General features: G+C 40.0%; 1 protein-coding gene and 1 pseudogene across 3 annotated transcripts; both read left to right on the top strand.

Annotated features, from left to right (window-relative positions):
• The first annotated feature begins 109,102 nt into the window (after nucleotides 1–109,102).
• LOC308269807 (NADH dehydrogenase [ubiquinone] 1 alpha subcomplex assembly factor 4-like) lies at nucleotides 109,103–109,880 on the top strand (annotated as a pseudogene). Its single transcript has 2 exons — nucleotides 109,103–109,461; nucleotides 109,715–109,880. The product of its transcript is annotated as an NADH dehydrogenase [ubiquinone] 1 alpha subcomplex assembly factor 4-like (transcript).
• Nucleotides 109,881–124,382: 14,502 nt separating this feature from the next.
• On the top strand, nucleotides 124,383–262,139 carry HMGA2 (high mobility group AT-hook 2; the record flags this gene model as incomplete). 2 transcript variants are annotated; one of them, XM_080705083.1, is made up of 5 exons in its annotated part: nucleotides 124,383–124,493; nucleotides 127,033–127,119; nucleotides 138,500–138,550; nucleotides 249,635–249,667; nucleotides 262,095–262,139. In XM_080705083.1, the coding sequence occupies 5 exons, from the start codon at nucleotides 124,383–124,385 to the stop codon at nucleotides 262,137–262,139; spliced, it is 327 nt and encodes a 108-aa protein (XP_080561209.1). The 2 variants fall into 2 exon arrangements, with proteins under 2 accessions (XP_080561209.1, XP_080561208.1); XM_080705082.1 differs by having other exon boundaries at nucleotides 262,092–262,139.
• Nucleotides 262,140–288,358: the final 26,219 nt, after the last annotated feature.

The following is a 288,358-nucleotide window of genomic DNA, read 5'->3' as shown; positions in this document are numbered from 1 at the left end:
GCAAAGTCTAGGTATCAGTGCTTTATTTTTTAATTTTATTTTTCATTTATTAATTTTTGGCTATTAGGAATGGAACCCAGGAGCATCTACCTCTGAACTACATGCCCAGCCCAATTTTGTTTATTTTTTTTTTAATTTTTGAAATGGGGTCTCATTAAGTTATGGAGAATCTCACTAAATTGCTGAGTTTAGCCATGAACCTGCGATCTTCCTGTCTCGGCCTCTCAAGTACTGGGATTACAAGCACGTGCCACCATACCCAGCTGTATTTGGTGCTCTATAATCCATGTTTAGATTTTATTCACATAATGACAGGTAGTTGAAAAGTTCTAAAAAGAGAAGTACTGTCATCAAACTAGCAGGTGAATTTAAGAAAATCACTTTGTAAAACTGAATGCATAGACAATGAAGTCCACTGGTCACCTGACACTGTTGTTGCAGCTGATCAGGGCATAGAGAAAATTATCCTGTCTGCCTTTATTGTGATCTTTACTAGATTTAAAGAGGGTTTTCATCGGGAAGCCTGTTGAGACTTGTCACATATTATCTTCATCTAGTTTTTACTAATTCTTTTTCCAGCTTTTTCTCCTGCATCAGACAATGCCCTGCTATTTTTCAGTTCAGTGATCTAACGGCTTTAGAAAATAGATTCCTACATGGAATAAAACTATGTGAATTAAAACAGTGCAATACTGATACAAGATTGGAAAGGAAGATCAATGGCAGACATAATAAATTCAGAATTAGACTCTAGTATGTATAAAACCGTAATATTTATGAAATGAATCACCACAAATTAATCTTTCAAAATAAAGCATATCAAGAGTGATTAATAACAAAATCAAGTTTCCTTAGCAATCAAAAAAGGTTAAAACAAAAATAAAAATTATTAATAAATAAGCAAAATTAAATGTAATGCCTGAGATATAGGTGAGAAAGATCTTTTCTTTGCCCGGTGTGGTGACTCATGCTTGTAATCCCAGAACTTGGGAGGCTGAGACAGGAGGATTGTGGTTCTCAGACAGCCTCAGCTACTTAGTGAGGCCCTCTGAAACTTACTAAGATCATGTTTCAAAATAAAGAATATAAAATAGGACTATGGGTGTAGCTTAGAGGTACAGTGCCCCTGGGGTCCATCCTCAGTACTGCAAAAAAGGAAAGAAGAAAGAAAGAAAAAAAGAAAGGAAGAAAGAAAGAAAGAAAGATCTTTTCTTACTCAATGAAAAGACACAACTTTTATTTTTAATTTTTTAATTATTTTGTATGTGGGTCTGGGGATAGAACCCAGGGGAATTCAATCTCCGAGCTATACCCCCTGCCCTATTTTTTATTCTTTATTTTGAAACAGGGTCTCACTAAGTTGAGGAGGGCCTCACTAAGTAGCTGAGGCTGTCCGCCAACCACGATCCTTGGTCTCAGCCTCCTGAATGCTGGGATTACAAGCGTGTGCCACCACGCCTGGCTAAGCTGCAAGTTTTATTTGGAAAAACTTTAATGTATTAGACTCTGTAAGGAAAAAAAGTTTATGCCCATGACCTTGTGATTTCACTGATAGCAATATATTTTAAGAAAAAAAATTAGCAGGGTATTTCATGCCACCATCATATAATGCCTGTGATTCCATCCACTCAAGAGGCTGAGGCAGAAGGATCACAAATTCAAGGCCAGCTGTAGTAAATTAGCAAGGCTAATTTACTAAATTGCTGAATTCACCCCTGAGTTCAATCCCCAGGAAAACACACACACACACACACACACACACACACACACACACACACACAATTAATTAAATAAATTTGCAGAATTAGGTAAAAATTTATGCAGAAAGATATTCATTGCAACAAAATTTATAATAGCACATGTTTTAAAGAAAGGTGATTCATAAAAAAATTTATTTCATAAAAATTTAATAAAATGATACCAATTGGTCACTCTTCCAAAGAATGAATATTTACTAAGCTTCTACTATGAACCAGTGATCAATATTATATTTTCTTTGCAAAAAATAGCTTAGAAAACTGAGGCCCAGAGGATTTGGGTAATTTGCACAAGCCCACACAATTTTGGTGTTAACTCCACCGACATCAAAGCTTCTTTTTCTACTGCACCTTACCACTTCTATGTATAACTATGTATCAGTTGTTTGTTCAAAAATATATCTATGTGTTCCATGTATCAGTTCTGGTTTTCCATCCAACCCAGAAAACAAGAGAGTTCTGCTTCTGGATTCCTGGGGTTTGAGTGTGGGAACTAGTGCCTGCAGTTGAGTCAATGAATTCATTTGCAATTCAGATTACCTACTTTCCAAGAAAAAATAGTAAAACATAGAATGTAGTGTTCTTCCTGGGAATTTCCTTTTTAATTTCAGAGTAAATCCAGGGAAGATAAACACAAGACACAGAGTTCAGCACAAATAAGATCTGTGGTAAACATTTCCTAGTCCATTTAAACTTAGCAGTTACAGATATTTAAAGGGCTCTAACAAGCAATAGCCCTAAGCCAGGCCAGTGCTGGCAGTACATTGAACATCCAAAGAGAACACTGTCTAGTGGCCGAAGCAGAGGATGACAGTCATTTCTCAACAGTCATAAATGTGACTCAGCCCTTAAACAAAGTGGTCGGCTTCAGTTTTTGTAAGAAATGTCATGTGGAAGTGTAAACAAACCACAGCTCCGCAGCTTCAAAGGTCCATCAGCCAATGACCAAAAAACACATTGCAGGGCCACCAAATGGTGGCGGGCTGCTAAAAGGTCCTAAAATAAATAACATTTGTTTGCCTCCTACTTATATTTTCTTACTTTGAAGATATTTGGCACACTGACTTTAATTGTTATTACCATTTTATGTGCTATTCTGCAGTCTTTAGATATAACCCTTGGCTAATTTTAACGCTAGACTTCTAAATAGCAGGAAGCAGTAAAGTAGGTCTCATAAGAAAGTCAGATCAGTCTCTCCTTTCCTGCTCTCTCCCTCTGTATCCAATCCATCTCACTTTTTCTTTTCCTCCCCAAAGAATACAACCACATTTTCTAGTATATCAACTCCTAGATACAAATTATAAAGCTCACCAGTAGGTATAATAAAGAAAGAAAAGTACTGCCAATTAAGAATGACATGAGACTTTTTTTTCTTTTAAACAGATAATTTTTTTTTATTTTATAGTTTGTTTTGTTTTGTAGGGATTGAACTTAGGAGCATTCTATCTCTGAGCTACACCCCAGCCCTACTTTATTTTTTGTTTTAAAACAGGGTTTCACTAGATTGCTGAGAGTCTCACTAAATTGCTGAGGTGGCTGGTCATGAATCTGTGATCCTCTTGTCTCAACCTCCCAAGAACTAGAACTACAAATGTGAGCCACCATACCCGACTATTTTTTGTACTTATTTTTAAAAATTTACTTAAATTTATTTATATGTAGATTTTTCTTCATTATACATCACTCTTGGGTTTACATAAAAAGGAAATAAAAGCAAATTAGACAGCTGATACTATTTCTAAAGCTGCTTCATTCAAAACTAACACTTCTCAATTCTTTTTGAGTCAGAATTTCACTCTACGTTACTGTAATTGTCCTTGTTGCTATAAAAATGGTGGTGGTGGGGGGGTTTGCAGCACAACAGTGCTCCATTATTATCTTTGGGATTTTCTTTCAGGTCCCAGCCACCCACTACTTCTGCAAATGCTGGTAACTGCTTGATCTTACCAGAACCCCAAGAAAGGTTTTCAGACAACAGCAGACTTGGTGTAGCTTCCTCAAATTATCTTTTAACTGTCTGTTGACCAAAATGCTAAAGGGTCGCAATCATCCAGCCATCCTTCCAGAAGATCAACCAAAGTCCAGGTCATGTGAACCAGAGCAGTGACTATTATATCAGGGCTTTCACCTGACCAAGAATGATTGGAAGATCTCATTGACTGTGTGACTTCAGAGATGTTAAAATGCAAGCAAATGAATGTGGGAGAGAAGGAGTGAACGCTAGAATGGATGATACAGGCTTTCTTCAATTTCCGCTGCATGCCGAAGGGTGGGAATAGAAGCTGCAGGTTAGGGGTTAGGGTTGTAGAGTTGTCTTATGATTATTATTTTCTCCAAGTCTTAGTTTTAGTATTTTCTCAAGATTTCCCACACCATGTCCGGCCAAAACCATCTGTCGGCTGACCTCATCATCTTTTGGGGAACAGCTAAACTATTTAAAGGTCTTCAGCGACTGCCTTAGGAGAGCCCAGGTTTAAATCACACATCAGACAGTGTTAGGGGTCTTTTGCTAGCCCTGGGGAATCGGAGCCACTCCTCTGGAAGCAGATCTGTGGGAACCTGCCCCTGCCTTTAAGTTCTGGAAAGGCTGCTCTGCATGTTGAGTTCATGGAGGCTGTGAAGGAGAAATCCCTTAGCTGAGTCTTCATATAGGAGTGTGAAATGAAACCTCAAAGTCAGAAAATGGCAGTATGCTTATGGTTAAAAAAAAAACTCACAAAATTGAATAGATGCTTATAGCACAGAGGACATAAGAAGAGGAAGGAATAGAAAAACTAAAAAGGACAAATTCATCTCCAAAAGGGAAAGTGTTTGAATTATAGACATTTTATGACTTTCAAGCATACATATTTGGAATGGTTTAAGACTGCTTTATTGAAAAATGAATGACTCTAGCAAGGCGTGGTAGTGCAAGCCTGCAATCCCAGTACTTGGGAGGCTGTGATAAGAGGATCACAGGTATAAGACCAGCCTCAGCAATTTAGGGAGACTCTCAGCCATCTAATGAAACCCTGTTTCAAAAAAAATCTTTAAAGGGCTGGGGGTGTATTTCCGAGGTAGAAAGCTTCTGGGTTCAATCCCTAGTACCACAAAAAAAAAAAAAAAAAAAAGATAATTGTAAATCCATAGAAAAGATTTTTGTGAAATTATAAGCTACTTGTGTGTATTTGATGGTATTGGTACACATTTTTAAAAAAAACTTCCTTCACGTTAAACCATTTTTTCTATAGTCATATTATATATTTTAATTAATTTATTTATGTACTAGGAATTAAATTCAGGGTCATTCTACACCAAGCTATACTTTCAGCCTTATTTTGTTTTTTATTTTGAAACAGGGTCTCACTAAGTTGCTAAGGCTGGCTGCCAACCTGCAATCTTCCTGTCTCAGCCTCCCAAGTGCTGAGATTATAGGTGTGTGCCACCATGCCTGGCTTATACAGTAATATTTAAATGATGAAAGCTAATCTCTAGCCCTTCTCTTGTTCAAGTCTTCATCTTAATAAAGAATACAGAACAGGATAGGTGAGAGAGGAGTGCTTTTTTAAATTGACCCCAGCTGCAATCTACCTCTGAACTACCCCCAGCCCTTTTTTATTTTATTTATTTATTTATTGAAACATGGCCTAAGTTGATGAGAGTCTCACTAAATTGCTGTGGCTGACCTTGTACCTGTTCTCCTCCAGTTTCAGATAACAAGTGCTAGGATTACAGGCATGCATCACTATGCCTGGCTGAGGAGCACATATTATTTTTTAAAAAAATACTACTGGTGTTAGCCAAGGCAGGGAGGAAAAAGCGAAGGATATGGGGCTTAAGGACAACATAAAGGTCACCGGTTGACTAGAGGGACCAATGTTACTACCACTGCTTCAACTCCAGAATTTGACAACTCCCTTTCCACACACAGCAAGATCTCAGGTAATTCCTGAACTGTGCTTTGAACAATCATCATAGCTGCTACAGTTACTCTCCAGCTATCTCTGTGACAGTAATGTAAGACCTTCCCTCTAAACTTCCTGCGTATGTGCCTGTATGCAGGAATGCACGTGCACGCACACATACACGCACACAGGCACACACAGTGACTGATGCTCAGTGAACCATTCTGAGCCCAAGTCTGGAATGTTTTCCTGTCCCAGGATGGCCCCCTGTCTTACATGCCCCCCACCCCCACCTCTGTGGCTTCTGTGTCTCTTGTCTTTCTAGGGGAAAATCTGTTTCCAACATCTAGTTTCCCTAATTACCTCCTTAAATTCAGTGCCTCCTTTTCAGAAGAACTCACACATTGCTAAAGGTTATAAAATCATATTACTAGCATAGGAAGGACAGGTATGATAAGGGCCAAGAAACAGGCAGTTCTTAATCATTTACTGTGTTGGGATTGCTTTTGTAGGTATGTGATCCTGGACCTTCTTATCTGTGACCCAGAGTCTTGTTCATCTTGATTTCTCTATCCAGGAAATAGCAGGCTGTACATCCTGCTAGCCTGTCTACTCAGCACTTAGTTTTTTTATTCAAAGCTATCAGTGCAGCAGGGCATGGTGGCACACGCCCTGTAATCCCAGTACTTGGGAGATTGAGGCAGAAGTATTACAGGTTCAAGGCCAGCTTCAGCAACTTAGCAAGATCCTGTTTCTGGAGGTATAGCTCAGAGGTATAATAAACCCTCTAGGTTCAATCTCAAGTACCGTAAAACAAAATACTCTCAGTGAAAAATTTGCTTCAGGATGGGATGAGATATGCTGCCAGGTACCCATGTAAAACATTCCAGACATTATTGTCTCCACCTGCTTCAGGAACCCAAAAGGCTCCATCTCACTGAAATGATGCGGCCACCGGTGTGTTCTGTTGTAGAAGGCAACGCATGCCTGCTACAAAAAATTCCTCAACCTGAGCTGCCAGGGGTTTTGTGCATCACGTGATATTCCTGCAAAGTCTGGAACGGACACACATTTCTGCCTCATGTGGATGCTCCTCTGAAGCTGCAGCTGAACTGGTTTCACGTGATCACCACCTGAAACCATAATGCACGTGTCTCATTTGAAACTTGCCTTTATCGAGTTGAGGACTTGAGACTGGTTCACTCAGAGGTTCGTGAGCCTCAGCAAACTTGACCTGAGTTTGAGGTTTTGATTCGGAAGTTTAGAGTTTTCATTTATGATTCTTGGCTATCCTGGGCCACAATCTGAAATCCCGTCAGACTCACCTCAAACCATATGGAACAAAGATAGAGACTTCTATGGCTCTTACTCACGTGCCTCCAACTCGTTCCGATGTCTCCAGATCCTCAGCGAGGCTCACTGGGATTATAAAGAGGACCTTTCCCCCCTTTTCCTTAAAAAAAAAAGAAAAAAAAAGACATTAGATATTAGTGTCAGTGGCTGCTAGGAAATGAACTGGCCAGATAGGCTATCAATTTCTTGACACTCCATTACACATGTTGAGGGATTGTTTGCAAAATGTTTGCTTTTCCTGCTCTCTGTGGGTATGTTTATTGCTTTTTAATCAAATAATCACTCTCAACTACATGTTTTAAGATTTTGAATTACCATATATAAGTATACTAGTAACTTCAGTTTCAATTATATAATTTCAGTTCTAAAAGTCACTACAAGAAAACTAAGACCTTAAAATACTCTTCTGTGTAGATACCTACAATGAATAAGGCAATAGAAATTGCATATTTTCTAAAGTCTAGGCTATTCTCTTAATTTTATCTGTCCTGGTATTGTTTCAATGAGACTCTATTTCCATTATAAGTTCTCATGTACACCTAAATAACATTTATCTATTAATTTGTTTCTTTCTTTATTCCCTTTGGTGCTAGAGATGAACCGAGGGACATTCTATCTCTCAGCTGTACTCCTACCCCTTTTTATTTTGTATTTTGAAACAGGGCCTCAATAAGTTACTGAGGCTGCTCTCAAACTTGTGATCCTCCTGGCTCAGCCTCCCAAGTACTGGGATTGCCAGCATATGCCACCATGCTGGGCTTTAATTCTTTTTATTTTTATGATGAACTGTATTTTGTTGCTGCTCTCAGTATAGATAATCGTGTATGATAAGATGAAATGAAGCAAACCCACATAAAATGAAGAAATGTCTATTAGTTTTGACAGTGGGGAGAAATTCCATTTCCTTTGGTCAGGGATGTGGATGAAGATTTTTCTCAGTGATAGTGCTTTGACAGACATCTGGCTGCAAAATATTGGGGTTTTCCAACTGCCTTACAGTTGATTCCCAAGTTATTTCTCCAATCCTCCGGAAACAGATTAGCTTTGCAGCATAACCTTATTTATTCAAACGTATTAGAAATCAAAGCGAGTTTGAACTTGTAAAATGTCTGAATTGAAGGCTATTTGTAAAGAAATGCATCTGGATTCCTTTTAAGGATATACGGTCATTGAAACATGGTGAATAATGTTTCGAAGCCAAATCCTTTGAAGGAAACTCTTTCAAGAACTGAAGAGGCAGTTGAGAATAAACTATCATCAGCAAATCCATTGTTTCTAATAAGTGGGTTCTTGAAGACTGTTTGTTCCTTTAACATTTAAGATCCTCCTCGAGTCAAGTTTTCACTATTAATTTTCTGGGTACGCTTTGTGTTTCTAGGGAATGCCTCAATTCAGCCTTGGAATCAGTGAGGTTTGTGGGAAACTGGGGGTGTGGGCCAAAGCGGCTCTTTCCCCCGGGCCAGTTCAACTCCCCACCGGCCATGTTTTCTCAGGCAAGTCCATGTACTTCCCCCATATACCCATTGTCTTTGCTCCTCCACGAATTAGTTTGCCCCAAGTCACCATCAAGCATAAAACCTCCTGATACACCTTCCTTCATCCTCCCCAGAATTCAAGCAGGAACTAAGAAAAACCCAGCCAATGATTTCACAACAATCTCAGTAACTTGCTTCTACGCCTCCATTTTCTTGGCCAGAATGCTAGCCTAGCAACTGTTCTCTGGACACCTGGCGCGGCCACAGCCTCCCAGCACCCTCTTCCTCTGTGACTACCTCCTGCCAACCTCTCCCTCAGATCTCAGAGAAATGAACTATCTCTGCTCCTGATACTTCTCTGCTCACGTACTGTCCTCCTCTTCCCCGTCATGGCCCCCTTGCTTGGAGATCTGAGGGTAGACCTCCTGGCCCAATCCTTGGGAGCGTCCACAGTAGTTGGTCTTTTCAATGTGGTCTCCAACTTCTCCTCTGGGTAAACCTTGTCCTTGAGAGACTCGGATGATTTGCTGTTCCCAAACATGTTGTAGCTTTTTAAACCTCTTAAACATATTCTCATGCCATTCCGCCAGACTGGAATGCCTTTCTCCCGTTTTCTTCTCAAATTCCTATCAATCTGTCAAAGTCCAAAACAAATACACCAGTCTCCATAATGTAGTTTAATGTGTAATTACTTAAGGCATAGCATACATAGAAGCATTAGCCATAGTTATGAGTCTGTGATCAAATGCCTTCCTAAATGTGTAAATTACCTACGCGTGTATGCCTACTTTATAGTTGATAAACACAAGACAAAAGAAAACTTTAACCCACATTATCTCATTTAATACTGATACCAAACACATGAGATGGGAACTATCAACAACTGACACATAAAAACATGTAAATCTGGGGAAGTTTTGTGGATTGGCCAAGGTCGCCCAGCTAAAAAGTGACAGAGGCAGAATTCACACCCAGATCTTGTAATAACAACTCCAGGGCACCTTCAACTATATCATGACCTCCACGCTAATGGGACACAGTAATTTCTGTAGCAGATGGGAAAAGAGGCCAGGCCACGGAGGGTCACGGGAGGCTTCTGAGCAGAGCGGTGGCGTGATCAAAGCGCTGCTGCAGGAAGATTGATCTGGTGGTGCTGCACAGAGGGGACAGGAGCAGGGAAACCCTGCTGGGAACCATCTTGTGCTTCTGAACTCCTGCGGCTCTTTGTTTATCCTCCTTAGGAAGCACTGGTCTGGTGCTCCAAGCAGGTTATTTGTTTATTTACTTCCTTCCTACTAACATTCTTTCTGTTTTAAGGATTTAAGGTTCCTTTACATTGTCTTACATTTTACAACTGTCTTAGTACAGCTAATTCCTATCTCCCCTTGGTTTTAAGCTTGAGTACAAATATCATGTATTTTATATTTTCTTACTAATCATATGTTTGCTTTTTTTTTTTTTTTTTGGTGGTACTGGGGTTCCTGGAAGCCCTTCTACCTCTGGGCTACACTCCCAGACCTATTTTTATATTTTTATTTAGAAACAGGGTCTCTTAAGCCAGCGCGCGCCGCTGGCTTCGAACCTGCGCGATCCTCCTGTCTCCGCCTCCCAAGTGCGGGGATTACAAGCGTGCGCCACCACGCCCGGCATATGTTTTAAAATTCAAAATTCAGTGAGTGAATGAATGAAAGTACCTCAGAGAGATTTCTGCTAAAGATGAGATTGGGGCGGGGACATGGTTTAAATGTGTTATAGTATTTGCCACTTCAAAGTAATATGCAATCACTAATAGGATGAAGCAGATATATATATATTAAATATATACATATATAATATATATAAATATATAAATATATAAATATATAAATTTAATATATATAAATTTAATATATATAAATATATATAAAGCAGATTATATATATAATATATATTATATATATTATATATAATATATATTATATATATTATATATATATATATTATATATATATATTTAAAAGCTGAGCCAGGTGTGGTGGCGCATGCTTGTAATCCCCGCGCTTGGGAGGCTGAGACAGGAGGATCACCCAGGTTCGAAGCCAGCCTCAGCTGGCTTAAGAGACCCTGTTTCCAAATAAAATATAAAATAGGTTTAGGAATGTAGCCCGGAGGTAGAAGGCTCCCGGGTTCCATCCCCAGTACCATCAAAAACAAATAAATAAATAAATAAATAAATAAATAAATAAATAAATAATAGTCTTTTAAAAAAATGAAAAAAGTAAAAGCTGAGAAAGCTGGGTATGTATGCTGGTGCCTGTAAACTCGGTACTTGGGAGGCTAAGACAGGAGTACTGCAGGTTTGAGGCTAGCTTTAGCAACTTAACAAGGTCCTGTTTCAAAACAAAAAATAAATGAATTAATTTTAAAAGCTAGGGTATAGCTCAGAGGTAGCGTGTTCAATCTCCAGTACCACAAAAATTAAATTAAAATAAAAAGCTGAGAAGACTGTGATGTGTTGTGTATCAAGACACAGAATACACACCTACAGATGAAAAATGATGTTCACATCTGTCTGTGTGTATAGTGTACAATCTTGTAAATCCACAGATCACACAGAACTAACTAGCAACACTTTTGTTGCCTCTGGGGAAGGTGCTGGGATGGGGAAGAGTCACATAGACTATTCGGTTTTAGATTGTATCCAGAGTTTATATAATTTTATATAGTTTATATAGGACATACTTTAAGACCCATTCTATAATGAGTTTGCTTGGTTTTTCTGTGTCCAGAGGACGTGGTAATATAACCTATATATAATGAAGGGCTCTCACTACACTTTTATGTTGTTTTGTTGCTCCAGCCAAGGTTAAAAAGTACCTTTCAGTGTCTCCCAAACGCTAAATGTATTCAACCAACATAATCCTGGAGGTTCTAGTTTGTGACCAAGATCCACCTTTCAATCCAAAATTTTTTTTTCTATGTTGACTGCTCTCCCCCAAAATGGCTCCAAAAGAGGCTCCCACAAGGCCTGCCAGCCTCCTATATCTATACACATTTCTTTTGTCTGTCTTCATCTTCTAGGACTTTTAACTGTTCAGGCTTCGGAGTGCTAACTGACATTCTCAGCGCAGCAGCTACATGTATTAAGCTACTTTTGACCTGTATTTTTCTTTCAATAAAATGAATGTCTGATTCATTCCACCTCCCTATCACTACTATCCCCAAATCCAACAACTGTAATTTTTCAGAAAGAAACTGTTTTACTTATACACTTAAATCATAGTTTCTATCAGGGAGAAAATATAGGCTCAAGTAATTGCAACTTTATAAACTATAAATATGTAAATAAGAACTAGGACTCGGGTGTGGTGGTGCATGCCCGTAATCCCAGTACTTGGGAGGCTGAGACAGGAAGATCACGGGTTTGAAGACAGCCTCAGCCATTAGTGTGACTTGCAGCAATCTATCAAGACCCTGTCTCCAAATAAGAAATAAAATTGGTCTGGGAGTGTAGGTCAAAGGTAGAATGCCTCTGGGTTCAAACCCCAGTATCATAAATAAATAAATTAATTAATTAATTAAAATGAAAGGGGAAGGAGTGCAGCCCAGAAGAAGAATGTTCTTGGGTTTAATCCCCAGAACCAAAATATAAGTAAAAATTAAATAAACGAGGACTGTGTTTTCCTTCATCAACCATCAATCTTTCTTTTCCTTGCCTCTGAATGTTTCTTCTTTTAAAAAGTATATGCTTCCTCTTAAATCTTTCTCTTGTTTATCAACTTACCACTAAAAACGGTCCTTAATAGTACTAAATCTCACTTATGGTCAGTTTTCCTAATGCTTTAATGACAGTCAAAATAGTCTGGGTTTCTCAAACAAGAATACATCATTTTGTCACGTATGAACATGTGAACCATATCATACATGTGGCTACTGCATAAATCTTCCGGGATCTGAGAAGACTACAGCTACCGGACACTCTACCGTTAGGGTCCCCAGTCCTTCTACTTTCCTCTGCTTCCTATTGAGTGAGCGCAGTCGAGTGTGACCCTGTCACAAATAAATTTTCATGGCATCATAAGAAGTCATATGTTCAAAAATGGCTCGGTGAGGCGATTGTACTTTCTGCACAAAGGGTCTTACCATCAGGGGGGGCCAGATATGCACGTACACTGAAATGAAAATTGACTCCGTTTTTATATTTCTTACATGAATTTCTTTGCTGTGCTCCTATTGATGAGAGGCATGGCTTCACAGTCTTGATGGGATTGGCTAATACATCTAGCATGGAATGCTAGAAGAGGGTTGGCATTTGCAGTATTTAAAGAAATGCTAAATTTTAAAAAGAGACCAGAGATAATATAAGATTACAAAATGAAACTTTTTTTCTTTCTTTCTTTTTTCTTTTTTTGGTATTGGGGATGGAACCCAGGGGCATTCTATCTCCGAGCTACACCCTCCAGCCCTATTTTTTTATTCTTTGTTTTGAAACAGTGTCTCATTGAGTTGCAAAGGCTTCACTAAGTAGCTCCGTGAACCATGATCCTCCTGTCTCAGCCTCCCAAATGCTGGGATTACAAGTGTGCGCCACCATGCGTGGCTTGTGGGTTTCTTAAATTAAGCTAATCTTTTGATAGAAAAGGCTGAATTATATTCTCACAACCCCAAAGACTCTTTCTTCCAAAGAACCTGTGGGAATGCGGTGCACCAAGAACACCTACCGCAGCCAGGTGACATGGTACACATTTATAATCCCAGTACTTGGGGGGCTGAGACAGGAGGGTTGTAGGTTCAATACCAGCCTCGGCAACATGAAGCCTTCTGCAACTGAGTAAGACCCTGTTTCAAAATAAGCAATAAAATAGGGCTAGAGTTATAGCTCAGAGATACAGTTCCTCTGGGTTAAACTCCCAGTACCACAAAAAAAAAAAAAAAAAAACACAACACAAATGATACACAGCCACTCACATCCTACCTCCTATACTTGTCCTCACTGTCCCACCTGAGGTGCCCCCAGCCATGTGCAAGACGTATAGAACTGGTAAGAGGCGGAACTCTTACAGCAGAGATTCAGAGCAGATTTGTGAAGTTCAAAGTAGTTGTGCTTACTCTTCTGAGGTCACTAGGAATCCACTTTCCAGGAAAAATTATTCTACCTCACCTCTGTGCCCTGGAAATTGAATCAAGTCATGCTTTTGATATTTAGTGGTCATAGATTCATTCCCTTGAGAAAATCCTGGAGACTCCTCTTCCTGAAAAATGCACTTCCGGTTATACACATGAAAATTCACAACTTCAAGGCATTTGTCTACCCTCTTCCTCCCTTCAGGTCCCTTAGAGGTCCTGTCTGCGTTTTTTATTTGTTTTTTGATGGAACTGGGAATCGAACCCAGTAACATTTTATGTCAGAGCTACATCCCCGGCCCTTTTATATTTCTTTTTTGTTTGTTTGTTTATCTGTTTTGAAACAGGATCTCACTGGGCTGCTGAGAGTCTTGCTAAATTGGGTGGTCTTGAACCTGTGATCTTCCTGTCTTAGCCTCACAAGCAGTGGGCTCGCAGGAATGTGCCACCATACCAGGCTGCTATTCTGTTATTTGTGTTTTGAACCTTCCTTCTTTCACTGCACCAGATGATTCCCTCTCAGTCCTTGTCCTAAATATGGAAGTAATGGGTACAAGGTAAAGGAGAAGATGAAAAGACCTGGTAGCATTCTCAGACATACCAGCTCTGAAACAGCTAAGCCAGACCTGGGTGAAGATTAATATGAAGAGCTTAGAGAGGAGAACTACAGCAAAGACCATGGAGTCCTGGGCCTCAACACCTCTGTATTCTGCTAGCTATATTTGAATTCTACGATTAAAACATGAATAAGGCCAGCAGCAGGCATGATGCTCAGTCATCTGTATGAAAGGTCTTGTGGCTCAGCCCATAAACCTACACTGACCAAGAATGATAACTCCATGAATTAAAATATGCTGCCTCGACTTGCAGGTAGAGTGATCCGACGTCAGCACCAAGGGAGCATTGCAATGCAGCAAGCACGGCAGAGAGAGTGCGGACGCGTTCCAGCGAAGGAGGACAAATGTCCAGCAGGTCTGCGTGGTGGCCAAAGTCTTGAGGTCTTTGGGTTCTGGTGGTGACGATGCTTTATGACTGGGTCATGTAATACCTCGTCCTGGCCGCTGCTTTTGACAGAGTTTCATTATTGTGATAAATGGTGTGGTTTTAAAATAGCCAGGGTTTCCCACTCTGCCTGCTCCATCTATATTCTACTGTGACTTTCATGGTTTCGAACGGAGCTGACTGTCCACTCTTTATTAAGTCTCCAAGAAAAACATGCAGAGCCTTTCAAATGACGACATAGAGTGATTTGTGGAGACTTAAGTGTTTGTTTATCAGTTTCAATACTAGTAATCCCAATCTCTTGAAGTGTATAAAGATTTTATTTCATGTTCTATTAAAACAGACCCGTAACACTTCCTCCTATTTAATGATTCAGAAACATATGATCTTAAAACACTAAGAGGGAGACTTCTGTATATGTCCTTAATGTCTGTTAATGTATATCTATGTTACAAACGTATCAAGCTATTCGATGAAAACTCATGTTTCTGGAGTTAATTTTACTCCTAGGAATGAAATCCGAAACAGTTCTGAGATTATTTAAGTAGGTTATTCAAAGCATAACATTGATGGTTTGACTTGTTTTGTTTTTTAACTATTTAAAGGCACACGAGTTGTTTGACCTTGTAAACAGAGATTCTGGTTTCTAACGTGGTCTGATCTTCATTAACAACTGATCCTTCCTTAGAAACAAAGGAATGGACAGGGACTCAGAGCCCAGACTCTGGCTTCCAAACCTGATGTTCTTCTCTCCAAATCCCCTCTCTCTTTTTGGTACGGTAACCGGCTAAACTTTTTTTTTGGTGGTGATGGTACTGGGGTTCCTGGAAGCCCTTCTACCTCCAGGCTACACTCCCAGACCCATTTTATACTTTTAAAAATTTGGAAACAGGGTCTCTTAAGCCAGTGTGGCTGGCTTCGAACCTGCGCGATCCTCCTGTCTCCACCTCCCAAATGCGGGGATTACAAGCGTGTGCCACCACGCCCGGCTGGGCTAACTTTTTAACGGACTCTGTTAACTTATCAGTTCTGAGAGCAATTCAATTCTGGAGTCTTCACTTTATGACGGATTCCGAGGATTTGCAGGACAGTCTGTGATAAATGTGATATGTCATGCTAAAGGAGTGTGGGAGTGGCCTCAGCTCCTTCCTGCTTATTTCACTTTTTTTTTTTTTTTTTTTTTTCCTAAGCTTAGCTGAAAATTCTCCCAGGCTAAGCAGGCTTTTTAAAGAATCGAAGGTCTCATTCCAGGGCAAGGCTAATTAATTCATGTGTGAATTCATGAACAGTTAATTGAGGAAAAAGGTAGAAAGTATGTCAGTCACTGTTCATTTAAGTGGAACTATTAAACTAGAAAATAAAACATCTTTTAATCCCCAGGTATGTTTTTCAGTATGAACCAATATCTTGGATTTCTTCTTTGTGGTAATTCCCAGTGCCAGAGGGTTTTTTTGTTTATTTGTGTTTGTTTTTACACGCACACACATATGCATGTGTGTGTGTGTACTGGAGATTGAACCCAGTGGCATTCTACCTCCATGCTGTACCCCCAGTCTGATTTTATTTTTTATTTTGAAACAGGGTCTCACTAAGTTGCTGAGCCTGGCCTCGAACCTGGCCTTGAACTCCTTTCTCAGCCTCCTAAAGACTGGAATTACCAGTGTGTGCCCACCATATCCGGCTTAAAAGTATTGCCAGCTAAACTCCTCTCCTACAACAGCTTTTGGGGGCAAAGTTCTTAAAAGAAAACCAATTGAGCAAAAGGTCTGCTCAAATCTTGATTGTTCAGGCTGAGCTCAGTATGATAGTCAATGATGCCATTTACATTTCTTAATGTTCTGCAGTTTATTCTCAGATGAATTCTCTTACTTTGACTAGTTACCTAATTTATGTAAAATTAATGTTCCAGAGGAGTGACATTGCAAAACCGGAGAACTGACTTGCTTGCAGTAATGTGCGATGAACCTCTTCTTTGTTTCCATTCTTTTTAGTATGGTTTTGGTTTTCTAAGAATTTGCACCCTTGATTTTGGAACTCATTATTTCAAACTCCAATAATCCTAAAAATGAAAACTGAAACTTTGGAATTTTTTATGGTTTTAACTTGATCATTCCCTTTCACCTAAAACAGGGCAAGAATTTGCCCCTAACTAAGCCAAATTTATGGAAAAGCTTGATAAAAATGGAGAATGCTTTCTGGATGCAGTGATGTCTATGGTGACGCGACCTTTGCTGACTTCATGCTTTATTTTCATGCCACCCTTCTAGAAATGCTAACCTTATTTTTCTAAGATTCCTTTTCATTTATTTTTTCAGTCAAGAGGGGGGAAGTAATTTGCAAGGAGTGTAGTGTTGTGATAATGTACAGGGGTTCATACTTTACTGAGAGTTTAGAAATGAATTACAAGTGAAGACATTCAGTTTTTTGTCTGTAGAAATGAAGGGGGAGTTCATGCTATGAGAGAAAGAGAGAGAAAGAAATCAAGACAGAGAGATGTGATAATGTGTTTCTCTTCTAAGATTTAGTGACACACGGGAGGAATTAAAAGTATATACATATGAAAAATGTTAAGATAATTGTAATAAAACAACTGAAACAGCAACTTTCATAAAGATTTCATGAGCGAGACCACTGGATGGTCTCCCTCTTGGAATTTGGTTCTTCCATTAAATTCTAAGGCACATGTCTGTAATACCAGTACTTGGGAGGCTGAGCCAGGATGATTGCGGGTTCATGGCCAGCCTCAGTAGCCTAGTAGGGCCTTCTGTAATTTAGTGAAAGCCTGTTTCAAAATAAATAAATAAATAATAGGACTGGGGGTGTAGAAGAGGTAGAATGCCCCTGGGTGGTTCATTCCCTAGTACACACACACACACACACACACACACACACACACACTTCTCATAGGTTGTGCATTTGATTCCCATCTCTGTTTCTGATACTGAATGGTCAAAAAGAAGTGTTTGAACTGATGTTGCTTAGTCACAATCTCTTGGAAGCACTCATAATTTAGGAAAGATAAAGTCTGGGATTGAAGACAGACAGACAGACACACATGCCCCTCCTCTCAAGACCCTAATATTTTAAAAATAACACTGAGATTCAAATGTCATTTCTGCGTTTTTGCTCCTCCTAAACTGTGTGTGTTACACCTATTTAAAACAAATAATCTGTTAAATTTGCTAAGGGGATGCCGGGCGTGGTGGCGCACGCTTATAATCCCCGCGCTTGGGAGGCTGAGACAGGAGGATCACACAGGTTCGAAGCCAGCCTCAGCTGCTTAGTGAGGCTCTCAGCAACTTAGTGAGACCCTGTTTCCAAATAAAATATAAAAAAGGTCTGGGAGTATACCCCGGAGGTAGAAAGCCTCTGGGTTCCACCTCCAGTACAACAACAACAACAACAAAAAAAATCGCTAAGGGTTTAGCCATCCCTTCCTCCCCCGCTCCATGTCGTCTCTCAGGCTTTCAATCTGGTTCTCACATGTTAACTCTGGCCTTCCTCTAGTCAGGCTTCCGGTCATGGCATCCAGATAGGAAGAAAAATATAGAAAAGAGGAAAGTAAAGAGATGAAAATGTCAGCAGATAGGAAGGAATGGAAACGAAAGATTAAGGCAGTTCCGTACTACAAAGGCATAGCAAAAGCAGAAGAATTTAGGAAGGTTAATTATATTAGGCCTGTAAAACATTTGAGCTTCTCAGGGCAAGGCTGGAAGGCAAGGAAACTAGTCAGCAAAGAGAAATAGAAGCTGCAGCTCAACTACAGATAGGAGGGGCTCTGCTTGTGATTTGGGACTATGTCCAAGGGCCAGCCACGGATGTATAAATGCAGGGTCCCCAGGTCACATCTAACCTCTTGCCATCTCTTGATTATCTGAAAATTTGGGACCTAACAGGTTGGTGCAGGGGTGGTCCTCAGGGGAGATAGCCTTCTTCCTAGGACTAACATTCTGAGTTTTAGGACCACTTTTGATCCCTTCTACCCATCACCCCAAAGTATCCTAAGGACACTTTTTTCAGCTTTGAGTCAAACTTTAGGGAATGTCAAGAGATTAAATATATTTCTTTAGTTATGAAGGATTTGCTGAGATTTTTCTGATGGTTCTAGAGGGATTCCAGAAAGTATAGCCTATGTTTAGGAGGTTGATCATATGTTTCTTCTTGTGGATTTGTTCAGGATGGATACAATTTGCATCTGTGATCCTAGCACAATTATTAACAGTGTGTCTATCATTTTCAAAGAGATGGATGATAAAGTCTAAGGTCATCTAAAATTTAGAGATCTCCAGGAGACTCACTAATCTATCAGCTCTTTTGGGTTTGGAGGAGTGTGTGCCAGAGCAGCTCACAAGTTGTCAAAAGACAACAACTGTTTGAAATTGTCCTGAAGGCTGGGGAAAGAGAGGATGGCAATGATAAGTGAGTAGCATCCTGTGGTCTAAATATGCAAACACAAGTGCCATGTCTGGTTATTAAAGAAAGGCACTACATTTAGCCCTTGAGTCAGGAGCACTCAGATTGGGGGACATGTGTTTGTTTGTTTTTTTTTTTTCTTGAACTTTTAAAAATTAAATCCTGTCCTTGGAATTTATGATTCATTGAGTTTGAGATGCAACTCTGAGACCCTTCAATGAGAATTATGATGTTGACCTCTAATAGAGAATTAGCTCTTTAAGGCATGCTACATAAAGGTAAGGCTCTATTACTTAACTCATTTAACTTCTCAAAAAAACAAAATAAATAAATAAGTAAATAAATAAAATTATAACTAAAAAATCTAATAAGAAAAGGCTAGGGTACCTTGTTTTTTATCCACTTTGGGAAAGGGTAACTAAATAGCAATAAATGATGTCATTTATTCATTATATAAACTGGTAGGGTGTTCTTTCCATAAAATTGGCTTTTCAGCCTGGCATAGTGGTAAATAACCTATAATCTCAGCAACTTGAAAGGCTGAGACAGAGAATCTGGAGTTTAAGGCCAGCCTAGGTAATTTAGCAAAACTAAAAAAATAGGGCCAGGTGTGGTGGTACAGGCTATTAATCCCAGTATTTGGGAGTCTGAGACAGGAAAATTGCAAGTTTAAGGCCAGCCTCAGAAACTTAGCAAGGTCCTCAGCCATTTAGCAAGATCATCAGCAATTTAGCCAGAGCAGAGATGCCGCAAGATTCCAGGTGTCTCAAGACTCCAAACATCGCGAGACGAACCCCAGGCATCATGAGACTACAGATGTCAAGAGAGAATCAGTGTTCCCACACTGTTAGCCTCCCCCAACCCCCACTCCCGCTTTAAACATCGGTACTTCTGCTCCACCACATGACTCTGCAGACTGACTGGGACTACTGCTGACCCCATGGCTCATCAGTTCCTTCCCCCACGGTCGGCAGACCCGCGGAAGATGCCGGTTGATTAGATTGATTAAAGCCACTGGTTTAAACACCTGGTTGGTGTTTGCCTCCTTCACAACTCCTCAGCTCAATTTCAATGTTACACTCATAATGTTTTTTGAACAAATTTCATTCTTGGTCTAAAGTTAAGCACCTCATGCTACCATGCTACAAGTAGCATCTCTTCAAGACTTTGAATACTACACGCGCAGAGCTACCCTCCCAAGAAACAATACTGTTCTTGTTTCTTTGTCTCTTTCTTTTTATTAGGGATTGAACTCAGGGACATTCTACCTCAAAGCTATACCCCCAGCCCTTTTTATTTTTTATTTTGAAACAGGGTCTCACTAAATCACGGAGACTGGCTTTGAACCTGAAATCCTTGATCCTCTTGTCCCAGCCTCCCAAGAACTGGGATTGCAGGCATGCACCACTATGCCTGGCTTCGAACTTTTAGTATTTTTACTAGACAGTAATCTCTTCTCTTCCCAGAAGGTAATCCCTCTCTCAATTCTTGCTTCTTCCAAGAGAAAGAATTTAAATAAAAAGCACAACTGGAAGAATATAAGAGGTGTATTTAGGGAAGCGGGGGCCTGTGTAAAAGAGTGCCAGAAAAAAGGGGGTGGCTCTGGAACAGCTTTTTGGAGTGGAAAACTGTTTGGGACTGTTCAGGTGGGAAGCCTTATGTTTTTCCTCATGGAAACTTCCCCTCTAATACATAAGCATTTGGAGAGGTTACTACCTCTTTTCTGGCCAAAGCTAAGCAAGTCTACTTGCCTTTTTTGGAAACCTCTCCCTAGGGTGGGGATGGGGTTCTATGTTTTCCATTCATGAGAGCCCGCTTAAATTTTTCCCTCTGGTCTGTCAGATTCATCCCAGTCTTGCTCACCTGTTCATTATTGCTAGCTACCTAACAATAGGCAACAATTCTTAGTTAAGTTGGTGACCAGAAAAGGAAAAAATAGAAGGGCATTCTTTGTAATTCAGGTAATTTTATGTTTCAGATCATTTTAACAAGTCTTATTATAGTCCTTTATTCTATTATTATTATTATTATTATTATTATTAATGTTACTGGGGATGGAACCCAGGGGCATTTTTACCTCTGAGCTATACCCCCAGCCCTATTTTTTATTCTTTATTTTGAAACAGGGTCTCACTGAGTTACAAAGGGCCTCACTAAGCAGCAGCCGAGGCTGTCCTCGAACCGTGATTCTCCTGTCTCAGCCTCCCAGGTACTGGGATTACAAGCGTGAGCCACCGCCCAGCTATTTTATTATTTTTATTGTTTGTTTTTATGGTATTGGGGATTAAAGCCAAGCAACATGCCCAGCCTTTTGTCCTTTGACACTGGGTCTCATTAGGTTGATGCGGTTGGCCTCAAACCTCTGATCCTTCCATCTCAGCTTCCCAAGTACTGGCATTACATGTGCACACCACTATCCCTGCTTATTTTATTTTTTATATGGAAAAAATATGCATCTGATTTATTGATGTACTTATGTTGTTCTTTTAAACTAATAATTGTTTAGTTTTCCATTCCAATTTTTAATTTCTTTCTCCACCTCTTCCAGTCCACCTTAACCTAGTAAGTAAGATTCTAGTTTCTGAGAGAAAGGATAAAGTTAATTAAACAAAAAATTTGAACTTTATTTCTTCAGGGATATATTACACCCCATTTAAGTTATTAAAGATTTTTCACTAAAATTTGTCCTTGTTCATAGCCGGGCATGGTGGGACACGCTTGTAATCTCAGCATTTTTTGGGGGAGGCTGAGACAGGAGTATCGTGGTTCAAGGACAGCCTCACCTACTTAGTGAGGCCCTTTGCAACTCAGTGAGACCCTGTTTCAAATTAATTAAAAAAAAAAATAGGGCTGGAGGTGTTGTTCGGAGGTAGAATGCCTCAGGGTTCCATCCCCAGTACCACACACACACAAAAAAGTTTGTCCTTGTTCATGAAGGAAATATAAAACAGTTCATTTTCTTTTTATCAGAAAAATATCTTTTAAGCATTTTGATTTTATATACATGTGACTAATAAAACTAGAAAGTAGAGCTGGGCGTGGTGGCGCACGCTTGTAATCCCCGCACTTGGGAGGCAGAGACAGGAGGATCGGGCAGGTTCGAAGTCAGCCGTGCTGCCTTAAGAGACCCTGTTTCCAAATAAAAATATAAAAATAGGTCTGGGAGTATAGCCCGGAGGTAGACGGGTTTCCAGGAACCCCAGTACCAGCAAAATAAAAAATAAAAATAAATAAATAAACTAGAAAGTATACAACACTGAATAAACTGTATAGAGCTTCTTTTCTTTTTTCAGTACTAGGGATTGAACCTGGGGGCATTTAATCTCTGAGCTACATCCCAGCCCTATTTTTTTTTTTTTTTTTTTTGCACTACTGGGGATAGAACCCCTGGGGCATTCTACCTCCAAGCTGTACCCCTAGCCCTATTTTTTTTTATTCTTTATTTTGAAACAGGGTGTCACTGAATTGCAAAGGACCTAAGTAGTAGCTGAGGCCATCTGTGACCACAATCCTCATGTCTCAGCCTCCCAAATGCTGGGATTACAAGTGTGTGTCATCTTACCCGGCTATTCTTGATTTTTGAAACAGGGTCTTGCTAAGTTGCAGAGGGCCTCACTGAGTAGCCTGAAGCTGGCTGTGAAACTGTGATCCTCCTGTCTCAGCCTCCCAAGTACTGGGATTACAAGGGTGGGCCACTAAGCCCTGAGCACAAAGCTTTCTTTTATATATAAAAATAAAAATTAATCACATTTGCTTTTTTATTTTTTTGCTAGGTGACATATCTTTCTAAATTTTGACTAATGATTATATTCCTTTTACTTTCTTCGTTCAAAAATTAATAACCATTTAAATAGCTTTTAATTTGCTAGGCATGAACAATTTAAATTCCCTAGTGGTCCAAGAGTAGAGCAACCTTTCAGCTTCAATAGGATCAGTTTTCAAACCTGGGTGTTATTCAAATCCACTTTATGTTAGCTTATTTTTCTCTGAGGATAACAATTGCTACAGAAAAAAAAAAATCTCGTCCGTGTAAATATCCAATGCAATTATCAATAATCATGTTAATAATGCTAATAACAATGTACAGTTAAATGACAGAGATAATGGCTTTACACCGCTATCGTTTATTTATTTCCGGGGGAGCTCTGTTTAACATGTCAGTCTGGTGAAGTAGAAGCAACCACCAAGAGGCTTAACGTTACTAATGAAACAATCAGTATCAAAATATTTTAGGTAACAATTTGTCGGTATTCATCTAATAATCTGTCATCTCTACGATTTGCTTATTATGTGAATTAACTCCGTAATCGCTCTGAGATGGGATTTGGTGACACCATTTAACCGCTCCGGATTTGGGGGCTTTTAAATCGGTATTTTTAGGTAAAGTGCCGTCAGGCTAATCCGAGGGCACTTGGGGAAAGCCAATAAACAAGTTAGAATTCTCACGACCACTAGAGATTCTAACACGTCTCCCTTCCTACTCGCCCCTTTCACTCCTGTTCCTCCTTTCTCAAAAGCATTTCACCTCCTCCCTTACAATAATAATTTTAAATGTTATTGCCAGCTCTAAATTTCCCTCGAATCGGTGAAAGTCAAATCTCCCTGGAGTGAGATGTGGCTGAGCAGAAAACGTTCAGAACAGAGACAGGGGACATTTTAAAGGAGGGAGAAATTTAAACCCCTGCGCTCCCCCCCACCCCCGCGTCCCCAGCACTTGCGCGCGGCAGACACCTGAGCGAGGCTGGGGGGTGAGGGGCTCGGGACACCCTAGGTGGGCTGGGCGGAGGCGCAGCCACCCCGGCCCTGCTGCCCAGAGGCTATGGGTGCGCTGCCGGCGCTGTCCTCGGGCTGGGAACCTTTGTTTCTCCAGCGAGCAATTTTCTCCTGGGGCCCCCAGCCCCATGAGAGGGTCGAAGGCCCCCGGCGCCCTGCGGGGGGCGCGTCCTGGGTGGGGAGGCCACTGCGCGGAGGGGCTGCGGCACGCACGCAGCAGGCGGGACACACGACCCGCTGGCTGCCACCCGTGCAGACGCGGGCACGGGTAGGGCCTCCACCTGGCTCCTTCCATTTGGCCCAGGACCTAGTGCCACGGAGGATGAATGGCTCCCTGCGGCTTGGCAGGAGGTGGAGGACAAGCCACAAGAACTGTTTTAAGCCAGAGGCCATGCAGGACAAACAGGAGATGCAGATGCATCGCAGTGCCCACTCATGCATACACATAATACTGTGCGCCTGTGTTCACAGGTGAGCGCTGCAGACTTTACATCATGCATTCCCTTTGCTCTCCAGCTCAGAGGCTTCAGCAACTAGATTATTTACTTCATAATGAAAGTTGGCTAACATCTCTTTCTAGCTGATTTCTACTTTTCCTTTTCCTCTTTTCTTAAATCACAAAGGAAATGCCTGATTAAAATAACAAATGGCAGAGTCATATAAATTAGCCAAACCTAATTGGCTTCTAGGTACCTGGAATCTTTCCATTCCCATCATTTGAGACAAATAAGCGTAGTAATTTGGAAATAGAAATTAAAGAGCAAGACGATTTCGAGAAGAATAGAAAGGAACGAATGAGATTAACATCCGTTTACTTATCAGGAGTTTTATGACTGATCATGATTGGAGAACAAAGCAGAATGAGGAACGTCACATGCTCCTTAGATCTCGGTATCCTGTCTGGGCAAACGTCCAGTGTTTGATGCTACGGGAAAGGGCACAAACCTGTGCAGCAGATTCCCAAGAGTAAATAATAGACACAAGGCGAACTCTGAAAGAGCGTCATTTATTTCGTTAGTGCATGAGCGAGTTAGTTGTTTTTCATTTAGTGAGTGTCTCAGCAACCTGTTCTGGGGTAAAAGGTAAGAAAAAATGAGGGGACGGATAGAATGGGAATAGATATAGGGCTTCCGCCCTCAAAGACCATCCTGTCTAGTAACAGGGGGAAGAAGGAAAGTTTGCAAATAAATGATAGCAAGGGGTAGAGAGTGGCAATACCTCCAGATAGGATGGGAATAAAGTGCCAGGGATTTCAGTGGAGGGGAGATTATTTCCAGCTGAAAGACTGTTCCATATTAAACTGAGCCTGGCCGAATTTCAGCTCTGTTGTAGGTTCCTTGAAGGGAAGGAGTTTGCTGAAGGTCGTTTCCCTTTAAGATGCATCCTTGATAAGGGTTTAGTGTGTTACCTCTCCTGGAGCTTTCAGTATGTTTCCTTTTATCAGCTTTAAGTTGCCACTTTCTTCCTTTTTAAGTTTCTTGGGCAGTCATTTTTGGGGTCAATTACTGTAAATTGAGGCTGAGCCTAGATGACACAATCAAAGAGAGTTAAAAGGTATGAGCTAAGTAATTTTATTTATTACTTCGTTCTGAAAAGAATCTGGGTGGTCTATGAATGAAAACACCCATTTAAAATTAATTTGTAAAATCAAAATAGAAAACCAGAAAGAAAAAAAAAGAAGTCTTGAAATAAGCCAAACCTAAGAGTTAACCTGATGACTAGACTGAGTTTCAGATTTGAGTTTGAGTTGCTTAGTAGCCAAGGTAAAGAGGGAAAAAACATAAGTGATATCAATCTTGGCTTTGAAAAAAGCAAAAAATGCCTGTCTCTAATTGAAATGAAATTATGGAAGGAATTTACTATGTAGAGTACCCATAAAGGGCACTGAGGGATGTGACAGGCGATGTCCTAACAGTGCTTTTATAGAAAAGCAAAAGGGATATAACAGCCCTCATTTTCGTAATAGACTCCTATAAAAAACAAGATTTGAGTGAAAGTGAGTGTTTGCAGACTAAGCTAATATAACTCAGTATTTGGGGGTTCACTTTGGACACTAAATAACGTGTCCACCTGCAGTCTTCCACATATATCCCTTCTCTCAGCTGAGATCTTGATAAGAGCCAAATAACTATAAAAAGTAGAGTTCCTTGCCAGGAAGAGCCCAGCGTGTTGCTGTTACTTTGGGACCGCAGAGGACAGTCTTGCTGGGTGTGGAAAACAGCTGAGCGAATGCTACCTTTGTCAGGCTTCTGCAACCAATGCAGAAGCAATCCATGTTCTCACACGAAGAGGACCACCCCAGTTTGCCTCAGAGGTAGGCTGCAGGGGCACCTCAAGGGTGAGCCAACATTTTCCTTAGGAAGTCGCTTTGAATGTGCTCCAACACGAACAAATGTTTAATTGAGTCCCCAGAGTTCTGGACTGTTTGGGCATGGAAAAATTTCAAAGCCAGTGTTTTCTTGTCACCCACAGTTGCTGGTGGAAAACACCAGTACAGTACGATTTCCGATTTCCACAGTGTCCCGAGCTAAATGGCCTAGCTTTCTTTTTTCTTTTTCTTTTCTTTTCCTTCTTTCTTTCTTTCTTTCTTTCTTTCTTTCTTTCTTTCTTTCTTTTTTTTTTTTTCTGGTACTGGGGATGGAACCCAGGGTCATTCTACCTCTGAGCGGTGACATCCCCTATTTTTTATTCTTTATATGGAAACAGGGTCTCACTGAGTTGCAAACAGCCTCACTAAGTAGCTGAGGCTGGCTTTGAACCTGTGCGATCCTCCTGTCTCAGCCTCACAAATGCTGGGATTACAAGCTACACCACCACGCCGGGCATGACCTAGCTTTCTGATGGCACTCTACCCTGAGCTCTTTGCAGAATGGAATCAAATGCTACTTCTTCTGGCAGTTGTTAAATAGCGTGGCCAATTTTTTAAAGACATTTCTGGTTCGTGAGAATAAAGTCACCAGACCATGGTGGTGGTGGTCGGGAAAAGGGTTTATCTTCCTGTTTGCTATGGCATGAGGCTTTTAACAGAGCATCCTGTTTTATATTGTCTGACTGTTTTTATATTGTCTGATCTGACAGGAGACAGCTCCTGCTTGCCTTGATTCTAATAGAGGGTGTTAGAATGGAGACATTATTAATTTTTTTATTATGACAAAATATACACAATGTAGATCAGAACAGGCTGTAAGTCAGCTCTGATAATGCATTATCTATTGCTATGAACAAGTATCTTTCAACCTCAACAGCTTCAAACAGCCATTTTATTTTGCTGAAGAGTTTGTGGGTTGGGGATTTGGAACAACTCAGGTGGGCAGCTCTCATGGGGCTACTCATGTGGGTGTATCAAGATGTGAGCTGAGGTTGCCATCATCGTAAGATTTCGTTGAATAGATCAATCCAATGTGGCTGAGTAGAACATGCTATAGGTTGGGGGTTTACCTGGAACTGGTAATGGAGTGACTATGGGTGATCTCTTCAGCATATCAGTCTCAGAAAACGCAGACTTCTTACTCAAACTGCCTTCCTCATAGAGCAAGGATTCCTCATAGTGCAAGCCAGTGGAAAGCTCCCTGGGTCTTCCAGGATCTAGCTGTGGAGTCAGATAGCATCACTCTTGCCATATTCTATTGGTTGAAACAAGGTTGCCCAGGTTTGCATGGAAGGATGTACATTTCATCTCTATTTAATGGGAACAGTATCATTTTTTGTGGTACTGGGGATGAAATCCAGGGGTCTTCTACTTTCAGGCTACATCCCCAGACCTATTTTATTATTTATTTGGAAACAGGGTCTCATTGAGTTGTGAGGCTAGCTTTGAACTGGCGATCCTCCTGTCTTAGCCTCCCATGTTCTGGGATTACAAGGATGTGCCACCACACCCAGATTTAGCAGTTCTTCAAACGACCATTAAAGGTAGCAGAATGCATTAGCTCAGAATTATAATCAGTTGTTCTGAGGCAAGGGGCCCTGGATCACCTAGGCCAAGAAGGGGTCAAGGATCTATAAAGTGTTGTATCATTCTTTTGTGGCCCTAATACCTTTCCTCCTCCCTGTCTATAAAAAAGACACAAGGGTTATAGCTCTGACAACCAATATGGGCCATGAGGCAACCTTGAGGATGGAAACCATATATAATGAACAGAGAACCAAAAAAGGTTAAAGGAGTCATCCATCCAGCACCGTGGTGTCACCATACCAGTCCTGGGTGGCCTCTGTGTCTTCTTCAAGCCAAAGTTATTTCTAATGTCTCTTATTAGCTTCTGAAAGCAATTTCTAAAAGCTATCCCTTCCCAACTCTCTCTGGCCAGTTAAATTATTAATATAAAGAGACTTTAGAACAATGAGGTTGAAGATTAAAACGGTAAAGAAATAATCATCTTCTCCGGGTGTGGTAGCATGTGCCTGTAATCCCAGTACTTGGGAGGCTGAGATAGAAGGATCACTGGTTCGCGGCCAGCCTCAGCAACATAGCAAGGCCTTCTGCAACTTAGTGAGACCCTGTTTCAAAATAGAGTATAAGAGCCGGGCATGGTGGTGCATGCTTGTAATCCCAGCATTTGGGAGGCTGAGACAGAACGATCCTGGTTCGAGGACAGCTCAGCTACTTAGTGAGGTTCTTCACAACTCAGTGAGATCCTGTTTTAAAATAAATAATAAAAATAAAACAGGGCTGGGGGCGTAACTCAGAGGAAGAATGCCCCTGGGTTCCACCCTCAGAACTGCAAGGAAAAAAAAAAACAACAATATAAAATAGAGCTGCAAGTGTAACCTGAGTTCAAGCCCTAGTACCACAAAAAAAAGGAGGGGGGAGTAAAGAAATAATCATTTTCTATGTGATACTCATCCATCATGAGTACATCATTAAGCAAAACTAGACTCAAGCATCTAAAATATCACTCAGTAGTCATTAATAAGTGTTCACCATGAGGGTGAAGGGCAAGTTTATAAATGATTATAGCATCAAGTGATAATGCAGAGACAGCAATATGTGGACAGCTAATGGCATGATCCTTTCAGTTTAGGTGGATCAGTGATGTTTCGTGGAGGTTGTGACAGTCGGTTGGATCTTGAGAGATTAATGGAAGTTAGAAGATGAATAAGAAAAAAGTGGAAGAACTTTCCAGGTAGGTAGAATATCCCATGCCAAAGAAGAGAGCGCTGATGTAGCCTGATGAGTGGCAAACCCTAAGAGTCTAGTGTTTGGGGGATAAAGAATCAGGGAAGCATGGTTTTCAAGAGATTGATTTCTGATGTCAGCAATACCAGGATTTGAATCTTGATGCCACTACTTGGAACCTGGGTAGCCTTGAACAATAAATTTGTTACATAGGCTAAGAAGAAGATTGAAAATCGTGATGCTAGTTAAGGGATCCACTAAAAGGAGCAAAAGTTGAAGTCTTTGAAAATCATTATGACTGCAGCTCAGAGGATGTATAAAGGAGGATGACAGGTCAGAGAGAGTTAGGGACTCTTCACTCAACCAGCATGTACTGGGGCCTACTGTAGCTCCACACTGTGGCATTGAGAATTCAGAAATGAACATAAAACCCACTACCTTCATGGGGTTTTTATATTGCTTGGAGGACGGTCAGCAAGTAGGCATACAATTATATAATGTAAATGCTAAGAAACAAACTTAAGAGTAGAAAATGAAGGATTTGAAGATACTGTGTTAAGTCGGTGACCAAGAAAAATGTCTCTGAAAATGATACCTTTGAGTAAGAGACTGAAGTGAAAGAGTGAGCCCTGCAGACATCTGAGGAAGAGCATTCGAGGGAGAAACAACAAGCACACCACCCTAAAGGAGCAGCATGCTTGGCCTGTTTGAGGAGCAGCAACATTAGAGTGTTAGCTTTCCATCGCCCTGACAAAACACCTGTGATATCTTAAAAAGAGGATAGGTTTGTTTGGGCTTGTGGTTTCAGCCTGTGGTCACCTGTCCCTGTTTTTTGGGCCTGTGACACAGTGTCCACCAGTGGCGAACAGGTGTGGCAAAAGACATCTATTCATCTCATGGTAGCAGGGAAGCAAAAAGAGAGAAGGCAGCATACTGGGACAGGCCTCTAATCTCAGCTACTTAGGAGTCTGAGGATGTCATGTTCAAGGCCAATGGGAAGAACTTGATGAGATCCTGCTTCAAAAGCTAGAGAGACGGAGAAAGAAGGGAGCCAGGCATGGTTGTGCATGTGTATAATCTTAGTACTTGGAAGGCTGAGACAGAAAAATTTGAGCTAGCCTCAGCAACCTAGGGGGACTCTCAGCAACCTAGTCAGACTCTACTTCAAGCAAAAAATAAAACGGGCTGGAAGTGTAGCTTATAAGTAGAATGCCCCTGGCTTCAATCCCCAGTATATATATCACATCACCCACACACATACACACACACACACACACACACACACACACACGCGCATGCATGCACGTGTGCGTGATGCAACTGCAACTGTGGCTGCAGCAGTGGTGGTGTCAACAGTCAGGATCCCAATAACTCCTTCAAGCCCATATCTCAATGATCTAACTTCCTCCCACTTGGCTCCACCTCCTAAAGGTTCCAGCACCTCCCAAGAGCACCAGTGGCTAGGACCTATCCTTTAATACACGGACCTGGCCTTTGGGAAACACTCCAGATCCAAACTATAACAATTAGTGCGGCCAGAACAGAGATGCAGGAACCCCGTGGGGTAATCCCTGAAGGAAACAGGAGGCCCTGACCTCCTAAAGAGGGAGTGAGAAGGAAAGGTAAACAAGAGCTCATCATTTTAAAAGCAAACTTAAAGGGCTTAATAGTCAGTTGGCTATGGGGACAAGGAGAGGAAAGGACTCTTGCCTATTTGTCAGATTCCTGGATTGGACAAATGCATGAGTGATGTCACTAGCTGACAATACAGGGAAAGCAGTAACAATTATGTTACTTTGGGCCATGTCGGATATGGTGTGCCAGTGGAAATAACGGTAGAGAAGTCTTATAGACCTTTCTGAACATCACTGAGAGACTCATCTTCAGAGTTTGGCCATTCACTCATCCATTCATTCAACCAATATTTATTGGGAGCCAAATACTATGCTAGACCCTGGGTAAAACATAAAACATAGTCCCTGCAAGTAAACAACAAAATAACATTTAAGTACATACTGAAACTCCGTACCAAGGAAACAGAGTTAAGTGTGAAATATCTTAGGAGAAGGCTTCTCTGAGGTTCCCTTTAAACTGGAATCTGAAGGATACGATGAAGCCATCTACACAGAGTGTGTGGAAAAGAAAACCAAGAAAGTAAGCTGGGCCAGGAGCCTAAGAGAAATTTGGAGAAGTAAGCAGAGGCTGAATCTAACAGGTCTGGTAGGTTGTGACACAAAAAATGTTTGAAAAATTGTTGATAATGGAAGTAAGAGATCCAAGTTATGGTTTTAAAATATTGACCTATATGTAGGGCAGGGGCTGTGGAAGGAGTGGGTAGAGAGAGGTTGGGGAAAGCAGGAAGAAGAAGAGGTAAGAGAACATAAGGAAACCAGTAAATAAGTTTATTGTAGAAATTCTGGTAAAAGATGTGGTTTGGACTAGGGCAGGATAAAAGATAGAATTGTATGGTTTCTAGATGTACTTTGAAATAGGGTGAGCAGGATTTTGGGATAGACTGGGTGTAGGGGGCAAAGAAAGAATTTATAAAACAACTCTTAGGTTTTTTTCTGTGATCAGTTAGGTATTTGGTGAAATTGCTGATTTTGATAAAAAGAGAGAAGAAACATGTGGAAGATGTCAAACCACAAGTTCTGATTGGGACTTGTCAAGTCCCAAATATGAAGGAATCTTCAAGCAGACAGAAGTGGGGGACTAAGAAATGAGACATATCTGTCCTGGGAATATAAATTTTGGAGCCATCAACATATCTGTGGAGGTAAAAAGTTTTAGGAATGTACAAAATCACCTTGGGACAGTAGGAAAAAGCCCTGGGAAATTTCAGCATGAGAGCTGGGAAAAAGAGAGTAGCAACCAAAAAAAAAATTTTTTTCCTTTTTTTTACTAACAGTTTAACAACCTGTTTTTTTGAGACAGCTGGTTAGGGTAAAGGATATATTATGACACCATGGGAAAATTTCCTTGCACACCCTTTTCAGCATGCCTCTGCTTTGCCCTGGAATATTTTTACTGAGAGCGACATGCCTCATACAGGCTGGAGGGATATGTTATTAATCCGCTTGTTAAGAAAGTAACAGTTCTTCTTTTCCCCATGTATTCACATTTGCCAAGTGGACAAAATAAAACCTTCAGAAAAAGTGGAAGGCTTCTGACCAACTTAAAAATGAGTGCAGTTTAATTTCAAGTATTCAAGAATTATGATTTCATAAGCATGGTTTACACGCTTCCTTTTCAATTTTAATGCCAACTTGCTATAATGAAATGCCTTTATAATGACAACTTTGTTAAGATCTACTTGCTGCTGAAAACCAACCATTTTCCCTTAAATAAAATTGTTCGGAAGTAAACTCCAGGATGAGCAATTGCCTTGGGCAGCAGAGAAAGTTTTATGTAGACAATAAAAACAAAATAATGACAATTTCTATTGTGTATTCAGTGTCCTCGTTTCTCTGAACTTAGACAAGAGGAGAAAATTTGAACCACCTTTAAATTCAAATTTGGAATTAAAAAGAAGAAGATGGGCTGGGATGTAGCTCAGTGCAGGAGGCACTGGGTTCAATCCCCAGAACCCAAAATGAAACATCGACAAGGAATGGCCCAAGTAAGCAAAATTGTCTCACCACAATACACCAAATCAAACATCTTTACTTGCAACTATTTCAGGACCCAGATTTGAATTCTGAGTCAGTGTTTGGAGAGTAGAAGTGTCTAGATGCCTGTTGAACTTGAAGAGCACCACTGTCATTTTTATAAGTATTTTTTTTTTGTCATCTATTTCACCTCCTTCCCTCCACTCTTTCCACCTTTTTTTTTTCTATTCAAAAATTTTCCACCCACCATTTCCATTTCAAAGCTGATTTTCACCATCAACTCTTAAAAATTCTAAACTACCTTGCAACCCATGGTTCTATCATTTTTTTTTTCTTATTTTTACAGTATGGGGATTAAACCTAGGGGCATTCTACCTCTGAGCTACACTCCCAGCCCTATTTTTTATTCTTTATTTTGAAACAGGGTCTCACTAAGTTGAGGAGGGCCTCACTATGTAGCTGAGGCTGGTCCTGAACCTGCAATCCTCCTGTCTCAGCCTCCTAAGTACTTACTGGGAGCATGCCAGGGTTCTATCTTAAACATTCAAAAGAGAATGGTGTGGGGGGTGGGGTGGGAATCACTTGTGTAACCTTAAAATCCCTTTTATACGCTTCTATTGTGTCACTTCTAGATCAACAACTGGTTTTTAGACTTTTTCTCTTTTTAGTCCTGGGTTATAACCCTAAGGGCATTCTATCTCAGAGCTACACCCCCCAGTTATAGTTTATTTTGAAAAAGGATCTTGCTAATTGTTGAGGCTACTCTAAAATCTGTGATTCTTTTGTCTCAGCCTCCCAAATACAGGAATTACAGGCTTGCTCCTCTCCTGGTTCAACAAAATAAAATTTTTTTTATCAGTCCTTCTCACCTCTCAGCCCCCTCCCCTACACACACACACACACACACACACACACACACACACACACACGTGTTGTTGGACCTAGAAACTCTTTACCACTGAGCTATATTTTTTGAGGCTGCCTTGTTAAATTGCCCAGGCTGGCCTCTAATTTGGGATCCTCCTGCATCTGCTTCCTGAGTAGCTGGGATTACTGTTAGGCATCTCCCTGCAGACTCAAAAGGTCCTTTAGAACAGACGTGGTCTGTAGATGTATTCTGTAACCACATGCAAAATAACATGGGGCGGCCCTCCTTTCTAGGAGGGCCTTCATTGTGTGATCCCAAGTCAATGAGTATCTCTCTGGGCCTCAAAATGGGTGGACGGTGCATCTCTGTAAGCAGGGTTGGAGGAGAAGCTAAGAAGCTTCTTGGGCCCCTGGGGTCCAGAGTCTCTGCTCTCTGCTCTCTCCAGGCCGCAGGACAAGGGGCTGAGAACCTGGCCGGGTTTTCCATCAGCTCTCCAGCTCGGTGGAACAAAAGTAATCCTAGTTGTTTGGAATGCGGCGCGCCTAACGCGTCCTGCGCTGATTTGCTGCGGTCCGGGGGCCGCAAGCTTCCCATTGGCTGGTCGCCGACGCCATGCGCCTGGGGGGCGGGGCCTGCGGGCGGGGCGGGCCTTGGCGGCCCGGGCTCGGGCTCCGCGGGGTCCCTGGGCTCGCGGGGTCCTTGTCCTGAGTCTGAGCGGAAGCGAGAGACCAGCTAATAGTTCTCGCTGCGCTTTTTGACTAAGACGAATGTAGCTCCCACCGAGTGTCTCCTTCCGCCGGTACAGGCGCTGCGAGGACTGCTGGGCCGCCCGCACACGCCGAGGGAGACCCCGCCACGCCACGCCCAAGCACGCGGCCGACCTCTGCTCACACGTGTTTGCACACCTAACGTGGAGCGCAAGCACGCGGCGCCCCCTCTCCTCACCCACCTCGCACACCAGCTTCTCTAACTTGGCTCGCCCGCAGGCTCAGTCTCCTCGCCCAGCATCTCCGGGCACATCCTCACCGCCCCCCGTGCACGCTCACTTTGGGCACACCCTCACCGCCCCCCGTGCACGCTCACACTCTCCCCCCTCTTGCGGTGAGGCCGGCCTCCTCCCTCGGGGTCACACGGCCCCTGGTTTTTGGATCCTGGCCCCGCTGCGGGCTCACACCCGGGGCTCTCTTGCCGGGGCCCGCGCGCTCCGCTCTCCTCCCTGGCTCGCCCGGGTGCACACTCAATCTGCATTCTGCCCCAGGCACGGATCGTGGGAATCGGGAAGGTCCTCTGCACCCCTGCCCCTGCTTCACCATCCATCCCCCTCGCCCACGGCTGCTCGGGCTTCAAAGGCGACCCTGCCGCCGGGGCAGCCGGGCGGGGGTCTCTGCGCCCCTGCAGGCCGCCCGCTCCCACCCCCGCGCCGGGCCTGCGGAGAGGACGCGGACCCGGCCTGACTGCGGCGCCGCCAGGGTCCTGCCACGCGCGGGCCACCCGGGCGAGCCCTCTCGCGCCCCGGGAGCCCCGGCCGGCGGCCTCATTTCATCGCAAGGGAAATCATCCGGATAGGAACTGACTCCTTTCCTAGGAGAATAAGAAGGCTTCATTCCTGGTGCCTGACCCTTTCTCCTAAAAGAAAATGAGTCTCCCCTAGAGCTTAAGCCACATTTCCTTCCTTCTTTCCTCCCTCCCGTTTGGACACCCCTAAGTGACAGGCTCTAATCCTCAGATCGGAACTACTTCTGCCGGGAAGATTTGGCCGGCTTTTCCTTTTCTCTCAGCATTCCTGAAAAGCCAATTCGTTCTGAGCTGCATTGATGGCGGGCTGGGGGAGAAGGGCTATTTCCAACTTCTGGCACCACCTGGGTGGTCGCCATAACCTAGCAATTTCTTTTACAACTATTTATTCTCCTCGACTTTATAAAGATTGTTTTGCACAGAATAGTTAAAAAAGGTTTAAGTAGTCTATCTTGGTATTCATGGGGGGGGGTTGCTCATTGATTTACATTTATCTATATTCAACTAGACTGAGATTTTTGAGGGTCATGGTGTGTTTCCCAATTCAAAGGCTCTAGATTCTGGTTCCTGCCAAGTGAAGTGTAGTTGTGCATTCAATTATGTTGAATTCAACTGAAACAGCTTTCTTCATGAAGCTTTCCAAATGCTTTATCAGGCATGTTTAAAAAATGTTATGTAAAGCTTTCAAAAAATAAATAAATGAAAAAAGAAGGGGAAAACACAAGGAAGTCGGGAGACGAAATTTCAGAATAATTGCAGACCATTTGAAAGAAATAGGTTTAGATTTTCAAAGTTAAACCTGACAGCTTCTACATCACTGAGAACTCAGAAGCTCTAAAACCATCCTTAAATACCTCAAATTTATAGTGTGTTCCAGGTTAACAATGCCACCTTCCTTAATATGAAGCATTTTCTAACTTTGAATTATTTTTATTGCTTTTCTGACATGTACATCTTCAGCTGTGCACATAGGACTAAACTGGATGCAGATTGTTCAAATCTAGAAAATGACAACCGCTATGATTTGGGTCTGGTTTGTCTTCCTAGAGTTCATTAGTGGAGGCTTAGTCCTCATGTGGCAGTGTTGGTGGCGGAACCTTTAAGAGGTGGAGCCTAAATGGAGGTGGATAGATCTTGGGGACATTATCTTCAACAGGATGATTCTAGTTTTTATGGGATGGAGGCTGATTATTTTCCCTAAGGAGGGTTGTGATGAAAGTACTTAGGAGGCTAAGAAAGGAGGTTCAAGACCAGCCTCAGCAATTTAGCAAGACTCTCAGCAACCTACTGAGAATTTGTATCAAAACAACAACAACAACAAAACAAAAAAATAAAAAGGGCTGGGAATGTAGTTCAGTGGTAGAATGCTCCCAGACTCAATCCCCAGTGCCATGGGGGAGGGCACAGAGAGGAATGGTTGTAACTACTGACTCAGCTGTGTCAGACGCCCAGTTTCCCCACATCATAACACTTACTATTAAAACTCTTTAACCGGGCGTGGTGGCGCACCCTTGTAATCCCAGCATTCGGGAGGCTGAGAACTAGGAGCGCCGTTACAGACAACCTCAGCTGCTTAGTGAGGCCCTCCGCAACTCAGTGAGACCCAGTTTCAAAATAAAGAATAAAAAATAGGGCAGGGGCTGTAGCTCGGAGGTTCAATGCCCCTGGGTTCCATCTTCAGACCCGCAACACAACAACAACAACAACAAAAAAAACCTTTTTCATTTCCTCCAATTTCTTGGATAGGAAGTGGTATATCATCTTAATGTACACTTTCTTATCGTCCCCCAAGACTCTGACCCGCAGGGGCTTAGAGAACGACACAGACACCTCTTCAGCTGAAATATGAATTCTTCTTTAATGGATCCTTAATATGTCTCAATAATATGTCTCTCTTCTTCCTCCTTTATGCGTACAGCAAGCACAATATATATCAGCATCAAAATCCCTCCCTCTATTCCCTACCAACCCCAAGCTTCCCATAGCTAGGGCATGCACACTTCTGACTTTCTAATAGGCAGGCTGGTGGTAGCATGAGGTGCTGCGTCACTGATCATTCTGCAGGCACGTAGCATGGCACACTGCGCATGCTCAAGGAGACGTCCATCTTGTGAGTCTCATGACTTGGCTGCAAGCCTAGGCGCCATCTTGAATCCACGCTGGCAACAAGCCTGGGTGCCATCTCGGTCCAGCCGAGTGGGCCCCGACACTTTTTGATTTCTCATTCAAATCTTTTGAAGTCTTTTAAACCAGCATTGCCTAGTAGAACTTCCTGTGGTGATGAAACTGCCCTCCCTTTCATAGGTTTCTTTCTGCCACCAATTTTCCTACAAAGGAAATCTGATCGTGTCAAATACAACAACTTTGAGGAAGTCTAAAAAAAAGTTTTAAAAGAGCCGGGCGTGGTGGCGCACGCTTGTAATCCCCACGCTTGGGAGGCTGAGACAGGAGGATCGCACAGGTTCGAAGCCAGCCTCAGCTACTTAGTGAGGCTCTCAGCAACTTAGATCCTGTTTCCAAATAAAATAGAAAATAGCTCTGGGAGTGTAGCCTGAAGATAGAAAGACTCTGGGTTCCATCCCCAGCACCACACACACACAAAAAAAAAATTTTAAGTTTAGATTATGTACAGTTTATTGTCTATACCAAATTATAACACTTGGACCACAGCGTTTTACACACAACCCTGCTCTGAATTAACAGCATTTCCTCGAGCCTCTCAGTCTCCCAGACTTTATGCTCAACTTGCTCTAACTGAATCAACATGTTAAAAAAAAAGACCTTGGATATGCAGGTCCTTTTGCTTATGAAGCCTTTTCTTCCTTGTCCTGCTTCTTATGTGTCTCCTCTATCAGACAGAGCCTCATGAAGACAAAACACTTTTTCTTGTTCATGTTTTAGTTCCAAGTGCTAATCCTAGTGCTAGCTAACTTGCCAGACTTTACATTCTCTTTGCCACTTTCTCACTATCTCTTGAGCTAAGCTACTTAAGCTCTTGGGGTTTTCAGTTCTTATAAATGGGTAACAAAACTATATTATAAGATATATATATATATATATATATATATATATATATATATATATATATATGTATATGTATCTTAGAACCATGTCTGGAATATAGTATATGAACGGTAACAATAACATCTACTATTATTATTAAAATGAATTCTCAAATAAATATTTTTTTAGCCCTGCAATGATGGCATACTCCTGTAAGTCCAGTACCTGGGAGGCTGAAACAGGAGGATTGCAAGTTCAAGGCCAGCCTCAGCAATTTAGCAAGACTGTCAACAACCTAGCCAAGACCCTGTTTAAAAAAAAAAAATTTAAAAAATGGCTGGAGGTACAGCTCAGAGGTAGAATGCCTCTGGATTCAACCCTCCAGTACCACAAAAAAGGAATGAATAAATAAATATTTATTTATGTATTGTTAGAGGGATAGGTGGTATTAGCTGAATACACTCAACTCACTTAGGGTATAGGACTATAAAAAGGCCACAAAAAAGGAAGTTATATCTGAAGTGATTTTGCCACCTCTAAGTTGCCAGCTCCCTTCAAGTGGCATGAATGTGACACACAGACAACAGCACCTTAAGGAAGGATCTTAGAACAGTTTGAATAATGTCCGCATAGGAAGGTGTCACTACCAATCTCACCAACGTGTACCGGGAGGCAGAAAGTGTGCCGAGAGAAACACACCAGGTGCTCTGTGCGTTTCTGTTGGTGTCACTTTGAACCTCACTATCATAAAAGTATAAAAATATTAAAAATAAAATCAATTTTAGAAAGAGGGGAGCCGGGCATGGTCACGCATGCTCGTAATCCCAGTATTCGGGAGACTAAAACAGGAATATCGCAGGTTCAAGGCCTTTCACAGCTTAGTGAGACCCTGTTTCAAACTAAAAAATAAAATAAATCTGGGGCTGTAGTTCAGAGGTAGAACTCTCCTGAGTTCAATCCCCAGCACTCAAAACAAATCAAATAAAACAAACCAAAAAAAAAGAATAAAAAGGGCTGGGAGTGTAGCTCAGAGGTAGAATGCTCCTGGGTTCAATCCCCATAACACCCCCCCCCACACACACACACACACAGAAAGAGAAGGCACTTAAAATTGACTCAGATCAAGCGACGCAACTTTTTTTTTTTTTTAAATACTGGAGCATTTTTTAAATACTGGAACGTGGGGCATCCTATCTCCAAGCTACTACACCTCCAGCCCTTGCTAAATTGCTAAGGCTAGCCTCGAACCCACAACCTCCTTTCTCAGCCTCCCAAGTACTGAGTAAGAATGACAGGTGTATGCCACCATGCCCAGATAAGCCAAGTGACTTTTTGACATCTTTTGAAAAAAAACAAAATAGACCCAGATTTATTGCATAGCCCAGTCATCTCTCAGAAAACAAAACAAACAACAACAACAACAAAAAACTCTCATGGTTTTTGCAAATGTGATTCAGTTTTAAAACAAAAACTGGTACTACCTTTGAGTCCATCTATTATTATAAAAGTAACTCCCCATGTCACAAAGTTGTAGCTAATACAGAAAGCGAATGTGACCTCTTTAATTTCATACTCTTTTTATGGGAGACGATCTCTCTCTTGGTGAATATTTTCTTTTCTTTTTTTTTTTTATAGTACTGGGGGTGGAACCCAGGGACTTTTTTTTTTTTTTTTTTTTTTTTTACCTCTGGCTACAATCCCAGACATATTTTATACTCTATATGTAAACAGGGTCTCACTAAGTTGCTGAGAGCCTGTGAGATCCTCCTGTCTCAGCCTTCCAAGTGCAGGGATTACAAGCGTTCGCCACCATGCCCGGCTTGGGTGAATATTTTCTAACCATAGGCTGCATGAAAGTGTTCAAATGACCCTTCACAATGGCAGGATCCATTCATCTCCAAGTTCCATGTTGTTGATACTGTTGGGTTCAAAGTAGATGTCCTTCGGGTTATCAGTAATTGTTTTAGCAAAAAGTTCTTTCTCATGACACCCAACAGCCAAATGAAAACTTTAAATAGGAGAGAGTGCTTATGCCTCAGGGTGTCACCATGTTATAGAAGGATTCACTTGTATTTTTGCTGTAGCTGTTGTTTTGCAGTACGTGTGATTGAACAGAGCGCCTTGGCAAGTGCTTTATCACTGAGCTACATCCCCATCCCTCTTTATTTTGAGACAGGTCTCACTACGTTGTCCAGGCAGGCCTCAAATTTGCTATCTTCCTGCCTGTGCTTCCCAGGCACAGGCAAGTACAAATTACATTTGTAATTTGGATTACAAATTAACGCTGTTGTGCCTGGTGTTAGTTTGTACTTTTAAGCCTGCTTTATGTGTCCAGCCAAATGAAATCCACCTAGGTACAAGGGATTTTAGTCTTTTTTTTTTTTTTTTCCGGTACTGGGGCACTCTACCTCCAAGCAACACCTCCAGCCCTATTTTTTTTAATTATTTATTTTGAAACAGGGTCTCACTGAGTTGCAAAGGGCCTCACTAAGTAGCTGAGGCTGGCTTTGAACCTGCACAATCCTCCTGTCTCGGTTTGTAATCCCAAATGCTGGGATTACAAGTGTGTGCCATGATGCCTGGCTGATCTTACTCTTTTTCAAATATATGTCTTTCTACATAGGCACCTCTGATTGGGAGATATCAGAATTCATGCTAGTTCCTAAAAGCACCAGAATTTGTGTAATATGAAATGTCTATGTAAACGGGAAAGGGAAGATGCTGGGACTTCACAGAGTCAGGAGTAAATATAAAATCTTTGGGTTTAAGGATTTAATTTTCCCCACCTCATCATTATTAGCTGAATGAGCCTTTGGGTCATCACAAAGTTTTGGGAACTGATCCTATTTCAAAATCCTATGGTATTAATGGGTAGGTCTTATAATGAATCATACTTTCAACTCGTTTTGGAAATGATTGGGGATAAAGGAAATAAATGGTATACTACCAGAAACAAAATGAAATCATCCATTTTTACAAGACTTTGAAGATAGACAAGATATTTTGTACAAATAAATAATCCTTGTCCATTGAAGTCCAATCTAAGGGACATTTATTACCAGTGTTTCTTAAGCCCATGTCCTCACCAGAACTATGTTAAGTGTGTAAGCCAGGCGTGGTGGCACACGCTTGTAATCCCAGCATTCGGGAGGCTGAGACCAGAGGATTGTGGTTCGCGGCCAGCCTTAGCTACTTAGTAGGCCCTCTGCAACTCAGTAAAACCTGGTTTCAAAATAAAGAATAAAAAATAGGGCAGGGATATAGCTCGGAGGTTGAATGCCCCTGGGTTCCATCCCAGACCCGCAAAAAAAAAAAAAGTGTGTAATAATTTTTATCAGGTACAAGATAGAGGAAGTAATCGACAACCACATGCTGTCAAAGACGCAGAGATGTTGGCAGTTGGCAGGGTCTGCTGCTTTTGTTACCCCCAAAAGGTAATAGATTGTATTCTCATGAAAAAGCATTCTCATGAGGTAGAAAGGAGGGGAGGGGAAAGCCAAGCTAACAAAATTCTGGTAAAACAAACTATGCGAGCAATTCTGGATTATTCAGAATTGAACAAACTGGCTGTGGTAGCGCATGGTTGTAATCCCAGGACTCGAGAGTCTGAGACAGGAGGATCTCAGGTTCATGGCCAGCCTCAGCTACTTAATGAGGCCTTCTGCAACTTAGTGAGACTCTCTTTCAAAATAAAGGATAAAAACTAGGGCTGGGAGTGTAGCTCGGAGGTAGAATGGATTCAATCCCCAGTACTTCAAAAAGAAAAAAAAAATTGAACATATTCTTCTCTAGGAACACAGACTAAAGTTTTCTGAGATCAAGTCACTGGGCTTAGGTTTATTGATGTCCCCAATAACAACAACAAAGATTATTCTCCCTGTCAAAGGATCCTCTGAGATGGGCTCAAAACCCAAGTGATGCGCTCTTGTCCCATCGTAATGGGTGTGCACTTCTGCAATGAGTCGGGCGGTCTTACCACCATATGCTTTTCCCAACTTTCCTATTTCCTTCTTTCCTTCCTTCCATCCTTTCTTCCTTCCTTCCTTTCTTTCTTTCATTTTCTTTGCATTTAAGAGACCTGATCTTACCTTCTCTATAGAGTTCATAATGAAGGCTTTCTCAGCAGTGCTCTTCCAGGAATCCTTTTTTTCAGTAACCAGTGTGATAGAGCCCAATACGTGTGAGTGAGATGTATTGTGTCATAGCTACTGAGAAACAAAAACACCTTCAGTGGTCCACTCAACAGACACCTGACATGAACATCAAGCTTCCTTTTGAAAGTTGATAGGAGCCTGGTGTGGTGGTGCACGCTTGTAATCCCAGCATTTGGGAGGCTGAGACCGGAGGATCATGGTTCATGGACAGCCTCAGCTACTACTTAATGAGGTTTTTGAAACTCAATGGTACTCTGTTTCAAAAAAAAAAAAAAAAAAAGAAAGAAAAAAGAAAAAAAAAATGGGGCTGGTGGTGTAGCTCAGAGGTAGAATGCCTGGGTTCCATCCTTGGTACTACAAAAAAAAAAAAAAAAAAAAAAAAAGCTGGTAGTGGTGGTGGGGGTAGTGGTGGTGGGGGTAGTGGCCTGCATCTGTAATCCCAGTAGCCACAGCAACTTATCGAGGTTCTCTTACCAAGACCACATTTCAAAGTACAAAAAAAATAAAATAGGTCTGGGGGTGTAGCTTGGAGGTAGAATACCTCTGGGCTTAATCCCCAGTCTCCACTCTCCCTTCCCAAATGATGTTGGTAGGCATGGAATTTCCATTTTACTATAATACACAATGCATCTGGGGACAGTGTCGTAGTCCCTGTGATTTAGATTTGGAGAGTTTTATTCCTTTGTGCACTGTTCATGCCTTTTGTCATTGCCCAATTTTCCTTTAACAGCCAGATTCCTAGAGACAGCTGCACCCCTGTCTTCTCTTCTCCTCTGGTATATTTGCAGTCTTTTTTTTTTCAATGAGATAATCTAATCTTCACTTTTACACAGGCTGACTTCACGTTCTGTGATTGTGTGAAACAGGGTATTCATCTTCATGTAAAACTGATGTCAGGCCTCTGAAGGTTCAGTGGATTTCTGCAATTCTTTGTGTGTGTGTGTGTGTGTGTGTGTGTGTGTGTGTGTCTGCTGTGAAATCGTGTTTTAAATCCTGAAGGTAAGAATTTTAATGTGAACCAACTGTCAAAGGGGCTCATTTTCTGGATTTGTGTCACAACTTTATGAAAAAACGAAGTTTCCTTAAAAAAAATGGCCAGTTTTGACCAGGGAGAGGGGAAGGTGGGCTGGTGTGCGTGTCTGAGCAGAACTGAAAAAATAAGAGAACACGCTCAAGAGAAAGGACATGCTCCCGTGAGGGAAGAAACAGGAGACGGTCCAGCCATCCCGCCAGGCCAGTGTTTCCCCAGCTCCACAGCACTCTTGTAAATTTGCCAGGGTGGCAGGGCCACATGACTCTTTGCTGGGAGGCATGCCAGCTCCGCGAAGCCCCCAACTCTCAGGAGGAAGGAGGGGGCCTGTGCTCAGAGACCACCCTGGGTTCTATTTATTTTGGGGGATACTGGCTGGGACTGATAGCAAATCTCCCCGATGCAGCTCACACCGGAATGTCTGGCTGAGGATTCCACTGGCTCCCCAGAATCAGAACCAGCACCTTAAAAAATGAGGCCTTGCATCATGGTTGAGCGAAGTGCGGCCTTCCCGATCTGGCCCGAGGTGACCCCGAATCCTTCAGGTTCAATTGTACTTGACTCTGCCTCGCCATGAACTCCCAGCTCCCTCTCAGCAGACAGAGGTCCGTAATTGTTAATCGTTTTATCAATTCTCCCTCTGCTCCCAAATCCCGCTTCATTCCTCTTCGTTCCTGGTTACCTCGTTGTCTCTTGGCCTCCAAAGAATCATCTCACACTTGCAGGCCAGACAGATTAACGTCCCTCTTTCTCAAGGTGTGTGTTTGGTCTGACTCCAGCTGGCCACTGGTCTCTTGAGCCATGACCTTAGAGAGCTAAGGATGCTCCCTTTTTATTTTGGTAGTAAATTTATGTATATTGCTGACCCTTAGTCTGAACCTAAAAAAAAAAAAAAATCTACATTTTCAAAAATTTCTGAGTGAGAACTCAACACTCTTTTATCACAAACCTCTGTTGAAGTGTGTGTGTGTGTGTGTGTGTGTGTGTGTGTGTGTGTTATTGAGGATTGAACCCACATCCTACCTCTGAACTATACCCCCAGCCCTTTTAAATTTTTTGTTTTGAAACAGGGTCTCCATACATTACGGAGGGTCTCACTACATTGCTGAGGCTGGCCTTGAACCTGCAAGTCTTCTCTCAGCCCTCCCAATTACTGGAATTACAGAAATATGTCACCATATTCTCTCCTCTCCCCCTCCCTCTCTCATACTCTTTATTTATTTATTGTGGGCTGGGAATTGAACCCAGGGACATTCTACCTCTGTGCTACACTTCCAGCCCTTTTAATTTATTTTTTGTTTGTTTTCAACAGGGTATCACTGGGCATGGTGGTGCACGCTTATAGACCCAGTACTCAGGAGGCTGAGACAGGAGGATCACAGGTTGGCAACCGGCCTCAGCTACTTAGTGAGGCCCTCCACAACTTAGTGGGACCCTATTTCAAAATAAAGAATAAAAAATAGAGCCAAAGATATAGCTCAGAGGTAGAATGCCTCTGGGTTCAATCCTCAGTACTGCAAAATAATAATGATATTAATAATAATAAAATAAAACAAGGTATCGCTAGGTTGCTGAGAGCTTTGCTAATTTCATGAGGCTCCTGTCTCAGCCTCCAATATACCGGGACTAAAGATGTATGCCACCATGCCCAGCTCCTAGCTCTTTTTATATTTTATCTTACAACAGGGTCTCACTAAAGTTGCCACATGCTGGCTTTGAACCTGTGATCTTCCTGTCTCAGCCTCCCAATTAGTAAGATTACAGGTGTCCTCCACAATGCCCAGCCTGCTATGGCTTTATTTGGCTTATTTCTCCACAGTCTTTGAAGGACAGGCAAGAGTTATATGCTTCATTCTTATGAGCAAAGTTATTATTGATCACTGTAGTGTATCTAAGATACACTTCCAGAGAAAAACGTTGTATGGACACATTAGTGTTAGTTTTACTGACAGTTATGGTGCTACAGAATCACACTCATGTCGTGACATTTACCCCATTTATGACTTTATTCAGAGAAATACCAAAAACAAATAGTAGAAATATACTCACCTGGGGAGAATTCAATGTCAAAACATCTGGCTTAGTCCCCTTTTTCATTTTCTCCTTCCTCCCTTTCCCCCTACCTTCTTTTCTCTTGCCCCAGTGAACCAAAGGATGTCATTCATGTAAAGGCCTCCTAAAGTAAAATTTAAAAATAAAGTAAAATAGCCAGGCATGGTGGCGCACGCTTGTAATCCCAGCACTTGGGAGGCTGAGACAGGAGGATCACGCAGGTTCGAAGCCAGCCTCAGCTACTTAGTGAGGCTCTCAGCAACTTAGTGAGACCCTGTTTCCAAATAAAATATAAAATAGGTCTGGGAGTATAGCCCGGAGGTAGAAAGCCTCTGGGTTCTACCTCCAGTACCACCAAAAATAAATAAATAAATAAATAAATAAATAAATAAATAAATAAATAAAGTAAAATAAAACATTTTGTCCTTGGCATATCCTTGCGATGTTTTAGAGCTCTTGGCCCCTTCCATTCTACATGTACACAGGCGAGCATATCGCAATGAGCCCAATCTCAATTCAAAACAATGCTGAGAGTCAGATGAGGTTTAAACACTCTCACCCATAAGTTCTTGGTTTGGTTTGGTTCTTGTATTTAGCTGGCTGGGTAGTTTAGGGTGAAAGCAACACAGTAACTAGAAATTCTAATCCCAGCGTCAGAGGCTAAGAAACAGAACTTTAGGAAGCAGAGAGTGAGGGCAGACTAGCCAGAATCATTCTTTTTCCATTAGCCAGTGCTAATTTTCACTTTTCTGACCGTGGTGTGCCTGCCTGCTCAGAGTGAGTACAAAGCCTTAGCATATGCCTAACTGTCTGCACAAGCAAGAGAAAAGAGGGCTTTTACGAGAAGAGTGTTGACAGCAACGTTGTCATTGAATGTAGTCATAGCAAACTATTCGTCACATTTATGTCTGCACATGGCTATACCTTAAATTCAGGCACCTGCTTTAACTTCCTTGTGTCTATTTTTGTAAAGTAGCCATGCCGCCTCAACCAACCAACCAAAAAAAAAAAAAAAAAAAACCCATACACTTTTTTATTTGTACTGGGGATTGAACCCAGGGGCATTCTACCTCTGAGCTACACCCCAAGTCCTATTTTATTCTTCATTGCAAACCAGGGTCTCACTAAGTTGCAGAGGGCCTCACTAAATTTCTGAGGCTGGCCGAGAACCTGCAATCCTCCTCTCTTAGCCTCCCAAGCACTGGGATTACAAGCATCCCCATATACTATTTATTTATTTATTTATTTATTTATTTATTTATTTATTTATACTATTGATGTATTGTAGTCATGCATCTTAATTGGATTCAAGATGGTGGAGGCATCCGTGCACACATCACTCAATTAGCCCTTCCCCAATTCCCACCCTATTCCCTCCTCCTCCCTCCTTTTCATGTTTGGTTTAGTGACTGACTTTGATATATTTATGGATGTAATCATGTACAATAGGAAATTTCCTTCTTCCCCCCTCCCATCCTTCTCAGGTCGCCTAATTTGCCCATATTCTTTTAAAACCATACATTCAAGAGTAGTATCAGGGTAAAGAAGATGAAGCCCGAGCAATTTTTTCTAATTACCTAGAGAATGCCAGTAATAAAGCTGGGCAGGTTTTCAGTCTTCTGCTTTGTATAGTTCGCAGTGGATCATACTTATCAGATGGCAGCAGTAAGATCTCCCATCACACATACTCTTCTCCCAACTTGATGCTGAGCCTCCTCTGATAAAGCAATGCCATCTGTGTTCCCTCTTCTCCAATCTGAGATGAGACTATAGGAAAAGGTGGGGTTTCTACCTGGTCCTCTTGAGGCACTTGCTCTTGGGATCCTGCCATGATGCCCTGAGGAAGCCAAGCAACTAGGACAGGGCAACGTGCAGGTGCTCTGGGTGACACCCCCAGCTGTAGGGTGCCCCCTCCTGTCGGCCAGTATCACCAGCCATGTGCAGGAGTAACCCACAGATGATTCTGGCCCAAGAGCTGGGCTATCCTGCTGAGTCCTGCCCAAAGTATTGCAGAGGGAAAGAGAAAGAGAAAGAGAAAGGAGGAAACCTGAACTCAGGAACATTGAACCTCAGTGATACACCCCCTGGCTCTTTTTATTTTTCATTTTGAAACAGGTCCCAAATAAATTGCTGAGACTGGCCTCAAACCTGTGATCCTCATGTCTCACCCTCCCAGCGTCAGACTGTTGTTTTAAGCCCCTGAGTTTTGAGCATTTTCCTATGCACTAGTCAATAATGCTAACCCTGCCGCCGGTGGTAGTGTCGCACGCTTGTAATCCCAGTACTTAGGAGGCTAAGACAGGAGAATCGTTCAGGTTCAACACCAGCCTTGGCTGATAAGTGAGGCTCTCAGCAACTTAGTTAAGACCCTGTTTCCAAATAAAATACAAAATAGGTCTAGGGGTGTAGCCTGGAGGTAGGAAGCCCCTGGGTTCCATCCCCTGTATTACAAATAATGATAATCATAATAGTAATAATAATAATTCTGCACTCTTCCCTTCCACTAGGAATTTATTGTTGGTCCTGTAAATATACATATAAAATATCCATGTATTGTGAAACCATCTAAACTAGAATCTTGAGTTCCTAAGATTTTACTTCAGGAAACAGTGAAATTCCTTGTAAAACACACATGATGCACGAAGAGAAAAGAAACTGAAGAGCAAATGGAGCTGCCATTAGTAAAGGTTATCACTCCTGAATGCCTACAATGAACTAGAGCTGAGATCTCTCTTCAAAGAGAGCTGCATTCAAAAGCTCAGACAAAGAGGAATCTGAAGAAAGAAGGGTGGAAAGGCTGGCAGAGTTCTGAGCCAAGTACTCGACCTAAAATGAGGCTGATCTGTGGAACACGGTATTCCAGGATCTAGGAATTATAAGAGGCCAGTTAGACTTGGTATAATTCACTACTTTCCTGAAATCCCAGAGGGCCCTATGCAGTGAAGAGTTATCTAGTTTCTGTTTAGATAGCACTGATATCAGGAAGAACCCTCTCACCTCCCTAGAGCTATTAGAGACTTCTTTGGGTGGGTGGGCTAATCCACTCTATTTGCAACTTTTACCTTCTTGTTTGATTGTGAAGTTGCATCTTCTGTAGAAAGTTTGATTCTCAAGCCAACATGAGCCAGCAATTGCCCATGGCAGAGTTATGGACTTGAAAGTTCCTCCGAAAACCAACCCAGCAGTTCTCTGCTCATGAATTCTCAGACAAGATTTCTTCTAGTGTTGGGTATGATCACTGTGTCTTTGGTTGAGACACAGAGAAAGTCGTTGGCATATTTATTGCAGATGAATGTGTAAAAATATGTATTTTAGGGGGTTAGGGATATAGCTCAATGGGAAGTGCATGCCTTGATATGCAATGCCCTGGATTCATGCCCAGCACACAAGCATGCACATACACATACACACACAGCAAGAAAAGAAGAGAAAAGACAAAAGAAAAGGATAGGAAAGCTGGCCACGGTGGCGCACACTTGTACTCTCAGTACTTGGGAGGCTGAGACAGGAAGGTCACAGGTTTGCAGTGAGCCTCAGCAACTTAGTGAGGCCCCTGTTTCAAAGTAAAACAGAGCTAGGGGCCCTGGGTTCAATCCCCAATACCAAACCAAACAAAACAAAGAAAAGAAATTTAAAAAAATTGTAAGCATTTTTTAATGCTAGAATCACATACTGGGAAGATATTCTTGTTCTGAAGGGCGAATGGATGTGAAATAGGGACCCATGCTTCTTATCTCTTGCTGGTTCTGAGGCCCATACACACTCATTAAGTTAAATGGCTGCAGGAGTCACTCATGCTCCATAACTGCATTTTTCTCTGAAATGTGCAGGGCTCATGTAAGTGAATTTTTTTGTCAATGAATTAAAGACACAGATGACATGACACCAAGGGAGTTCTGTCTTATAAAGCTACATAAAGCAGGTCTAATACCTTCTCTGGGGAAACTTTTCAAAGATGCTTATTAGACTCCTCACAGTTTCCTTCCTTCACAGTTTCTTGGAACATGGTTTCTGGCTCACTTGCATTTTCTCCTCAGAACAGATCTGAACATGTGTCGCTGAGCCTAAACTCCAGCGCTGATGAGACTATGCATGTGCTGGGATCAGCACAGATGAAAACAGATACATCCATCCTCTGAATTCTCACTTTTATTGTATCAGCCAAGAATTGCACTTGGGTTTGTGGCATCTAAATCCTATTGTTCAATCATAGTTACCAATATCCAGAGTGGGTTTTAAAGTTATAAAATATTTAGACACCCGGAAAACAAAATAGCAGGTATCCACAAACTCATCACCAAGATTAACATATGTTATCAGCTTGTCTTCTTGACCTCAGATTACTAAATCTTTATTTGTGCTTTTAGTTGCCCAGGTCTCTCATACACTGTGATTCAGTGTCCATCTAAACCACGTAGTCAAGAGCCAGTGATTCAACAATTATTTATTAATTCCTTACTGTGTCCTCTTTGAGGTCTTAATTTTACTATTTATGTACTTATTATAGTACTAGGGTTTGAACCCAGAAGCATTCTACCTATGAGCTACACCTCACCCCGTCCTTTTTTTTTAAACAGAGTCACTTGGTTGCTGATAGTCTCACTACTAAAGCTAATCTCCAACCTGTGATTCTCCTGTCTCAGCCCTCCAAGTACTAGGATTACAGGTATGCGCCACCATGCCCAGCTCTTAATTTTACTATTTAAATGTGCTGTTTTTTTTTTTTTCAATTTCTGGTACTGGAGATGGAACTCATGGGCTTTCTACCTCTGGGCTATACTCCCAGACCTACTTTATATTTTATTTGGAAAAAGGGTCTCACTAAGTTGCTGAAAGCCTCACAAAGTAGCTGAGGCTGGCTTTGAACCTGCACGATCCTCCTGTCTCAGCCTCCCAAGTACTGGGATTACAAGCGTGTGCCACCATGCCTGACTTAAATGTGCTGTTATTATAATCTCAGATGCACATTATTCATAAATTAATAAGGGATACTTAATACACAGCATTTTTGTGTGGTATTGGCGATTTAACCCAGGGGCATTCTACCTCTGAGCTATACACCCAGCCCAATTTTATTTTTATTATAAAAGGGGGTCTTGCTTGGTTGATGAAGGTTGATGATAGTCTCACTGATTGGCTGAGGCTGTCCTCGAACCTGTGAACCTTCTATCTCAGCCTCCCAAGTAATGACCCTGTGCTGTTGTAGATGTCTCTTTGTGAGGTTTCTTAGTTCAGGTGGAAGTCTCCTTTCTCCATCCAACTAGCTTATATTAATTAATCTTTCGAGGTCCAGTGTCAACTGCTCCATGAGCCCTTTTCTTAGTGTTGTCCGTGAAGTTAGGTACCCCACCTTTGTGTATTTCTCTGTCATGGTCCTTGTGCTCTGCTGCCATCAATGGCCACTTGTCTATTTTCCATCTCATTTTTTAATGTCCTTTAAGGGCAAATCTATTTTTGTATTTATCTTTGGAACCTAAACCCTTATCGGTGTGTCAGAACTTAAAAAGTGCCAGCTCACATTAGGTGCTCAAAAGTGCTTATAAAATAAACATGTAAGATATGGCAATTTATCCAAATCTTTCTTCCTTCCATTACAGAAATCCTTTCCCCAGTTTCTCTGACAGATGTTGCCCACAGGTCAACCCTGTCCTTATTCAAATGGTTCCGGGTTTTGAAAGTCCTATCTCATACTAAGCCCCCGATTCGGTTCTGTACAAATGCTATGAGTTCTCATTATAAAGAAGTCAAGTCTTTTTTCTGAATGTCAAAGATTCTTTTATGGTACTTACTTGGGTAACCAAGTAGTTATGAGTAAGCATATCTTATGTATAGTTAGCAGAGCTAAAGAAATTATTTCAGTGCTCTGGACTGAAGCACTTTCAGGGGCATCCCATTAAGGACTTTTACCGTGATTTCTTCCAGAAGCTAATTGGGGCTGTGAAGACCTCAGAGCACAGGTGCTCCATGTTCTCCGCAGCTCACATTCCTACATAAACATGCGGCTACTCTTTCCAGCACAGCCGGCTCCTGGGTGGTCTTAGGGCCGCCTTCAAAGGGAAACAAGTTGAACTTCTCTCATTGCTAATCATTTGAAGACCCGGTTAGCATGCAACTGGACTTTATTCTGGAATTTCTACATACTGAGTCCATGAGTTTTCTCTGGAGGGAGGACCCAGTCTGGCCCCCAACTTACTGGAGTAGCTAAAGAGTTGTAGAGAAAGCAACATTGACAGCCACAGGTAACTTCTGTGCCAAGTCCCAGGCCTTTCTCCAGGTATTTGATCATGGCTGTTACTTAGGGAGGTGGAAGCAATTGACATTTTCCCCTGGGAATATGGAAGGAAACCATTTTCTTCAAATTCCAGCTTTTGTGGCCCAGATTGCAGATTTTTCCAAATGGCAAGTACTTGGCAAGATTTTAGAGCAGGGCATTTATTGTCTTTTGGTGTAGGATGTCAGGGTTTCCTCTTTGCCAGGCATAGTGCTACATAATATTCAGAACTTACCTAATGTAACCCTCATAATAATCCTGAAAAATGATGACTGTACCCATTTTATAGACAAGGTACTATAGGCTCAAGAAAGTTAAGGAACACGCCCAGTGTCTCAGAATTACCAAGTTGCAGGAGCCATTTAAATTTACATGGTTTTTACTTCAAAGCTCATGTGCTCCATAAGCAGCCACGTTACTTTTTTTTTTTTTTTTTCAAAACCAGCTTCACAGCATGATTTTTGCATCATTTGGAGTCTAGAATTGCCTTAAATTCATGGTCCTGTGTTTCTGTTTCTGGTTCTTTTTTTTTTTTCCCTGCCTGTGACTGGGTACCATCCACTTAAGATAAAGTTATAAATTTTTTGCCTTATCACCCAGAGTGCATCTAATTATATCTTTAAGTAATGTCATCCTTAAACATATCTGGAATACTTGTCGATGTCTTAGATGTCTGTTACTCAGTCCTCTCTCTCTCTCTCTCTCTCTCTCTCTCTCTCTCTCTCTCTCTCTTTCTCTCTCTCTCTCTTTCTGGAAATTGAACCCAAGGGCATTCTACCTCTGAGCTCCACCCTCAGCTCTCTTTTATTTATTTATTTATTTATTTATTTATTTATTTATTTATTTATTTAAATAGGGTCGCACTAAGTTGCTGAGGACCTCACTAAGTTTTTGAAGCTGGCCTCAAACCTGTGATCCTGCTGTCTCAGCCTCCCAAGTACTGGGATTACAGGCATCCACCACTAAGTCCCAATTTAGCTTCTCTCTCTTACCCATATTTCAGATTGGCAAGAGGGAAACAGGAGAGGGAGGGAGAGCTGGTTTTTACTTAACACAACCCAATGGAAGTATTTAGTAAGCAGCCAAATTTATTTCAAAACCCGAATCCTCTGGATCGAGAAGCCGAGAATAGCTTTTACTGGTAATCATTATGAGTAATTTGCTCATCTTCTTTGGCTCCCCTGCCCCACTTATCTTGACGTTTCATGCTTCATAGCAAATTCTTTCCACCAGGGGTTGGCTGAATCTAACCCGTGGCCTGTTTTTGCGAGTAGAGTTTTCATGGAACACAGCCATGCTCAATCTCTCACATGTTGTCTGTGGCGGTTTTCACACTACAAAGAGAGAGTGAAGTGAAGCAGTTGCAGTGAAGACCGTGTGACCCACAAAGCCAGAAATATTTACTTTCTGACCCTTTGCAGAAATAGTCTGCTGACCCCTGCTCTAGGCAGACCAAAAATGTATTGATGCTGCAGTCCGGCACTGCATCTGTGTGTCTAGACTTGAATGTGGAGGAATTTAGACTTGGATGGCTGGACTAGACCATTTTTATAGCCTCTTCCAACCCTGCATTTCAGGGACTTAAAAACTCAGCATTATATATGTTTTTTTTTTTTCATAAATAAAGCATAGGACAGCAGATGTGGGCTTGTAGCAAATCCTGGAGTGTAATGGGTATGTTAAAAACAGACATTTCTGTTTTGTTAATTTTTACTGCGCTGATGCTCAAATAGACCAAACCCTGCATCCAGCACATTAGTTAAACCTTGAGTAGTCTCTAAAGACAGCTAAGGCTGAATGCATGGAAGTGGGCCATCTCATTATGTGAACATCAACAAGTCTTGGAGAAAAATCTATCTACATAATTGTACCATTTTGCCTGTCGGTGTTTGTAAAATATTATTCATATCTTTTGTGAAAATTCCCTCCAGTCATGGAAGCCTGTAATTATGTGAATGTTTTATTAATTTATTTATTGACCACCAATCTTATGTACGGTGCTACATGAAACAATAGAGGAAATGTGGTCACTCCCCTGGAGGACAGCACTGCTCAGTTCTTGGATTCTCTCCCCATGCCGCAGGACCTGTCGTAATGTTTGGATTATTTTTAAAGTATTTCTGAGTAATTAAGATGCATGTCTGAAAAATTATGTATACTGTCAGAGGCCCAAAACCTTGGGACCTAACGCCGGCTGGATTCCTTTTGGCATACCTGGGAACTTTAGCTGCAGTTTCATTAGAGAACACATCTTTTGAAATCACTGGTTTTTGGTTGTTTTGTGTGTTTTTTTTTTTTTTTTTTTTTTTTCAGCCTCCTGTGTTCTCTGCAGATCTTCATTTGGCTGGCTGGTGAGTCACCTGGTCTTTTAACTTGGGCCAGACTCTGAATACAAGAAGGATTTCAAAAGTAGACGTTTAAAGACATCTGATCCCCGATGGATTGCTTAAAACCATCATCTACAAATACATATGCACACATATATTAAAATATTAATTTGGTATATTTTCCTGCATCTATGCTAGAAAATTATGAGATTCAAATGGTTTTCCATGTTGAATTTAAAATCGTAACAGACGTATTTGAATCCCACAAAAGAAAGTTTAAAAATACATGTAGGATTTAGGGTTATTTACATAGGAAGGAAAACATCTAATAGGTTGCTGAGAGTCTTGTTACGTTGCTGAGACTGACCTTTTTCTGATTTGAAAATGGAAAAAAGATCTTATTTTGGAAGAAAAAATACATCATTCTAGAGGAGAAAAGATTTGTTTTATGCATGCATTTTGGGAATGAATTGTGGGCAGGATTCAGCAGGAAGACAGAGCAGCCTGCAAATTAAATTGCCCAGCACCATTGTGAATTCTTAAATCGAATGTTTCCTAATTGTTCTCATACCAGACGTTATATAACTATTCTGTCTTCTGATTCTGCACACACACAAAAAAGAATTTTCAGCACCCATATCTTTAGTATTTCCCCTCTTTTCTTCACCTGTAAGTATATAATTAAATAATTTATGTTTGATACTTAAGTATTTGTTGGCGGGTGACTCCACTGTTTAAATCATCTCATCCGCTTGTATACTGAGGATTAAAAAAAGAATAATGAATTTTAAATTATAGGTAAGAAATTTGAGGAAGAGATTTGTAAGTTCTGGAATTGTTTAAGAGAACTTGGGTAACAGTTCTACACGAATATACTAAAGTTCATGTCACGCTATAGCAATTTGCCAATAGCTTAACTGGCTCAATGAACTATATGTTCACTTAATGATTTATAATTTTTAGGCCGGGCATGGTGGTGCACGCTTGTAATCCCCGCGCTTGGGAGGCAGAGACAGGAGGATCGCGCTGGCTTAGGAGACCCTGTTTCCAAATAAAAATGTAAAAATAGGTCTGGGAGTGTAACCCGGAGGTAGAAGGGCTTCCAGGAACCCCAGTGCCACAAAAAAAATTATAATTTTTTTCTACTGGGTAATAAAAAAAAGGAACTTGTGCTTCAGTGAGGCTGCTCAATATATAGCTTACTTTGGAGTAGGAAGATTGCTTGCATTTCAAAAAACTCAAGCATGTCACCAATCTCAATGGTTTTTAAAAAAAACAATACAGAACTTTTATCTTCAACCCAGTCTATTGCTTTTCCTGCTTCTTATAATTTACAGATTATCTGTCTTACCCAGAAAGGAAGGGGTTCTATCATACATGGATGGGGAGGTGTACCTGTGACAGTGAGTACCTGCATTGATATAATGAGCATGTGAAGATACACGTGTGAAGGTTCCCAGGGGCTTTAAGGTTGAAATGTTTTCAAGCAATTATGCTAAGAACTACACAACAATATGTTCCTGGTGAATCAATAATATTGAAAAATTGGTCTTTTGGCAAATTGGGTCTCTGACTTCGGAGTCAATGTCTTCACTATTTGACTAATTTTCTATACACGGCTTCTACTTCCTAGGAAAGAATCTTCCCTTTCCCAAGAGAAGATCCACTTATCTGGATTTCTGAAAGCAGTCCCATCTGGAAGAAGGTGGATGACTTCTGCCATATTTTAAAGATCTGTAGCTTTATTTTTTTTCTTTATTTTCTTAGTGGTACTAGAGGTTGAACCTAGGGGTATTGTATTTCCAAGATACACCCCCCACCTTTTAATTTTTTTTTTTTTTGTTGTTGTTGTTTTAAAACAGGGTGTCATTAGATTGTTGAGAGTCTCACTAAGTTGCTGAGGCTGGCCTTGAACCTGAGATCCTCCTGTCTCAGCCTCCCAAGTACTAAGATTATGGGCGTTTGTCACCATAACTAGCCCAGACCTATAGATTTATAACAATAATTTGTTGCCTCCATGTAAAGAAAAAAGCAATTGTTTAAAATGTCCTTTTGGAGAATATGAAAGATCCTTCTTAGTCATTGAATATTTCAATGTAATAGCATTAAAAACACGTTTCCTTTTAACCTCTAAATTGATTTAGTCTTTCTGGGGAAGGTGATGCATATCTATAATCCCAGTTGCTTAGGAGACCTAGGCAGGAGGATCACAAGTAGAAAGCCAGCCTAGGCATTTTAGTGAGAACCTCAAAATAAAATTAAAAAAAAGGAAAAAATGAAAAGAGTAGGTATATAGTTCAGTGGTAGAGCACCCCTGGTTCAATGCCCAGCAATGCAAAATTAAATAAATAAAATGACTTAGTCATAACTTCTAGTAAAATGTATAAATAGAAGAGAATTTGGCTATGTATAAAAGAGAGGAAGAGAGAAAAGGATCATAGATTTCAAAAAAGGAATTAAAATACTATGGCTATAAGCCAGTCGTGGTGGCTCATGCTTATAATCCCATAACTTGGGAAGATAAGACAGGAGGATCCGGGTTCGTGGACAGCCTCCACTACTTAGTGAGGCCCTCTGCAACTTAGTGAGACCCTGTTTCAAAATAAAGAATACAAAATAGGGCAGGGGTATAGCTCAGAGGTCAAATGCCCCTGGGTTCAATCCCCAGTACTACAAAAACTAAAAATAAAAAGTAAATGCTTATGGCTGTAAATAAATGAATGAAAGATATCTGAGGAGATAAAATGGCATGTTTGGTGGGTGCTTCTGTATGTGGGTGTAGAGCTTGGTGTGACACAGAGAAGGAAATTGTGTTTATTAAAGATACAAGGTCTACCCTCCCCAAATATTTAACCTTTGCCCAATATTCAGCAGCAAACAGCTGGTAATAGATATCAGCAATCTCCATGCTTGGTTTTTTGTTGATGTTACTCAGCTGTATACCTTAGCAATTGCAAGGAGCATCCAACCACTAGAGCAACGGCCTCGTTTCTGACATCACCACGACGCTGGGTGAGCCCCAACGTGTTCAGTGCTGAAAGGCAGAGACTGATGGCAAAGGGGTGATAATATTACCTCTGCAGAATGAAAGGCATGGGGTATCACTGCCAAAATACTGAGGTACATTTTTTTTTCTGTTACCAAGATATAGGCACCCACTAAGGAAAAGTCTTTATAGAAAGGACCTTAAATATTTCTCTACTAAGTTTCTTTTTTCAACTTGTGCAAGGTGTCAGGGTTTTAAATAGAGCTTTCTGATCCTTACATTGAAAAGTGTTAGGTTTCTTGGTGTGGGTGCAAAGCTGGGCCTCCTCATCAACCTGTCCTCCTTACACAAGGGAACCGAATTTGAGATTCTCAGAAATTTGACTTGGTCTTTGTCTTTCCATTTCTCTTTTCTTTTGCTTCTTCTCATTTTCACCGGATGGAATGCTATGGCTTTCTTCACTGACAAAAGAGCTATATCAGGCAGAGGAGATCAGGAGAAAGGTTTTTCACCTCCATGATTTAGGTAGCAATACAGACATCTGGCAGCAAGGAGTATAGTAAAGTTCTTTACCTTTTATTAATTTTCTTTCTTCTTTTAAGGGAGCCATCGTTTCAGGTAGAGGATATCGGCTAACATATTTTTGCAGGCATTGGGCTCTTTCAAGACCTCCATTGGTGATCAAACCAAATATTTAAAAGGACATTGCTGTAAACAAAAGCAGGGTCTGCATTCACAAACCATTTTCAACAAGATTTCTTACCAGTCAAGACTCTGACCATCTGCTTGCCATCTTATATTTTTTAATATTATCCTGTCAAATATATGCTCTGTCAACGCAGGTGAAGGAATACTTGAAAAAAATCTGAACATACACAAATCAGCGAGTCCAGATGACATGAATTCTGAAGTCTGGAGGGAATTAGCTAATGCAGCCTTGCAAATAAGTACCCAGAACAGAGCAGATTTGCAGTACTATTTGATCAAACTGCACTCCTTTCAGGAAGGGCACATGTAGTTGAAAAGCAAAATACAATCAGCATTTTCTCAGACTTCGCTGGTGTAAACTTTTACCGTGGTTGGTTATCATTTACAAAGCCACACACATGAACTTACTCTAAAAGGAAAAATAAAAGGTAGCATATCACTAAGAAAGAGCAAACAAGACACAACACCAACAAAGATTTGCAGGATGGTAATTATTTTTCTAAAGATTATAGAAGAGGTCTGTAATTTATTATCTACTAAGGGTGGTTTCAAGATCTAGGGAGGGATTAAAGTACATATGAGATGTAGCTGAGGGGTTCAAAGGAGACCTCTCAGGACTATAAGCCAGAATGACCCCAACTCTGGCTCTGTTTGTCATATGTACAACATGTCCATGAACCTCACATGGCAAAAGCTAGGAATCTGCCCATATCTTCTTTGGATAGTTTGGTAAATTTAAAATGTCTCAAAATTATTTGATGCACCTTCTATTGAGCAGTAGGGTCTCTTTCCTCCCCTTAGTTTGGGCTGACATATGACTGCTCTGGCCAGCAGAGTGGGACAGAAGTAACACTATAGCAGTTTCAGGCCTAGTCTATAAGAAGACTGACAACTGTCACTCTGATCTCTTGAAAGCCAGCCACCATGGAACAATTTGAACTACCCTAAGAATACCATGTTATTGATACCCAAGCAAGCCAAACAGAGAGTCTGAGTATGTGTCTGTGGGCGGGGGAGAGATTAATTCCATCCACCCAGTAACTCAGTGTGGGCTCCATATATATAAGTAAAGAAGCCATCTTGGTCATTCCAGTCCCCAAAGATGCCAAGTGAAGAGGAACAAAGGAATCCAACACAGACATCCCAGGATGAAGATGTAAGCTATACAGCCCTAGTTGAGTTGGTCTAGTCATCTCCAGCCATTCACACAGTCCCAGGTGAGACATCAGGTGTCGTGGAGCAGGGACAGCCATCTCTGCTCTGCCGTGCTTGGCTTCCTACCTCTCAAAACCATGAGATTAATAAAAGGGCAGTTGTTCGTTACTGCTCTGCTGGGGTTGCTTGTTACACAGCAAGAAGTAGAAATAACAGCTTTTCTTCTATTTCAAGAAAATATTCCTTTTCCTTCTTGTGCTTCTCTACTTTCTTTTATTATTTCTCTCCCCCCTCCCTATTTATTGCATGTTCCTCTCTGGACCATATCAAGGTAATTGAGCATACTTAGAATTTTGCTTTGTTTGAAATAGGTTAGATTTTGCTATCAACTCCTCATTCATCTTTTGTGTGTGTGTGTGTGTGTGTGTGTGTGTGTGTGTGTGTGTGTTACTGGGGATGGAACCCAGGGGCTTTTCTACCTCCAGGCTATACTTCTAGACCTATTTATATTTTATTTGGAAAGAGGGTCTCACTAAGTTGCTGAGAGCCTCACTAAATAGCTGAGGCTGGGTTCAAACCTGTGAGATCCTCCTGTATCAGCCGCCCAAGCGCTGGGATTACGAGCGTGTGCCACCACACCTGGCCTCACTCATCATTTTAAAAGAAAGTGACTTGTGCTTAAATTTTCTTCCAAAATAATAAATTAATCAATTATGATTTTTATGCAGGTACCAAGGGATTTTTTTCACTGACCCAGACCATTAAAAAAGTCACTTATAAAATACTGTGAAGAATTTGTATCTTCAACACAGTAATTAAATGCGTGTGAATAAAAAAATGCTTTTCTGACTCCATTTGGACCTTTCCATGCTCTTTACTCTGTCTCATAATATTTTCATCTTGTGAACCCCAATCTAGTTATGAATGCCCGAGCACTATTTAGCAAACATAGTATGCATGTTCTCATCCCAGGGCCTTTGCATGTGCTCTTCATGCAAAGGAAAATTTCAGGAAATGCACAAAACATGTGATTGGCACTTTTCATTGGTGCCTTCCCCTGACAATTGTATTTCTAACACAAGACCAGATCATCTTCCAGGGATTTTTTTTTTTTCTGCTTAATGCTTCTCACCAAATGATGTATTATGTTTTTACTCATCTACTTGTTCCTTGTCTTCTCCCACAAGAATACTGGTTCCACGAGGGCTGGGACTTTGTGTGCATCGTTCAGTGCCTACCCCAGCACCTCCTGCCTGTTTGAATTATTATAAATATGAGCCTAGGAAGCATGCTGTGTGTTTGAGATGCAGTTACTTCCGGCTGTTGTCTCAGCAACTGACGTTGTATCATTACAAGAAAAAAACAGACGCTGGGCATGGTGGTGCACAGCAGTAATCTCAGTACTTAGGAAGCTGAGACAGGAAGACCAGAGATAAGAGGCCAACTTCATCAACTTAGCAAGATCCTGCTTCAAAATAAAAAAGAGCTGGGTGAGTAGATCAGAGGTAGACTGTCTCTGGGTTCAATCCCCCAGTACCAAAAGAAGATACAAAACAAAGAAAGGCTAGGTTGCAAAAGAGCACACAGAATGTATATGTATATGTGAATATATATGTATGCTTTTTTTTAATGCGGTGCTGGGGATGGAACCAGGGGCATTCTACCTCTGAGCTACACCCCCAGTCCTATTTTTTATTCTTTATTTCTAAACAAGGTCTCACTGAGTTGCAAAGGGCCTCACTAAGTAGCTGAGGTTGTCCAAGAACCAGGATCGTCCTATCTCAGCCTCCCAAATCCTGGGATTACAAGCGTGCGCCACCACACCACGCCCGGCTATAAATATATACTTGAAAAGTGTCACGGTCCCACAGTCTCCACCAGATACCTCGCTAGTAGAGAAGAAGGTTCTCATTTTGCTGTCCAGGTATAAAATCAGAGGAAGCCTTTCTGCTCTAATCTGAGTGACAGACAGAACTGAAGTTACTAAGAAAGTGGCTCAGCTGTGGATGACTGGTGACAGAGGAAAAGGAGGGAAGACAGAACGTGGCTGGGCCAGACTGGGGGAAACATCGACTTTCTTACCCAGTAGCCATTTCTCCTCCTTCTTACCAACAAAATCCTGACTTTATTGCAGGGAGAGGGGATGGACCCAGCCCCCAGTACTCACTCTCCTGATCCCCTTGCAGGGAGTGATCATGTGGTCAAGAACTAAAGCAAGGGGTTTGGGGAAAGCTTTTGCTTTCCTGATACAGGCACAGTCTTCTGCTTCCCTCCTTTCTGCCTCACAGGAGTATGAGGCCATTTTGTGGCTAGGAGGCCAAGGTTTTAAAAAATGTGGTAAAGTGGGGAAATAGAAAGAACTTGGGTCCTGAAGGCATCATAGAGCTGCCATACCGCTGTCCCACTGCTTCCTCCAGACATTGCTGCAGCCCAAGATGATCCTGACCAATGCTGTGGACGCCTTCTTTCCTTCTTTTCCTCCTCTTCCTCCTCCTCCTCCTTCTCCTCCTCTTCATTTTTTCTTCCCCCTTTCCCTCCTTCTTCCTATCCTTTATTTTTTATGAAGAATTTAAATAATTTATATAATTTTTAAAAAGTTACATGTGTGTATGTGAGTAATATGCTGGTTATCAAGAAACTATTGGTCTCAAGCTAAGGCAGAATTTTCTTTTTCTTCCTTGGTCTATTGCCCCAGAGGAGAAAAATCAAATTCTTAACCACTAGACCAGCCACTGTCCCTTAGGGCTTCTTATTTTGACAATAAGTCAAATAGTTCCAAATAGTTGGTAGTTGGTGCTGTGAATTCAAACCCCATTGTAGCTATTTATCTGGGTGAATTAGCCCCTGGGTAGAGTATACATTTTTGTCCTCAAGCTAAAAGCCTAGGACAGAAAGAAACTGAACTAAATTCTTGTACTCGGCCTTCTGGTGGCAGGTAGCAGAGGAAAGGGAATTTGACAAGAACATTCCTACTTGGGTTTGGAGCAAGGAGAAGGTGACCTGACACTCCCTTCTTTGCCTAGGCTGAGCCTGATTCCCGCTTGGCTCACTCGGGGTGGTCCTTCAGGCAGAATCAGTCTCTCCAAGAGAAAAGAGTTTCCAGTGGTGCTGGCGGATACTTGCTGCTTCTCCTCCTGACCTGTCTCTTCCCAGCATCACAGCTCAGTGCCATGAGTACCAATTCTTCCTGCCTGCTGCATCTAAGCTATTATATCTCCCTGGTCCCTTTTCCTCCTATTTTCATTGTGGAAATTTCAAGGGGATCAATCAATAACACACCTGCTTTCTACCACTTAAATTCCAGACCAAATGAGAAATAAGGGGAGTATAGCAGATAGACAGATAGGTGCAAAAGGTATATTTTTTCTGATACAATTGATGTTGACCAGTGGTTCCTGTATCAGCAAGCTGTCTTCCGAATTGGATACTCAGCAACCCAGTCACAGTCTGCATTTGATTACATAACTCCTCCCCAAGAGGGGACATGGCCCTGTAAAACTTGTAAAGAGTAAAATGAGATTAGCATACTGTCCCTTCATAGATATATAGTTTCCAAAAGTAAAATGAAGGGGAATGGTGGTCAATGCATCCTCAGCTTTCTCTTTATTTATTTTATTTATTTATTATTATTATTATTATTTTGCGGCTCTGGGGATGGAACGCAGAGGTATTCGACCTCTGAGCTACACCCCCTGCCCAATTTTTTATTCTTTATTATTTTGAAACAGGGTCTCACTGAGTTGCGGAGGGCCTCACTAAGTAGCTGAGGCTGTCCGCGAACCACAATCCTCCGGTCTCAGCCTCCCAAATGCTGGGATTACAAGTGTGTGCCACCACGCCCGGTATCAGCTTTCTTTCTAAACACATCAGTCAGACCAAGTCACTCCTTCTCCTGGCTAAGGGCCTGTTTTAGCTCACTTTTTACCTCCCCAAATCCACCTAGGCCCGAATCTGTTGCATCTGCAAGCAACATCCTCATAGGTTCAGCCCCCATTCCCTGCAGGAAGCAACCCAGAGTGGAGTTTGCTAGGAGGACAGGGGCTCTGTCTCTTCTTTCCACGTTTCTATGAGCAAAGGTTTCCTCTCTTCCAGCAGAACCCATGTCTACATAATCTGCATCAGCTGAGCCTCAGTCTGAAGATCTCATTCTAGAGAAATAATCACTGAACTGTGAACAAGAAAGGACACATAGAGTCCTCCAGCTGGCTCTGACTTCTAGAACAATGGAGAAGAGAGAAAAAAAAATATATATATATATATGTAATCTTTTCTTTTCCTACAGTTTCAGCTTTAAGGAAAGGGCAGAGGCTTGGCAGGAAACATACCAGAGTTCAGAGTTCCTAGCTTGGTTCTGCCATCCTTTTGTTCTGATACCTCTCTTTAAGTTCTTTTAACTTAAGATTCAGTTTCTTTGTAAGAATAGAGTGTTAATCATATCAGGGATACTTTGCAGAAAACATTTTATAAGTGCTCCTAGGACAATGGCCAATGCCTAGGAGATAATCAAGAGATAACGATTGCTAGTCTTTGTAACTAACCTAATAGAAGAAATGTTAGAGAAAGAGGGAGAGAGAAAGAGAAAAGAAAGGAGGGAGGGAGAGAGAGGGAGAGAGAGAGAGATGGATGTGTCTGGTGCTAGGGATTGAACCCAGGGCCTCATGCATGCTCATTACTGAGCTACAACCCCAGCTCTCTTATTGAAAGTACCTCCGTGACTTATTCTTTGAGTACCCAGCACTCGAAGACCAGAGCTAGTAGCTTTAAGTAATCTTTACTAAATGAATGATTGACTTAAGACCAAACAACTTATTCAAGGACTCCTTATGTAAAAGCATCATGGAAAACACAGTGTTGTTACTCTAATTATTTTTCTATGAGTCAACTTTATTTAAAATAATATTTCCACTATAGCGCAGGGAGAATTCTCTTTGTGCAATAAGCCTGTGTATAAAAGATTTTTTTTTCTTTCTACCAGATTGCAGGCACATCTAATCACATCTACTGAGCACTGAACAGCCTCATCACAAGGATGTTCCAAGTAAACCTATGTCCTTAAAATACTGTTTTCCCATTGGTTTGCAACATAATTTCAAAGCTATTTCAATTTTATTCAAAGGAGGTGACTTTAGTTACAGCACATTTGCCCTTCTCTTAGGAAGTTAGCATTCAGAAACTTTTGTAATGTAAATTTTCACTCCTTAATTTATATGTTGTCAAGTTTGGGTTTTCCTGTACTGAATTTGGCTCTCATAATGCAGGGCACACCTGAATTAGCTTTGGGGATAAAAGGAATACAAAGAAAATTGATTGTGAGCAAAACATCTGATATAGTTTTACTCGTAAAGTTCAAATTTTCTGAATGGGATCAAGATGGCCTGGTTTGAAATGTGGCTGAAATGTCTGCATCTCTGAAAGCTGTGGTGGTGAAGGCCTTAAACCATACTTCCCTGTGTGTTTCTCCTTTGTATTTTCACATATGTACACGCACACTGGGGAGGGGGGGCGTTGGGAGTACTTCCCTGTCTCTTTCCTGGGATCATCACCACTCCCTACTTCCTTCTGTTATACTGTAAGGCCCACTCTTTCCAGCACTCCCTTCTTTAAGTAGATTTCTGTTTGACTTTCCCAAACAAGAAAAAGGACTGAATTCGAATAGCAATAAAGTTGTTCCCAGTCAGAATGGGATTCTTATGCTTAATTTGGGATAGAAATCATGAATAGGCAATGTATGTTACCAGGTGTGTGTGTGTGTGTGTGTGTGTGTGTGTGTGTGTGTGTGTGTTACTGAGTCCAGGGGAGTTCTGCCTTTGATCTGTACCTTCAGCCCTACTTTCTTTTTTACTTATTTGGGGGAAAGGGTATTTGGGATCAAACTCAAGGACATTTTACCTCCCATCTCTTTTTATTTATTTGCTCTTTTTTTGAAACAAGGTCTTGCTAAATTGTTGAGGCTGTCCTCAAACCTGCGATCCTTTTGTCTCAGCCTCCTGAGTACTAGGATTACGGGTTTGCTGCTACTCCTGGCTAGGGTGTTAACGGCTCATTGAAAGGTTCTTTTGCCCAACTAAACAGATAGGCAATACCATCCAAACAAGGCTTTATTGAGACTTGTGTCCCAGCCAACCTAGAGAGCCTGTGACAGAGAGTTCTGTGATCCCAGAGGACTCCAGGAACATAGCTTGTATACATTTAAAAAAAAAAAAAAAAGTAGCCTGGCGCACAGTCAGCTGTTGCTAGTGATCTTGGGACTTCGCGGACACCACTTGTCGGAGCTTTCCTTTAGGCAGAGGGGTTTATGCTTGACCTGGGGATCTACACATGCACATTTGGTTCACATTTAAGCTCAGAAAAGGTGGTGGGTGTGCTCACTTCCGCCACCCCAGGCGGGTCCTATATAGTCAAGTCCAAGCATGTTGCTCCTGCAGAATTTGCTGGAAAGCTTGAGGGAGGAGTTAGCAGCTCCAGAACCACCTGTGATGGTGGAAACAATGTTTTGAAAGCAGCTTGTGTGGCTGGAAACCGTGGCTTGGAGATTCAGGGCCCTCTGGAAAGGGCGTCTCCTCCGGGTTGGCTCTGGCCCTGTGAAGTCTCCTCATTGCACCTCTAGTTGGGCTTTGTCGTTTCCTCTGAGTCACATACCTCCACACACCTACAGGGGCCCAGGCCTAAGGGGTGGGAGATGCTGCTGCTGCCCTCGCTGAGCTTATAGTCCAAGGGATGCTTGGAGTGAATTAACCAGTCATAGCAGGCGCTGAAGCCAGTGAGTGAGGTCAGACACTTACCTCAGTTAAAAGTGATACCTCTAAAAAGTGAGCTCGTCCAGTATTTTGCCCACATCTGTCTTCCTAGAATTTTCTTCCATGGTGCTGGATTTTCTCCTGGAGCCACATAAGATAAGCTTTATTTCCCTTCTGTAAAAACATTCCGATTTTCAAAAAGATTCATCTTTTTTTCTCGGAGTGATAGCTCCTTCAGGTTTGGGGGGTGTAATATAGTAGTAAAGTCAGCTCCTGCAGCACTCTGACATAGTTGTGAATTCCCTCAAATCTCTGTCCTCCTTAGGTTTTGCTACAAATGGCTCAAAACCCTAATCACCTGCGTTTTAAGCAAGATAGAAGCACATTTCTCTGTGTAAAACTTTAGGTAGGCTGTTATCTAGTGGGGTGCTCTAGAACACCACAGACCCAGGCTTCATCCAGTTTGTTGCAATTCTGAGCACAGATTCTGTCTCAAGGCCTGAGTGGGAGCATCCACGCTCCAAGCAGCAGGAAGGAGGAGGGAAAAGGGTGATACTGGCCATGCTGCCCCTTAAAAAAGGGGTCCAGAACCTGCCTTAGGCTTATATTCCATTCACCCAAACAGAGTTGATCCTACACCTCTGTGGAAGAGAGGTTAGGAAGTATAACATCTTCTGGAGCCTTAGGTCCTCTTTCAGTGTGAAGGTACTATTGTTTTAGAAAAGGGGAAAGGCCGAATTCCTTCTTTTACCTTCTCAGGCTTGTAGGATTCCCCCCTTCCCAGGCCAGCTTTTCCTGCCTCTACCCTCCAAGCACACACCCTTTGACTTCCCCAGATCTGTCCAATAACATTTTTTCCCCCTCAGAAGCCTAAAGAAAATACTTTTTTGCTTTTTGGGGGTGTAATATGGTAGGAACTTCTGGTATCAGTCAGTTTTTGTTGTAATTGTTCAGTGGGTTGGCTTGCTCTGTTCACCCAGAACCAAGTACATCTGTGAATGCAGCCTCAGCTCACGCGGTCCGTTTTCATAATCACACTTTACTGCTGACCGCTGTCAGAAACTGAATCTGCCAGTCACAGAGACCTGACCTGAGCGATAGCTAGTTCAGGGCTTGTCTTTCATGGAGAGGAAGTATTCTAAAAAACAAAACAAAACAAACAAAACAAAACAAACAAAACAGTCCAGAGCTGGTAAAAAGAGGCTCCATGATGTCGTGAGGGACTCAATGCTCCCTTGTCTTGCAACTCTGCCGGCCTTCCTCAAGTCCAGCATCAGAGACACAATGTGGCTGCTGTGCTCCAGGAAAGCAGCAAGAGCAGGGCTCAAGCAAAGAAGACGGACTCCCAGATGAGTCATTGGGTTAATACCTTTTTTTTTTTTTCTGTACTGGGGGTTGAACCCTGGGGCAGTCTACCTCTTAGCTACACCCCCAGCTCTTTTAATGTTTCATTTTGAAACAGAGTCTTGTAGGTCTCATTGGCCTTCAGCCTGTGATTCTGCTTGTCTCAGCCTCCTAAGAACTGTGATTCCAGGCATGAGCCACATGCCTGTAATTTTTTTTTCTTTTTCTTTTTCTTTTTTTTTTGCGGGCCTGGGAATGGAACCCAGGGCATTCGACCTCCGAGCTACACCCCCTGCCCTAGTTTTTATTCTTTAATTTGAAACAGGGTCTCACTAAGTTGAGGAGGGCCTCAGTAAGTAGCTGAGGCTGTCTGTGAACCGCGATCCTCCAGTCTCAGCCTCCCAAATGCTGGGATTACAAGCGTGCGCCACAACGCCCGGTTGAGTCATTACCTTTTTGGGGTTTTTTTGGTTTTGTTTTTTGGGTTTTTTTTTTTTTTTTTTTTTTTTTTGGTGGCACTGGGGTTCCCGGAAACCCTTCTACCTCCAGGCTACACTCCCAGACCTATTTTCATATTTTTATTTTGAAACAGGGTCTCCTAAGCCAGCGAGGCTGGCTTCTAACCTGCTCGATCCTCCTGTCTTCACCTCCCAAGCACGGGGGATTCCAAGCATGCGCCACCACACCCGGGGAGTCATTACCTTTTAAATAGCTATCTTAACAAAGGTTTGCATAGAATTCCACTTATATCACATCGGCCAAACCTGAATTTATGGGAAGCTAAGAAATACGGTCTTCCCTATATTGCTGTTCCAAATTAAAATATCCATATTTTATTGTAAAGGAAAAAGGGAAAATGGAAATAGACAGGCAAACAGTCTCTGCCTGCTGCACAGTGTTGCTAACTCATGTCTCTCCTGTTTCATAATTAGATTGTTAGATACTTGCATCTAAAGCCAAGGACTTTAAGCTTTATCTTATTAGAACTGAGTTCTCATTCCAGCTCATGAAAACCTTTTTAGGTCCAATGTATTCACTATTCTTCAGAGCTGAATCATCTCTAAATGTAGCTTAAGTGAGCCAGGTGCTGAACCCTCTGATCATTTCACCAGTTGGTGAAATGAAGAGATAGTCATAATCTATCTCCAAAAAGTTTCTTAGAAGAAAATTAAATGTTATAATATTTAATACCTTCAGCTTCATTAAATTTAATACCTTTGGCTTCAAAGCTTTTCGTCTCTTATTCCATAACTTTGAGTTCTTTGAAAAATTTTTGCTTTTCCATTTTGCATGACTTCTGTTGCTAGAGAGATAGAGTTTTTATTTAAATAAAACACACAAAACCACTTCCGGTTCATCTTACCCTTCTTTCATTTTGAGTATAAATGGCTGCAATTTTAGTGTGACCTGTGTCCACTTCAAAACTACTATGCTCACTTTCTCCTTTTTCAGAAAATTGCTTAACTAAGCCCACTGTGGTGGCAGGTGCCTGTAATCCCAGAACTTGGAAGGCTGAAACAAGAGGATTACAGCTTTGAGGCCAGCCCTCAGCAACTTAATGAGGCCATCTGCAACTGAGTGAGACCTTGTTTCCAAATAAAAAATAAAACAGGACTTCTATCTCAGAAGTAGAAGGCCCCAGGATTCAGTCCCTATTACGTCCCCCACACACAAGAAAGTTGCTTAATTAATCATTCCATAATGTATTGTGAAATATATATGCCAAAACATCACACTGTGCTCCATAAATATATACAATTATTTAATTAAAAACTTAAAATATGTATATGTATATGAAAAATAAAACTATTATAAACTTTTGACCCCCCCAAAAATCCAAGGTGAGCATGGTGGTATTACACCTGTAATACCAATTCTTGGGAGGCTAAGACAGAAGAATCACAGGTTCAAGTCCAGCCTCAGCAACTTAGTGAGACCCTGTTTCAAAATGAAAATTAATTAAAAGGGCTGGTTATGTAGCTTGGAGGTAGAATGGCCCTGAATTTAATTTCTAGTAAAAATAAATAAATGAAGTCAGGCGTGGTAGCATATACCTGTAATCCCAGCACTAGGGAGGCAGAGACAGGAGGATTGACCTTTCAAGGCCAGTCTCAGTAATGTAGTGAAACCCTGTTTCAAAACAAAAAATAAAATAAGGGTTCCTCTGGGTTCAATCCTCAGTAACACACACACACACACACACACACACACACACACACACACACACACTAAATAATAAAAATAAATAAATATAGAAACATAACATATAAAGATTAGACCAATGACTTACACTGACAATCAAACATAAAATGTAAATTTGTGGATATTGTCTTAGACAAAGACTGTAATTAAAATTTGAAAACTGGAAAAAGAAACCCATTTTAATACTTGCTTTTTCTTGCTAAATCCTTTCTGTCAGCCTAATAGATTCATTATACACACATCAGATTTTTGTTTACAAAATAAATAATGCCAAACAAAAGAAACTAAAATTAACTTAAAAATCATTTCTATAGTCCCAGCTCTTTAAGAATGCTTTGGAGTAATCTTTCTAAATACGTATAACTTTTCTTTAATTAGAGATTGTAGTTGGGTACATAATCTTCTGAGTTAGTTCATTTGTTTGGCAAGCGTTTTTTTTGTTTTGTTTTTTTTTTTAATTGACAATTGAATAGTTGTACTGTTGACCTTGCTTCTGATTTCTAGTGTTTTTTTTTTAAATATGGAGATAACAACATTGCATCAAAATCACAACAAAGGACTATTTTGGACCTTAAAATTAGCCTCAGATGGTGGGAGAAATTGATTGCCATCACTGATTCCAGTGTTGATTTTTTTTTTTTTTGTCTCTCTCTCTCATCCTTATTCACAAAATATTCTTTCAGCGATTTTTTTCTCTCACAATAGGAATCCATGGCCCTTTGCTACATTTTAAAATCTGTGCACTCTCTGTTGAGGGTAAAGGGGCCCAGCCTTCTCCCACAGGGGAAGGGAAATTCTTTGCATTCCTTCCTCATGAATCAGACACACACACACACACACACACACACACACACACGTAATTTATCAGTGGTTCTTTGGTGGGGTATCCTGTTACAAGCTGAGAATCCCAGTTATCATGAGCTCTGCCCCTTATTCACTGTGTGCTTCTGGGTACACAGGCAACCTTGGTCTGCTCACCTCTTCAATGGGACCAGGGATACACACTGCAGAGAGGTTTCAGAGTAAATGAGCTAGATAACACGAAGAAGCATCTAATATTGAGATCCTCACCAGGGATGGAGATGAGCTAGTCATCTTACTTTTATTCTCTACTTTTCTGTTTCACCGTTAATGCCCAAAGTTGACTATGGTGGTTTGTGACGCACTGCTCTGTGATTATCAGACCTTAGGCAGCACTGGTTCGCCTGGTACCTGCATGCAGAGGTGGGGCAGGAGAATGCATTTACTGAATGAGCTTCCTGTGCCAAATACTGTCCAGATGTTAGTACTTCAACTTCTCACAACCTCTCTGAGGCTTTAATTTTGAGGAACTCGAGGCTCAGGGAAAATAGATTGATGATCTCTGTGAGTGGGAGGCTCGTGCCCCGTGGTAGATGGCATCCTAAGATGGCCCTCCAGGTCCTTGCTGCTCCAAGTCTGCGCTCTGGGTAATCCCCCTCCCTTGAGTGTGATGAGACTTGGGGATATGTTGGAATCGATGCTGCTGCGACTGTATTATAGAAGACTTGACTTTGTATCAGTCAGGAAAATTCTCCTGTCAATTTTGACAATATAATTAGATCTTTTCTATCAAAGGATTAGCTTAAACTCCATTTTGTAAAACTTCCATTTTGTAACTGCTCAGAAGCTTTCAACCTTTTGTAGAGTTAGCGTTTCTTAGAAATTGCAAATGCCAGCCTCCCCAGGCATCCTGTTCTAGACAAACTAGGCAACCGCGTGAGACTGCGAAACCACTCTCCCGCCAATAAGAGTGCAGTGCAGGAATACTGTGTTAGGAATAAAAGGCCCGAGTGGGCTTTCCTCCAGGTGTGCTCACAAACCAGGCTCTGTAAGATGTACCCTTTGTTGCAAAAAAGTAAAATCGCCTTGCTGAGCAATTTTCAAACACCTGTCTTTTTTTATGGCTCCATGAAAATTTATTTCTAACACTTTGAAGAAATCAGCTGCCACAGAGGACCCGAGGGCTGTCTTTGGGAGCTGAAAATGGCCTCTGGCGAACAGCCAGCAGAAAATAGGGAATTCAGTCCTCCAGTTTCACTGAATAGGGGTCCTAGAAGGTCCTTCTAAGTGGACAGGGGGACCTCAACTCATGCTTTTGACTATCAGTGAGAAGAATAATAGGATGGATTGAAAACAGGGTACAAGCAGAGATATATTAAAGAAGAGCAAAGGCGCTGGGTGTAGTGGTACATGCCTATAATTGCAGAACTTGGAAGCCTAAGGCAGGAGGGTCAAAGGTTTGAAACCAGCCCCAGCAATTTAGCAAGATACTCAGCACCTAAATTTAGCAAAAACCTGTTTAAAAAAAAAAAAAAAAAGATGGTGTAGAATGGTCAGGGTACAAGCGCTTCTCTCTTCTCAGAGAAGAGAAGCTGAGAGATACGAATCAAATCCCATGTCAACCATTTGATATCGGGGATTAAGAATGGTTCTTCTTGGTCAAGCAGTCTAGCCATCAATCATCTATGAGCACATTGTGTAAGTCTTGGAACCTGGTGACATTTAAATTAATTGTGTTTTTGTTCTAGTTGGTCTGGTAGAATATGCTGGGGGTTTTGTTCATCTGTCTAAAGAGACAAGCATGACTGGTCATGCTCAGTGATCTGGGTCTCCATTTACCAAGAGTCTCTTTTTTTGCTCTCTCAAAGAGCTCACCTATCTCATAGCCACAAGTTTCTTTAATTCTGAGACCCTCTGAGTGAGTTTGGAATAGGACCTGAACTCCAGATGAGAACCACAGCTCAGCTTTATGAGACCCTGCACAACCATTCCGCGATTTATAACCTGCAGCAATTGTGATATAATATGTGGGTGTTGTTTTCAACTGCGCTGTTGGTGGAGACTCCTTACACTGCAATAGAAAATGAATAAATACATGTTCTTTCTGCTAGGCTGTGCTAGACCCAGGGTCAGGTGAAGGCAAATTCAGATTCTATATGCTGCTCAGAGAGCGGAGGCAATTCTGTTTTTTGTTTTGTTTTGTTTTATTTTGTTTAATATTAGAGATCAAACCCAGGGATTTCTACCTCTGTGCTCACCCTCAGCCCTATTTTACTTTTTATTTTGAAATAAGTTCTCACTAAGTTGCTGAGGGCTTTATGTTGCTGAAACTGGCCTTGAACCTGTGATCTCCTGTTTTCCAAGTACTGGGATTGCAGGCATGCACCACCATACCTGGTGCCAATTCTGTTTTAAAGAGGAGCCAATACTACTATTCTTTCCTACCTGAAAGAGTGGCTGTGAAGCATATCTGAAATGGTGGACATGAATATTTTTGTGGAATCCAGAGTACTTTATAAAAGGGGATATATTTTGAGGTCCCTTTATCCAAAATGTTTGGGATTAGAAATGTTTTATGTTTTGGATTTTTTGTTAATTTTGGAATATCTGCATGACTTTACCAATGGATCATTGATACTTGAGTTTCAGATTTTTGGTTTCAGATTTTTGGATTAGGGATGCTCAACTGCTCTTCAAAAGCTTTAACAACCACTTCAGTACAAGAGTCACATGACCGGAAGGAATGTCAGTTATGAGCAACATGGTCACAACTGGTTATCAGGAAGTATTTCTTATAGGGTAAATGGAAAAGATACTTTAGATATTGATAATCAGAAGTCATGCAGAGGGGAAGGCAAGCTCATGTAGTGGCACTTCTCTTCAACAACTGCTTTCTAGTATGTCTCATCATTTTTCTTTCGCATCTATTTTCTCTAACTGCTTATTTATTTATTTATTTATTTATTTATTTATTTGTGGTACTGGGGATGGAACCCAGAGGCATTGGACCTCCAAGCTACTCACTCACCCAGCCCTATTTTTTATTCTTTATTTTGAAACAGGGTCTCACTAAGTTGCAGAGGGCCTCACTAAGTAGCTGAGGCTGTCCATGAACCATGAGCCTCCCGAATGCTGAGATTAGAAGTATGTACCACCACAATCTGGCCATTTGTTAACAGGGTCTCACTTAGTTGCTGAGAGCCTCACTAGGTAGTTGAGGCTGGCCGTGAACCTGTGATCCTCCTGCCTTGGCCTCCCAAGAACTGGGATTACGAGCGGGTGCTACTGTGCCCTGTTAACAGCTCTTTTATTTTGAGCAGCCATCATAACGTCGACGTTTTCCTGCTAACATTCGTCTAAGACTTTAGAGAGATGTGGGTTCCACACTTCTGAGAAGCAATGGTACCGTGAGCGCTAACCTGAGCCCGCTCAAGAAAAGAAAATGGAGTGTTAGTTAAAGCTCAAATGTGTACCATTCAACAAGAAGGAGAGCTTGTTTCTTTTATACTGTCATTCACATTTATGCAGCTTGACTGTGTAGATGCAAATTTTGACCTCTAAGCTCTACATTTTTCCTACAGATATTTTGCGTTTTATCCTGCAGGTATGTTTCTTTAATTGTTTCCTAGGCTTAAGCTTTCTCAAGTGTCTCCATTGCTTTAGTGGTCCAATTGTGCTGTCGCATATTTAAAAGCCATTATTTCATCGTCTATTAAATGTCGTCCAGACAGTTTAAAAGTTGGGTGAGGCATTTTTGCAAAAGCATTTATGATGTGGGCCGCCAAGGAATGTGCAGCTGCAGGAGCTTCTTCCTCTCATCTCAAGACTTGTACTTGAAAATGTATTAAGGGTGGATACCTGTGAAAAGGAACCAGTTTGATCTCGTAAGAATTGCAAGTCTTGAAAAGGGAGGCACACTTAGTTTGAATGCATGGAATCTGTCGATACTGGGAAGTGTTAGTACTTACCAAGCAACACTTTTATATTGAAAAACTGCCTTCCGGGCGTGGTGGCGCACGCTTGTAATCCCCGCTCTTGGGAGGCGGAGACAGGAGGATCGCGCAGGTTCGAAGCCAGCTGCACTGGCTTAAGAGACCCTGTTTCCAAATTAAAAAAAAAAAAAAAAAAAAAAAAAAAAATATATATATATATATATATATATATATATATATATATATATATGTCTGGGAGTGTAGCCCGGGTTCCAGGAACCCCAGTAACACACACACACACACACACACACACACACACACACACACACACACAATAAATAAATAAAAATAAAAGAGAAAAATAAAAGAAAAACTGCCTTACCTTGAACTATACCTGCTATATCTCCCTAGTTCTTATCATCTTTGAGGAGTGGATTCTGAGCAGCAGTGAGTTAATGTTTAAAACAAGCTTGGGGGTTAGGAAATCTGATTTGTTATGATTGCCCATTTCCTTGGTGTAAATATTCCTGCCATAGTCAGTTTTGAGCCGAGTTGGGAAGAGATGTGCAGTGGCTTTTCATCTTGCAATAGTTTGTGCCATATGGATACAGTAGATATAAATAATCTCAAGGGCAGAGATAATAGTAAAATGAAGTAAAATAATTAGGAAATAATGATATTTGAATAAACTTGTCCCTGGATTTCCATGAGGGATTGTTTTCAGCATCCCTTTAGGATACCCAAACCTGAGAATGCGCAATTCCTCCATATAAAAGGGCACAGTATTTGCATATAATCTACACATGTCTTTCATGGTTGCTATATTGTATTGTTTAGGGAATATTGGCAAGGAAAGTAGTCTAAGCCAGGCATGCTGTGATTCTATTTACTTGGGAGGCTGAGACCAGAGGATCATAGGTTTGAGGCCAATGCATATTAAATTAGCAAACCTTGCTTCAAAATAAAAAAAAAATAAAATAGTGTTAGGGGTGTATTTCAGACACAGAACCACTTTGGCTTAAATCCTCAGTAACACACACACACACACACACACACACACACACACACACACACTTAAAAAAAAAGCCTATACACATTCAGAGCAGACATAATTTTTTTTATTTTCTGGTACTGGGGTTCCTGGAAACCCTTCTATCTCCGGGCTGTACTCCCAGACCTATTTTATACTTTTTATCTGGAAACAGGGTCTCTTAAGTCAGGGTGGCTGGCTTTGAACCTGCACGATCCTCCTGTTTCTGCCTCCCAAGCGTGGGGATTACAAGTGTGTGCCACCATGCCCGGCTAGAACAGACATAATTTTTTTTTTAAATATTTATAATCCAAGGTTGGTTGCATCTGAAGATGTAGGTCCTGGGGATCCAGAACCTGTGGATATGAAAAATCAACAGAACTTGTCTTTCTTTCTTTCTTTCTTTCTTTCTTTCTTTCTTTCTTTCTTCCTTTCTTTCTTCTTTCTTTTTCTTTTCTTTTCTTTCTTTTCTTTCTTCCTCTCCTTCTTTCTTTCTTATATTGGGGATTGAGCCCTCTGAGCCACACCCCCAACCTATCTCATATGTTTTATTTTGAAACAGGGTCTCACTAAATTGAGCTTCACTAAATTGCTGAGGCCAGCTTCAAATCTGCATCCTCCTCTTTCAGCCTCCCTTGCTTGTACTGGGATTACCAGCATGCACCACCACACCTAGCTTGTTATTTTTTTAAATTAAATATCATTTATTTAGTTGCAATTTTATGTCCTTTAAAAAAATCTTTTTTGTGTGTGATACTGGGGATGGAGCTACACCCTCCAAGCTACACCCTCAGCCCTATTTTTTATTTTTATTTTAAAACAGGGTCTTGTTAGGTTATCGGGAGTCTCACTACTTGCTGAGGCTATTCCTCAACCTCCTGTCTTAGCCTCCCAACTACTAGGATTGCAAGTGCATGCTATGTCATTTAAATTTTGATGGTGACAGGGGTTCACAACCAGCTGCAGCCCAAGTCAAGAGCTAGATGAGAAAACTGAAGTCATTCCATGTCAGTTTGGGTGGAGGCACCAAAGTCCAGGAATAAGGCATTACGTCCCCAGCACTTTATACTAACATCTGAGGTGCTGTCCCATCTATGTGGGGGAAGAATTAATATAGAAAAAGTTGTTGGATTGTACTTCAACAAGTAAGTTTGAGGGGCCTCTCAGAGAAACAGCTGGAGTTTGGGAGCTTGTCACTGGGTCTGGCACCTGGAAACGATATAGAGTGTGCAGCGTGTGGCTGTGGCCAGGCTACTGTGTCTGACCTCAGAGTAAGGGAGGCAGCAGAGGGGCCGACTTCACTTCCAGTGACAGTGGGAGAGGTGGTGCTTCCTGGAGCCCAGGTGCTGACTGGCCACCATCAAAACAGGCTGGTATGCTAGTTGTGGTGGCATGTGCCTGTAATCCCAGCCCTTGGGAGGCTGAGACAGAAAGATCGAAGGTTCATAGCCAGCCTCACCAACTTAGCTAGGCCCTCTGCAATTTAATGAGACCCTGTTTCAAAATAAAAAATAAAATAGGACTGAGGGTGTATCTCAGACATAGAATGTCTCAGGGTTCAACCCCCCAGTATCACACACACACACACACACACACACACACACACACACACACACACACACGGGTGGGAGGAGAGGCCATCATGGAGCTGGACACAATAATCCCAGTACTTGGAAGGCTGAAGCAGGAGGATCTAGTTTTGGAGGCTGTGATAGTGAGATAGGAGGATCCAGGTTTGTGGACAGTCTTCGCTACTTAGCGAAGTCCTCTGCAACTTAGTGAGACCCTGTTTCAAAATAAAGAATAAAATACTGGGCTGGGGGTGTAGCTCGGAGGTAGAATGCCCTGGGGTTCAATTCTCAGCACCACACACATGCACACACGCGTACGCACCCCAACATGGTGGTGCACTCTCGTAATCCCAGTACTTGGGAAGCCGAGACAGGATCAAAGTTTCAAAGCCAACCTGGGGAACTAAGCGAGGCCCTCAGTAACCCAGTGAGACCCTGTTTCCAAATAAGAAATAAAGCTGGACCGGGAGTGTTGCTTGGAGGTAGAATACCTCTGGGTTCAATTCCTAATACAACAACAACAACAATAACAGTAATAATAATAACAACAATAATAATAATAATTAATAAATTATTTTTAAAAGGGCTGGAGTATAGCTCTGAATTAAAATACCTCTAGGTTCAATGCCTAGTGCCCCAAACAAAAAGAATATGTATTACATTAAAAGAGAAAGAGACAGAGGAGATAGGCTGAGATATAGCTTAGTGGTAAAGAATTTGCCTTACATGCTCAATGCCCTGGGTTTGATCCCCAGTACCAAAAATAAAAGGAAGGAAGGAAGGGAGGAAGGAAGGGAGGGAGGAACTGACTGGTCTGGGTGCTGGAGCAGGGTTCAGCTGAGGATGCTGAGTGACTACCTGGAAGTCAGTGTCACCCTGAGCAAAGAACAGGTGCCATAGTCCTGCAGAGGGGCAGAGTCACCAGACAGCTGACTGCGCCAAGGTGGGGGCGGTCAGAGCTCCTTGGCCAGGGATCACCAAGGAGCCTGCAAGAGGCCTGTCTGAGAAAAAGAAGGAGCACTGAGCCCCTGCCTTCCCCGAGGCCGCCAGCACCAGGTGTCAACGCCTCCTTTCATCTCCTCTAGCCCTTGATCATCTCCTTCAGCCCTGGCTAGAAACTAGCTAGACAGAGAAAGAGGATGAAAACCGGGGCAAGAAAAGCAACGCCCATGTCCCACCAAAGTTTACATAGGAAGCTTGAAACTGGATACAATTTGCACTTTTGATTGTGGCAGTGAACTCTGGACTTCAGCCATGGGATTACTAGACTGGACTGTTTTTAGTGCCAAATGAAAGGACTGTTTGTTTATTATCCAAAAGCAATGGGGAAAGCGGGACAAACTGACCGAGGTTTCATTTGGGAGAAGAGAGGGCAAATTTGAAGAATGAGGTTTGTCCTTATGACTTGTGGATGCAAAACCAACCACTTATATCTGGATTTTTAAAATATTTTCAATCCGGATAAAGTCCTTTAAGCCCTAAACAATTGCTATTTAAAAGAAGTACTTGGAGCTGAGACAGAAGGATCACAGGTTCAAGGCCAGCATCAGCAACTGAGAGGCGTCCTCAGCAACTTAGTGAGACTCTGTTTCAAAATAAAAAATAGTGCTGGGGGTGTAGCTTGAAGGTAGAATGTCCCTGAGTTCAATTCCTAGTACCAAAATATTAAAAAATGATGACGATAAGTCATATTTGTTAGTAAGAGACTTTTTTTTTTTTGCAGTACTGGGATGGAACCCAGGTACTACACTCCCAGCCCTATTTTTTATTCTTTATTTTGAAACAGGGTCTCACTGAGTTGCAAAAAACCTCACTAAGTAGCTGAGGCTGGCCAAGAACCTGGATCCTTCTGCCTCAGCCTCAGCCTCCAAATGCTGGGATTACAAGTGTGCACCACAGTAAAATTCTTTTGAAGAAAAACTACAATAACATAGAGTAACTTTTTGAATGAAATACTGAACTACTCAAAGAACCTTTGATTGGGCACCACACTGGCCATCTCCAATTCTAATTTGTAAATCTCCAACCATCAGCCACTACTGAACCTCCTAGGGATACAGGTGTCCTTTATTAGCATAGCCACTGTTGCCTGACAAACGATGATATATCCCAGGCCTCCTTTGGATCAAGGGCCTCTGGTAGTTTTCCAGCTTCGCTTGTCTATCCACTCCGGCATATCCATCTCATCCTTCTCACACTATCATGGCAATTTTGGTATGTCTACACATCTACTTAATGAGCTCCATAGGAGTCATCTCATAGGACCATTGTCCAATTTAACGCCTCGCCTGGGTGTCAGATCCTATGTTCTGGATAAAATCTCCCTCATCCAACCTTCCATTCCACCACCGTTGATCAAGTACCCACAGCATCCAGACCTATGCATGCTCTTCTGAGTCCTACTGGTTCACTAGCTTTTTGGGGGTCTAATCCCTTTCCTTCCTTGTCCGGCTCAGTACGTCCAGGCTGGGTTATATTGTGACCAGGTCCTAGTTACTGGCCTAGTAGAAAGGCAAAGAGACATGCTAGTCCTTCACTGGGGAAAGCATGTCCCAGCTAGTGCTCAGCGAGTCTGGGAATATCTGGGCATTCATGATTCTTGTGCACACTAATCCAGATGCCCCACCCATGTGCCAGGGGCACAGTCAGGGCCCTGACCTTGGCACATCAGATCTGCCTTGCTAAGAAGCTTAACATTTTGAGCTCTGCTTCTCTTAAGAGAAGATCTTGCATCTAGTCCTCAACTTTTCTGCCCCCACTCCTGGAAACCAGAGTTTCTCTGTGCTACCAAGAAGACTGCCTTCCACGCTTAGCTTTTAGTCATTTTAGCTTACTGTCAGTCACTTCCAGTTTTCTGTTATAATTTTTCCCAGAGTATCAATTGAGTTTAGGGCTTTTTTTTTTCTGCACATTTTTCAAGCGCTTATTGTACTGCCGTGGTTAATACTTTCCCCTTTCCACAGCTCACCAGCATGCCATCTGTTAGAGTTTGAATATTGAATGGCCCCCAAAGGCCTATGTGTTATAGGCTTGGTCCCCACCCAGAACTACCCCATTAAACTGCAAAATTTGGGGAAATTTTATGTAGCAAGGAATAATGCAGAATGAAACAAGTTTTCTTTATATAGTCCGATGTTTGACCTAGAACATTGTTCTCTCATAGTGTCTATAATGCTCAAGATCACACTCTCACTAGAATGTTTAAAACCATCATATAAGCCCGGCATGGTAGCGCACACTTGTAAACCCAGCGCTTGGGAGGCTGAGACATGAGGATCTCACAAGTTTGAAGCCAGCCTCAGCTACTCAGTGAGGCTCTTAGCAACTTAGTGAGAGCCTGTTTCCAAATAAAGTATAAAATAGGTCTGGGAGTAGAGCCTGAAGGTAGAAAAGACCCTGGTTCCCACCCCCCAGTACCACACACACACACACACACACACACACACACACACACACAATATGTGTGTGTGTGTGTGTATATATATATATATATATATACACACACAATCACACAATCACATAATGACATATTATGAAGTCTCTCTGAAGTTTTGTCAGAACTCTTTTAGATAATGTTCTATAATTGATACTTTTGTTTGTAGTCTCAGCATCCCAAATGCTGGAATTACAAGCATGTGCCACCACACCCAGCCATAACTGATCATTTAAAAAACAAAAACACTGTCATTTGTATAGTCTCTAAAGATCAGATTTAATATCTTTGTTCTGCTAAAATTCCAAACTCTCCTTTAGGAATAGTTTATTTCACTTTTGTTAGCCAGAAACTCATGTGTGGCTTTTAAAATACACTGTATTGTAATCACAGCTATTTGAGAGGCTGAAGCAGGAAGATCATTTGAGCCCAGGAGAGGGAGGCCAGCCTGAGCAACATAGCAAGACCCCATATCTTGAAATAAATAAATAAAGAAAGAAAGAAAGAAAGAAAGAAAGAAAGAAAGAAAGGATATTGTAGGCTTTATTACTTAAGTGGTTCATTTAAATTAATTTTTATTAGCTTCAAAATCAAGCATTCAATATTTTATTTATGGTAAAAGAATTTGAGAATTCCTTAGAAGTAATCCTTTCTTTAAAAAAACTTTCTAGTTTAATTTTATTACTACCCCAGCTCTTTAGAAGTTCACTTAAAATTAATTATAAAATCAGTGGCGCAAGGTTTGTTTTAATTACTCAAATATTTGATTCAAAAATAGTCAAAGCATACTGCTGTTAACTTGTACTGTCCTTGGGTGGTTTATCAGAAATTTGGGTTATCAATAATGAGTTTGCTTTCAAGTTCAATACAGTTAACATGGTACCTGTTTCATTATAGCTGCCTGGACATTTCGATTTCCTCTACTAAGTTTGCATGCAGAGAAGCCCTTTGAAGCTCAAATACTGAGCCCTCTCCCTACTCCAAGGAGGTTTTGAAAGAGCAGAGATTTTTCATCAGTTAAGGAAAAGCAGATTTCCCCCCTCTATTTTTACCATTGTGTGGATTAAGGAAAGAACTGGTAGAGAGAAGCAGGATGGAAGAAATGGAGAGCTTGTTCTGAGCCTGGGCCACGTCTCCCCAGTCAGTCCTCATCCTTCTCTTTGAAGGGAATATCTAGACCACCAGGCACACTAATTTTCAAATGTAAGAACCAAACACATTCCAAAGTCAAATGTAAAAAAATAAAATAAAAAATTGTAGTTTCACGGCTGTTTTCCATTAACCTAATCTGTGATCTTCCCAAATAGTTTGAATAATTGAAAAGACCTAAGTGACAGTTAAAGACTATGATTTCTTTATAGTCAGTTGACTTTATTGCGTTCCTGTTCTTCAGTTTCACAATGAAAATAATGAAAATCAGTATAATAAAATATGTACTTCTATTATTTATGGTTCTGGGCTTTAGAATTGTCCAGATTCTAAAATAGCATTAATAGGAATGAGCTAAGTATAGAATTAGAGCCTTTCCATATATCATCTCTTTTTATTCCTAAAACAGTCCTTTGAGATGGGAGGTATTTCAAGCTCTGTTTTACAGAAAAGAAAGTGAGGCTCAAAAAAGCATTTTATAGGATACTATAGTTGAAAATAGATTTGTTTTAACCAGGCCTAGTGGTGCATGCCTATAATCCCAGCACTTGGGAGGCTGAAGCAGGAGAAGCACAGGTTCCAGGCCAGCCTCAGCAACTTGGTAAGATTCTCAGCAACTTAGTGAGACTCTCTTTCTAAATAAAGAATAAAATAGGGCTAGGAGTGTGACTCGGAGGTAGAATGGCTGGATTCAATCCCAGTATTTCCCTTCCTCTCTCCATTCTCATTCTCTCTCTCTCTCTCTCTCTCTCTCTCTCTCTCTTTCTCTCTCTCTCTCTCTCTCTCTCTCTCTCTCTCTCTCTCTCTCTCTCTCACACACACACACACATAAACATACCCAGAAAAAATATTTGTCAAAATAACAAATAACTACAGGAATCGTTATTTTATCCCCGTTAACCATAACTTTTGTTTCTTTAAATTAAAAAATATTTGAAGACTGTTTTTAATTGATTAGAATTGTTACATATTACAAGAGATTTTATTATGAAAACAGAGGGCACAATTTGGTTAAAAGATTATATCTACTTTCCCTTTATACCTCAAAGCATGTCAGGTATATCAATTCTGCAATCAACTATGATAATTAGAGAAACAACAAATGCTCCAGAGGGAGCATTTTCTAGTGATTATATCATAGATACATAATAATATCTTTATAAGCTAAGCAGGAAAACATTCTCAGAAGCATATTGTTCAGGTCAGTGATTTTAAAAGAATTCCATAGGATGAATGGCCCCTCTGTCAGAATAAAAGTTGTGGTGCAAATTCCATTATAATTCTCTTTTCTCAGTCACTTGGAACTTTCTTAAAAAGTCTCTTTCCAAGTGAAACTGTCCCTTGTGGCTTCCTCTCAAATATGATTTTTTAAGTAAAAGGAAAATTTGTTTCTTCATCCAAGAAGAAAATGGTTATCCAACCACTTTTTTCATAGTCTTTTAACTATAAATACCTCAAAATGCAAACATTTAAATACTTAAATATGTAAAATTAAATACCACTCAATTATTGTTCTTTTTGTAATATCACATGAGCAGTTAGAAACAAAATTCATTGAGAATTTTAATCAATTCAAGAAATAATTTCTTTATTACAAATTGGAGTAAAAGCAGGACTGGTTTTATTGAGCTATAGGTCGGTTGACTTTAATTCACATTGAAGTTTGATTCACAGTGGTTTATCCAAATAGCCAGGTCAGACAAAGTAACACAGGCCCTCTGTTCAAATATCATTAAGGCCTGGAGCAAAACTGGTGTTATGGTTTGAATACAGAACGTCCCTGGGAAAAGTTCAGTGTATTGAGCTTGCAAATGTTCAGAGTTGAAGCTGGGTGCAGTGGTACAAATCTGTAATCCTAGTACTTAGGAGACAGGAGATCAAAGGTTTGAGGCCAGCCTGAGAAACTTAGTGAGACCCTGTTTCCAAATTAAAAAATAAAATAGGGCTGAAGTGTAGCTTGTGGGAGAATGCCCCTGGGTTCAATCCCCAGTACTGAAAGTAAAATAAATTCATAGGTGAACTCATCAGTGGATAAAGCCACTGAAGGATTACTAATTTGAATGGATTTGTTGGTTGAATTTAGGCCCATGGATGTGGATGGATGAAGCAGGTTGCTAGGGGTGTGGCTTTGGGGATTCTATCTGCCCCTGGTTGTTTCCTATCAGTCTCCTGTTTCCCTGCTGCTTTTAAGTAAAGCTCAGGTCCACCCTGTTGTTCCCCCAGATTTTTGCCTGAGAGTCATCCAACTATGGCCTGTACTTTTGAAAACCTGAGAGCCAAATAAAGCTTTCCTCCTCTATGTTGTTCATGTTGGGTACTTTGGTCATAGCAATGAAAGAGTGGACGAAAACAGATAGATGGCAAAGCTCTCCCTTTAGGACTTGCCTCCGCTGAGGAAGGTCTCCCTGAAGGCAAGCTCAGAAACCTCCTGGGATCTACAGATGCCAAGTTGTCCATCAGCCTTAAGACTGAACCACAAAACAGCACTGTGTCAGTCCAACCCAAGAATGCTGAACACCAGACATGTATGTGAATTAATTCCTATGCTGTTCGTATCAATATGGCTTCAAAAATGTTATAAAGGAGGCACACAGTGTATTTAACTTTAGCATTTCAAAGAACACTTCACATGTCAAATCTACTGAACTGGAATGGTCATATATCATGCAGAACAAAGAAAAATCATTTTGTCATGTAAAATATGTGAAATATAAACCAGGCAGCAAAGTCATAAGCAATCAAAACTCAGCCATATTCTGGTCACCTGAGCTGTTTGCTTATGCCTGCTACCAGAACTCTAAAACTATAAACTGTTCTACTCACTGGTAGGGCATTTTATAAGCAATAAAGATGGGCATATGTAATGTTAAATTGTATACTGCTTTAGATAAATCGATTTGGTTACAGCTGCAAAAAATGAAAAGTGGATTAAACAAGCTAAAAACTCTGTCTCATGGTTACCCAGTCTGACAGCAATGGATCCTGACCGGAATAGCATTCCTTACTGCAGAGACATACCTCCCTCCAGGTGGTGGCCTTGCTGTGTAAAGCCTGTGTCAAGGATACTTCATGCTCCAAGATGGTGGCTCAGACTCCAGACACACTGCCTCCATTTTATTTTATTTTTTTTAACTCTATGGTGCATCATAGTGATACATCTTAATGGCGTACAAGATGGTGGAAGCATACATGCACACATCACCCAAGTAGCCCTTACCCAATTCCTGCCCCATTCCTTCCCCTTCCTTCCTTATGTTTGGCTTAGTGATTGACTTTAGTATGTTTGTGAATGTACATCATGTACATTAGAGCATCTTTCTCTTAAAAATATGAAATGCTTCATGAATTTGGGTGTCTTTCTTGTGCAGGGGCCATGCTAATCTTCTCTGTATCATTCCAATTTTAGTACATGTGCTGCTGAAGTGAGCACCACCACCTCCATTGACCAAGGAAGCCACTGAGAGGGACTCTTCCCTTCCACTTACACAACTAAATTACTCACATGGCCTCAGCCAGCTACAGGGAAACTAGGAAATGTATCTTTATTTTGGAAAGCCATATATCCAGCTAAAACTCAGGAGATCTCTTTGAGGAAGAAGAGAAGAATGGATGTTTGAAGTAAAATTAACAATTTCAGCCACATGTGTGATCAATGACCAAAGGAAAATTGGAAACTTAGAGCAATTATAAAACTTAGGAGGGATTGGAAGAAACCTGGTTAAGATGGAAATATTTGAATTAAGCAAAAACATAAAAGTGAATTATTGTGAATGAATTTCTTTTATGTATTACTTCCACAAGGTCTTAAAAGTTAAGATCCAGCCTGGTGTGGTGGCACACACCCATAATTCCCATACTTGGGAGGCTGAGACAAGAAGGGCACAGGTTTGAGGCCAGCCTCAGCAACTTAAGGAGATCTTGTTTCAAAAGAAAATATAAAATAGGGCTGGTGGTGTAGCTTGGAGGTACAACCGTCCTGGGTTCAATCCCCAGTAGAAAAAAAAAAAAGAAAATAAAAAAAGAAAATTAGAAGAAGAAGCTGGGAGTGGTAGAGCATATTTGTAGTACTTGAGGGGCTGAGACATGAAGATTTCAGGTTTGCAGCCAGTGTCAGTAATTTAGCAAGGTCCTCTGCAACTTAGTTAGACCTGTTTCAAAATAAAATAGGGCTGAGACTGTAACTCAGAAGTAGAATGCCCCTGAGTTCATTCATTCCCCAGTACAAAGGAGGAGGAGGAGGAGAAGGAGGAGGAGGAGGAGGAGAAAGAGAAGGAAAGAAAGTTAAGATCCAGCTTATAGGCTGTATCTGCACATTCTAAAGTGAAAGTAGACATTTAGCAATTAATGAATAAACTTTAGATTGTGTAGTTAGTAATCTATAGGTTAAAAAAGACTCCACATTGAATCAAGGATTGTCCTGTTTACCACTCTATGGTAAGCATAAAATGCTTAAACATTTATGATCTTCTGAAAAGATTTTATTCTTAAGAAAAAATGTTCAGTGTCATCCTTGCTATTTAGTACTTGGCTCTAGTATGCATTGCTCAAATATTTTAACAACCGTAAGTTCTCATTTTTCTCTATATTTTTTCTGTCTAAATGAGAGAAAATTATTTTAATTATTTAAATATAAAAAGGAAGCCAGGCGTGGTGGCGCACGCTTGTAATCCTAGCATTCGGGAGGCTGAGACCAGAGCATCGCGGTTTGTGGACAGCCTCAGCTATTTAGTGAGGCCCTCTGCAATTCAGTGAGACCCGCTTTCAAAATAAAGAATAAAAAATAGGGCAGGTGGTTATAGCTCGGAGGTCAAATTACCTCTGGGTTCCATCCCCAGACCCACACACAAAAAAAGGAGATTACATATTATTCAAGGATGCAAGTAATACTAAGAAAATATACAATGAGAGATATAAACTATCTATCAAGAGACAGCACACACTTTGGCTAAGAAGGCAGATACCACCACTGACCTGAAGTATGATGGTGGGCAATTTAGCTTCTTTGAGTTTCAGGGTTGGTTGTTCATTGGTTTCAAAGTGTTATGTCTACTTTGAAGCATTAATGAATATATGTATGTATGTTTATTATACAGCAGGAAATTAATAAAATTTGAAGATATATTATAGACCAAAGTTGTCTGTTTCCATCCAACTCTTCATAATTTGTTGTCCATCCCTCAAAGATCTCAAAAAGAGGCTGGGAGCAGTTGCACATGTCTCTTATCCTAGTATTTGGGAGGCTGAGACAGGAGGATCACAGGTTGGAGCCAGTCTCAATAATTTAGTGAGAACCAAGTTCAGGATAAAAAATAAAATAGGGCTGGGGCTGTAGTTTGGAGGTAAAATGCCCCAGAGTTCAATCCCCAGTATACCTCTGCCACCACCACCAAAAAAAAAAAAAAAAAAAAAAAAAAAAAATCAGCCAGGCATGGTGGCACATGCTTGTAAATCCCAGCATTCAGGAGGCTGAGACAAGAGGATCACGGGTTCCTGGCCAGCCTTGCCCACTTAGTGAGGCCCTTTGCAACTCAGTGAGACCCTGTTTCAAAATGAAGAATGAAAAAATAGGGCTGGGGGTATAGCTTGGAGGTAGAATGCTTCTGGGTCCCATCCCCAGTACCATTAAAAAAAAAAAATCACAAATTGATTTAGTGTTTTCATCTGGACTTACTTAGGAGCTTTTTAAAAGTTCATAAAGTGTTTTATATAATTATATGTGAAAACACATTTTAATATGCTTTAGTGTAACATAAATAGGTAAGAGACATTATTATGCTGAGGGAGAGGTATAGTTCACAGAATTGTCAATAAAAAGCCAAGGCCAGCTCCCTTTTTCCTTGTAAAGTTTATATAATTTCTTAGAATTACATATGCATAATTTTTCCTTTGACGCTGAGGATATTCTCTTTAAAGATTAGTGCCTTCATATATTAATGTCTGTATCTACATCTATATATTTGAGAGGTTCTGCCACTTGCTTGGAAATGGTATCTTTTAATAACTTAGCAGCAGCCTGAAATATATCAAAAGAGCCTTGTTCAATACATACAGAACACACATACAGTTTATAATCCCGGCATTTGGGAGGCTGAGACAGGAGGATCGCGGTTCACAGCCAGCCTATTTCGTGAGGCCCTTTGCAACTCAGTGAGACCCTGTTTCAATATAAAGAGTAATAATATAAAAAAAATAGGGCTGAGGGTGTAGCTCGGAGGTAGAATGACCCTGGGTTCTATTCCCAGTACCGCAAAAAAAGCATGTATTAATTAAATATGATGAGCATAATTTAATTAAGGTTTATATATATTGCACTTTCCCAGGTGTTAGTGCCTAGAATCATAAATACACTCAAGAATCACATGACTATGTTAGAGGTTCCCATTTGGTGTTTCTGATAGTGCATACATATTTAGCTCCAAATGTCTACATAGCCAATCACAGTTGAGAGGTCTCCTTCCTTCCTTCCTTCCTTCCTTCCTTCCTTCCTTCCTTCCTTCTTTCCTTCCTTCCTTCTCCCTTCCTTCCTCCCTCTACTGTGGGTTGTACTCAAGGGCACTCTACCACTGAACTACATCCCAGATCCTTTTATTTTTTTATTTTGGGACAGTCTTGCTAGAACTTTTTATCCTCCTACCTTAACCTCCTCAGTAGCTGGGATTACAGGTGACTGCCACAGTACCATGCCAACAACTAAGTTTTTCTTGTTGAAAATCATGTCAACATAATACCAAATAACTATGTTTCTGTCAAATTGTTGTCAAAGCACTCTCTCTTTCTCTCTCTCTCTTTCTTTTTGGTGGTACTGGAGATTGAACCCAGGGGATTTATACCTCTGAGCTACACCCCTAGCCTTATTTTATTTTTTATTTTGAAACAGGGTCTCACTAAGTTGCTGAGGGCCTTGCTAAATTGCTGAAGTTGGTCTCAAATCTGTAATTCTCTGGTCTCAGCCTTCCAGAATACTGGGATCATAGGCCTGTTCCATTGTGCCTGGCTGTACTTTCTCATTTTTAAAAAAGTCACCTTTTGTGGTGGCGCACGCTTGTAATCCCAGCATTTGGGAGGCGAGACCGGAGGATCGCGGTTCGCAGACAGCCTCAGCTACTTAGTGAGGCCCTCTGCAACTCAGTGAGACCTGGTTTCAAAATAAAGAATAAAAAATTGGGCAGGGGGTGTAGCTCGGAGGTCAAATGCCTCTGGGTTCCATCCCCAGACCCGCAAAAATAAATAAATAAATAAATAAATAAATAAATAAATAAATAAATAAATAAAAATAAAAGTCACCTTTATGTGGAAATTCAACTACCATATCAAATTCAACCATTTTTTGGCTAATGCTTACAGGTTAAAATGTCCCTAGAGGTAAAAGCAAACATAAAAGTCAGCTCCTGATTATTTGCACTATTGGAGGGAACTAGAGACACTGGTCATCTAAAATGGCAGGTGCTGTGAAAAACTCTATGGGGCATGTATTGTTGTAGTCATTTGAATGAGTTGCCAAGAACTGAATTCTCAGTTATGGCCATATTTATATTACTGGCCCCCAGAACTTGCAGTAGTCTCCATCTTTCCAACTGGTGACAAGATGTGCTCACTGAATTCTTTCTTCAGTATTTGCTTTTCAAAGGACTTCTCTGCATACAAAATCAATAGTGGTGATGTCAAAAAATATATAGGTAGATGAAGGTTTGTACTTTAGAAAACATCAAATGCATTCCATCGAGCGAATATATAGAAACGTCAACAAGATGGGAGTGCGTAAAGAAAGAGTTGTCAGCGGTCATTATGTTGTGCCGGCCGGTCAGCTCACAGCAAACGCTAATCTGTTAAAGTCACTCATTCGTTCCTCCCCATCCTAAGGCAAGGGAATAGTGTGATTATAATAATAGAAGCGTGAAAAAGTTATGGTCCATCAGAGATTTGCCTGATGGTTAAATGAAAACTACCATTTGTTTTTAGTTTAGGATTAAAATAGTAAAGTTGACAGAGCTCTTTTTTCACATTGGACTTTAGTGTATTAAAACTGCTAACCTGACTTAATCAATACTACTCTTGACATTGCTTGGGATCGTGTCTTTTGAGAGATCAAGCCTTGGCTGATAGAGTGTGGTTCTTAACCCCAAAAGAAACTTGAGTGAAGCCACCCCATGGGTTCTCTTTATGGTCCCTTTACATGATGTAGCAAAGCAACTTACGAGCATCATTCTCTTCCATTGGGTTACTGAAGTGACTGTAAACATTATCTAAGGAGAACATCCTTTACAAAACCCTACAGAGATCATTCTAGACAGACTGGAGGCAAAAAAAAAAAAAAAAAAGTGTGTGGTCTCTTTGCTAAGCAACACGTCTCAAATTAATCCTAGTGCTCAAAGTCCTTTTCCACTGCCTTGAAATGTTGACTTCGTTTTGGATAGCTTTGCAGATTTCAATCTGAACCTTTGGTTTGAAGGTAGCCGCATGTAGCAAATTGAACTGCATCCCCAAAAGATATGTCCAAGTCCTAACCCCTGACACAGGTAACTGTAAGCTTATTGGAAAATGAGATCATTGAAATGCCCTTAAGGAACTCCAAGATGAGTTCACCCTGGAGGTTGGTATCTTTAGAGGAGAAACAAGAGGAAGATTTGAGACAGGTGCAGAGGGGAAAGCCAAATGAAGACAGGGGCAAGGAGTGCCAAGCCCAGGATGGCTGCAAATCGCCACAGTCATAAGAAGCCAGAGAAAGGGAGAAAGGAAGGAAGGAAGGAAGGAAGGAAGGAAAGAAGGGAGGGAGGGAGGGAAAGAGGGGTGATGAGAAAAGAAAAAACAGGGGAAAGGGAGAAGGAGGAGAGCTATTGCTATCTGGGATGTGGAATGTACCACATTAAGTAGTACAATCAGATTACTGTCTAGGCAATGCTTACACAAGAACATATTTGAATGTAGTGTTGAATCAGACCTTACCTACCTTCTTAGCTGACTACAGAAAGGTAAACGGAAGCCCTGCTGGCCTAGGCAAGATGGAGGCATCCTAAGGAAACCCAGGCAGGGGAAGCCCACAGCCCAGCCCCAGCAGCACGGGGGCGGGGGCGACCCTCCCTGCTTGACCTCAGCCTCAGCCCCGGTGGCAAAGCCGGTGGCCCCTCTATCTGCATGTTAGACTGAGGTTTGATGCCATCACAAAGCAACTCAATGTGCTGTTGAAATTCATGCTGTCTATATTTCTTGCTGTATAGAATAATGGAACCAGCAGCAGCCACAACACTGAAAGCTTTAGACTAATCAGAACTTTAATTTGCAGCAGTATTTTATTTTGGGGGTTGAGCTTTTCATAAAACATAACTTCTGCTTTTTTCCTCTTCTCCCTCCACTCTCCCTTCTCCCTCTTCATCTCAGGAGTGGAGAGGGAGGACCACAGGAGAGGATGTCTGGCTCTATGCCACCACATACTGCAATTGAGCAGCCTGCAGATGAGTAGAATGAGGGTATTAAAGAACAAACAAGGAAAATATAAATCCCTTGGGTAGCAGATATGTGTAATTTACTCTAGTTTTCTGTTTCAACTTCTAAAAAAATGCAAGATCTTAGACAATAGTGAGTCAAAAATAGGCGAGTTATAGCACTAAATCTCCTTCGATTGGGGTCGTAACAAAAACATTATTTATAAACATATGGTGTAACTTGATGGGATTAAAAGAATGGTGGATCCAATTTGCCATCTCCATCTACTACGTCCCAGGAGTGGTGAAAACCTGCTCCTTGTACAGCCATCATAAGTGTTCTCAGCAAATCTTACAGGCTCCCTGGACTCCACAGAAAAGCAACGTTTCCTGCTATTCACTTGGACTCAGGCTTCCTCTTGCTTTTTGTTTTGTTTTTGAGACAGGGTCTTGCTATGCTGCCCTGCCTGTTCTCAAACTCCTGTGCCGAGGAGATCCTCCTGCCTCAGCCTCCAGAAGAGCTGCCACTACCCGTGCACACTGTGATGCCTGGCTGGGCGTCATCTCTTCACCATCTGTCCATCCCCGTGTTTATGTAATAGTGTCGTTTAGTGGCGCACCAATGTCAATGGACACTGTATGTTGGGCATAACATCATCAATGGCAAAGCTTCAGTTAGTGTCTATTTCCCATTTCATTCTGTGTAATTCTTACATTAAAATTCCTAAATCTCAGCCGGGCGTGGTGGCGCACGCTTGTAATCCCCACGCTTGGGAGGTGGAGACAGGAGGATCGTGCAGGTTCGAAGCCAGCCTCGCTGGCTTAAGAGACCCTGTTTCCAAATAAAAAATATGAAATACGTCTGGGATTATAGACCGGAGGTAGAAGGGTTCCATTCCTAGTACCACCAAAAAAAAAAAAAAAAAAAAAAAAAAAAAATCCTAAATCTCAGATTAAATCTTCTGAGTTTCCACAAAGAACCTACAGCTTTTGTCTTCCACTGTATTCCCGACTTTGTAGGCTACTTTTCAAGAAAAGTCTTATTTAGCTCACAGTTTACATGTTCCGTGTTCGAGGGCATACCTCAAACACCGAAAATTAGTGTAATTTTTATATGAGCTCAGTGCTGGTGAGGCCTTCATAGCAAACAGCTGATGGGGGGGCATGTCTGACAGTGCACTTGGGGGTAGCAGTCACATTAAAATAGAAAAAGAGCTAGGGTGGGGCGCAAGCTTGTAATCCTCGCACTTGGGAGGCTGAGACAGGAAGATCGCACAGGTTCTAAGCCAGCCTCAGCTACTGAGTGAGGCTCTCAGCAACTTAGTGAGACCCTGTTTCCAAATAAAGTATAAAATAGGTCTGGGAGTATAGCCTGGAGGTAGAAAGCCCCTGGATTCCACCCCCAGTACCACAAAGAGAGAGAGAGAGAGAGAGAGAGAGAGAGAGAGAGAGAAGAAGGCAGATTCTGTTAAAAAAATTGTTCTGTGATTACTCAAATTTAAACCAATTACTACTATGTGCTACAACCTGATACTAGGTCTATTGCTGGAACAAAACATTAAAAGGGAAATGGAAGTATCCACAGGTTTAAACAAATGAGTCAATTCTATAGAGACTTTTAAAAGTATGCACTTGCTTTTTTTTTTTTTTTTTTTTTTTGCGGGTCTGGGGATGGAACCCAGGGCATTCTACCTTTGAGCTACACCCCCAGCCCTATTTTTTATTCTTTATTTTGAAACAGGGTCTCACTAAGTTGTGGAGGCCCTCACTAAGTAGCTGAGGCTGTCCTACAACCGCGATCCTCCCAAATGCTGGGATTGCAAGTGTGCGCCACCACACCCGGCCACTGGCTCCTTTTATAACATCCCCTTACGAGAACTCAATGGGTCACAGAAAAGCTACCTTTCAAGAGTGTGTCCCCCAAAACCTCCACAGGGCCCATCCCTAAAAGGTTCCACCACTTCCCAGTGGCACCAGCAGAGGACCCAGCCTTCCATCACAATGTACCCTTGACAGACACTCCAACCACACCCCAACCGTAGCAACCTCAAAAGGCTTAGCCTGGCCTTCACGACCGACCCTGGGGCCCTGCTAGAACTCTCCATCTTTTGCTGCAGCGTTCACACTCCCTTCCAGGTGGAATCACTTAATTCTCGCAGCTCAATCATGGCTTCCCTCTCCTCCCTAACCATCCCCTTGCTTAGCCATATTCCAATCTCTCCACTCCATATTTCATAGCTTTACATTCTTCTGAGAGATAATTTTATGTCAGGTCTTGCCCCAACTCAGCCTGTAGGCAAAGGCATTTAGTCAGTTTTATCCCCTTCCCTCTTTATCAGCACCTAGCACCGCGCTTTGTGCAAGGTAGACACTGTACAGGTATTTGTTTATGTCAAATCTGAACAAATAAACAATAAATAGATGAAAAGTTGGGAGACAGACATTACATAATGACATATATAGGGAAAATAAATGTGAATCACATGTTATCAGTGCTTCCTGGAAAAAAAAAATACTGTCTTGAATAATTTTATAACCTTACCCTGTGATAGAATTTAAACTGGAATGTCCTGTTTAAAATACCTGTGCCCAGCTGAGCATGGTGGCACATGCTTGTAATCCCAGTACTTGGGAGGCTAAGACAGCAAGAGTGCAGGTTTGTAGCCAGTGTCAGCTGCTTAGTGAGGCCCTCTGCAACTGGGTGAGACCCCGTTTCAAAATAAAGAATAAAGAAATAGGGGTGGGGTGTAGCTCAGAGGTAGAATGCTCCAGGATTCCATCCCCAGTACTGCAAATAAAATAAAATAAAAAATAAAATATCTGTGCCAATTATGTGTTCCAAGGAAAGTCAGATTAGTAAGAGACTGCACTGTATTTATAGAATGAATGTAATATCAATATTAGTGTAATTTTATGCCCTCTCCTGGTAATGAGAGTTTGAAGAAAGGCACATTTTAAGGTTAAGAGTGCATCACAAAAAGAAATTTTATCTTGAAGTTCTGATGGCAAGCCACTAAAAATTCATTTGCCTATACCGTGAAGTCACTCCAGTACCGCTATGGAGTTTTTTTCTCTTGTACTACATAATTTCTCATCTGAACACAAAAGGAACACCTATGTATTATAAATATTTAATGGAAACATTTAGTTGGAAAGGAAAATACTGACAAAGTGTAAAATAGTACTGAACTCTTGGTAAAGGACTGAATCAATAGGAAGAACAATCTCTCTCTATCAGATGCCTATTCAGTAAGTATCAGAACAACCGTATGATTTCATAAGTAGTGTGGTAAGACATGGCTTCAACTTGTGATTATTAATTACTAACAACAGGCTTTATAGTATCCTGACTCAGCACCAAGAAGGAAGAGAGATAAGTTACACTAAGTAGAAGACAAAAGATGTGAAAGCATTTCTATCTCCTTCCAGACTTCCTCTCCCTGACTGTACCCTCTTCATCCCCATACCACTTCAAGCTTTGTGAAGGGAGAGAAGGCGAGAAAAGGAAGTTGATGGGGGAAAGGACATGTTAGGGTTTGAATGAGTATCTCTCCCAAGGTCTATATGCAAAGGTTTGGTCCTCAGGGTGGTGGCACTGGAAGGTTCTATAAACCATTAGCCTTAGTGGAGGGGGCCCTTAGGTCACTGGGGACACACCCTTCTTTGGGACCCAGTTTGTGCCTCCTCTCTGCTTCCGGATTTGTGATGTGACCACTGGCTACAATTTGTGCTCCTGACATTGCCACATCAGGGGCCAAACCATTGGGCTACCTGATATTAGAAAACCCCCAAATTGTGAGCTAAGTAAACTTTTTCTCTTTATAAATTAACTACCTCATTTTGTTGGAGTAACATGAAGCTGACCAATACAGGATGGAAAAAAAGTAGGAGAAGGAAGCAGTGGGGATATTCATGGGTAGTTAGAATCACAAAGAACTGGAGGAATAAAGTTTCTATGAACACCAGAGACTAACAAAGTAAATAGGGCATTTGTGTATTACACATAATACTCTTGCTACTTTTGCCACCAAAATCTGGTGGATGCCATGTGTCAGGTATGGTTTTAAGTGTTTTCCATACATTAAATCATTTAACCTCACAACAAACACACAGGTTGAAGGTCACAGAAAGCCTGGCCCGGTATTAAAAATAACAAAAAAATGAACTATATTGGCTAGGTTTTATTCATGGCTTAAAAAGTGCATCTGTTTTGGGCATGGTGGTACATGCCTGTAATCTCAGTACTTGGGATGCTGAGACAAGAGGATCAAAAGTTCAAAACCAGTCTCAGCAAATTTAGCAAGACCTTTTTTAGAAATTTAAAAAAAAAAAAGTAAACTGGAGTGGGGCTATAGCTCAGAGATAGAACGCCCCTGTATTCAATTCCTAGTACCCCTCCCCCAAAAGAGACATTTGTCTTTCCGTTTCTCCTCTTTACAGACAATGTATTGACTCTAGGACCTAGCAGACTCCGTGTGAGATGTTTTTCCTGTTCAATCAGAGATAGGTAGAAAAACAGCTTAAACAAAAGCCCCAGAATTTGTTGATCCTATTGGCCAGACTTGCTCTTGTGATCAGCCCAGGAAGAAATTCCATTCTGAGGAATGCAGGATTTGCTGATTGTTTTAAATCAATTACAGGTTGCCCCTGGGGCTGGGTGGGCCCAATTCCACTCAAACTAGATTGATGAGAAATTCAAGGAACCATTAGGAAGAGAACCATTTATAATGATGGACAGGTCAAAACGGACATAAATGTAAATAAGTGGCTACAAAAAAAAAGCAGAGAATAAAAATGTAGAGATTTTTGGATACTGCTTTTTATTAAAAGTGCATTTTAATTTTCATATATGTGTACACACATGTGCATGTATCTATACTAAATTGCAAGCAGGAGAAATCAACCTGTTAATTTAGGCCAAAGGGGATTTCTTTAAATAAAGATTTGTGTGTGTGTGTGATCTTGGAGATGGAGCCCAGGGACATTCTACCTCTGAGCTCTACCTCCAGCCTTATTTTTTATTCTATATTTTGAAACAGTCTCACTAATTAGCTGAGGCTGTTCACAAACCTGTGCTCTTCCTGTCTCAGCCTCCCCAATGCTGAGATTACAAGCATGCACCACCACGCCCAGCTAGAATTTTGCTGGTGCAGAATCTCCTGGAAGTTGGGTGCCTTAGGTCAGTTTACCAAAAAAAAAAAAAAAAAAAAATCCTGAAGATTCAGTATTCATACTTAATTGCAAGCAAGATAAATCAACCTATTAATGTATTAAAACAGTGTGTGTGTGTGTGTGTGTGTGTGTGTGTGTGTGTGTGTGTGTTTGTGACTGAATTCAGGGGCATTCTGCTTCTAAGCTACATTCCCAGCTCTATTTTTATTTTGACATAAAGCTTCACTAAATTGCTGAGGCCCTCACTAGGTGGTTGAGGCTGGCCTCAAATCTGTGATTTTCCTGGCTCAGCCTCCTAAGTACTGAGATAACAGGCATGTGCCACCACACCCAGTTTAGGAGATTTTCTTTGTGTGTGTACAGTACTGGGGATTGAACCCAGGATCATTCTACCTCTAAGCTACACCCCCAGTCTTATTTTATTTTTTATTTTGAAAGAGAGGTTTGCTATGTTGCTGAGATCCTTGCTAATTTCTTGAGGCTGGCCTTTAACCTGGGATCCTCCTGTCTCAACCTCTCAGGTACTGGGATTATAGACAGGCCACCCCACCTGGCTTTAACTAGCTTTTATTATGTATCTTATTATAATTACTCCATTTTATTAGTAGTTATTAACCTCTTACTGTGCCCAGGTTATCAACTAAGCTTTATCCCAGGTATGTACATGCAGGGCAATAACAGTACATAGAGGGGTTTGGTACTTTTGCTGCTCCAGGTATCCACTGAGGGCCTTGGAGCATATCCCCATACACAAGGAGAGAATTGTGTCTGGTGGGAAGTCCTAAAACAGAGGAAGGATCCTGACCTTGTGTGACCATAACATAAGAAGAGACATATTCACTCATAAAGACTTACAAATGCAGAAGGCATGTAGGATTAACAAGAAATTGTTCATAGAAATCACCTCTGGAGAATGGATTAGAGTGATTCCTACCTCCCATTTTATATTTTTCTATAGTATTTAAGAATTTCAAAATGGAAATATATTTTATTTTTTAATTTAAAAAATTGTTTACTTAAAAAAAAAGACCTGTCCTTTTATGACTCCTTTTTTTTTTTTCTGGTTTGAAAAGCTTGTCACCTATTTTTAATGAGGTAGAGTTAGTCATCACTGCTTTAAGTTCATATTGAATGCTTTCTTTATTTTTATGTGGATCATACTGAAAATGGCACACATTCAGACAGTGTTTGGTGCCCTCCAAACCTCCTTTCCCAACAATGAGTGCCCAGGTTGACCATGCTACATTCATACTTTTACACATATTCGAATGTAGCTCCTCCATTAAGCAACCTCAGCCTTCTTCCTCTCCTATCCTTCCATTCTAGTTTTGCTGAGGTTTCCCCTCCATTATCTGGAGTCCCTCTAGTATCCCCAATACTCCCTAATTTAGGCCAGAAAGTTCTAGTTAAATGATATCCCCTTTCAGGAAGAGGAGAAACTCAGTTTGGAGGCTGCCATTATTTTTTCCATTCATTTATCAAAAATTTATTCAATCATATACAAAGCCCAAGGAATATAAAGACAAAGTACAGAGACTTGGCTTTCAGGGAGGGAATCAGTGGTTATCACAAGAAGTGGTAATGGGATTATCTTTGAATGTATTTGAATTACGTTTTGTTTTTCTTAAATATTGATGAGACTTTAACATCAGATACTAAGTGTCTTCAACTATGCAGCTTTAACTAGATTTACTTACATTTTCCCCTATTGAACAAAACAGGACACTCTACATTGTAAACCTTCATGATAATTTCCTGGCTAAATGCTGTGGGTATCTTTGAAATGAATTACTGTGAAAGTTTTTATGCTCTCAAACTTCATTTCTTAAGGATTTCATTAGAGTTAGGTAGCATCACCTTATGTTTCGTATTGGACTGCAAAAGACTTACTGCTACCCACATGTATTTCTTTAGTGGACGGTAATAGAAGCATTCTAAGAGTTCATATTTCTAAGCAGGGGATTTAACACAAAACCATAGGTAATAAAGATATATAGAATAGAGCATCTGAATTATTCTCTTTCCCTGACATCTAGTTTTGATTTATGAAACAGTTACAAGATGGTCAAGCCAAGTGGTAGCCTGCAGGAGGGTGCCTGATCCCACCCCCCACGATCATTCCCAGCCCCACAAAGCTACCGCAGGCAAGGAGCTGCCGGTTCAGCAGGATGAGCCTGGCCCCTTCTTGCCACGGCTTACCTCCCCTGAGGCCCTGCTCTCTAGAAACTATGGAGCTGCCATTGATTTAACAAGTCATTCTGGTGGACAATGGCTCAGTTGCTCCACATAAAATAAATACACTACTCTTATAGGTAGATGCAACTTTGATTTGGAATATGTTAGGTTGAAAATAGAGTTAGGGAGTTTAGGAGGGAGGTAAAAACACCAACTGGGTTATCAGAGACCGCTGCTTTATTCGGACCTGGCCCCTCCAGAGAGTCAGCCGGCCATGGGGGAAGGGACTGAACAGCCATGCATCTGGAGAGTTGCCCATAGTCCTGATAGGACGCCTGAGTCACGTGGTGGATCGAAGGCACCGATGTTTTACAGGCATGCCGATTCTCTCCCAACACCTGTAGTCTCCCCGATGTTTGGAGTCTCGAGGCACCTGGATTCTTGCGATATCTCCACTTCTGGCTTCCAGGGTTCCATCTCCTGTTCTCGCTGTGAGATCACGTGGGGGAGGGACCCGACTTATGAATTAACTTGCTATATAATCAGGTTTGAAATCCATCCTTATGTTCTGAAATATAGCATGTCAACTAGATTGGTTAGAGCAGTGGTTCATCTGTACTCTGTGGAACCTTCGGGCCTCTCAGCTGTGCCTAGAGGCAGCGAGTGTCAGAGGCCAAGAGAGGCTGAGGAGTTGATTTTTCCAGGCTCCGCTTCCTTCCCCTTGCCCAATGCATTTCTCTCTTAACTTTCCACACATTGGGATTCTTTTTTTTTTTTTAAGTCTGGAAAAAAGGTTTTGTCAAAAAAAAAAAAAAAAAGAGTTACTGGCTTTAAATTTAAGATGTGCATTTTTTTTCAATTCAGAAAAAAGTTATGCTATGGTTTGGATCTGAAAATGTCCCCTAAAGGTCTATATTGGTAAAGGTTTGGTTGCCAGCCTTTAGCACTATTGGAAGGTGGTAAAACCTTTCAGGCAGTGGGGCTGAGGGAAAGGCCGTTAGGTCACTTGGGCAAGTTCTTGAAAGAAATATTTGGATGCTGGCCCCTTCTTTTTTCCCTCTTTGTTACCGTGAGATGAACAGACCTCCCCTACCCCCCAACCCCATGATGTACTATACTGACATAGGCCCCAGACCATGGCCCAAACATCCAGGAACTAAAACCTCTGAAACTGTGAGCCAAAATAAATCCTTTCTCCCTTCTAAGTTGATTATCTCAAGTGTTTTATCACAGCGATAGGAAGCTAACACACTTTTAGAAATGATCCTGCAGAAATACTTACACACATGATAAAAGATGTATGCATCAAAGCTTCTCTATCATTTTTTTGTAATAGCAAAAAAAATTGATGGCAATGGGGATAGAACCCAGGGCATGCTACCTCTGAGCTACATTCCCAGCTATATTTTATTTTAGTTTATATTTTATTTTGAAACCTGGTTTCGCTAAATTGCTGAGGCTGGACTTGCAATCCTCCTAGCTCAGTCTTCCAAGTACTGGGATTACAGACGTGTATCACCATGTCTAGTAATCTAACATTGTTGAATAAGGGAATAGTTAGTCAAGCTATGGTAAAAATATACTATAAAATACCATGCAACACTCCAATTAATTATGTCCTTGCCAACACTTATTTTATCTGTTATTACAGTCATCCTAGCGGGAGTAAAGTGGTTTTCATATGTTCTTAAGGATGGCCACCTGAACTAATTAGGCTCCTGCTCCAATAGCACTATATAATAAACAGCCTCAAAATTCAGGGGCTTAAACTGCTAGTATCTATTTCTCCCTCTCAGGTTGGTATGTTGACTGTGGCTCCATCGAGCTTGGCTGATCTATTTCAATGTCTTGATCTCAAGATCAAGACTGCTCCTCTCATAGGGAACCTTAGACTGTCAAACTTCAAGCAGAAATCCTGAAACAGGCACATGACACTTCTGCTCTCAAACCATTGTCCAAACTATTAATGTTACCAAACCTAACCTCAATAGAGCCAGTAAGCTAACTTGGCTCAGTGTCAAAGAGCAAGAGTGTATAATTTTATTAAGAAAAAAAAAATGAAATGTAGGGAACAACAATCCAATATGCTTCGCCACACAGTTTCCCTCCTCTATTTTCTATCTTCTTTCCTGTTTTCTGACATGGCTTGGCCACTGTGCATTATATTTTGCTGTCACTCAAAGTTTTGTGCATCTCAAATCTTAGAAATCCTCTTCTTTCCCCAAATAGCTCCTGTAGTGATTAAGAATTATGACTGCTTTTCTTTCAAACCTTCTTTTCTTTTTTGTTTCAAATGCATCTAGCTGTGACCAAACATTTATTTTCTTCTTTTTTATTTAAAAATAAAAACAGATTTTTTCCTCATTTTTGGTACTAGAGGTTGAACCTAGAAGCATTCTACCTCTGAGCTATACTCTCAGTTTCTTTCTTTCTTTCTTTCTTTCTTTCTTTCTTTCTTTCTTTCTTTCTTTCTTTCTGTTACTGTGGATTGAACCCAGAGGCATTCTGCTTCCAAGCTATACCCACAGTCCGATTTTTATTTCTTATTTGAAAACAGGGTCTTGCTAGATTTCTGAGCACCTCACTAAATTGTAGACTCTGGCTTCAAACCTGTGATCCTCCTGTCTAAGCCTCCTGAGTACCAGAATTACAGCATGCACCATGATGCCCAGCTTATTTTTTTTAAATTTGAAACAGGGGCTTGCTAAATTGCAGAGGGTCTCACTAGGTTGCTGAGGCTGGCCTCGAACAGGTAATCATCCCTTCTCAGCTTCTCAAGTACTGGGATTACAGGCCTGCGCCACCACACTCAGCAAAACAATGGAATCTATTCTGAGTAGAAAAGTGTTTCTTCAAGGCCTCCCTTATCTGAAGCTGGGGCTGGCCGTGGGGTGCGGTGACAATCTGCGGTGGATTTCTGGACAAGTTTGGTTTTCTTGTCATTCTGTTCTTGTTGTTTTATCTAGGGCATGGATGTGAAACTGGGTTGGGGTGGCTACATTTTAACCATGAGGTGCTCACCCAGATGAAAGCCACATGCTAATAATTGGGGCACAGAATGGAAGAAAGAACATGAATAAGGATACTAACACGGCGCTCTGCCCCACCCCACCTGCCTGCTGGTAGAGCTTTTTTTACGTCACACTCTTGTTGACACAGCATTGGTACTTTTACATGACCTATCCAATGCACACCTAACACATTCCTTAGCATGGTCTTTAAGTTTTCTCTAAAGATTTAATCTCTCATCTCATGATTATTCTTACGATCTCTCACCAACTACCCACCTACGATTTATTCCTCCTCCTTCCCTACCTCGCTCTGTGCCCCACCTGGGGCTGATGCTTGTAGCCTAAGTCACTAGGAATCCTTTGCTTATTGAGTTTGGCCAATGGGATGTATGGCATAAGAAAGCAGAGGGCAGAAGGAGGTCAGGAACGTCTCCCTTTCTTCCCTCCTGCCCCCGGCTTCTGCCTCCTTTCTGGCAGTGACCTCCTGCTTCTCTGACCTCAGCTCCTACCAGACAGCCCCTCCTTCAGGATTCCAACTCTTGCCCAGGTCTTTAGCATCACTCCTTCTCCTTCCCCTTCCTCTTGGGTCTCTAGGGTGATATTGGCTCCTCAGTATTGCTAGTATCTAGGTGCCTCAACCTCTCTTGTTTGGTCCCACAACTCTGCCCAGTCTCTATCCGTGGTCCTTGCATTTAGGCGCCTTCACAAGAACCATCTGCAGTGAATTGCTTCCAGCTGGCATCTGGCTAACAGCGCAGTCTCTCCCCATACATGCGTTTCGGGTTTGCATTTCAGCAACTTTTCTCGTAATCCTCCCTTTGCTTGAAATCCCTTTGCTCCCATCTCTGTCTCTGCTGTCCTTCAAGGCCCTCTCTGACACCACTGCCCCAAGTAGCCCTCTGTAACCCCACGCCATGGCACCTCTCTTCTTGCCTTGAACTCACTCAACACGTACTTGATAGTGATTATCCTTTTCTGCTTTGAATTATACTGACTTATGCCCTTATGTACATGCAACTCTGGCTAGTTTGTCAACTCTTTGAAGTCTGAACCCACATCGAGTCTGATTTGTTTTTTTGTTTTTCTCTTTTCCTTTTTGCTCCTCCCCAATCTTTGCTTTCTTCTCCTAAAAGCACAGGAAACAAGGCCTGCCACCAAACGGCGTCATTGCTAATTAGGACTTGCCACTCATTATTGCTTCTTAGTACTGTGAAAGATGCTAGTTGCAATGGATACTTTACAAAAAATATGTACATTTTAAATATGAAAAATCTCCTTTGGTGATAATGCATTTGACACACTTAAAGTAGACAACATTCACCTATGATATATATGGTTTTCTCTTGGTATTTGCAGAGAATTGTTTCCAGGACTCTCTGCAAATATCAAAATCTGCTGATGCGCAAATCCCTTATATAAAATGGTGTAGTGTTCACATATACCTACTCACATCCCCATATATTTGAAATCATCTCTGTATTAATTGTAATACCTGATGCAATGTAAGTGGTTGTCATACTATATTGTTTGGGGCAAATGACAAGAAGAAAAAGTCTGTATGTGTTCAGTACAGATGATATTTTTTCTGAAATATTTTTTATTAATGGTTGGATGAATTGTGGATGTGTAACTTTTGATATGGTGAGCCTACTGTTTGGTAGAACTCTTCCTTCTTCCTTCCTTCTTCCTTCCTTCCTTCCTTCCTTCCTTCCTTCCTTCCTTCCTTCTTTTCTCTCTTTCTCTTTTTTTTCTTCCATTCATTTGTCTGTCTTTATTATGCTGGAAATTGAACCCAGGGGCATTCTACCTCTGAATAACACCACAGCCCTCTTTTAGTTTTTAAATAGGCTGCCATCAAAGTGTCTCAGTCTCCCAAGCACTGGGATTATAGGCATGTGCAACCATGCCTGGCAAGACTTTATTTTTGAGAAATTTTAGGTGATAAATCTAAGTTTCTATCAATATTTTTTGTGGGTAGTAAAGGAAAAAAAATGTATGAGCCAATATCTATCTGTAACTGAGATTATATACCATACCTATTGGCATTTGGAATATAGAATCATCTTCTAATTCTGCATTTTTTAAGTTCTGCTCTGAGAAGTTCTATTCTAGAAGTTCTTTCCAAAAATGAGAAATGGCTAAGAAGCCTTTAGTAGGATTTCACTATAAGGAAGACATCTGGTCTTCAAAAACAGTGAAAACAATTTATCTAATCTCACTTCCCGCTTGAACATTTCCATAGTATCCTTTGTTCATGATAAGTCTCTGCCTAAACATCTACACTAACTAGGAATTTTCTTTCTACTCAAATCAGATCACATAATGTGTTTTCATAAGTTCTGTCTTATATTTGGCTGAAACCTGACATTTTTCTGCTTGAAGAAATAAAAGATAAATCTAAACTCTTTCAAAGAGGTCATAGTTTAAGATCCCAGTTCTAAAAATGCTAATTTCCTTTCATTAGTGTTTATATGACATGTTTAAAAAGCCGACTCGGATTACATGTTATTTGTCATCATCCTCTTTCAACATGATGCTTAGAATGGCAAGCAATTTTCCTGATACTTTAATTAGGACAAAATAGAGTGATATTATTACCTTCTCTATTCAGGGTCTTTAAAAGCCAGTTGTAAGCCGGGCATGGTGGCACACACTTGTAATCCCAGTACTTGGGAGGCTGAGACAGGATTGTGCAAGTTCGAAGCCAGCCTCAGCTACTTAGTGAGACCCTGTTTCCAAATAAAATGCAAAATAGGTCTGGGAGTGTAGCCCGGAGGTAGAAGGTCCCTGAATTTCATCCCCAGCACCACCAAAAATAAATAAATAAATAAATAAATAAATAAATAAATAAATCCAGTTGTGGAGACTTCTGGCATCTTGTCCAACACGTAAGAAGCAAAAAAGTCACCAACTTTGTTCTTACAATCAGTGAGCAGCTGAACAAAATAAAACAACAACAGCAAAAACAATTTTTTTTTTTTAGATCTGCGAGAAAAAATGAGGTCACAGAGCACAGGGCTTCCCCCAAACAAGAGGGGCAGACAGAGGGATACTGAGAATCACAACTTGCTGGAGTATAAACTTCTGAAAGAAACAGTGCCAGGTAAGAAAACATATACCATACTTGATAAACTGTTGGGAGCTCCGAGCAGCAAGCAACAGAAATTTTTAAAACTGAAAAGCAAAGAGAAAAAAGACTGAAAGGAAGAGGAGGAGGAGAAGCAGGTGTGGTGGGACACTCATGTAATCCCAGTACTTAGGAGGCTGAGACAGGAGGATCCCAGGTTCACAGTCTCACCAACTTAGTGAGGCCATTCACAACTTAGTGAAACCCTGTTTTAAATTAAAGAATAAAAAACAGGGCTGAGGGTGGAGTTCCAAGGTAGAATGCTCCTGAGTTCCATTCCCAGTACCACAAAAAAGAAAGAGGAGGAGAAGGAGGAGTAAAAGGAGCAGGAGGCTGAACAAAATATCCAAGAGCTAGCTGTGGAACAATTACAAAAGGTATAATGTACACTGAATAAAAATGCCAGAAGAAAGAAGAAACATAGAAACAGAAGAAAGATAGAAGCAATATTTAAAGCAATAATGATTGAGCATTTTCCCCCAAATTAATGTCATATATCAAACCACAAATCTAGGAAGTTCAGAAAACATGGAGGATAAATGCAAACAAACCAAACCTAAACCTAAACCTAAGTGTACCACACTGAGACAGCAGAAAGCCAAAGCTAAAAGAAGAAAGGATAGGAAGGAGGTGGAGAAAAATACCTTAAAAGAGGAGGAAATAATTATATCTGAATTCTCAGGAACTAGGCAAGCAAGAAAGTGGAATGAAATATTTAAAGTGTTAGAAGCAACACTTGCCAAACTAGAACTCTGCACCTTGTAAAATTATCCTCTAGCACTGAAGGAGAAATAGATCTTTTCAGATGAAACAAAATGGAGGGAATTTGTAGCTAATATAACTGTCTTAAATGTTAAAGAATTTCTGCAGAGAATAAGAAAATAGGTCTGAAATGGTCTATGTAAAGAAAAAAGTGCACTGTAGAAGGAATAAGTGAAAATAAAACAAAGCCTTTTGTTTTTCTTATTCTTAACTGACCCTAATTGATAACACTTTGTTCAAAATAATAATAGCAACAATCAGCTAATCCCCACACTTGGGAGGCTGAGACAGGAGGATCACACAGGTTCAAAGCCAGCTTCAGCTACTTAGTGAGGCTCTCAGCAACTTAGTGAGACCCTGTTTCCAAATAAAGTATAAAATAGGTCTGGGAGTATAGCCTCAAGGTAGAAAAGCCCCTGGGTTTCACCCTTAGTATCACACACACATACACAAAAAGAATAAAAAATAGGTCTGGGAGTGTAGCTCAGAGGTAGAAAGTCCCTGGGTTTCATCCCCAGTACCATACACATAAAAAAATAAAAATAAAAAAAACAAACAAACAAACAAAAAAAAAACCACCAAAACACAATAGCAATAGTGTATTTGACTATGCATGCTTGTGTGCACATGGAAATATATTTAAATATATGCTTATATATTCGTGTGTATAAATGAAACAAATGACCACAGTGAATCATGGGTTGAAGAAAGGAGTCAGGAATACTTAGTTACTAAAAGATATTTTGCACTGTCTATGAAGTGGTAAGGTAAGGTGTTACCTGAAATTGTATTTGTATTTGTATTAGTTATAAGTGTATATTGCAAACTCTAAGGCAACTGGTTAAAAAAATAAAAAAAGAAGTATAACTAAAATGCTTTGAAAGGAGAGGAAATGGAATCATACAGAATGCTCGATTAAGACAATGAAAGACAGAAAAAGATTGAAAAACAAATGGGAACAATAAAAAAGGGCAACAAATTTAAAATAATAAATATCATATATTAGTCCAATTATATCAGTAACCACTTGAACATCTGTAGTCTAAATGCACTAATTAAAAATTGGCATGGATCAGAAAAAAAGAAGCCTTAACTATAAATTTGCAGGATGGAGCCTAGTGTGGTGGCGCACACTTGTAATCCCAGTATTTGGGACGCTGAGATAGGATGATTGTGAGTTCAAGGCCAGCCTCAGCAACTGAGTGAGGCCCTCAGAAATTTAGTAACTCCCTGTTTTAAAAAAATATATATAAAAAAATCAGGCTGGAGGTATAGCTTAAAGGGAGAATGGCCTTGGGTTCAGTCTTCACACACACACACACACAAACACACATACACACACACACACACACACACACATACACTACAGGGACGGAGAAAGCTAGATCATGTTGACACTAATCCCAAGAAAGTGGTAGTTCCTGTAATAACTTCAGATACAGCAGATTTCAGAATAAGAAAAGTTACCAGGGACAAAGAGGTGCATTACCTAATAATAATGGTCTTAATTCTCCAAAAAGATGTAATATTCCTCAATAGGAATGTGCTTAGCAACAGAGTGATAAACTATTTATTTTTTATTTTTTTATTTTTTTGTGGTACTGGGGGTGGAACCCAGAGGCTTTCTACCTCCGGGCTATACTCCCAGACCTATTTTTGGAAACAGGGTCTCACTAAGTTACTGAGAGCCTCACTACGTAGCTGAGTCTGGCTTTGAACCTGCACGATCCTCCTGTCTCAGCCTCCCAAGCGCAGGGATTACAAGCGTGCGCCACCATGCCCGGCTCCAGAGTGATAAATTAAATGAGGTTTAAAAAAAAAAAATTAGCTAGGCGTGGTGGCGCATGCTTGTAATCCCCGCGCTTGGGAGGCTGAGACAGGAGGATCACGCAGGTTCGAAGCCAGCCTGAGCTTGCTTCAGAGACCCTGTTTCCAAATAAAATATAAAAAATAGGTCTGGGAGTGTAGCCTGGAGGTAGAAGGGGTCCATTCCCAATTCCCCAGTACCACCACCAAAACAAAACAAAACAAACAAAACTTGTGTTGTATAGAACTGCCAGGAGAAACTGACACACTATCATAAGTGGAGACTTTAACACCCTTCTATCAGAAACAGACAGATCGAGGAGGCAGAAAATAAGTAAAGAGATAGTAGTCAAAGTTAACAGTAGCATCAATTAACTGGATATAGTTGAGGTCTATAAAGTCTTTATTCAAAATCAGTATAATAGTAAAATATACATTTTTTTTCTCGAGCTCATCTGGAATAATTTTTAAGATAGGCCACATTCTGGGCTATAAAGCACATCTTAACAAAGGTAAAAAAATAAAAATAATGCAAAGTCTACACCCAAACCATAATATAATAAAACTAGAAATCAGTAGAGAGTTAAAATCCAAAAATACTTAGAGATTAAACAATAAAGTTCTCAATAACACATGGGATAATTTAAAATACTTTTGAGGATGGGCATAGTGGTACAAGCCTGTAATCCCAGTACTTGAGAGGCTGAGACAGGAGGATTGCGCCTTCAAAGCCAGCCTCAGCAACTTAGTGAGGTTCTCAGAAACAGAGTTAGGCTCTCAGCAACTCAGTAAGACCCTATTGTAGAGCTAGAATGGAAGGATAGGAGAGGAAGAAGGCTGAGGTTGATTAATGGAGGAGCTACATCCGAATATGTGCAAAAGTACCAAGCACTTCTCTCTCTCTCTCTCTCTCTCTCTCTCTCTCTCTCTCTCTCTCTCTCTCTCTCTCTCTCTCTCTCTCTTTCTTTCTCTCTTTTGTTGATTAATGGAGGAGCTACATCCTAATATGTGTAAAAGTACCAAGCACTTCTTCCTTCCTTCCTTCCTTCCTTCCTTCCTTCCTTCCTTCCTTCCTTTCTTCCTTTCGCGGTACTAGGGATGGAACCCAGGGGCATTCTACCTCCTAGGTACACCTCCAGCCCTATTTTTAACTCTTTTTAATTTTTTTGAAATGAAGGGCCTAGCTAAGTAGCTGAGGCTGTCTGCGATCCTCCTGTCTCTGCCTCCCAAATGCTGGGATTACAAGAGTGCGCCACCATGCCTGGCTTCTATTTTCAAATTTAAAAAATGAGGGTTGGGGTGAGCCAGATATGGTGGCACACACTTGTAATTCCAGCATTCGGGAGGCTGAGACCGGAGGATCCCTCTCTTGGATAGCCTCAGCTACTTAGTGAGGCCCTCTGTAACTTAGTGAGACCCTGTTTCAAAATAAAGAATAAAAAATAGGGCAAGGGGTGTAGCTCGGGGGTCGAATGCCTCTAGATTCCATCCCCAGGTCCACACACACACAAAAAAAAGAAATAGGGTTGGGGTGTAGCTCAGAGGTAGCATGTCTCTGAGTTTTATCCCCAACCCCACACATACATTAAAAAAATTTTTTTGATTAACATTTTTATTAAATGAAAATAAAAACACATCTATTAAAATTGCACAATGTAGTAAAAGCAGTGCTTAGAGAGAAATTTATAGCGATGAATATATATTTTTGGAAAAGAAGAGCTGGGCATGGTGATGCATGCTTGTAATTCCAGTACTTGGGAAGCTGAGAAAGGAGGAACACAGGTTTTCCGACAGCCTCAGCTATTTAGTGAGGCCCTCTGCAACTTAGTGAGACCCTGTTTCAAAATAAAGGATAAAAAATAGAGCTGGGGGTGTAGCTCATAGGTAGAATGCCCCTGGGTTCAATCCCCAGTACTGCAAAATAAAAAAGAAGGAAGATCTAAAATAAATCATACAAGCAAAAAAGAAGATCTAAAATAAATGATATAAGCATCCATTTTAGAAATGTAGAAGAGCGAGTTAAATCCAAAGTAAGAAAAAGGAAATTAAGCAAGCCGGGCGTGGTGGTGCACGCTTGTAATCCTGGCATTCGGGAGGCTGAGACCTGAGGATCGTGGTTCGCAGACAGCCTCAGCTACTTAGTGAGGCCCACTGCAACTCAGTAAGACCCGGTTTCAAAATAGGGCAGTGGGTGTAGCTTGGAGGTTGAATGCCCCTGGGTTCCATCCCCAGACCCTAAAAAAAAAAAAAAGAAAGGAAATAAAGGCAATAAAAATTAGAGTAGAAATAAAATAAACTGAATAGAGAAAAATCAACAAAACCAAAAGCTGTTTCTTTGAAAACATTGATAAAATCAATAAGCCTCTAGCTAGGCTAAGGAGAGAGAAGACACGAATTATTCAGAATAAAAAAGGGGGGCATCACTACAGATCTCCTGAATATAATAAGAGGGATGAGGCATGTTGGCACATGTCTGTTCAGTCCAGTACAAGGAAGGCTAAGACAATAGGCTCTCAGGTTCAAGGTCAGCTTCAGCAGTAAAGCCAGACTCTCAGCAGCTTAGCAAGACTCTGTTTCAAAGTACAAAAATAAAAAAGGTTTGGGTAGCTGGGTGTGGTGGCGCACACTTGTAATTCCCGCGCTTGGGAGGTGGAGACAGGAGGATCCCCGGGTTCAAAGCCAGCCGTGCTGGCTTAAAGGACCCTGTTTCGACCATACAAAATAGGTCTGGGAGTGTAGCCCAGAGGTAGAAGGGCTTCTAGGAACCCCAGTACCACACACACACACAAAAAAAGGTTTGGGGACATAGATTAGGGGTAGAATGCCCCTAAATTCAATACCTAGTATTAAAAAATGAGGGGTAATATGTAATGAAAAGATGGGGGCTTGGGTGACTCTCAGGTTCAGGAACTTCAGCCTAGAGAACCGCGCAGAATGGGAAATTAGCAAGATGAAGCCATCTATGGCTCCTGAGGACCCTTCCTCAAGCAGCCTGCAGTGGGAACAGATGAGCTACCATTCTGAAATTAAGGGAGAAATTGCTAGAAAAGATAACAAGTTGCTGTATCTGCTAAAAGATGTGCATGTGGATTCCAAAGATCCTTTATCTTCCCTGTAGGCAAAAGATGCTGAAACACAGCCAGAGACAAAGGCATTCAGATTGCCAAAAGACCACTCTGATATGATGAACGTTAACAACATTCCCAGAGGCAGAATTTCTATTGTAGAAGCATTGACATTTCTTATTTATTTATTTATTTATTTATTTATTTATTTATTTATTTATTTTGAGGGTAACTGGGATGAAACCTAGGGGCATTCTACCTCCTAGCTATACCCCCAACCCTATTTTTTAATCTTTATTTTTTAAACAAGGTCTCACTAAGTTGTGAAGGGTCTCATTAAGTAGCTGAGGCTGTCTGCGAACCTGCGATCCTCCTACCTCAGCCTCCAAAGTATTGGAATTGTGCCCTACCACACCTGGCTCGACACTTTTTAATAATCATAAACTTTATTCAGAAACATGGACTGCTGAGAAAATAGCACAAGAGTACCATTTAGAACAGAAAGATGTAAGTTCTCTTCTCAAAGATTTTGTTCCTTTTGAAGTCAAAGTCTTTCCTCCTGAAAATAACAAGGCAATACACTCAAAATGAAGAAAACCATGAAATGACTAGTCCCGTGTGAGCTTCCCATTCCTGTGTCCTGTTTAGTTCCTCGTTCTGAGCATATTAAATTATATAAATTATTAAAAATTTTCCCTGCTTTGAGAGCATATTATTTATTGAACTCTGTTGACTGTTCAGAGTTGTTCACGGAATGTTTTTGTTTCCTTTCGAGTTAATTTGGTTTAGGTGTAGTTCTTATGTGAATGTCTCATGACTAATCAGCGCCTCTTTAAATGAAGAACAATGTATTATTTTAGGCATATCATATCAGCTTTTATCTTAGTAATGGTATCTGAATCCTACATTTTAACATTCAAAGTTTCACCTTCCAAATGAAGTGTTTAGTTCATTTTTTGTTTGGGATACTGAAGTTAAGAACTTTCTTGAATCTTTAAGAATATGATATTTTCTTATTAAAGAAAAAGGGTAGGGTAACAATATTTCCCAAATATAGATAGAAGACTGACTATGAAATCAGTAGAAAATATGTTTTTATTAGTACTCTTGGATATAAATATTGACTAAGATTTGTTTTGAATTGGTTTTAAGTATGAAATAAGTGTCTTTAGAGTTATAAAAAGTAATGAGTGTTCATAAAATATTAGCAATCTCTGCTTACAAACAGAAATAAGAGAGGCCGGTAGTACTGACAACTATTTGAAAAAGTAAGGTTTCTCTTGGTTTAATTTAGAAATATAAGAAATTTTTAATCAGTGAAATAAAGAACCAGTATATATGTGTGTATGTATGTATATGTGTATATATGTATATTTGAGTATATGGACATATCAAATACATATTTTTTCCAAAAAATATATCCCCCAATTTTTTATTTATTTATTTATTTTTTTGGTGGTACTGGAATTCCTGGAAACCCTTCTACCTCTGGGCTACACTCCCAGACCCATTTTATATTCTTTTATTTGGAAACAGGGTCTCTTAAGCCAGCACAGCTGGCTTGGAACCTGAGCCATCCCCCTGTCTCCGCCTCCCAAGCGTGGGCCACCGAGCCCAGCATATATCCCCCAATTTTAATGCTAGTTCAAAGATAAAAGAAAACAGCAAGTAGAAGCATAAGATATGGTCAGTGGACAGGAATTGGAAAATTTCTGCCTCATTAATAAACTAAGGAGAACCACTTACATCTGTACTAGGACCTTAAGTGAGATTATATAAGTGGCTCAGTCTAATACAGTATTACCTATGGGATCTTGGGCAGATTGTGTAACCTTGAGACTAAATGTCCACTCTGAAATGAGTATAATGCCTTACTTCCGAGGTTATTGTGAAGATGAATTAAATACTAAAAGACTACAAAGTACCAAGCGATAATACTTTTTTACATTGAGAACAGATACCTAAGTTGAACATGTGACCTAAATTTCTGTAGTTTATGACAGCCAGGCTCAGGATTTAGGTTTTCAAGATCCTAGTAATAGCCCGGCGTGGTGACGCACGCTTGTAATCCCCGCGCTTGGGAGGCGGAGACAGGAGGGTCCTGCAGGTTCAAAGCCAGCTGTGCTGGTTTAAGAGACCCTGTTTCCAAATAAAAAGTAAAAAAACAAAAACAAAAACAAAAAGGTCTGGGAGTATAGCCCGGAGATAGAAAGCTTCCAGGAACCCCAGTACCACCAAAATCCTAGTATATAGCCAGGCGTGGTGGCGCAAGCTTGTAATCCCCGCGCTTGGGAGGCGGAGACAGGAGGATCACACAGGTTCGAAGCCAGCCACGCTGGCGTAAGAGATCCTGTTTCCAAATAAAATATAAAATAGGTCTGGGAGTGTAGCCTGGAGGTAGAAGGGTTCCATCCCTAGTACCACCAAAAAAAAAAAAAAAAAGAGTCAACTAAACTGGGGATGGTGGCACACATCTCTCTCTATATATGGTGTGTTTGTGTGCGTGTGTGTGAGTGAGTGTGTTACTGGGAATTGAATCCAGGGGCATTCTACCTCTGAGCTACATTCCCAGCCTTATTTTTTAAATTTTGAAACAGAGGTTTTACTAGGTTGATGAGTCTCACTACTTGCTGAGGTTGTCTTTGAACCTGTGATCCTCCTGTCTCAGCCTCCCAAGAACTGGAATTACAGGCTATGCCACCAGATATGGCTATATAGCTTATATCGATTAAAGAAATAATTAATAACCTTCCAAATAAAAAAGATCAGGAATTAAAAGAAATTACATACCATGACTAAGTGAGATTTACCCCAGCCATACAAGACTGGTTCTCTTTAAATCAATTAATATAATTCATCAGATCAGCAGGTTAAAGAAAAAAACATACACCCTTATCAATAGAAAAATTATTTGACGAAATTCAACATCTATTCATGAAAAAAGCTCTCAGCAAACTCAAAATAGAGGAAAATTTCCTTAACTTGATAAAGTACAACAACGATAACCCTAATCCACATCTAACATTACACTTAATGATTAAAGAAACTTGAGGCAGTCCCACTAAGATCAGGGACAAGGCAAGAATCTTCCTTACCATTGCTTTTCAACATTTCCTGGAAATAGGAGCCAAGGAAATAAGACAAGACAAGGAAAGGAAGGTAAATGTGAAGAAGAGGAAATAAAACTGTCTTTGTTGGCAAACAATGTGATTTCTTTCTTTTTTTTTTTTTTTTTGAGGGTCTGGGGATGGAACCCAGAAGCATTTAACCTCCGAGCTACATGCCCTGCCCTATTTTTTATTCTTTATTTGAAACAGGGTCTCACTAAGTTGCAGAGAGCCTCACTAAGTAGCTGAGGCTGTCCGCGAACCGTGATCCTCCTGTCTCAGCCTCCCAAATGCTGGGATTACAAGCGTGCGCCACCATGCCCGGCTAACAATGTGATTTCTATGTAGACAGTTCCAAAGAATAAAAAGAAAAGGCCCTGTAACTAATAAGTGATTATGCAAAGTTATGGGATACAGGCCTAATATACAAAACTGACTGCTTTCCTGCATGCCAGCAATGAACAAGTAGAACTGAAAACTAAAAGCATATTTCAATTTACATTGGTATCTGCAAATAAAATACCTAGGTACAAATCTAACAAAATATCTATGAGACCCATATGAAGATCACAAAAATTTTATGAATGTTATCAAAGAACTAAGTGGAGAGCGAACATTCTATGTCCATTAATAGGAAGACTCAATAGCATCAAGATTTTAGATCTTCCAAATTTGACTGTAGAGTTAATGCAATCCAAATATATATATGGACAGAAAGTTATTTTTTAGTTATTAGCAAACATGCTCTAGAACTTATTTATGTGGCGATTAAAAGGATCCACATCAGCAGCTCAATACTGAAGAATAACAGGACGTCAATATTTGCTCTAATGAAGTAACAAACTCAGTGTGATATTGTTAAAAAAAAAGACAATCAGTGGAACAAAATAAACAATTCAGAAACAGATCCAGGCAAATATAACCTACTGATTTTTTTTTTTTTTTTTTTTTTGTGGTACTGGGGTTCCTGGAAGCCCTTTTACCTCCATGCTACACTCCCAGACCTATTTTATATTTTTTATTTGGAAACAGGGTCTCCTAAGCCAGCGCACAGGACTGGCTTCAAACCTGTGCGATCCTCCTGCCTCTGCCTCCCAAGTGCGGGGATTACAAGCAGGCACTACCACGCCCGGAGGCTTAACCTACTGATCTTTGACAGCACAGTGACATTGACATGCAAAATAAAAAAAGAATTTAGACACATCTTAAATCCTTCACAAGAGTAAACTCAACATGAATCATAGACAATATAAAATGCAAAACTATAAAAGTCCTAGAAGGTAAAAGAAAACCTATATGCCATTGAGTATGGCAAAACTTTTTAGATAACACCAAAGGCATACTCCATGAAAGAAATATATTCTTAACCTACACGTCAAGCCAGGTATGGTGGCATGCACACACCTGTCATCCTAATTGAGAGGTTAAGACAAATGAATCACGGGTTTTAGGCCACCTTCAGCAACTCAATTAAAAATATATATATGTATGTATATATGTGCATATATATGTATGTGAATGTGTATATATATATATATATATATATATATATATATATATGTAAAGCTGGTAGATAGAATGCCCTGGGTTCAGTCCCAGTATCAGACATTTCAATTCTGTCACGTACAACAAAACAACATAATGGAACTTAGTGGCTTAAAATCCAAGATGAGTCTTTTCTTGTAAACTAAATCAAGAGGTAGGCAGTTAGAACATAGCTTCCATTTCATGATCTAAGATGGCTGCTGGAGCTTTAGTTATCATATCTGCATTACTGGCAGAAAAAAAAAAAAAAAGATGTGGAGAAGGACATTGGAGCAAGTCTCCCAGCTAACTCAGTTCCTTTAAAAAGGGCTTTCTCGGACTTCTGGGAAGATGGCGACTGAGAAAAGCAGCAATAATGAGTCCTGCTAAAACTCGATCTCTATTGCCACAAAATCAGTGCTTTTCATAGCCAGAAAACACTAGCAACAGAGGGGGAAAAAAAATGTAAACACAAGGGACAGAGGAAAAAAAGAGTAGAAGAACAACCAGAGACCAGAAAACAAATCAAGCCCGCAATGCGGCGGGGGAGCCACGCCGGCACCATCTTCCCTTATGGCACCAGGCTCCAGAGAGGAAAGGTAAACAAGGAGCTGAAGTGAGCAGCTGTGGATCATTCGGGTGTAATTCAGCAGTTCTTTTAGCGCAAAGAACATCTAAAACTCCCAGTGGCCATGCTCATCATTCCTTCCAGGGACTCAGAACAGAGCTCAAAACCAAAAAAGAAATACGCCAGCCTCAGAGCTGAGGGTGTGACAGCGGCGCCATATTGTCAGCAGCTACAGCAAGTTCACCGCCTCCTGCAACAGCTCCTTATCAGTGCTCACAATAACTGTGAGTAAAATTTTGACCCCTGAAGGAGAAATCCCTGTACTATACTCCCAGGGACTTGCGGAGCTTTGATAATCTCCTTGGAGATAGTGGTGGCTGATATTACCAGAGTCGAGATACAGAGCACCCTAAGTGAAGTCATAGTGACCCAGTGAAGGCACAAAATTCTGAAATCATGGGAAAGAAGAACAATAGAGCAAAGAATGCCCACAACACCATATCATCAGAACCTGATAACACAGAAATTCAGAGATCTCCAGAAGATCAAGTCCGGAATATAACTGTAGAAATAATAGAGGACCTTAGAAAAGAATTTAGAGAGAGTCTAAAAGAAATAAAGGATGCGATCATTGAGGTAAAGGCTTCAATTGAAAGTATAAACAATCGATTAGATCACATGGAGAATAGAATCTCGCTCCTAGAAGATGATCACTCCAAAAATGAACGCATAATTTATAACTTAGAAAAAAAATCAGACAGCAGGAATCTGACATTGAAGAAATATCAGCCCATTTTAAGAGAGCTAACCTAGGAATAATTGGAATAGAGGAGGGAAAAGAAGGTGAAACTAAAGGGATCAATAATCTCTTCAAGGAAGTAATAGCAGAAAATTTTCCAAACATAGAGCAAAAGGTTGATACACAGGTCCAGGAAACTTATAGAACTCCCTTTAGACAGGATCAGAGAAGAGGCTCCCCACACCACATAATTGTCAAAATGACCGATGTGGAAGCCAAACAGAGAATCTTAAAGGCAACAAAAACAAAAGGCCAAGTGACATTCAGAGGCAAACCAATTAGAATCACTCCAGACTTCCCAAACCAAGTCATGAAAGCCAGAAGGGCTTGGAGTAACATATTCCAAACTCTGAAAGAAAACAACTTCCAGCCCCAAATTTCCTACCCAGCAAAACTATCTATCAAATTAGATGGGGAAATAAGAAGGTTCCATGACAAACAGAAATTGAAGGAATTTGTCTTCAAAACCAGCACTAGAGAAAATACTCAAAGAGATTAACTACAAAGAAGAAATAAGTAATACACCCAGAACCAGAAAAACAAGATTTTCCATCCAGCAGACAACTAAGATTGGTTATCTTTGGAGATTATTTATTTTAGTCTTTTGCCTATTTCTAAATTGTATTGTTTGCTTTTATTGTTGCTAATTTTTAGGATTTCTATTTGGATTATTAATATACCTTCAGATATAGCATTTGGAAATATTTTATCCCATTCTATGAGTAACTTTTAACTCTGTTTACATTGTCCTTGGATGTACAATATTTTTTTATTTTTTAGAAAGTTTGTTTGTTTATTCTTTTGTTGCCTGTGCCTTTGAAATCATATCCAAGAAATCACTGCCAATTTCAATGTTGTGAAGTTTTATGACCCAGGTTTTCTTCTGAAAGTTTATAGTCTTAAGATTTACATTTAGGTCTTTTATCTACTTTGAGTTAATATTTGTATATGGTGTTAGGTAAGGGTCCAATTTTATTCTTTTTCATGTAATTATTATTTTTCAACAATATTTAGTGAAAAGATTATTTCCTTCACCAAATGTTCTTGGAAACCTTGTCAAAAATAACTTGACCATATATGGAAGAATTTATTTCTAGGCTTTTTATTTTACTCCACTGGTTTATATATCTGCCTTTAAAGTAGTACTACACTGTTTCAATTACTGTAGCTTTACAAGGTTTGAAATCAGAAAATGTACATCTTCTAGCTTTGTTCTTTTTCGAGATTGTTTTGGGTATTTAGAGTTCATATTTCATGTTAGGATAGATTTTTTTCTGAAAAATAAATAAATGTATGATAGTTTCACCTTAAAAAAAAAAAGAAAAAAAAATCCTCTGGTAAGAAAGAAAACAAAAAGAAATATTGAAATGTTATCTGTAAGTGATCAAAAGCTTGATGTCAGACAAATGAATCTATTATGTGAGATTATCATTCTTAATTTTGGATAAATTGCTATGATATTAGATGTCAACTACTAAGCCAAGCATGGAAAGGAGGGATGGGGAGGGAATAGGGTGGGGATGGGGTAGGGGCTAACTGGGCGATGTGTACATGTATGTGTACAGAAGTTTTTTTCACCCCATTACAATGTATGAATACAGTGCACCAATAAAAATAAAAATAAATAAAAAGGGCTTTCTCGCTTTCTCAGAAGTACTTCTCAAAGACTTCTACTTATATTTCATTGATGTCCCCAATCTAGAAGGAATATAAGGACATGAAATTTTATAGTTGGGAATCTGAGTTAGAGGAGTAGAATAAACATTAGGAGGGATTTTAGCAATATCTGGTCTTACATGTGATCATAGGAAGTGGTTCTAAGTATTTGTTCTGCCCTACTCTGGCATGGTTGATTTTTAATCCCCTTTGAAACTAATAGCATACTTCATATTCATCACTTTAAATTGTGTTATGCTTTGTTGAGATTTTTTTGAATCTGAATTTGGGCATCAGTACAGTTAGCTATCCTTTCTATTTTTAGGACATTTGAAAGTTCTAGCAGGATGCTGATACAAGAGACCACCTTCAATACTGATGTCAACATAAAGGAATGCGTAACATCTAAGCCACATTTCTTCAGTTTTCCACAAGGATGTCATAAAAATTTTTATCAAATGCTTACTTAATTCCAGGTGTTTTAGTTCATGTGTGTATGAAGTAGATATATGAAAATTATATATGTAAATTAGATAAATCATATACATAAATTATATATAAACATATATGTTTAGAATGTGTATATATAAAAATTAGAATGTATATATACAAATTATATATAAAAGTTAGAACATATAAAATGAAACCATTAGATGTGGTATTATGGAAGAATGTTCATTAATATGAAAAATATTCATGGTATGTTTAGATAAAAAAATAGGCTATGGAAGCTGGGCATGGTGGTGCATGCTTGTAATCCCAGCATTTGGGAAGCTGAGACAGGCATATCCTGGTTGGTGGACAGCCTCAGCTACTTAGCTAGGACCTTTGCAACTCAATGAGACCTTATTTCAAAATAAAGAATAAAAAATAGGGGTAGGGGGGTAGCTAGGAGGTAGAATCCTCTAGGTTCTATCCCCAGTACCACCATTAAAAAAGAAAAAAGGCTATGAAATAGAATTAGTAGTATGAGCCTATATTTGTTCACTTAAAAAAAAAATAAAGAATCTAGAAGGATTAGAATGTTTCAGGGATATCTCTGGGTGGGAAGATAACTGGAGATTTTTTTTTTTTTCTCTTTCCTTTTCTACTACCTGTGGTTTCAGCAATACATTTTGCTTGGAGGATTTTGCTCATAAGTCTACAGCTGAGGCAGGGCTCCATCTCTGCTCTATTTCTCTTCAGCCTGGGCTATGGAAGGAGCAGGGTGGACCTGGAAAGATCTGAATGTTCATGTACTCAGCTGTCAGGCAGTCAAGAGAAGAGTAACATCAGGGAGGCTGCGCAGCTAGTTCTTTTCTTCTCTCTCTCTCTGTGGCCTCTCCCCAGGGTCTCACCAGCAGTGTATTCTAGGTAGCTTCTTGCATGGTGGCTAAAGGATTCCAAAGTGGAGGGGGCGGGGAGAGATTGAGACCAAGGCAGTGGTTAAATTATCCTTAAAGCCTTATCTTGTTTAATCTCCAAAATTTTGCAGCCTCACTTCAGCAGGTTAGTAAAGCTGCTAAATGAATTACATTCCTGAGTCCTGAGAACCTAATAGGTGAGATTCTTGCAAAACCAAGTCAACATGAATTCAGTTCATTCAGAACCAATGTTTGCTAATGAGGGATCAGACCCATATTTTTTTTTTTTTTTTTTTTTTTTTGTGATCCTCTGATTACAGGAGTAGGAAGATTTGGGGGGGAAAAGCTAATTTAGAATCATAAATACTAAGCATATTTAAGGAGACACAATTTCTAAATTGTGGGCTTGAGCAGTATAAATAAGCTTGTTTTAATACAGTTAAGATGTTTTTCAGCCAAATTAGAATGAGAGGCTCTAAAGGCAAGAATATGTGTCTAGTTTATATTATACTGAGTTTCTATATAGATTTACATAAACACATAATATAATTATTTCACACATATATAATGCTAATATTCACTATAGTTATTTTCTTTGATCCTATCTATACAACTATCTGGTTATAATAAATCAATGTAATAAAACGTGCCCATAATACAATCAGTTATAATCTGACAAAATCCTTAAATTATTGTATAAACTTAATGTGACTAAGTACAGAATGAAAACCTTAACCTCTTTATCACAGATGAATCTTTCTTTTGTCAAAAGAATTTTAAAAGCCAGGCACGGTGGCTCATGCCTATAAACCCAGTACTTGGGAGGCTAAGATAGGAGGATCACAGTTTTGAGACCAGTTGCAGCAATTTAGCAAGACTCTCAGCAATATAGGGAGACCCTGTTTCAAAACAACAACAACAAAAATAAGTAAACAAGTAAGTAAATAAATAAATAATAGGACTAGGAAGGTAGCTCAGAGGTAGAACATCCCTGAGGTCAATCCTTAGTACCATAAAAAAATAATTTTTTTTTTTTTTTTTTGGTGGAACTGGGGTTCCTGGAAGCCCTTCTACCTCCGGGCTACACTCCCAGACCTATTTTTACATTTTTATTTGGAAACAGGGTCTCTTAAGCCAGAGCGCACAGCTGGCTTCAAACCAGTGTGATCCTCCTGTCTCTGCCTCCCAAGCGCGGGGATTACAAGCGTGCGCCACCACGCCCAGCTTAAAAAAAATAATTTTGAAGATATATGTAATGCTTTTTCATCCTGTGTGGTACATTTTTTTTAACACAGTACCCTTATTAAAAGTACTTTCATCATATCAATAAATTAGCAAGTAATTATCAAATAAGTCTATTATGATATGAATACAATCTAGACAAAACTGACCCCAAAAAGAGATGTGAGAAATACTACCTCCAGGTAATATATAGACAGTTTACATGTAATCAGAACGCAATCAGAAAAGAAGATATCATACACATTTCTCAGTCTGTGAGAACTGGAAGGACCCTCAGAGATGATCCTGATATTTTAATTTAGAAAGGAGGGCACCAAGATGCAGAGGGGACAAACGATTTGCTAGACACCTGAGTCAGAAAGATTCAGTGTAGAGGAGTTAAAAAAAGAACTCAGGTCTCATAGCTGTCTACACCAGTGACTTTTAAATGTCTCCTGTAACAGCATGAATTTGACTTTACATATAAATAAGAGAACAATAGCCTGTGCACCACTGAAGTAAAATGGCAATACCTAACAGTGATAAGACACACTGAACATTAAGATACATCCCGATTTCCAAGATGTTACAAGGTAGAAAAAAAAAACCATTATAAGACAATTTTTATACATATGCGCTATGTAACTGAAATATACATTTTACATGGATAGTTTCTATTCTATTCTATTTATTTTTAAGATGGTGTTGGATCCACTAAGTTGACTGAGCTGACCTGATTTAAATACAAATCTAGGCAGGCAGGGCGTGTTGGCACACACTTGTAATCCCAGCATTCGGGAGGTGGAGACAGGAGGATCACAAGTTCTTGGACAGCCTCAGCTACTTAGCGAGGCCCTTTCCAACTCAGTGAGACTCTGTTTCAAAAAAAAAAAAAAAAAAAAAAGGACTAAAAAATAGGGCTGGGGATGTAGTTCAGAGGTACAATGCCTCTAGGTTCTATTCTTAGTACTGCAAAAATAAATAAATAAATACATAAATACATAAATAAATACATAAATAATCTAAATCATGTGTCACAGATTAGTAACCTTGTTAGCATATACAATCAAGGTGCTAATTGTTCAATTTGATAATAGTTGCTGAAGAAGAAAAGAAACAGTTTGATGTGGAGGAAACCACCTGGAAAGTTCTCGAATTAGAAGTTATTCTTGAATGAATGGGTAATATACGGTAAGATAAAAAAGTGGATGATTAAGAAACTTAAATTGAGGAAATAAACTTCTTTAAGTGTAGATGTAAAAACTTCCTTTAAAAAGAAAATGTAACCATTTAGCATGTATAGTATTGTACATTACTATACATTGTACATGTATAGTATTAACCATTTTTGTGTATATAATATTGAGGACTGAACCTGTGGTGTCCTACTCTGAGCTACACCCTCAGTCCCATTTTATTATTATTTTATTATTATTATTAACTATTATTACTATTATTATTATTATTATTATTATTATTATTATTTTGGTGGTACTGGGGCTCATAGAAACTCTTCTCTGGGCTATACTGCCAGACCTATTTTTATATTTTTATTTGGAAACAGGGTCTCTTAAACCAGCGAGGCTGGCTTCGAACCTGTGGGATCCTCCTGTCTCCACCTCCCAAGTGCGGGGATTACAAGCATGCGCCACCACCACCGGCCTATTTTATTATTTTGAAACAAGGTCTCCCTAAGTTACTTTTTGTTGGCTTCTGCAGTCCTCTCTCAGCCTCCCAAGTACTGTGATCATAGGCATTTGTCACTACATCTGGTATAGAATAACATTTTTAAATAATAAAAGTCTCAGTAATTAAAATTTGAGAACAAATTTGAATGTTTTGTCTGTAGAAAATTTATAGTAATCTGAAAATTTAACTATGGCTTCCAGAGACTGAAAATATATGAAACACAGACAAAGTTTTATGCAATATTTATTATTATTATTATTATTATTATTATTATTATTATTAGTGGTACTGGGGGTGGAACCCAGGAGCATTCTACCCCCGAGCTAGACCGCAGACCTAATTTTTGTTCTGTATTTTGTTTTTAAAGGGGTTCTTTTCTTGTCTTTTTGGAACCGGGGATCGAATCCAGAGGGCTACACCTGCAAAGCAGGTGGTTTGCCACTGAGTTACAACCTGGCCCCTTGTTCTGTATTTTAAAACAGAGTTTCACTGAGTTGTAAAGGGTCCTCCAACAGCTTCTCCCGTCTCAGCCTCCCAAATGCTTGAATTACAAGCGTGCACCACCACGCCAGGCTGCAATATTTGTTTTATAACCTCTATCAAATTTCCAAAGGGTCAAGCAGTTGGGTGGCAAAATGGCCTGAAAAGAGCTGACTGAATATCTTCCCTTCCCCATTTTTTTTCTGTAATTCTCTTAGGTTCAGGGTGTAATGCAAAAATAAGAATTTGAAATCCCCCTCTCCCCCAAAAAACTTCAGAATAAATCCGGGGTGATACTTGCCTACATTCATCCTCAGAATTTTCTCTCTTCTGTTGGCAAAGAGCAAGCATACAATAACAAACCCAGAAGCCTACTTTGTAAGTGCATTTAAAGTGTGCACACCACAGTGCAAATATGTGATAGCAATAGAAAATGTGCACACTTGGCAGTTAGGAAATGTCACTGCAATGGTAAGTAGGTGAAATTTCAATCCTTTTGATGAAGATACCATCTTTCAGGCAAGCCTGACAGAAAACCTTTGGTTCCTGTTAGACCCCTCCCTTCCCAGTCGACTGCTGGACTGCATCTGGAGAAATGGGGGCTCTCCCTCTTCGTCATAGCTAAGCGTTCCCAGACCCAGGAGCAACCCTGGGTTCCTGCAGAGCACTCAACAGGCAGCGAAGACTCCCACCTCTGCAAAGGACAGCTGGAAATGGATTTAAAATGGCAACGCGGACCAATCAGCGCCGACGCGCGGAAGCAGACATTTACACACGCCTCCTGCACAGGCACAGCGGGACCTGGCGGTGCCTAACTGCCTGCAAAGCGGGCGTTTTTATTACACGGTGGTCTGTATCTTTGAAAGAGAAATTCTTCCCCCGGTGCAAGTTTTTATTTTGGAACTAGTCCAAAATAATTTTGGGTGTGATGTGTGAAAATCTGAACCTAATTTTTTTTTTTTCAGAGTCTTGTGTTATTCAAGGATGAAAAAGAGGTATATTTTAAAAATGTACTCCACCTTTTAAAAATGGACTGTGGCCATTATGGTGTTCACATAACTCAGAAACAGCCCAGGCTATAAAATTAGGACTTGACAGAAAGGGAGCTCTTAGAAGGTTAAATCAAGGTAAATGGAAGGCAGAGGCAGGCAGTTGAGTTGCTACAATTGTGGTGTTAGGAATCTATGGGGTCCCCTTTACATTAACCGTGAGCGCCTGCACCCGGTGCGCAGCGTCAGCCGCGGGGGAGACTTCTGTCGCCCCTAGTCTTCCCCATAGAAAAAGCTCAATGAAGAAGTTGGCGCGCTCCGCGGGCTTGTGTCTGCAAAAGTGCATGCCTGTCGGTGTAAGTGCACGTGTTTACACGCGTGTTTACGACTGCATGTGCGTGCGAGCGTGCACATGTATCTGCGTGCAAGGGATAAAACGGGTGTGCGTGTTTATCTTAGTGCACGTTGTGTGTGTGTGTGTGTGTGTGCGCGCGCGAGTGCTCGCCCGCGCGCTTTTTGGTGAGGGCGTCCCACGCGTAGTGGGGCTGTCTGGGGCTGGCTAGGACTCCCCGGAGGTCCCTTCTCATTCATAGAGAACTAGGTCGCGGCTGCCGGTGCAGCTAGGCGCTTCCGGCAAAGTTTTGGCTCCGCGCCGCGGAGGCGCAGGTAAAGGCCGAGCCCAGAAACGTGTCTTTGGGACCGTCCGGTTCCCGCGCCTTCCCAGGACAATCGCTCGGCCGGGGGTGACCTCCGGCGGCCCGCAGCGAGCGGGCTGGGGATCCCCGGCCTGTCCCTTTAACCCCGCCGCGGGCGGGAGCACGTGAGCCGAGCTCCGGGTGGCACCCCGGCGCCGCCGCCGAGGCGGCGGTGTTTCCAACGCCGCTTCTGGCCCGCGGCCAGGCGCCTGGGCTCGGCGGTCCGCCGGGCCTCCCCCCCACCCTCCTCCTCCTCCTCCTCCTCCTCCTCCTCCTCCTCCTCCTCCTCCTCCTCCTCCTCCTCCTCGTACTTTTCCTCCCGCGCAGCCCCCTCCCCTTTATCCGCCCACGATTAGAGGTGGGCACTCCTCCCCCCGTCTCGCCACCCCCGCCGCAAGCGCGCACACACACTCATCCCCCTTGACTCCCGGGGCAGCGCGCGCTTGCTGCAGGACGCAGGACGAGCACCCGCGGTCCCCTGTCCTCTCCCGCCGCCGAGGAGCCGGCGCCACCCACGGCTCGGACCCACCTCGCCGGAACCTTCCCATCCTCCCTCCGCTTTCCGACTGCCCAAGGCGCTCTCTCTCTCTCTCTCTCTCTCTCTCTCTCTCTCTCTCTCTCTCGAGCGGGGGGAAGAGGAGGAGGAATTCTTTCCCCGCCTAACATTTCAAGGGACACCATTCACTGCAAGTCTCTTCCCTCTGCACGGCGCTGCCGCCGCGCTCCCGGTGCCCGCAGCCCCGATCCCGCGGAGCCGCGCCTCCGCACCTCGCGCCCCCCTCCTCCGCGCCCTGCCCGCCCCGCCGCCGCCTCCCCGCTCCTCGCTCGCTCGCTCCCGCAGCGCCGCCCGCAGCGCCGCCCGCTCCCGCCTCTCGTTGGCAGCCGCCGGGCGTGCGGCGTGGATGGTGGCAGCGGCGGCAGCCTAGGCAGGAGCCGTCCTCGCAGCGCGCCCGCCCGCAGCCTTCCCACCCCGTCCCCCGAAGGGCGCCGCCTGGCCGAGCGGCTGCAGCGGCAGGAGCAGGATGAGCGCACGCGGTGAAGGCGCCGGGCAGCCGTCCACTTCAGCCCAGGGACAACCTGCCGCCCCGGCACCCCAGAAGAGAGGACGCGGCCGACCCCGAAAGCAGCAGCAAGTCAGTACGCGGGCGCGGCGGGCGCTCGCCCGCCCCGGCTCCGTCTGCGCCCCGGTGCCAGGAGCGCGCGGCGAGCCCCGGGGCGGGAGGTGGGAGGGCGCCGCGGCCCGCAGCCCGGCCGGGGCGGGACGTGGGGTCGACGGAGCCAGTCCTCCGACGTTCGCCATTGTGCTCGGCCCGGAGTGGCGCGGGGTCGCCGGGGAACTGGGAGCGGCCGGGGTCCCTCCAGACCCGGCTCGCCAGCGCTGCCCGAGGCGCTTTTGCCATCGCCTCCGGGAAAGGAGTCGCTGGGGACTTTGGGCGCTCTAGCCGGTCAGGACCGAGGAGGCTGGGGTCCCCAGACCCTTTCTCCCGCCTCTCTGGGATGCTTGCGGGCAGGAGTTTGGCGCGCCGCAGTCGCCCCCTTGGCGCCCTCCCCGAGCTCTCGGTGGCCCAAGGCGCGCGCCCTCCCGACAAAGAACAAGTGAGGACTCGGCTGCTCCGTGCTCTTAGGGATCTTTAAATGACCCGCTGCAGCGGTCACAGGTGACCCCAAAGCAGGGGCAGCGGGGAAGCCGACGCCCCCCGCGGGACAGGGTTAACTCGTCCCGCCGAGCGCGCGCTAGGAGTGTCCGAGAGATTGCACCGTAGCTGGGGTCACTTCCTCGCCTAGCATCCCGGCCCCCTTTTACTCCAGTATCCTGCGTTAATGTTCTTTTCCCGCATTAAATGGTCACCAATGCAAGTGGCTGGGGGGCGGGGGGGGGACGGTCGAGGGGCGCCCCGGACCCTGCGGAGTGGAGGGTTTTGTCTGCGGATGCAACCAATTAAGCGTGCGGCCGGCGCTCGCAGAGCTGCGCGCGGCGCCCAAGGCGGGGGGGTTTTGTTCGCTGCAATTTCCAAGCCTCAGCTGGCGGGGTTGGAGCGAGACTTGACTATTGAGTACATTTAAACTCCACTTCCCGGGGCTTTAAAACTTCTCATTCGTTCCTTATTCTTAACCGGCTTCTCTGTGGGCACGTAGCCCGATTAGAAAAGAATCCTGCAGTCCCAAAGATGCCCGAGAGCAAGGTGGAAAAAAAAAAAAAATCGAACGATGTTTGCTTGCCAGTGCCTTTTAGAAAAGCGGAGAGGGTTGTACCTATTTGAAATCATCAAAGGAAACAAGCCAATCTAGAGGCTCCTGAGTTTTCCCGCTCAGTGCAAGCGACACTTTGGACCGCTTTCGGATCCTGTTTTACACCTCCCAGGAAGTCTCTGCCCTACCTCCGGGTTTCCCACCAGCCATGCAACTTTCTCTAACTCTAATTAGATCCCTCGCTCAAAAAAACCAAAAAAAAAAAAAAAAAAACCCGAAAGAAAATTTAATGGAATTTGTAGGTGATTGGAAGTTTTACCTTTGAGTTAAGGCAGAGTTCACAAAAGAAAGAAAGAAAAAAAAATGTGTCTGTGATCTGTTTGCTGTGAATGTACCCACTGGTGCTAGTCTCCTTTGGAAGCTTGTAAGAAACTTTCCCCAGATTATCTAAACAGGATGCAGATTTTCATTGAGAAGTTTCATGCTTTTTAATTAGCCCTCATTTAATCACCGAATCTGAATGAAATGTGAATAGATGATTCACGGGGTAAATATTTCGGAGCTGAAATATTAATCATCACATTTTTTTAAACCACTTGGGTATTTACTATTTGGCATACAAACCATTTGAAGTTTCGCTAAACCTGGTGATTGTTTTAATTTCTCCTCCCCGGATACTTCCATTCCTCTTCACTTTTCCCCCTTTTTGTTTTTCTTCCAGTCCACCCTCCTAAGAATTTTCTCAAAATAAGTTTTTAAATAAAACATGTTTATTTTTATAATAAGATTCTTAACTGCAGACCATGCCCATCTCACCAAAAGGAAATGGAGAATTGAAGTAATTATCTAGATAATTCAAGCAAAACCTCCCTCCCTCAGATTTACCATAATTATTTAGAAATTTTAAGGGAGGATAGAACTATTTTGAGCTGAAGAACTTGGATAATTGCTCTAGTATCTCACTCGGAATGTGTTGATTGATTTCTGATCTACCGGCAGGTATACAGAGATGATTAAAGGCCACCTTTTCAATATGGAAGATTGTTGAAATACCTACAGTGCTAGCTTCACATTTCTGTCGTTTGAAAAGCTAGTGTATTGGATAGTGGTATTCCTATATAATGTTGATTATTTCTATGAATTCCCCAATACATAGCCATATGTAAACTTTATGCCTTAAAATATATGACTTTCTGAAATATGCAACCTTTTCAGACGGTGCTACTATTTTAGAATTGGACTAGAATCTAGTTTTCAGATACAAGATAGTTTCCTCTTTGAACCCTTGGATGAAAAGTCTAGGTTTTTTTCTCCCATTCTGTAAATCGTGTAGGGTCATCCTCCATCTGTGCTTGAACTGAATGTGTTGCAATAGCTCTGTTGAGCAGCGCAGGCAGAAATACAGCTAAAGCGTCGGGGTCAGTTCTTTCAGAAGGTCGTGCTACAACGGCATTTTTTTTTTTCCCTCCCCTCCACAATTAGGAGCCAACCTGTGAGCCCTCTCCTAAGAGACCCAGGGGACGACCTAAAGGCAGCAAAAACAAGAGTCCCTCTAAAGCAGCGCAAAAGGTGAGAATTCTCAGAAAAGCCCATCCAACTTCATCCGTGACTGCAGGCACCTCCCTGGTATTTTCCTCTTCAGAATCCACATCCAAGGATTTGTCCCAGCTGAGTAACCCAAGATGCATTCCTATATTTAATATTATTTAGATGGGAGTTGACTCATTTTTTTTCTAAGTGATGCTTAGCATAAAAGGTTCTTGAAGTTACTTACAATGTTGTTTTTAAAGGAACCAAATAACCAAATAGAATGAAGAAAGTGGGGGTGGTGAAAGGAGGAGGGTGGGGGTGGGGGTGGTGAATGTTACATTTAACATTTGCACCAGTGGTGAAATAGTTTAAAACAAATCAAACCATACATTTTACCAGGTAGTGAAGTTTTTGCAATTTCTTCTGAAAGAGAGAAATAGAGATTAATTTGCTTTGTACTTATTTACATGACTAATGCACACCAAGTCCCCCTATTAAAGTTAAGTATTTTGCCAAGTAGATGATAATTAGAAGTAAATCCAATTATGGGATACTGGAACAAATTTCATGAATTTTACAGCTTGAAATGTGATGACAGAGTGTGCCGTTTGTTGTATAATAAACCTGCATATAGTATATCAAATATATAAACCTGCAAATATAGCATATCATAATATGAAGAAACCTTTCATCATGTGCGATTCTCTGAATTTGACAATAAGTTTTCAAAACAAATATTTAACTCATTTAATGTATATTTTGGGGCATGATAGAACTCAGTCAAGTTTAACATTCAGTGTTTTTCTTAATACATTTTAAATTGCAATTTTAAAATAACTTCCTAGTGGTTTTGAGTTGGCAAACAGAAAATGTCATCTGGTAGATACATATATAAAGAAGTAAAGGTGAATATAAAAGTAATTGTTTGACTTTACAAATAAACCAAGAAGAGTTTGCATTTTATTTGAAGGTTTGTGTACTAGTTGAAAACAAAGATTTAAAAATTAGAATCAAAATTTGATACATCTTTTCAGTAGATTTGAATATACCATGTATATTCAAAAAGAACTATATACTCGTCTTTTGGGAATTAATGTTTTGTGTGTTTTTTCTTTGACTGGGCAGTAACCACAGTATACGTGATGGTTTCCAGTGTTGTATACTGCCATAGCAACGAGAGATACATATAAAGTTATGTAGGAAGTAACTATGGGCTTTCTGTTTTATTTTAATAGTTCTGAGCGCAGAGTTGAAGGGCAAATTTCTCAGTTATTTAAATTTAACCATGTTTTAGACTTTAGTTTTAATTGTGATCCACATTTAACCAATAGTCTTTAATGTGGCTCTAAATTACCTTGTTATTCAAAAGTGACAATGTATAATCTGGTGTTCTTAATATGAAAATTTCTATTTGTTCTCTTTTACCTGGTTTATAAATTAACCAAAAGGCACTAATTTTATTGCTTCTTCTAATAATTATTAGCATCTACTCTATGTTGTATAAGTGTGGAATTTGCCTAACTAGATTTTGCTCTCATGAGATGACAAAGGAATATTTTGATAAGTAGATAACAGACATTTAAACTATGATGTCATCATTTGGAAAGATACATCATTATTATATCTCTTAGGAAGAAATCCTTAAAGTGCATCATAACTGTGATGTCATATTCGGAAAGATGCATCATTATTATATCTCTTAGGAAGAAATCCTTAAAGCGCATCATAAATAAATTATTTAAAATTTAATACAAAAAGGAAAATGAATCTTTCAGATCTTACTGTAATAGAGTTTTTTGATTAAGTAAATAAATAGTCCCATCACCTTCTCTTTATTTAAAAAAGTTTTTAAAAAGTCATCACTAATGAATAGCATTTTTATTAACAAAAGGAAAACTAAGACTTGGGCATAATTTACCACCCTCAAAGCAAAATAGCAGAAAAGTTGATCTGTTTCCAAGAAAGGTTGGATTTATTGTCAGTAACTTTAGTGGTAGGCATTTATAAATGATCAAAGTAGGTTGCTCATCTTTCTGTATATACATCTATTAGTACATTATACAATTTCCAAAACATAAGTAGGGTTTCTTTTTCCAAAAGAAGTTCTTTTCTGAAATCTTTCATTCTTCCAGACATGATTACTTTACATATTTTTGTTATTAAATGATCTCTTCTAATAAATGTGAATACATACATTTTCCCATAACATGACTGTTATTTTTCTTCAGTTTTATAAATTACGCTTCATTTGGAGAAGATAATACTTTGCAAAGTAATGAATGACATTGATGAATCGTTCATGGCATGTATAAACCTAAGGTATTTTCACTTTCAAGTTAGTATTTATTGAATAAGCTACTATGCCATATAAATGTGATTATCAAACATATCAAATATGTATTGTATTCAAAGAAAGCATATGGTAGAATATTCAACTGCAAATCATTTTAGAAAAAGTGATATTGCTCATAACATTAAGATAAAACACTGCTAGACTGAGTAGAGTGGACATGAGGAGTCTTCTGTGATTAATAAATTGGGTATTTTCTTGCACAGCCAACTCATCACAATGAAAAATATATTTTAAAAACTGGTAAGTACATGAGAGAAAAGAACTCTAGAGGAGAAGCCTGAGGATGTGTGCATTTAAAATTCTTGCTGCATATAGTTTGCTTCTCTACTTACAAAGTTTGTATTTGGACAAACTCAGCAACTGGCCTTGGGACATTTGAAAACAAAACTGCTTGTTAGAAAATTAACAGTGTGAAACTTGACAATACATGACTACCTACTAAATTAGCCCTTTAATTTCAGGCCACATTGAATAGAAAGTTGATTTATATAATGTGTAAAATGAATTTATAAAAACACAACTTGTTTTGTTTGGAACTTACAGAAGATCAGATAATTATTCTTTAATCTACTTATATTCCATTAGAACTAATTCCCACAGATGATAGTTGTGTAACGATTCTGGTCTTTCCTGAGAACTCCAATCTGAGTGTTCAAAATTTTCCCCTGAAATGGTTTTATATTGTTACCTTAATAAAAGAAATCAGAACTTAATATTTTCTTGAATAAAATAATCTGAGAGAGAGATAGGAAGGAAGGAAGGGAGGGAGGGAGGGTAAGGGAAGGAAAGGAAAGAAAAAGGCAGGTATGGTAGTATACTCTGGTAATCCCAGTACTTGGGATTTTGAGACAGGAGGATTGCAGGTTCTAGGACAGCCTCAGCAAGTAGTGAGCCTCTCAGTGAGACTCTGTTTCAAAATAAAAATAACAAAACAAAACAAAAAAATAAAACAGTGTTCGGGGTGTAGCTTAGAGGTAGAATGCCCCTGAATTCAATCCTTAGTACAAAAACAAAACAAAACAAAAAACAGGAAGAAAAAAAAGGAAGAAAGAGAGATAGTATATGAGTATTTTTATCCTTTTCTAATTTTTTTAGTTTGAGGCACACTTATCACTAGTTGTCCCTCCCTGCCTCCCCTATTTTGGAGATACTGGAAATCAACCCCAGGGTCTCACACATGCTAGCAAGTGCCCTATCACTGAGTCCCCCAGAACCATGGTTCTCTCTTAATTTCTTTTTTTATTTTGTTTTGTTTCCCCTATCATGATTGTTCTAGTTAGAAATACTTTGAATCTCCACATTTCTCATGTTTGGATAGAAAGAAGATATAATCTCCTTTATGTTTTGAGTTTTGTTGTTCCATTATAATCCTGAGAAAACCGGGGAGGCTGTCACTAGTTCTTCCATGGTTAAGGTCACAAGTCAAATTCATCTTTAGGTTTCAAGCCAGTTCTCACTCAAGTACTTCTAGGAAAAAAAAGCATTTTTCTGCGGTTGAGTTAAAGTTTTTTTGTTCTTTTGTTTTTTGTTGGTACTGGGGGTGGAACCCAGAGGCTTTCTACCTCCGAGCTATACTCCCAGACCTATTTTATATTTTATTATTTGGAAACAGGGTCTCACTAAGTAGTCGAGCGCCTCACTAAGTAGCTGAGGCTGGCTTCGAACCTGTGCAATCCTCCTGTCTCAGCCTCCCAACCGCGGGGATTACAAGCGTGCACCACCACGCCCGACTGAGTTAAAGTTTAATTGAAGGAAAATGAATATAAAAATAGATCTCAGGTGTGAGATACCTACTTCATAATAGCATGGCATGGATCTTCTTGATTTTCCTTTTAATGTCAGGTGTAATGGCTGGATCTGGAAAGCAGAGCGCAGAAAATATTGTGTAGGTAAAAGACCTATACTTCAAGTAATCAGTCGATCAGAATACACATTTAATTTTCATCTTTAACTTGTTATAAGAAGAAAAGCTTATACTAATATGGTACTATGAAAGACTGATTCACACTCTTTCTGATCATCTCCATTTCTAGGAACGTGATTTTATAAATTACTACTAATACTAATCATAATCAGATTTGTGTGTGTGTGTGTTCAATCCCAGTGGGATTGAATGCAAAGGCATTCTACATCCAAGCTATACCCCCAGCCCAATTTTATTTTTATTATGAAACAAATTCTCTCTAGGTTGATAAGACTCTCACTACCTGCTGAGGTTGTCCTCCAACCAGTGACCCTCCTGTCTCAGCCTCCCAAGAACTGGGATTACAAATGTGTGCCACCATGCCTGGCTCAATTAGATATTTTAAGAAGAGAGAGTTTGGGTTTTGCTCGTCATTTCACATGAGTTTTGAAGCAGTGATGCTGCTTGAGAACAGGATTTTCTTTAGAGTATAGTAGGTCCTTTCAATAGAATAATCAAAGGCATGGTTGTTAGAAAGTCAGGGAAAGTTGGGAATTGTCATATAATCCAACCTGTGGTTCCTGCAGCACTATCAGGATTTAGTTTGATTCCTCTGTGCAAGTAAATTCTATCATGGGATTCAAGGTTCCATCTAAATATACAAATGAATTTAGGCAGGTCGTAATTAAATAAAGCCCAGCTAGTGTCTCCATTATCTTGATATTTTAGGATGACTTAAACAATTGAATCTTTTTTTTTTTTTTTTTTTTACTTCTCTTTGCCAGGGAGGACAAGACCTTGCTTAATGCATTCATAAATTCAGTCTGGCAATGCCTTTGAATCATCTAGATTATGATCCAAATATGGGAGATTCAGATTCATTGGAATTATTTTATGTAGTCACGTTTTGTCCGGGGGCCCATAGTTTTAATTCTCTGGAAACTATCATCCTTTTACAGTCTTTCATCAAAAACTCCTTATTTCTTTGGCTGACCTACATCCCTGGTTCATTTTTATCTCCAGGTCTCAACAGATCATTTTGCTAAGGAGATTCAGTATACCAGATTGACATTCCTGTGCATTTTGGTTCTTTCTTGAGGACAGATGGATGGCAAAGAGCATTTTATGCCGGGCGTGGTGGCGCACGCTTGTAATCCCCGCGCTTGGGAGGCAGAGACAGGAGGATCGCGCAGGTTCGAAGCCAGCCACGCGCGCTGGCTTAGGAGACCCTGTTTCCAAATAAAAATGTAAAAATAGGTCTGGGAGTGTAGCCCGGAGGTAGAAGGGCTTCCAGGATCCCCAGTACCACCAAAAAAAAAAAAAAAAAAAAAAAGAGCATTTTATGCCAATTAAAGGGAGTCTTTGTTTTTTTTTTAACTTTTGGACTGGGGATTGAACCCGGGGCAGTGCACTTGCTTTGCCACTGAGCTACATCCCAGCCCCATTTTAGGCCAGTTAAATCATTCCAACCTGTCTTGTCACGTTAGGTGATTTTTGCAGCTTCCAGAGCTCATCTTAGAACCACACAGCTTGGCACAAGGGTGGAAACTGAATTTTGTTGTCCTATATGCTGAAGTTTTTAGTCATAACCCTTTGTTCTGCCAGAAAATGAATGGAGAGATGACTGTGTTTTAGGCTATTGCTTGATTCTTGAATTGCTTTAGGATGCTGAGCTATTTTGATGGCACAGTCTATTGGACTTAGTGAGGAGTAGTGCAGTCATTCTCTCTTCTTTAGGATAATGGAGGAAACGGTTTGCTCAGAAGGTAAGTAACCCTTAAGCTGGGCCTGTTGGTGCATGCTGGTAATCCTAGTATTTGGGAGGCTGAGACAGGAGGATTACAGTTCGAGGTGAGCCTCAGTTACTTAGTGAGGCCCTCCACAACTTAGTGAGACCTTGTTTCAAAAATAAAGAACAAAAAAATAAGGCTGGGGATACTGGAGGTAGAATGCCCCTGGGTTCTATCCCCACTACTGAAAAAAAATAAAAAAAGAAGATAACCCTTATAAACTCTTGTATCATCATGATTGAGTAGAAGGAAGATTCAGAGCAGGAGAGTTTGAAACTTTGAAAATGATAACTTTGCAGCCATTTGGGCCTTGGCTTTAAGTTAGTATATGTGAAGACCATAGTGTGCAAAGTAGTGACATGGGCAATGAAAGAGTCTCGTGGTGAAGTAAATATAAACCACTACAAGGAAGGATGGCATTCACTTGTGTACTCCCTGCAAAATATATTGTAAGAGAATATTGCAGCAACTTCTCAAGAACAAAATGGCTGTCCTTACGCCTGGAAAACCCACAGAGCTGGATTATCAAAAAGGTAAAATGAGAATTTACTCAATGCTTAGTCTGGTTGATTATTTCAGTTGATTGCTCATTCACTTATGCTGTTTTTTTTTTTTTTTTTAAGAGCAGTTTAAAAAAATCAAATGTGATTTTCTAGACTTTGGTGAGTTAGTTCCATATACTCTTAGATCCAAGCAGATCTTAACTCTAAAAAAAAAAAGCAAAATGTATGAAAACAAAATAAGGTTATCATCACAGTTAAATATTTTTTGTAGCTCTCTCTTTTTTTCTGTTCAGATGCACGGATGGTTTGGGGTAGGAGAGTTTTAGATTTATTGTATATGTATGCATCACAACATATATAAAACTATGACAAGAGCATTTAGAATTGTAGAAAACTTAATAACTAAACAATGCTAAAGTGAGAAATGAATTGTACTCTTGGTTCGTAATCACTGCTCTCGTTCATGGTTTTGTAGAAATCTTGAAAATGTTTTACTTTTACCTACTTGATTTTTCACCTTACCAAGTTTCCTTTTGTTCTTTAATTTGCCCATAGCAATTTTAACTGATATGAGACTGTATCCTCTAAGAACAGACCCCTCTAGTGCCTTGACATCAGATGGGGAGGGGTTTCCATTTCACTACTTAGAAATGTGGGCCGGTCACTTAAATCCTCCATGAAGTAGGAAAAGGGAAATAATGAGTGCCCTGCTTAGGTTAAAATTACGCTCTGAAAATCACAGTGGAGACTTACGGAATTGTTAGGTATTCTTTGTAAGTGCAGCATTTTAAAATAAGAGAGAATAGGAAATTACATTCGAGTATCTACCAAATGGCATAGCTTTGTCAGGTACCTTACATGTTTATACTAGCTTCTCTAATTCTTTGTGTTAGTAATTGTGGTCTTTATTCCACAAATGAGAAAACTGGTTCAAAGTCATAAACTATGACATGTCTAATATTCAGCTCTAGTAAATGATAGTACCTGAGTTTGAATGTAACTCTAATTCTAGAGCTTAGACTGTTTCTGCCACAGGGTACTGTCAAATAAATACTTGCTGCAAAGTAGAGTTCAAGTGATCTCCAGTGACCTGAAATGTAGGATGGAATTTAGGTTTCAAGAAACTTTTGGAGAGCTGCTCTCTACAAGCTTATAAAGGGGTTAGAGATGTGTGCCTTCTGCTACTGATAACCTCAGACTTCTGGCCCCCAAATAAACCATGGGCTATGAATTTAGAAATTAGAGAATCTGGAAATTTTCTTGTTTGCTACATGAGAGAGCTACAAAAAATGATTTCTAAAGTTTTATCAAGCTCCAGAATTTTGATGGTAAGAAGAAAGTAAGACATACATAAACGCCAGTCTCTCCCTTTTCTTTACCCACCCACTTCCCCTTTTCTTTATCTCTTCTATAAATATGTATACCTCTTGTATACCAGGTATTATTTTCAAATTTAGTGGAGATATTTACTAGATAAATTTTTTTTCTTAATTACTTTTTTCTTGAAAAAAAAAAAGTAGAGCATATTTAAGAGCCTAGAGTACCAGATATTCTCGGAGAAAGGAGAAATACATTTCCTGATTAACATTCCTCATGAACTTGCTTATAAACATTATGAAATTAAGTATATAGTTCTGAATCTAAACTTTAAAAAGGAAATAAAAAACTTAAGTGAAGATAAGCAATAAAGAAATAGCACTTTTAACAAGATAAGATAGTTGTGAATACTAGCATAATAATGCTGGCAATAAACTGAAATTTTTGTTTTTACAATGTAGAATTCCTACTGTCTCCCTTTTTTCTCTGGTTTACATAAGCAGTAACTACTTAGAACTAGTCATGTATCAATTATACGTGGGTTTGTAGTATAGAACCAAATTTGATTCTGGCTCAGAGAGTCAAATATCCACTGTACACTATTGCATATGTTGACATATTACAACAAAACAAGTCCCTTGAATGTTTTGTCTTTTTTGAAAACCAATATCCTGAAAAGCATTAAACACAGGAAAACAATGTGAATGCCAATATTTTCCAGTGTATAAAACTCCTGGATCTATGCTGGTTTACAAACTCAAATTCTAACTTGTTTTGCAGCATTTGTGGAGTCTGAATGATTAAATAATGTGGGTTTAAAGAACAATGAAAACCTCCCAAATCGAGGGCAGACAGCACAGCTAATGTGTTTCTTCTAGATGTAGTCTCAGAAGAGGGTTTCGGTTTACATATAACAGTGGCCTGTGCAGCCAAGGAATAGGTTTGCTTTTAACAAGTCTGAGTGATAGTCATGATATTTTGCCCCTTAGTTAATGGTATGAATTTTATTTCTCAATAGGCTTTTTGTAAATGGGATGCTCATTTCAAAGTCATCTTTGCAGGGCTCCCTCTCTCTGAGAGATTTTTCTCTGAAATGCAGCGAAACCTTTTTAGAAGAAAAACCCTCTCTTTAGTAGATTTCAGATATACCTGGATCACATCATGATTCCTGAAAAAAAACAACCCTACAGAAAAGCCCGGTGGAGCATCGTTAGCTTTGAGGTCAAGAACTGCCTCCCCTCAGCCCCACCGACTACTCTCATTTCCATTAAATAGGATTTCTATCTTCCATGTTGGTGTAATTTACTACTGGGTAAACAGTGTGATCTTACTGTTGGTCCCATAGATTACATCAGGTGCTGCTTCTGTACCAGGGAATTCTGTACTCATATAACTCACTATGCACTAGCTAAAGGGCTTCTTAAAAGCTCTCTTCCAAAGGTGACAAATGGGTGTAATGGAGTATTTGCATCGACTGAAACTTCTGTGAGATTGGGACAAGACTTGAAGGAAAACTTCTGCCTCTAAAGATTTCCCTCTTGTTAAGAGTGAAATACTATTTTTTTGAGCAATACGTTTATGATGGGCACTTCCAAGTACCTCGATGTCTCCTCTCGGGATATATTATCTCCATTTTACAGATGAAACCAAATTAAGGCTTCTCAAAATGATACACCTAAAGTGGCAGAGCAGGGATTTGAATCTAAGCAAGCTTGCCAACCTAGAGTCTGTGTCTCAGGACCGCCTTTCTCCATGAGACCTCACTCAGAGAGGCAGTGTGATTTCCTGGGTATTCCTAGCTCTCACTTAATTTAACTCATGCCCTGAGGACTGAAGGTAAGACAATGCCACTTACCCTGACAAGAAATGATTTCTTCATGGAATCCAGAGAGCCCAAGTTGGAGCTCCTAAGGACCTAAAGGCCCAGATAGAGCTCCTAAAGGCCAACAGTTTTCCTTTATTCGGGAAAATGAGCTAAATTAGTAGCAATTTTTAGTTTCTAAAATTATTTTCCCCAGTAGCAGATGCTTGTGTACTACAGAGATGTAGCATTGATAAGAAGATAGGAGTATAGTCTTTGGAGCCAAACAGAACGAATTCAAATCCCAGATCCATCACTTCCCCTCTTTGTGTACAACCTTGAGCAAGTTACTCGCCTAACCTATTGAAAACTAGGTGCTCATCTGCAAGTAAGGCTGCTTTAAGGATTAAAGGAACTATATAATTGGTTTAGCTCAGTGCCTGAGCATTTTAAATGCTCAGTAAATGTGAGCTACCATTACAGTCACATAGACTTTGGATTAACTGATGGGTCTGCTGGATAGTTGCCAGGTATCTATACCTGTCTGTATATCAACTATGATGTATATCCATCTATTTTTATTAGGCAGATTGGAGAGAGAAAGAGGAAGGTTTCATGTGGCAATGTAGACAGTTATAACATCTAATTTTAGTATAACTACTGGCTCCTGACCCAGATAACAAAGTAAATGGAAAACAAGTTACCTATATGTTTGTGTTGAGAGCCTTAGTATGATTCTCCTACTCAAAACAGTATGTTCCAAGTTTTCTTTGTCCTGAAAAGCATAAACACATGTTTTTATAGAAGGTAGATGTGGTGTATATTTATGTGTTGGCGTATTGGTGTGCTTGGGGATGGGAAAAGGAGTGACAAAATGAAGAAAAGGCTAATTATTTTATAAATGTTAAAATTAGAATCAAAATGGAAAAAATAAGTGTGATAATAAAAAATCATCAGTGAAATAAAGTAATGGAACAAACTCTTCAAGACAGTTGGAAATGTATTTGTGTCTGGTTTGTGTTGAGTGTGGGATTATTGTTACTGTCTTTTAAATTATTTAACAATCTATATATTTAATTATTATTTTTAGGCATCCATAGTTTCCATCTCAAGGACAAACACTGATGATGTTTTTATCAGCTTTTATCCCCTCTCTATATATACTTTTGGTGAACTGATTGACAAGTGATTGTTTTTGGCAAGGAACAGGAAGTAATCCTGTAGAAGTGGGCAGATGTTTATTATTTTGAATTAGAATGCTTATGTAATCTTTTTTAACATTTAGACTTGCTTTTAACTAGCAATACAGGTAGCAGTACTTTATAAATTTAACAATATGTCAGTAGTCATTTTTGTAACTTTGATTGTGGCACAGGAGGGAAATCTTGATCATTTAAGGAACATTTGTTTTCTAAAATACTGATTTATGTAATTATGGGATGGGGGAAATAAAAACAACGTAGATTCTACCAAAGCATTTTCATGAGTTTCAGAAGAGGTCATGCCAGGGGAGTCTTAGATGGTGAGGGTTGTATAGATTCATCTTTACAACATGCAGTGAAAAACTGGGAAGAAGAATCTACTGGGAAAAAAAAAAAATACAGAAGATGAACCTTAAAGGAGATGGAGGTTGTTAAAACAATCTGGATACCTCATCTACAATCCAGAACATTCTTAAAATGCGTCTCTTGGTGCAGCAGTTATAAATAATGCCAGGTAGGAAACTACATGACTTCCTTTTTCATTTTGCAGAAAGCAGAAGCCACTGGAGAAAAACGGCCACGAGGCAGACCTAGGAAATGGGTGAGTGACAAGATATATTTTCTGTTCCTTTATTGTAAAAAAAAAAAAAAATCTGCCCACTTTAAATACAAAATGAAAAGAAAATAGTTGTATTTCGTGGATTACATACATTTCTAAATTCTTGTTTGATGAATCTTTGAAAGGGTTAAGGCGAGGACAGATGATGACTTCTTACTGTCAGACTTCAGGGATTTACCCCAAACACTTGACTTTCCTGAAGGTGACTCCTTTTTCTATCTCTTAATGCACATCAAAGGAGTTTGCAAGCCTCCTTCACTGGAAGTAACAATGGGGTGACTTGTTCCCTGGGTTGAGGTATTATGAAACCTTGAAAGTTGATTACAAATGGTGATAAAATAGAACAAAATTATGTCATTTGCAGGAAAGTGGATGGAACTAGAGAATATTGTGTTAAGCAAGATTAGCCAATCTCAGAAAGTGAAGAGTTAGATGTTTTTTCTCCTATGTAGAACAGAGAGTGAGAAATTGGAAAACAGAAGGGATTTCAGACAGAGGAAGAGGAACTCCAGTGGAGCTATGGAGGGAGCTAGGGATGGAGGGTGGGGTGGAGGGGGCCTTGATAAAGGAAGCAACTCGATTAGTGTACCTACATATACACAACTTTCAATGCCAATCTCAGTAACAAGTATGAGGGAAGGGAGTGGGATGGAACGCGGGGTGTGCATGTATGTCCCTATCACTCTGAACCTCATTTTAATGTATAATTACAATGCACCAATAAAATTATATTTAAAAATTCAAATGAAATATGTATTAGATAGCTTTTTCTTGGTTTTCTCCATGGTTTGTTTTGAACGCATCTCATTTTCTAGGTGGGGTGTGTGTGTGTGTGTGTGTGTGTGTGTGTGTGTGCGCGTGTGAGCGCGTTTCACCTTGCCCTTGTTAGGAAACGAGAGCTTAATTTCCAGTTCTTTTGTTTTGTTTAGTAGTCGTTCTCTACCTATAGATGTTAGACTTGCATCCATGCAAGTGCGCTGGGCCTCACAGGCACACAAAGCTTCTGAAATCTGAATCCAGAAACTCCATGGTTGCTGAAGAGCTTTGCTCATTTTGCTACCTGAACCTGCTCCTTGTTTTTTTTTTGTTGTTTTTTTTTTAATGTTACTGGGAATTGAACCCAGGGGGGTTCTACCTCGCAGCCACACTTCTAACCCTATTTTATTTTTTATTTTGAAAAAGAGTCTCACGAAGTTGCTGAGGCTGATCTTGAGCTTGCGATCCTCCTGTCACAGCCTCCAAAGTCCTGGGATTGCAGGCGCAGCCTCCCGCCCTGCTCCGTTTGTTGCTACTTTACCCATATTCTTCTGGCCCATTTTCTCACTGACAGAGAGAACAAGTCTTCAAATGAAATAAAACCATTTCTCAACATGGGTGCAGGCATCCTCTGTGCCCACTATTATTTGAGATGAGTTCTTTGGCTTTCTTTGCCCTCTTCCCTGGTTTATTCTTCGTGCTCCAACTTTTTCAAGTTTCTTGGATTATATTTTCCTGTTAGTTTGCCACTCCTTCCTCCTCTTCAGCTCTGTATTACTTTCTATTTATACTTTGGTGTTGCCTTTCATTTAATTTATTCATCTTGGGTTTTTTTCTTTCTTTTTCTCTGCTCCACATGTGTTGGGATTAGATTTCTTAGCACAGAGAAAGGGGATGATCTTTAGATTAAAAACATCTCAGTGTTACAGTGTAACCCTAAAGTAAGGTTTTCAATCAGTAAAAGGAATTCTCGCCAAACTTACCATGTGGTGATTATTCAACTTACCCTGATTACCTTCCACTGTGAGGGAACTCACTATCTCTTAAGGTTGACTCTTGCTTCCCGGAAAGCTCAGAACATTAGAAAATCTTCCGTCTGACTCCCTGTCACCCTGCCCACTGTCTCTGGCTTCTCCCCTGGGAGAATTCGGAGTCCTCGTCCTCACTTTCACTCAGGATAGCTCTTCAAATATTTGTGGAAAATAAAGACAAACCCTTTGTTCTGTTTTTCTGGTTTGAGTATCTCCAGTCCTTCCATTTTTTTTTTCCTTTCCCATAGAGGAACATCCTTGTTATTCTTTTCTGAGAACAGTTGTTTTTCAATCTTTTGAAATAGGACACTAAGAAGTAAGTATCATATTCCAGGTATGGATTCCGTAACCAGCAGGTTTATCATCTCGCTTGTTGTACATATGGTTCCAGTTATCTGTTGCTGCTTAATCAACTGCCCTCAAACTTAATAAAGAAACAACTATTTTATTACGCTCATGGATTCTTTGGGTCAGGAATATGGACAGAGAAGACAGAAAGTGTTGACTCCGCTTGTGGGATGACTGCTACCCGAGGTCTGGAATTTGAAGGCTTTTTCACTTACAAGTGTGAAGCTTCGATTGTTCAGATGTTTGGGCACGACTGGGAGCGTCCACTGGACTGTGAGCCTGAGGCCTCTCCAGCTTGCTATCCTCAGGAGAGTCAGCCTTATCTATATTCAGGGTTTCTGGAGTTCTGATAATCAAGGAGAAACTACAAGGCCTTTTATGACTTAGAAGTTCTATTTCCATTGTATTATAGTGAGCACACTGTGGACTGAGTTGATAATGGCAAACATCAAACAGAGATCTGTGATTCTGTAAGGATCAGAACATCCAAATTAAAAAAATATATATAAAATAGGTCTGGGAGTGTAGCCCGGAGGTAGAAGGGTTTCCAGGAACCTCATTACCACCAAAACATCCAAATTAAAAAATATATATAAAATAGGTCTGGGAGTGTAGCCCGGAGGTAGAAGGGTTTCCAGGAACCTCATTACCACCAAAACAAACAAACAAAAAACTCTGAACATATATAACATCCCACTGAATTTATCTTTGAGAAAGACCTGTATAATCTTTCCTTTTTTTTTTTTTTTTTTGGAAGTGTACTGGGGATTGAACCTGGGGCTATTGTAACCTTTGAGCTACATGTCCAACCCTTTTTTTATTGTTTGTTTTGAAACAGAGTCTCACTAGGTCGCTGAGAAGCTTGCACTGTTGTTGAGGCTGGCCTCGAACCTGTGAGCCTCCTGTCTCATTCTCCCAAGTACTGAGATTTATGTATGTGCTACTATACCTGGCCTATAAAATCTTTTTAATACCTGATATTGTGGACAGTAGATGAGCTCTTTCAAGCCATAGGATGACTGTGGCCAAACTAAACCAAAATAAATTGTAAGCAAATGCAGTGAAAGCTAACTAGTCAAATACCCTCCACCAAGTGGGCCTCTTAATGCTCTGCGTTTTATTTCTTTTATCTTTGGCTAAACCATAATGTTCTCTGATTAGCCTGCAAAGGTTGTGGCCATGTCACTTTCTTCTTAGAATTCTCCCATAGCTCCAAAGTTCGCCTCTGAATTAATTACCATCCGCCCTAGTACTTCTAAAGTCTTTCAGTTTACACCCAACTACCTTTATGGTTGTACTTTCCACCACTCGACCTCAAACAGCTGATGTTTCTACAAGCTGGTGTAAAACATGCAGCAAAATTAAGTGGTCTCTTGTTTTCTTACTGACGTTCTTGCTTATTTGGTGGAACCGGGGTTCCAGGCATCTGATCTTCATGCTGGGTAAATAGCCCATTGGAGCTGGGCGTGGTGGCGCACGCCTGTAATCCCAGCCTTCCGAAGGCTGAGACCGGAGGATCGTGGTTCGCGGCCAGCCTCTGCAACTTAGTGAGACCCTGTTTCAAATTAAAGAATAAAAAATAGGGCAGGGGGTGTAGCTCGGAGGTTGAATGACCCTGGGTTCCATCCTCAGACCCACCGAAAAAAAAAAAAAGAAAAAAAAAAAAAAAGAAAGTAGCCCATTGGCTACATCTACCACAGAGACTTTTGGCTTTCTGAGAAGAACTGGGGTATCCTCATTGACTCTCCTGGTTTCTAATTTTTACTGGCTGTGAGAATGGAAAGTTTTGGGTGGTGAGTTGTTATAAGTCCTGATTTGGTCCCCAAAGAGAAGTTGTTCTTTTTGGAAGAGGAAATAAAAGGAAATTGCATATTTTTTCTAGACAACGTGTTTCCTCTTTGCTTGTATATCTTCTGTTGGTAGAATTTGTAGAGCCGTTCACAGCAAAGCATTCTGTTCAATGGCATTCTTTGCTGGATAACTTGTACTGAAGGAATAAATCATTGCACTTTCCATAGGAAATGGGTCTATAACTCACAGTAAGTTCAACTCTTTCCAATGGTGTTATTCACTGATTTCCTTGAGTTATAGTTTTGAGCTGACTAGACTTATTAGATACATGATCTTGAATCCAAACTGTTCTCCTTTTATTCTTTTTCTTTTCTTTTCTTTTTTTTTTTTTTTTGCGGGTCTGGGGATAGAACCCAGAGGCATTTGACCTCCAAGCCACACCCCCTGCCCTATTTTTTATTCTTTATTTTGAAACCGGGTCTCACTGAGTTGCAGAGGGTCTCATTAAGTAGCTGAGGCTGTCCGCGAACCATGATCCTCCAGGTCTCAGCCTCCCGAATGCTGGGATTACAAGCATGCGCCACCATGCCCGGCTCTCCTTTTATTCTTGTGGGTTGTTTTGTATTAAAGGTTTTTAGCTTTTAAAAATATGTCTTGTAAGTCTTTTAGATTCATGTAACAGGCTTGGAAAAAATATCTACATCATAACCTGCTCATCTGATGTAATTGGGAAGAGCAGCTGGAAGTGTAATAAAAAGACGATTAACAAGCCGGGCGTGGTGGTGCACGATTGTAATCCCAGAATATGGGAGGCTGAGACAGGAGGATCTGGGTTTGCAGACAGCCTCAGCTACTTAGTGAGGCTCTCTGCAAATTAGTGAGACCCTATTTCAAAATAAAGAGTAAAAAACAGGTCTAGGAGTGTAGCTCAGAGATATAATGCCCCTGAGTTTCATCCCCAGTACCACAAAAAAAGAAAGAAGAAAAGAGAGAAAGAAAGAAAGACGATTAACAAATGAGTGTGGTGTCACATGCCTGTAATCCCTTCACATGGGAGACTGAGGCAGGAGGATCACAGTATCAAGGAACCATTGTAATGAGATTTTCAGCAATTTAATAAGACCCTGTTTCAAAATAAAAAGTGAAAGGGTTGGGGGTGCAGTTCAGAGGTAGAATGTCCCTGGGTATAGCCAGGCCAGGTGGTACAAGCTTGTAATTCCAGTTCTTGGGAGTCTGAGACAGGAGGATCTGTGGCTAGCCTCAGCCACCTCCTGAGGCTCTCCACAACTTAGACCCTGTTTCAAAATAAAACATTAACAAATAAAGCTGGGGGCATAGCTTAGAGGTAGAACACCCCTGTGTTTAATCCTCAGTACCAATAAAATGTCCCTGGGTTCAACCCCCAGTATTACAAACAAAGAAACAAACAAATATGATTAACCAAAAATATGTAGGTCTAAGAGAGAAATTTGAGTATCAGTCTTGCTTTTGGAGGGGAGGGAGCGTGGGCTACGGCAGTGATCCAGGGAGCATGTTACCTAGATTGGGTTAAGAGCACTTTCACTGTTTGCTTTTGTCTCCTTACCCCCATTTGGATTAGATTTCAGACCTATTATTTTGATAAGGTAATGTGGATTTTCACTCTGTGTGTGTGTGTGTGTGTGTGTGTGTGTGTGTGTGTGTGTGCACGCAAGAAGTAAGAGGTAAATAAAGGAGAGAGAAATGAAGCTGTATCTTTCACACTGATAATCACATATAGAGGGAGTGGTTTCATATGCCTTGGGCTCAAATTTTGACCCACCATGTGGCTAAATGTGTAATCTTGACCTTTTCAAGGTTCAGTACCTCACCTGTAAAAAATGCATTTTATATAGAGTTCTCAAGAGCATTAAAAGAGAGAATGGACGCCAAGAACTTAGTAAAGGGCAAGACATGTAGTGCTCTGTGAGTATTAGAAATTAGGATTGGCCGGGTGTGGTGGCGCACACTTGTAATCCCAGCATTCCGGAAGCTGAGACAGGAGGATCGCGGTTCGTGGACAGCCTCAGCTACTTAGTGAAGCCCTTTGTAACTCAGTGAGACCCTGTTTCAAGAATATAAAGTAGGGCTGGGAGTGTAGCTTGTAGGTAGAATACCAGAATACCCCTGGGTTCCATTCCCAGTACTACAAAAAGAAAGAAAGAAAGAAAGAAAGAAAGAAAGAAAGAAAGAAAGAAAGAAAGAAAGAAAGAAAGAAAGAAACTAGGATTGATTATACCCTATACTATTGATTCTACCGGTATACGTATACCATATACCTGATATCAGCTGCAGCCTAAAACTCTCATTACCTATAGCCACCAGCAATTGCACTTGAAGTGAAGTAGTGATGTGTCCAACTAGCCAAGTTCCCTTCGTGATATCATTAGGCCTTTATTATATCTGTGCTGAATACTATCACATTTAAGAATTCCTCATAAATGATACCAAAGTACATTTTTAAGTCTATTTGCATAAGAGGAAATTTTTAATTTGGAGCCATTCTTCTAATAGGAGAGGTTTGGTGCTAATTGCTGTTTAGTTTGAAAAGCAGTATTTCTGCTGTTAGCCTCAATGTGTACAAATAAAGATGAGCTGGTTCTCAGAGCCTCTGTAGAATTCCATTAGCTAGTCCTTCTGTCCATTGCACTTACGTTCTGTTTACATTTCTCAGCTTTTGCCGAGGAAAGGAGCTCATCAAATAACTAGTCTGGTGGTGGAAAATATTTGGAGAAAGTTTTAGAGTGGGGCTAATGCTCTAGAATACAATGAGATAATAAAGATGTTACCTTCATCCTTGAAATGTTCCATCTAGATGTTGTTTAGTGAAGGAACTAAAGCTGGATAAAAAGAAGCAAGGACCAGATAACAAAGAACAAATTAGTGAGAACAAGCTGTGCTTTTAGGTGTTTTCATGAGAAAGAAAATTAACCACAGAAGGAAAATACTCCCTAATATGAATTAATTTTTTTTTAATTTTTGATACTGTGGATTGAACCCAGGGGTATTCTACTTTTGAGTTACACCACCAGCCCTTTTTACTTTTTCTTTTTTCTTTTTTGAAACAGAGTCTCATTAAGTTGAACATCTCACTGGCCTTGAACCTGAGATCCTCCTTGTCACACTGTCTCAGCCTCGCAAGTACTGGGATATAGGTATGCACCAACACTTGGCTGAATTAAAGGTCTTTTATTTTTTTATTTTTTATTTTTTTGGTGGTACCGGGGTTCCTGGAAGCCCTTCTACCTCTGGGCTACACTCCCAGACCTATTTTTTATTTTTGGAAACAGGATCTCTTAAGCCAGCATGGCTGGCTTTGAACCAGTGCGATCCTCCTGTCTCTGCCTCCCAAGTGCGTGGATTACAAGCGTGCGCCACCACGCCTGCCAAAGGTCTTTTAAAAGAAAAAAAATATTTAGAGATCATGTGGTTGACATAGAAATTGTCCCAAGAACCAGATACTGAAGCTTAACTTTAGTTGGTCACTAGAAAGGTATTAACAATCCCAGCTGTTTTTTTGGGAGTCGGTGGGGGTCTGTTGATGCTCTTCATCTGGTAATGGGGTGTGTGGTATGATAAAATATGCATTTGTATTCTACCTCTTTTTGGAAGAAACAGTTATGTATCTTTTGTTAAAGAACTTGTGATACACAGGTAAGTGATGTAATTGCATTTGTTAGTCTAACCTATTATGCTTTTAGAGAGTTAACGAGGGCTTTTTGTTTACCTTTGTGGGAATCTTAAAATTTAAGTGATGATTTGAAGATCAAATAGGAGCAGCTAAATCAGAATAAAACCTACTGTAACTATACTGATTAAAATTCTGATTTTCTTTTAAAGATCTCAAGCATTTGAGAACCTGAAATCTAATTTAAAGTTAAAGCATTAGGTTTTCGTTTCCATTACTTTTCCTCTCCAGATGTTTGTTACTTTTTATTTTTTAATTATAATTTTTTTGTGGTACTGAAGATTGAACTCAGGAGCATTGTATCTCTGAGCTACATCCACAGGTATTTTTTATTTTTATTTATTTATTTATTTAGAAACAGAGTTTCTTTAGGTTGCTAAGAGTTTTGCAATGGAAGGTTGTCATCTGTAATCCTATTTTTGGAAGGCTGAGACAGGAGGATTGCAATTTCAAAGACAGCCACGCCTGGCTTTTTACTTTTTAAAGAATGTTTAGCTATTTGTAACTTAACACTTGCCTTGTTTAAACTGAAATATAACATCAATGCTAAGAAAGAAATAGCCAGTAATGAAGACTGCAGATAATGTAACTTTGTAATGGAGTCAGTGGAAAAAATACCATTGATATTTACATAAAAACTGCTTGCTATCTGGGCATTATGGCACATATCTATAATCCTATCACTTGAGAAGCCAAGACAGGAGGATTGTAGCTTCCTCAGCCCTCTGCAACTTAATGAGACTGTTTCAAAATAAAAAATAAAACAGGACTGGAGGTGTAGCTCAGGGTATTGTAGAGGCAGAATGCCCTGGGTTCAACTCCCAGTAACACACACACACACACACACACACACACACACACACACACACACACCTGCTTGCTAATTGAATGTCTGAAGGTGAATTTCTTTAAAAACTTGTAATATACTTTATAAAATGGAAGATGCCCTTTTTAAAGCTCATGGATTTTAAAAACAAATGCTCAGTAATTAAAATATAAATTTTAGATGCATATAATATGTTCAAAATTACTTAGCGATATTTTCTGAAATGATATCTTCCTTTGAAATATTTTATGATAAAAATGGAATGCTTTACAAACCCTAACAAAGTTTTTTTGGGGGAAAGTGGCTTACACTTGTTTTGTTTTAGTAGATTACTATACAATTTCTTTAAATGACTACTTACAATTGCAAAATTAAGTAGGAAAACACCAATAGGTTATACCCAGAAAACAAGAATTAATTGGATTTGATAATTCATGTATTAACTCAAGATTAATCTCTTTCTGTTAGTTTTAATGTTGGAGTACATTTTTAAGTTATTTGTTTAATGAGGTTTTTGAGTAATTTCCTCTACTCTGTCATCCGCCTTGGTGTAATATGGACATCCTCCACTAAGCTGCAGCCATTCAGGATTGCAAAGGCCTTGAGTGCAGGTGAGCCAGTCCAAGGGGCTGCTGCCCCAGTCCCGCAGTAGCTTGTTGATCTTATTAAACTCTAATAATGGAAGGACACGTTTTTCACCTACTCACGGTGGAGTGGCAAATTCTAGACAGGAGATAGTTCAGGTAAATGTTCTGTTCCCCGTATGCTACCAGCACATCAACAGAATCCTGGAGAAGACAATTCTTTTGGTACCATATTAATGAAATGACAAATATGATAGAATTCAGTGACCATTTCATATGAAATAAATGTATGTAAGACAATGTATCTGTAAGACTCTGCATCTGTATACACTACACATATTTACCTGAACTCACTTAAGATCAAGTATGGATGGTAATAAATGTTTCTGAACATTTTATACTCTCTTGTTTTGTATATATATATATATAAGTTAACATGACAAACATTTTATTTTTGCTAAGTAAGTAGGCAAAGATATTCTTATTTCACATTCCAAGAGAACATTTGTGTTCTGTTTTTAAGGACAGTCTGGTTTTAAGATTTTTTTTTCTAAAATCAGGTAATTCTTGATTCTAAACTTTTCAATATTTGATGAGAAAAAAAAATATATATTTTTGGTGGTACTGGGGGTGGAACCCAGAGGCTTTCTACTTCCGGGCTATACTCCCAGACCCATTTTATATTTTATTTGGAAACAGGGTCTCACTACGTTGCTGAGAGCCTCACTAAGTAGCTGAGGCTGGCTTCGAACCTGTGCGATCCTCCTGTCTCAGCCTCCCAAGTTCTGGGATTATAAGCATGTGGCACCACGTCCGGCTGATGAAAATATTTTAACATTTTTGACAAAATTTCCATGTGGTAAGATTAAATCAAGACTGCTCCCTCGCTTCCAAATTGAAAGAAGGACCTTTGTATTTTTTTTTTGAAGGAATACATTTTTTTTAAATTTTTATATTTAATTTAATTAATTTATTTTTTTAAACAATTTTTTATTGAACATAAATAGTATACATTTACACTATATTTGGTGCCCTCTCCCCCCCCGCCCCCGTTTTCTCTTCCCCCCTCCCACCAATGGTTGTCCAGGTTAACCATGTCTTATTCATAATTTTACACATGTTCAGGTGTAGACCCTCATTAATCAAGATCGGCCTTTCTCCTCTCCTATCTTTCCATTAAAACTTAGCTAGTATTTCCCCTCTAATATCTGGAGTCCCACTGGTATCCTTTGTGTTTTCTAGTTTGGGCATATTAGAGGAAACATGTGTATCTTCTCCTTCTGTGCTTGGCTGATCTCACTTAACATGATGCTCTCCAGGGCTTTCCATCTTCTTGCAAATGATATAATTTTGTTCTTCTTTATGGCTGAATAGAATTCCATTGTGTGTATTTCCCACAGTTTTGCTATCCATTCATCTGTTGATGGTGATCTGGGTTGGTTCCATATTTTGGCTATTACAAATTGTGCTGCTATGAACATAGGTATGCATATAAGGACCTTTGTATTTTATGGGCTAAATACCTTTGGGCAGGTTGCTTCACTTACCCAGGCCTTTTCTTCATGTTTAAGTACTTGACTGAACATTCTGTCTATAACTAACTGGCTGTCAAGCATCTACGGTTGTAAAACACCAAGGCTTTTATTGCTACAGCCAGCTCTATCATCCAGGGACCGATGTTTGAGTTTGTAGATGATGGAGCCTCTTGGCTTCTCCTGTGCGTTCCCTGCTGCCTGCCCTTTGGTCATTTCACTGCTCATTAGCGCGTCTACCAGATGGGGGGGGCGGGGTCAGGAGCAGGGGGTCAGCTCTGGTAAAAGGCTCTGTAGAAAAGAGCCTGGATGTAACGGGCAACATAAGGTTTTCAGATTATCCGTTAATGTGCTGCATCACAAACTCTGTACTGAGGAGTGATTGAATACAGCCGTGACACTGAAGTTTGTTTTTTTCACACAGTATTTATTTATTCTTATAGTAAAAATATGATTTTAAAGTTAGATATAAGAAGTCTTTTCTGTCCTTTCCCAGATGCTATTATAAACAAAATCCTCTCTTTTATGTTTCCTTAGTATTGATGAATGGCTGCAGATTAAACTTGATCAAGCAAGTCTTTTGCCCATATTCAAATCGGGAAGAACGACACTAAATCGCTTGTTACGTTAGACTTGGGTTGTGGGATGGTAGTCCTTTAAAGTCAGGTAAAGGGAGATTGCCTTATGATGTCGAAAGGGTCTTGTTTGGGTGTTAAGAGGTCATGAAGCTGGTCGAATACCCTCATGCCTTAGGCATGTAATAAATTTTATGGACAAATAAAAGATCATGAAGTTAACCCTGAACTCTGTGACCTCGGGAAGCCCTGTTATCATTTTGTCCTGCCATCTCAAAGCGTTTACTCAGAAAATGCACTCTGAATGTCTTTTTGTACACAATATTGTGCAGAAGGCTCAGCATATAGGACAGAGAGCACCAATATAGACAGACTCCTTAGAAACTTTTTTGTTCACTTGTTTGCTTGTCTTTTGCTTGGCTGGACTAGTTTAAGCCCTAGGGCTCCAATTCAGTGGCCCTCGGGTTCTTGTGATTTTTGTCATCATTATTTAAACATTTTGATAAAGCCTTTGATGGTGTTATGGATCAAGCCTGTGCTACATTTAGAGATGCCTTTGTGGGAGCCCAGAGTCTGAGGAACCCCAAAATGAAACCCTGATGCCTGCCGCGCAGGTTCCTGTTTCATGCTTTGGAAGTTAAACTACAATTTTTCAAATATTTTTGAGCTGCTGAGAATTTCATAGTTGCTCCACAGAAGTAATTATTTTGCTTTATAAATCATATTAATGCTCTACTGCCACATTTTAATTTGTATACATGTGACACATAAATTGGTTGTATTATAGAGGCCTAGGGTCATAATCTGTCATTGTTACCGCAGAAGATATTCAGATTAATATAAAATGTAGACAGGTTTGATTTCTCAATATGATGAGTCAAATTTTATCTAGCTAAGACAGACATACAAAACTAGGTGTTATGTTGTCGAACGCAATCTCTAAGATGAAGGGAAGAGAGAACCTGAGGAAAACAAGGATGATTCCACTGAGCTATGACCTCACCATGCTGGTTTGATTTTTTTCTCTCCATGCTGAATATAGTTGTTTGTTAAATAATTCTTCGAGCAACTGAATTTTATACTTTTAATATTTCTGAATAGTGCTACTCCTTGTATTTAAAAACGATCTCTTTGAGGAGAGAGAGTATTTCATATTAAGTTTTTATCCTTAGCGCCAAAGACCTAGGAGGGAATTCAGCAAAGCGATTAAGAGCTCAGACTGCCAGGGCTCAGGTATCAGCTTAATCAAGGCAAGTTGCTCACTTCTCAGTCTCAGCTTCTCTGTGCGCAAAACACTGGGCAATCAAGCACAAGGATTAATTTGAAGAATTGAATGAGAAAAATCATTGAAAAACCTTATTCAACACATAGCAAACATGCAGTAAGTTGTAGTTGTTGATGTTCACACAATGCGGGGCCCATCAGTGTTTAATAAATATTTAGCGAATAGAATGACAGTTTTTTTTTTTTTTTTTTTTTTTTTGTGGTGGTACTGGGGATGGAACCCAGAGGCTTTCTACCTCCAGACCTATTTTTTATATTTTATTTGGAAACAGGGTCTCACTAAGTTGCTGAGAGTCTCACTATTAGCTGAGGCTGGCTTGGAACCTGTGCGATCCTCCTGTCTCAGCCTCCCAAGTGCGGGGATTACAAGCGTGCAACACCATGCCCGGCTGAATGACAATTTTTTTTAATGTATATAAAATATGATCTTTGAGTTTTTCTTTTTCCAGTAGCGAATGCAGATTTTTTGCATTCTTTGGTTCTTTTTTATTTTTTAATTTTTTGGGGGGCCTGGGGATGGAACCCAGAGGCATTCGACCTCCGAGCTACAACCCCTTCCCTATTTTTTATTCTTTAATTTGAAACAGGGTCTCACTAAGTTGTGGAGGGCCTCACTAAGTAGCTGAGGCTGGCCACAAACCACGATCCTCAGTCTCAGCCTCCCAAATTCTGGGATTTACAAGCGTGCGCCAACATGCCCGGCTATTTTTCTTTTTAAACCTGATAATCTGTATTTTCTTTCTTTTTTTTTTTTTGTGGTACTGGGGTTCCTGGAAGCCCTTCTACCTCCGGGCTACACTCCCAGACCTATTTTTACATTTTCATTTTTGGAAACAGGGTCTCCTAAGCCAGTGCACGCGGCTGGCTTCGAACCTGCGCGATCCTCCTGTCTCCACCTCCCAAGCGCGGGGATTACAAGCGTGCGCCACCATGCCTGGCGATTATCTGTATTTTCAAAGAGCCTACACTATTTTTTTTTTTTCCTTTTTAAATAGAACTAGGGGTTGAACCTAGGGGCATTCTACTTCTGAGCTCTACACCCAGCCCTATTTTATTATTTTATTCTCACTAAGTTTCAGAGGGCCTCACTAAGTTGCAGAGGCTGATTTTGAACCTGTGATTCTCCTGTCTAAGCCTCCCAAGTACTGGGATTACAAATGTGTGCCACCAGGCCCAGCTTTACACTATGTTTAAAGGTATAACCTGGAGATATCAAAGCAATGTTTGCAATCATTTCACATTCCAGCTTATGCCTCCCCACCTAAGAAGTAATTGCTAGCTACTATCACCAGGCCCAATAGAGACTTTGAATACCTTTGCCCTATATTAATGTTTCTGTTCCCCTACTTCTGGAAATAGCATTCAGCTCTCCAAAATTAACTCTAGTGCTTCATCTTAAAAAATTTTTCTCACAGTATGGGTCATCAGAAAAACAGAAGAAAACTTTTTTGGCCAAAACTCAGAAAATAACATTGTAAGGTAGCCCCCCCCCCCACTCTCTCTCATAAAACTCATTTTATTGGATCATTGTGTTCTATTTCCTTAATTTCCAATTTCTTTAATTTTTTGCTACTAATATGAAAAAATTAAGAAGATTATTAGATAATAATGCTATTCATTTCTTTGACGTCTGAGGGCATTTTTAAGTACTTTCAGCGCAGCGGGTAGACAACCAGGGTTCCATTGGAAGGAAACCCTACAACCTGACACTGACATCCCTGCAGGAGTAAGTGCTTCACAGTCAGAAGAACGTAGGTAGCAGTGTTGTGCGACTTAGAAGTTTGAGCACTGGCATTGCCAATAAAGGAAGCGCAGTTTACCAAGTGCCCAGACAACCCAGCCATTTTTAGTCTCACCAAAACCCATGGAGGTGAAGAAAAACTGTGTGTAGAAAAGCGGACTTATAAGGTGATGGCTGACAGTGCTCTGTAAAGTCCTGCTTGTCTTACGGTCTTTTTCAGTCCCAGTTCCAAATGATTCTGATGTCAGAGAACCCATGTACCACCCAGTCAGTTGGAGAGTATAATTTCCTTATTACAGGTGTCAGTCCCTACATTTTCTTTCCTGTCATTAGTCTTTGAGGTAGTTCAACTTCAGTGTTCTTGACGTGTGTGTGAGCCCGGGCCCGTCACGCTCAGATCCTGAGTGGAGGTGGGGTGGTCCTCTATTCTCCAGAGACACTGGCGCTCGCCACCCTGGCTGTGCGCCTTAGGAACTTGAAAGAGAGTGAAAAGAGATGTATGATAACACAATTCATCTATTACATTTTCATTTTCCTGTGATCTTACTACATCCTAAATTTCCCTTTTAGGAGCAAGTAAAGCCTGATTAAATTCTTCCTTCCCTTTCTTATCTTTGGACCAATTTTTTCCATAGGTATTGTATGAAGAGTGTCTCATTCTGGACCCTGATTCATAGCAATAGTATAGAGTTTAACGGCATTCTGTTTGGAGTTACCATTTGAAGAATGCTCATTTCCAGGCCATAAAATAATGGTGGGTTCTGTATTTTTTATTTAGTAATGCTCTTCTTCCACTTGTAGCCTATTTTTTTTTTTCCTGGTAGGTTATTAAAAGTCCTCAGTGAACCAGCCAGGTTTAGGGTTTTGTGCTTTTTCATCCTTAGACAGTTGATTGGCTACATATAACCATTTAAAATCCCTAATTTTATGAATAATAAAATGGTGACTGTCAAATATATAATCTCCTTGCTGCTAAATCACCAGTTTTAGTGGAGGTTCGTTAAGACCATTTCTGAAAGTTAACAACTCTGGGAATGAACTGTTTACACTTGTTATCTTTTTGCATTGCTGAGACTTTTTAGAGGTCCTTAGTATTCACAGAGAACTAATTCCTGCTATATCACTTGTACCACAGTTTCCTGCTGACTGTGATAAACCAAGTGACCTTATGTACATTACTGGATTAATAGGATACTCAATGTACATAGGTGTGTTGAGAGGGTTTGGCCATATGTAGTAAAAGTAAAAAGAATTCTTTGTAACCAAATCTATATTTGCTAAAAATACTTTTCTGCCTGGGATTGTTATAATGGGGTATATATTCAGAAATACTATTTGCTATTCTTCAGATATATTACAATAAACATTTAGACCCCCATTTAAGAATCTTGCATCTTATATTGATAAAGCAAACAAAATATTTTACTTGTGTGAAATTTTAGCTATTTTATTTTGTGATTTTATTTTTAAATTTTGAGTCAGGGATTTTTAAGCCTAAGACAATGTTTATATTTCCTTGCCGTCTTGAAATTATCTTTAGAAGAAAAATATTCTAATATGCATGCAAAAAGACATCTAGAAAGGAGATTTCATGAGTACCTTGATAATCGTATACAAGTTTAATCACCTTTCCTGTGACCCGGACAGGGGGAATGTCTTTATACATTCAATCTACATCTTTTATTTATGATTCTCAGTCCATTTACCCTTGTTCTTCATAGTGATAGAAAACATCTGTTATGTTAATCTTTCTTCTTGGGATAGTACAGTGTGTACATACTTTGGTTGGGTCCTAACAGATCTGGGTTTGAGTTTTGGCCTTATCACTTATTAACCTTAGAAACTGTGATCTATTTAAGCTTGCCTGCCTGCCTGCCTGCCTTCCTTCCTTCCTTCCTCCCTTCCTTCCTTCCTTCCTTCCTTCTCTTTTTCTTTTTTGGTAAAATGAAGCTGGTAATAGGTCTCTTCCAGTTTTAGCTAAATTGTCCTGTTTTTAGTGAATACCAAAATATTGTCCCTTGCATCATTATTATGAAAACATGTATAAACATAATAAGTCAGCCTTCCATTTTCTGCTGTAACAGTCCCAGATCTTTCTATGTTCTCTTTTTTTCTAACCCACTAATTATGGTTCTAGATGAGATTAGTGTGGGGGGGTACTGTGGGTGGAACCCAGAGGCTTTCTAACTCCGGGCTATACTCCCAGACCTATTTTTTAAAATATTTTATTTGGAAACAGGTCTCACTAAGTTACTGAGAGCCTCACTAAGTAGCTGAGGCTGCCTTCGAGCCTGCGCGATCCTCCTGTCTCAGCCTCTCAAGTGCGGGGATTACAAGCGTGCGCCACCATGCCCGGCTTTCTAGTTGAGATTTCAAGTTGGTATGGTAGATGCAACACCAGTTTTGCAATGGAAGGCCTGTCTGACTGGCTTTCTGGCTTAATAAATTTCTAGCTTTGTGACCTTGTACCAGGTCATTTAATGTCCTTGTACCTGACTGTTCATGTATAAAATGGAGATAAAAATTTTTATATCTTCTGTGTCTCTGTCTCTGGGTTTTGGTCAGAATAAGAAAATAATTTATAAGTCACAAAGCACTGTAAAACCATAAGATAATTGCAGTAAGTCTCAGCAATTCATTTTTAATCCTTTACGAGAGGGTGAATGAAATTGGTTTTATATATACCCTTTAAGATATTGCTCACTATCTTCAGCCTCACCCTTGTAGCAGCTATGAGACATTACCTCTTCTTCTCTATCCATCTGCTCTTGCGATTGGCAGGCTAACACAGTTCCAACATTAAAGGGATCATCGAGTCTGTGTGCAGAGGTGGGTGAGGGTAAGAGAACTCTAGATGATCTAAGTGGGAATAAAGAGGTGAGCAGATGAACAGGAGAGACCTCTCCAGTGGTGGATTGTAAGTGGGAGGATCATAGAACTGCATCTCCCAAGACAGTTACTGCCAAGTTCCAAAAGAATGCTGTGGTCAGGACATATCTAAATGAGAAGGGAGCTTTCAGTGGGACACTGGAGATGCTTAGAGTGGATGTCACCTTGGGGGCTGCAGTGATGCCAGACAGGAGAGGACAAGGGCCATATCTACAGAGATGCACTCTAAGAGGCAAGGTTGTGATGGACAATTGATAAGTGGGGAACCCAAAATGTGATGTCAGAGTGGGAAAGTTGAGTGCTCCAGCTGGGAAAGCTCAGCTACAAAGACTAAGAGAACTGAGATTGGGTGGGGGTAGAAAGGAGAATGGACATAAGAATGCTTAAGGTTATATGTGCTATCAGTTTTATGTGTTAAATCTACTAGATAGATTTTATAGAAGCGAGAGTTTATAGCAGTGAGAACTTTCCCCCCATATTTGAATCATACTAATTTCTTGGTTTTGTTATCTCAACTCAGTTTTGCTTCATCTTTAATTATAAGGCTGAAAGTACATAGGTTTATAGACTGGGATTTATTAAATATTCCTGCTAATTATGTGCTCTGGTATTCTACTAGAACCAGCCACAGTGGACCAGCTAACCATCAGGGAGCCATCCATGCTGCTTGTTTGAGGTCCCTCCTTCCTGTGACCTTAGCCATTGAGCCAGTTAAGCATTTTGGCCTTCTAAGTCAGTGGTTCACAGTGGGCAGCTTGGTAATGTGATGTCATGTCTGGGGCATGAGCCTGTATCCTCACCGCACATGGGTCCCACCCTTCCTGGTCTAGGCAGCTCAATGCACAGTGCTTGGCACAATGTGAGCGCTCAATAAATTTAGTTGCTTTTCCCGTCTCTTGTTGGACTTCAAATAGGAATATCCAAATTTGAGAGTGCCACCACAGTCTTAGGTTCCCTAACTGAAGTCACTGGTGAAAGCTGACTCCGATGTGTGGGAAGGCAGTTCTGGTGCGTTATTCCAGGAGAAACGATCACGCTGGTGTACAGTGAGAGTTCTCATACTTGTGAATCATAATGAGATCTCTTCCGGGATTAATGAGTTTTAATTTTATACTACATTTCTAAAGTATGGGTAATATTGTGACATTTGGAAGTAGTTGTTATGAAAAATAGTAGCTGATCAGGATTCAAACTTTGAGATATTCTGTATTCTACCTATAGTTTGTATTTTGTTGACTTCCTCTTCCCCTCCTCCAAAAATGTCAAAAGGAATGCCTTTCACATTTGCTCCAAATCAAGTTAGAAAGGTGCCTTTTGATAGCCTTGCACATTTATATTTTTTAAAATAATACATTTCTTTCTTGTCCGATCTCTGATAGAAAAAATAGACCCCCTTTCTTCTTTTTCCCTGTACCTCAAATACCAGCAAATTTATCTTTATCTTTCTTTTTAAAATAGTTGTAGAATCAATTGTAACAAAGAAATGCCTTTTACACTTTGTCTAGTTTCCCCCAAAGATGGCACATACATCTGGAACCTAGGGCTTTGTGTGTGGGCTCTACCATAGAGCTACATCCCAGCCCCCTTTTTATAAAAGTATACACAATAGCTCAACTAAGCTGTGGCCCTTAATACAATCCACCATCACATTCAGATTTCTTATTTTACATGCACTCATTTGTGTGTATATTAAGTTACAAACAATTTTATCACTTGTGTAGATTCAAGTCTTTGCCACCAGAAGTACTATCTTTGAAGACTTTTGGTTGCCTAAAGGTTTTTGTGTCTCCCATGATACAGACATTGAGATGTGTCTTCTCTAAATATATAAGAACTTGGCCTGGCCGTTGGAACATGTGGAGTGGAATTCTGGCCCATGGCTCCTGTCTGTGGCTGCATAGTTACTCTTTCCTCTTTCCTCATTATGAAGGGCTGGCCAGTCCAGGCAGAATCATAGGTGGGCTTGGCACACAGCTAATTACTTGCCTGGAGTAACTTGTGCTTAAGAGTTCTGCCAATTTCAGAGGCCAGGAAGCAAGGAGTTGGCCTAGGAGTGTAACACACCTGCTTTTCCTGGGGCAGCGTACAGCACACCTATGTGAGTACCTGTTTGACCTTTGAGATATATTCACATGCTTCTCTAGAGACCTGAAGTTGTGGATACATACCTTTATTCTCCTTCAGAAATTCTTTGTTTCAAAAAGATTTTCAGCCAGGCATGGTGGTGCACGCTTGTAATCCCTGAGCTTGGGAGGCTGAGATAGGAGGATTTCACAGGTTTGAAGTCAGCCTCAGCTACTTTAGTGAGGCTCTCAGCAACTTAGTGAGGCCCTGTTTCCAAATAAAATGTAAAATAGGTCTGGGAGTACAGCCCGGAGGTAGAAAGCCTCTGGGTTCCACCCCCAGTACCACAAAAAAAAAAAAAAAAAAAAAAAAAATTCAGCTGGGCATGGTGGTGTACGCTTGTAATCACAGCTACTTAGTGAGGCCCTTTGCAATTCAGTGGGACCCTATTTTAAAATAAAGAATAAAAAGTAGGGCTGAGGGTGTAGCTTGAAGGTCAAACGCTCCTGGATTCCAGTACCGCAAAAAAAAAAAAAAAAAAAAAAAAAGATTTTCAAGTGTCCACAGGAGTAGATATTCTCTGTAATTATACTTTGGCCAGCTAGTCCAGTCCCTAAGGTGACTATAGTAGAACCCTGCCATCCTGACACCTTTAGGAGTACCCACACTTAATAATGCTACCATAGCATCAGGTTTCCTAAGTAAAAATAAGAAAGAAATTGAAACCATCTTCCTCCCTGGTCCACATGTATGCTTGTATGTAGCAAAACCGTTCTACGTGCAAGCCATGGACAGATAGATGGCCAGCCTCTATTTCCAGCCAAGTGTCTCAGTCCTGTTTTCCAGTCTAAGAAAAACTGGACTGTCAAATTGTTCAAACTGTGAACAATAAAATTTGACAATTTTATAGAAAAGGTCTATTGCATCCAATAGTCACTCCTGGAATCTGAGTGTTTGATTAGTAACTGGAACATTGATGATGCTAATGATATTTTATCATAATAACAATGAGCTGAACACCCTAAATGTGATCATTATGAGGACCTTTTAGAGAATATACATTTAGTTTATCTGAATACAATGCCCTTCCAATTGGATCCTACATCCTCCTATGCTAGGACATACAAAGAGCTGTATACTTGAACTCTTTGGACTACACTTTTCACACTGGCACTTGTGAGATCTGTAAATCACAAGTGGTATTCTCTGTTTTGGGTGATAGGTATTATGTTTTTTAAACAAAGCTTTCTTTTAAATCAGTTGAAGAATCTTGGAAGTATAGAAAAAAACTATTTAAAAAATTATAAAAGGACATGCAGACAGGCTGCTATTATTGCCACAGCAAACTTCTTTGGGCTTTACCTAATCCCCCAAAATGTGGCCAAGTGCTGGTGTGGGCATGGCTAGCAGCAAAGGGAAGACCGCAGGTGTGTTTCTATGTCTCGCTTTATGTCACCAAGCATGTCTAAGCCATGCCAAGCAGTGAATTTTGAAAGCATTAAAATGTTGGGCTGCTTGATGCTTGATTTTTCCAACTACAACCCTCGATTTGATCTACAGCTTATATGACAGAATCCTCTCATATCCTACAGGTGACAAAATCAAAGCCAAGAGCAATTAGGAATCCAGCGTAGGTCACACAGCCTCATTAGCTCTGACAAGAACCAGGTTTCCTGACTTCTAGTCCATTGCCATTCCCTTTAATGAACAGCTTCCTCCTGCCTCACCTGTCTTTCCATGGTTTTCCATTTGTAATGTTGGCCACAGTTCATTCTTCCCTTAGGTCTTGCATTAAGTGTTTTTTAAAATTTATTTGCAGTGCTGGGGATCAAACCTGGGACCTCACACATACCAGGAAAGCACTCTGCCACTGAGCTTCAACTCCAGGCCTTGCATTAGTTTGTTTTTGTTTGTTTGTTTGTTTTCCAGGGCAAAGTACCATAAGTTCAGGCATCTTAACATAGCAGAAATTTATTCTCTCATGTTTTTGGGAAGTGGGAATTTGAAATCAGGGTGTTTTCAGGGCCGTGGTCTTCTGGAAGTTCTAGGCCAGGATCTATTCCTTGACTTTTCTGGAGCTTTTGGTGTTGCTGGTGATCCTTGATCGTCTGCGGCTCTCAGATGCATCATGCCAATATCTGCCTCGTTGTCACACTGTGTTTTTCCTGTGTGACTGTGTCTTTTCTCCTCTTATAAGGACACCAATCATGTTTAATTAGTGTCTACTTAAATGACCTCATCTACAAAGACTCTATATCCAAATAAGGTCATACCCATAGATAGAAGACCTCAACATATTTTTTTTTTTTTTTTGTACTGGGGGTGGAACCCAGAGGCTTTCTACCTCCAGGCTATACTCCCAGACCTATTTTCTATTTTATTTGGAAACAGGGTCTCACCAAGTTGCTGAGAGCCTCACTAAGTAGCTGAGGCTGGTTTGGAACCTGTGCCATCCTCCTGTCTCAGCCTCCCAAGTGCAGGGATTACAAGCGTGCGCCACCTCGCCCGGCTCAACATATCTTTTTAAGAAACAATTCAAGCAGTAACAGGGTCGCTTTAACTTGAGACCCATTTTTAGAACAGACAGGTGTTTGTAACACAAAAGAGTAACCTGCAATTAATTTCATTAAGTCTAACATATGGTATCCAACATTCCTAGTTTGTTAGGATAACACATTGAAAAGATTTATAGACAGTTTTGGGTGTGATTTCTGGATTAATTCCTCCCTTTGAAACCATTTGATGGGGCCAGTTTATTTAAAGGGTGAAAGAATAGGCCTGAACACGCCTAATTTTCATTTTTCATTTAGCTTGAAAGCCAGTATAAGCTTTGTAGAGAAAGCTTTGGTTGCAGAATACCATCACTATATTTGTTTATCATTTTGAACTTTAGTTTTCTTCAATGCTTGTTTGCAGATGCTAAGCCTTTAGCTAAGACAGAAACTTACGGATTTTTGTTTCTGCTGTCAGAAATTCTAAAATAAGACGTTCGCATATTATGTTTAATGGTGCATGTGTACATTTTAAATAAAAATTAAAAATAATTCTACTTACCTAACACTCTCAACTGTATACACTCTGGACGTCACTGGTGGATTATAATCGTTTGTGTTCGCAAACAATCTTTGTGATTTCATTCTTTTTAATATTGTTTGATCAGTGTAGAAGGAAATGTCCATATAACTTTAATTTGTACCTTTCAAAAATATTTTTAAAACTATGTAATGAGAATGGATTGCCACGCCTTTTATTAACTTTTATATATGTGATTTCAAATCTCCCTTTAAATTAATGTCTTTTAGCTTCAACTATGCCTCTTCCCATAAGGCTAGTCCCCATTTCCTATAATCTTGCAGACCTAGGAGAACAATATTTTCCCTTCTGTCATTTTGATAATTACGTCCTCTCTGCTCAGTGGTGGCCTATTAACTCACATGAATACCGTGGGCTTGCAGAATAGCCTCAAATTTCCATATATTGGAACTGTGAGAATTTTCTATAATGGTACTTTAGCAATAATGATGGAGGTGCAGGCATTTCCTGAGGATTAATGACCAGCTGGGAGGAACCAGTGGCCCTTGGCTCTGCCTCCCAGCCAGCCATTAATTCCAAGGAAATGTCTTTTGCTGAGGTCGTTATTGCTATTATAAGCTTAAAATGGAAAAACATAATAGGCGTATGAGTTATTTTTATGGTTTGATGCAGTTTCCAATGGTATGTACTAATTCTAGAAAATGAATGTATATGTACATACAAGAGTAAGTCAGATTGTTTGAAATATCTCTCAGTATTCCATATGCTTTTTGACTGATTTTATGGTTCCCTACTTTTCTTTCCCACTTACCAAAAAAAAAGAGGGAAGAAAATTTTATTCAGTAATTCATTACTACATTGGTTCAAGACCATTAAAAGTATTGTATTCAGTGACGTGTTTGCATTATTGATTGTAAATAGTATTCAGGTTTTGTCTGTGGTCTGAAGGGAATAAGACTTTACTTTTCATTTTTAAGATAATATTATTTTTGTTAGAATAAAATGCTGCAAAAATGAAAGAAGGAAAAAATAATGATTTTATTGTGCTTTGATTTTTCTCTGACATTTAACAGGGATCCTCTATTTATTAAACTTTTCCACATGAAATCCACAAGAGAGTAATACATAGCCTACATACTCAGCATTCCAGGGTTTTAAAAAAAGTATGTGACTTAAACTAGGCATAGTGGTATATGCCTGTAATCATAGTACTTGGGAGGCTAAGACAGGAGGGTGGCAGTTTCAAGGCTAGCCTCAGCAACTTAGCAGAACTCTCAGCAACTTAACAAGATCCTGTTTCAAAATAAGAAATAAAAGAGCTGGGAGTGTAGCCTTTGGGTTCAATCCCTAGTACAACAAAGAATAGGAAAAAGAGAAAAGGTGTGAGAACCATTGTTATAATGGAGCACCCTTGAACACAAACCCACGCAAAGTTCAAGTCAAAGAGTCAGATCGTTGCCCTTCATGTTCCTTTGTGATTATTTTAAAAACACTTGCCCTTATTATATTTCTACCCCCAATTTTAATCAACTGTCTTATTTTTACTTATATTATTGAAGCTTTTTTCAAAAATATTTTTAAAAGTCATAAAAGGGAAAATTCTTAATAATTTTGGAATATTGCCATCCTAAACCCTATGAAGAAATGTGGATGGTATTACCCAGGCATGATGCATGGGGACCATTTTTAACCTATCCTCAGTAGTAACTCCATATTTATCACACATCAGCTACAGGCCAAACTTGGTAGGAGATTTAAAAAAGAGTAAGATATAGGTTTGCACTAAAAGGAATAGGAATTAAACTGAGATGTCTCGTCTCGCTGGGCTCTCAAGTTGCTGTCCCACTTTCCTTCCTCCACCAGATTCGCTTACAGCCTAGGAGCAGTGTAACTATCAATTCCACTCCTTCTGCTCTCCAAAGTGTTCTAATCAGAGTGGGCAAATCGTGTGTTCACCCTCCCGACAGCCTCCCTGCTCTTCTTATGCACACCTTGCACCACCCCTGATCCTCTTACACTTGCAATTCTAGGCCACTTTTAGAGGACTCTCTCGTGTCATCACTCTATCATGTCATCCTCCTGTTCTGGCACTGCCCAATGGCTCCTCATTTGTGACAATAATTTGTACAGTTTTTTAGGTGACACGAGTGGAATCATTTGGTTCCTCCTTTACCATTTTCCTCATACGCATCCAGTCAAGTGAATAAACCTCCTATTCAAATAAGTAGGATACTTTCTGACCTTCACTTCCACTTGGAATTAACTTCTCCCCCTTTCAACTTCTTTAAATCTTTAGCTTTCTGAGCCTAATTTAATTCAGCAAGTTTATAAACTAGTTCCTGACTTTTCTAACTCAGAGCTGGGCTGTCTCACTCCCAGAGCATGAACCCACCTTATTGTTATTTTGGTATTAGGAATTGAATCATGGTACTTTACCTTTGAGCTATACTCCTAGGTTTTTTTTTTTTTTTTTTCTTTCTCTTTTTAAAGAGTTCTCACTAAATTGCTGAGGCTGGCCTTAAACCTGCGAGCCTCCTGCCTCAGCTTCCCAAGTAGTGGGATGACTAATGTACACTACCACAGCTGGCTGAACACACATTATTCAAACCTCGCTCATAGTATTACCCGCTTTCTCTTGTACTGATAACTACTGAATATAGCTTACCTTTGTTGACCAGTTTTGTAAGCTCCTTGAAAAGAGTTGTACATTTTCTTCAAAACCTAGGATAGTGATATGCACTAGTTGCTTAATACACATTTGTTGAATGGAGAAATAAAATATGAAACTGGCTTACTCAAGTCATCCTCATAGAATGATGTCTAAAAAACGATGCAATTGGAAGTCTTTAAAAATATATTTCCACAGTAATATGTCATTAATTACTGTACCCAGAGGAATTACCATTGCTGCTAATCTCTTTGGATTGGATACTTAGAGACATAAATATAAGTGTCATTAGTACTGCTACTGCGTTCAATGAGGTTACAGAGTAGGAAGTAGATCTAGTAGCAGATGTTGGAAGAATACCTTAACAGAAGTGGACTTTCTTGCTAGGTTTGGTTCACGGCCACCATTTTAGAAGAAGCTGGGAAGCATGACATGTGACAGCATGTTGGCAGGCTCTTGTATAGAGTTGGAAAGAGATGTGTTTCTATTGGGGGATTTTTCTCATTAAAATAAATATGCCAGCCTGGCGTGGTGGCGCACGCTTGTAATCCCCGTGCTTGGGAGGCTGAGACAGGAGGATCGTGCAGGTTCGAAGCCAGCCACGTGCGCTGGCTTAAGAGACCCTGTTTCCAAAAAAAAAAAAAAAAGTATAAAAATAGGTCTGGGATTGTAGCCCGGAGGTAGAAGGGTTTCCATACCACCAAATAAATAAATAAATAAATAAATAAATAAACAAATAAATAAAAGCCAAAGATTGAGTAAAAAAAAATTAAAGAAACTATACTTGCTTTGGGGGGTGGATAAAACAGAGTTCCACATGGCAAATCTTATATATGAGTGTCTTTTGATCATTATTCTGTGTATGTGAATCACTATGGAACACTGAATTCAGAAAATACCTTAGTTTTCTTTTTCAAGACATTGCATTGGTAGTGTCATTCCTTTTTAGTTTAGGTCATATTCTCCTAAATTGGTAAAAATATAGATACATATATGTGTTTAATTTAAGCACCTTGTATTTCAATTAAAATGAATTAAGTAAAGAAACACTGTAACAGTTTTTTTTTCTGAATAGACTATACTTTAAAATTTAATATGTTTTGAAAAAACATCATCTTAGACACAGATGTGTCCCTAATTCCACAGTATTACTTTAGATTTTAAAGGGCATCAAGAAAAGAATAGGCATTTACTATGTTTCCATACCACTACTACCAGTGGGATTAAATATTTTAAATAGCTTGAATTTTTATATTACTCAGGAGTTGAGGAAAAACTAAATATTTCCGAAAGTATATTTATTTTTTATTTTTAAAATTTTATTGGTGCATTGTATTTATACATCATGATGAAAGTATATTTAAAATACTATTTTAGAACAATTAATCTGCATAGGTGTATGTAATGGAAGCCAGTGGTTAGAAATCTTGTATATTCCCCAAATTTAAAAATATGTTAAACCTCAAACATTACACATTGACTGGGCATGGGTTACTTGCTGGAAGGCCATGTCTCCAACTAAGTGAAAAATCTCAAGACAAAGAGTGGACATAGAGATCTGGCTAGAGATGAAATCTCACATACTTACATTATGAATGAGTGAAGTTTAGGAGAGGGAGCTGAAGACAAAGACACGGAAGCCATCAATGATAGCAGCTGAAGCCATGGCTGTGGGTAAAGCCAAAAAGCCACAGGCACGGTGGCTCACACCTGTAATCCCAGTACTTGGGAGGCTGAGATAGGAGGGTTGTAGGTTTCAGAGTAGCCTCAGCAACTTAGTAAGACCCTGTTTCAAAATAAAAAGAAGCAGGCGTAGTGGCGCACTCTTGTAATCCCAGCATTTGGGAGGCTGAGACCAGAGGATCACAGTTCGTGGACAGCCTCAGCTACTTAGTGAGGCCCTCCGCAACTTAGTGAGACCCTCTTTCAAAATAAAAAATAGGGCAGGGGATGTAGCTCAGAGGTCAAATGCCAAATGCCCCTGGGTTCCATCCCCAGACCCGCAAAATAAATAAATAAATAAATAAATAAATAAATAAATAAATAAATAAATATTAAAAAAATAAAGAGTGAGTGTAATTTAGAGGTAGAATGCCCTGGTAACAGAGAGAGAGAGAGAGAGAGAGAGAGAGAGAGAGAGAGAGAGAGAGAGAGAGAGAGAGAGAGAGAGAGAGAAAGGAAATGTTCCTGATAAGTTTAAACAGACTGCCTTGACTTCAAGGATTATTAGATTTTAAAGATATAAGAAAAAAAAAGAACAGGGCAACATCCTTTGCATGGATCAGATGATGAGAAAGTAAGTGGTAATTTAGGATTCACTCAGAAAAAAATGGCATGAAAGGTTTTCCCATGAATAAAGCTTTAAGGGCAGGAACACTAGGCTCTGCACCCTTCTGTACTCCCTAACCTACAAGAGGGTTTTGTTTTCAGACTATAGAAGTTGTAACCTTCATACAGAGCAAACAGCATGAGGTTTTCCAGCTTTTGGTAAGGTGCAATGTTTTTAGGCAAGCTGGCTTGGCACAGAATCTCACCTATGCCTGTTTGGAGCTAAGCAGTTCTGGCAAGCAAACAGAAATTCTGCAAGGTTAACTGCAAAACAAAACCTCAGCTTCTTCCGATGGAAAAGAAAAGACATAAATACACAAAGGAAAGAACCTCACTGTTTCCCACTCTATGGCTCTGCAGTCTCAGAACAGTTCCATGAATATTGTATATTTGCAGTAAACATGTACGGCCATATTTAGATCCAAGCAGCATGAGGGATTTAGTGTGAAAAGTTACATATGAGTACCACAAATAGGAATCCTTTATATCTGAGGTATCCATAGTGACTAAGTAGGGCCCATTTCGATTGTACTTATTAGCTTCCAACCAGCTAACCATGCTTAGACTCTGTGAGATCTAGGCTTCCTAATTCATATAACACCCTAGAGAGTGGGCAAGTGCGCTTCAGAAAAAGCAAACTTAAGTAAGGGATTTTAAGAGATTTCAAGATGCCACAAAGCAGCCAAGATGATAATTTTTGGCCCAACCGTAGACTTGACTAGCATTACGCAGGCAAAATTATATAGCCAGAAACCGAATTATGATTATTAGGAAAATAATAGCATTTTCTTGTGCCTCCTTAAAATTTTCCATTATGTTACTGACTTCATTATTCACTGTTTTGTAGGTAGCTCATGTTCACTTGCATTTTGCAGGGAAAACCAGCTTGGCTACGAATGCTCATGATTTTTCTTAATACAAAGAAATATTTAACACAGTAGAAAAATGGCTTGAATTCATGGTATTACATTAATATTGTAACGTTAATATAATCCTCTTCCTAGGACACACTACAGATATTTTTATAATGTTTGCATTTAACAAGCACAGTTGATTTTTCCTTTGCATTGTATATGTAGAGGTCACTGAACTGTAGCATAAAATCGTTGGTGGTCTAAAACTCTTTTGTGTGTGTGTGTGTGTGGATACTGGGGCTGGAACTCAGGGGCATTCTATCTGAGCAACACCCTCAGCCCTATTTTTATTCTTTATTTTGAAACAGGGTCTCAGTGAATTGCAAAGGGTCTCACTAAGTAGCTGAGGCTGTCCGCAAACTGCAATCCTCCTGTCTCAGCCTCCCAAATGCTGGGATTACAAGCATGTGCCACCATGCCCAGTTTATAGTTCTTATCTTACTGGGATTACAAGCATGTGCCACCATGCCCAGTTTATAGTTCTTATCTTACTTCACTGTGACAAGATTATATATATATATATATATATATATATATATATATATATATTTTTTTTTTTTTTTTTTTTTTTTGGTGGTACTGGGGTTCCTGGGACAAGAAATATTTTTTAAAGAACAAAATATTTTTTTTACTAAAAATATTTTGTTCAATTTTATTAAAGTTCTTTTTTGTTTGATTTCATGAGAATGAACTTTTTATACTCAAAAAATACAGTGTATATAAACAGGTAGAAAATGCAATGAATGTTAAATGCAATGAATGTTAAAGCTGCTGTCAAAGTAATTGTTATGTAAAGTTTAAACCTAAGTTGGTCTGTGGAGAGTTTCTGAAGGTTTCAAATTTGAACCGGAATGCAGTGTGGAATGCACTAAAATGTCATTTTTCCGTGTCTCCACTGTCAAGGTACTTAGTCATCTGTATTCCCATCTACTTCTCAGGAATATTCAATCGATAATGATGGCTAAAATGATACAAAATAAAAGAATTGTGAATCCTAGGAACAATAAAAATGTATAATTATAATTCCCTTGTGCCCAAGGAGGGTGGATCTCTGTATTAGAGGTAAAACCAATTTGCAAACATAAAATAAATTGAGAACAATGTCAGGGATACAAGCGTTCACTTGCTCTGCTAACACCGGTGAGCAGCCCAAGATTCCTGCCCTTGTGGCTCTTACTCTTCAGAGGAATTATAAGTAATTGATAAATTGTAAGGTATAAAGCTCATGATTTCAAGCAGTGAAAAAAGCTAAGAAAAGTAAACGAAATCAGTGTGATAGATAGTACTGGCTTGGAGACAGCTGCTTTATTTTTATTTGTTTTTATGGTTCTGGGATCAAACCCAGGGCCTTGTACATGCTAGGCAAGCACTCTGCCCCTGAGCTGCACCTCGACTCAGTAGGAAAGGCTGCTTTCGTGGGATAGTCTGGGTGGGCCTGATGGAGAAGTTTCTATGTGAATTTAAGGCTCCAAATGGCCAGGAGAAGCCAGCTTTGCAGTGGTGGATGAATCTTAGCAACAGATGGGGGTGGGGAGAGAAGGAGAATCTGAATATTCATTCATCTTTGTGGTTTACGTCCCCTGGGTTATTAAAAATGTGAGAAGGTAGACACCCAGAGATGAGCCACAGGTATCAGAAGAGGTAGGTAGAAAGAGATATGAGCGTTGCTGGATTGAATGGTAGATTTGTTCCCATTCTTTTGAGGATTCTCCATTCTGTTTTCCAAAGTGGTTGCACTAATATATATATTTTGGTGGTACTGGGGTTTCTGGAAAGCCTTCTACCTCCGGGATACACTCCCAGACCTATTTTTTTTATATTTTTATTTGGAAACAGGGCCTCTTAAGCCAGCTGAGGCTGGCTTCGAACCTGCGCTATCCTCCTGTCTCCGCCTCTCAAGCGCGGGGATTACAAGCGTGCGCCACCACACCTGGTTTTGGTTGCACTAATTTGCAATCCCACCAACAACGTTTTAGAGTTCCCAGTTCTCCACATCCTCGCCAGCATTTGTTGTTGTTTGTGTTTTGATGGTTGCCATTCTAGTTGGGGGAGGAAAAAAAAAAGAAAGAGAAAATGAGTGCTTCTCTCTCCGTTCTTTTTGTAATGCTTATGTGCCTATTTGTAAACTTCCACGTGAAATAAATGTTACCTCTTCCCCCTTCGCTCACCTCACATTCTTCATCACAAATTTAAGAAAGCAATCAAACACATCATTAAGGCAGCCATTCTGTTTAGCAGTGTTAACTTAAAAAAAATCACTGGCACTGATTTAAGAAGTAGCTGACCTGTGCCGACCTTGTGTGCATTGTGTGCGCTCAGTACACCTGAGTCAAGTTGTTTTTTCTGTTGCCGTTGTATCTGCAGGAATGAGCTAGAGGGAGGGGATGGAAATCAGTTCTTGGTTTTGTGGTTTCCAAATGCAGCAAAAAACACAGTAGCGGAGAAAAGAGTCCATGAAAAAAAAAGTAGAAACAGATATATGAGACTCCTCAGCAGAGTTACTAGCTCACATAATAATTTTTTTTAAAAAAAGCTGGCACTATGTATTTCGGGCCTACCATGTGCTTCACTAGTGTTTTTGAGTGTAGCTAATGGCATGGACTGTGTAAAACTAGCTACTTGCCTGTTTTGTGATGGGCAGAAGTCAAGCCCACTGGGGCACTGGATTATTTTCTAATTTTTTTTGGGGGGGGCAGTAGAATCAGATTTTTTTTAAATTTATTTTTTTAAATTTTTTATTGGTGCACTGTATTCATATATAGTGGGATACAAACTTTTGTAGACATACATGCACACATTGCCCACTCAGCCCCCACCCGATCCCCACCCCATTCTCTCCCCATTCCTCCCTCCCATGCTTGGCTTAGTGGTTGACTTCTAGTATTATAGCAATTTATCCAAACTTAAAAATGATAATCTCACATAATAGTTTCATTTGTCTGATACCAAGCTTTTGATGACTTAAAGATAACATTTCAATATTTCTTTTTTCTTTCTTACCAGAGAATTTTTTTCTATTTTTTTTTTTTTTGGTGAAACTATCATATATTTATATATTTATTTTTCAGAAAAAAAATCTATCCTAATATGGAATATGGACTCTAGATACCCACAACGATCTTGAAAAAGAACAAAGCTAGAAGATGTATATTTTCTGATTTCAAACCATATAAAGCTACAATAATTGAAACAGTATAGTACTGTTCTAAAGGCAGATATATAAACCATTGGAGTTAAATAAAAGCCTAGAGCTAAACTCTTCCCTATATTGTCAAGTTATTTTTGACAAGGTTTCCACGAACATTTGGTGGTGAAAATAATAATATTTTAACTAAATATTGTTGAAACATAATAATTACATGGAAAAGAATAAAGTTGGACCCTTACCTAATCCCATATACAAATATTAACTCAAAATAGATAAAAGACCTAAATATAAATCTTAAGACTATAAACTTTTAGGAGAAAATCTGGGTCATAAAACCTCACAACATTGAATTTGACAGTGATTTCTTGGATATGATTTCAATGGCACAGGTAACAGAAGAGTATACAAACTCCCTAAAAAACAAAAAAAATATATTGCATATCCAAAGACAATGTAAACAGAGTTAAAAGTTACTAATAGAATGGGATAAAATATTTCCAAATGCTATATCTGAAGATATATTAATATTCCAACTAGAAATCCTAAAAATTAACAGTAAAGGCAAACAATACAATTTAGAGATAGGTAAAAGACTAACATAAATAATGAATCTCCACAGATAACCAATCTTAATTGTCTGTTGGATGGAAAATCTTATTTCTCTGGTTCTGGTGTGTGTTACCTATTTCTTCTTTGTAGTTAATCTCTTTGAGTATTTTCTCTAGTGCTGGTTTTGAAGACATAAATTCCTTCAGTTTCTGTTTGTCATGGAAGCTTCTTATTTCTCCATCTAATTTGATAGAAAGTTTTGCTGGGTAGGAAATTTTTGGCTGGAAGTTGTTTTCTTTCAGGGTTTGGAATATGTTACTCCAAGCCCTTCTGGCTCTCATGACTTGGTTTGGGAAGTCTGGAGTGATTCTAATTGGTTTGCCTCTGAATGTCACTTGGCCCTTTGTTTTTGTTGCCTTTAAGATTCTCTGCTTGGCTTCCACATTGGTCATTTTGACAATTATGTGGCGTGGGGATCCTCTTCTCCGATCCTCTCTAAAGGGAGTTCTATAAGTTTCCTGGACCTGTGTATCAACCTCTTGCTCTATGTTTGGAAAATTTTCTGCTATTACTTCCTTGAAGAGATTGTTGATCCCTTTGGTATCACTTTCTTTTCCCTCCTCTATTCCAATTATTCTTAGGTTAGCTCTCTTAAAATGGTCCCATATTTCTTTAATATCAGATTCCTGCTGTCGGATATTTTTTTCTAGATTAGAAACTATGCGTTCATTTTTGGAATAATCATCTTCTAAGAGCGAGATTCTGTTCTCCATGTGGTCTAATTGGTTGTTCATGCTTTGAATTGAGGCCTTTACTTCATTAATTGCATCCTTTATCTCTTTTTGGCTCTCTCTGAGTTCTTTTCGAAGCACCTCTATTATTTCTACAGTTATTTTCCTGATTTGATCTTCTAGAAATCTCTGATTTTCTGTTTTATCAGGTTCTGATGTTGTGGGGTTGTGGGCATTCATTGCTCTAGTATTATTCCTCTTTCCCATGATTTCGGAAGTTTGTGCCTTCTCTGGGTTCTTCCCTTGGGTCACTATGACTTCACTTAAGGTGTTCTGGATCTCGAGTCAGTAGTATCTGAGACCCCACTACTCCTTTACTGGGTTGTATCACAGAGTCTCCGACCCAGAGAGTCGATAGAGGCTGCTTTAGACTGTGGGGGGTGCCAGGTTGCATGTTCTCCTATGGTGTGATATCTCTGCCACCGCCACTCCCCCACTGGGTCAAGTCCCAGGGAGTACAGTACTGGGATTTCTCCTCTGTGGCCCGCAATTTGACTCACTGTTCTTGAGTACGTAGATGTAGCCGTACTGGACTTGGTGAATTTGCTGCTGCTGCCGCCAGTGGCAATATGGCGCCGCTGCCACGTCCTCGGCCGTGTGGCTGGCGTATTTCTTCTTGGTTTTGATATCCACTCTGAATCCCTGCAGCGTGTGCTGAGCTCAGCCACTGGGAGCTTTAGATGTTCCTTCGCCGAGAAATCCCGCCTGGCTGTTCCGCAGCGGCTCACCTCGGCTTGCTGTAGCCATCCGGTGAAATCACAGCTGCCGCCGGCAGTATGGCGCTGCTGCCACGTCCTTGGGCGTTAGGCCAGTGTATCTCCTCTGTGGCTCTGAGCTCTGTTCTCAGATGCTTTCTCTCTGGAGCCTGGTGATCGTTTTGTTTCTCTGGTGATGGTGTTTTCTGGCTATGAAAGGCGCTGATTTTGTGGTAATGGAGATTGGTTGTTAGCGGGGCTCTTAAGCCCCGCTTTTCTCGGTCGCCATCTTCCCGGAAGTCCTTTTTTTTTTTTATATTAGTGGTTGAACCCACGGGCATTCTACCTCAAAGCTATACTTCCAGCCCTATTTTAATTTTTATTTTGAAGCAAGAGTCTTGCTAAATTGCTGAAAGCCTCACTGAGTTGCTGAGGCTGGTGGCAAACCTGCAATCTTCCTGTTTTAGCCTCCCTAGTACTGGGATTACAGGTGCACGCCACCATACCCTAGCCTTTTGCTCATTGAGGACATCTTTGCTTTTGGATGCAAAGGCAGCATGAAATCCGGAGGCCTTCCCAGGAAGGGAAACTTCTAGGAACTTAATCTGTGAGGGGGAGAGCCAGGCACCGGCACACTTGGAGTGGTATCTGAGCAGGAGTCATCAGCACTGGCTGGCCGGCCTTCCCTGAGCGAGTGTTTATTATGTTTAAGCTACAGAACTAATGACTGTGAAAAGACACGAAGGACCAGGAAGACGGAAACCCTATCCTCATGACACTGACAAATCAGTTGGACGGAGCTCCCATGAATCAACTAAAGAACACTCCTGCCAAATTCAAATTGTGCAAAAGTGGAGGAAATGAGTCTTGTGGGGACACAGAGTTGAGGCGTGAGCTATTAGTCAGTACTGTAATATTGGCTGCAAGAGAATAGTTTTGGGTGGAGTTTTGAAGGAAGCGAGCAAGTGTATAAATTGATAAACATAAAGCTCATCACCTGAGCAAGCACCTTGGGACAGGACTTGCCTTCTCTTTTTTTTCTCCTGGACTTCTCTTGTTGCCTGTTATACTCTCCATAGCATTATTTACCAAGAGCTTGAATGGTTGGACTTGGGCATCTTGTTGCTAAATTGAGACTCTGTTAACTGGCCCAACACCAAAAGCACACAGATGTCACGAGAGCCTTGTAGATCTGTTCTCTTTTGTCTTCTGATGATCACTCCTGTTTCTAGCTGTTTCTTCTTCTAACGTCGTTCATAAAAGAATCTCTGCATCCGAAAGGAAGCCAGTATCCAGTAACCTTCTGCAGCTGACCTCACTAAAAGGGGGAGAATCTGTTGAATGCCACTGGAAATGTTAGGATCTCTTGTGACAGTAAGGTCTCAGGAGAATGCCAGTGGTTAAATTGCTAAGTTCTTTGAGTCCGAAGTTTTTTCCTCTTGCTGTGCAAAGAAGTGCCTGGTCTTGCAGTATCATGTTTCGGACTTCTTTGTTCTGGTTTCATTCCTCCATCCGCCAAAATGCCATTTTCATTTGTTCTGAGAGTTCAGAACATGTCAAAAAGCTTCTCTAGGCGGTGGGTGGTTTTACAGAGCACACGAAGAATGAACGTTGAATATCATCCTGGCAGCGCTCCAACGTGTTCAGGGAGGAGTTGGATTACTTTCCAGTCTTGATGGTGTCTGAACATGAAACAGGAAAGGGAGAACTGGGGCAGTGAGTCACTTCTTTGGGCCCAAAGCATCATTGACCTTGAATGTGGTGGAAAATTAGAGTGAGAGTTTCTTTTTATAAGTACTCTATGGGTAATTGCTATTTTTCTCATGGTTCTCCACCAGTTTACTACATCTTAAAAGGATGGCTATGAACTCTTGAGGTGGAAAGACAAACCCAGGTCTTGCCTGTTTTTACTGAACTACTCATTAGAAGCTATTGGGGTGCTAGAATCAAGTGGGTGATTGGTAGTTTTTATTATTCTTTGGGTGTGTGTGGTTGGGTGGAGTACTGGGGATCGAATCCAGAGGCATTCTGCCTCTGAGCTATACCTTCACCTCCAGCCCTATTATGTTTTTGTTTTGTTTTGTTTTTGCAGGTCTGGGGATAGAACCCAGGGGCATTCAACCTCTGAGTTACACCCTCTGCCCTATTTTTTATTTCTTATTTTGAAACAGGGTCTCACTGAGATGCGAGTGGACTCACTAAATAGCCAAGGCTGCCCGCAAACCGCTATCCTCGGGTCTCAGCCTCCCAAATACTGGGATTACAAGTGTTCACCAACACACCCGGCTGTGTTTTTTTATTTTAAAACAGTGCCTCACTAACTTTCTGAGGCTGGCCTCAACCCTGTGATCCTCCTGTCTCAGCCTCTCACGTACTGAGATTACAGGTGTGCAACACCACACCCAGCTTATTTGTTATTTTTGTTAGAATTATGAAATTATGACATTTTAAAGTTGAAAAACAAGTTAAGAATTGGTACTGGAATTCAAAATATAGGATATATATATATCTCATTAAAAATTTGAATGCTGCCCCAAGCTACCAAAACATTGTATACAAGTAGTCTAATGGATTATAATTTTTTGTATCATATGATTCAAGAGATCGACATTGCTAGATTGCTATACTTTCTTGATCAATGAAGGTGAAACCCTTTTCCAGAATATTCAGTTTATGGAATGATTAAGTGAGAATGCAACTGAGGTGAAACTGAGCTATTTTCCAAGGATCTGACTCATCAAACTCAATAGCAACTATGCTTTGATTAATCATTTTATGTAGGGATCCCTGGGACAAAGTAGTTTGGGAATACATCATTTGAAATAGAGTAGTACCACCACCACCATCATCATGTGCATTCAGAAATCAAAGCAACATTAGAGAGGGAAGATGGCAGATCACAGACACGCTTAGAAAGGAGAGAGCAAGGACTGGGAAGTGGAAATGAAACACAAGGACTATTGTCGTACGAACTCTACCCAGCAAATGGGGATTGCCATCGCTTTTAAAGTCCCACTTGGTAGGCCGATCGATCGTCAAATCTAATCTGATGTCATAGCTCACATCCCCCTCTTGCTGTTTGCTGAGATTACTAGGGATAAGTCAGAGAGGATGCTATCAGGAGGGTCATTCTACGGGGATGATAGAGAACCACCTTCTATGGCACTGCCTCTTTTCCACAGGATGGGCTAGAGATCACAGCTCTATTACTGTGTTTAAGAAAGAATGGTCAGGAAGTACAATTTACATTTCACTTAGGCATATACTTCTTCTTAATCCATACTTAATAAATGTCTATTAAATACAAGACATTGTTCTAAAGACTTCAAAATACACCTTTAAAGGCATATTTTACTGATAGTTTTATAAGTAAAAAAAAATGAGTCTTGGAAATTTAAATAACTTGCACAGATACACAAGCTGGAAAGGAATAAAAGCAAGTCGTGACCCTAGGTTCGTCAGTCTCCAAAGCCTATGATTTTCTGCACCATGCAGTTAACCTAATTAGAAATGTTACGGAAATCTTATTTTTCTTCCCTTTACACCATTGTACTTTAGAATGAATAGAACTGGCTATGTTTTGCAAAAAAAGATAGTGTTTCATATTCAAATAAACATTTTCTGAGCACTTAACATGCGCATGCAGGTCACTGGTATAGGTTTGTGTAGAAGTAATTAATATATGGTTCTTAGTTTCAAGAACTTAAGTCTAGGTGTAGATGTACATGCACATACAACCTCTGTTTATTTGAACTCCAGCTACATGTCAGAAGCTATGCTAGGTGTACGGCAAACATTGTCCTGCTTTATTATTTGATCCTTATGAGAGTCTTGTAAGGTAGAGGTTTCATAAATATCTTTCCCCAAAATGTAAATCATAAATAGGATCTATGACACTTAAAATAAGAAAACATTACAAAAGAGATGGTTGGTACTTTAGCCGAGCTCTAAAGAACAAATAGGATTTTAATAGAACAGCTGAGGGATGAATTTCCCTTCCAGGCCAGGTGAAAAACAGAAACAGATCTATGGAGGCAGGAGATTTAGAGCATATTCAAGTAAGAGCAGCTAATTTGGTAAATTGATGTGGCAAAGGCAATAAATGTGGACACTGAGCCTAAAGGGTAAGTTAGAGGTCCTGATGGCATGCATGAGATTAGATATTATGGGAAATGAGAAACCATTAAAGTCTGCTACTTAAGTGAGGTCCTTTGCAACTCAGTGAGACTCTGTTTCAAAATAAAGAACAAAAAATAGGGCTGGGGGTGTAGCTGGGAGGTAGAATGCCCCTGAGTTCCATCCCCAGTACTGCAAAAAAAAAAAAAAAAAGTATCTATACAATGAATGACCAATCAAATCTGATTTGACTTAAAAAACCATATACTCACAAATCTGAATCATCAGCCATAGTCCAATGACAAGTGCAGCATAATTATTTACTATACTAATTTTATTCTTTAGAAACCAGTTTTTAAAACATGTATTTAGCTGGGCCTGGTGGCACATGCCTATAGTCCCAGTTCTTGGGAGGCAGAGGTAGGAAGCAGGTTCAAGACCAATCTCAGCGACTTTGTGAGACTCTCAGCAACTCAGTAAGACTCTGTTTGAAAACAAAAAATAAAAATGGTTGAGAATGTTGCTCAGAGGTAGAATGCCCCTGGATCCAGTCACCAGCACCACTAAACAAATAAACAAACAGGCAAACAAACCAGACTTATGGACAGTGTGTGTAGTCTGTTACTCAGGAAGCAGAAACAGGAGGATCACTTAAGCCCAGCAGTTTAGGGCCAGCCAGGGCAACATGGCAAGATTCCATCTGCTAACAAACATACATATGTATATATATGTATATATATATGAATGATTCGGATCATTCATTCGGATATGATTAAATGTTTTAAGTAGTTGAGAAACAAAAAAGAATAGCCATGCTTTGGCATGCAACTTTTGTGATTCAGATTTCAAATAAAGTTTTACTGGACACAACCACACCTTTTTGTTCTTGTGCTGTCTGTGGCAGCTCTTTTACTGCAGTGGCGGAGACAAGTCCTGTCACAGAGACTGTCTAGCCAACAAAGCCTGAAGTATTTACCACCTGACCCTTAACAGAAAAAGTCTGCTGACCCTAGAGTGTCTTTCTGGCCTTCTTAATCCATTCATACAGTTTCTTCCTTCCAGTGTGTGAATGGAAAATGAATTAAAGTTCATTAATAGAACCAAGAAACCTTTAGCTTTGCTTCCAGGTACTATTTCTTCCCTTCTCTTGAAAATGTTGAATGTTCCACATATAGATTCTCAAAGCTAAAAAATAATGAGGTAGAATGTGTTTTCTCCATCACCATATCCCTTTCCTAAGGGGATTCTGAAAGTGTGGCTTTCCCTTGAGGTTAGAGGACTACATTCCTTTTCCATGCACACTTCATTTTTAGTTTGCACTCAGGTGGTCAGCTCCACAGAACGATGTGAAATGAGCTGCTTAGGATCTTTATAAAATCTCTTCCCGTTTGAATTCTGGTACAGTCCTGTTGCCTCTGGTTGAGGAATAGCGAATAATCTTTGACTATGAATAGTAGACTTAGCACGCCTTTACAGTGTGTGCTAACGCCACCGTGCCCTCTCAGTTGTCTCTGTGTTGCAAAGCTGCTACGTAGCACCAGAGCTTTCTTGACTTTACATGTCTTTGGGCCCAGCAACAGGAGGTGGGACGACCTGTCCTTTGTCAACTGAAGCCATTGTGACATGGCAGGGGAGCAACAGGATGCAAAATGAGAAGTATTCTTCCTTCTTTATGCTTTTCATCCATTTATGCTTTATGCTTAACATCCAAGTCAGGTTGGATGTTATCTGGTTTTCATCCCATTCACCCCTCACCGAGCACCTCCACAAAAAATATCTCCAATAAGGTCTCAAATAACCTCCCAACTGACAAATCCAAGCAACACTTCTCAGTCCTCATCCTGATGTCTATTCTGAAATAGCTGACGGTGTTGACTACACTTTCCTCTTTCACACCTCCCTTCTTCAGATTCCAGAACAACAAAAACTCAACCTAGTATTTCTCCTCTTGCCTGAAATCTCCGTGAAATCTCCACCTGCTTTTTACATGTTGCTCATCTCCCGGGCTGTCTGTATTGAGGCTCTCTTTATTTTTTCCTTCTGTGTTTCCACCCTGAGTTAGCGGCATGACATCTATATCTCAGTTACTACCTGCATGTCAATGACTGTGTTTAGTGCCATCATTCACCCAACCATTCTTGACTCCTTTGTTTCTCCTTTGTCAGCACTCTCAAAGTCCTGTCATTCATTGTTCCAAACATGCCTTGAGCCATGTGTTTTGAGTTTTCCTTTCCTTCATTCCCACTGTTTCTTTGTTTGCAGGTCCTATCATCCCCCACTTCAACTTTGCACTCTTACTAGTTTCTAGTCTTCTCAGTTCAACCCACCCCCAAAATCACTGCAGGTGTTATCTTCAAAACAGTAACCTTATCACTGCCCTGCCAAAACCTTTAAAAGGCTGCCATTCAACCAAGGGATAAAGTCCAAACTTCTTGTTGATTATAGCAGTAAGGTCTAGTTTCTGATCTTGCCTCCACCCATCCAGGACCTACCTACTGTCTACTTCCTTCACAAAGACTAGGGTGTGTGTGTGTGTGTGTGTGTGTGTGTGTGAACTTACATTTATTTTATTTTTACACCTGTGCTCTGATTGGTGTATTCTTCACCTTCCTCTCCGTCTGAACAAATCTCAGCACATTTTCTAACTCAGTTCAAATATGATGCCTCCCCTCTCAAAATTGGTCACCCCCTTTTCCTTCACCATGAGAGTTTGCACATACCTGTCTTAGAGCATATTTCCCTGTGTACTTTAATCCTTTATTTACATATTTTTCATACATGAGACAATCTCTCATTCACCTTTGTATTTTCAGTGCAAAGAACAGTATCTACCTTTTAAAAAGCAATCATGGAATGAATATATCCAAGTTATATGTCTGCACCTGTACCATGAGCTTTGCAGATTTTGTTGCCAGGCATGCCAGAAATGAATGGTGCTCTAACAACCTTATTAGTCAACTACCGGCAGAAAATTTTCTTCTCTCAGTATGTCTATTTAGTAATGGGTCAAAGTTAAGTATATATAGCTATAGTTAATCATGAAGTCAGATGTGCCTTTGGTGTTGTGGGATAGTATTTATTTTAATAGAATAGAATGGAAAGGAAGATACTTCTCATGTCACTGTTAGGGAATCACATATATTAGGGAAAAAGTTTAATTTTTCATATTAAAAAGTAAGAGAAAATTCTAGACAGTGCCTTGTTAGACATATAAAGTATGTGTATATATGTGTAATATGTGTGTATTATATATCTATGCATATACATATATTTAAGTGTATCCATTATCACATTACCGCAAATTGCATTTTATTATATTCATCCTCAGAAAATGATTTCTGTAAGTCTAATAACAAAGAAGGAGATAGGGATCTATTTTCAAGTCTTGCTTGTGATATTTTTCCATGCTTGTACAACAATAATGACAAAATCACTTATTAGATAATTAACATGTAGGATACCCATGGTGTTTAAGTTCCTGTCTTTATGGGATTAAAAAATTACACTCATAAAAGAGAAGTAATATCTTTACTTATCTTTACTTTGATGTATATCAAATAATGGGAAACCATAAGTGAGATTTTATTTTGTATCTCTTTCTAGCTTACTATAGCACTTTGATGTCCTGGATTCTTAATAAATATTTGCTGAATGAATAAAGTGACAATAAAACAGGCAATTTTATAATAATTTTTCAGGTTTTCTACATTGTGGATTAAACTGAAGTTGGGTCTTGGTCTATCTTTATTGATAGCAGCTAGTTGTATGAGTAAGAATTTATTTTTTATATGTTCATCGATGTCATTATCTATGAAGATAAAACATCCTTGTTTTGCAAATTTAAGCCCAAAGTTAACAAATATTTGACATAAATAATAAAATATATAAAATATGAGTAACAAGTACCTAAAATATATAATTTAAATCTATGTAAAGTCTACTGCTTGGTTACAGGCTTTGTAAAAAGTAATAGTTCATAAGCCTTTGAAATTAAAGCTTCAAAAAGAACATTGTAGTCTTCAAGAAAGCCATGTCAAACAGTGTCCCTAGAGCACATTAACTTATATAGTGCTCCACCATCCTATGCACAACATTTGCTACAGAAGGGAGAAAACAAAACAAAACAAAAACTTGAGCAGACCAGCTGGTTGGTGGAGGGGTGACAGGTGAGCCCCTATGAGGAGCAAAGGGGTGGGTGTGTGGGGTGCAGGTGTGAAGGTGGAAAGCGCTCACACTCTGGTTTCTGGGTTGCTGGTTCATTCTTTGTAGCCCTGGTTGTGAAGTGATTTATGGGACCTGCAAGGGCCATATGTCACCTTCCTGGTTGGCTTCGTTGACACCTTGTCACATTCTTGGGAGCTTGAGGAATTCATTGAACTGAAAAGAAAAAAGAAGAAAGAGAGAGGGAGGGGAGGGAGAGGGAGAGAGAGAAAGAGAGACTTGATTGATTTCCCATTGAGTCCTTGAGAGAATCCTGGGGTGTAGTGTTGATTGGGCAGCAGGACTGGCTTCTCCTAGCAATTGTATCTGCCAAGACATCAGCCGCAGGAAGCCTGCTGGGCTTTTGGATATGTGGGCTGATTCTCCTCTGGATGTGGTTTCCTACTTTGGAGCTGTTTCTTTTTGCTTGGATAATGCTGTGGAAGGAAGAAAGAAGGGGGAAGGTTCCCAGGAAGCAGCAGATAGAATGGCTGGAAGGAGATTCCATTGGAAGGTCAAATGACACTGATCACCCAGAGAAAGTAAAAGGCGCGGTGACTTTTGATGTGAGCTAGTCTTTTCGAAGTTCATTCTGCCGTACAGTGTGCTTTTTGGGCACGGTGCCATGCTGACCTCTCCCCTTTAATGTGTAGTGCCCCATGCTTCACTTAGTATTTTGGCAGCCTGCACACGGAGGCTGGCATTTGAGCCCAGAGCTTTGAAGGTAGGAAAAAAAAAAGAGGTTCAATATGGGAACACATTAGACCACTGGTCAAAAGTTTGGGTGATGTATACATAGGGTATTATTTCCCACTTCAGTAGAGCAAATGAATGATCTGCCTGTGTTTTTAGATCCCTTCCCTGATATCTTTGCCTTTTAAAAAAAAAGAATAATAATGGATTACACTGTATTTCATCCAAGAAAAGTAACAGGTCAAATCATACATACCACATCATGAGATTGTAAATGCTCCCACTTCCTTTTGTGAAACTATCTGTTTTCTTTAAGAGCAGCCAAGCACAAACATTCCACTCTCTAATATCCTCTGTCATCATGCTATTGTTGATTGGAAGAAGAGCCTATTTGCACCCCAGCCAAGGGTGAGGTGTTCAGGGAGTGTTCACACTTTCGTGTTGTACTGTTAACAAGTTTATGTGGAATGTCATAAATCACTTTACCTGGAAGCGCCATTCACACATCCCCACCATGAACCTCGTTTTGAACTAGAGCCACAGGAAACTATTTTCAAACTTCGTAACTGCAACAGTGCTTCTTATAGAATGTGCATGTTTAAGCTTCTTGTACTTGATTTACGAAGCCTTTACTGTGCTGTAATCAAGAGATGTCTGAACAACTGCCAAGGTAGGTGGCTAGATTGGCTGGATTCAAGAGCTGACATCCCAATAATACTGAATCCAAATGAAAGTGACCTCATACATGTGCAACAAGAAAGCTAATAAGCACAACAGTATAGGAATTGCAGGATTAAATTAAGAAGCGAGCTCTGAAAAGCACACACCTTTTATTATTCTCCTTTCATATTATCTACCTTACCACCAAGTGATATTTTGATTAACATTTAAATATCTAAGTGTCCATGTGTGTCATTGTCAACATGATTTGCATTATCAAGTGAGACTAAAGTACACCAATAAAAGCATATTAAGATATTTAACTCTATGCAAAATTGTCAATTAGATTGGTGGCATCAAACTTTGAACACATATCTTTTTTTTTTTTTTTTTTAATTCTACAAACTCAGTAGTTCTGCCTTTGTCTTTTTTCCTAGCTTGGAATGACTCTAGTTTCCAGAGTTAGGTTTATTGACAGTGTTTCACTGCTCTCTGCTGGAGAAGTCTAAAGCCAGGCCAGGCATATAGGGCTAATCACTTGAAAAGAATGCAGGTGTGATGGCTCAGCTGATAAACCTCTGGCTTCTTCAATTAAATTCAACACAAGACTTATTCATGCTAGTCACAGTTCATAGGTTATAGGCCATGTTGTACAGGCCAGAAATGGATTTTTCAGACAGTAAAGTAGGATGAAAACATAGCACCACCCTAACTCTAATTCCTTACTTCAAATACTGTTCTCTACAAAGATACCTTGAATAATGAATGGTATATAGTTTCTCTACTTTTTTCTTAATCCTTCCATTTTTGACACAAAAATAATATACTTTATTCTGTTATGTACATCAATGATAATAACCAAAAGAAAGGAATGAAGCTCTTCTAACCAAACTATCAAGTTTGAAACAAATTAACATCCAGTTTTTCCCCCTGTACTTTTTAGTATGTGTATGGTTGGAGAAAGTGAGTTAGGACTTTTTTCCCCCCAAAATGTTTCTAGACATCAGTAGACATTAATTTACCCCTTCATTTGCATGAATACACATACCAAGTGTGAAACAAAAGTACAAATACAAAAACAGCAAAGGCTCTAAATGTATATCATCACCTGGGGATACATATTGAGTATGCAAACAACATGTTTATGTGCATGTGCGCTTCTACACATACATGTATCTGGGAGTAGGGAGTGAAGATACAAGTATTATTACACCTCTCCAGAGTGCTTTACATTCTTTAAAGGCTGGCATCTTTTCACTAAAAAACAACTTGATGAATAAAAATCATAAGCCAGCCTTACGACAACATTAAAGTGCTATTGTATTCTATAGCATTCCAAGTGAATTATTGCTGTGCTGTCAAAGAAAACAAAAACATTTGGGAAGGACTGTTTATTTTACAGTGGTTGACCAAAAGCATGCAAGCGGTTATTAAAAAAAAAATGTAGACAGCTAACGATGGGAGGTGCCACTCACACATTCTGAAACCCATTCACAAACCTTTGACACCAACTCTTGATCACTGGAGATGATATTAGCAACAAAAGTATTTTCCAAGGGAGAAAGCCGGCACTTTCAAAGCATTTCAGTTCAAAGCAAATTAATGCAACCTCTGTCTGCCATCCTGTGTCCCTGGTTTCTGCGTCCTTCCTCATAGGGTCTAATGTCAGGATTTTCTTTTTCCCCCAAGAAGAGCAGGGAAAGTTGTGCAACAATCTTTCTCTCAAAGGTTATGGCAATGAGGTGTTTTTGTGCTATAAAACATGGTTTGCCCTTGGTATTTAAAGATTAAAATAGACCCGGGCATGGTGGCGCATCCTTGTAATCTCAGTATTTGGGAGGCGGAGACAGGAGGATCGCAGGTTCAAAGCCAGCCTGGGCAACTTAGTTAGGCTCTCAGCAACCTAGTGAGACCATGTTTCCAAATAAGGGTCTGAGGGTATAGCTTGGCGGTAGAATGCCTCTGGGTTCAATCCTCAGTACCACACTTGAAAAAGATTAAAATAAAAACTGCTATTGACAATGTTAATAGATTCTTGTATTAAATAGTTCATCTTAGTGTTAGATGAAAAAATTAGAGATCTCTAATATAGTCCCTTCCTATTAAAGATAATAAAATGTATACTTAGAAAAGAAAAATGACCTGTTTAATGTCACATACAGAGGCACCATGGAAAGATAAGGGTAAGAAACAGAAAGAAGGTTGGTGTTTCTGTTGGCATATGTTTTGCCAGAAAATCAGACAGTACAGTCAGGACCTCACTGTTGTCTCTTGGTAAATGCTTAATCTGTAAGGATTTCTTCTTAGTTAAGATATCCTTTGTTCAGCAGCCTGGGTCTTGAGGGTCAAGGTTTCGTTTACTTCTTAAAAAAAATTCACTGATAAGTTAGGACCCACTTAAACTCCTGACGGGCCATTTGATGTATTTTTCAAGAAATGGGAATAATAGTAACTGTCTCTATTTATCCTTATCATTGGGTAAAAAGATATGAAAAGCTCCTTGATGTGTCTGGCATGATACCATCACATAAAGCCACTCAATAAATTTTGATTTGGAAATATTCATTTAAAGAATTGCTTCAAATTTCCTTTCTGGCAAGGCTACTACAGCCTTCTTTTCTGGGTGGTATATCAGTTGTAGGAAAAGCCCAGAAGTTAGACATACCTTGGTGGTATGGAGAATTGGCAGAGAGCTTCTACCATTGCCTGGTAGAAGATGCTGTGGGCATCCAGCCATTCTAAAGTTTTGCTTCCAGAGGGTAGATAGCCACAAGCCCCAAAGGGGGAGAACTACTTGCCCTTGCGCTCCTACCTCAGCAGCACCTCCTTGTCTCTGAGGGTTTCCAGAGGGAGTTTTGTGCCCTTTGGCCCAAGAGACAGACATCCTTTCAACAGCTCAGTTGCTTGTATCCCCTGAATGATACAGCATTAGATATTTTTCAGATGTAGCATCTGCCTTGCCTCAGTGACATCCTTGGGATAATAACCTCGTGCTTGCTGGCCAGGATATGTAAATAAGAGTGGCTAAAACAACAAAAACAAACAAACAACAGAAACCACTTAAAGGCTTAAGAAGCAATCTTGCTTAATAGTAACAAAACAAAACAGGGCTCCAACAAATCCTCCTGTGTGCTACTAAGTAGTGGAAAGATCCAGTTATAACTGGAACTGTCCTGGCCCGGGTATTGTCCCAGACCCAGAGGGAGAGAGAGGGAGGCCAGGAGAGGGAGGAAAGGGAGCAGCCGCCAGAGAGGAGCGCCTGAGTCGCTGGCTGGCTGCAAAGCCCCGCAGACTCCCTCCCAGTGGTACCTAAAGAGCAGCAGCCGAGCTGTGAGCGAAACCCGCCGGTCCCAGAGCCCGCCTGCCGCGCTTGTGCGGGGATGACTGACACATCCCCTTCCTGACCTGCACCCTTCCCCCACGTGCTCAGAGGTGGCCTTAGGGAGCTTCTGGTAGGTCTCCCGAGGAGGTTCCATGCTGCAAAATGTTTGGAGATTCAGATTGTGGGGTTCCTGTGTGGCATCGCCTTGCGATGTCCCCATCTCCTGACCCTGGGCGGTCAGGAACTGGCAGGGGACCACCGAGCCCTGCCCCGAGGAAGTAAGTGTGCAAACCGCTGCTGCCTGCGTGCCAAAAGCAACCTCAGTCAACGAGAGCCAGGCCGAAGGCGAGGTCCTCCCTGCCGCCTCTGCCTCTCTGCACTCCTTTGAGAATCACGCGCTGCTATTTCTGCGTCTTCTGCCAGTTGGCCCCTGCCCACCTTTTCTGTTCATACTGCAACAGCCAGAAACAGGGAAAGAGGAAGCCTCGGTTGTGCCCCGGGCTGCAGGGCCGCCAGGGCAGCGTCTGTAGTAGGTCCAGCAGCAAAAACAAAACAGAGGCCCAGCCAGAGCTGCTGAGCTTGGAAACAAAGCAGCCTGCCCGCCCAGCAGCAGACCAGACCCCGGGACTCCAAGGCGGGAAGGGAGCATGGGGTGTGGCTGCATCCTGTCAAAACTGGGAAACTGAGGCCCAGGCAGGACGTGGCATACCTGGGCAGTGACCCAACCAGGAGTAGAAAAGATGTTTCCAAAAGGGCCCATCCATCCTGCTGTTTGGTTTTAATAGAATCCATCCGGCCTCAGTTATCCCATCTGTGAAACAGGGATGCCGGTAATACCCCTAAGAATTGTTGTAAGGATTACATGAGAAAGTGTAAACAAAGTGCTTGGCGTAATGCCCAGGCACTTGGTAAGCCTGCAGTAAATGTTGGCTAGTATTATTTGAACCAGAACTTGCGTTGCAAGTGAAGTAAGAAAGATAGAGAATTGTTCATAAATACCTGATGGGCTAGAAAAAAAAATTTTTTTTTTAAACACGGCTGCTTTTCACAAGGAGTGCACTTGAATTAAGACCAGATTGATTATATGATTTTGTTCAGTTTTGATGTTGAAATATTTAATCAAATGGCAGCTTCTCCCCACCCCCTTCCAGGAAGAGCCCCATTTGAATTAGGAGGAAATGTAAGCCATGCATCAGTCTGGTCTGTGCAGACTTCCTGAACCTATGTTTTTCCCCTTTGTGAATGTGCATCTGAACCTTCCGACCGAGTTTAAACAGTTCAACATCAAAGTTAGATGCTGATGAAAAGCACTTCCTAAATCTAAAGACTGAAGGATTGTTCTAGGGTGAAAGAAGAGAGAAGCTGAGTAATACCACTTTGGGGAAAACACCATGGGTGTCTGATTGTGTCAACTTGCGCCCAGGTATATGAAAGGGATAAAGACTCAGTTTAAAACAACTCTTTCTTTCTTTCTTTCTTTCTTTCTTTCTTTCTTCCTCCTTTCCTTCCTTCCTTCCTTCCTTCCTCTCTCTCTCTCTCTCTCTTTTTCTCTCTCTCTTTCTTTCTTTCTTTCTCCCTCCCTCCCTCCCTCTCTCTCTCTCTCTCTTTCTCTCTCTCTCTCTCTCTCTCTCTCTTTTTCTCTCTCTCTTTCTTTCTTTCTTTTCTGCGGGTCTGAGGATGAAATCCAGGGGCATTCAACCTCCGAGCTACACCCCCTACCCTATTTTTTATTTTTTATTTTGAAACAGGTTCTCACTAAGTTGCAGAGGGCCTCACTAAGTAGCTGAGGCTGTCCAGGAACCATGATCCTCCAGGCTCAGCCTCCCAAATGCTGGAATTACAAGGGTCCGCTGCAGCGCCCGGCATAGCAGCACTTATTTCTAAAGTGCTTTACAACCTTTTCTGACACGGACTGCGATTCGCTAAATAAAGATAGTGATAACGACAGCCAGCCGTTTGTCCTTTTCTGGATGTTGACTACTGTACAGTATATTCTGTGTATATATGTTATTTCATGTCGTCTCCCCAGAAATGCTATGAAATATTCCCTCCTTTTGTGGTGAGGTGTAAGAGAAGCTTAAAGAGGTTAAACTTTTATCCGAGGTTATTCAGCTAGTGAGTGTCCTGTGCGTGCAGTCAGTCTCTGGGCTCCTTCCTGCTTTCCTTTTTGTTACCCTTACTCCTGACTTGGATTTAGGGTAATCTCTATGCTCCTTTTTCACATGTAAATTAAAGGCTGGGCCATGTTATTGCCAAAGCTACTTCTTTGCAAACTCTTATTTTTCTTTCCAAAAAGGTAAGATTGTATTGAACAATCTTGCTTTCTAAGTAAATTATACTGGTAAAATCAACAAGCCAGTTGTCCTGTTCATATGCATGTGTTGTTTAAGGTAGCAAATTCAGGAAGGGATTGAAAACTGAAAAATAATTTCCCAGCCAGGTGTAGTGGCACAAGCCTGTGATCTCAGTACTCGAGAGGCTGAAACAGGAGGATCCATTACATGGAAAGTCTTCACTTTTAAGACATTTTTATGTTCTTTTACTTCACTCCCCCCACCCATTTTTAGCACTGTAGCAAATAAAGTTTTAAACCAGGAGTGGTGGCACAGACTCATAATCCCAGCATTGGAGAGGCTGAGACTGGAGGATCACGTTTCAGGGACAGCCTCAGCTACTTAGTGAGGCCCTCTGCAACTCAGTGAGACCCGGTTTCAAAATAAAGAATAAAAAATAGGGTAGGGGTGTAGATCGGAGGTCGAATGGCCCTGGGTTCCATCCCCAGACTCCCCCCCCCCCCCCACACACACACACAAAAGTAGAGTTTTCTTTGTTTGGGTTTCTGTATTTTGTATTTTGGGGTAGTAGGGATAAAACTCAGGGTCTCAGGTACACTAGGCAAGCACTCTACCACTGATCTATCTATACCCTGAGACCTGACAAGGGTTTTCTAAAACTGTTTCTAGAGAAGCTTTTGATTTCAAACTATGATATATAACAGGTCAAATTACATTTATTTAATCCGAATTACAAATTGGGTAGAATTTATCCTCCTTTTTTTTTCTTCTCAGCTCACAGAGAAACATGTTTTCAGCCAGCCCATGATAAATAGTGGAATTTTAAATGCCATCACGAGATACATATTTCTCAGATACAAAAGTTTGTTGTTATGTTCTTTTGGCTAGAAGAGACTCTTCTTCTTGGGAAACGTAGCCACAGAATGCTGGGTTTGAATTTTATTAATATCCTTGCAGATTGAAAACAAAATGTTTTCCCTCTAAGTTTTTGTTCTTTTCCATTTGGCAAGCCCAGTGATTTGCCACATGAGCTAATGTGTACCTCATTCGCTTATTTTCTTGTGCACTAGAAGTCCTGGTGACATCATCTGGGATGTGGACAATCCCTGGGAATAAATAACATGCTGAAAAATAGCTGGCTTGGCGGCAGCAGGATCATTTATACACCTTGCAGTACACACTAAATATCTCAAACCAATTTCCTTTTTAAAAAATCATTTTTAAAACAGACTGCCCCTTCTCATATTTCCTGGTCCAAAGAATAATAACAACAATGAGAAGAGGGTTTTATACCTAATAACTATGATTTGTGAGTCAAAATTTTAAAATGTGGAAATGTGGTCTGATGATTTTAAATATCTATGCAATGAAGTTTTTTTAATTTTTATTTTTGCCGGGCTTGATGGCACATATCTATGATCCCAGTGCTTGGGAGGCTGAGACAGGGAGACTGCAAGCTCAAAGCATCTTAGTGAGGTTCTCAGCAACTTAGCAAGACCCATTTTCCAAGCGAAAAATAAGATAGGTTAGGTCCAGGAATAGAATGCCCCTGCGTTGTTTAATCCCCAAAACCCCACAAAAAAGTTTTTTGTCATTTTGGTTTTTTGTAGGTGAATTACTAAGTTAAACTGAATCAAAAGAAAGATCAAATTCAGATTCCTAAGCTTGGCTTAGATATATATTTTTTGTTGCTGTATTTTCTGTCTTCTCAAAGATGGTCATTGAAAAAATGGCACAGTTTTTAGAGGTTAAGATGCTAAGTGGAATTTTGAGGGCAGTATTCTCACACTACTTTCAACCTGACATTTTACTCAAAGTTTAAGGCACTCAGGTACTCCCAGTTCCTGTTTCTTTTTTCTGATACAGAGCTTGTTTGTATCCTTCATTTTTGCAGGGCATTACAGAGAGGGACATTGGCTTAAAGACAATAAAGAGGTATCCAGAAAAGGCAATATGAATCCAACTAGGGTATACCATTGAATTTGAAAGAAAAAAAAAATACAGACAACAGAGCTCCTCAACCTATTGACTGAGGTCCAACTGGCAGAGGTCACCTTCCTTCTCTGCCTTATCTTGTATATGCTCTTGCTTTTTGAAGGTACAGTTAATTGAATTCCTCATTTCCTGTTTTATTAATTGCCTTCCCCAGTGCCCCTTAATAAGTAAGCAGGACTCTCCTGAAGTATAGGTTATGCAATTCTTGGAATTTTTAATGACTTTGAGCTCATTTAGAAAGTAATGTATAGTTCCCATGGCCCAGAATTGTAGAAGGCCAATTACCTCTTTTTTTTTTTTTTTTTTTTTTGCAATTTAAGTAATGCCTTTTCTTAAAAAAAAAAAAAAAAAAGATTATTGCACACATGGCTTCCTGTGCAATGGATGTTATTTTCATATAGCATTTCAAAGACCAGAGAATTTGATGACTTGCTCTAGGCCAGTTCAGTGAAGGCAAGGAAAACCTAATCTTGGCTATTCTTTTTTAACTTGGCATTTCACTGAGTCACCATATGGAAGCGGTTTTGAAAAAATGTTTTGTATACTACTTAGAACTTGTGAAATTCTCAAAATCTTAAAGAACAAAAGCCAGCTCTTAAATTCATTAACAAAATAAATAGTAAAGATTCATCCAAGTTTGATCACTAGGATCCCTGTAGTAAGATATCTGGAATCATTATAGCCTGCCATAAATATGCTTTTTAAAAAAGAAAAACAACATTTGAGTTTATTATTCTAATTGTCCCTTCTTTGCCTTTGACCTCCAGGCATTAACTTATCTTTTGGCTCATCCCATTGGGTTTCATTTAGTGGTTTTTTCCCCTCCACCAATCTCATTTCTACAGACCCACAATCGTGCACATGTGTGCGTGCACAGGGTCACACAAACACCCCTTTTTATACTTTATTGTTACAGTGTAATTTATAGCACTTGCTATAATGTAATTACAATGCTACAATGTAAGTACAGCACTTGCAAATTTCCTGAGGTCACTGCCTTTTCCCATCACAGTTTGGGGGCATGGGATATAATTTGTGAATTGAAGAGGCACAGATATTTTCATAGGAATAAGTTTTGAATAAAACCTAGTTTGCACTTTTGACTCTTCGCTTCATTCTCCAGAAGTGTATAGTGAGCCTACTTAGTGTCGACTCCTACAAGAACGTAGATATGGGAACTCAGGGACACCCTCCCCTTTTAGGGAAATATCCACTGTGCTCTTTCCAACAGTCACCTGCCTTCTGTGTTCATTTTAGGGAGAATGACTGCATGCCAGATATCTTTTGAATTTTTCTGTCCACTTACTCCTATCTATGCCAAAATGTCTAAACAAACAGTTCTTAAAAGAAATATTCATTGTGCCCATTTTAATCTCCCCAAACTTTTTCTATAGCCCTTGTCACAAAAACTCCAGTATCCAACTAGTTATTTAAGACATTTTCATCTGAATTTTGGTAAAATAATTATTATAAGTCATACAGGATTACTCTTTTTCTTTCTCCCCCCCTCCCTCCCCCACCTCATCCCAGAAAAGAAAAAGGCCATTTCTCCACAAATCAGACAAACCTCCTTGGTGTATTGTGCACTGCCAGTGTTATCTGACATTTGTTCATTTTGTCTCCAACAAAATGATCTCATGCTGGATTGAGAATGCTCAGATGGGTTGTAGATGTCCATAGACAGCCCTGTGTAGTAAATATAGGAGACACATACCTTGTAAATAAACATGTAAACATACCTACCTACTCATAAAAACAGGTGAATGTTCTAAAGAGTTTCCATTCCAAGAATGATAACCGAAAACCCAATACACAAGGTCACTGAGGTGTAAAACAGAATATTCCAGCTTTACATAATGGTGAATGGATGGGGCTATGCCTTTATAGAGGTAGGTGAGTAGTTCTGACAAATCTTAGTTTGAAAGTGTATTAGGTCATGGGAAAGTCCATATCAGAACTGTGGAGGATAAGATTTCTTTCTCAAATAACTTATAATGGTAAGCCCTATTATCCTCATTGTACTGATGAAGAAACCAAGGCAGAGAGGTAAAGCCACCTGCTGGATAAGTGAACAGGTAACATACAGAGCCAGGTTGAGCAGGTTGGCATCAGAGTCATTATATTTTACTGCATTTTTCTTTGTATATCCTAGTCCCACTTCGGTTGAAGATTACTCAGAAAAAATCTGTCTTGTTCACAAAGAAAAACCCAGCTGATTTTCCACCTATTCTAACCTACTCTTACTTCTTTAAGAATTGCCACAGTATGGGCTCATGCAGCAACAGCATCACCAGATCATAGAGTATTAAATAGCAAAAAAAGTGCAAATTCCTTTGGGTTAATTTTATCAACAAGCAGAGAGAAAAATATTATATTACAAAGTTATAATTACCAAGTACACATCATATAAGTAGAATACTTAAAACATTGTATTATCCCAATGAACTCGACTCCAGTAGGGCAGAGACCATGTTTTATGTATCTTTGCATGTCCAGTGCTTAGCACAGTGCCAGAGACATAATCAATGCACAAATTATGCTTGGTGAGTGAATGATGAACTGAATAAATTAGTAAGTTAAATGCTTCTAGTCCTTTCAAAATCTTGCATAGTCTTTCATTAACATATTCTTATGATGTGATCAATGCAAAGAAAAAGACTAATATCTATTATTATTCTAAATATTATGTTTCGATAATTCTACCTAAGATGTAAATCCAGCCGCATACAACATGAAAATCAGCACTCCCACCCCCAGACCCACAGCCTCACACAGACCCTGCTTATAGATACATCAGAACTCAATGAGAAGAGAAGTCCTTCTCAGGTTAGACTGAGATGGAGAGGACCTTTTTATTGCTTCTTCTGTGTATTCTCCAAGTACGTTGAAGCTTACAGTCCTTCCTTTACCTCCTCGTCCATCTGTTGGGACACCTTGTCTTTCTAATATAAAGTGTAGAGACTTAGCCCCTCCGATGCTGTTTTGATTACAAACCCTTATACCTAACAGGCCATTTAGGAAGACTGGGACAAACACATACTGTAACTCCAGAGAGCCTCTTGGTTGCATGATCCATTTCTGCCTCTTAGGGGCCAGACAGTGCTAGGCTTACAGGAGATTGAGCCAGAAAACTGGCAAGTCGATTAATCTGTAGTTAACCACAGCAATAAATGAACACAAAAGAAATGCAGATGTAAGTAGGGGATAAACCTTGAGTGGTTCCATCAGTAGTGATTCATGATGTTGAACTACAATAATATTTTCCTCCATGCACTCTTCCAGTTCCCGTTGTGACCCTGGAGTAGCATTTGGGGACGACTGTTAGGCTTGGGGGTAGGTTCTGTGGTCAGGGCTGTGGAAGACTGGCCCTATGGCTGTTAATCTGGCTGACAGATATTTTTCATGCACATGTATTGTCGACAAGGGTAATGTGGACACTCCGGGAACTACAATAGGGAAAAGAATGGCTTAAATTTAAAAATTTAATTCTTACTTAAAAAAATTTTTTTAAAGCAGTTTTCTGGCTTCTTTGAGTTTGAGCTCCAGACTCAGAAGTGGCAGTAGAGAGGCGAGACAGGGCCATCAGCTTGGGTTCCAACCCAAGCTGCCAGCCTTTCTTTGTGCCCGCAGCAAGCCACTTATCTAATAATCCATGGGTCTCGGTTTTCTTACCCGTCATGCCAGTGATCATTTGTCAAGAGTATTAAACAAGAGCATGAATTTCAAGAACCCAATTCCGTGCCAGCACAACAGAGACTCTCCTCCGACGCCAGTCTCTATTCTTTGTAGCATGTCCTTTCTGTGCAGCCTCTTTTCTCTACCTCTCGGCTGACTTTTGGGACCCCTCGGCCCCCTTCACCCACTCAGTGATTACAGTCTCTACAATAACGTGCCTCTTTGTCTCCTGCTGGTGAACCTGGAGCTGAGCGAGCTGCCTCTCCACCGGCACTCACAAAGATGGTCTTGGCTGGTAGACAAGGACTGCTGGCAGCGACCTAGAAGGAGTGCACCGTGGTAGCAGCATGAAAGAATTTGGCAAGGAGGCGCTCGTCACATGATTGTGATTCATACTGTACTCTTGAAATGGCAGGAGGGCTAGGGGAGGCTTTGAATGCCAGCACACAGCGAGCAGAGACACTCATTTTCAAACATTGCATTCTTTTTATAGTACAAGCGTGCCTCACAGGGAAAAAAAATATTGAACTTGGCCTGCCAGCACCACCAGAGTCGTCCCAACTGTGATTTTATTGCCTGAGTCACTCCCTGAATCAGATACTAACTACCCAGAGGAAGTCTTCTATTAGAGACGCTTCAAAACTGTATTTTCATTCATTAACACAAACTCTGGGCTGTTTTCTCATTTACTTCAAGTTGACCCCTTTTCTCTCTTCTTGCCTGAAACTTTGGGGACAATTGCCTCACAGGCTCGGCTGGATCATTTTTAAGCATCTCGGTGAGAGACTCATCTGGGTGAACAAGGCAAGGGGTCTTTTCAAAGCAGAGTCCTTCATCCTGGAACGAATTCCCATCATGGGAAGGGCGCAGTGGGGTAGAGGGTCTCTCAAAGTCTGGCATAACGCTTTTTCATCCCTTCAGCCATCCTCAATCCGTTCATCCTGTTGTTAAAACGTAAAACTAGAGCTGGCCAGCTGTTGGGAGAAGTCCTCGGTTTTATTTCAACCAAATGGTGCTGCCTCCTGGGGCTGGAAGGAGGCTGACTTCAAGCACAATTATAAATTGTAGCTCTTTCGAAGGGCGGAAGCCTACAAAACAGCCTTGACTCAGACGGCCCCCTTGGCTCAAAGGCTCTGTGCTTCCCGCATGCCATAAATCTGTATCTACATCAAAAAGTGTAAAGGCTGCAGTGTATGGAAGCCCCTCTTCCTCTGCAAGTGCGTCTATGACAGTTTTATGCTGATGGCTGCTCTGCACCGCATCACAGACTCCTATCAGGGTCCTGCCCACTGACTCAGCCCCCATTTCCTGTTGAAGGTGAGATAAGGTCCCACATGAAGGAGGGTGAAATTACATCTCAACTCTTTAATTGCTGTCGATACAGGAGCACCTTCAAGGGCCATAGCAAGCACCGCTTTGTTCCCAGCAACTTCTGTCTTTTCACGAGGTGTGGTCACAGCCAAAAACCTGAGGCATTTAGTTTCATGACAAGATTTGCCATGACAGGGTTCTCCAGGGTTCAACACCGTATGAGGAGAAGCCAAATGGATGCATTTGAAAAGAGCGGATAACCTCTTTGGTGATAGTCTTTGTTTCTTCAAAGTGATTTTTTTTTTTCTTCTGGACAGTTTAACTTTTTTTTTTTTTTTTAAAGGTAGCATTAAGCCTGGTGTGGTGGGTACTCACCTGTAATCCCAGTACTTGGGAAGCTGAGACAGGAGGATCACAGGTTTGTGGCCAGTGCCCGTTAATTTAACAAACAAGATCCTGTTTCCAAATAAAATAGGACTAGGGACTGTAGCTCAGAGGTAGAGTGCCTCTAGGTTTAATCACAAGTAAAACACACACACACACACACACACACACACACACACACACACACATCACGTATATTAGAATTTTTAAAATAGGTTTTGGGTTTTTTTTTAAATCACCTGCTTGTTTGAAAGTTTCATTTTTGGAAAAGGTGGCAGTGGCTCCTAGGAACCTTCTATGTGGCTTCCACTTTCATGGTTAAAGCTGTCCTCTGAGTAACAGTGAAGCGATCCCTGTAGGCAAAGAGCTAAATCACAGCTGTAGTTCCAAAGTTTAATTGGTGTAATGGGGATCAAAAAGGAAAGACCGTGGAATAGTTTGAATCTTCTAAGAGGAAAAAGAGCGACACTGATGTGTAACTTTGTACTCTATTTAGAATTCAGTCTTCACTGGGTAGCTGCTGCTCCTTGTCTGTGTTTGGTTTTGCTCAGAGTGCCCCAAAACCTCACTAGCAGAAGTACAATGTCTGTGATGGTATTTTAAAATTCACGCTTGTAATCCCTGCGCTTGGGAGGCAGAGACAGGAGGATTGCACAGGTTCGAAAGGCCAGCCGCGTGGCTTAAGAGACCCTGTTTCCAAATTTAAAAGAAGTATAAAATAGGTCTGGGAGTGTAGCCCAGAGGTAGAAGGGCTTCCAGGAACCCCAGTACCACCAAAAAAAAAAAAAAAAAAAAAAAAAAAAAATTCACTTCTTTTTAGGTAGTAGTATTCTAAAAATTTAAAGTATAGAAGCATATAACTAATGATTGGAATGTGTTGGGTTTTATTTTTGTCTAAATTTCTTATTTCTTCCTGTCTACTGGTCTACTTAATGTGAGCATGGTTGATGTTTCTATTATATTCACTGCATTTATTTCAACATGCAGGGATTCTGATTTAAATACAAATTCATATTGCAGTTTGAAAAAAGTTAATTTAAAAACTCCTATATGCTAGGTTTGTGAAAAAGAATCTGGGAAATGAAAATTGTGTGTGTATGTAGTTTATTTTATTGGTGTCATATATTTCTTTGACTTTTAGTTTTTCAAGCTCATAATGATCTTTTAGAAGATGTTTCTAGGATTAATGCATTTGGTAAAATTTCACAGTACTCTGAATTAGTGAAGAGGTACTCTCCATTTATAGGAAATCCTGAATCGGGGCCATTCAGAACTTTATTTCATTCTGAGCTAAATTTATTTCTGCTCTGGACATTTTTTTTAAATGGATTTTTTTTTACATTGGTAAAACTTAACATTTTATTCATCAAACACTCTAATAATAAAGCTTTTGCAGTCCAGACAGAGGAGGAAATTTGCAAAATACATCAGGAAAGTATGTCAATTGTTTTTCAAGCCATCATGTTTGTTGAGAAAGTATTGTATTCATTAGTGTGTGCAAAACCATATACTTAATGATGCAAAAGCAAAATTGACCTCTCCTTTTTGGTGTGCAGATGTATAAACTTTATGAGAGTACACCCCCAGGTAGAGACTTATTGGACTAACTCTTAGAAAGGGCAAAGTTGGCAGGAAACAGTGATGCAGTAACTCCTCAATTATGTATGCTCAATTATTTGGAAGGGGAAGTCTGGGAGAAGTGTTTTATATGGTTATACAGGCCAACAAGAAGTGAGCATGGAGAAGCATAAGCCCGAAATTTTCTATTTGTTGTGTATACCCCAGATAGCATCCTAATACAGCTTTATAATGTAAATCCACTGGTACCAGTAAAATGGCATTTAAACGGATAGTAAAATGAACAACATTTGCAAAGCAATAAAGACACCACCTTTGCAACCACTTTACTACAGTTTGAAAAATGTTAGTGAATAGCTCTCCGAAGATGCAAATAAATAATATTTTATTAGATTTCAGCCCAGGAGAAAGGGGAGGAAAACCTTCAACTAGAATTACATGATTATTACTTTGCTTCTACCTCAACCCAGAAAACATTAAAATGGAACATAAAATAAGTCTATAACAAGATTTATGAGGAAAGGTATTACACTTAGGGGCACATTGTGCAGAAAAGTCATTAAAATTGTTTGGGTCTTAGGAAGGAGAGGAAGAAAAAAAAAAACTTTTGAGAAAAATGAGAAACTCAGATATACCAAACGCCTTGCTGAGGACTGCCTAAGCTTTGGGGTTTAAAAAGCCATTGTACCTGAAGGTTCTATTTCATTCTCTGTTATGTGGACTTCTTCCCACCAAACACAGCTGAAAGGTCCTGTTGTCTCTGGGAAACCATCCTATAGGTATAGTAACCCTAACATTCCTTTTGCATGCTCTTGTCTAGTAAAAACAACATAGGCATGTTATATTTGTCTTATGCTAATGAGGATCTTTCAACAGCAAATTGTACTCTGTGTCCAGAAGTAGATGAAAGCAAAAAATACTGAGGTCTAAACTTTGTATGCCTTATCTTCCCTTTTGCATCCTTTTTAGCCTGCTCGGCAAGGAACTTTTTGTTTTTATATCTTTTTCTCCGTTGGTTGTATGCATGTTTAGGTAATGATGATAGCGAAGCATATTCTTTGGCAGAGGACGGTTTACACTCATGTTGGTAACAGGCTTTCTACTTTCTTGCCCAATGCTTTCATATCATACTCAATCTCGTGTGAGTCTGTTAGTAAAGTTGAAGTGAGTGTATATGTGTGTGCACGAGTATGTTTTTCTTTCTATAAAGTTTTAACTTTGGCTTACTCTTTAACAAGGAAACTCGGTGGGACAGAGGAGATCTAACTAAAGTATATTTCAATCGAGAATCTTCAATGTTATTCAATACCATAACATGGTGGTTTGGGTAGAAATTCTGTCGTTCATCTTTATCAGAGTAATAGTTTTTATGTTTTTTTCCCCTAAGGAATGTTTCAAGGAGGTCTTTGAAAACCATTTTCTTCAAATGTTCATTGCGTCTAAGATCCCATTTTTGTCCCTTTATTTGCTCCAGAATACCGCCAGACTGCCAACAAAGAAGGGCCTGTGCTCCCAGGAATTTTCTACATTCCTCTCTGGAGTAGGCATTTTTCTCAGCTACAAAGGCCCTTTGGCGAATTCCCTCTAATCATTGGATTTACCCTGGGCTCTGATAGGTGCCATTCATGGAGTTGGTCTGCTGTTTGATGGGGCTGAGGCATTAATGGGATCTTTTCATGATAAACAAAACTGGGTAACATTACCAGAGAGATCACAACGCTGCTGTTGTCCGGAGGTGTGTTGCTTTTTCTTTCTCCTTCTTTTTTTCTTCTTCTTCCTCTTAGTCTTTTCCTCTCCTTTCTTTTTATGAATGTACATTTTTGTGCGTGTGCGGCATGGCCATTTCTCAACACAGATCTTCTGACCCTTGCTGCTGCCCCCAAGTCAGTGGCCAATTTCAGGTCTTTGTGGGACATAAGAAGATTCTATAACTTGATCGACTGTAGCTCCACAGCCTGCGGGCAGATCTGTGTTTTCCTAATTGATTAAATAGTGGAGGAGCACTGCATGAAGGATCTAATTTAGAGATCTTTCTTACACGCTGGCATTTAATTACCAAAAATACCTAGTAGTTGAGATGAATGAGTCTGTGGGAACAAACACTTCACACAACAATCTGACTTGTTGTGGCTACTCTGACTTGTACATCTCTACTGTGTTTTCAGCATCTAACTTAATGGGCAACTTCAGTCCCTGTTGTTGCTGTATCCCATTTGCTTCTAAAAAGAATGCAAAATTCATTATTTGAAAGCTAGTCCCTGCAATAGCAAAGAAGTGTGAAGTGCTGTTCAGAATTACTTAAGGTAACATAGCACTATTTTTTTAATGAAAATAATCAGCTATTAGAAACTAGATAACGTAAAATCAGATTAAATTATTTTCTGAGAAAATTAAAAGATTTTTACTTTAAATGAAAATCTCCATAATTGAAGTTGGGAGTCAATAGACTTGTAGGCATCCTAATAGAGGTGTTCTACTTACTGTCAGTGTAATTTCGTGTGTTTTGTCTTACCACTGGGGCCTAGAAAAAAGGACAGAAAGCAGCATAGTCTGCAAGAACACAAAGCAAGTCAGCATGTTTAAGAATTGAAAAGGAATTAGGTCAAGGGTGGTGGATGAAGGACGAGTCCTATAATTTTTCCTCAAGAAGTATGCATATTAAACGATTCACTCACAGAAAAAGTCAACACTGTGTCTTTGTGTTGCTGAAAGTCATCGATGCAGAGTCTTGGTTTCCATTCTGACGTGACTTGCTTGTGTGTGGGCATTTCCCTGTGAATGTGAGCCTCTTCATACGTAACATGATACCAGGCTGCTTTCCAGCTAAGGTGTGGAGGAGCTGTATTTAATAGATCCCAAATTGCTACCTCGGTAGTTTTTAAAAATACAAGCACTATTAATTCAGCTGGGGAAGAAATTTGACAGGAGAGCAAAAAATCGTTATCCTTGGGAGAGCTTTGTTTTGTTCACTTTCTTTCATGTTTTGTTTTTGAATAGTGCTATTTGGTGTCATAATGTATCCAGTATAGTCTATTGCAAGTCAAAAACTTCAGAACTGTTTGCAATGATTTTTGCAACTTGAAAGTGGAGCTTTTCTTGTGGTGGGTCTAACTAAGCTCAGTGGTAGGACAGGGGGCTAGTAGGCATAAGACCCTGTTGGATTCAGTCCCCAGCACTGCAAAAACTATAAATAAATAAACAAGAAAGGGAAATGGAACTTCTCGGGGTCATCAGCACCCTACAGTGGCTAGTGGTTCCTGTAAAGCCTAGTTACAGTGGCCCTGCAAAAGTGCTACAGCGCCACTATTTTTCCCCCATTTAAAAAAATGTGGAGTTTTAAAATATCTATGCTATTTCTTTCTTTTCTTTTCTTTTTTCTTTTTTTTTTTTTTTTTTTTTTTTTTTTTGCAGTACTGGGGATGGAACCCAGGGACATTCTAACTCCGAGCTACACTTCTGCCCCCCAGCCCTATTTTTTATTCTTTATTTTGAAGTAGGGTCTCACTGAGTTGCAAAGGGCTTTACTAAGTAGCAGAGGCTGTCCTTGGACCCTGATCCTCCTGTCTCAGCCTCCCAAATGCTGGGATTACAAGCCTGCACCATCCAGTCTTATCTATGCTATTTAATACTCAGGTGCTTTGTGCAAATAGTTCTTGCATATATTCAACAGCCCCTAAGGGCTTAAATTTTATTTATATCTATGATAATCTCAGTGGTACCTATATATGTTTACATGTATATTGACCGTTCAGTACTTGATTGGCCTTATTCTTAATCTTCCTAGCTACCATACAGATCCCTGTTATGATTATTTCTACTTTAAAAATGAGGAAGTTGGGGGCAGAGGGAAGCAGGTAGTGGGACCTAATTCCAACTCTGTCAGGCAAATGGTACTGTTGTTGTTGTTGATGCTATTGTTGTTGTTGATGTTGTTCCTCCTCCTCCTCCTCTTCCTCTTCCTCCTCCTCCTCCTCCTCCTCCTCCTCCTCCTCCTCCTCCTCCTCCTCCTCCTCCTCCTCCTTCTTCTTCTTCTTCTTCTTCTTCTTCTTCTTCTTCTTCTTCCAAATAACACTGGCCCCCTCCTCCTCCTCCTCCTCCTCCTCCTCCTCCTCCTCCTCCTCATTCTTATCCTTCTTCTCTTCCTCTTTCTCCTCCTCCTTCTTCTTCTCATGGCTTCGCAATGCATGTTTCCACACAGCTGAAAACTGAAGTTTACTCAGATATACAAATATTTCCAAATATTCATACGTTTCATAGCTTGTAGTTTATGACACAGTTGGGAGCCAGTCCTCTCCAATGTTTATCTAGTCTCTGTAGCATCTCCATTTAACTGTCCTCCACAAGGACTTCTGAGCCCTGCTGCTCCCTGCTTAGAATTCACTGCTGTTCTTTCACTAGCCTTCTGCCTTATCACAGGACAAGTACACTTTAGAAAATCTTCTGTGGTATGATAGTCACAGGATATTTTCAGAATTGCAAAAGGCTGGAATAGAGGGAAATGAGGGTTTGGAATTATCTCTGGATCAGAAGAATTCTGGCTTAAGAAATTACGTGGAGATGTTCTGGCCATCTTTCTGAATGCTGATTAAAGAAAAGTCTGATTCACTGTAGACTGTTCTCCACATTACACATTTTACCATGTCCTGTGCCCTTTCGTCTGAGGAAGAAAGTGACTATTTCTGAGATTATGTTATTCTTGTGATGAGTGCTGGAGAACTTTCATCTCTGGATAGTTTCCATGTTAACTTAGAAATATCCCAGTGCACCTTTGAAAAGCTGATTATTTCCAGTTTCATCATGAATGCATCTGTTCCATTTACTCAGCAACATGTCTGGCACCAAAGTAATTAGTTTCCTGACACTTGGGTCTTTCAACTGTGAGGTAGTTACGAAGTCTGACAATGAGGCATCATGCAGAGAATTTAACAAATAATAAAAATCAAAAGAGGGGGAAACCCTTTGTTTCAGTCATATAAATATTTTGTGTTTTTCAAAACACTGACAGGGTAATTAATTCATTACTTCAGATTATTTTGTATATGTAATTGAAATTATTTTTCTAATTACTGTTAGCAAATTTGGTAATGCTGACTATCCAGATGACGGCAGCCATCATCTGAAGTCTCCTTTGTTCATTTCATTCATTACACTCAGTACTAGTCTGTCTTCTTTAGTAGAGCCTTGCTGGACTCTAAATTTGTACTTGATGGGTTTGTTATGAAAGTAGTAGATGTCCCGTGAGTAAATGGCCCATGACTATTGTTGTGAGAGCTCAATTTTGTTCTTGCCCTCAGAGTATGATCTGATTCTTCTCCCTAAGACTCCTTTTCAGGGTGTTTTCAAGCAAGGTGGTGACGGGTCCAGCCCGTCAGCGGTGGGGCTCAGAAGGAAAGTGAGTGCCGACGGCCCAAACAGAAACACACAAGCTGGGAGTCGAGTCAAGCAGGATCTCGTTTATTTCTCTCAGGCAACCCAATTTAAAGCAAAAAACCACAAGGGGGATTTCCAACAGGAAACTATTCTAACCTATCAAGCTAAAGGTCACTCTTGCATGTGCAAAGCACATAACTTGCAGCCAATCATTATCCAATGCACGAGGGATTCACGAGCACGGAAGCATTATTTGAGCCAATAAGGCTCAACATTACCAAATTGGGCTAGCGGGGGCAAGGAGAGTAGTTACGCCTTCCATATCGCTCGGCGCTACATGTTGCCCCTTTATCAGAAGTTCTGTCAGGCGGTTGTGCGGACCCCAACGCTCTTGGCGCTACATGTAGCTGATTCATTGGAAGTTTTGTCAGGCGGTTGAGCAGACCCCAACAAGGTGGGACCTGTTTATTGTTCAGAGCTTATGTGAACAGAATCTTGTGCAGAGTCAGGTAGCAGTCAGAAAAGTAGTTAACTTTTATCCACAGAGAGCTCCCAGTAGGGGCTGGTCAAGCACCGAGTCAAAGACTTGTCGGCCCTGTGGACTGTAATAAATGCACAGAGCTGTAGGATGAAGACCACAGTAACCATTTAATTTTTTTTTCTGTTCTCAAAAAGATAAACTGAAGACAAAATCACCCCACTTTTTAGAGTAGAGGTACTAGTCATTTCTGAAGACTAACTAAATTTACCTATTTAGAGATAAGGTAGATATACCCAAAATGGCCAGAGTTTTTAAGGGAGATTGTATGCTATGCCAGAGGTAGCTAGGAGCCAATTATTAGATTTTTAGAGATTTTGTAAGCTGTATGATAAACATGGCTATTATTAAAATTAATGTATATAAACCAATACTTAGTTTTGCTTAAAAAAGTGATATTCAAAACTCATTGTTTCTAAATCATTTTTCTAAATGTTACTTGTATTCTGTATGGAGAAAATACTTTACAATGGCATGCTATGATCACCCCTTTCCAACCCTATGTTCATTGGCGACACATTGGAAGCTTGAAGTCGACCATGGAGAGAATATTTGCATTCCAGAAATTGGCAAGTACTATAAGTAGGGCTTGACTTATTTTATGGTGCTTGTGTAGACTTACAAAGAGTATTGAGAAAATTTTGATAATGCAGGTGAAGCTTAATATTGAATGTTATGTTTGTACCCTGTACATTGTGCATTAAAAAATTTTGAGGAATTAATCTTTGAGTATTCAGAAACTCTTCTCTGATTCAGTAAAGGGTTGTTGACATTCTTCATGAATGAGTCAAGTTCTGGCTTTACTTTGGTCTTGTTAAATATGAACAAAAATGTCAACCAATGTTCATGTTGGAACTGTACTCGTTTGTTAATGGCAGGGGCAGCCTCTTTGTTGAATTGAATAGTAAGCAAACGTTTTGTTGGTGGTCTGATTTTATGATACTATTAACTGGTGAAAGAATTATAAAAGCTGATAGTGAATTGTTTAAGAAATAGAAATTGACACTGAAGTTACAGGTGTATAGAATATACAAATAGAGTATTGTGTATGTTATTATTATTTGTAAATCATTTGTCATACATTCTTCATATCACAAAAATTATAATAAACGTGTGTAAATATATGTATTTGTCCATACACATTTTCTTTCCTCCCAGAGAGCTCAGTGTTAAACATTTACTAGATAATGAAAGACAACAGAGCCTTATGACCTGAATCTATAAATCTTCCACAATTTTCTATTGAGTCCTATTTTTAGGTCCTTGTTATTCCAAGGACACCAGCAGAACTTTTTCAAACAGAATGAAACACAGACACACACACACACACACACACACACACACACACACACACACACGCCTGAGGAAGAAAGCTATCTCCACTAAAACCACTTTGTTTTCGAAAAACTAATCTTAGTACTTCTATCTGAAATGTACTGAAGTGTATGAAAGCTAAGTCTTTTAGGTGAAGACCCACATAACTGTTTTCCAAGCATGGTCACAGTCGATAGTATTATTTGACTTCCTTTTCATTAAAAGACGTGTTTATTTTTGAAAGCTAGCCATATACCAAACTCTGTCCTTTGCTCCACAAGTAAGACTTGGTCCTAGCTTTTCAGACTAAGCTCAATTTTTGTTTATATTATGGATCAGCACATTTTAAGGATTTTTTAAAAATATTTCAAATAAGTAGCAAAAGTAAAGAGCCAACCTCAGTTTCTGAAGAAAAGTATGAATTTGTGAAGACGATGATAATCAGAAATTGTCTTCCGTAGAATGGTAATATTAAATCAACAGTCCTGAACATTTTTTAGGTGCTACATTCTGGACCAGCCGCATTCCTCAAAGCGAACCTTTCAGGAAAACTCTGAGAGTTAGGTTCTAATATCTTGATTTTACATAAAAACAAGACATTTTACACAAAAACCAGACTAGTGCTAAGTGATGGAGAAGGAACTGGAGCTCAGGTCTTTCTGATTCCAAAATTCTTTGTCTTTTTCAAAAAGAGTTTTACTCTAACAGCTCCTGAAAAATAAATTATATTCCTTTGTGTATTATCACTGAACACATACCGAGCCCGGGGAAATGCTTTTCACCCAGTGTGAGAACAAAACTAAGTGACAGCTGCTTGGCCAGATTCATTTCTTCAGCAGATAGCGCACTATGAGAAAATAGCTGCCCAGAACGGAGGAAACCGAGCAGCTCAGAGTAGGTTTTGGTGTCTTTTTACATTCTGGTCTCAGTGGTGACCTCTAACACAACCACGCTCTTTTATTTTTTAGCCCACGGATCTACAGGATTTAATTATTAAACCCACAGTGTGGCCTGAGTTGATTCCCACTTCCCCATGCTCCTCTCGCCCTCTGCAAACTGGCAATGTGCCACTTGCCAGTTACTAATTCAAAATTGCATATCTACATTTTGTAGAGCAAAATGGTTATGTTAACCTGGCAGTGTGATTAGAAAGAAATTAAGACAGGCAAAGTATGATTTATAAAAGAAGAAAGAGAAACCAGGTGTAGTGGGATATTCCTGAAATCCCAGTACTTGGGAGGCTGAGACGGGAGGACTACGGGTTCAAAGCCACCCTCAACAACGTAGGCCCTCGACAACTTAGCAAGAACTTGTTTCCAAATAAAAAATAAAATAGGGCTGAGAGTGTAGCTCCAAGGTAGAAAGTCTTTGGGTGTAAATGCCAATACCAAGAAAAAATAGAAGAAGGAGGAGGGGAAGAAGGAAAGAGATTATAAATATTGATCCAAGGATATACGTGTGTGCCTGTGTGTATGTGCTTAAAGAAACAAGCACCAAGGCACGCGATGTCACAGAAATACCATTTCCCTTCATTTCATTGTATATTGATCTAGGAGTTGTTTGTTTATATATTCTCTGTACAACACACAGTTGGGAGCTAGTGGCGGTACTGATTGAAGAGACTTCATTCACTAAAGCAGTGTCTGAAAGGTTCTGTTGAATGCATAAATGGTCACGGTCTGCTAGAAGATAAAAGGAAATGTAAGATTTTTTAAATTACTCAATTGATTTCCAGTCATTAGTTTGAAACAACATAAACTGCAAACTGTTAGAAAACTTTGGAGATATGCAGGCATTCTCAGGAAAAGGCTCAGAGTAGGGCAAGAAAATACATTCTAGGGAAGGCTGAAAAGAGCTGTAAGAGCAAGCGGAACACAGTGGTGGAGGGAGGGCAGGGTAGTCTGGGCAGCGCAGGGTCCTCTCCCTGGATAACGGGTGCCACTACGAGAGGGCTCCAATAGAAAAGGTTTGGGGTGTCACAGTGAATATTGTTAGCAAAATGCTTCTGACGGCCTGTCAGACCCTGGATCAGTGGACCAAAAGAGGCTGTGTGTGTTCCAAAGGCAGTGCTTCTTCATCTCAAGAAAAAAATATGGATCAAATCACAGACTATATGAACACACACTGACATCACACCTTTGGGCTTGTTGATTGGTGAGATATAGGCCAGATAGTGTTACTATTGTTGCTGGAATGAACTAAGACCCAGCACCAACAAATTTATATTCACTCTAACTGCCTAGAGCAGCTGGATTTCCTAGTGGAAATAGAGAGGAAATATTTTATTTGGGGGAGGTGGAATTATATTTGTCAGTAATAGTAAATAACAAAACCAGACACATCCTGTAGTGATAGTCACAAGCAGTGATGATAGTATCTTGGATCTGTAATTTGCAAAGCACCACTTAATCACCCAGAATTTTAAATCATTAACTTTATTTTTCGAAGGACTCCAGACTTGGGAAGGTTTGGGAGATTCATCCAAGGTCACAGGACTCATGGGTTGAGAGGCTGGGACTGGAATCTGGACTTACTGCTTGTACCCATGCTGACGGTGGGCTCTGTCTTCTAAATGACCCAAGCCCTGCAGTTCCTGTATCTACTTCTAGATTATAGATTCACCTAGCAACTGCAGCTGCAGAGTGATTCATTTGCAAATGACTCCTAACACCAAGCACTGTACAATCACCAGGAAAATTACATTTTCAACATGTAGTTACGGCACATCCTGTTTTGCCACTGTAGAAAGTATCCAGAATGAACGGTGCAAGCCATCCCCCTCAAGTCCTGAACTCAATTTTTTGTTGTTGTTGCAATCTTGTTGTTGCACAGCTAAAGTATTGCTATTTTACAAATGAATAAAACAAAGTGCAAATGGGAAGGTTCTGGTATGGAACTGGTTGGTCAGATGATTCCAAATGATGCTTATTTATTAAATGATTAAACAGTTGATATTGCAAGGATTCTGAAAGTTGTCTGAAAATTGGGTGGGATTGACTCTTAAAGACTCTTAGATATCTTGAATATATATATCTATATATATATATATATATATATATATATATATATATATATATATATAGAGAGAGAGAGAGAGAGAGAGAGAGAGAGAGAGAGTGCTCTACAGCCAAGTCAGCATTTGAATTGATTAATAGTAGAGTGAAATAGAATTGTAAAAACTTTTAAAAATCCAGAGAAATGAAAGCCCATTTCATCAGACCTTTGAAATGTATGTCCTGATTTTTATTTTTTTAGAGGCTTCACTTGCTTATTATTTGGGGACTAGATTATAGTAAATTGACTTCATTACTTAAATGTATGTATGCAAGGAAAAGAAGGGTAAATGCTAAAGTGAGTATTTGTTAGATGTCATAAGCAATATTAATATAGTTAAGCCAAATAAAATTGTTGTTTTCATTAGTCAAAAAGAGTTGAAGCATATTTCTTATGCTTCAGCCTTTTTGCTGTTTGCATTTTTAATCAAGCTTCATTAATTGTATTTCACTATACTTTGAAGCTAAATCCTCTTCCAAACAAAAAATAAAATAGAAAAATCCCACTACTGTTCTAATATATTGCTTATTCCTTATTACAGTTTTCCAAGTTAATAACTAGAAAGAAAAATAAAAAGGTTAATAATAGGTTAACAATAAGCTTCACTTCAAAAACCTGTGTATTGTTACCACCTACAGCACATAAGCATATTAGCCCTTAACTCCTCTTGTTCTGAGAGTAGCCACACAAGGTCACCATGTGCATGGAAAGGCTTGTCCCCATTTATGCACAGTTCTTGTTGCATATTTACATTTACATATTTTTCTTTAAAAATATTTTCTTGGATAATTTATGGAAGGGCATTTTTTGAATAATTTGTGAAAGGACATTTTTCTTGGATAATTCATGTACAAGGAATGAAATGAAGCATCTTCCTTAATCCTGCTTCGCAGAGGAAATTTGTGTTAGTATTTTTGTGTATAATATAGACTCTCTTTCCAAAATTTTGGATTTTACCTTATCCATAATTTTCCATTTGGCCTTTTATACTTTGCATTTTATTGTGAGTATGTCCAGTGCCATCAGATATTCTTCTGAGTAGCCATCATTGATCAGCAGTAGTCCACTTACAACAGTGAATAAGCTGCATTAAATCCAGCCAGAGCCTTACCAAAGAGCTGATGCTATGAATACCAATCATAGCTTAGTTGCTGTCCCATATGTTAATTTAATTTGACAGAGCAAGAGTCTTTGAAGTCCTAATTCTCTTTTGCATCCAATAAACCAGTTTTTATAGTGCCTGAACTTTTAGACATCAGCCTGCAGCTAAACTCATGTCGGGAAGTTGCCACGAGGTCACGTGGAACAATGGCTGGAAAGAGTGCTTCTCTGCAAGTCTTGTGAGAGAGGTGAGGGACTGTCAGGGGTCACTGGGGGGGTCAGTGTCTCTGCTGATAGCATCCTCTGGGTATACAGATTGATTGCTTTTCTATATCAACCCTTGAAGGATAATTCCTATAGAAATGATTCTGCAGAAGCCAAGTAACATTCATTAATAAGTGTTTATATACACCTTGCACTTATTAATAAACTCTGTAGCTTTAGAAGGAAAAAGCTAGGCAGAACCCCCTTGCTGGTATGTGCTTTAGCATCCCCTACTTTAGTAATAAGGCTACTCTAGACTTCCCCACCATCAACATTTAGAATCTGGGTTGTGTGTTAATTCAACTAAAAAAAAAAAAAAAAAAAGGATATTTTGGGGGATATTTTTGTTTGATGCTGATTAGAGTTGGTGGTACCGGCTAAGTGCTAGAGAGAAAGGGGCAAAGCATTAGAGAAGTTCAAAGAGAAAGAGGTGAAAGATGACAAGTTATGGTGAACATTAAGACTAAGGACCTTAAGCATTCTTTTATTCTTTGTTTAGCTGATAAGCTCTTTGGGAGCAGAAGACCATGATTATGAGGGATTTCAAACTTAGGAGCTAATGTTTTGTCTCAAAGTCATTCCAGTGATTTAAAATCAAATATGGCCGGGCGTGGTGGCGCACACTTGTAATCCCAACATTCGGGAGGCTTAGACAGGAGGATCGCGGCTCACAGACAGCCTCAGCTACTTAGTGAGGCCCTCCGCGACTCAGTGAGACCCTGTTTCCAAATAAAGAATAAAAAATCAAAATAAATAATAAGAAACAGGGCAGGGGGGTGTGGCAAATTCCCCTGGGTTCTATCCCCAGACCCGCAAATAAATAAATAAATAAATAAATAAATAAAATATGGTGTCAGAACTGCTGTGAGCATTAGAGAGGAAGACCCTGGCAAGTTCGGGTTCTTGATAATCTTCTATGTGTCAGGACCTAAACAAGGTGAGCACCTTGCTCCAAAAGTAAATCAGTAGCTAGGTTTCTTACCCCTACCTGCAAAGGAGCAAGAACCAAGTGTGTGAACTGTTGCTTCAAGAAAAAGTTAAATGCTGAGAGTTCTGAGCCTCACTGTATTTGTCTCAAGGTAGAGGATCACTCAAGGATGAACAGGTGCGAGGGGAAATGACAGTGATGTTCAAAGAGGAGTCTGTCCCTCTTTGAAAGCACCTGGAAGGCCTATACTTTGGGGAGTTTTTCATTAATGACAGTGATTTGGAAATAGGGAGCAGAGAGACAAGGTGACCACTTCTGAGACACACACGCCAACATTTAGGGAAACTGGTCATTAATGGGAAATTATTGAATGACCGCTTAACTTTTCCAAGTAAGGATGTTTCTAGGTGACAATCTAGTTATGGCTGGGATGTTCTGGGAAGTGATAGATAAGAGACTAAGCAGCTGCACCGGATGGTAATGGTGTAATTGGTTTTCCAACATTATTTCTATTGCTTCTGGGTGGTATTGACTATCGACTACCATGCCAACTAAGTTCTGTTTTGACAGTCCATTTCAACTTCTGCCATGGCTCTTCAATCTTTTTTTTTTTCTTCTTCTTTTTTTGTGGTACTGAGGATGGAACCCGGGGTCATTGTACCTTCAAACTACACCCCCAACCCCCCCTTTTTTTTTTAGTCTTTTTAATTTTGAAACAGGGTCTCACTAAGTTGTGAAGGGCTTCGTTAAGTAGCTGAGGCTCTCCAGTCTCAGCCTCCCAAATTCTGGGATTACAAGCGTGCGCCAACATGCCCGGCTTCTTCAGTCTTTATAAAGGTAGCTTGACTGCCTCCATGCCAAGCTACTCAATACTTATTCCCTGAAATAAAATCGACTCCATATCTAGAGCCTGCCAATTAAGCATTTAGAGGAAACAAAATGCTTCAGGTTACAGAGGGAAAAAAGAGTTAAACTAGAATATTAAGTCAACCAAGAAGTTGCTAAGATTTGATGTAATTTTGGAAGAGCTTATCTTACTTTTATGGTGAATTATAGCATGATATAAAGACACTCTTTGGGTTACTCACACCTATCTTTTAAACAGCTATTATATACATATGGTGGACTATATAAAGATGGGCTTGCCCCTTCTTTTTTAAGAATAGGCATGGGGAACTCTCAGTGTGAGTTCATACCCTCACTTCGGGATAGCTCATAAACACATTGTGCTTGTATTCTTCAGTCTATCTGTTCACCTATTCTTTGTCATTTCTTATGCAATACTGTTTAACATCTCCTCAACTCCCTCCCTTTTTGTATTAAGGATTGAACCCAGGCTACACCTTTGAGCTACACCCCCGGCCCTATTTTATTTTTATTTCAAAACAGGGTATAGCTAAGTGACTGAGGTTAGACTTGAACCTGTGATCCTCCTGTTTCAGCCTCCCGAGTATTGGGATTACAGGCTTGTGCCACCATGCCCAGCAACCCACCCCCATCTCTTTAAAGTCTTGTTAACTCGTTTTTATAGTTCCCTTCTTTTCTTTCCTTTGAATTTCTATTTATTCTCACCCTTTTTGTATTCTCAATGTAAGTGAAATCTGGCCCCTGATGTTGTAGGCAAGTAGAGTTTGGTGCTCCTCTCTGCCTTCATACTTCATCCACAGCATTGCTCTGATACCACAAGGGACACTGTGTCATAATTATTTGTTTATTTATCCATTTATGCCTTGAAGCAACTTCTCAGGCATCTAATGGGGATTTAATAAGTGTTCATGTTTCCAGCTGTCACAATTTCAATAAGAAAGTTTATTCTGCCCAAACAGACTTGCTTCTGGAACTCAACTCTGGTATAGGTTGAGGACTTCCTGCAATGTGGGCAGACTATAGCAAAAAAATTTTTGTTGTTCTTACGAAACTGTAATCTTGATGTACTTTGGCCCCACCTGAATTCCACTGTAATTGCCTTTACAACATATATCCTGCCATCATCTTAGAAGATTTAGTTCTAGACACATCCGTTGGCAGAGGATTTGTTTTGCTTTCTTTTCTAGGAAACTGTAACTTGGCAAACTTTTACATCGTCTGACTTTAGTTTTTTCTTTATTTCTAATTGTTGACCTAATTAAAAAAAACAAGTAAATAGATAAGCTTTAATTTGTTTATAAATTATATTCAATAATGACATGCTAGTGATTAAATAATTTTAGGAAGAGAAAACACATCAAAATTTTCTACTGTTTGTCTGCATGTAAACCCTGTACCTAGGAGCCACAATACTTTCAAAAGTGCACATCAAAGTAATTGTTTTGCCTGGCGCCAGTACAAATTTCTGCTGGGACCTGCCCCATTTAATATAAATTATATTACCTGTGGAATTTAATAGGATGTAAGGTGTAGTGTGCCCTGCAGGCAGGAAATTTAAACTATAGGTTGCTTTTTTTTTTAAATCTCTGGTTTGTTCCTGTAATATGGGATATTTAACATCCCTAATTTTCTGTTTAATCTTTTTACAGGAATATTTTGAATTTTGCATTCATATGAAAGTCAAATTCAAAACTTTCATATTGTCTCAGGCTAACTTAAGAATGAAAAATATGTAAAGGGAGTGGTATCGTGGCTGTTACCTAACCTTAGTGAAGTGAGAAGAAGACATTATCTGAATGAGTCTATTTAGAAGCAAAAGAAAGAAAGGATGATGAAGAAAAATAAGGGTCTTTGACCTAATTTAGCCAAATCGTCATGCTTCAAGTCTGATGTCATGCCTCTGTTTTGTCTATATAGACGTGATTGTGAAAGTAGCTATCTATGAGCACAAATATGGAGACGTAACCTCAAGTTTGTAAATCCATTCAACATAATTTTATACCCTGCTTATAGGACCAAGATGTTAGACTTTAAATGTGTGATGGGAACACATGCTAAGTAAGCTGTGCAGGACAGTACCAACCCTCTACAGGCATTCACAACCCAGTGCTCAGTTCTCCCAGTTGACAGCTCTGCGGCCCCATGGTTAGCACGTCTTGCCGACGTGGTCATTCGATATAAGACTGTTGAATATATGTCATCTTGGGTAGTGTGTCAAATAAACACACTCACTAGGACAAAGAGGATCAATAAAGAGTTAATAGTGCAAAAAAGGATATATTGAACAGATTTAGAGAGAAAGGAAGGGCAGAGAGAGAGAAAGAGAGAGAGACCACCAGAGAAACTAAGGCCCAAGCAATAAAAAGGAGGTTCCTGTCACCTCTCCTCTGTTTTTCACATGATTCTTACACTCAGTTGTATTCACACATAACCTAAAAAAAAAAAAAAAAATGTTCCACCAGAGTTTAAAAAATACTCTTGTTCCTGTTTGCAGCAGGGAAAAGAGATCTCTGCTTAGCTTCTTAATGTAGTCATTGTCTGACCCTTCCCATAAGACAAGTCTCCATCACCAAGGACAGACACCTTCTCCAGGTCTTTACATGCCTCAACAATAGTTACATCTGAAAGACGCACTGTTAGTTCTTTTTTATACTTTAAAGTATTTATATCTCCCTTAATCCTCATACCTTTGAGATAGGTACTATTTTTTCCTAATTTCATAGATTAAGGAAAATGCTATATATCTTTAACCATGAATTAAAATACATATTGCTGATAATTCTACATAAGACCTTTTTTATTACATGCATTTCTATCTGTTCCATTTTCTGTAGCCTCTGATTTTTCATAAATGTCTTCAGGTAGAAACTTGGGTACTGGGTTCTGGCCACTTTTTACAATTTTCTTTCTCTTTTTAAAGCTACTTATTAGTTCTTGGAGCACTGTTCAACTTCAAGTGAACAGCACACCTTTAAGGTTTTGTTTGTTTGTTCATTTCTTTTGCCTTAAAAAAAAAAGAAGACTAAATAACCTTTGTTCAAGGGTTGATCAAATTCAGTGACTCAAATTCAACTCTTAAGTTTTTGAACTGTATAGACTAAGCAATTAGAAGTCACTGATGTTGGTAGTGAAGAGACCTCATTTGTAGCCTTCTCACTGACCCATTGTCCATCCAGTCTGGTCACCTTTATTTGCTTCCTCATTGAAGGCCCCACGAACTTTGCAGCAATGGATTAGATCCTCGTGAGGAGCAGCATTACAAAATAACGCTTCAAGTATATGTAGGACTTTTCCTGGCCCTAAAAACTGATAAATAACTAATAGAAACTTAACTCTATATTTTAAGATAACACTGTATATCCTATTTTCTTGGAATACTTCAGTGATTTCTATTATAGCAGTTAAGGTACAAGCCGTGATGCTGGGTGTGTAGCTCAGCGGTAGAGCTCTTGTCCAGCACGCATGAGGCCCTGGGTTCAATATCTAGCACCACATACACATACACATACGCAAAGGTCCCAGCAAGTCTATATGATGCCCCTGGGGTCAGAATTGGGTACGGGGAGGAGCTGGGTTTTGTTGTGGAAAAACAAATATTCAAAGGCTGGGATAACAAATGCACCATCCCTAACACTCGATTTTAAAGTTAATTCTTAGATAAAAGGAGAGCTTTAACATGCTTTCAGCCTCCCCCGGAAGCAGGTGACAGGGCAGTTAGCATCCACATCCTCTGCTCAACAGAGAAGCTTCTCTGCTGGCACACTGCTTGGCTGAGCTCCAAGAAAAGCTAGGCAATGACAGGAAGATTAGGATGCTGGACGCAGGGCTGGGTCGTCGGCTTGAAGCCGTCTCTATTCCCTTAGCATGGTCAGTTCCACTACTGCTGCTTAACCTAAAGCCAAGGCTCTGAATGAGCACTTTTTCATTCAGATTTCTATCAGTAGCAAACTGAAGTTCATTTTGGACTTCTCTTGGTCTTTCTGGTAATATCTGAAATGACAGGCTATCTTATATTGGACACTACCCCTGCCACTCCCTTGCTCACACAGATCCAAGACATCAGTGCAGATTATATAATAACGAGCCGGGCGTGGTGGCGCACGCTTGTAATCCCAGCATTTGGGAGGCTGAGATTGGAGGATCACTGTTCGCCAACAGCCTCAGCTACTTAGTGAGGCCCTCCGCAACTTAGTGAGACCCTGTTTCAAAAAAAAAAAAAAATAAAGAATAAAAAGTAGGGCAGGGGGTGTAGATTGGAGGGCAAATACTCCTGGGTTACACACACACACACACACACACACACACACACACACAAACACGATTATATATTAATGTATAATGCTAAAGGGTCAGTATTATTGAAGCTCCTAGATTTGTGACTCACCACATTTAGCTGTATGTTTATTAGTAATTTCATGCTTGCAATATTTTATAAGTGTAACCAAACAGGAGCAAGGTGATTTCTGTGGCATCTCCTTTCTAAAGGCTGCACTCTATGGTTCTAGGCATGACACTCATAGAGAGTACATTCTATGAAAACTTTAGTGTCTGAGCACAAGACTAGTGAGCCCCAATTTAGGCTCCGTACTTTCTTAAAACGAATGAATCTATCACTACATTTCATCCCATTAGTCTTTCTGTTTGTGTCCTTTTTACTGTTCCCAAACACTCAATAGTTAGAAACCCTCACCACACTTCACAGAATGATTCTTAAGGTAAATGATAAATCTTGAAGTTATTTTTTATGTATGCCATTATTTTGGTAAGCGAATCAATTTTAAAAGTTTTTCTTTTAATGTTAACACAAACCCGTTATGTTTCTGGCATTTATTTCTCCACAGGGTGCACTACTTTAAAAATTTTTCAGTGCTGTGAAAATAGACCAAACATTGTGACCTCATCTGTTTTAAATTTGAATAAATGAATGAATAAACCAATGAAGGAAAAAATGTTCTCTGGAAGCAGGCTACATAGCAGGCTTCAGCAGAATAAAGAGCTAAAGCTCTTAGACGTTGTCTCCCTCTCTGTCTACAGCCATTTTGAAATCAATCTTCTCAATGTGTCAGCAAGTGTCATCGGTGGCCTAGATACTTGGGTCCTCTTCATTGTTCTGTTATTCCAAATGATCAGTCTTATTTAGCAGTCTTCTGCCACCAGTGCACGCAATTTCTAGAGTTAAGTGATTCACATGGAACTTTAAGGAACAACCAGAGGTGGTATGCTGACGAATAGCCGGCCCTCACAGTGAGTTTGAAAACACAGGCCAAGATTCTGGAAGGAATCCTGGATTTGGAATCAGTTCAAGGATTTAATGTCAATTTTTAGCTCTGTCAGTTATTAACTGGAAAACTTTCTTAGCCTCTCTGGGCCAAAGTTTTCACAAGTCTAAAAATATAGATTTTTCACAGGATGATAATACCTAATATATGGAGAAATACAAGAATTAGATGGGGCAGGGTAGTTTTTAAACCTATATAAGTTTAAACCATATAAATATAAAGTAAAAGCAAATTGTTTTGAGGATTATAAGAACCCCTAAGGTGGTCATTTAGCACTTGACATATTCGGCTCTGAGGCAGGAACACACTTAAATTCTTCCACTCAGATAAAAATCTATATTGCTTGCAAATATCTTTAGAGAAGGGGGTGCTATAGAATTTTGTGTCATAAGCAGAGTTTTACTAGACATTATTAAAACAGACGAGTTAGCCAGGCATGGTGGTGCATGCCTGTAATACCAGTACTTGGGAGTCTGGGACAGGAGAATTGCAGGTTCAAGAACAGCCTCAGCAACTTAGTGAGACTCTGAATGAAGAAGGAAGGAAGGAAGGAAGGAAGGAAGGAAGGAAGGAAGGAAGGAAGGAAGGAGAGAGAGAGAGATAGAGAGACAGAGAGAGAGAGAGAGAGGAAGAACCGTGGTTCTAACTCAGAGATAGAATGCCTCTGGGTTCAATCCTCAATACCACAAGAAAAAAATGAAGAAGAAAAAAGGGTTTTCATTAATTATTTGTAATCAACTTTCATTTTCTACATATTTCTTCTATTCCTTCATCCCTCCTGCTGTTTTATAGCACACCACTCAGACCTTCCCTCTTGTCAACTCCTTCAGTAGCGGTCTCCAGTGTTCCTCCTCTCCCAGGGCAGCCATCTTGGCTTCCACACTGATCCCATAGTGCTTCCTCAGGCACTTACTCCAGTCCATACAGCTCTTCCTACACGTGGCATCAGAAGCCCATTTCCTACCCGTCTTTCTTTAGAACAAGTTTCAAAACAGCTGGCTACCATCCTCTAGGTTAATCCTTCCTGGACAGCACTTCAAACACATGATACCACTTTTTAGTCTTTTCTGTCAAGCATGAGTTACGGAGCTTCCTTTAACTTTTTTCTCATAAGGCATATTATGCAGCCTTTTAATAAGCAGTGTGGTATAATTGAAAGAACCTGGCTCTGTAGCGAGTCCTGGATTTGAATCTGGGCCATGTGATTCGCTAGCTGTTTGACTCCAGGCAGAGCTCCTAACTTCTCTGACCTTGAGTTTCTTCATCTGTTATGTGGAGTTTATGAGACTAGTCTCACTTTCCAAGGCTCAGCCAAATCATGATGGTGATCAGTGAATCTGGAAGTCTTCAGCCAGCTGTTCCCATGTCCAGTCACTGATAGGTGTTCATAAATTCATCTCAAGGAGGCATAAAACTACTCTAATGTAAAAAAATGTAAAAAGGGTTGAAAATTAAGAAATGGGAAACTTGAAAATAAGCCATAGGTAGGCGTGATGTCCTGACAGCATGATGTACTACAGCATGGATGGGTCTTTTGAAGGATGCGCTTGGAGTGTCATTAGGTGTACCTTGCCTGCATTTTTATTTATTTCTCAATGTGCCTGTTGAGGCCAATGCCTTTTTGGGACTGTAACAATAAAACAATTACTGAGTTAAGTAAGTAGAAAAGCCTAATAAATAATCATATAACTCCAGCTCAAAACATTTCTTTATGCTCTACAAATCACTAGAAAAATACATGACAGGATCCACTTTTGATCTATCTTAGGATCTGTGGGATCCCCCTCAAAATTTTTCCTATTTCCTCTTTGTGTGTGTGTTTACACGCACGTGCACGTGTATCATATATATTATCATATTCCTCTTTGAAACAGTCAATATCTAGAATAGTTCTTTGGCCATAGAAATTATAGTTAGGGTCTGAGAAAATAATTAGATAAAATGAGCTAGTAGGTCTTAGTAGAAGACTTGAAGGAAGGTCATGGAAGAAAAGGAACAAGACATGTCAAGGAACGGCTGGTGAAAACAGTCCTCAGGAACTGGGCACCGGAGCTTACGGGAGGTAGCCCGCTGAGGAGGCCTTTGGGGGAAGAAACAGTGAAGTCTGTTTCTGACATGCTCTTTGTAGATGGCAATGTGATATCTAGTCTATGTATTTTGTAGACACTTAGAGATATGGGACTGAAAAGAGGTTGAAAGGTGAGGGCTGGAGATAGAAATCTGGGGCTCATCTGCATGTACGTGCTAATTGAATCCATGTGGGTGCACTAAGGAATATGTAAGGAAGGAAAAGACGTGCAGGGAGGCCCTGGCGGAGCTGTGGAGGCACTGTGTGGTCATGTATGGAGGGAGATGTGAAAAGAAGAAAGAGCAGATGGAAAAAGATCTGAGAAGTCCAGAGCCCAAAGTCCTGCTCCTGAGGCCATGAGAGCGTTGAGAAACCCATTGTATTGAGGAAGGCAGCAAGGGTCCCTAAAAGGGATGTCTGCCAACTCTCACAGGAGCAAAAAACAAAGGCTAGGACCTATTTTCTTCAGAGAGGCAAAACTGGGGCAGAATGTGGGTCTGATCCATCCACGTAGCCTAGGACAGTGCTTTGTAAGACAGCACTTGTTTAATGAATGTGAGCGACTGAATCAAGCAAATAAGCAGAGAGAGAATGGTAGTTTGTTTCATGAGTGAGAGGAGTATTATACTGAGCAGTTGCCTGTAAAGATCGCTAAAGGTCTAACATGTAAAAATAGGTGCAAGGAGAAAAGGAGTCGAGGGAGTCATGTAGATGGGAAGGAGAGAAACAGGGATGGAGAATGCCAGAGGTTCCCTGGAGTGTGCAGCCCTGGAAGTAAACGACCCAGACATGGCTTTGGCTTTTCACATGTTCACATTCCCACTTGTTCCTTAAATACTCTTATTAACTCTCTGATGGAACTTTGAGCTTCTTAGAGAAGACAAGAGTGACTTTTGTGTATCTCCCTAGTGTCTAATGCAGAGCTGCAAGCATTCACTCTGCACATAACAGAGAGAAAAAGGGGCAAGTTTTCAGTAACTTCTAAAAATGAATAAACTACCCAGAAATTTAATCAGGGAAAACGCCCAGTTTTGATAAATGAAACTAAGGTATCCCTTCTGCAGTCAGAAGAGGCTTTTAAACTTGGGTTTTCTAAATAATTTATTACACTTCCCATCTCTATAAAACAAGCTTTAGATGTGTTGCTGCTTGTGAAATTGCTTCTGAGTCAGCCCTGCGAAATGTCCTTACTAATCTTAGCAAAATGAAGAAATGGGCCTAAAACCTTTGGAATAAGCGTCTTTGTCTTCCCTCACTCCTTTTTGTTCCATTTTCATAAGAATACCTGTCAGTAGTTGCAGATGGTCTAAAGGCAGTGTCATCTTGGAGAAAAATCACATGTGTATTTAATTCTGTGATATGAGGACTAATAGAGGCCAACCTTGGTTAGTAAGACAAAATGTGTGCAGGAGAATCATAAGCAGGGCTGGTAAGATAATTTGGTGGTAACAGTTCATTAGTTTTTAACCTAGGAAGTACTCAATAATTGTTCTCCAGCTGGGCATGGTAGCACACGCTTGTAATCCTAGTGTTTGGGAGGCTGAGACAGGAGAATCGTGGTTCGTGGACAGCCTCAGCTACTTAGTGAGGTCCTTTGGAATTCAGTGAGACTGTGTTTCAAAATAAACAATAAAAATAGGGCTATAGCTCAGAGGCAGAATGCCCCTGAGTTCCATCCCCAGTACTAGAAAAAAAAAAAAAAAGTTCTACAAGATCTGTTTTATTCTGGACACTTGGAAACTTCAAATGTTTTGTTTTTATTGATTTGTATTCTGTAATGATATGAATAAGGAAAATGAATTCTAACACATTAAAAATGTACATTTCACCTTCTTTTTTTTTTTTTTTTGCCATACTCAAGATTGAACCCAGGGGCATTCTACCTCTAAGCTATACTCACAGCCCCAGCCTTATTTTTTATTCTTTATTTTGAAGCAGGATCTCACTAAATTGCAGAGGGTCTCACTAAGTAGCTGAGGCTGGCTGCCAACCTGGGATCCTCCTAGCTCAGCCTCAAGTACTGGAATTACAAGCATGCACCATTACACCCAGCTTCTTATACTTTACAAACAGCTGAACACATTCTTCTCCAACTTTTAAGAAATAAAATCCACCTTATGGTGGAGATAAAGCTTTGATGAAAGTGTTGACAAATTCCAGAAGGTTGAAGATGGAAAACTGTCTTGAGGATGACCTCTGAACGTAACCTCGTAATGCTGTACCAGGAGTGTTCTATGAGGGCAATTGAGTGCTGAAAGGGGAAATGATGATGTTTCTTATCTTATTAAATATATGAAGGTTGTTTGTGCCAATTTCCTGGTCATAATTCCTATTTTTAGGAGTCAGTGGTACTGTAGGGAAGGCGATAGATACTACTTACTGGTGGGTTGACCATTACTTTCAAAGCACTTCAAGGTATTTTTAAAAATATGTCTGCAGAAGGGAAAGAGTATCGCTCCAGTAAATCCCTCAGCAGGATGAAAAAAGGGGGAGGGGTGTTAGCTAGTCTTGATTCACCTGATAGCATTTCCCTACAGTAGATGGGCAAATATCAGATAAGGAAATATTTAGCAGACCTTGCAGGTTTTGCAGCCACAGCCCTTTGAAAACATTATCCAGCATAGATTTGCTAAATCCCCAAAGCGGAAGACAGAAAGTTCTATAAAGATTATAGACTGGTGCCCTGAGAATTACAATTGCCAGGCTTCACTACTTGCCCTAGTAAAGACTTTAGGCATTGTGGTGAAGCTGTTAAATGATACACAAAACAGTATCACTCAAAAAAAAAAAAAAAAAAAAAAAAAAAAAAAAAAAGAAGAAGAAGAAGGTGGCAGTAGCTCCTGAGCTCTTGGCTCAAAAGAATGCAAAAGGCAGGCTATCTAATGAAAATATGGTAGTGGTTCTAATTAAAACCCAAATGCTGACCCACTTCCCTGTTTTGCTCTGACACAATTTTCACAAGAATGGGTGACTACAGAGGAGCCTTGAACAAGAATGCAGAACGCAGTGAGTTAATCCCAAACTTTAGTAGCCAGCGTGAATGAGCTGGCTACCTAGGAGGCACTTTCCTCGTAAGCAGGTGTTTCAGAACTAGATTTCTGCAGATGAAATAAAGTTTAGAAACAGGAGCTAAACATTATTTTAAAGGCTAATTGAATCATTCTCTGTTTCTCTCTCTACCTTCAAGCTACACCCCCAGCCCGATTTTATTTCTTATTTGGAAACAGGGTCTTGCCAGGTTGATGAAAGTCTCATTACTTGCTGAGGATGTCCTCGAACCAGCGATCCTCCTGTCTCAGCCTTTCAAGTACAGGGATTACACACTTGCAACACCATGCCCAGCCCTAATCTACTCATTCTTAAGCACTTATGTGAATCTGATTTTTCCAGCACTGGAAGCTAGCCACATGAAAAAGAACATGTTTTATTACTTACCATTAAGTTGGTGAGAATTCAGATGTCTGTGAATCCATCAACATCACAAGAAGCCATGCTGTTGTAGAATGAAGTAGGTGGTAGAATAAATGTGCAAATGGTCAAAATAACAGAAAGAGTTCATCAGACGATGTTCAGATCTGCCGTCTACTTGTGACCTATTTAATATTGTCCTATTTTCCCTCAAGCCAGGAGGGATTTAAAGCTGCATACAAACAGCACAGTGGACTTTGGACAACCAGTTTTCAGTGATCTGGACCCAGACTTTCATGGCATTTAGTAATTTGTCATTTGTCCCAGGTGCAAAGTTGAATTCTGGGTCCTAGAAGCTGGTGTTTAGGAGAAAATCATTTATTTTATGACTCAACACATTCTCAATAGTCAAATCCCAATGTAGCTTGATTGTTTACTGCTTTAAGTTTACATGGTAACTCTCTTCAAGAGACTAAACCATTTTTTAAATTTCCTTGTGAAAATAGCCATCAAGTGAGAGGCGAGTCCTTGGGCAGACATGGAAAGGGAGTTAACTTGTGGTATGAGGATATGTACAGGAAACGCTTGCCTCTAGGTAGTAATACAGTTTCAGAAGAAATCTCCAAACTGGAGCGAAATATTTCCTGGATTCCCAAATTTAGAGACTGTGAATTTGGGAGCTTGCCAAGTCTTCAAAAACATCAAGGGCATACTAAAATATAATAGAAAACTCCTGAGGAAAGAAAAAAAAAAAGCAAGGAAAATGGAAAGGACTTGTATAATGTGTGTATTTTAGATCCAGGTCTCCTCCTAACCACATGACCTTGGGAAGTTGCTTTGCATGATCATTTCCTTAGTTTTTTCAACTGGAAATGAGATGAAACTGCTCATCCCCACTAATTGGGGCACATCAAAGAAAGGTAGCTTGCTACTCTTGCTGACTGATAAACTTAGGCCCCGTGAAATAAAAGAGAAAAAAGAAAAAAGAAATCCTAGGATCATTTGTAGAGAGAGCTCCCCAGGGAATAACAAAAGGGCAAGGTGTCCCCCCCCCCCCGAAGAGCATCTCTATTTTCATCATTTTTGCTCTAGTGGGAAGATTGGGGAAATAGATGGTTCTTTGATGAAGGAACACTGGCCACCCACACAGGTGTGGGCTTCTCTGTACTGCACATGGGCTTTCACGGAATGAGGTGGTTTATTTATTTTTTTTTATTTTTTATTTTTTTGGTGGTACTGGGGTACCTGGAAGCCCTTCTTCCTCCGGGCTACACTCCCAGACCTATTTTTTTAAATATATTTTTGAAACAGGGTCTCTTACGCCAGCACGGCTGGCTTCGAACCTGCGCGATCCTCCTGTCTCCGCCTCCCGAGCGCGGGGATTACAAGCGTGCGCCACCACGCCCGGCTGAGGTGGTTTATTAGTGGGCTCCCCTTGCCAGCTCTAGCACTGGACAAGTCATACAAGAATTATTATAATGCTGAAGAACAAACAACTCCCCGACTTGCTTGGCGAATGAAGCTCCTATAGGTTTCTGTACAGTGCTATTGTAGGGCTTCAAGTGGGGGATCTGGATTTTTTTCAGAAATGCAAAAGTTTATCACCCTTAAGAAAGCCATTTTCAGACACTGCCTCCAGCCTGAACTTGAGAAGTATACTACTTATTACTAACTTAGAGTCCACTGGCCTCTGTTCATCCCGGGTAGTGCAAGTTTTACTGACTTGCTACTTTCCTTGATGTTATGGAAAGTGGTTTTTTAAATAAACCAACTTCAAGTTAAAATATAATTTTTTTTTGTATTTTAAAATCTAAAATGCTTCTCATTTTTGCTACATCTGAAGAGAATCTCCAGTTTTTTCAATATATTAATTTCTGGGCTGTGAATTGGATATAGGATAGAAACTCAAATTTTGTAAATGCCTTAGTGTTACAAATTACCAGTTGCTCAATCTATCACAACACACACACATTCCTAAAGTCACACAGATAAAAATAATGAGGGCTTTGGTAGAGAGTATTTTCTGGGGAATAGAAAAGAGGGTGCTGTGTGGCTCAGAGATTCTCCTTGCCTTTTTATCCTTTCCAAATTTTATTCTTGCATACATTTTCATATATTTTTTATGTACAAGGAGCCAATTTACTCTCCCTCGCCTTCTCTCTTCCAACTCTTTCCAGGTCTTTCAGAACAATCTTCTCCCCATCTCCCCCCCTCGCTTCTTCTCTACCATTTTGTCATAATTCTCGCGCAGCCCTGGCACTAAATGAATTTAAGAAGAGAGAAGACATATGTTTTAAAATTTAACAGAATAAAGAAAATTTAACAGAATAAAGAAAGAATGCCATTTATCTTCAGCCAGATAACAGAATAAAGTAAAATTTAACAGAAAAAAAAAGAAAGAATGCCATTTATCTTCTGCCCTTGAAAATGCCTAGAAGCTTCCGTTCAGACAAGTTTTCATCTACTGTCTTCATTAAACACTGGTATTCCTCAAATGTCAAGTTCCAAGATGAATTTTAAAAATATTTCATCTAAACATTTAACTATTTAATCATTTAAGGATTGGCCTAAAGTATATATATTTTACTATTCCTATTACAAATGTGCTACCTTTCAGGACATAAGCTTTTGTCTTCCTGCCTTATAACTCAGCTATCATCTATATCTTTTATTCATTCATAGTAAAACATGTCCTAGATTTGAAAAAATTGACACCCAAATCAACTTTTGGACTACTTCTGTTCTAATAAGAATTTTGTCGGCCCTGAGTAGGAAGAAGATGTTCTCCAGTTTATGAAATATTGCTACGGGAAACATCAGAGGGAGGAAATTTTATTTCCAGGGTCTTGGAAAGTAACCTGACTTGCAACTTTGCTGGGTGATCAAGATTGAGAACTGGCAACACGGGCGCCAGCATCCTGATTCTGCTCCCGCACGCCTCTCTATCTTTAGAGAAGCTTACCGCTTATGACATTTTGTAAACACTGTGCCTTATGTGTCTTTGTGTCTAACACAGCGCTTTGACCAGAGCAGGCACTTAGCAGTTGCTCCAGGAACTGAAGGAACCCGAGGCTGATTCGTAGTTCTTCACTATTGGATTTGGAGTAACAATGAAATTTAAAAAGCAGTAGAAGGTACACTGGTTAAAATCATGTCAAACAATCACTACATTGTCAGTGATCTCGCAGATCTTGAAGGAGGACGCGGATCTCAGGGGTATTTCAAGTGGAGATGTGAGTGTGTGTGTCCTTACATAAGTTCTTAACAGGGCAGAAGGAAGGAAGCTGTGAAGGGGTAGAAAATAGAGCTATTGCTAGAACGGCCATAAAGCTGTTTTTAGAATGACTGCTTCTGTTGTACTGGGGAACGCTTCTTTTAGAAGGGATATATTCTGCATCCTCTTCCCATTAAGTCTATTTGGGGAAGAAATTACGAAGGATAATATATTACCAACTCCCAAGGATCTCTTACTAACATGGCTTCTATTCTCATTACACACCGGCTTAGAGCAAAGTAAATTATTCTGTTCTCAGAAGTACCAATCCAAGGCGATCAAAATCTCTAAATTACTCTGTTTATTAGGGAAACACTGATTTTTATTTTTTTTTAAGTGCTCACTTTGCCTCTAAAAGCCATAAGCGGCGTTGACTGTGGCTGGAGCATTCAGTCCCTTTCAACAGCGGCAAAATCTAGCAATTGTTTCACATGAGTGTGAGACTCCCTACTCAGGGTTGAAGATTTATCTGCATTTGGCAACTACTCCAGTTAGCCCTCAATAGTTTTACAAATCATGTGTTTAACTTTGTCTCAATAGAATTAATTCATGGGAGGTGGGGAGAGCAGGGGAGAGTGAGGCTTTCAAGAAAGTTCACAAATCTGAGATTTAAAGTGATAACAGTTATTTTCCCTCTAAGCACAAGAGGGTGGTGAAGTTCTGTTTCCCCACTGAATGCAGTTTGCATTCTGCATATGTATCATTAAAATAAGGCAACTTCAGTGTTTTGCAGTAAAAAGAAAAAAAGTCGTTTAATCATTAAACAACGACCATTTTCTTTTGCCCTTTAAACCTGCCTTCCATCAGCATGGATGCTGGTTTACAGTCTCATTAACTGCAGAGATCACAAAGGAAGGGTGACTGAGATCACCAGCAGCAGCAGGAAGCTCTGAAACAGCCCATTGTCACACGAAACAGTCAGCTCCACTCTCCTTTGGCTGTCTCCCACACACACACTGGGCTCTGAGGGAGGTTATGAGGCAAGAAAAAAAACGCTCCCTCCCATCCCAGAAGCAGCCTCCTGTTCATTTAAAGCATTCTTGCATTTACTCTCTGGTCCGTTTGTATTGATCACTGTTAACTGCAGTAATGAGAATCTTGGAGCTGCTTAAGCGTAACTTGAGTGGTAATGTAGGTGGACCTACCGTGGTCGACCCCTAGGTGAGCACAGTGGATGTGCCTTTTTGTAAAGCAAAGAGGAGCTGCAGTGTTTTATGGCCTTCTTTCAACACATGGAGTTTTATCACTCATTTTAAAAGCACAACTTAACACCGGCCTGAGTGCCAGTTCTGGATTGCTTTTAACAAAATGTCTCTTTTTCTGTGGAGCAGGCTGGTCACAGGTGCCTATTAATTGCTACACTTATAGAAACGAGTTTACCAACCTCATGGTAGGAAAACCAAGAGTGTTTTCCCAAATCAAATCCTATGATCTATCATCCATGGCCAGGCCAAGCTTTAGGAAGGAATCACAACTTTCTGAAAAAAAAAAAAAAAAAAAATGCATGTACCACCAGCTCTGTGCCTTTCAATCCCTTATTATGCCTCTGTTGGGTGTATGCTTTTGCTGCCAAATATGTAAAGCACAGTGAAAAGGACAGTCCTTCATTTTTAAGTGGCTGGGTTATAGACAAAATCGGTAATTGGTTCCACTTTGGAGAAGGGACAGTTATGTTTTATAGAATTGCAGAATTTGATGGTGATCTCCATTTATAATGAAGAAATGGAAACCTAGAGAGCTCAAGAGATTTGCTCAAGCTCTTACAGGTCTTACAGTTTCAGAAACAGAAACTGGCTTAGAAGATAGAATCTTGACATATTTCATTGTGTTTTTGGCTTTCCATATGTTTTTACTGAATTAATACAAATTTCTCCTGACTCTCCATTCTCTCTCTCCATGTATATGTATGTATGTGTATAATATATGGTACACACACACACACACACACACACACAATTTTTCCAAGACAGCTCACAGTCACCAACACTCTAACCTTCCTCAAACTAAATAATCTAGTTTCTTTTCATTTATTTTTGGAATTTTTGTTTTCTATTTTTTAAACACCTTTATTTTGGTCTTTGGCCCAACAGCGTCTGGACCAAAATATTCAGAGAATTACTCAGATTTTGATATAGGTATTTGGGTAGTATGCAGACAACTTCTGTATTTCTTTGCTTTCAAAGATATTTCCTAGACAAATTCTGGGAGTTGTTCTCTGGCCAAAGTTTATTGAACCATTTTTCTTACCAGAAAACATCCTTATGTTTTTCTTCAATATTTCCCTGATACATTCTTAACATACTTCATTTTTTAAAGCGGTGACTTCTTTTCCTTGCTTATACTACATCATGACAATAACATTTAAATAATTGTACTATTTGAGGATGAAAGGAAGATACTTCTAGTTTTAAAGTCTCATCCTTATTTTTTAAAAAGTAAAAATAAATCTTTACCAATTTGATCTTTCCATAGAACTGTGTATTCAAGTAGCTGATTTACAGAGGAGATAAGAAAGTCAACCTCATATCAATTTTTCAGATATTTCAAGTGCCTTGTGTCAAATACATTGAGGGATCCCCATTTTTACTCAATTTTAAACTAAATTCAGATGAAAATATACTTTAAAACTATTCAGTCAACTCACTGAAAATAAGAACAACAACAACTGGTTAAATTGGTGGTTTGCCCTTGCCCAGATAAAAATCACTGATGGATAAATTTTTCTACTGTGTCATTCGGGCGTAGTGGCGCACGCTTGTAATCCCAGCATTCGGGAGGCTGAGACCTGGAGGATCGCGGTTCGCAGACAGCCTCAGCTACTCAGTGAGGCCCTCTGCAACTCCACGAGACCCAGTTTCAAAATAAAGAATAAAAAATAGGGTAGGGGGTGTAGCTCGGAGGTCAAATGCCCCTGGGTTCCATCCCCAGACCCAGGGGAAAAAAATTCTACTGTGTCAAAATATAGGTGGCTTTAAGTATCATATACATCAAGGGTGGGGTATGAGACAGGAAGAGCTGGTTGTTCTTATATAGCCCTTCTAAGGCCTGGAGAGGGAGAGAAACCATGAAAGATAAAAAAAGAAGAGCCAGGCATGGTGGCACACGCTTGTAATCCCCGCGCTTGGGAGGCGGAGACAGGAGGATCACGCTGGTTCGGAGCCAGCCTTACTGGCTTAAGAGACCCTGTTTCCAAATAAAAAAATATAAAATAGGTCTGGGAGTGTAGCCCGGAGGTAGAAGGGCTTCCAGGAACCCCAGTACCTCCAAAAAAAAAAAAAAAGGATGAGAAGAAAGAAAGAAAAGAGAGATAAAAAGCTGAATCAACAGAAGCTATTTTCAGACTAAGATATACTGTAAAGCCCAATATGGTTGATTGCTTCCAAGATGAGAGGCTTTCTGAAACTGCTCTGACTATATCTGGACAGAGCGCTTCTTTCCTGTGGGCTGGACAGTAGGGAGTAATCTGTCTTCAACTGTGTTTGGTTTGTAAATAAAACTATAGTAAAGGTCTGTTGAACTTTGGACAGGCATTCTCCTTGTGCATTCTCTTGCTCTTGGAGGCAGCCTAAAGGGTTTAGCTATGACTACCACCTGAATTCTTCAGGTACTGTTTACAAAAGCTTGAAAAATCGGTTTCTATCTGCCTCAACAGAAGTGGTGCAACTCAAGTGGGATGGCCAGCAAGGCTGGTTTTAATGGGAACAGAAGAGAAAGCTTAGAGTGAGTCTGGCACTGTTCAATACATGCTTTTTTTTTGCCTTTGTCCACTGAATTTTTAATTTACATGAAGTTCAGTAGGAAAATGGATACTGACTGTCTTTCTTTTTGTCTGCTGCTTTGTAACTATTGGGATTCTGTGCCTTGGGATAATGAAGCAGGCTGTCATTTCCTCCCCCCAAATAATACATTACAAAGTGGAAATGCAAATTTCCTGTGTAAGCTCTAAGTAGCAGGTGGTATTTCCTTAATATATTGTTTTTGACCTTTGGGGAAATTGTATTATAAGCATAGTTTAGAAAATGAAAATAGCATCAGGATCCTACATTTTAAATAAAATACAATCAATATCTAATTCTTAAAAATAAGTACACAGTGTACATACTTGCTTTCATTTGTTAAGTTTTGTAATTCAGAGAAGACAAGGAAAGGATATGGTACAGATAAATTTTCTGATGAATTGAGGTTTAAGAAGAAGGAAAATATTTTCCTAAGTTTTGCTTCAACTGTTGCTGTTAACTAAATACTTTGATATGTTTAGTCATACAAAGAGTTAAGCATGGAGCTCGCTGTTCACATGGCAAATCTGCATTGAACTGAAGGTACAGACATCTGTATTTTTCATTTACTTGCTCGGCAGCACTAAATTTCAAGCTTGTTTTTTGTTCAGCATCAAAGAAAAGGTTGTTTTATGGTTATTGGATTTTTTTAAACTCACATATTTCATGAAAGGGACTCAAGTCACTGGGTCTTTATATTCTTTTCAGTTATGTTTCTGCCCATGGCCCTTCTGCATGCCATCTTGTTGAATAGGGAAAACATAATTTTATCCTTTTTCTCTTCCTTTGAAGAGGAAATTTAAGAGATTTAAATACCATTCACATTTTGGAATTTCCTTCTTTACTCCCTCCCAAAACCATCATCTCACAACTGCATAAAGCAATCCAGCGTTGAAAGACTTTAAGAGACTCTTGCGCCTATAAATATCTTTTATATGATTATAACTCCTCTGCTTATCAAGAGCTACAAGAATGGAACCCAGGAGCTAGCTAACTTTATAGGTATGTATGTATGTGTGCATGTGTATGTGTGGGGGTATATGGATATATATTAAAATATGTCCAAATGTGCACAGTATTTCTAGCATACAAATTGCTAGTTAGGCATCTACATCTTTTTTTTTTTCCTTCTGAAATTCTGAATGTTGGACCCATTAGTTGGTAGAAGCCAGATTGACCCAGTCAATGGAGGACTGACACATTTAACAGATCCAAGATGGTGACGTTTGTTTGAATAGTTTGGACTTAGATAAACTAAACTGGGATAGTTTCGTTATCTCCATTCTTTAATTTTTTATAGCATAAAGTTAGCTTCAAGATCTAGATTTTTGCCCACGAGAAATTTTCATCCTTAGTAACATAAAGCAAGATGGTTGTCTTTCACTTAATGGTTCATATTAGTTATAACTGCACCTCACATTGCCATAAGAATGTAAAGTGTGAGCTGCAGTCAGAACCTAGTACTGAAACAACACATTTAACTCTGGACTCTCAAATAATATTAACTGACCAGAGAGTTGAGTTGATGCCTTCAAATTTTAACTTGAAATTCTGTCAATATTGTTGTGGATGAAAATCTGGCCAACAGACATGACGTGTCTCAGGCTACATTTATGAATGCACTGAATGTAGTTTTATGTGTTTCTCGGTAATATTCGCTCCTCAGAATAAATATCACTAGACTTGTTGATCATAATTTTCCATCTTTCTTTCCTCATTTCTTGAGTGCTGACTACATGCTAGAAACTATGTGTCCATTCTGGTCCTTAATGTATAGAAGGCACTCCATGAATATATGTTGCATAAACAAAGAAATGAATGAATTGACAGGCTCAGTAGATAGTTATGAGGGCAAATTCAGTTTAGCAAACCTGGTTTTATATTCAAGACTGGCCACAGTATTATGACTACAGATAAAGCTATGTGGTTGTAAAAAGTGTGTAATACAGAGATAAATGCGATCCCCACCAAGTAGTGGCCTTTTCCTTCTTGAAAAGTACTCCAAATATGAGAACACTTTTTTGTCATCAACCTCTCTCTTACCTTCTTTCTTTCCTCCTCCTTCTCCTCCTCCTTCTCCTTCTCTTTTTCCTTCTTCTTCTTCTTTCTTCTTTTCCGGTACTGGGGATGGAACTCAGGGGACTTCTACCTCTGGACTACAGTCCCAAATCCATCTTATATTTTACTTGGAAACAAGGTCTCACTAAGTTGCTGAGGCTGGCTTCAAACCTGTGCGGTTCTCCTGTCTCAGCCTCCCAAGCACTGGGATTACAAAAGTGTGCCACCACACCCGAGTGGTCATTGACCACTTTCTAATGAAAGTGGAGGAAGCCTGTGCAGTTGCAGGACTCTCTGGTCTTGTAACAAGGCCACTGTCTGCAAAATTCATGTTCAAATCAAAACGGAAAGCAGCCATTTCTATAAACGGTTTCCAAAAATTTGGGCTAGCATATTTGGGGTATGAATTGCTTTCCAACAGATCATTTATCATCATTACATTTTCTTCTAGCAAAATGTATAAGAAAAGTATGGCATTTGGAAGTAGATGAGCCCAGGTTTGCTTCATCTGTTACCAGCTACATGAGTAACTCTGGGACATGTCAGTACTGCATAAACATGGTGTCCTCCTGAACCTAGTGAAATACAGGAAAGAATTACAGAAATCTTTACAAGTTTTACTATTATTATTATTATTATTATTATTATTATACTGAAGATTACATACACAAACCAGTTTCAACATTGGATATAAGTTTTTTTAAAATCTTAATAAGTTGTCCATTAAACATAAGTGATACTGCAAACTACCCCTTTAATTTAGCCTGTCTGAAAAGGTCTCCATACAGAGTCTGCAAAATAGATTGGATTTCTCAGGAAATTCACTTTGCAGTAACATTTTATATGTTGAATGGTTATTATATTATATATATATGGTGATTTAGAGGTAATTATACGCTAAGGGATAAAAATATTATAAAAATATTCACAAAACTATACCCTGCTTCCTCAGTAGCTAAGTCTATTCTAAAACTATTCTTCACTGAAAAAATATATAAAAGATGGTGGGCGCTATCCCCCTAAAATGTCTTTATCTTTCTAAATATTGGCTTGCACTCTCTATGCAATAGCAAAAGTGAGGGTTTTTTTTTTTTCCAATCATTGAATTTTTATTTCCCATTTCTAAGAAAAGCTTACCTGTCTTTAATCTTTAAGATATGTCCCCAGGGGACATGATTCACCACCACCAGAAGAGAGCCTGGGTAGCAATGTCAATGTGGATGCATTTTATTAGGAATATAATATTCTTCCCTCATATGGAAAGAATGTGCCCAGATAACAGTTCTCAGAAAACACCACAGACATACTCTGTAAACTCTGTATCAACCTTATCTTGTCTCCTTTTCTCCTTCTGCAACAGCACCGTCTCTCTTGGAAGGTGTGTGAGTCTCTTTCAATTGTTTGAATTCCTCAGACAATGTTTTGTTTGTGTGTTCACTGGGCCCCTTCAGGGAGAGATTTCTTCAGGATGAGATCTCATGTCTTCTAAAAAAGAGCCTCCAAACCAGACATGGTGGCACACGCTTATAATCCCAGCATTGGGGAGGCTGAGACAGGAGGATCGCAGTTCGCAGACAGCCTCAGCTACTTAGTGAGGCACTTTGCAATTCAGTGAGACCATGTTTCAAAAAAAAGAATAAAATATAGAGCTGGGGGTGTTGCTTGGAGGTAGAATGCCCCTGGGTTCCATCCCCAGTAGCAGGGAGAAAAAAAAAGCCTCCAAAAGAGATATAGTCAAGGTACTTTCATTCAGATATACACGAGTACACCATGAGAAATTATTCCACACAGTTTGAGTACTTGAGACTTTATGTAGTATCTCAACAGTGGCACTCTATAAATGTGGGTAAATTAGCATCTCGTTGATCCAGTGCCATTTTTTTGTGCTCACTTTTTCCCAGTTGCAGAGCAATGACCATATTGTTTAATAACATTAACACCCTCTTGCTTTTCATTAGAGACTACTATTCTGAAATTATTGTTCACTAAAAAAAATAAATATAAGAGATAATGAGAGCTATTCCCCTAAAATGTCTTTATCTTCTTGAATATTGACTTGTACTTTCTTTGCAGGAGCAAAAGTGAGGGTTATTTCCCCCCCGGATCATTGAATTTTTATTTTCCATTTCTAAGAAAAGTTTACCTATCCTTAGTCTTAAGGACATGTCCTTGGGGAACACGATTCACTATCACCAAAAGAGAGCTTGCTGAGCAGTGCCAGTGTGGATATGTTTAATCAAGGAAGAGTAAGCTCTTCCCATTCACGCTGTAGAATTGCTCCTTTCATACCCTAGCCCTTGTGCATCTATATTCCTGTGAGTTAATATCCCTGTGACTTTCCTATCTAATGTGCTGTATCTGTAGCTGGAGAATGCAGAAATTGCTTTCGTAAGAGCCTCTGAATTCCACCAAATCACTTGCTGCCTCCAGTCTTTTCTGTAAAACCATTGGAACATGCACATATATTATCTCCTAGCCATGAACAGAACCGAGGAGGTAAGCATATGAACAAATGCTTACCTTTGTTCATAAGTATGAAAGTTCCTAGGTTGAAAGTGTTCTACACGAAGGTTAAGAAATTAGAAAGTAGATACATAGCTTAGAGGCTGGCATTTTTCCTGTTGGTGGCTGTCAGGAGGCTCAGACTTGGCCACTTTAGTGTCAGCCAAGCAGGTGTTACCCTTGCAGGACTTGGAGGGACCTTGAGAGCAAGAGAAGGAAGGACTGGGTCCTCTTGCCTGAGGTCAGAGCAGAGGACCACAGTAGCTAATAATGCGTTTCTTCAGTGATGGCTTCTGAAGTAAATAGCAAAGAAACCTGTCTCTTCTAACCCTGTCACTACAGCTTTATTGTTTCTTAGTAGGAGGGAACTTAGTATGTCTTTGCATCCTGATTCTGCAGATGTTGAATCTGTCGTGGAAACATTAGTAAAATTAGATTATTTGCATATTTAAGCTATCTCATATTAGCTCTGCATTTTGTTTGATGTTAATCTACAGGTTGGAAAATTAGCTTAATTTTAAGGTTCTGTTTATACAGGTAATGTTATCAGTTATTAAGATCACTGTAAGTATTGCCAAACAGCAAACTTAAGAGCTTAATGTGGTCTGTTAGATGGCCACTTAGCAGTTGTTTAAGAATAATCTGGTAGTTATTTTAGCACAAAGTAGATACTCAAAAATTTGTTGAGTAAATTAAATTTTTTTGGCAGCAGTATGTGCATAATCACAATGTGTTATACATGCTTGTTATAGCCTAGGGCATCCATTGGAACTGAAACTTTTTTCTGTGTGTCTTACACACATGCAGACATTATAGTGTGAATACATACTGCTGTTATCTTAAAAATATTGTGAGTGTGTGTGTGTGTGTGTGTGTGTGTGTGTGTGTGTTACTAGGGATTGAACCCAGAAGAATTCTACCTTCAAGCTACACCCCCAACCCCTTTTAATTTTTTGTTTGTTTGTTTTGAAACAAGGTCTCACTAGGTTGCTGAGAGTTTCATTAAATTGTTGAGGCTGATCTTGAACCGGGGATCCTCCTGTCTCAGCCTCCCAAGCACTGGGATTACTGGCACGCACAACCACGCCCAGCTAAGAAAAGTATATCTCTTGACTTTTAATAACCTAAATGCATGAAAGGGAATTTACAAGCAATACCTAACTTGGTACACAGTAGAATTAAATGTGCTTTTATAGAAATTGTAATTTTGTAACTTGCTGAGAGTTATCTTAGGAGAAAGGTAATCTTTGAAGAATGTAAGGAAGTTTTTTTCATTTAAGTCCTGCAATGTAATTATTTGGTAGCCATTAATTAATTTTTTATAAAATATAAGTTTCCGTCAAAAGAAATGCCCAACAGTAGTACATTTTAAAGCCAGGCTCTCTTTCCCAGCAGCCTCAGGGTTTTGCAGGTAAGAGAACAAGGGGAGGACTTTGAGCTGTAAAGTCTCACAGGGTTGCAGTTAAGCGCTTAAGGCCCTGCATTCTTGATGTGGCGTCGTGTTACAGTAATGTTATGAAAAAAGCTTCAGGGAATTCTCATACACGCCTAATACATATAGCTTTAATGTTCACATGGCTGGATCCATTCACAAATGGGATCTGCGGGTCAGATGCAGTTTGCAAGCCACTATTATTAAGCTGTTTTACGATTAAGTAATGGTTCCTTGTTAATATTATGAATGCGTGTGTTCTTTGCTCTCTCTGTAAATCTTTTGTTCCATTCATTTTTTTTTCTTGCCTTAAGAATGTGGGGGGAGGACATCCCCTGCCCCAATCAAGTGCTTTAAATAGCCAGGCTGGAGCTGAATGAAGGAAATCAGTGTAGATAACATCTCTGTGAAATGTATGCCTATGAACTCTGCATCACACAATGCAAAGGAAATCACTATTGTCCTGTGCAAGTTAGGGGAACAAAGCACATTAAAAAAAAAAAGTCCTTGTGACCATGCTATTCCCTTGCAGCCTAAATCCAAATCTTGAAGGCCACAGAAATGACAAAGCTTAAGTGACATATTGGTAAATCGGAGTGTGTGGATTGTAAGTATGTAATAGAGAGGCCTGTAATCATTGGCCAGAGTGATACCAAGTTCTTTAATAGTGAGCAATGCAAATCCTAAGCACTGAGATTGAGCAGCCACTGCTGCTACTGTAAGTACTACTGCCACCGGGTTAAATAGTCTTCATTAAGTTTTTCTGTTAAATAGTCTTCTGTGAAATAGTTTTCATTAAGATTTTACAGACAGCAATTGTGCTGTGTACTTTATTTTTTAATTTTTTAAAATTTTTTATTGGTGCATTGTATTTTTGTACATCTTAATGGGATAAAAAAAACTTGTGCTGTGTACTTTAGTGCCGTTCACCATATTTAATCACCCCAACAACCCCACGAGATATCCACATTATACAAATTAAGAAATTGAAGTTTAAATTGCTATCACATCACTCAAGTAGCTCATACTGGCAAGTTGTGCAAAGCTAGTCTCAGACCTAATCTCAGAAATACTTTTGCTTCTAAAGCCCTATTCTTCACCACTAATTTTGAGCTTCCTTTTTCTGTAAGTGGAAGGAGTGGAACCCTTTGGGCACCAAGATGTTACTTCCTAACCTTAACAAAGTAAATTCAATTCCTTGGGGGAGAGGTTTTACCCAAGCAAAAAAAAAGCTGCCTCTGTAACACTCCAAAGTGTTTTCCATATCCTGGAAATAGCAACCACAATCAGAGAAAGCACCTTACAAACATCCTTCCTTTCTTAAAAAAAAAAAAAAAAAAAAAAAAAAGTTAAAAAAAAGCTACCACCACCAAAAGTACCTCCTAAAATAAGAGATACCTACACATACCTGGCAATAAGCCCAGACATACCAAAACATGTATTATCTAGAGCCAAGGACTTGAATCCCAGTTCTATCTGCAAAGACAAGCATCTCATTTCAGTAGACAACTTGATCATAGAGGAGGGATCCTCCCTGTCTGAACTGACAGGCAGTCGGAAGAGAGCACAAAACAAAGAGAGCAGTTATCTTTAGGCAGCGGAGGGCCCCAAGCACACCCTTAGGCTCTGCTCTTCTTCAGTTTAACCAAGCAGAACCCCAGTTGACTTCCATGAAAAGTCAGTAGACATTTAGTCGGTTTCCAGAATGTGGGCAGAAGCTCGTGTGAGTTATTTACTACCCATCTCTGGAATTCCTCTTGGACATGACCAATGAGCTGCAGCTGGTTTTTAGGCAGCATGGCACACTCATTAACTAGCTGTCAGGAACAGCTACACCCTTCGGTCCACAACAAAATGAACTTAAATCTAGATTTACCAGAAGAAAACTCCAAATAGACAAGAATGCAAAAACTTTTGACAACCTCTTCATAATAACTGTAAAACTGAAACGTGTTTATTCTACAGAGGTGGCCCGTTCTCCTACCTCCTTGGGAACAGCTTGATAAAGACAGCCCTTTGAACACTTGAAAGAGGGAAAGAAAAACTGTGTAGCTGACTTCAGAGTCAAGAGAGCATTTCTTACCAGTCCTACTGACAAACTAGCTCCTCAAAAACCCAAATCTGTAAGCCAAACTGGGGTTCCTCTGTTTCCATTTCCCATCTTCCTTTGTTCACAGAAAGGGCCCTTTCTGTGGCCCTGGGCTAAATTAGATTTGTTGGAGCCAGTCATGGGTGGTCCTGTACCCCTTGTTGAAGAAGGGAGGGGAATCTTCTGGGACTCAAGGAAGAAACTGTTTCTCCTTCTGCTGGACAGTCATATTTCTGGAAGTGCTGCCATCACTATTCTATGGCTGAGAACAGATGTGATACGGTAGAGGAGAAGGATGAAACGGGTCTGAAGCTCCAAGGGTTCTTGGCCCACCAAATTGGCCACCGTGGGAGGTGCATCATCTCCAAACTTTTGTTACGTTGGATAAAACAACATCCTTATTGAGTCGGTTTGAGTTGGGGTTCCCTCTTATACCCAAAAGCATACAAGAAGAATTTTCTTTGGCGGTCTACTTGAGACTTATTAGAATTCATTATCTAGGTTCTCATAAATTAGTTTTATTCTTTACGCCTCCTCACATATACTGATTTGCAGAAAATAGAGGGAGATGAAATTATATTTAATATGTGTTCGTCAGTGTTCTGTCACTATGACAAAAATACCTGAGGGAATCAAAATGAGGAAGGGCCTGTGTTTCTAGTCTGAGGTTACTTGGCCCCATTGCTTTGGGCCTGTGGCAGACAGTACATCATGGCAGAAAAGGCCTTGCACCACGCAGTGGTGACTGGAAAGTTGACATAGAGGAAGAGAAGGAGCCCAGGGTCCTATCCTCCTTAAAGGCTCGTCCCAATGACCTAATCCCCTCCATTTAAGGTTCTACCTCCTCCCAGTAGCACCACACGCTGGGGGCCACGCTTTTAATACAAAGGCCTTTGGAAAACATTTCAGACCCACATTGTAGCAGTATGTTTTGTCATGTTTTTAAAATATGCCCATTTTCTTTTCCCTACTTTTGGGTCTCTGAAAAAGTAGCCCTCTCACATCAACTACTGCCTAGTGTTTTCTTATGTCTGGGAAAGTATTATTTATCCATATTTCTCAGAGCATGGCCGATAGGATCACCTGCTTTTTTTTTTTTAAGTTACAAGGTCCCTCCTGAATCTGAGACAGGAGTCCAGTAATCTGCATTTGTAACAAGCAAATGCAATCTCATTAAATGATATTTATAAAAGGTAGTTTTACACTAAAAAAAAAAGGAACTAGAGGAAGAAGAGTGTTTCTTCCAGACAATGAGAGGAGATTAGAAATGAGTTGAAAATCTTTTAGGAATATTTATTCTTCCTCACATTTTTATCACAGACAACCTTATACAATATATGAGATTATAAACTCTACAAATACAGAAACTGTGTATACTTCTTATGTCATAGATACTATGGAATTTATAGTTCACATTTGTAATAACCAAATAGTAAAGTGATATGCAAAAAGGAAAAAGCAAACACTATTAACACTTATCACAGATATTTTGATATTCACAGCCTTACCTGAAATTTATTTATAGGGTGTTTGAAAGAAATAAAGGAAATAAGAGGATTAAGGAAAGGGTAGATAGAGGAGAGGAAAAACAGGATAGGATTTCTACTTTTATAGAAATCTAGAGAGAAACAAGATGCTATTTATATTTTTACTTGAAGTCTTTGACAAAAAAAAAAAAACTTTTTTCAAAGCAAAGCTGTAATTTTTTTTTTTTTATCCCCGGCAAAAGCTGATATTATAAAAATCGTTTTCTAGTACAAATTTGTCCTTTGAGTATATTGGAAACATTCTATTGAAGTAAGATCCTTAAAATTGTTACATTGAAATATAATTTTTCTCCTTATTTGGTCATTTTTCTTCTTAGTGAAATGACCTTAGAAAGCTAGATTGTTATTATTTTTGCTGAAACATGAGGATCGTAGTTCGCGGCCAGCCTCAGCTACTTAGTGAGGCCCTTTGCAACTCAGAGACCCTGTTTCAATATAAAGAATAAAAAATAGGGCTGGGGGTGTAACTTGGAGGTAGAATGACCTTGGGTTCCACCCCCTATACAGGAAAAAAATGTTATTTATGGATAAAAGAGGATGATTGCATGTGACACTATATTTTCATTAAAAAAAAAAAAGCACAGCATAAACTTAAAAATTACCTCTAATACTTTTCTGCAGCCGGATGGGATAGTGGAAAAGGTATAAGATCAATATAAATATAAAATGAAGAATTTTGTCCTATCATTTTGAATTATAATTAAGGACTGTTTGATTTGATGATATGATCATGAAACAGAATTCAGAGACACTCTGGAATATTCTAGATCTGAAATAAAGATTTACAGTTGTTAAAGTTACAGAATAGTGATCACCTAGTCATCAGTTTCAGAGGCATTGCACTGAGGTAGGTAGTCATGGGGGTTGTCTGAAGCTTCCCTTGGCTTTGAAATTAAGTAGAATAAAGAAATTGCCTCAGCTACTTAGTGAGGCCCTTTACAACTCAGTGAGACCCTGTTTCGAAATAAAGAATAAAAAATAGAGCTGGAGGTGTAACTCCGGATGTAGAATGCTCTTGGGTTCCATCCTCACTAACACACACACACACACACACACACACACACACACACACACACACACGGTTTTCTGAAAGAACGAATAAGAAACACTTGAATTGATGGATTCTGAGGAAAAGGATGTTAATCCAGAGAAACTTTGAGGGTCTAAGAAGAAGGTATCCTCGGGAAAGACCAGGTCCTGGGGCCACTCTGAAAATGTGAGAATGGAAGAAAGAACTCACTTCCACAAGAGTTTTAAAGGTTTAAGGATATAAAGTAATGTTCCGGAATAGTTAACATTTCTCGGATTGAATATTAAGCTTCCTCCAAGGAAAACAACTCAACTGCTAAAGTCAGCCCTACACCAGTGCCAAGAAAAGAGTTCTAAATTAGGGTTCCACGAGAGATATGACTCAGTGAAGTAGCACTGAGTCTCAACCCATAAACTATCCCTTTGTAGTCCTTGAGAACATAAGAGATTACCAATAAATTTACTGACTCTTTCCTTAGGAAAGGAAATGCCTAAAATCATGATTCAGGTTTTTAAAGGCAGTTTCCAACTGTAAATGTTATAACTGCTGGGAAATAACAATAGTCAAATCATTCTATAAAAACCATTTTCAGGGTTGGGAGTGTGGCTATCCTAGCACGCATGGGGCCCTGGGTTTGATCACCAGCAAAACACAAACACACAAGCACATTCAAATGTTTTATTCTAAGACCTGGTCAAATATTTTAGAACCAAAGAAATAAGTACAATCCCAAATATTTGTATTCAAAATTAAAGTAGTTAGACTTTTTTTTTTTTAATGGGTACTGGGAATTGAGCCCAGGGATATTCTACCTCTGAGCTACACTTTCAAACCTATTTTATTTTCTATTTGGAAACAGGGTCTCACTAAGTTGCTGAGAGCCTTACTAAGTAGCTGAGATTGGCTTCGAACCTACAAGATCCTCCTGTCTCAGCCTCTCAAGTACCGGGATTACAAGCTCCACCATGACTGTCTAGAACTATTTTTAATTACATTATTTCTAACATATGCATACTGGCAAGTATACAAGATATGATATATGTAAAATTGTGTATATCTAGTTCAAGTCCAATGCAATTTAATATAACTATGGAGTAGTCATTTATGTTAAGAAAATATGTATCTTACATAAGTTTTCAACAAATCTGGATATTAATTGCCCATTTGGATATCAATTTGCTTTTCTAAAATAGTAATATAGCCAGACGTGGTGGTGCATGCTTGTAATCTCAGCGTTTGGGAGGCTGAGACAGGAGGATTGCACAGGTTCGAAGCCAGCTTCAGCTACTGAGTGAGGCTCTCAGCAACTTAGTGAGACCCTGTTTCCAAATAAAGTATAAAATAGGTCTGAGAGTGTAACCCAAAGGTAGAAAAGCTCCTGGGTTTCACCCCCCCCAGTACTAAATAAATAAATAAATAAATAGTAATATAATACCATTATCTAATTGGTGTCTTTTTACCTAAAATTGAACACTTGTTTTTCTACCTTGCTAAAGTTGACATTAGCTAAAGTTGGGGTCTTTACTTTTTTATTTCACCTATTATAAAGTAAATAAAGTCATTTCTCAGTACCCCTCAGGGACTGGTTCCAGGATCCTCAGCAGATATCAAAATCTACAGAAGTGCTGAGCTAGGTGGCGCACGCTTGTAATCCCAGTACTGGGGAGGCTGAGACCGGAGGGTCACAGGTTCGCGGCCAGCCTCAGCTACTTAGTGAGGTCCTCCACAACTTAGTGAGACCCTGTTTTAAAATAAAGAATAAAAAATAGGGCTAAGGGTATAGCTTGGAGGCAGAACACCCCTGGGTTCAATACCCAGACCCCTACCCCAAGAAAAACTGCACGCACACACAAAGAAGAAATTTGAAGATTTGATGTGGAAGTACTACTTCTTTCACAAAAAGATACAGGAGAAAAGAAATTTCTTTTGCTTTCACTTTAGAAAGTTAAAATAATCAGAAAACAAAACAACAAAAATTGCAGCAATAATAATTTCAAACCTAGGTGCATTTTTATTTATTTTTTTATTGGTGGTACTGGGGATGGAACTCAGGAGTTTTCTACCTCTGGGCTACACTCCCAGACCTATTATATATACATATACATATACATATACATATACATATACATATACATATACATATACATATACATATATTGTGTGTGTGTGTGTGTGTGTGTGTGTGGTACTGGGGTTCCTGGAAGCCCTTCTACCTCCGGGCTACACTCCCAGACCTATTTTTTAACTTTATGTGGAAACAGGGTCTCTTAAACCAGAAAGGCTGGCTCCGAACCAGCGTGATCCTCCTGTCTCCGCCTCCCAAGCGCAGGGATTACAAGTGTGCGCCACCACGCCCGGCTATATGGCTATATTTTTTTATTTGGAAGCAGGGCCTCTTAAGCCAGTGGAGACTGGCTTCGAACCTGCGCGATCCTCCTGTCTCAGCCTCCCAAGCGCGGGGATTACAAGTGTGCGCAACCACGCCCGGGAAACCTGGGTGCATTTTAAAGTGATGCAACAGTTTAGTGTGTTCCTGGGTTGTTGCAATTTAATGAGCATTTGTATTTTATAGAAGATGGCTGTGCTTTGAGTAACACAAAGTAGTCTGAAGTGAACTACCATCCACAAGTGGGCTAAAAATATACATGGTCTTATGAGGTGACTTTTCATCTCAATTTTTATGATTCTCTATGTTTTTTGGGGGAGGAGGTTCACCCTTAGGGGAGAAAACCTGAGTAAAAATGGCAATATTACTGTTACATCATAGAAAATGAATAAAACCTGTTTCAGCCCTATTTCCTTATCCTAAAAGTTTTTTTTTTTTTTTTTTTTTTTTTTTGTGGCACTGGGGTTCCTGGAAGCCCTTCCTCCTCCGGGCTACACTCTATAGTTGATGAACATGCCTTTCTATACTTAAGAACATAGTGAAAGAAAAAAATTTTAAATGCACATTATTCTCTAATATGTTTCTTCATTCATCCCTCCATTAGATTTTTAATTCCTTGACACAGTTTTATTTATTTTGTATACCCATTTGATCTCTATGTGAGATCAGAATTAAAGAAGAATGGATTTTGAAACTAACCAGGACACTGAAATTTTTAAGGGGTTCCTCTTTGATCTTCCTCCTCCATCCCAAAGGTGTTGAGAAGGCAAACACTCCCAAGTACTGGTCCCCAAATCTGTTCTCTAGAGAGCTGCCATGGCTTATCACAGGCTGAAATCAATGGACATTTTGCTCTTGAATAGATGAAATGAGACCAGCCAAGATGAAGGCACTTTGCTATAATAACCCAATAAATACTTTTGAAATGATGCTTGTTTTTGTCATTTAGATGAAAGTCTAAGAGTGAAGCCAACCACAAAGAAAACAAAGAGCACCTCCGCTTCCCCCCAATACAAGTAGAAATCCCAGAGATTTTGCCACAACTTCCCATAGCTTTTATCAAGTCTTAGGTAACTTTGTACTCCAAACTAAAATCTCCTTTGTACTATACAGGCCAATGTTACTATCACACAGTGCCCATCGACAGCCCTGTGTGTCCACACATCGCAGTCATCTCTGAGTGCACACAGGACGCATACAGAAGGAGGTGATGAGCCAACCAAGGCCCTTTCTCAAGTTCAGATATTATCTAGCTACTTATGGTTGGCAGCTTCTCCTTTTTAGGGAGACCTCCCACCACTAGGGGGAAGCATCATCCTCAATTTAGGAAGTCATTAAATCGGGAAAACTTTCAAACTAAGAATAGTGATACATAGGGCATGCATGATTTGTAGTCATCCTCACATTCTTGCACCAACATTTGAGCTGAAACAAACTCTTCAAACTTTAAACACACCATATTCCCATCTAATTACCAAAATGCTTTCCTTAGATAAATCATACATATCTTTTATCTTTTTTCTTTTCTTTCTTTCTTCCTTCCTTCCTTTCTTTCTTTCTTTCTTTCTTTCTTTCTTTCTTTCTTTCTTTCTTTTTTTGGTGGTAGTACTGGAGATTGAACTCAGAAGCATTCTCCCTCCAAACTACACACCTGGCCCGATTTTATTTTTTATTTTAAAACAGATTCTCACTGTGTTGCTGAAAATGGTCTTAGATCTGCTACCCTCCTGTCTCAGCCTCCCAAATACTGGGATTACAGGTGTATACCACCATGCCCAGCTCAAATTCCCCCTTTTACCACAGAATCTAGTAGCTTTTGGCAAGATAAGGGTAAAAGGTCAAGACCTATGCTGAAAAATAGTTAAGCAGGAAAATAGATACACAGTACAGAAATCTGTTGGCTAATACAGCTTAATATCAAATCACAAAAAAATCTATAGCTGAATTAAGGAGACCTTACTTTCATTCTCTTAGACTAAGCCATTTTATATTAGTTTGGTTTTGACCTACAAAAGTAGAAGTTCAACTCATTAGTGAAGTCACATCCTGCAAATTATATACAGATGCTCTGATTCCACCTGGCCTGGTGATGCAGAGCTCATGAAGAATTCCTTCCTAGAGCTTTTTACCTGGTCTCCTCTAAATCTCTGCTGGTGCACTGCCGAGCCCTCCGGGGCATCCATGGAGGTTGGAATAGAGATTCTCTGAGTGAGTCTCAAACCTTCCTTTGGCACTGCAGTTAGAAGTACCATTTTGCTGTTTCCAATTGTAGAGGTCCACATAATTTACCAAAAAAAAAAAAAAGTGAGGAGGGGCGGGGCTGTTTTTAAAAAGTTGTTTTTCAAAACCGTTAGAGCATGAAGTTCATTTTCTTTTTAAAGTGGCCCAAACACCAATCTTGACCTACTGCATTTTTGATGTTTTAAAACTACAAATCCAAAGAGCCATGAACAAATTTGTTGATTACATATTCCATGAGAGGCAGGAAGACATTTTCATTTTTGATTATGATAATTCACCCCCAACCAAATGAATGCCATATTCTAAGAAGGGATATTCGGGATGACACTGTGAAATTTCAGATGATGAAAAACATATTTCTCAGTGCATAAGTGAAAGTGAATCTTGATGAGTTGTTATATACAGAGGTCATCTTTTGAACTTTAAACAACTTGGGATAAGGGTTGGAAAAAGAGATAGTTCAAACTATGATTGAAAAGAATTCCCAATGATGTATTTCACTCATCTTGAAGCTGCCTCTGCCTTTGATAGTTCATAGCTGTGCTGTATTTATGTAGACTTGACGGTTGCTTGTCTAAAATTTGAGCTGTGTCTACTTACTCAATTTTAACAGTTTTTTACTTTTAAGAACTGTAGACCGATTCAGTCCAGGAAGCAGTTAATGTTATTGAGCAATAGGTGTATTTCTTTATTGGAGTTTTGTCCACATAGTAGGGGAGATGTTTCCCTCAGTATAGGTCGACAAAGCTGGCTGTGCTTGTGTGGATACAAACATGATCACAAAGCCCACACATTCAGTGAGCTGGGTTAAGTATAAAACACTTTTTGGAAGCTTAAAAGCAAGTGTCTTTTCAACAGATATTTTCGATATGACACCATGTTTAACTTAAAATTTTAAATAACTGAATTTATCCTGTGAAATGTGAAACATGAACTAGTGAGAATTACATTTTAGGAGCCTTCCAAGTTTTCAGTTCTTTTTCATTTATATGTCCTTTTTAGTGTAGCAAGTGGGTATATCTTATCCTTTATTGTTAATGAGAATGAAAAAACTACATAAAAAAGATTATGCTGGAAAACAGAAGTACCTATCGATTGAACAGTGCTCATATGAATTTAACACAGTGGGAACACCCACCTACTTACTGGCTGGCCTAAACCAAAAAATATATAATTAGATTGAAATTTTGCTGCTAACATAAAACCCAGAGATCATCTGAACAGAAACCCAACTGAAGGACTGCTTTCTTTCTAAGGTCAACTTCAGACCCTTTGAATTATTATTCAAAGTCTTACTTTGCTATATACTTTGCTATATACATTGCACTTCATTAAAAATAAGTTGGTAAGCCCAATTAAAGCCTGTTTTCATTTAATATTCAAATTCATCCTACAATGAACCACTAATGCCTACATCCCTTGTTATGAAGAATTTTTCTTTAGATGCCCATAAGAAGGGGAGCTTAGGTGTCTAAGTATTGGCTGAGACTCCCTAGAACCATAGGTCCTGTTTTCAAGAGGGCTGGGGAACACCTTGGTTATTCTGAAATAGATTGATGGAATGGCAGACCATTTCCTATACAAGTGTTTTTCTAGATGATCTTAAAAGTCAAAGTACACTGCGAACTTTAAGCAGTCGAGAGCTTTTTCCTTGCTTTTTTTCCCTTGGAGAAATGCTGGTTTGCTGTATGATCCAGAAATCCAAAAATATGTCCTTTCTGTTTTCTTATGCTCATCACTTTTTAAGCTTGCTATACCCTAAACTATTTGTGTGGATTTTAATAATAATATTTATTTGCTTAAGCACTGTACTACGTTTGTACTTAGTGGCCGGCTCGTCATGCTAAGGGCTACCCTGTAGAGCACTACACATTGAGGTCTGAGTGATTGGAGAGGACCTCTCTTAATCTTACGTGATACATTCTATCGGCAGGGTCTTTCTGGTTTCACAGCTTTATTTTTATTTTTATTTTTTTATTTTTTGTGGTACTGGGGGTGGAACCCAGTGGCTTTCTACCTCTGGGATATACTCCCAGACTTTTTTTATACTTTATTTGCAAACAGGGTCTCACTAAGTTGCTGAAAGCCTCACTAAGTAGCTGAGACTGGCTTCGAACCTATGTGATCCACCTGTCTCAGCCTCCCAAGCGTACACCACTATCCCGGCTCACAGTTTTATTTTAATGTTATGTCAATCCAAAACATTTCTTCAGTCCTTAGATGCAGTCCTTGGGTCGATGTTTTGCCCTGGCAGGAAGCTCATTTGCATTCATTGTGTTTGAGAAGTTTAAATGCAACTGCAGAATGAAAGAGTTTCATACAAACTTTCTGAAAGGGGTAACGGTCTGCTAACAAAACTCTCAATGTAGGGAGCGGTTTGCATGCCAGGTTGACAGAGTGCCTACATGACATAAACTCACTGCGTGCGCAGGCCTAACAGAAACAGAGTCACTGATAGCAAACAAGCTGAAGGGGCTCTGCTGTCAGTTCAGTGGGATGGTCAGTGCTGACTCAGACCCTCCACAATTGGTAATCAAAGAAGAAATCTCCTAGGGAGGCAGGGCAGCTGGAGCTTGGAGGCCTCACTTTTGTTTCCTAGAACTCAGTGCTGGCCCTGCCCAGGAAGACATGGGCTTCCCCTGGCAGTGAAAGCCTTGGGGTATCCTGGAAGGCCCCAGAAAGGAAGGAGAATCTGGAGGTGGAATCCAGGCCAAGAAAGGCAGCTTCTCCTGGATTGGCTCTGGATCTGATTTTTTTTTATATACACTCTATAGAGGATTAAGAAAATTAATAGATTCGAGTTGTTTTAGTTTTAGAAAGTGATCCTAGGGAGGTTATCTAAGTTCCCTCTGCCTTAGTTTTTCTATGAGAAAGTGAAAACATGAAGGCCAAGCCCTCCCAGTCACAAAGTGGCAGATGTTGAAATATATAAAGAAATTTAGCCTCTGTATAGGAAATGCATGTGCAAAATATTAGTCGTTTATGGAGGCGCACAAAAACATACTGTTAAGCCCACGAAAGATTAATAGGCATAGTTGATATTATTCAGTCCTTATTAAAATGTGACAGCCGACTGTGTCGACAGGGCCAGGGACCCCAGGAGCTTGTTTCTAGGTATCAGCACTTAGTTCTAAGCTCAGAGATGCCTCAAGGAAGATAAGAGATTTGCAGTCTGTTTGGTGGCCGAAAAGCTTTGCAGCCAGCAGTTTATTTCCTTTCCCTTTTTATGAATGGCAGTAGTATTATGCTTTGGTCTGCATTTTCCACCAAAGCCATTCATAAAAATAAAAACAAAACAAAATAACAACAACCAAAAAAAAAAAGAAGAAGAAGAAAGAAAGAAAGAAAGAAAGAAAGAAAGAAAGAAAGAAAGAAAGAAAGAAAGAAAGAAAACTTTCTCGACACAGTCTGGAGCCATGGGTGCCAGAGGCTGGGAAAACATCCTGGCAGCCCTAACCGCGACCAGCATTGAAAGGATATTCAAGGGTCTGTTTGTTTGGTGGTCTGAGAAGTATGAAGTGCTGTGTCTAAGGGTAGCTGGTAGGAGTTCTGTGACACGGACTAGGCCGGGAGCCAGGGCTGGCAGACTTTCAGACATTGTCTTTCCCCTCATTGAAGTGTCAGGACCTAATTCATGGAAAACTGGGTGAGTTGGCAGCCCTTCTCGAGGATTTCATTGAGCCACATTGAGTGGGAGTCACATGAATGCAGGATCCCGGGCCAAAACTGGAGGGAGATTTTTGAGCGGTAGGAACCAGTCAGCCTGCAAGAATGTTGTGTGCATTTGAAACACTTTGGGAGTAAACATGTGTACAGGTGTAATCGGTAAGAAAGTAGAAGAAGAAAAGAGGTCTGTGATTAGAAATGACCCCTTTGAAATGAATGAATCCTTGACCTGCACACATTTCTGGGTCCTAAGTGGCTAAAAGTCCCAGTCCTCCTTGGTTCGATTCCACCTGGGGGGGGGGGGACCCTGGGCTTTGGTGATAAATCATCTCTACTGCAATTTAAAGGGACAGGGAAGAAAAAAAATTTTTTTTTTCAGTGAGCAAAAGTGTCTTGCTATTTGTTTTATTTTTTTAGCTCATCTCTGAAATAAAAAATTATCACTGATAATTTTTATATTACATTTTTAAGATGCCAGCAATAATACATCACAGATATGGGAGAAAAGAAAATGAATAGGTGCTCATCATTCATGATAGTGGATTTACCACTATATTCAATTTAGTCAATCTACTCTATACAACAGAATGGACTGACCCTAACTTCTGTGACTCTGGAGAACTGTCTCAATTTGGGTTCTTTCATTTGTACCATAAAAGCATGTCACTCTCCACATCAAAGTTGCTCAGTTGTATTTGAAAACCTCAGTGATGTGCAGACAGAATTAGAAAGGACTCCATTCAGACATCAGAGTGAGAATCAGAAGTAATCCACCCCTTTTCCAATACCAAAGAATAATAAATATTTTCTAATACTCAATTGGAAAGTTGAGGCTATTGAAAAGACTTCCCTCGAAGGTTTTACTCAAGAGAGGAGGGCTTTGAACTACTGTGCACAAGTTAATATATGTAGATACAATGAAGTATTCTTCACATGATGCCATCAGAAAAGTGAGTGAACTCACAGAATGGTAGAAAAAATTTGCAAATCATATATTTGCTAAAGAACTTGGAGCTGGAGCATAAAAAGAACCTTTATGACTCAATAGTGAAAAGATGAATTAACCAGTTTTTTTAAACAAGCAAAGGAGTTGAATAATCATTTCTCCACAGAAGGTACACAGAGAATCAATAAGCCATTGCTTGATATCATTACTTATGAGGGAAATTCAGCTCAGAACAATAACATTCAGCTTCGTACCCACGTGGAAGTCTGTATCTAAGAAAATAGATAATAAGCATTGGCACATATGTGTAGAAATGGGAACTCTCACATGTAGCTGGTGGGACTGTAAAATAGTGTAGCTCTTTGCAAAACCATCTGGCCACCACTCAAAAAGTGGAAAAAAGAATTGCCATATCACCCAACAATTCTATCCTTAGGTTACCCAAGTACAATGAAAACACTTACACAGGGAGACTTACAGCTGAATGCTCATAGAAACATTATTCATAAGAGGCCAAAGAGGGAAGTAACTGAAATGTCCATCAACCGTTAAATGGAGAGGTAAAATGTGGTACCTCTATACAGTGGAATACTATTTGCATAAAAAAGAATAAACTGCTATACTACAGCATGAATAAGCTTTAAAAAGGCAAGGAAAAAGCCAGAACAACAGATAGATATTGTATGATTCTTCTTACATGTAATGTCCAGAAATAGGCTAATTTATACACAGAAAGTAGATTCCAGGTCAGTTGGGCATGGGAGGGCGGCTAGAGAAGGTGAGAAAGAATGGGGAATGAGCACGTAACAGGTCCAGGGTTTTTGTTAAGAGAGATGAAAAGTCTTCAAAAATTCAATTGTGGTGATGTTTGCAAAACCTTCTGAGTATACTAAAACATTTAAATAATGCTAAATGAATGAATTGCATGTATGTAAATTTTATCTCAGGGAAGCCGTTTTTAAAAATATAAAATATTAACAAATTAGACAAGGTCACCTTTTTTTCGGTACTGGGGATTGAACCCAGGGACATTCTACCTCTAAGCTACACCCCCCAGCCTGATTTTTTATTCTTTATTTTGAAATAGGGTGTCACTAAGTTGTGGAAGGCCTCACTAAGTAGCTGAAGCTGGCCGTGATCCTGAGATCCTCCTGTCCCAGCCTCCCCAAGTCCTGGGATTACAAACACGCGCCACCAACCTTGGTCACTTTTTAACTTGTAGGATATACAGACAAAAAAAAAGTGGCTGGGCGTGGTGGTGCCTGCCTGTAATCCCAGTATTTGGGAGGCTGAGATTGAAGGATTGCAGGTTAGAGACCAACCTCAATAAGTTAATGAGACTCTCAGAAACCTAGCAAGATCCTGTTTCAGAGTGAAAAGTAAAAAGGGCTAAGGATGTAGCTCAGAGGGAGATTGCTCCTCGGTTCAATCCCCAGCATCACCAAAAAATAAAATTAAAAAATTAAAATTAAAAAATTAAAAATTAAAAAATTAAAAATTAAAAATCCAAATAGCTTATTTCAATATAGGTAGAATGTATGCTCAATTTTAATTTTTTATGTTTTCCTTGAGATAACCTGTGTTGTATTTCCTTAACAAACAATATTTTTAATAAGTACCCTTAGATGGACCGTTTGTTGCTGTTGTTGTTGTTGCTGTTGTTGCATTGTAATCATGCATCATGCTAAAGTTCAGAGTAATGGGGACATACATGCACAGCTCCCCCTGCGCTTGCTCCTACCCTGCTCTCTCCCCTTCCCTGTGTACAATATTGAGAGTTGCACTAATAATTTTATATATGTACATCATGTCAATTGAAGTGTTTCCTTCATCAGATTTCCCTCCACCTCCATCACTCCCCTGGGGTCTCTCCTTCTTTGGAGTCCCTTTTGTATCCCAGTTTTTCCTTAACTTCCACAAAGGAAAAGAAATATACAGCCGGGCACAGTGGGGCACGCTTGTAATTTCAGTACTTGGGAGGCCGAGACAGGAGGATCCAGGTTTGCCACCAGCCTCAGCTACTTAGTGAGGCCCTCTGCAGCTTAGTGAGACCATATTTCAAAATAAAAAATAAAATCAGGCTGGGGATGTAGCTCAAGGTAATGTGCCCCCTGAGTTGAATCTTCAGTACCGAAAAAAAAAAAAATTCATGAAAGGAAACATAATGCTTTTTTTGTGGCCAACTGATCTCACTTGACATAATATTCTCTAGTTCTATCATTTTCCTGCAAATGACATAATTTTGTCCTTCTTTGTGGCTGAATAGAATTCTATTTGTGTATATCTCATAATTTTTAATCCATTTATTAGATGAACTATTTGAACTTTAAATTGTTTTCTTTGCTTTGCAGACAAGCATATACATTTAAAATATATGTACTTAATTTTTTCTTTGTGTATGTTTTTTTCTTTCAAAATAAAACTTTTTGTTTTTGTTTCTTCCTTAGCCACAGCAAGTCATTCAGAAGAAGCCTGCTCAGGTAAAGATGCTCCTTGTGATATTTTATTCCCAATTAATCTAAAAAGTAAAGTAAAATATGTACTAAAAGGAAGATTCCCAAGTTAAACCCTTAATGAATGTTTTTCCAGTTTGATTATGTCAGCTTTGAGGTATTTTTGAAATTTTGTTGTAATTTGAGAAATATATAGTTGGAGATATGTCATTAAAAACATAAAATATGTAGGCCTTTGGTGTAAAAGCAAATATAAATACTTCTTAAAAATGAAGCTACTGCTGGGAATGGTAGCGCCCGCATGTAATCCCAGTTCTTGGGAGGCTGAGACAGGAGGATCACAGGTTCACAGCCAGACTCAGCTACATAGTGAGGCCCTCCAAAACTTAGTGAGACCTTGTTTCAAAACTAAAGAATAAATAACAGGCTGGTATAGCTCAGCAGTTGAATGCCCCTGGGTTCAATCGCCAGTATCACAAAAAATAAATAATAAATAAATAAATAAAATTTGAAGCTACTTAGTGATATGAAGACATGTAATCTCAGTATTTGGGAGGCTGAAACAGGAGGATGTCAAGTTCAAAGCCAGGATAGGCAACTTAACAAAACTCTGTCTCCAAACAAAAACCAAAAAAGACTAGATGTGTCATTCATGGTAGAGTGCTCTTGGGTTCAATCCCCAGTATTACAAAAATAAACATACATACATACATACATATGTACATTCATACATAAAACTATTTTATCTCAGTTTTTTATTTATTGTCTCACTTATAAAATAAATATTTAATATTTTTATATATTATACCCAGTGTGTGTGTGTATGTGTGTGAGTGTGTGTGTGTGTGTGTGTGTGTGTGTGTGAGAGAGAGAGAGAGAGAGAGAGAGAGAGAGAGAGAGAGAGAGAGAGAGAGATATGGATGGATGGTGGGGGGAGATAGATGAGATACTGGGGAATCCAACCCTCATGTAGTAAGCAAGCATTCTACCACTGAACTCCATCCTCAGCTTATGTTTTATCAATTGTGAAACACCAAATATTGTCCTTTCCACTGGGTTGTCCATATTCCTTTAATTTGATCCAGGACTTATTAATTGCAAATTATTTCTTGAGTCATGACTAGAAACAAAGTTCATTGAATATCCCATAACATTTGATGATACTAAACCACCGCGGTAAGGCTGGGAACTAAAAAAATTAAGATGAATGAATTCTCAGGTCTTGCTTTAATGGCTAAATCATAGTCTCTGAACTCTTTGTCAACATTAAAATTAGGAGTCAGCTTTACTTCTTGTGTTTCATATGCCTGGAGCTCCTTGTCTCAACTATAGTCTATACATAGAAGCATAAAATTCATATTTACTGAGGAATCTGTCTTGAAGAAAACAATACAGAAGAATAAATTCACAATTGACTGGGTGCATGCATGTAATCCTAGTACTTGGGAGGCCAGCCTCAGTAAATGAATCGTGACTACCAAAAACATGAACTATTAAGTATAAGAACGTTTTGCTATTCTCTTCCCTTCTGGATTTAAGTGGAAACTGAGATGAACTATGTGGAATCATACAGAAATTACTAAAATAAATCATTAAGCAGAAGCATGAGTTATCAAATTTTTTATAGATAGATCTATCATTTCATTTAAAATTCACTTAATCTCTTTCCCTTAAATAGCCTGAAAAAAACCCTCTTTGGGCAGTTTTATATGTGTACTATTCTTTAAAAATGCTGCTTGGAAGAGAACTGAAGCTTTTAAAGACAAGCAAGGATCCAGGGAAAGTAATTCAAAGTATTATTTCTGTAATCTAAGTGGAATAAAAGCAGAGTTGCTGCTTACAATCTAGAAGCCAAGAGTGGGGGATGGATGGGCACTAAACACCCTCAGCATTTGAGTGTTCATACACGATGTTAATGGAAACAAAAACTTGACATTTCAAGTAGGAGACTCCAACCACAGTCTCTCATCCTTCCTCAGAAAGAAAATCAAAAGAAGCTGGAGATGTAACTCGGTGGTAGAGTGTTTGCGCCGAGTTCGATTCCCCAGTACAACATAAGAAAGAAAGTTAAGAATTAATTGGTAATCATGCAAAGTTAGGTCAAAAGACACTTCAGTGTTCACTGTTGCATCATGGGGCATGAAATACAGATTAATAATCTTCTGTGGTTCTTTTATAAAGTTCAACAACAAAAAAGTCATGCATCAGAGAAATGTGTAATCTATTTCAGAGGTTATTAACCGTTTTCTGCATATTAGAATCACCTAGAGATTGTACACATGCGCATATAAAATGTTTTTTGCCCTATCTAATGAAGGGCTAGAGCCCTTGTGAGCCTCTCTTCCAAATTCTATGTTCAGTGATAACAAGTAGGTAACTTGAAATCCACTATGCTGAGAGTATTTATATCATGGAAATTGACAAGCGCTGCAAATATGGACTACTTCTTTCTGGAGAGCAAGTTGTTAAGCATTTACCTGCCCACCACTGGCCCCACCCTTCATCCATTCTGTTTATTTGGTCTGGAGACCCAAGCATCAGTATTTCTGTGAACTCTCTACATGATTCTAATTTGCAACCAGTATGAACATACTCAGTGAAAACACATGAGGAGATGTTAGACTATTTCTTGAGACGTTAGAACATTTCTTGAGAAAATGGCAATGCATATGGGACAGACGGGGTGCTGATGAGTGCATAGTATGTCACGGGCTACTAAGGAGATATTTGCTGAAGAGTGGGATCTTATTGTTTTGTATGATCATGTTACTGTTGTTTAGTTGCATAAGGGAAAATGGAGACATACTTTAAACAAAGGAAAATATTATAGATGAGATGAATGGCAAATACAAAGGTAGAGAGGAACAGATAAATTGTAGGTGGAGATTATTAATGTCCGGAACTGATTGCTACTTGAACATTCATACACCCAGATACAATGTAAGTGAAATTACTATTTTTTTCCCCCCAAGACAGTCAAGAATCTCAAAGTAGCCTTAAGTAGATCGGGTTGACCTTCACTGATCAGTCTGGCAGTTATACAGCTGTTTTTTCCTGCTCCAAATTTGCCCTTTAAAGGAGAGGTGCTCAGACTTAGAATTAGAAAAAAGAACATGAGCTCACTGGCCTACCTAATTTATATTGTCTGAGGACACAGTGATGAATTATATAAACATGGAGACTACATGGAAGTTCGTGGAGGATAATGTAAATTTTACACTACATTCAAAAGGATCTCTTCCTTTTCCATCTGTTTCTTTCAAAATACCTTCCCAGATGGTTTCTCCATGTGGTAATCTGGATTGACTCAGGCTCGTATCCTTTCTTCATCAAAGGCACTTTGAAGGGTTACATTCAGTTTTGAGGTGGTGAAGATTTTAGAACAATTAAACATTTTACATGTAAAGAAAAGGGCTGTGCTGTGTGTAAGGAGACCTCCGTTTTTACTTTGGCCCCATCATTGGACTAATCCTATTTATCCATTTAGGAAATGGAATAATAACAATGCCTCTCCCCTAAACCCCAGAACATTATAAGAGAGGCATAATTATGTGAATTTGGGAGATGTATGTTCTGGTTTGATGGAGTCTGCTAATTTTTTCATCTCCCGATGTTTATATTCTGAAAATTTTTAGAATACTAATTAATTCAAAACTACCACCTTGTTGGCCTCAAGTGCTTTCACTGCATATTTTTAAAATAAGGATTTTTTTTTAACTAGAAGAAATTGTACAGTAAATGCTGAATCCTATCTTTAGGACTCAACAGAACCACCTTCCTTGAATATATGCCATATGTTTGCAAAGACTCTGTGATAAAATATATTTCTGCCATCAAATTCTGAATGCCACTTCTTGAAACTGGGATACAAGATAGCAAAGTTCATTCTAAGATTGTTCCAAGATTTATCATAATTCTCAACACTTACAGATATGTCTCTGTGAGTATAAGTACACATGTGTCTAGGAAGGAAAAAACATTGAAAGCATTGCTCCATTGTGAGATTTTTGTTCTGTCGTTTTGTTTTTTGAAAATGTGCTAGGTGAGCCGGACGTGGTGGCGCATGCTTGTAATCCCTGTGCTTGGGAGGCTGAGACAGGAGAATCGCACAGGTTCAAAGCCAGCCTCAGCTACTTAGTGAGGCTCTCAGCAACTTAGTGAGACCCTGTTTCCAAATAAAATATAAAATAGGTCTGGGAGTATAGCCTGGCGGTAGAAAGCCTCTGGGTTCCACCTCCAGTACCAAAAAGAAAGAAAGAAAGAAAGAAAGAGAGAGAGAGAGAGAAAGAAAGAAAGAAAGAAAGAAAGAAAGAAAGAAAGAAAGAAAGAAAGAAAGAAAATGTGCTAGGTGCCATCAGTTGCAAATCTCTAGCAACTACTAAAATCCTAAGGGGAAAGGGCATTGTCTCTTACAGGAAAGAACCTATAATTTTCACATTAACTTAAAAAAAAATTACAAAACCAGTAAACAAGGCTTACCAGGGTGCTCTCCTATGTTTTCTATAAGATGATAAAATAAGCAACCAATGAAAATTAGCTAATTAGAAATCAACAGAAATTAGGGAGGTTTTTTTTTTTTTAGCAATTTGAAGCAGTTGAATTCTCAGACATATGGATTCTATTCTTAACTTTAGAAGGAAATAGTGGTAGGTTTTTCTTTCTTTTTTTTTAATAAAAGAAATACCATATCAGTATCAGGTTTCTATTATTAATAAAGAGAACTTTGTTTCTCAAGTTTTTATTTTGTTAAAAATAAATCTATCTCTGACTTCTAAAAAGGTTATGCTAGCTTATCTCATGTCATACTGGTTTCTTACGGTTCCCATTTTAAGGCTCTAAACTGAAATGAGAAGTGACTCCTACATAATTCAGACATTTTTCCTCACCTCAGCCCTACCCGAAGGAAAACAAGATTTTAAAATTCCTAGCAGATCTTCATCATTTCAGCCTATTTGCTCATTGTTATACAGCCCTTGCAAGGTATACCTCTAGCAATTAGGACGGGTACAAACCTGTTCTTTGCAATTCCCCAAGCAGGGACTTGGAAAATCTTTAATTTGTGAAGACTGGAAACAAAGCTTTCTGTTTTAAAACAGAGTTTTTACCTGAAAGGGACATCTTCTGTGGGTGGTGTGCAGAGTCAAAGAAGCCTCAGTAAGCCTGGGTTATCATGGGGTTCCCCATCCCTCTAAAGAAACATGTTGAATGTTTTCACAGAGACTTCAAGGGCAGTTTTAAGGATGTTTATATTTCAGACAACCTAAACATTGTTTGGAGCAAAATGAGAGATTTCATTTTGGGACAAGCAAGTTGATGAATTGCAGCCCGCATCTTGTTCTCAAAGAAGGCATTTTTTAATGGGGGCTTTTAGTCCAGACACACACAAAGAAGGGAGGAAAAAGGAGAGGGCATTCTCCCTATAGCACTCATCTTTTACACGGTACCTTGGCCAGTGCAGTAAATAGTTCATAATAAATCAGACTTACCAACGGTTACCACCTAAGTCATAGAGTCTTGATTTATTTATTTTCCTACTTACGTTCTTTCAAGCTGGTAAAACATTTTGTGGGTCAGAAATGTTTGGTACCAACTGGCAAAACATGAAGGATGATATCAAAGGCTGCCATGAGTGGCACTGTTTTATTGTATAGGAAATACTTTTTGATTTAACCTCTGAGCTCTGGCATTGCAAAGGTCAAGGTAAAAGGAGAGAGCAAAGCAGAAATCAACATCTAACCCTCAGTAAAGTAGCTCAAGGACATAGTAACACAGGGAAATTCGAGGGCAGAAGAAATATATCAAGATGATTATTAACCGAAAGCAGATGAAGTAATTAGCTTAGTTAACAGTTGTAATAAAGAAATACTGGCAAGATGAACTCTGCTGTTCTTGGCAGAGACTGTCTTGTAAAGATAACTTCTTACAGAAGGGAAAGAACATCAACTGTATTTGGGGCAATTTATAAAACTCCAAAAGGCATATTGTACTGTTTGGGGACTTGAAAGATTTGTTATTGGAGTTTTTAAAAATTATGACTGTGCTGGGCATGGTGGCACATGCATGTAATCCCAGTAACTCGGGAGGCTGAGACAGGAGGATCATAGGTTCAAGGACAACCTCAGCAATTTAGCAAGACCCCTTTGCAGAACAAAAAGAAAAAGGGGCTGGGAATATAGCTCAGTGATAGAGTGTCCCTGAGTTCAATCCCAGTGATTTCCCCTCCCTCACACACAATGTGATTTTTTTTTTAACTATATGGAAGTCTGTGAATCAGGCTAAACATGAAATGACAATATCTGTTTCCTATATTCATACTAAGGCTTTTTCTCTGCATTGTGATATAAGCTGGATCAAAGCCAGTTATTTATTCAATATCTAAACTTTCTTCTTACTCCCCAGACTGCCCACAAATTAATATGAGACAAGCAGTAATTGGCCTTAAAACCTAGTCTTTTCTACGAAAATCCTTCAGGATTGAATATAGAATATGTTGCTTCATCTAAGATACTTCCTTTATATCCAGGAAAAGTTTGCTGGTCTCTCAAATATCCATCAAATTTGTTGGTTTACTCTGATTAATGATATTTCATAATCTTATTTGAAAAGTCATAATTCAGGATAATGAAAATATCAGTGCAATTGTATTAAAAATCCAGAAACATTCTGTGGTTTGACAACAAACACAGCAGAATTTTATGCAGAGTTGCAAATAAGCAAATTTTATGCACATAGAAAATGAAGGGAAAAGTTTTTCCTAGCCTATGCCACCACTAAGCCCATGTGGAATATAGCCATTAAGCCGCCTCAACCTAACCACATTTTAGAAGAACTTTGTATAAAGATAGGAACCTTCCTGAACGGTTTTGGAAATGATGAAATAAAATCTCTTCCTATGAGTACTTTCTCGTGTAAGGATCCTATTGCTACATCCTTAGTTTTTAAACAACAAAAAAATTCCTTCCATAAAAATTGGAACTGGCATGAAGAACTTTCTAATGATCCTCAGAAATCGTAACTCCTGAAGTTTTCAAAGAGTTTATACATAAAATGGTTTTCTAATTGAAAAATGGGATTCTTATCTGAAGATTAAAAAAAATAATAACACTTGATCCCACTATAGAGAAATTCATGGTACCCCGAGGGAGAAGTGTTACCTCTGTTGCAGTATTTTTAGTTCTGGAACTCTCTTGAGGGCACAAACAAGACAGAGAGATGTACGTTTTAGGGACCCAGGACATTTCTTTTCTTTGGGGGAAACTGTTCAATAATAGTTTTCCATGTGGTTGTCACGTTTTCCCCCTCATCACTCTGCCATGCAGCTAGAGGGGTGTTATCATTACTGGTCTGGTATAGTGGGAGTTAAACAATGGCTGCATGACCCTCCTGCCACACATGGTTGGCACCTGTGGTCAGTTGACATCTCAGATCAACCCTCTTTACATGAAACATGCCCCCGCAGACCTTAAAACCCACCATACTGAGTTTACTGTAAAACATGCAAAGTGGTCCCACCGCTCATATTGTTATACACATAGCTGAAATTTTAAAAAAATCCATATACGTGCTGTAAATAGTCCAACTTCTCAAGCCTTCTTTTGTAAAGCATATTTTCCTCCTAGCATTTCCACCAGAATCCCTTGTTCTTGCCAGGTTATATGGTTTATATATGTTCCATTTAACATGTTTTTTTTTAAACCTGCTATAAAGTTTTCCTAGTTGGAGGAAATAATCACTTTCCATGAAGTTAAACGGCCCCAATCCATTTTAAATTAAAATATCTTAAAGAAAAATAGAAAGACTTGGCTTTGTGGCCTTACGGGTTTCTTAACTACAGATGGGACTTGAAAATTTTATTCCCGATCCTTGCTGCTGAGAGGGAACCCTATATTTCTGTCCTGACAAGACTGATGGGGATAGTCACTCACACAAAAAATTCTTAAGTGTATCTTTCCTAGACCTAAAGAAGTTGACCCTATTAAATGACAAAAAAGAATGTCATTCAACCATAACGACTCGTTTTTCATACCCAAGTATTTGTCGGCTTTTTGGAAAGACAGCTCAAAGTACAAATGTATTTCTGGTTTGCAGCTTCCCTTGATAGAAAAGTTGCAGAATTCTTTGCAATTAAAATATATTAATATATAAAATATATAGTACATATAAAATATGTATAATATATATGAATGCATAAGGTATTATATGTCGATACACATATCCTTATTCAAGCTGACATGGCCTTATGTAATTTTGGCACTCCTCTCCGCACACAGCCACAGTGATACAAGCCCTCCAGTTTGCACAGAGAGGATTTCCACTCCCCAGTTCCATTTAGAATTCACTGGCCTCTCTTCTACTGCAGCCCCGCTGTTTAGTCTGCATCTGAAAATTAAACCCAGAGCTTCAGCTCTCAGCCTTAAATACTGAACTTTCTTCCAGCACACATCCTTACCCAATCCTGTGTGGTAAGATCCAGGCTGAAACTTATGACATTTTACGATTCCATCAGGCACTAGGAGTTAAGGCTGGAGATCAGGCTGACTCCCTTCTCCTTTTTCATCATGTAGCCGAGGCGCGCCTGAAGATAGGTACCACGTGCATCATGTTGACCCAAATGTAAAGAACGGCAATATGTGCAAACCGTATTGCTGGGTTTTAGTAGGGATTTTTTTTTTCAAGCTTGGCCAAAGCAGTGAAAGAGTTAAATTTTACTAAATTACCTTTTTGTGAACAAAAGAAAAACTAAGGCAAAAAGAGTGCAAACCTCCAATACCTCTACCAAAAATATAGTCCTACACCTCTGCCCACTCGCTTTGCTTCTCTCCCCAGTTTTCTGCCACCCCCCAAAAAATCCAAAAATTCACACATTTCACCCCAGCTTGGTGGGGCCTTGTTATCTCTGTAAAGTACCTGCGTGAACGGCTGGAAGCTGTTCAGTGTTTAGAGGTTTTAGTGGCTGACGCTCATAAAAATGTCACTGTGCACTTCCACTCTGAAAAGTCCTTTTATCCTAACATTCCTGAAGCCCCGTTCCAACAGGTAGACCTTCTAGATCAGAGAGCCGCCTCTTGGCTTTCCCACCCCATCAACAAGCCCCTAATGAGACGCGCGAAACTCTTGGCCACAGTACTTCAAGGCTCCTTATTACTTCAAGGCTGCTGGTGGAATACTATAAGCCCACAAAGGTCCTTCCATGTGTTGCAAGTATAAAACAGTCTTAAAAAAACAAAAGCTGGAAGTGCAAGCTATTGTTTACAATACACCTTCATGTCTTCTGAGTTCCTAAAGAGGATGGCAGCTCAGGGGTCCCTGGCAACTTTCTGCTGTGGAAATAAGATTCTCGGGGGACATCAGAGTCAGCTGCTTATTCCCTGTAGCTTCTGTTTCTGCCTCCCTTTCTACTGCAGAAGTTCCTGCCTGTACTGTAGCCAGACCCTAGGAGAACTGGGGTGGGTTCTCCCACTAGGACTTTGTTCTCAACAGGAAGGCATTTTTTTTTCTTTATTACATGTTCACTGGGTGACATAGCAGCCACACGTGTAGCAAAAGGCCAGAGAGGTGAGACCTGAGGTTTGCAGACTCGGGAAGCGCCACCCACCCCGCAGCATCGTCTGCTTGGCAATCATGCCTTCCTTTGAAGGGCAGCCAGTAGAGGCTATGCCAAGAGCCCTCCACCTTACACCAGACATCCGAGGATGCCATCATGCTGAGCATGTGAGGGTGACATTGCCTCCAAAAGTTTAACGGGGTGACACTTCCCATCCTGCCCTCCTCATCGTTCCCAGTACTAAGTGACAGCTACTAGTAGAATATTAAGGTTGGTGGAAAGACACAGAAATAAAGCAACTACTCGCATTGGGTTAAGCACCGTTAAGTAAAGGAAACAACACGAAGGACCATCGTCTTTGTCTGAGTTGTGTCTAAGGGCTTTGACTATCAGGAGTTTCAGGAGCCGAAATCAAGCAGAGTTTCTGGGAATGTTTTGAAAAGCTGATCCCATTCTATTGAGTACAAGGTCTTTTTAAGTTCATGGCCTGAAAACTCTGCTTCCTTCCGGATTCTGAAGTACTTTGGTTTCCAGATAGTTCAGGCAAATCAAACAGAGGTGTAATAATGACAGTGAGGTCCAGGAGGTTTTCCAGCTTGACTGCGTTCTATTAATTTGTTAACTGTGAGAAGACGGGATAAAATATACCTGCCGGCTTGTATGCTGTGGTCTGTTTCAGAGTAGTAAACTAAGTCCACACCTCCTGTCATAGTGAGAAGTGAGTCCTCTGGGAGCCAACAAAGAGCGTATCTGCCGAACAGCTTAGTGACTTTCTGGAATTTAAATATTAAGTGAAAAGACAAGGTCATAGGGCAGCCGCTCCGTGGCTCCTCTCTCTTTCGTCCGTCCACGGCTTTGATCATGCGACATCCTCCTTTGTGACCAGGACTCTGCAGAGAATCCCAGGGCACGGCCTGTTGCCTCGTCAAGAGGTATAAACCTGCTGCTTAAATATGTGAAGCCTACGGTTTGGGGGCTGGGAGGAGAAGGGAGAGAGAGCTTCATATGTTCCCCATTCCCCACAAAACTCAAAGCAGACTAAACAAAAGCGGTGTGAAATCTCATGACTTGATGCTGCCCTGGTTATATTTTTTAAGCTGTAATCCATTCATTTGTGTGTGTGTTTATTCCCAGGATTTACAGCTCTCTTAGTCTTGGAGGGTGTTTGAAACCTTCTGCAAAGGGTTTGCAGCTCGTAGTGGCCTGAGATTAAATTCGAGGATAGAGGCAGCGTGCGTGTGTGTGTTTGTGTGTGTGCGCGCGCACGTGTATGTGTGTGCGCACACACATTTATGTGAGTGTCTGTTCTTGGGGGCCTTTTCCCTCTCGTTTCTGCTTTTACGCAAAAGTGTCACACATGGTAACATTTAGGAGCCCCCTTCACAGCTGAAGTGTTTCAGACACTAATGAATGGAAGTTTGGTCATATAACGCAGACAAGCTTTAAGGCATGCTTTACTGAATGGTGTACTGTAGTGACCTGGGAAAGGGAGAGAGGTATAAATTGTGTCAGTTAGCCACCCAGACAAAATGAAGCCATGTGGAAAATCAAATCTATTAAAGTATGAAGGCTGTTATAAGCTGGCCATTCTTAAAGGGGCTCGGTTTGCTTCGAGAGTAAATGTTTACCTCTTCTCCCAGATCTTTTTCACATGCCGTCTTAGGAGACAATGTACAGCATTTGATAAAAATCATCCTCTCACTGACGACGCTTATATCAGAAATGTTTATTGTCTCCGCTTTACCACCCATGTCCTGAAAGGTACTGCACATTTGTTAAATAAGCAAAAGCCAAGAGAACTCTGTAGTGCATGCCGGCTTGCAGAAACCCCCACAAATTCCAGAGCCATAAGGAATCAGAAAAAGGAAAAGAGAAGGAGGAGTTCGAGTTATATGAAGAGGAGGCCCTGCAAAAACATATATATTAGATTTTCTCTGTTTGGCCAGCCCACCATTAAATGTTTGGCGGATGTGGATGGATTTAGTATTGAGACTGAGCAGTTATGCCAAACTTTGGTCATTGTCTCAAAATATGCTACAATAAGTGCAAAAATGAAGAAATTGTTCTGGAAAGGAAATTCAGTCCATTTTTTGTGGCTCCTTCTTGGTGTCCCAGCCTGTGCACAAGGCCTGGTGGCCATATACTGGTTCTAACACCACGCCTGGCTTGGCCCAAGCCTGGCCCTACTTACTTAAACCAGTAACCGTGAGCACACTACTTGTCTGTATCTTGGGTTTTTTTCTGTATAATATAGGAATAATAGTGCTTGGAAGGCTAAGGATCACAGGTTTGAGGCCAGCCTCAGCAACTCAGTGAGACTCCATTTCATAATAAAAATAAAATAAAACGGAACTGGGGGTATAGCTCAGAAACAGAGTGCCCCTGGGTTAAAAAAAAAAAGGAGGGGGGATAATAATACCTAATATCATCTATGAAGCCCCACAAAAATAGTCATGATTACCAATATCTGGAAGAGAGGTTTATTTATGCCTTAACTGTATTTTCCCTACGTGTAGGCCAGTTTTTAAAACTGATGACGGGCACGCTGTCAGGAAAAATTTATCCATTTCTTTCTTTACTCTAACTAGCGAGTAATCTCACAATGGCCTGACAGTCCTCACTCGGTCCGCAAACAATTGAATTTGCTGACCAGCCGCCATGACGTCCAGCCTTGAGTCAACAGTGGCTAATGACGGGTCTGGGAAAAAACAACACCTTGATTCCTCAATGGCGGTGTAAGAAGCCCTGGGAACAGGGCTGGCCTCGCAGTCCTGCTCCCTCCTTTGAAGCCGGCGCCCTGTGCTGTGCAGACGTCTCCTCTGCACCATCTGCAGGCGTGCCCCCTGCGCCATCTGCAGGCGTGCCCGCGCCCGCCCCGTCTCACGTCGTGCCTCTTCTGTGTTGCAGGAGGAGACCGAGGAGACATCCTCGCAAGAGTCGGCGGAGGAGGACTAGCAGGCGCCGGCACTCGATTTCTACCTCAGCAGCAGTTGGATCTTTCGAAGGGAGAAGACACTGCAGTGACCACTTAATCTCTATGGCCATGGTCTTTCCACTTTGCTCGGGGCGGGGCGGGGCGGGGCGGGCGAGGGGCGGGGGCGGGGCGGGGCGACATCACATAACCTTCAAAAGGACTATATTAATCACTTTCTTTGTAATCCCTTCACAGTCCCAGGTTTAGTGAAAAACTGCTGTAAACACAGGGGACACAGTTTAACAATGCAACTTTTAATGACTGTTTTCTTCTTTTTTTCCCCTTAACCTACTAATAGTGTATGGATCTGATAAGCAAGAGTGGGTGGACCAGAAAAGGTCTTGAGTTGGGTTTAGTCAATCACTGCACTGCATGCAAACAAGAAAACACGTGCCCCTACCTTCGGGGACACGGGGCATTCATTCGTATAAGAAAGCTGTGGTGTGTGGCTGCGCGCCCCTCGGACACCACCCGACCCGCTCACGTGTAGTGAACCCTCTGTTTAGTACACCAAAGATAAGGACTAGATACTGCTCTCTCCTTTTCGCATAATCTTGTAGACACTTACTTGATGATTTTTAACTTTTTATTTCCAAATGAGACGAAATGCTGATGTATCCTTTCATTCGGCTAGCGAACCAGAAGAGGTTATGTTCATTTTGCAAAAAAGGGAAGTAAGCAACTATACCGTTGCCAACTCCTCTATTTCTGGATATCACGCGTATCAGCAGGAGTAATAAATTTACTCACAGTAACTCATTTTTTTTTCAGGATAACACTTGGTTTTTTTCAGGAAATCTACTTCCTACAGAGCCAAATGCCATTTAGCAATAAATTACACTTGTCAGCCTCAAAGCATTTAAGAAACACAGACAAGTAAAATTATCCTCTTTGTAATTTAATGAAAAGGTACAACAGAATAAAGCATGATGAACTCACCTCCAGGGGGAGGTGGGCGGAGCGAAATCTACATTTCTTTTGCTATAGATAAACAATTTAAAAAGAAAGAAAAAAATGCTCACGCGCTCTCTCTCTCTCTCTCTCTCTCTCTCTCTCTCTTTCTTTCTCTCTCTCTTCCTCTCTCCCCTTCCCTCCTTTACATTGTGTATCAGTTTCCATGAAAGACCTAAATACCACTTACCTCAAATTAAGCCTATGTGTTACTTCATGTAATACATTTCGACATAAGATGGTTGACCGAGGTGCTATACTTTGGTTTCTGTTCGCCATCTCTTCATTCAAACTGCACTTTCAGCCAGAGATGCAATACCCCCACTACTCAATACTACCTCTGAATATTACAATGAATTTACAGTCTGTACTTATGACATGCTGCTATACACAAGCAATGCAAGAAAAAAAAATGTACTGGGTAGGTGATTCCAATCATCTGCAGTTCTTTTTGTATACTCCATTACAGTTTAAAAAAGAAAAAAGAAAAAAAAAATGCAGTCTCCTTACTCTGTTTCAGCATGGCTATGTATTTTTCTATGGATTTTTTAATTAAAATTTTGCAAATACTTGTTTCAGCTTCTCTGCTAGATTTCTACATTTTTTTTAACCAAGTCGCTCCTAGGTTCTTAAGGATAATTTTCCTTAATCACACTACACATCACACATACACACACAATTTGACTGTAATGTTTAAATAGTACTCTCCAAGTCTGTACCTCAAATGAACTGTTTAAAGAAATGGACTAATTGACTTGCAAAGACCTACCTCCAGACCTCAAAAAGAACGAACTTGTTACTTGCAATGACCACCTCCCCCAACTACCCTGCCAATGTTTGAAATAGTTCAAACTGCAGCTATCCCTAATCAAAACTATTTTTGTAAAAGACATTTGATAGAAAGGAACACATGATTACATACTTTTGGAAGACTAAATAAAATAAAGCCAACCTTCAAAGAAACTTGAAGCTTTGTAGGTGAAATGCAACAAGTTCAGCTTTTGCCTAATGCAATCAAAATATGTGTTTTTAAGATTAGTTGAATATAAGAAAATGCTTGACAGATATTTTCATGTATTTTACAAAAATGTGATTTTTGTAATGTGTCTCAACCAGATTTATTTTGAACGCTTCTTATGTAGAGTTTTTATGCCTTTCTCTCCTAGTGAGTGTGCTGACTTTTTTTAACATGGTATTATCCACTGGGCCAGGAGGTAGTTTCTCACGACGGCTTGTGTCAGTATGACTATTAGTACTGAAGCCAAATGAAACTCAAAACCGTCTCTCTTGTAGCTGCTTCAGGGAGGTCATTTCAAAGACCGCATACCTCTCTGAGATGGGCAGATGGCTCACTGTCGTGAATCACCAAAGGAGCTATGGAGAGAATTAAAACGCAACCTGTTAACTGTGCATTAAATAAGCAAATAAACAGTGGCTCATAAAAGTGCCGTTCCATGTCTTTGGATGGGCCTTTTAGAAACCTCATTGGCCAGCTCATAAAACGGAAGCAATTGCTCATGTTGGCCAAACTCGGAGCACCAAGCAATTTCCATCTCTGACGAAGTTATTCCTTTATTTCCTGTACGTTGTACAATCAAAACACACGACTACCTCTTATGTCCCAGTATACCTCATTTTTCATACTGAAAAAAAAAAAAGCTTGTGGCCAATGGAACAGTAAGAACATCATAAAATTTTTATATATATAGTTTATTTTTGTGGGAGATAAATTTTATAGGACTGTTCTTTGCTGTTGTTGGTCACAGCTATGTAAGACTGGACATTTAACTTTTCTGCCAATTTTGCAAGTTAGGTATGTTTGCAGGAGAAAAGTATCAAGACGCTTAACTGCAGTTGACTTTCTCCCTGTTCCTTTGAGTGTCTTCTAACTTTATTCCTTGTTCTTCATATAGAATTGCTGTCTATGATTGTACCTTGAATCGCTTGCTTGTTGAAAATATTTCTCTAGTGGATTATCACTGTCTGTTCTGCACAATAAACATAACAGCCTCTGTGATCCCCATGTGTTTTGATTCCTACTCTTTGTCACAATTCCAGTAAATGAATAATAAAGTTTGGTCAAAACAGGTCACAGTGGGAGACATTCACAAGTCATTTCCTTGCGCCCCTTGCATATTATGTGGCCATACCTGTGCACATGCTGACCAGAAGTGTGTTTTTAAGTATAAGACCCTTAAGCCAGAAATGGCGCTGCACACCTGTAATCTCAGTACTTGGGAGGCTGAGACAGGAAGATTACAGGTCCAAAGTGAGCTTCAGCAATTTAGTGAGACTCTCAGCAACCTAGAGACCCAGCTTCAAAAAAAATAAAACAGGGCTGGGGTGTATCTTGGATTTTAAAAGTCTATGGGTTCAATCTCCAGTATCACAAGAATTAAAAAAAAAAGGATCAGACTCTTGAGTCAATTGTCTTAAACTCACCTTGAGTAGTGAGACATTAAATTCTACAAAATAAATAAATAAATAAATAAATAAATAAATAAATAAATAAATGTAAAGAAAGAACAGGCATGGTTTAAAAACTACTGAATCACCGGTCATGGTGGTACATGCTTGTAATCACAGTACTTGGGAGGCTGAGATAGGAAGATTGCAGATTCAGGCCAACCTCAGCTATTTAGTGAGGCTCCCCACAACTTAGTGAGACATTGTTTCTAAAATAAAGAATAAAAAATAGGACTGAGGATATAGCTTACAGGTAGAATGCTCCTGGGTTAAATCCCCAGTACAGCAAAAATGAACAATACAAAAAAATATTTTAAAAAACTATAGAATCTTAGAGCTAACGTCTACAAGTAATGTAAAGGATCTGACATACCAGTTAATTTTGAAGTAACATTTGGAGAAAGATCCAGAGGTTTGGTGAAAAGAGTAAGAAACGAAAGCCTTATAAGACTCCTAATAAAGTCTTACACTTCAACTACTGGTTATAAAGAAATCCAGTTGCTGTTTTGAGTGTGTGTATGTATGTATGTGTGTGTAGTACTAAGGATGAACCCAGAGACATTCTGCTTTCTAGCTACACCCTCAGCCCTTTTTTATTTTGAAAGAGGGCCTCACTAAGTTGCTGAGGCTGACCTCAAATTTGCAGTCCCCCTGTCTCAAACTTCCAAATACTGGGATTGCGGGTGTGTGCTGCCACTCCTGACTAATCTAGCTTTTTTTTTTTTTTTTTTTTTTTTTTTTTTGGTGGTACTGGGGATGGATGGAACCCTTCTACCTCCGAGCTACACTCCCAGACCTATTTTATATTTTTTATTTGGAAACAGGGTCTCTTAAGCCAGAAAGGCTGGCTTTAAACCTGCGCAATCCCAGAGGTAGAAGGGTTCCATCCATCCCCAGTGCCACCAAAAAAAAAAAAAAAAAAAACTAAAACCTCTGGTGTGCTACCATTGTAGTTACTAAAACTTCTTATTTAGCTTCTTACAAGAGAAGTTCATTTCTAGGAAGAATGTGCTCCTCTCGGGAGCACTATTTGAATTTTTCATCAAATTTATTTATTCATCCATTCTCACGGCCAATAGTTTCCAAGCACCTGCTCTGTGGTAGCCCCAGACCAAAAGGTTTTTCCAAATATTACCTCACTGGAGAAAATCATGCAGGTACAAAAATAAGAACAATACAGACAGCACGAGAAAAAAACTTGAAAATAGCTGAGGTAACAAGCTTCAAGAGTTCAGAGGGAGAAAGCATTTCCTTCTGTGATGGATTCTTTACCTCTATCATGAGTTTAGCCTAATAATAAAAAGACAGACCAAACACATTTAATATAACCCATATTTAGTCTCTTCATTTCTATTAGAAAAGTGTCTAAGAAACAATTACATTTAAAAAAAAATAAACCAAGAGAGGATCTTTGGCTTTATTTTATTTTTATTTATTTTATTGATTTATTTATTGGTGGTACTGAGGATTGAACCCAGGGGTATTCTACCTTCTAGCTACATCCCCAGCCTGATTTTATTTTTTTGTTTTGCTAGGTTGCTGAAAGTCTTTTTAAGTTGCTGAAGCTGTCCTTGAATCATTGGCTTTGAAAAGAAAGAGTGAGTTCAGGTGTGATGGTATACATCTGTAATCATAGGACATGAGAGGCTGAGACAGGAGGATCGCAGGTTCAAATCCTGCCTCAGCAACTTTGTGAGACTCTTGGCAATCTAGAAAGACCCTGTTTTCAAATTTAAAAAAATAAATAAAATAGGATGGGAGTGTAACTTGGAGATAAAGTCCCCTGGGTTCAATTCCCCCCATGCTACAGAAAAAAAAAAAAGGGAGGTAGGGAAAGAAATGAAATATGATGTCCAAAATAGTATGAGTAGATATTTAGGATTTTGGAAATAACACTCACTAAATGATCTCAGAATTAGATTTTGTGCAGCATTTTTATTGTTGTTAAATTGAAGCATTGTATTCACGCAATGAATAGTACACTTGTGAACATTATATGAAGGAATCTTACAAGTTTGTATCTAGGTTGAAGAAGTGTGTTCAAGAGAAATCAGCCAATGCATTTGAGTAACACTGGCGCTCCCGGTGTGTACTGGATACTCTTCAGGGCAATAAAGGTAAACGAGATCTCATCCCCACCCACAATAGACAAGACCTTTGATGAGGGGGCTGGACCCAAAGGACATGTATGTAAATTGAATCTGACTGGGTTACACTGAAAAATGAATGCATCCTGAACTCACTGCCAATACCTAGGCCGCACCGCACCCTCTTGGAAAAAAGCTTTAAGGTCACCATTTGAGGCAGAACTTGGGGCTGCAATGGACACTTGGTTTCAGCCAACGAGGTATTTCTTATGGGTGTTTCGGGTGTGTTTTTCAGTGGGATAAAGGGTGCTCAACTCTGGTCAATTTAGGAATCCATGTGGTTTAGAAGTATGGGCAGAAATAAAAAAAAGAACTAACAAATAAGTTGCACTCCAGCCAAGGAGCATAAGATGCCAATTTGGGCTATCATGAAATCTAAAAGGAAAAATAAATCTAAAAGGGGAGAAGAGGGTAGAGTGGATGTACCTCTTTTCAAGATTTACTTACATGACTTACCAGATAAGACTAATATTTAGAATTAGGTATGGCATTTTTGAGCAATTACTCTTCAGATCAAAGAAGTTAGGCCTAAAAGAGTGAAAAGAAGTTGAAAAGAATCAGCACTACTTTTGAAATTTATTATGCAGATGGATAACAACTAGAGAGTCAAAAGGCAACAACGGAGGTCTACACCTCTAGTGTGAGTAGAGCCATCTGCAAAACTTGGGCAGTCCGTTCTCTTTGTGAAGTGTGTGCACTGTTAGCGGGATCTGCATTCAGGATTCCACCCATTCTAAACCAGCCATGCATCTTCTGATCTCTCCTACGACCCAGTAATGGTCATTGAGAAAATGTTTGGGGTCGAGAGCAAGACCACACTTTGTATCTAGTTCACAATAGCTGGGCTTTTGTTTTCTGCCTTAGAACTTGACTCAACACCTTTGAAGACCAGCCTCCACCCCATTCATTCAAGGGTAGGCCTTTGCCTTACTCTTTCCAGCCTACCCATGGCCCTAAGCCCTCTCCCTGGACTTTGCCCACCCTGGAGCTCACCACTTGGAACTGCTAGTCCCATCTCCCTTTCTCCTCTCATCTGATTACCTATTTTCTCACTCTGAGTTATGTGTCTTATGGCTGCCTTTGTGTTTGATTCAGCACATATTCTCAGACACATAGAACATTTGAGGATACAGCACAAAACCTAGATTGTGGGGTACCTAACTTAAAAGAAACTTGTGGCAAAAAAAAAAAAAATGGTACATGGAGATCTAGCTGTAGTAGTCTAATGCCCCGAGACCTAGAAAAGAGAAAGAAAACAAGAGCCCTTTAACATACTGCCATGACTTTCCCCAGACGATTCCAGACCTCAGAAGCTCCAGTGACCTCCCGAGCTGCGTGATTGGCTGGCATTTGCTCTTCTGATTGGCAGGTCAACCAAGTCTTAGAGGAACCTAAAGAAGAGGTGTTGCCATTTAAGCAACCACACTGTGTGTGATCCTCCTGCAAACAAGGAAAAAGTTTATGTCGAAATTCAGGTAGTTCAACCCCTTTCAAAAGGGGTGGTGACTGATATCTTGGGGACAGTGGACAGAACATCCTGTTGTCCCAGAAGATGCATATTGCTGAGAGTTTGGCTGCTGGGCCTAGACTGTCTGGGTTTGAATCATGGCTCTGTCAACAACTACCCAGGGACCTTGGGCAAGTTACATCACTGTACTGAAATCAATTTTTTTCTCATTTTTAAATAGAAAAAAAAATAGCATCTACTGCAAATAGTTGCTTGAAGATCAAATAAGTCAATATATATGAAATGCTTAAAAGCACTAGGCATAAATAATATGCTGCATAGTGTTAGTTATCCTTTGTTATCCTGCCACAGGCTTCAGAGTAAGCTTAAAGCTTACTTTTTCCCCCCTCTAGTGTCTAGTGCTATTTGATCTTTGACACACAGGGCTATCTAGAGATCACAATTAAAAAGGTAACAGGGTTTCAAAAATGTTCACCATTTTGTTGAACATTCCATGCATGGAAACCATTAATACATATACATACTCTTTTCCTCATGTGGTTTGTTCTGTCTTTGATCTCCCTGGATTTAGTTACTAAAGGGAGTTCACTCCTGAAAAATCAGCAGAATGCAAATTGCCTCCAATAGAATGGCAGCCTCTGGGGTCCCCGAGACTCCGAGCTTTATTTGCTTGGGAAAAGGCTCACCCTCTGACAGTGATCCAGGCCATCCTCATCCTTGATCACACAATCTCCTGACTTTGGCCTTGGTTGGAAGCATCACCATGTTGAGTAGGGGCATCTTGGTGGTCCTCTCTTCCTGCTAGTCGCATACAACTCCTGTTATTCCTTCAGATTCCAGCCTCCAGCTAGAGCCCACCCACCTCTGAAGTTAAACTAACTGCTTCTGCAGCCAGCCCTTGCACCTCATTAGCATTCTTTAGGCCACCTAATTGCCCTTTTCTGCCCAGTTCTACACTGAACTTAGGCTGCTCTACATCCCTTTAGTGCTTTAGATTACCAAAGGGAAACCCAAGGATACCATGCTCCTTGGGTCAAGAATAATTGAATACTCAGAGGAATCCTAGAAGAGAAAAGGAATATAAACACAAGAGAGAGCCGTCTTGTTTTAAATTTTCCCTAATGACTGATCAGACCTGGGATGGGATGAAGGGGCGCCATGCCCATCTTTTCCCGCATCACTGAATCCCGGCCAGGCTGGCAGCTCCTGCTTTGGAAATGAATGGCTGTATTTACAAATGACAGTAGATCCGGTTCAAAATGACTTAAGCCAAAAAGAAAACCTAGTAGCTGATAAACAGGTCCAGGCATGATTTGAGCCAGAGATGCAAGAATGTGGCTGGCTGGGAGCAGGTCTTACTTTGTATAGCCCACATTTGGGCTTTTCTCTGCCTTAGCTTTATTCCCAAGGCTCTCCTCCCATGGTATCAAGATAACTACTGGAAACCCAGATGGACATCCTCTTGGTCTAGCAAACTCTGCAAAAGGATGCTTTTGTTTCAACATATCCAATAAAATCCTGGGTTTGGATATTGTCTGGCTAACTTGGAGCTCAAGGTGAAGGACCTTGAGCTGGGCAGATGTAGGTTGCATGTCTTTCCCCTCATAGCCAGCCCAGGAAGAGGGACATTCATAAGTGAAGGCAAAGAAAATGGGAGAGCTAACCTCCTCTGAAACATAAAGTGGATTATGGCCCAAAGAAAATTCTACGTGCACTTCCAGAAGAAGGAAAAATGGATTCAGGAGAGGGGAAAGGCATCAGCCGCCTGTCACAGCGGCACAGCCAGCAGGCCTTCCCAAACAAGTAGGAAATGAGGTGAGATGAGACACGAGCAGGCCTCCACAGGGCGCAGGCTTTACGGGAACGGGAGTGGAAGACATGAGCCCTGAGCGCCGCAGCTCTGGCCGTGGGTTTCATGAGGGCAAGAAAAAGCTTCATCTTCAGGCGTTGAGAATTGCCTGCCTCTCACCACGTGTTATTATGTGGACCTGGAATGTCCCCCAAAGGCTGATGTGTTGAAGGCTTGGTCCCCAAGACGGCAGTGTTCAGAGGTGGGATTTTCTGGAAACGGTTTGGATCGTAAGGGCTCTACTTCATCAGTGGATGAATCCATTCAAAACTGGTTGGATGGCATTATTAGGAGGTAATGGAGACAATGGAGGAGGGCCCTGGTTGGAAGATGTAGGTCACTGGGGGCATGTACTTTATATCATGTCCTCTGACCCCTTCTTACTTTTGCTCGCTTTGCTTCTTGGTGGCCATGAGATGAGCAGCTTTGTTCTCACACAAGCTTTTTGCCAAGAAGTTCAGCCTCATCTTGAACCCAAAGCAGTGGGACCAAGTAACTGTGGACCGAAACCTCAGGAACCTTGAGCCAAAAATCATTCTTTGCTCCTTTAAATTTTTTTCCAGGCAGTATGACATAGTGACAGAAAACTAACAAACATACCACAACATAATTTAGCCTATCTTGACTGTAACAAAAAGTGATGATTCTTTTTGCATTTTTTTGCTTAAAATCCACTTTCATTAATTCAGTTCTTTTCATCTTCAGCACCATGATGTGTGGTATAGAAAGTATTGTTTGTGTTACTATTAATAGATTTTTAGGGTCCTAGGGATTAAACCCTGGGGCATTCTACCTTTGAACAACCCCCCCCCAGTCTTATTTTAATTTTTAATTATTTTTTTTGGTGGTACTTGGGTTCCTGGAAGCCCTTCTACCTCCGGGCTACACTCCCAGACCTATTTTTATATTTTTATTTGGAAACAGGGTCTCCTAAGCCAGCGTGCACGGCTGGCTTCGAACCTGCGCAATCCTCCTGTCTCTGCCTCCCAAGCACGGGGATTACAAGCATGCGCCACCACGCCCGGCTTATTTTTTAATTTTGAAACAGTGTCTTGCTAAATTGCTGAGGCTGGTCTTGAACCTGTGATTCTCCTGTCTCAGCCTCCCAAGTACTGGGATTACAGGTGTGCACCACCACAACTGATTTATTATTATATTTAATTTACAAGTAGATTAACTGAGGCTCAGAGAGAATAAGTGACTGACTTGGCACGTCAGAGCTAGGAAATGGCAGAGCCACAGTATAGCCTTAGGTCTCACATTTCTAATGTACATCTAGAGTATATCCTATGCAAATGCCATGCAGTATAAAACTTTTCTAGGATGTACATCTCTAACATATTCAATCCCAGCTTCTCAGACTAAAATTCGACTTTTCAAAGCTGGTTTCCTAGGGCAATACTGATATAACAGCATACCCAAGTCCCCAAGTCATTATTCTACATCAATTGGAATTCTTCCCTTGCATTGTAGAGCGCCTCAACCTAGCAAGCCACGCCATTTCGTGATCTAAAACTTGGCATTGGGAAAATAAAAACTGTAACAGGTTTAAGGGATGATCTAGACTGCCTCAATCAAGTGGGTGGTAGGACTCAGAACATTTTGTAGGACCACCAGAGATCAGAATCCTATTCCTTCATCTCTGTTCCCCAAATCTGTAGACTCAAACAAAATTCCCTGTGGCCTTGTCTCTTAAATTAGGCATGAGACAGGCTGATATATGGTAATTATTTATTACCATAGGATACATTTAGCCTTAAAACAATTATGTTAAGCTGAATCCCAGCTGATTTACTACGTCGTGAAAAAGGAAACCTACAATTTAGCCAGCTAATGAAAACATGCCATTTATACAAATCCTCAAGATACATTATACTGCCTGTCCAACTATTGAAGAACAACTCATATTCACAAAATTAAGATCTTCAAATCCCTCCCAAATGTCTCTTTGTCTCCATTGCCACCACGACAGTCCACAGCACTTACCTTTGGTTACTGGGGATGGAACCCAGGGGCATTCTACCTCTGAGCCACAACCACAGCCCTAGTTTTTATTCTTTTATTTAGAAACAGGGTCTAAATTGAAGAGAGCCTCACTAAATTGCTGAGGCTGGCTGCGAACTTGCGATCCTCCTGCCTCAGTCTCCCAAGTACTGGGATTACAAGCGTGGGCTACCATGCCTGGCTTCACTATCCACAGCCAGTTTCATATTTCTAACAGCACAAATTGGATCACAAATCTAACACTCTCAATACAATTCGAATCTTCCCGGTGACCCATCTTACTTGTGCTCAGAGGCCTCCGAGGATGGTATGAAAAGAGCCATCTCTTTCCTGTCAACTTACACAGTTTCTCTCAGCCCTGACATCCCTCACCTGGAATTCTTTTCTTTCTCCTGGTCACTTTCTCTCCTGTCAAATCTCTTCCTTAGTCTTCAGGGCTCAGCTTAAGGTCTCTCTAGGGTAGCATTCTTTACCATTCTTATTTCCTACACCCTTATTTCCACACAGCAAAGACCCCTGGTACTTGTTTTATTATAACACCCTGGACTTCATCTTGGTCACAATTACTGCAGTTGTCATTTGTCAGCAACGTAATATGTCCCCATGGGCCTTGAGGCAGACCTATCTTGTCACCTTTGTATTCTCAGTATGTGGCACAGACATGGCACCTTAGATACTATAGCCGCTCCGAAGCTTCTCGAATGAATGAATGAACCATGCCTGGTTTCCCTTGGGCTGAGCAGACAGATTTTCTGTCAGTCTCCACTTGCCTTTCCCCAGATCCCTCCTGTCCTCTGGCCTCCTACTGGCCTTCACGTGGGCCTTCTTCTCCCTCCCCTTCAGGGTTCTGCATCCCAAACCACTCCCTGTGGTCTCCCTATAATTTCTCAACACATCCGAAATAACCCCTGCTCTGATCCATTTCTGTGAGTTCAGTGTTCTGCCAGCATGATCATCCTGGAAAAAAAAAATCTGGGAAACAAGTCAATTGACAACAGAGGCTTCACAGACACCTGGCGCAGTGTATCAGATACAACATGCACCTGAAGTAGCCCTGTGCCTTTGAACTACGCAGCATCTGTTTTATTTCCCCTCTGCTAACAGTATTTCTTTTTTGCTGTTGTTCTACTTCTCTCCTTCGCTCTCAGCTTTTGAGCTTCTGCTGTGACTAGAGGCAGGGAGGGCATGTGACTTGATCAGGCCAGGCCAGTGGTTAGATTTTGACCCTCTGATGGATGAAGCCTAGATACACAATCCTAGTCAAGCCCATGAGATTTAATGTTAGTGCTTACTACTGGGGCTATTGGGAGAGTGAGCCCTTCTCATTCTGGTAGAGTGGAAGCTAAGAGGAGAGATGGCCATGACTTCTGAGGGAAGGGAGGAAAAATAGAAGGCCTGTAAGTTTGTCTTAAGATGAATTCAGCGCAGAGGAGAGAGCAGAGGTGAGATGTAGAGACAGACCAGGTGTAGAAGATGTTACTGAAGCCACTAGATTCTGTTGAGTCTGAAGGTTTTCACTACAGATACTACTGAAGTCAATTCTTTTCTTACGTTTTGTCAAAGTCGGGTTTTTCTCACTTTCACCCAGCGGATTCCTGATGAGACCATACATTAAATGGATAAATCCATGAACACAGTGAAAGATAGCAGAAGATAGCCTCCAGACGATCTTTATTGTAGTCATGGTTATATGGCTCAGACAGTGAGACTTTGGACAAAACTCTGAGTTTTGATCTCCTTACCTCCAGGCCAACCATGGTGGTGGGATCAGCTTTCTAATATCCCTTTTAGGTTTTATTTTATTTTATTTTTTTGTGGTACTGGGGATGGAACACAGGGGCCTTCTACCTCCAGGCTACACTCTCAGAACTATTTTATATTTTTTATTTGTAAACAGGGTCTCTTAAGCCAGCTGAGGCTGGCTTCGAACCTGCACAATCCTCCTGTCTCAGCCTCCCAAGCGCGGGGATTACAAGCGTGCGCCACCACGCCTGGCTCCTTTTTAGGTTTTAAATTCTAAAATTCTGTGATACTAGGATGTCCACGAAGCGTAAACACAAAGGAACTGATTCAGAGTGGTGAGAATTTGGATAAAGAGACTAAAGAGTCTTGGATGGAGGGACCTTTCTTGGCTCTATCATATCTCACTTGTACACAGTTTCCTAGTCTATTTCCAGTTTACAGAAACAGGGAGCTTCCTGGACTGATAATAGAATCTACTAGAGTTTCAACCAATGAAACAACAAAATAACAAACCCACAGTGTCAGAGGAATGTCATGAGACAGCACATTTATTTCAGTTACTGGAGATACATATTGAAGTATGTATATCTCTTTATGTATATACACCCATACATATTTACAAATATTATATATATACATATATATATGACATTAAGTTAAATATATGCAGTAGATAGGTCCTTTTTTAAAATTTAAAGTAGTATAAAACAGTCATTCATAATTACGCACAATGACGATATTATTATAATTATAAATTCTAACCAGAGGTTATAAAGAAAGTGTTGTCAGGAAACAAAGCAAATGAAACACGATGTATTATGGCACATGAGTAAATGTGGATATTTTTCTGGTCCTAATGAATAACATGATATAGATTTGTGACCAAGATGGTTCCAACTTTTAACAAAGTATGTCTCTGGAACATCATTTGATTTAAAAGTATATTCTGTTTAAAGAAATACTTTCTTTCAGAAGGAACCATATGAAAATAAGACATCAAGCCAAAGTCTAATCTCATATAAGTCATTGAAAATCCTCCCACAATTATTTTTAATAGCATCCTGGTTTATCCATTATCCCTTGGAGATACATAAACTGAAAATCTTGCTTCATACTTAAAACACATAAACCATCAAAGTAGAATAATTTTCTATGTCTTCTTACTCTTCATTTGTGTGTCCATGAGGCTGTTCCAAGTAATTGTATTCTCTCTGATATGTTATTCCGCAGCCTGCCACATAATTTGAACTAAAAAAAATAAGATGTTGGCCAATTGCCCAACAACTGCAGACAACCATCCTGCCTTAGACAATCATCTTCCTCCTAGGCTCAGATGAATTTTAAACTCACCTTTAAAGTTTTCTTTCAAGTTTTTCATATCATTTGTGAGAGCATTCAGTGCATATTAGCTCTGGTCCAGTGAAGAGGAATAGAAAAAGAAGTGGCGATGGTGCTTCCCTGGCGTCTCCTGCCCTCGCTGAGGGGATGGCAGCCCGGGAGGGGAAGAGGGAGGGGATGGTATTGAAAACATTTCTGCTTCACATGATCCAGAACCTGATCTCATGAGTGATAAGACAGGTTACATTTTCAGTGTGGTCTTTGTTAGCTATTAGTCAAAGGCTCCAAAGAAATGGGAAAACATAACAACTTTCCCTCACCTAGTTGTCAAGCCATAAATAAGAGGCTGGGTTATATAGCATGTGACACAAACCTTTTTGACAGCATTTTATTTTCTTCTTTCATGGGGCTATAAAATTATATGGTGCATTCTCAATTTACTTAGGAAATTGCTGGAAGAAAAAACTTAGATAATATTAATTTTCTATGGATCACAGAAAATATGTGTGGCCTTCTCTCCATTTCTTCTTCCCTAAACTTCTGGGTATTTTCATTTTATTTATCTCTTTATTTATTTTGGTATTGGGGATTGAACCCAGGGATGTTCTACCTCTACACTATACCCCCATCCCTTGTTATTTTAATTTTTATTTATTTATTTTGCGGTACTAGGGATGGAACCCAGGGACATTCTACCTCCAAGCTACACTCCCAGCTGTATTTTTTATTCCTAATTTTGAAACAGAGTCTCACTGAGTTGCAAAGGGCCTCACTAAGTAGCTAAGTGCAACGGACCAGCTCGGCCGGAGCACTGGGACCGTTGTGACAGGGGTCTTGGAAGGTGGGCAAGGATTTGGCTGAGGGTGACAAACAGACACATACAACTCAAGGATGTTGTATCTGAGTGTAATTTGTAAGGTAGTGAACAAGAAATATATACAGTGTAAAGAAATTGATTACATCATTGGATAACTTTGGCTTACATACAAGTTATTGTTTTTTATTTTATTATTATTTATTTATTTATTTATTTGGTGGTACTGTGGTCCCTGGAAGCCCTTCTACTTCCAGGCTACACTCCCAGACCTATTTTATACTTTTTTTTTTTTTTTTTGAAACAGGGTCTCCTAAGCCAGTGCGGCTGGCTGGCTTCGAACCTGCGCGATCCTCCTGTCTCTGCCTCCCAAGTGCGGGGATTACAAGCGTGCGCCACCATGCCTGGCTCAAGTAATTGTTTTTTAAATCAGTGATTTTTATACACAGTCTGACTAGGATACCAATTATTGCACACGTCTCAATTTGGCAGCACATGCTGACCAGCTGCTAGACTTGTGGTACATTTTTCCTGTATGAGGAGGTCAAAGCTATAACTAGAAGTTATCGTTAAGATTTCTTTTTATATATTTTTTCATATATTGTAATAAGCTCCTTTCCATTATATATATCCGAATATCTCTATCTATTTTATTTTCAAACATTGTAAAAAACCAAGTCCAATGTAACCAGGGAGCTTTGTATGGCCTCCTATTTTAGTAAGTAAACACCTCCTCTTTTAATTGTTTTGTTATGGTTTTTTTCTGGGCATAGTTAATCACCAAACCGGTCTTGCTCTAGTTAATTTAAAATAGGATACCTTTTTACCATTAATATTAACCCATCTATCTCCTATCTTTGTAAACTCTAGTAAGTGGTACCAATTAGCTTCTTTCTCCCTAGGGGATTGCCACAGCCTATTCCCAATAATGCAAGCAGGACCGAACTTAGTCATAATAGTAGGAGGCGTGGGCCTTTTCTCTTTAGCCTCCTTCTTTCTTCTAACTGCTTAAGCTTTTTGTATGACTAGGTTCTCTTTTGGGCTTTCCTGAAGTATAACTTGCTGTTGTAATGCATCTACAAATGTGCTGGAATCCCCTTTTCCTTCTTTAGCCAATTTTATTATAGCTTGGAGCAAGGCAGGGGCGTCTAAGGGCTCAGACATATTACCAGAAAATTTATCTTTCACGGAATCAGTTTTACCTGCTCCTACAGTCTTGATTCCAGGACCTCGTCCTGCATCACTGGAGCCATGTTTGTGAAAAGTTAATAGAATCATTACCAAAAGGACCATAGCTACGAAAGAACATCCAAGCACAGGGAGTACTCTGACCAGGAACCATCCTTCCTCAGGGCTGCTTTCCTTGAAGCTCGTGCACGTCATGCGTGCAGGGTCACACAGACTCCAAGGAGGCAAGATTGTGGCAGCTGAGGCTGTCCACAAACCACGATCCTCCTGTCTCAGCCTCTCAAATGCTGAGATTACAAGCGTGTGCTACCGCGCACGGCTTTATTTTTATTTTGAAATAGGGTCTCACTAAGTTACTACATTCTAGATGTGAACCTATAATCCTCTTGTTTCAGCCTCCTGAGTACTGGGATTATAGGTGCACCAACTGTGCCTGGTTTAGGGCAGTATTTTTTAATTCAATAGGCCCCCTTTTTTTCTATTACACATGATTTCATTTTTGTTTGTTTTTCACTTTGATGTATTATTACTGTAACTGCATAGTAATTGTGTATGTTAATAGGACAGAGTGACATTTCAATACATATATATGATGCGTAATGATCAGATCAGAGTAGTGGGCATAAATACCACCTTGAGCATGCATAACTTTCCTGTGTTGAGAAACTTAAAAATTTTCCTAGCTATTTTGAAATACTCAAAATAATTGTTGCCAACACAGTTATCCTACTCTTCTATAAAATATTTCTCTTATCCAACTATATCTCTTTACTCATTAACCATCTTCTTTTCCTTCCTCCCTCCCCTGCACCCTTCCCAGGCTCTGGCTACTGCTATTCTACTCTCTACTTTGGTGCTTTGGAGATCACCCTTTAGCTTCTACATAAAAGCAAGAACAAGTGATTCTTGTCTTTCTATGTCTAATTTATTTCATTTAATATTACATCCTCCAGTTCCATACATCTCGTTCCAAATAACAGTATTTTATTTTTCATATGGTTTAGTAATATTCCATTGTGTACGGGTACCAAATTTTCTTTATCTCTTATCTGTTAATAGATATCTCTGTTGATTCCATATCAGGGCTATTGTGAAGAGTGCTGCTATAAACATGGTAGTGCAAATATCTCCTCAATATTTTATTTCAATTCCTCTAGATGTATACCCAGTAGAGGGATTGCTGAATCATATGGCAGTTAATTTTTTTTAGTTGCTTAAATAACCTCCTTGCTATACTAATATATATTTTTGCTAGCCTTTGAGTTAGAAATTGTCTATCATAGCTGGGTGATTGTTTTGGTTGTTATTATTCACACACTCAGGATGTGCAAACTAAAGTGGAACTAGTGACAGTGGCTTCCATTTATTTGTTTATGCTTTTATTCAGCGAATGTTTGTTGAACAACTACTATGCACCAGGTACTATGCTATGTTCTGGGAGTAACAAAAAACCCTGTAGAGTTTTTATACGTGTTGACCATGAAGTTCAGCCAAGGAATTTTGAAACATAAAGCAGGGACAATAGAGTTTATGAAGTAGAATGCTGATGATGTGCCAGGACCTATAGGAATGCAGGCTCCTCATTTAGATGATATCATTTCTGGTATGGGGGTGCACATCTAAACTTAGGTATGAGAGCTGGAAAGAAATTTAGCCAAGCAAAAAGGCAGAAGGGAAAGGAAGGGCATTCCCAACAGATCCATAGGACAAACACCAGGAGCATCCAAACAAAAGAGTTGTACTAAAAGGACTTTTTAAAAACAACTATCATTGTTTAAAGGACACCACTATACTGATTGATGACCGATTTGCCCTGGTGACCTGCTCAATTTGTACCTGAACACAGAAAATCAATCCCAGCACAGATAGGGTGAAGCAGAGATCCAGGCTCGTTTCAGAGGCTCAGCTCCTTCTCTGTCAGTAGGCATTGCATACTGTGGAACTCTCTTGCTTTTCCTGAAGCGAAGGTCATCTACACTCCAGTCAAACAGACGGAAGGAGAAATGGAGAGAGAAAGACGGAGGGGAGGCAAGCAGACGATACTGACAGATGTTTCCCGAAAAGTTTATACACAAGTTTTCCTTTGCTTTCTACGGTTCTTTTTGCCATAAATCCTGTTGACAAGTGCTTTTGCAGGGCTTCAAGAATGTCCTGGTAAATAATGCTCTTCCTTGCATTTTTAGGACACAAGTAAGCATATCAAATTCATATCAGTTATGAAGATTGATAAGCAGAATGTATTCAATTGGGTTTGTGTTACTAAATATTTATATTTTGGGGTTAAGTTCTTTCCCTATGTGTAGGTCAGATCCAGATGTTTTCAATTCATGCAAAATTACAGCAGCAATGTATTACATTCCTCAGCAATCCATATAAGGCTCAGCACAAGGCTTGGCATGTAACAAGTGCTCAATAAACGTTAGCTATTATTATTGCTGATAGGACACATTTACAGTAAATAAATACAAAATGTTTTCTAAGACATATATGGTCTCTTCAAATCAACAATACAGGCATGTGGTTAAAAAAAAGCCAATAGTTTGCAAACACTTATAATGAAACACCACGGTGACTTGTCTCCTGCACCCACGACTCTATTTCTGTCCTTCAGATGTTCCCTGTGGCCTTCACTCCTCTATCTGTTCCTTCTAGTGGTTGCCTCCATATTTCCAAGTTTTTAACATGTTTCTTTTCTTTTTTTTTTTTGTGGTGCACTGTAGTCATACATTTTAATGGAGTACAAGATGGTGGAGGCATACCTGCAAACATCACTAAATTAGCCCTTTCCCAATTCCAACCCCATTTCCTCCCCTGTCCCTCCTTCTCATGTTTGGCTTAGTGATTGACTTTGATATGTTTGTGAATGTACATCGTGTACATTTGAGAATTTCCCTCTTTCCCCCTCCCATCACCCTCAGTTGGATCACCTTATTTGCTCATCTAAGGTTTCTTCTTTGTCTAGAGTTTCTCCTATGACCTATTTTCTACCTAGCTTTCACATATTAGGGAGAGCATCTGATTTCTTATTTTTTGTGAATGACTAAACTCACTTAGCATATTCTCCAGTTCCATCCATTTCTCTGTAAATGACGTTGTTTTCTTCTTCTTTATGGCTGAATAAAATTTCATCGTGTACATATCCCATAGTTTTGTAATCCATTCATCTATTGATGGACATATTGGCTGGTTCTATAGTTTGGCAATTGCAAATTGTGCGGCTATGAACATAGATACACATGCATTAGTTTGGTAGTTTGGTTTCCATTCTTTTGGGTAGATGCCCAGAAGTGGTATTAATGGATCATATGGAGGTTGGTTCCCATTCTTCTGAGGATCGCCTATACTGTTTTCCAAAGTGGTTGCACTAATTTTCAATCCCACCAACAATGTATTAGAGTTACCACTTTACCACATTCTTGCCAGCATTTGTTGTTGTTGTTTGTGTTTTTAATGATTGCCATTCTAGTTGGAATTAGGTAAAATCTCAGGGTAGTTTTTATTTGCATCTCTCTGATGGATAATGATGTTGAGCATTTTTTAATACATTTATTGACCATTTGGATTTTTTTCTTTTGTCAAGTGTCTATTTAGTTCACTTGCCCACTTTTTTTTTTTTTTTTTGGTGGTACTGGGGTTCCTGGAAGCCCTTCTACCTCCGGGCTACACTCCCAGACCCATTTTATATTTTAATTTGGAAACAGGGTCTTTAAAAGCAGCGTGGCTGGCTTCGAACCTGCATGATACTCCTGTCTCCACCTCCCAAGCGCGGGGATTACAAGCGTGTGCCACCATGCCCGGCATTTGCCCACGTTTTGATTGGGTTATTTGTTTCTTAGTGCTGAGTTTCTTGTAGTCATATATCTTAATGGAGTACACGATGATAGAGGCATACATGCATATATCACTCATTTAGCCCTTTCCCAATTCCGACCCCATTCCCTCCTTCTTCCTCCGGATGTTTGGCTCAGTGATTGGATATGTTTCTTTTATTGAGTAATGTATTGAAGGCATTATCAATGCCTTCTTTTCATGCTAGAAAGGGATTTTTAATTGTTTTTGCAGTACTGAGTATTGACCTTGGAAGCATTCTAGCTGAGTTGCTGGACCTCAGCAACTTAGGCAGATGAGGATTTTTAGATCTCTGAGTCATTTACCCAACAGGTAATTATTCACTCATCCACTCAACAGGTAATTATTGAATGCCTAATGCACTAAGCTCGAGCTTGGCAGGAAGGCTGCCTCAGTGAACACAGGAGCAAGGAGCTCGCCTTCTAGTGGGGAAGAGAAATGTTAAACAAGCCAAACGCATAGTATGTCGGGTGGCTGTACCTTCCAAGGAAAAATACTAGGTAGGGAGGATGGACTGGTGGAGGAGACCTGTTCCTTAGGGGGTCAGGAACTGGCATGTAATAAGTGCCCAATAAATGTAAGCTATTATTATTGTTGGTGTGACATATTTATGTATGAGAAGGTGACACTGAAGCAGCCTCTTGGCTTGAGAATTTCTTATGTTGTTTCTTTAATCATCCCTTTTCTTCCCTTTTCCTGTTCTATCATGTGTGGGGGGGTACTGGGGATTGAACCCAGGGGCATTTTATCTCCAAACTACACCCCCCAGCACTATTTTTTATTCTTTATTTTGAAACAGGGTCTCACTAACTTGCAGAGGGCCTCACTAAGTAGCTAAGGCTGTCTGCGAACCCGCGATCCTCCTGTCTCAGCCTTCCGTGTACTAGGATTACAAGCGTGCACCACCTTGCCCAGCTTTCCTGTTCTATTTTTTGGATACTTCATTAACCAGATGTTAACCCTGCTGGTTTAAGCCTCTAGCGTGCTTGGATTTCTGTTGTACCTTTTTCTATGTTTATTTCTTTATTTAGTTCTCTGGGAAGTTTTCTTGATTTTACCTTTTTAAGTTTTGCAACAGCTATGTGAAAGTCTTTTTCTGAGATTCTTCAGGTCTCCCAGAAAGTCATCTCTGGACTCCAGATTTGAGACAGAAAGCTGATGATTGACATTTTTTATGCCAGAAGAAATGGATGACAGTCAGCTGACACATATAATATCCTTGTCTGTAGACACAAACCTAAATCCTAAATCCTAAATCCCATCTACTAATATACACAGAAATCTAAATTCTTGTATTCCTGGGATTATTCTCCTGGATGAACCTTTTCATTTCCCCAAGTGTGCAGTCAAAGAAGCTGCTTCTTTTGCTCTCTTAAGTCTGCTGAATATGTATTCTAGAAATGTGTAAAAATTTTTTGTCTGATTTATATTCTTATCTTATTGTTTTTGTCTTTATGAATTTTAAATTTTATGTCTTTTTGAATATTCTAGTAGAGTCATGGGAAGGTGAAGAAATCAATGCATTGGTTAATCTGCTATCTCTAAGTGGATATTCATATATAACGTTGAAAGCATTTATTAACTACTAGAATTTCCATCACACACACACACACACACACACACACACACACACACACACACACTTTCCATATATGTGTAAACTCTTTTTTCCATAATTTCATTTTGGGAATTAATATATGAAAACTCAAGAAATATTATTAACCTCAAGGATATAAAGTCCTATGCATTATGGTTCAAGGTGAAAGGGATGGTACTTATCTAGACCTGCGAAAAGGGAAGTGATCACAAAAGATGCTGAAGAGACCCATAAAGTCTCAGAAAAAGACTCCACATACTTGCTACACAAAGTTCAGCAGGTTACAAATGGAGCCAAAGTCATAAGCAAAGTTACAAAGTTTGAAATTTATGTGATGATCTGTAAAGGATGATTGGGTATTCAATTGAAGACTAATGAAATCATGTGTACATTTTAGAAAAAAAATCACTGGCTGTAACAGGAAGAACTTAGTAGGGGGCAAAACTGAGATGAGGCTCAGGTAGCAAGTGATTGAAATAATCAAAGCAAGATAAAGGAGGCCTGAACTGAAGCAAGGGCAATGGAGACAGTGCACTGGGTCAACTTGAGAGATATTTGCAAGGTAGAGTCAATTAAGCCAGATGTGGTAGCACACGCTTGTAATCCCAGTCTTTGGGAGGCTGAGACAGGAGGATTGGGGTTCATGGCTAGCCTCAGCTACTTAGTGAGGCCCTCTGCAACTTAGTGAGACCCGGTTTCAAAATAAAGAATAACAAAATCAGGTTGGAGACTTCCTGGAAGATGGCGACCAAGGGAAGCAGCACATACCAGTCCTGCTGACACCTGATCTTCATTGCCTCAAAAACAGTGTTCTACAATACTATCAGTAGAGGAATAAAAACGATAAATACAAGGGAATGGTTAAAAGACGTTTAGAAGACCATTCAGAGGGCAGAAAATTAAACCCGCCCACCTTGCAGCGGCGGACACCACAGTGGTGCAATCTTGCCATCACAGCTCACAACTCTAGAAATGAAAAGGAAAACAACCAAGGACCTGAAGTGAGCGGTTGTAGACCATCAGGGTTGTAAGCCATCAGTTCTTCCTACACAAACACTGGCTACAACTTCCAGGAGTGGTGACCCAGCTCACCACACCCTCCAGGGATCCAGAGCAGAGCTCAACACCAGAAAATCATCAAATAAGTAACTTAATTTCACACCTCAAAACCCTTGAAAAACGGGAACAATCTAACCCCAAAGCCAGTAGAAGATAGGGAATTATTAAAATCAGAGCAGAAATCAACGAAGTAGGGAATTAAAAGAAAAAAACAATACAGAAATTCAACAAAACCAAAAGCTTGTTTCTTGAAAAAATTTTACAAGATAGATAAACTACTATCCAACCTAATTAAAAGAGAATCAACCCAGATTATGAAGATAAGAGATGAAAAATGAGATATCACTACTGACAGTGTAGAAATCCAGAGGATTATCAGAAATTACTTTGAAAAACTATACTCCAACAAAATGGAAAATCTGGAGGAAATTGACAACTTTCTAGATAAATATAACCTATGTAAACTGAGTCAAGAAGATATAGAAAATTTAAATTAACCAATAGTAATCAAAGAGATTGAAACAGCAATAAAGATCTTACCATCAAAGAAAAGCCATGAACCAGATGGTTTCCCAAGTGAATTTTATAAAAATTTTATAGAAGAGCTAATCCCAATACTCCTCAATCTATTTCATGAAATAGAAAAAAATGGGACTCTCACAAATACATTCTATGAAGTCAACATCACATTAATAGCAAAATAAAATAAAGGCAGCTCAAGGAAGGAAAACTACAGGGCTATATCTTTGATGAACTTGGAAGCAAAACTGCTAAACAAAATACTAGCAACACACATTCAGAACTACATAAAAAAAATCAACATCATGACCAGGTAGGGTTCATCCCAGGATTCAAGGCTGGTCCAACATATGAAAATCAATCCATGTAATTCATCATATAAACAGAACCAAAGAGAAAAATCACATGATCATTTCAATAGATGCTGAAAAAGCATTTGATAAAATCCAACGTCCATTTATACTAAAAGCACTGCAGAGAATCAGAATAGAAGGAACATACCTCAACATCATAAAGGCAATCTACAATAGGCCCAGAGCCAACATCATATTAAATGGGGAAAACTTTGAGAATTTTCCTTAAAAACAGGAACAAGACAAGGATGTCCATTATTGCCACTTCTCTTTGATATAGTACTTGAAACTCTAGCCAGAGCAATAAGGCAAGAAAAAGAATTTGAAGGAGTACAAAGAGGAAAAAAAGAACTCAAACTTTCACTATTTGCAGATGACATGATACTAAGAAGATCCAACAAATTCAGCCAAAAGGCTTATAGAACTGATCAATAAATTCAGCATAGCATCTGGTTACAAAATCAATCTTAAAAAATCAAAAGCTTTTCTATACACGAACTATAAATCCACTGAAAAAGAAATCCAGGAAACACTTCCACTCAGGATTTCCTACAAAAAAAATGAAATACTTAGGAATATATTTAACCAAAGAGGTAAAAGACCTTTACAGAGAAGATTATAAAACATTGAAAGAAGCAAGCCAGGCACGCTTGTCATCCCAGCATTTGGGAGGCTGAGACCAGAGGATTGTGGTTTGTGGACAGCCTCAGCTACTTAATGAGGCCTTCTGCAACTTAGTGAGACCCTGTTTCAAAATGAAGAATAAAAAACAGGGCAGGGGGTGTAGCTTGGGGGTCAAATCCCCATATCTGAAGAAAGAAAGAAAGAAAGAAAGAAAGAAAGAAAGAAAGAAAGAAAGAAAGAAAGAAAGAAAGAGAAAAGAAGACCTTAGAAGATGGAAAGAGCTTTCATGTTCAAGGATAGGCAGAATAAATACCATCAAAATGGCCATACTTCCGAAAGTAATCTACAGATTCAATGCAACACCCATTAAATTACCAAGATCATTTCTCACAGACATAGAAAAATCAATCCTTAAATTCCTTTGGAACAACAAACTACCCAGAATAGCCAAAGTAAGTCTCAGCAACAAAATACAGGAGGAATCACAATACCTGACTTTATACTACAAAGCCATAGTAATAAAAACATCATGGTACTGGTACAAAAACATATCCATAGACAATGGAGCAGAATAGAAGACTCAGAAACAAACCCACACTTATAGCCAATTGATTTTTGACAAAGGGGCTAAAAATATACACTGGAAAAAAAGCCTCTCAACAATGGTGTTGGCAAAACTGGTTAACCATATGCAGAAAATGGATATGAATCCCACTTTCTCACCCTGCACAAGAATCAATTCAAGATGGATCAAAGACTTGGAAATTAGAACAGAGACCTTGAGGCTCCTTGAAGAGAGCATAGGTCCAACACCACAACACATAGACACAGATAAAAAAAAACTTTCTCAATAATACTCCAAAGGCACAAGAAACTAAAAGGCAAATCAATATATGGGATTGCATGAAACTGAAGAGCTTCTGTACAGCAAAGGAAACTATTTAGAACCTCGACCGAGAGGCAACAGAATGGGAAAAGATTTTTGCCAACTATTCCTCCAATAGAGGACTAATATCTAGAATACATAGAGAACTCAGAAACTCAGCACTAAGAAAACAAATAACCCAATCAAAAAATGGGCAAGTGAATTAAATAGACACTTCATGAAGGAAGAAATTCAAATGGCCAATAAATGCATAAAAAATGTTCAACGTCACTGAAAATCAGAGGTATGCAAATCAAAACTACCCAGAGATTTCACTTAACTCAAACTACAATGGCAATCATTCAAAACACAAACAGCAACAAATGCTGGCAAGGATGTGGAGAAGTGGGGACTCTACTACATTATTGGTGGGATTGCAAATTAGTGCAACCACTTTGGAAAATAGTGTGGAGGATCCTTAGAAGAATGGGAACAAATCTACCAAATCATGCAGCCATACCATTTCTGGGTATCTACTCAAAAAAAAAAAAAAAAAAAAAAAGGAAACCAAACTGCCAAACTAATGCATGCATATCTTTGTTCATAGCTGCACAATTCACCATTGCCAAACTACGGAAACAGCCAAAATGTCCATCAACAGATGAATGCATTACAAAACTGTGGGATATGTACAAAATGGAATTTTACTCAGCCATAAAGAAGAACACAATTACATCATTTACAGGGAAGTGGATGGAACTGGAGGACATTATACATTATATAAGTGAGATTAGTCAGTCACAAAAAAATAAGAAACTAGATGCTCTCCCCAATTTGTGAAAGCTAGGGTTAAATAAGCCATTGGAGGAACTCTAGATGAAGAAGGAGATTCTATAGATGACAAAATAAGTCAACCTGAGGGGATAGGAGAGGAGAAGAGGGAAATTCTCTAATGCACATGATGTACTTTAATAAACATCAAAGTCATTCAGTAAGCCAAACATGAGAAGGAGAGAAGGGGAGGGAATGGGGCCAGAATTGGGGAAGGGCTAATTTAGTGATGTGTGCATGTATGTCTCTACCATCCTGTATCCCATTAAGATATATGACTACAATGCACCAATAAAAAATTAAGAAAAACTCAGGCTGGAGGTATTGCTCAAAGGTAGAATGCTTCTGGGTTCAATCCCAAACACCACACACAAAAGAAGTAGAGTCAATGAATGAGCCTTGGCATTTGTTAGAGGGTCGAGGAGGAGTGGGAAAGAAGAGAAGCTAGTGAAGGGAAAAGAAGAGACCAGAAACCAGGAGCTAACGACACACCCCAGCCAGGCTGTGGGGCACACCGCAGAGCAGAGGGAGGTGC

Source organism: Muscardinus avellanarius (genome assembly GCF_963383645.1).
Source record: "Muscardinus avellanarius genome assembly, chromosome: 11".
NCBI classification, from domain to species: domain Eukaryota; kingdom Metazoa; phylum Chordata; class Mammalia; order Rodentia; family Gliridae; genus Muscardinus; species Muscardinus avellanarius.
The sequence above is the reverse complement of the archived record's forward strand: the minus strand, read 5'-3'. Positions and strand labels throughout refer to the sequence as shown.